The following is a 288,358-nucleotide window of genomic DNA, read 5'->3' on the forward strand; positions in this document are numbered from 1 at the left end:
AATACAAAAAATTTGTCCCTACCTCCTGAAAATCTGTCCGGGAGGACAACCTTGGGTTCAGGCTGGACAGGCTTAACTGCAGAGACTCCCACATTAGCGACCTGTAGCCGCTGATGCTGTTGCTGAATCTCACAGTGGAGGTCATTCACCTCCAGAGACAGGCTGCGCAGACGATCTGCGAGCTCTGCAACTGAAAGCATACTAAGGGAGAAAAGAAAAAAAGTCCACGCCCAAAAAACACACAAACCCCCCCACCACCCCAAAGTGTCAGGTTTTTTTTTTCTTTTCAAAATGTGCACGGCCGGCGGTAATGTGACGCAAGGTGTGGAAAATACTTAGTGCAACACAAAGGGAAGAGGGAAAGGGAGCCCAGACTCTAGGGAAATGGGGGAGTGGAGACATACTATGCTGATCTAATATCACCCTGTCTCCACTAATGTCCCTATATTGGTTCTTCACCAATTGTCGCACGCGAACCTCGCCCTGTCTTTCCCTGGCGTTTGGCCCTGGCAAGGGAAGGGAGGGGACGAGCGCTAGTCAGTCCCCACTGAACACTAAAGACAACAAGGGGGAACAAACAAGGGAAAAACGCTTAGCTTTAGTAGACTCAAAAAAAATGCGCACACGTCCTCTAGTACCAGGGAGGAAGAAGTACTACTCTTGCTCAAGCCTTCACAAGGGATAATGAATATCGTCGGCACTTCCCCCTAGCAAACATTAGGTATTTATACACCCAGGCCAGGGAATTAATTAGCCATAAGAAGATAGTCGCTGGGTCCTAGAGTGACAGCTTCTAAGAAGGTGTCTGTAATGCCAAACGAAGAGACCTGCAACCAGGGCGACTGTCTGTCACTTCTGACACACCCGTGACAGGTAACATCTGGGTCCTAAAAGCAGACGGATCAAGAAGGCTTCATCAATGGCAAGCGAAGTAACCTTCTGCAACCAGCTGCAGAGTGTCTGTTACATCTGACACACCAGTGTCACGTCTGTAACTGAAGTCCTTTATCTTCGCTTTTCATCTCTGAAATACATATTTATACATTATCACTGCCCTCCACTTACTGATTGATGGTGGAGAAAAGGTGATATAGCAGAGTTTATGCATGGTGCAGCAGTATAGTAGAACTCAGTAAGACATACAAATTGAATGGCATGTAGCCCATTGTATACTCTACTCATTCGGTGTCCAACTTCTCTGGGGTTAACGATTCCTCAAGCCTCGATGTTTTATCCAAGGTAAGAACTCTTCTGCATTCTGAAACGGGTGCACAGTATTTCAGTGAACTAAGTGAATCTTGGTGGTATATAAAATGGCATATTTCATATTCAGGTCTCGAAGCTTCCACTTAGCTGCTGGAAACTTGACTCTGTCTTTGTGAATTGCAGCTGAGAAACCTGGGTGTACTGAGATGTCTGATTTTCTAGTGAAAGGTGGCCCAGGTTTCCAGTCAACTTGACCACTGTATCTAGGTCTCTGTAATTGAGCACTTTAGCTATGAATGTGCAGGACGTGGCCCCCAGAGGATTTTGTTTCACCAAGATTCTACAGGTGCTCCCCACAAAATTAGAATATCATCAAAAAGTTAATTTATTTCAGTTCTTCAATCCAAAAAGTGAAACTCATATATTATATATAGAGTCATTAAAAACAGAGTGATCTATTTCAAGTGTTTAGTTCTGTTAATGTTGATGATTATGGCTTACAGCCAATGAAAACACATTAGTGCAGATCTGCGATTTTTTGTGTGTGCTGATTCGGCATGAGAATAAAAAAAATTGCTGCATGCTGTGAGTGCATCCAATATTCAGACCATGCTCACTCAGACAAGTCCATGGGTTAGTGTGAAACATCGGACTGCACTCGGATGTCATCAGATTGCAGTCCGATTTACATGTAAAGACAATGGAGAAATTAAATTCTCCGTCATCTCCACACTTTCACTCCGATTTTCTCATGCAAGAGAATCGGATAACACTAACATGACACTCGGCTCAAACTCTGACAGTTTGAGTTTGAGCCGAGTGTCATTAACATAATCGGCCCAATCCTCTCGCATGAGAGAACATACTGCTGTTTGACCACATCCTTAGAGCTTCATCGGTAGCCCCAGATACAGCCAAATCAGGCCTTTTGCTTTGCACTGATGGTGGACAAACACCCCAAAGCACGTGTCTGGAAATAGAGCTTCTGGTTTGACTTTTATTCTAAAGGCCCCGTCACACTAAGCGATATCGCTAGCGAGATCGCTGCTGTGTCACGGTTTTGGTGACTCACCAGCGACCTCACCAGCGATGTCGCTATGTGTGACACTTTGCAACGATCAGGCCCCTGCTGTGAGGTCGCTGATCGTTGCAAAGTGTCCTGGACCATTTTTTGGTCGTTGGCCTCCCGCTGGCCAGCACACATCGCTGTGTGTGATCAGCGGGACCAACGATCTGGCTGGTAACCATGATAAACATCGGGTTACTAGGGGCACGCGCGCACTTAGTAACCCGCTGTTTACCATAGATACCACTCTGCTACGGTGAGCGGAGGCTCCAGCGCACCGTAGCAGAGTGGTATCCATGGTAAACAGCGGGTTACTAGGGGCACACGCGCACTTAGTAACCCGATATTTACCATAGTTACCAGCCTGCTCCTGCTTAACCAGCAGGCTGGGAACGGGAGCAGGACATCGTGGAACGATTCTTTCCACGATATCGCTGCTCCCCTCATCGCTGGTGAGCCAGCCTGTTTGACAGCTCACCAGCGATGTATTAGCGATGCAGCAACGATCCCTGACAGGTCGTATCGTTGTCGGGATCGCTGCTGCATCGCTTAGTGTGACGGGGCCTTAAGTCAAGTGGCAAGCCTAGTTAAAGTCTATATTGACTTTAAGGATTGCTACTTCTCATAGGTAGCACTACAGTTTAAGTTTTCTTCCTCTCTGAAGATATCTCTTACATCATGAACTCTGTCATACTGAAGGCAAAGAGATTTGAATTGACCTGGAGCAGTATGCATGTGGCCTCCTGGCACTTCCACTGCTCTCACACACATATGAAGGCAGGTGTAGTGGATTTTCACCAAATTCTCCCAGCCAGAGATGTAGCTCTGTAAGGGGAGAGTCAAATGGCCATATGACGCGAACGAGACAATCACAGCGCAATGCTCGGACTGGCCGTTGGCTCGCCCAACATGAGCGTGAGAGCTGCATAGAAACACATGCTGTCACGCTTCGGTCGGGAGAGCCGCTGGCCAGTCCGAGCAGTGCTTTGTGATCTTCATCCAAGTTATACAGCTGTGTGATTCTCCTCTAAGAGTGAGGATGATGTTAGCATCTTCTTCAGTCTCACATTGGTCCCTTGACCAAGTTTCTTATCTTTACATGTACTTATGCCAAATGTCGCAATATTCTTCCGAGTTGCACAAAAAAACTGTGTCTTATTAAGGTGCTGCAACAGCACTGATTGTAGCGGTTTATTCCCTCAAATGCCGCTGTCAATAGTGATAGCGGTATCTAGAGTGTCATAGAAAATATTAAAAATCACTGTCCCTCCAAACCCCTCTCCTCTACTATTTGTCAAAGGAGAAAGAGCTCACGATTAGTGTTGAGCGATACCTTCCGATATTGGGAAATATCGGATCGGATTGGATCGGACCGATACCCAAAAAGTATCGGATATCGCCGATTCCGATACCGGAAACCAATGCAAGTCAATGGGACAGAAATATCGGAATAAAAATAAACCCTTTCTTTCCTTGTAGGTTAATTCTACATGAAGGAAAACAACTAAGAATAATGTAGAATGTATTGGGGGAGGTGGGGGAGACAATAAAGGCATAGAGATTTAGCCCAATCAAATGGAATAGCAGGAATTAATATTTTTTTTTAAGACGTTCTGAGTTACGGAAATATTGACTGTTACGTTTTTTTATATTTTGTAGGATATTTATGTTTCACTACTTCCATGCTCTTCACCTTCTTTTTTACTTCTCCCACACTTTCTCCTTCATCATCCTCAGCATCAGCATCTTTTTCATCAGCATCTTCTTCTTCTTTACCTTCTTCGTATTATTCTTTTTTTTTACATTCTTCATATTCTTCTTATTCAACTATTACTCTTCTTCATATTCTACTTCTTCACCTTCTTCTTCTTCATCATATTCTTATTTGTGACAGGCATTCCTGTAGTTGTTATCTATAAAAGTTTGAACATTACACCTTTCGTTCTGCCCGTCACAAAAGATTTACAACAGGATTTGTCCGCGTTCAGTTTGGCCTGCAGCAGCAGGTCTTTTCCAGGGGCACCACAAGGAGGAACGGACTCACCCCCATACACTGCTTAGTCATCTTCTGCTTATAATTTAGATAATATCTTTTGCTCTGATTTTTAGTCTTATGCTTAATGTTCTTCTGCTTTTTGTTCTGCAGCTTCTTGTACTTCTGCTTCTTGGTTTTCTGTCTCTTGTTCTTCTGCATCTTGGTGGTTGTCTTCTTGTTCTTTGTCCTCTTGGTCAACTTCTTCAGGGTCATCTTCTTGGTCTTCTTCGGGGTGGTCTTCGTCTTCGGGGTCCTTGTCTTCGGGGTCCTTGTCTTCGGGGTCCTCGTCTTCAGGGTCGTCTTCTTCGGGGTGGTCTTCAGGGTCGTCGTCTTCAGGGTCCTCGTCTTCAGGGTCCTCGTCTTCTTCGGGGTGGTCTTCAGGGTCCTCATCTTCAGGGTCGTCTTCGGGGTCCTCGTTTTCTTCGGGGTGGTCTTCAGGGTCGTCGTCTTCGGGGTCCTCGTCTTCTTCGGGTTGGTCTTCAGGGTCCTCGTCTTCAGGGTCCTCGTCTTCAGGGTCCTCGTCTTCTTCGGGGTGGTCTTCAGGGTCCTCGTCTTCAGGGTCCTCGTCAGGGAGATCCAGAGTGATTACCAAGAACCATTTCAAAAAGCTTGAACTTGGAAATGTAGCAGAAGGTACAAGAAGGCTGAGGAACTGCCGAGAACCAGCTGATGGTACTGGAACCCGAATGGGTAGCAGAAGGTACAAGAGCCAATGGAACTACCGAGGACCAGCTGACGGTACTGGAACTCGGTTACTAAGCAGGACGTACCTGTGCCAGAAAGCACTACCAAGGACCAGCAGACGTTGGTGGAACTTGGATACCGAGAAGGAGGCACCTAAGCCAAAGGCACTGCCGAGAACCAGCTGATGGTACTGGAACCCGGATGAGTAGCAGAAGGTACCCATGTAAAAAAAAGTTGCAAGGCCGCGAGCCGGCCGCAGTTACCGAAACCCACAGTCCTACAGGGGGTGCTTGTCTTATTGGCACTATGGAACCAGCCTTCATTGCCAGATCCCACAGCCCAAATAGGAGTCACCTAAACTGCAGGCACCATAGAGTCGGCTAACCCGACCGCAACACGACAGAACAACACATTAGAGGCAAAGTGACGTTGACACTACCCGGAAACAGCTGGCGTGCTGGAACCAGGCTGGGCAGGAGGGAGTACCCATGCCAAAGACACTGCTGGGAAACAGCTGGCGGTGCTGGAACCCAGGGTAAATACTAAAAACAGAGTGGAGCCAGAGGCCTAATTGGAGCAAGTTTAAAATCAGTAGTAGTGTGAATGTGGACAGAGCAGGAGAAATGGCCGTACGCACAGCAGGGGAACAGCTGACGTTACTGAACCCCAATAACACGGCAGCGAGTGTTGACTGTGCAGACAGCACTTCTGAGCGCCAACTGGCGGTGTTGGAGCTCAGGGATAATACTGAAAACAGAGGAGCCAGAGGTGTAATTGGAGCAAGTTTTAAATCTGTAGTAGTGTGAATGTGGACAGAGCAGGAGAATTTGCCGGACACACAGCAGGGGAAAAGCTGACATTACTGAACCACAATAACACGGCAGCAAGTGTTGACTGTGCAGACAGCACTTCTGAGCGCCAACTGGCGGCGTTGGAGCTCAGGGATAATACTGAAAACAGAGGAGCCAGAGGCGTAATTGGAGCAACTTTAAAATCTGTAGTAGTGTGAATGTGGACAGAGCAGGAGAAATTGCCGTACGCACAGCAGGGGAACAGCTGACGTTACTGAACCCCAATAACACGGCAGCAAGTGTTGACTGTGCAGACAGCACTTCTGAGCGCCAACTGGCGGTGTTGGAGCTCAGGGATAATACTGAAAACAGAGGAGCCAGAGGCGTAATTGGAGCAACTTTAAAATCTGTAGTAGTGTGAATGTGGACAGAGCAGGAGAAATTGCCGTACGCACAGCAGGGGAACAGCTGATGTTACTGAACCCCAATAACACTGGAGCAAGCGTTGACTGTGCAGACGGCACTTCTGAGCAGCAACTAGCGGTGTTGGAGCCCAGGGTAAATATTAAAAACAGAGGAGCCAGAGGTGTAATTGGAGCAAGTTTTAAATATGTAGTACAGTGGATGTGGACAGAGCAGGAGAATTTGCCGGACACACAGCTGGGGATCAGCTGACGTTACTGAACCCCAATAACACTGGAGCAAGTGTTGACTGTGCAGACGGCACTTCTGAGCAGCAACTAGCGGTGTTGGAGCCCAGGGTAAATACTAAAAACAGAGGAGCCAGAGGTGTAATTGGAGCAAGTTTTAAATATGTAGTACAGTGGATGTGGACAGAGCAGGAGAATTTGCCGGACACACAGCTGGGGATCAGCTGACGTTACTGAACCCCAATAACACTGGAGCAAGTGTTGACTGTGCAGACGGCACTTCTGAGCAGCAACTAGCGGTGTTGGAGCCCAGGGTAAATACTAAAAACAGAGGAGCCAGAGGTGTAATTGGAGCAAGTTTTAAATATGTAGTACAGTGGATGTGGACAGAGCAGGAGAATTTGCCAGACACACAGCTGGGGATCAGCTGACGTTACTGAACCCCAATAACACTGGAGCAAGCGTTGACTGTACAGATGGCACTTCTGAGCAGCAACTAGCGGTGTTGGAGCCCAGGGTAAATACTAAAAACAGAGGAGCCAGAGGTGTAATTGGAGCAAGTTTTAAATCTGTAGTACAGTGGATGTGGACAGAGCAGGAGAATTTGCCGGACACACAACTGGGGATCAGCTGACATTACTGAACCCCAATAATACGGCAGCAAGCATTGACTGTGCAGACGGCACTTCTGAGCAGCAACTGGCGGTGTTGGAGCTCAGGGATTACAGTTCAGGTGGTAGAAACATGAACACAACAGGAGACCTGGATACTGTTGCCAACCAATTATTTATTCTGGAAGAGGACTGGCAAATTCATGCGAGATCCAGGCCTTGTTCATTTTGAGAAAAGAAAGCCGGTCAACGTTATCGGAGGATAGTCGCATGCGACGGTCTGTTAGTACACCACCTGCGGCACTAAAGATGCATTCCGATAATACACTAGCAGCAGGGCAAGCTAGCACCTCCAATGCATACTGGTAAGCTCTGGCCATGTATCTAGCTTAGAGACCCAAAACTTAAAGGGGGAAGAGCCGTCTGGGAGTACACTGAGAGGGAAAGACATGTAGTCTGTCACCATCTGACGGAAACGTTGCCTCCTGCTGACTGGAGCCGTCTGTGATGGTGTAGACATTTGTGGCGGCGGGGACACAAAACTTTGCCACATTTGGGCCATACTGGTCTTGCCTTGTGCTGAGGCGCTGCTTCTGCTCCCTCTTTGTGCAGAGCTTCCTCCACTGCCTCGACGCACTGAGCTGCTTTGTAAAGCACTAGCAGCACTGCTCTCGGTAGGAATGGAGAACATGATGGAATGCACCAGTGCGTCTTGGTACTCCAGCATTTTATGCTCCCGGTTCAACGGTGTTATGAGGCTTTGTAAGTTGTCCCGGTAGCGAAGATCTAGGAGGGTGGACACCCAATAATCTGCCGTGTTGAGAATGTGGGCGATGCGGCGGTCGTTTCTCAGGCACTGCAGCATGAAATCAACCATGTGCTGCAGACTGCCAACAGGCCAAGAAACGCTGTCCCCTGCTTGAGGCGTGATCTCTGCCTGCTCTGCATCACCCCACCCTCGCTCTAGATACTGACTACTAGAGCATTGTGTACCTCCCTCCTCTGGACAAATGTCTTCCTCCTCCATTGACTCCTCCTCATCCTCCTCACAAAGTGTCCCCTGCCTAGGCCTTTGTGAGGAACCACGTTGCACAGACTGTAGAGAAGCAGATGGCATTTGTGACTCCTCATCCTCCACCTCTTCCAAAACCTCGTCCCTTAGTGCTTGCAGTGTTTTTTCAAGCAGGCAGATAAGGGGGATAGTCATACTGACTAGTGCATCATCTGCACTCGCCATCCGCGTGGAATAATCGAAGGCACGCAAAACGTGGCAAATGTCCTTCATAGAAGCCCACTCAGTGGTGGTGAAGTGTGAACGGCGCGCACTGCGACTTGTTTGCGCCTGCTGCAGCTGGTACTCCATTACTGCTGCCTGCTGCTCACACAACCTCTCCAACATATGTAACGTTGAATTCCACCTGGTGGGTAGGTCACATATGATGCGATGTTCCGGAAGATGTAATCGGCGCTGCCGAGCTGCAATGCGCGAACGCCGCAAGTCAGCGCACTCTATGCGGACCTTGTGAAGCAGTGCATCAAGATCCAGATAGTCCCTCAAAAAACTATGCACGACCAAGTTGAGCACATGTGCCAGACATGGGATGTGAGTGAGGTTGCCTAGGCCCAGAGCTGCCACCAGATTTCGGCCATTGTCACACACTACCATGCCTGGCTGGAGATTCGCTGGCAAAAACCACACGTCGCTCTGCTGCTTGATGGCATTCCAGAGCTCCTGCGCTGTGTGGCTTCGATTCCCCAAAGAAATTAATTTTAATACGGCCTGTTGACGTTTGGCCACGGCTGTGCTCATATTGGTCATCATAACAGGTAACCGTTCACGGGTCGATGTGGAGGCAGACAGTGACGGCTCCTGCAGCGCTGATTCAGAGGAACTGGAGTATGAGGAGGAGTCAATGTGTACAGACTGGATTCCTGCAATCCTTGGCGTTGGCAGAACACGTACAGCGCCACTCTCAAGATCTGTACCTGGCTCCACAACATTTACCCAATGGGCAGTGAGGGAAAGGTATCGTCCCTGTCCATGCTTACTGGTCCACGCATCGGTGGTCAGGTGGACCTTGCTACTGACGGCGTTTTGTAGCGCATGTTTAAGTTTTCCCTCCACATGCTGTTGCAAGGCAGGGACGGCTTGTCTGCTGAAATAAAAGCGGCTGGGCACGTTGTATTGTGGGACTGCCAATGCCATAAAGTTACGGAAGGTGTCAGTCTCCACCAGCCTGAATGATAGCATTTCAAGGGCCAGTAGTTTAGCAATGCCAGCATTCAGAGTCTGTGCTCGGGGTGGTTTGCCGAGTATGGGCGCCTTTTCTCCCAAGCCTGTGCTAACGATGTCTGTAGACTGGCCTGGGAGTGTGAGGATGACAGGGAAAGTGGTGCTGTGGGTGGAATTACACTGTGTCTCTGTACAACAGTGCCAGAGAATCTTCCATGGCGATCCTGTGAGGAAGCCGAACCAGCTGTGTGTGAGCTGGAGGAAGAGGCTACAACACGAGCTGAAGAGGTGGTAGGTGGTGCTGTAGGTTGGCCTAGGTCTTCAGTGTGTTTTTGTAACTCCACCACGTGCTTGGTCCACACATGTTTCCACATATTTGTGGTATTGAGGTTGCTGACACTTTTCCCTCTTTTCACCTTCTGATTACACAGCTTGCATTTGACAAAGCAAATGTCATCTGCAACTGTGTCAAAAAAGGACCAGGCACTGCAAGTCTTGGGAGCGCTCGCTTTCGATTTTGGAAGAGCCATGCTCCTAATGGGTGCCGAAGTGGAGGCTACAGGCAACCAAGTCTGCCCCCTCCCTCTCACTCCTTTTTGGGCCATTCGGGGAATCTCTTCCTCAGAGCTGCTCCCACCACCTTCCTGTCCCTCACGCCATGATGGGTCAAGGACCTCATCATCTACACCACCCTCTTCAAACAACTGCTTCTCCTGGGTAGTCTCGACAGCACAGTACGCACCAGAAAGTGGCACCTGAGTCTCATCATCAGATGCGTACTGAGGTGTGCTGCTGACCATAGGCACTGGCCCACCCGCCTCTTCAGATTCAGAGAGACAAAACGGTTGCGCGTCACTGCATACTACCTCTTCTTCAAATTCTCGAATTCTGCTTGGCTGGCCCCTTTCCAAGCCAAGAGATTCAGAGAACAGAAGCAGAGATGGCTCCTGTCCAGGGCTCTCTGAGTGCCTGGGCAATTTGGCAGGTGGTGAAGAGACAGATGGGTGCTCTTCAGTGCTCAGGACCTGAGAGGATCTGGAACTAATTGAAGTTGATGCGTTAGCTGCCATCCATCCGACAACGGCTTCAATTTGGTCCTCCCGCAGCAGTGGGGTACGGCTAGCTCCTACAAAGCTGCGCATAAAGGACTGTTCCCTGGTAAAACTGGGGGATGCTGAGTCACTGGTGCCCGCAGCAGGCACAGAATCCCCACGTCCTCTCCCTGCAGGCACAGAATCCTCACGTCCTCTCCCTGCAGAAACTCGACGCCCACGACCACGACCACATGCCTTACTCCCTGCCTTATTCCTCTTGGTAGACTGATAAAGATAGGCAGAAAAGTACGAAGGGCTTAGTGTGCTTATTCCTGAACAGCTGCTAGCAGGTATAAGAAACACTAATTTTATAAAGTGTGGACTAGACTTTAATATGAGCTAATGTGGCCTACACAACTGTAAAGTGGAGTGTTTGGTGTACTTTATTTAGGTTTTTTTGTCACAAAAAGACACTGGATGTGCCCAAAGATGTAATACCGATAGTATCACAAACTTTTTGTAGCTATTACAATGTAGGAAGGTAACCTACAATGCAATAGATGAGGCTACAAAAAATAGGTTAATACTAATCTGGCTGGGGCTGCAGGGCACAATGCTGCAGAAAGGCTCCTCTATCTACTCCTATATAGTGTGTTTGGAACCAATTTAGCTGAATACGGATGGAACCACCACACTAATAGGAGATATCAGGAAAAATTATCAATTAGCAAAAAAGGATAATGTATGAGGCAGTGACGCACGCTGAGCGCACTACAACCAGACGTGGCTGAAGCACACACTACAGCGTGAGCTGCAGTCACACACACAGACCTTGCAGACAGCAGTGAACAGTGCAGATGCAGAGCACTGTGCACTAGCGCTGCAAGACAAAAAAAAAATTCTCTATCTACTCCTATATAGTGGGTTTGGAACCAATTTAGCTAAATACGGATGGAACCACCACACTAATAGGAGAAATCAGGAAAAATTATCAATTAGCAAAAAAGGACAATGTATGAGGCAGTGACGCACACTGAGCGCACTACAACCAGACTTGGCTGAAGCACACACTACAGCGTGAGCAGCACTCACACACACAGACCTTGCAGACAGCGGTGAACAGCACAGAGAACTGTGCACTAGTGCTGCAAGGCACAGCGATTTATAAAGTAGCTTGGGTAAAGCAGAATAAAGCAAATAGGTAGCTAAAACTGTCCCTCAGAACAACAGCGTCCTATCCCTAACTGAATTCACAGCAGAGTGAGCTCAAAATGGCGGCGGCGGCTTTTATAGTGCATCATGACATCATTTCAGCAGCCAATCACAGCCATGCCATTAGTCAACATGCCTACATGCCTAACAGGATGTGCCCTCACTTCTTAGGATCCTCATTGGCTGAATAAAATGAAACTGGCTCATTGCATTATGGGAACTTCCGATTCCGGTATACGATATGCTAAAAGTATCGGAATTAAGTATTGGAATTCCGATACCGCGAATATCGGCCGATACCCGATATTTCAGTATCGGAATGCTCAACACTACTCACGATCTAAGAGGCTGCTTCTATGCAAATGGCAGGGCACCAAAGAAGTGGCAAACTCAATTACCCAGGCTAATTAACATACCAAATGGAGAGACATGGGTGATGAATAGACACCTGATTAACCCCTTAATAACATCTGACGTACTAATACGCGTCTGTGCCCTGGGACTTAAGAGCCAGACCCGTATTAGTACGTCATATCTTTAATGCGGCACCGCGACTTAAGTCGCGGTGCCAGCATTAAAGTTACGGTGCCATCCTACTTCCTGGTAGATGGCGTCATCATCCCGGGGGCTGTCGCCGCCCCCCCGCACCAGCGATCGCTGTGATTGGCTGTTCAAATCTGAATAGCCAATCACAGCATTTCTCACTGTTTCCGGCAATGTGATTGCCAGAAACAGTGATCTGCAGCCTAGGATCGGTGCTCCTATGAGCACCGATCCTAGACTGTTGCTAGGACACCCCAGCCCTGGCCCCGGACTGCTATGATCGGTGCGATCGCCGATCACATCGATCGCACCGATCGTAGCGCGACCGCGCGGTGACAGGGCGGTCATGGGGCGGTGACCGGCTTGTGACCTGCCTGTCACCGCCCCATGACCCCCTGTAATGTGACTCAAGCCCCCAGACTGCTCTGATTGGAGCGATCAATGATGACATCGATCGCTCCAATCAGAGTACCTGAATACAGGTGACCAGGCGGTCACAGGGAGGTGTCACCCCTCTGTGACCCCCTGTGGTGCGTGCTCTGCTCCAGCCATGTCTGATTGGTGCAATCAGTGTCACCAATCAGATGGCTGGGGCACAACACGCACCACAGGGGGTCACAGAGGGGTGACACCTCCCTGTGACCGCCTGGTCACCTGTATTCAGGTACTCTGATTGGAGCGATCGATGTCATCAATGATTGCTCCAATCAGATTACCTCCACCTGTCACCAGCCCATCATCACCCTGTGACCGCCCTGCAGACCCTCACATTTGGTGAGGATTTCTACAGAGCGATCACATCTGATGTGTCTGTTCTGGGCCTTGTAGTGCCACAGAATATTCTCACTGTTCCAGTCGCTGCTGCTGCTGCCGCTGCTCCTGGATCTTCTGTTCCTGCGTCCTGGATCTTCTGTTCCTGCGTCCTGGATCTTCTGCTCCTGACCTGCTGTAGTTCCTGCTCCAGAGCCTGCTGCTGATCCTGCAGAGAAGACTTTGGTAAGTCTGTTCTCCCCTCATCCACCCCAATCCCCCCTCCCCCCTCTTTTTACCCCCCCTTACCTTTTTTTTCTGCGTCCTGCAGCGGTCTCCAGCTCTGGTCCGAGTCTCCAGCTCCACTCCCGGTCACCAGCGCCGGGCTCCTGGTCACCAGCGCCGGGCTCCTGGTCACCAGCGCCGGGCTCCTGGTCTCCTGCACCGGGCTCCTGGTCTCCTGCTCCGGGCTCCTGGTCTCCTGCTCCGGGCTCCTGGTCTCCTGCACCGGGCTCCTGGTCTCCTGCACCGGGCTCCTGGTCTCCTGCACCGGGCTCCTGGTCTCCTGCTCCGGGCTCCTGGTCTCCTGCTCCGGGCTCCTGGTCTCCTGCTCCGGGCTCCTGGTCTCCTGCACCGGGCTCCTGGTCTCCTGCACCGGGCTCCTGGTCTCCTGCTCCGGGTTCCTGGTCTCCTGCTCCGGGCTCCTGGTCTCCTGCTCCGGGCTCCTGGTCTCCTGCTCCGGGCTCCTGGTCTCCTGCTCCGGGCTCCCGGGCTCCTGCTCTGGGTCTTCTGTTCCAGTCCTGCTGACCCTTTGGTAAGTCCATCTCTGATCTCCCCTCATCCACCCCAATCCCCCTCTTCCCACTCTCCTGTCTTTTTACCCCTCTTCCCACTCCCCTGTCTTTTTACCCCCCTTCCCATCCCAATCCGCCTCACCCCAGTGTCCCTGTTAATTCTTTTGCTTCTGATCTCCAGCTCCAGTACCAGTCTCCTGCTCCGTGCTCCTGGTCTCCTGCACCGGGCTCCTGGTCTCCTGCTCCGGGCTCCTGGTCTCCTGCTCCGGGCTCCTGGTCTCCTGCTCCGGGCTCCTGGTCTCCTGCTCCGGGCTCCTGGTCTCCTGCTCCGGGCTCCTGGTCTCCTGCTCCGGGTTCCTGGTCTCCTGCTCTGGGTCTTCTGTTCCAGTCCTGCTGACCCTTTGGTAAGTCCATCTCTGATCTCCCCTCATCCACCCCAATCCCCCTCTTCCCACTCTCCTGTCTTTTTACCCCTCTTCCCACTCCCCTGTCTTTTTACCCCCCTTCCCATCCCAATCCGCCTCACCCCAGTGTCCCTGTTAATTCTTTTGCTTCTGATCTCCAGCTCCAGTACCAGTCTCCTGCTCCGTGCTCCTGGTCTCCTGCACCGGGCTCCTGGTCTCCTGCTCCGGGCTCCTGGTCTCCTGCTCCGGGCTCCTGGTCTCCTGCTCCGGGCTCCTGGTCTCCTGCTCCGGGCTCCTGGTCTCCTGCTCCGGGCTCCTGGTCTCCTGCTCCGGGTTCCTGGTCTCCTGCTCTGGGTCTTCTGTTCCAGTCCTGCTGACCCTTTGGTAAGTCCATCTCTGATCTCCCCTCATCCACCCCAATCCCCCTCTTCCCACTCTCCTGTCTTTTTACCCCTCTTCCCACTCCCCTGTCTTTTTACCCCCCTTCCCATCCCAATCCGCCTCACCCCAGTGTCCCTGTTAATTCTTTTGCTTCTGATCTCCAGCTCCAGTACCAGTCTCCTGCTCCGTGCTCCTGGTCTCCTGCTCCGGGCTCCCGTCTTCCTGCTCCGGGCTCCCGTCTTCCTGCTCCGGGCCCCCGGTCTCCTGCTCCGGGCCCCCGGTCACCAGCGCCGGTCTCCTGCTCCGGGCTCCCGGTCTCCTGCTCCGGGCCCCCGGTCTCCTGCTCCGGGCCCCCGGTCTCCTGCTCCGGGCCCCCGGTCTCCTGCTCCGGGCTCCCGGTCTCCTGCTCCGGGCTCCCGGTCACCAGCGCCGGTCTCCTGCTCCGGGCTCCCGGTCTCCTGCTCCGGGCTCCCGGTCTCCTGCTCCGGGCCCCCGGTCTCCTGCTCCGGGCCCCCGGTCTCCTGCTCCGGGCCCCCGGTCTCCTGCTCCGGGCTCCCGGTCTCCTGCTCCGGGCTCCCGGTCACCAGCGCCGGTCTCCTGCTCCGGGCTCCCGGTCTCCTGCTCCGGGCTCCCGGTCTCCTGCTCCGGGCCCCCGGTCTCCTGCTCCGGGCCCCCGGTCTCCTGCTCCGGGCTCCCGGTCTCCTGCTCCGGGCTCCCGGTCACCAGCGCCGGTCTCCTGCTCCGGGCTCCCGGTCTCCTGCTCCGGGCCCCCGGTCTCCTGCTCCGGGCTCCCGGTCTCCTGCTCCGGGCTCCCGGTCTCCTGCTCCGGGCTCCCGGTCTCCTGCTCCGGGCTCCCGGTCTCCTGCTCCGGGCCCCCGGTCTCCTGCTCCGGGCCCCCGGTCTCCTGCTCCGGGCCCCCGGTCTCCTGCTCCGGGCTCCCGGTCTCCTGCTCCGGGCTCCCGGTCACCAGCGCCGGTCTCCTGCTCCGGGCTCCCGGTCTCCTGCTCCGGGCTCCCGGTCTCCTGCTCCGGGCCCCCGGTCTCCTGCTCCGGGCCCCCGGTCTCCTGCTCCGGGCCCCCGGTCTCCTGCTCCGGGCTCCCGGTCTCCTGCTCCGGGCTCCCGGTCACCAGCGCCGGTCTCCTGCTCCGGGCTCCCGGTCTCCTGCTCCGGGCTCCCGGTCTCCTGCTCCGGGCCCCCGGTCTCCTGCTCCGGGCCCCCGGTCTCCTGCTCCGGGCTCCCGGTCTCCTGCTCCGGGCTCCCGGTCACCAGCGCCGGTCTCCTGCTCCGGGCTCCCGGTCTCCTGCTCCGGGCCCCCGGTCTCCTGCTCCGGGCCCCCGGTCTCCTGCTCCGGGCTCCCGGTCTCCTGCTCCGGGCTCCCGGTCTCCTGCTCCGGGCTCCCGGTCTCCTGCTCCGGGCTCCCGGTCTCCTGCTCCGGGCTCCCGGTCACCAGCGCCGGGCTCCCGGTCACCAGCGCCGGGCTCCTGCTACGGGCTCCCGGTCCTGAAAGAACAGAGAGGACTTTGGTAAGTAATCTGATCTCCCCTCATCCAACCCAATTCCCCTCTTCCCACTCCCCACACATTTGTGCGCACATCCAGCAGCCGCCGAGTATTGATCGGTGGCATAGTTCACCAATCCACACTCGTGCTCGCTGTTTGCACCACATACAGTATTTCCTTTTTCCACACACTCTAAATAAAGTACTGACACACACACACTCTCAAAGAATTGACACACACGCAGCACATACATAACAAACAATGTCCAGCTCATCCCAAACTCATTATTCAGCGGAGGAGGCATACGCTATTCTTGCCTCCGACACTGACAGTGAGGGTGAGGATCCCACATTTCTTTGTTTTTCCGACTCCTCGTCGTCTTCCTCCTTCTCTTCTTCCTCCTCTTCCTCAGGTTCTGCTGGCCCGCCCCGCCGTCGTCGCAGGAGAGATGTTCCAGCGCCCCCCACTACTGAGCCTATATGGACTTCGCCCCCTGAAAATTATGAGCCGCTGATTCCTGATTTCGTAGCGGAATCAGGAATCAAGTTTGACACCACCGGCCTCACAGAAATAGACTTTTTCAAAGTCTTTTTCTCTGAGGATTTTATAAACCTCATGGTGGGCCAAACTAATTTATACGCTCATCAATTTTTAGAACAAAACCCCTCTTCATCATTTTCTAACTGGTCTCCTGTAGACGCAGTAGAAATGATGAAGTTTTGGGGCCTGGTCCTTCTTATGGGGATCTTGAAGAAGCCCGAGCTTCGGCAATACTGGAGTGTTGACGTTTTGTATAACACTCCAGTGTTCCGAATGGTCATGCCCCGGACACGTTTTCAGGCCATCTACAAGTTCTTGCATTACCAAGATAATGCAAGGTGTCCTGCACGCGATGACCCGAACTTTGATCGTCTTTTCAAAGTTCGGCCGGTCATCGAACACTTCAACAACAAGTTTGGTGAAGTGTACGTGCCCCAAAGGGACATTTGTGTGGATGAGTCCTTAATTTCTTTTAAGGGGCGGCTTGGATTCCGGCAGTACCTGCCCAGTAAGAGGGCAAGGTACGGGATCAAGCTGTATAAACTTTGTGAGAGTACCTCAGGATACACTCACAAGTTTAGAGTTTATGAAGGGAAGGACTCCCGGATTGAACCCCCTGAATGCCCCCCTGTTCTGGGAGTGAGTGGGAAAATTGTGTGGGACTTGGTGCACCCACTGCTTGATAAAGGTTATCACCTCTACGTGGATAACTTTTATACAAGTATCCCGCTCTTCCAGTCCCTCTCTGCGCGACGTACCGCAGCCTGCGGTACTGTCCGCAAAATTCAGAAAGGCCTCCCAAAGACGCTAATTGGGCAGCTGCTCAAGAGGGGTGAGAGCAGAGCCCAATGTAGCGACCACCTGTTGATGGTCAAGTACAAGGACAAAAGGGATGTCCTTTTCTTGACCACCATACATGGTGATGGCAGCACACTCAGCACTGTACGAGGTTCCACTACACAGGTCGTCAAACCAGACTGTGTAGTGGGGTACAACAAGTACATGGGGGGAGTTGATCTCTCTGATCAAGTCCTCCAGCCATACAGTGCTTTGAGAAAGTCCAGAGTGTGGTACAAGAAGCTGGCCGTGCACATTGTACAGATGGCAATGCACAATGCTTTCCTTCTGTCACAATGTGCAGGCCAGACTTCTGCGTCGTACCTTCAGTTTCAGGAAACAGTTATCAAGGCCCTGATATTTGGCAGCGGTGACAGAGAGGGCCCCAGTACTTCTGGAATTGAAGGACCAAGGATTGTACCAGGCCAGCATTTCCCAGGGCAGATCCCTCACAGCGGAAAAAAAGGAAAGTCACAAAAGAGGTGCCGAGTGTGTTATAAAAGTGGAATACGCAAGGACACCATTTATCAATGTGACACCTGCCCTGACAAACCTGGCCTGTGTATGAAAGACTGCTTCAAAAGGTACCATACTTCGATGGACTATTGAATTAATTTCTGAAGTATAACAACCTGACGAACACTGCACAGCTGACGTAGTGTTCGTCAGGTTGTCATACATCAGTTGTGTAGTGTTCGTCAGATTGTCCTACACAACTGATGTATAACACTACATTACAAAATTCAAAAATCAACTAACACTACCAAAAAGGGGGCACTTGTTAGGCATTTCACTGTTTAGGCACATCAAGGGCTCTGAGAACATGACATGACGCCCGCAGACCATTCCATCAAAGTCTGCGTTCAAAAGCGTCACTCCTTCCCTTCCGAGCCCTTACATGCGCCCAAACAGTAGTTTTTTTCCAACACATGGGGTATATGAGTACTCAGGAGAAATTGCACAACAACTTATGGGGTGCAATTTCTCCTAGTACCCTTGTGAAAATATTTTTTTTTGCATTTTTGTGGAAAAAATGTTTTTTTTTTATTTTCACAAGTCAACATTATGATTTTCTGAGAGGCACCTGGGGGTTCAATGGGCTCACCACACATCTATATAAGTTCCCTGGGGGGTCTAGTTTCCAAAATGGGGTCACTTGTGGGGGAGCTCCAATGTTTAGACACACAGGGGCTCTCGAAACGCAACATGGTGTCCGCTAACAAATTGGAACCATGTCGCGTTTGGAGAGATCCTGTGTGTCTAAACATTGGAGCTCCCCCACAAGTGACCCCATTTTGGAAACTAGACCCCCCAAGGCACCTTTCTAGATGCATAGTGAGCACTTGGAACCCCCAGGTGCTTCACAAATTGATCCATAACAATGAAAAAGTGTTTTTTTTTCACTTATTCAATTTTACGAATCAATTTGTGAAGCACCTGGGGGTTCCAAGTGCTCATTATGCATCTAGATAGGTGCCTTGGGGGGTCTAGTTTCCAAAATGGGGTCACTTGTGGGGGAGCTCCAATGTTTGGGCACACAGGGACTCTTCAAATGCAACATGGTATTCGCTAACAAATTGTCGGCTCAAATTGTTAGCGGATACCATGTTGCATTTGAAGAGTCCCTGTGTGCCCAAACATTGGAGCTCCCCCACAAGTGACCCCATTTTGGAAACTAGACCCCCCAAGGCACCTATCTAGATGCATAATGAGCACTTGGAACCCCCAGGTGCTTCACAATTTGATTCGTAAAATTGAATAAGTGAAAAAAAAACACTTTTTCATTGTTATGGATCAATTTGTGAAGCACCTGGGGGTTCCAAGTGCTCACTATGCATCTAGAAAGGTGCCTTGGGGGGTCTAGTTTCCAAAATGGGGTCACTTGTGGGGGAGCTCCAATGTTTGGGCACACAGGGACTCTCTAAATGCAACATGGTGTCCTCTAACAAATTTAACGGAAAATCGGCTCAAATTGTTAGCGACACCATGTTGCGTTTGGAGAGCCGCTGTGTGCCCAAACATTGGAGCTCCCCCACAAGTGACCCCATTTTGGAAACTAGACCCCCCAAGGCACCTATCTAGATGCATTGTGAGCACTTGGAACCCTCAGATGCTTCACAAATTGATTCATAAAAATGAAAAAGTGTTTTTTTTTTCACTTTTTCATTGTTACGAATCAATTTGTGAAGCACCTGGGGGTTCCAAGTGCTCACTATGCATCTAGATAGGTGCCTTGGGGGGTCTAGTTTCCAAAATGGGGTCACTTGTGGGGGAGCTCCAATGTTTGGGCACACAGGGACTCTCTAAATGCAACATGGTGTCCTCTAACAAATTTAACGGAAAATCGGCTCAAATTGTTAGCGACACCATGTTGCGTTTGGAGAGCTGCTGTGTGCCCAAACATTGGAGCTCCCCCACAAGTGACCCCATTTTGGAAACTAGACCCCCCAAGGCACCTATCTAGATGCATTGTGAGCACTTGGAACCCTCAGGTGCTTCACAAATTGATTTATAAAAATGAAAAAGTGTTTTTTTTTTCACTTTTTCATTGTTACGAATCAATTTGTGAAGCACCTGGGGGTTCCAAGTGCTCACTATGCATCTAGATAGGTGCCTTGGGGGGTCTAGTTTCCAAAATGGGGTCACTTGTGGGGGAGCTCCAATGTTTGGGCACACAGCGGCTCTCCAAACGCAACATGGTGTCGCTAACAATTTGAGCCAATTTTGCGTTAAATTTGTTAGCGGACACCATGTTGCATTTAGAGAGCCGCTGTGTGCCCAAATATTGGAGCTCCCCCACAAGTGACCCCATTTTGGAAACTAGACCACCCAAGGCACCTATCTAGATGCATAGTGAGCACTTGGAACCCCCAGGTGCTTCACAAATTGATTCGTAACAATGAAAAAGTGAAAAAAAAACACTTTTTCATTTTTATAAATCAATTTGTGAAGCACCTGAGGGTTCCAAGTGCTCACAATGCATCTAGATAGGTGCCTTGGGGGGTCTAGTTTCCAAAATGGGGTCACTTGTGGGGGAGTTCCAATGTTTGGGCACACAGGGACTCTCTAAATGCAACATGGTGTCCTCTAACAAATTTAACGGAAAATCGGCTCAAATTGTTAGCGACACCATGTTGCGTTTGGAGAGCCGCTGTGTGCCCAAACATTGGAGCTCCCCCACAAGTGACCCCATTTTGGAAACTAGACCCCCCAAGGCACCTATCTAGATGCATTGTGAGCACTTGGAACCCTCAGATGCTTCACAAATTGATTCATAAAAATGAAAAAGTGTTTTTTTTTTTCACTTTTTCATTGTTACGAATCAATTTGTGAAGCACCTGGGGGTTCAAAGTGCTCACTATGCATCTAGATAGGTGCCTTGGGGGGTCTAGTTTCCAAAATGGGGTCACTTGTGGGGGAGCTCCAATGTTTGGGCACACAGCGGCTCTCCAAACGCAACATGGTGTCGCTAACAATTTGAGCCGATTTTCCGTTAAATTTGTTAGAGGACACCATGTTGCATTTAGAGAGTCCCTGTGTGCCCAAACATTGGAACTCCCCCACAAGTGACCCCATTTTGGAAACTAGACCCCCCAAGGCACCTATCTAGATGCATTGTGAGCACTTGGAACCCTCAGGTGCTTCACAAATTGATTTATAAAAATGAAAAAGTGTTTTTTTTTTCACTTTTTCATTGTTACGAATCAATTTGTGAAGCACCTGAGGGTTCCAAGTGCTCACTATGCATCTAGATAGGTGCCTTGGGGGGTCTAGTTTCCAAAATGGGGTCACTTGTGGGGGAGCTCCAATGTTTGGGCACACAGCGGCTCTCCAAACGCAACATGGTGTCGCTAACAATTTGAGCCAATTTTGCGTTAAATTTGTTAGCGGACACCATGTTGCATTTAGAGAGCCGCTGTGTGCCCAAATATTGGAGCTCCCCCACAAGTGACCCCATTTTGGAAACTAGACCACCCAAGGCACCTATCTAGATGCATAGTGAGCACTTGGAACCCTCAGGTGCTTCACAAATTGATTCATAAAAATGAAAAAGTGTTTTTTTTTTCACTTTTTCATTGTTACGAATCAATTTGTGAAGCACCTGGGGGTTCCAAGTGCTCACTATGCATCTAGATAGGTGCCTTGGGGGGTCTAGTTTCCAAAATGGGGTCACTTGTGGGGGAGCTCCAATGTTTGGGCACACAGGGACTCTCTAAATGCAACATGGTGTCCTCTAACAAATTTAACGGAAAATCGGCTCAAATTGTTAGCGACACCATGTTGCGTTTGGAGAGCCGCTGTGTGCCCAAACATTGGAGCTCCCCCACAAGTGACCCCATTTTGGAAACTAGACCCCCCAAGGCACCTATCTAGATGCATTGTGAGCACTTGGAACCCTCAGGTGCTTCACAAATTGATTTATAAAAATGAAAAAGTGTTTTTTTTTTTCACTTTTTCATTGTTACGAATCAATTTGTGAAGCACCTGGGGGTTCCAAGTGCTCACTATGCATCTAGATAGGTGCCTTGGGGGGTCTAGTTTCCAAAATGGGGTCACTTGTGGGGGAGCTCCAATGTTTGGGCACACAGCGGCTCTCCAAACGCAACATGGTGTCGCTAACAATTTGAGCCAATTTTGCGTTAAATTTGTTAGCGGACACCATGTTGCATTTAGAGAGCCGCTGTGTGCCCAAATATTGGAGCTCCCCCACAAGTGACCCCATTTTGGAAACTAGACCACCCAAGGCACCTATCTAGATGCATAGTGAGCACTTGGAACCCTCAGGTGCTTCACAAATTGATTCATAAAAATGAAAAAGTGTTTTTTTTTTCACTTTTTCATTGTTACGAATCAATTTGTGAAGCACCTGGGGGTTCCAAGTGCTCACTATGCATCTAGATAGGTGCCTTGGGGGGTCTAGTTTCCAAAATGGGGTCACTTGTGGGGGAGCTCCAATGTTTGGGCACACAGGGACTCTCTAAATGCAACATGGTGTCCTCTAACAAATTTAACGGAAAATCGGCTCAAATTGTTAGCGACACCATGTTGCGTTTGGAGAGCCGCTGTGTGCCCAAACATTGGAGCTCCCCCACAAGTGACCCCATTTTGGAAACTAGACCCCCCAAGGCACCTATCTAGATGCATTGTGAGCACTTGGAACCCTCAGGTGCTTCACAAATTGATTCATAAAAATGAAAAAGTGTTTTTTTTTTTCACTTTTTCATTGTTACGAATCAATTTGTGAAGCACCTGGGGGTTCCAAGTGCTCACTATGCATCTAGAAAGGTGCCTTGGGGGGTCTAGTTTCCAAAATGGGGTCACTTGTGGGGGAGCTCCAAAGTTTGGGCACACATGGGCTCTCCAAACACAACATGGCGTCCGCTAATTATTCAAGCAAATTTTACAATCAAAAAGTCAAATGGCGCTCCTTCCCTTCCGAGCCCTGCCGTGCGCCCAAACAGTGTTTTTTCCCCAAATATTGGGTATCTGCGTGCCCAGGGGAAATTGCACAACAAATTTTGGGGTCCATTTTTTCTTGTTACCCCTGTGAAAATAAAAAAAATTGGGTCTAAAGTAACATTTTTGTGAAAAAAGTTAAATGTTCATTTTTTTCTTCCACATTCCAAAAATTCCTGTGAAGCACCTGAAGGGTTAATAAAGTTCTTGAATGTGGTTTTGAGCACCTTGAGGGGTGCAGTTTTTAGAATGGTGTCACTTTTGGGTATTTTCTGTCATAAAGACCTCTCAAAGTGACTTCAAATGTGATGTGGTCCCTAAAAAAATGTTTTTGTAAATTTTGTTGGAAAAATGAGAAATCGCTGGTCAACTTTTAACCCTTATAGCTCCCTAACAAAAGAAAATTTTGGTTCCAAAATTGTGCTGATGTAAAGTAGACATGTGGGAAATGTTATTTATTAACTCTTTTGTGTGACATATCGCTCTGATTTCAGGGCTTAAAAATTCAAATTTTGAAAATTGCAAAATTTTCAAAATTTTCGCCAAATTTCCGTTTTTTTCACAAATAAACGCAAGTGATATCGAAGAAATTTTTCCACAATCATGAAGTACAATATGTCACGAAAAAACAATCTCAGAATCAGGGGGATCCATTGAAGCGTTCCAGAGTAATTACCTCATAAAGTGACAGTGGTCAGAATTGTAAAAATTGGCCCGGTCATTAACGTGCAAACCACCCGCGGGGCTTAAGGGGTTAAAGAGGAAACAATTTGTTAAAACTTCAAAGGGGATCTATCTCACTCTCCACAATAGCCAGGACTTTCCAAGCTGCAATCACCAGACATCAAGCAGACTTTTAGGCACTGATATGAAATATGGAATATCGGAGTTTCTAGAATTCCGATTACGATGGGACACATATTTTTAGCAGCGGGGTTAATTAAGGAATAGATAAATATTTTTCATTATCTGTACGCCCCGCCGGTGAGCTGTAAAGCAACAGGGCAAACATAACGAACAGCAGTTATGTCATGTGTGGTCTCTAAAAAACGGTAAATTCGCAATAGAAGATATGGTATCACGTGCTAAGTTCTGCGATCAACCAGCAAGAAGTTATCGCAGAAATTAGAGATTTTAATAAAACCAGGAAGGGCGGAGACCTGCCCACGTGAGGTCATCACAGGGGAGTGTGTGGGCAGGGTCTCCCCTTCGGCATAAAAGATCCAGCGGAACCTGGATCTATACTCATGCCGAGAGATACATATTTTGTAAGCACGAGTCCTGTTCGATAATGGTCCATGGGAGTGCCTCCCCCTCCAGCTAAACTGTATCGTCACTGCAATCTGTTTAGTAGGTTTATTCCGTTAATCCCTTTTTATTTTGTGTAACTGTATATTCTGTATTGTATTGTCCCCCTTTGTAAAATCTTTTGTATATTTTTTTCATAAACACTGCCCCCCTTTTGGATTAAATATTAAATGTAATAGTTCTGTTTCTTCTGTCCTGCAATTGTCCCCCCCCCCTCCCCCCGAAGCCATATACGCTACCTATAAGGCTTCCAATCGGCCAGAACTAATTGGTGGTAGCAGCGAATAATCTTAATTGGGTTATCGTGAAGCTGGCAGTGATCATACGGGGGCGTATACACATATTCCATGCTTTGGAATTCAGAAGTGTGTAAGCCATACCCTCACTGCTCGCTTGCCGATAATTACGTAGTGAGTAATCGGGATCTTGCGTGTGTCAAATCCCTGACAAATTGGTGGCAGCAGTGGGATATTGTATGATCCTGCTGTTGTCTCCCTGACATAGAGGGTTATATTGAGGGATGGGGCTCTGTAAGGTGGCTAATGGTCGCTTAGTCGGTAGGAGGTATGTATCACAAAGATGGCTGGTCTCTGTGATGTAACCCAGAGTATTTTCTCTAGTGCATGCACGCACTAAGAAGAATAATTGGTGCACCTGGGACCGGGTTACGAGTAGCTGTGAAGAATTGGGCGGGTCTAGCTACCCACATACCTCACCTTTGGGTGTGGTTTACAGCCTATATAATGGAGGCTGTTGCTTGCCACATGGTCTGTGTTTGGAGGGAGAAGACCTGTGTGCTGTCTTCAGACTGAGCTGTGTGCTGGATGCTTACCAGTCTGTGTGACCACAGGAACGGCTTACCAGATGCTTTGCTAAAAGGACTATTTTCTTTTGCTTTTGCCTGAACTAAAGGCTGTTTGTTTGTATTTTTCTTTTGACGGTTTATGAAGCCAGTAAACTGCTATGGACATTTAAAGGAACATGCCTCCTTTTTGCCTCTCATTGCACCAAGTGAGTACAATCCCTACAATTGGTGTTAGACATGCAGGCAGCCTTCCCAGCAGATACCTGTGACTGCTACAATAAGGACAGCATGTCCTGGGTGAAGGCCGCCAGCCAGCAGGGGACGCCCGGCAGCATGGAGGAGCTAATAAAACAACTGGTGGAGGTTAATCTCCAGAAAAATCAACAGCAGCAGTGGCAACAGCAGCAGTGGCAACAACAGCAGCAGATGCAGCACAAACAGCAGATGGAGCTCCTAGCCGAGGTGATCCGTGGCAGGGCAACCGCCCCAACCCCAATTCCAGGTGATGATTCACACGTCAGCAAGACGGTAAGAAGAGCATTACAGAAAATGACCCCGGGGATGACATAGAGGCCTTCCTGACTGTGTTTAAAAGGGTCGCCGAGAGGGAGAAACTTCCGCTAAATCAGTGGGCCGAGGTGCTGGCACCATACTTGACAGGGGAACCCCAGAAAGCTTACTATGACTTGGCTCTGCAGGACACCAAGGAGTATGGTGAACTCAAGACATTCAGGCGCGCTTGGGGGTGACGATGACTGTCAGGGCACAGCGGGTCCACCGCTGGGCGTATTACCGGGACAAACCCCCTCGCTCCCAAATGTTTGACCTTTTGCAACTGATCCAAAACTGGCTGCAGCCGGAGTCCTCTACGCCTGGCAGATGGTAGAGCAAGTGGTAATGGACCGGTTTGTGCATTCCCTGCTGTGACGACACAGCTTTTCTTCTTAATTATGCCAGACAAATTCAGAAAGCCAGGAGCCATATGCTTTTATGTTATCCTATCTTATTGACTTTTGCGTTAGTGTTCTACTTTGGTTGATTAACACAGGCTATTGTTTGACTAATCCTGAATGTTGACACTTGAATGAGATGTACTGTAACCTATGGTCTGTAAATCTTGCAAGATAGAGACAGGAGCAATACTGTGATAATATGCTGATTTCGTATTATACCAAACCATGCAAGTTGATAAGATGCTTAAATAATGAGTCAGGGACCCCTTCCACCTTGATGTCTGACCCTTGACCTGTGAATGATGGCTGCAAGGACAACTGTGATCTATAAAAAAGGGGTCTCTGCTTTTATTCTGAGTCATTCTACAGCATGTCAGCTTAGGGGCTTTGGCCCCAGCTGAAGGACCACAGATCGGCTCCATTGACCATTGCTGAACCCTCAGAGACGTCTTGAAGAATCCAGGTTGGGACAATCAGGCCACCTGGCCCCAGACTTCACTGCTCTCGGCTAGTTTCCCTAGCTTGTTGTTACCTTCTCTCTTTGGGGGCCCGCCAAAAGAGGGGTGCTACTGGTGGGGGTAGTTGGCCCTGGAAGCCCCGAAATCGCAGCTACTCTATTCTCGGCGGGCCAGCGGAAGGGTAAGGACTGTGTAATGTTGCACCATCTTGGATACTTGCTGGGACTGTTCTATGTGTTTATTGTCCGCTTTGTGGTTCAATAAAGTATTGCCACACTGTTTTACCCGCACCCTGTGTTGTCTGAGTAGTGTTACACCCACGGAAGACCCCGTGTCTTCACACCTGTCAAGGCCAATACAGACCTGGATTGCCCAGGGTGATCCCCGGGATGCAGATGAACTGATTGGACTGGTTGAGAGATACCAGGGGTCGAGGGTTCTCCATACTGGGGGTCACAACTTGGCCAAAAAGGGGGCGGGGCGTCCAAGGTCCAAAGAGCGGGGAAGGTGGTGCCCAAGGTCCCTTTGGGTGATGTCATTCGCTGGAGGTGCCACGGCCCAGGCCACATAGCCGCTCGTTGTCCCCTGACCCCCGAGCAAATGGACTGCAGCATAAGATGCCGGTATTCATATTATGCATATGCGGCCTGCAGTGTAAACTGTCCACCCAGCGAGGGGCCACAAGCGTGTCCCGTGAAAGTGAATGGGTGTCCGGTAACAACGCTGCTAGACTCCGGGAGTCTGATGACCCTTGTGAGGGCCACTCTTCTCTTCCAACTGATCCCGGGGATAAAAAGTCGGCGTACAGTGTATTGATGACGATGCTAAGGACTATGCGATGGCCAGAGTGGATATTAAAACAGCCCACGAAGTCGGCATCGTTCAGGACTTGTTGCACCCTATCATTATTGGCTGGGACTTTTGTTTATTTTGGGATCCGTGGGGGAAGGGTTCAGGGTTCGCTGGCGTAGTTAAGAAGCCAGGTAACTCTAAAGGAGTATCACCACACCAAGAGTCAGGCGGGTTTCACTTTTGTGTTCTTGTGGGGGATGAGGAGGTAGTGTCCTCTGAGTCTGACATTCCTGACTTAGGGGTGACCAGTGAGAATTTTGGGTTTGCCCAACATAGGGACCTAACTCTGAAGGAAGTCTTTAATAATAGCAATGTCATAAATGGGGTTGCACAGGAGCCGGGGGCTGACACAAGGTTTCCCAATTTTATGATAAGTGGGGAGTTGTTGTACCGGGTCACGAAAGTGAGGGAGGAGCGTGTGGAGCAGTTAATAGTGCGAAGCCCCCTATAGACGGAAGGTGTTGGACATGGCCCATTCACATGTCTTGGGTGGACATCTGGGAGTGGAAAAAATGCAGGAACAGATCGTGCAAAGGTTCTATTGGCCCGGAAGTCACCGGGAAATATTGAAGTATTGCAGGTCTTGCCCTATGTGCCAGTTAACCGCCCCCACCTCTCACTTTCGAAGTCCGCTCGTGCCATTACCCATTATTGAAGTGCCGTTTGAAAGAATTGCTATGGACTTGGTCGGTCCCCTGGTTAAATCTGCTCGTGAGCATCAATGAATATTGGTTATCCTCTGGTCCATGTTTTTTCTCGAACAGGCTTACCAAAAGGAGATCCTGACTGACCAGGGAACTCCCTTTATGAGTAAGGTGATGAGAGAGTTATGCAAAGTCCTGCAAATCTCCGAACTGAGGACTTCAGTATACCATCCTCAGATAGACGGCCTTGTGGAAAGGTTTAACATGACTCTGAAGAGTATGCTCAGAAAGGCTGTCAGGGAAATATTAAGAAAATATGAACAATTTCTCCTAAACCCCTCTTGCCTCTCACCCCTCTCTTATCCACCATTTGTCACCAGAGAAGAGCTGACAATCAAAAGAGCGATCTCTCTGCAAATTATCACCCACAGCAGAAGTAGCTTAAAGAAATACTGGCACAAGAGAGGTGCTACAACCCAATTAAAATGTGAGGGTCTTTCCCCCTGGCAGAAGCAGGGGATAATTAGACACAGGCTTGCGATAAATCAACATCTAGCTGAGAAACTTCATTCCCAGGACATCAAAGGGAATTTAATAGAGATTCCCAGGACGTCCGGCAGCGATACGAAATATGGAATAGCTCAAGTTCCATAATTATGATAATAATGATACCCATATTTTTAGTGACAAGGTCAGCTAAGGAACAATATGGATATTTTCCAGTTGCTGTAAGCCCCTCTGGGGGACTGTAGCGCAAAAGAAACAAAATAGCAGACTACAGCTATACCGTGTGTGGTCTCTGGAGAAAGGTAAAATCATAACGGAAAAAATGCTATCACTTTCGGGCCTCTACGATCAACCCACGATAATCTATCACAAAAAACAGATATCTAATAAAAATATGAGGGCTGGAGACCAGCCCCCGTGATGTCACCCCAGGCGGTGTGTGGGCAGGGCTCTCCCTTCAGCATAAAAGAGTCTGCTGAGGTTGGAGTAGTACTAATTGCAGGGAGTATATGTATCATAAGCAAGCGGTCACGTTCCGCTGAACGGTCATAGGAGAGCTCCCCTCCGGCTATATTGTGTAACATCCCTGGCATGGCTTACCATCTCCCACCATGCAAGACTGCCAACTTACCTATCAGTCCAGGATGTGCACTATACTCCTTCACTTGCTGTGTGCATGTCTCTTGTCTGCTGGCTTAGGGCGGCGGCGCTGGCACTTCCTGATTCTTAAAGTTACAGCGTGCGCAGTCTTAATGCGTCCCCAGCCTATTGCTGTGAGTCACTGGATACTTAAACACCCTCCACCCAGTGGGAGGTGCCTGAGCAACACTCTCTTTCAGTGTGTTCTGTGCAACTGAGTTGTCAGGTCCTGTCCTGTATCTTGTCTGTTTCCGCCACCCTGGGGGCTGAGTGCCCAGGCCCGTTACCTGTATCTGTGACTTCTGGTCTATTCCTGCCTCCCTGGGGGCTGAGTACCCAGGCTCGTTCCTGTATCTCGTTCCAGTGTCAGTTCCTGTCTGAACTGAGTCCTAGTCCATTACCTGTTTGTCTCTATGTCCGATCCTTCCCTTTTCCTCCTGTGTCTGAACCAGTACCTAACTCCAACTCGTTATCTCTGTACTTCTGTTTGTGAGTTTTGTGTCCACTCGCTACTTCAATACAAGTACCTTGTGTGTATCTGGTTCTGGTTGTCCCGTTTCCCTGCCTCCATTTCTACCTCCTGTGTTCTAGCTATCTTCCTGTGTTTCCCAGTCTGTTCCATGTGAACAGAGCCCTCTCCTGTCTGCCTGCACCTGCGGCTCTGCTCCGCTTGCCCTCAGCACCTGCAGCTTTGCTCTGCTATGCTTATCCTCATAACCTGCAGTTCTGCTCTGCTCGTCCTCTGCACCTGCGGTTCTGCTCTGCTTGTCCTCCGCACCTGCGGTTCCACTCTGCTCCGGTTGCCGCTTGTCCTCCGCACCTGCGGTTCTGCTATGCTTTGCTTGTCCTCGACACCTGCGGTTCTGCTCTGCTTTGCTTGTCCTCCGCACCTGCAGCTCTGTTCCTGTATCCCAGTCTGTACTGGTCCCTATCCAGCCTGTTTTCCTACCTGCCAGTACCGGCCTGTCTGTATACCAGCCGAACCTGCCTGTACCAGCCTGTACCAGCCTGTCTGCATACCAGCCGTACCTGCCTGTACCCGTCTGTCTGCATACCAGCCGTACCTGCCTGTACCCGCCTTTCCGCATACCAGCCGTACCTGCCAGTACCCACCTGTCTGCATACCAGCCGTGCCTGCCAGTACCCACCTGTCCGTTCCTGCATTCCCCGGTGTGGGTCAACAGCTGTGACCGGAGTCTGACCTGGAGTAGCACCTGGGCCACCTACCACGTCCCTCCTCGGATCACGGAGTCGCTTAAGCTGCCGTGTGTTCGTGGTCGGATATGGCGAGGCGCCTAGTCACGCCCCTCAAGGTACTGCTCGGTTCGTGGCCCAGTGGGACCACTAACCATGCTCACGCCGGGCGCGAGCGTAACATATTGCGTTGTCTCTGCGAACTGTATAGTAAGTTTCTTCTTTAATCCTGTTTTATTTGTGTAACTGCATATGTATTGTATTGTCTCCTTTTGTAAAACCTTTTGTATATTTTTCCTAAACACTGCCTCCCTTTTGGATTAAATATAAAATTTAATAGTCCTGTTTCTTGTGCTCTGTAATCGTTCCCTTCCCCGAAGCCATATGCTACCAGAACACAGGTGTCCGGCCAGGCCTGTATTATATTTCACATCTGAACAGTGGTGGCAGTAAATAATAATACTTGGGCTATCCTCAAGCTGACAGTGACCGTACGGGGAGTGTACACATATTCCATGCGTTGGAATCCGGAGGTGTGATGCCATACGCTCATAGCCGATACCTACGTAGTGAGTAGTCGGGATGTGTGCTCGTGAATCCCTGCTGAAATCCTGACAGAGTAACGACACTGGTGATATATTGTGTGATCTCCCCGGTGTCGTCTCTGTGGAACCCAGACAAAGGCCATAGAAAAGGACAGTAGAGACATGGACTGTCTCCTACCGTATTTATTGTTCTCCACAGGCCTCTACGGGGTACTCGCCATTCAAACTCCTGTATGGCCGACATCCGCGGGGTGTCCTGGATGTTGCAAAGGAAACCTGGAAAGCCGAGGTCACGCCCCACAGGAGCGTCATCGAGCACATCGCTCTGATGCAGGAGAGGATTGCGAAGGTGATGCACATCATAAAGGAACAGGCACAAGAAGCTCAGGCCATGGTCTACAACCGGTCAGCCAGAGTGAGGCAATTCAATCAGGGAGACTGAGTCCTCGTGCTAATTCCTACGGTGGAGAGTAAGTTCTTGGTCAAATGGCAAGGGCCGTATGAGGTGGTGGAAAAAATTGGTGAAGTGAACTACAAGTTTCCTCCACCAGGACGACGTAAGCCGTACCAGATATACCACGTCAACCTCATCAAGCCCTGGAAGACAGAGAGGCTGTGGAAGCTCCATGCTTGCTGGGCAAGCCAGAAGGTGACTTTAGAGGAGTCGCAATAGCGGAAACGCTAACGAAGGCCCAGAAACAGCAGTGTCAGGAGTTGCTACAGAAGAACCAGGATCTGTTCTCTGAATTGCTGGGCTATACAGGGGTCATAGAACACGAGGTTCTGACGGCGCAAGATGTGCGGGTGAACTTGAAGCCCTTTCGGATACCTGAGGCCTGACGAGAGTTGATCTCCAAAGAGGTGGCTCGTATGCTGAAGCTCGGGGTCATTGAGGAATCCAAGAGCGGGTGGTCGAGCCCGATTGTCCTGGTCCAAAAGTCCGATGGGGAATGGAGGTTCTGCAACGACTATCGGAAGTCTAATGAAGTCTCCAAGTTCGATGCATATTCCATGCCACGCGTCGATGAGCTGATCAAGTGACTTGGGCCAGCAAGGTACATAACCACCTTGAATTTGACGAAGGGTTATTGGCAGATCCCCATGGCACAGGCAGCCAAAGAGAAGACTGCGTTTTCTACGCTGGACGAATGCTTCCCATATGTCCGGATGCTGTTTGGACTGTAGGGGGCCCCTACCACCGTCCAGAGAGCTATGGATTGAATGTTAGAACCCTCCTGTTTGTTTTTTCTATCTTGTGTTTTACGGTCACGTGACCATCTGCCTTTATATTCCAGCTCCGCCCTTCTGGCTGTGCTGGACTCCAGTGTTTGACTGTTTCTCTAGCCTGGTGCTTCGGTGCCTTTCTCTGTCAAGTTCACTTGGTCCTCTGGACCTTTAGTACATTTTTGTCAGTTTGTCTTTTTGTATTCCGCAACAACTTCTGTTTAGGAGGTGTCCCATTTTTGTCCCAGTCCTTAGTTCTTTTAGGGACCCCTCCCTTAATTCTATAGGTCTTCGTTCAGACTAGCCGAGGACTAAGGCGGGTCTGTTCACTAGGAACAGGCAGCCCGCTACATCGTAGGGATTCAGCTTAGTCTTACTGTAGGGACAGCTTTCCCCTATCTTTCCTTAGTACATGCTGCAGATTATAACAGTAAGTCCAGCCCAAAAAACTAAAAGGAAAGAAATTCGGGGATCAGTATGGTTTCCATCCAGGATTTGGCTCAACGCCTGCAGGGATTGTCTCTGGAGGTGGCTGAGCTTCAGCAACACATGAGTAGCTGTTCTGGAGCGCATTTTGTCGAACCCAAGGTAGGACTGCCTGATGTTTTTTATGGTAAGCAGCAAGATTTTTTTTCCTTTAAAAATGCTTGTTTGTTATATTTTCGATTGAGACCAAGGTCCTCTGGGAATGAACCACAGGGGTGGGCCTTTTCTCTCCAGCCTAATGATCCGTGTTTAAGGTCTGTAGAAGAATTTTTTTCTGCTATGGGGCTATTATATGACGATCCTGATCGAATCTCATCTGCTGAATCAGAACTTAGATGTTTGAATCAGGGGTCAGATGATGTTGAAAATTATTGCACACACTTCAGGAGATGGTCTTCAGAAGTTAAGGGGAATGATCCTGCGCTGAGATGTTTATTTCTTGCTGGTCAGAGTGAAAGCATTAAGGATTTGCTAATTGCATTCCCTGCACCTGATACTCTGCAGGATGCTATGCAGTTACCTGTTCGTATAGACAGGAGACTGAGGTGCCGGCTCAATGAGGTAAAGACTCCTGTAATGTTAGTTCCTAGTCCCCAGAAACTCTGCTTTGACGGCGGGGAACCGATAGAGGTTGGGGCGATGTCACTCCGCTCTCAGGAAAAAGACTGGAGATTCGCCGAGGGATTGTGTCTTTATTGTGGTAAAGCTGACCATTTGATTAAGTATTGTGAGCGTCGTTTAAGTAAAGAAAAAAAAAAGGTCAGTTATGCCCGTATAGCTTGTTTACGCTCTGCAGGAGTATTTCTTTCTGGCAGTACTACTCTGCAGGGAGATTTGATTGAATTTCAGGTATTTGTGGATTGTGGTTCAACACTTAATGTGATTGATGAATGGTTTTTGGAAAACCTTAAATTGTAATCCAAACCTTTGTCATCACCTATTTCTGTGGTTGCAATTGATAACACTCCTTTGAAATGTATTACTCACAAGACTGCTGCATTTCCCCTCACTATCAATGGAGTTCACCAAGAAATTTTGGACTTGGTTGTTTTGGATAATTTGTCCTCTCCAGTTGTTCTAGGATTGCCTTGGTTAAAACTGCACAATCCTTTATTGGACTGGTCTACTAATGTGATTAAGTCTTGGAGTCCGAAATGCTATGATAAATGTTGTAATGGTCGCATTGCGGCTGTGGAAAAATGGGAATTACCGGTACCTATTCAAGATTTTTGGAGGTTTTTTTCGGAGGAGGAGTCGCAAGTTTTACCTCCTCATAGGGATTATGATTGCGCCATTGAGTTTGTTCCGGGTGCTACTCTTCCCAAAAGTCGCTTGTTTAATCTGACTATCCATGAAAGAAAGGCCTTGGAGGAGTACATAGAGACTAGCCTGGCTGCTGGTCACATTAGACCTTCTAAGTCGCCTGTGGCAGTTGGATTCTTCTTTGTTAAAAAAAAAGACGGCGGTTTATGTCCATGTCTGGATTTTCGTGAAATTAATAAGATTACCGTACGCAATTCCTACCCATTGCCGTTAATTCCTGACTTGTTTAACCAGTTAGTGGGAGCCAAGTGGTTCTCCAAAATTGATCTCCGGGGGGGAAACAATTTGTTACGAGTGAAGGAGGGTGATGAATGGAAAACTGCTTTTAACACTCCGGTAGGTCATTTTGAGAATCTGGTGATGCCTTTTGGTCTTACCAATGCACCTGCATTTTTTCAGAACCTTATTAATGACATCCCGAGACCTTTGATTGGTTAGAATGTGGTTGTGTATTTGGATGACATTTTGATTTATTCACCAGATATAGAGTCCCATTGGCAGAGTGTACGTGAACTTTTGCAGTTATTGAGTGATAATTCACTCTTTGCTAAGCTGGAGAAATGTGAGTTCGCTGTGCAGAAAATTAGTTTTTTGGGCTACATTGTCTCCAGCGAGGGCTTTGAGATGGACCCTGTGAAGGTTCAGGCTGTGCAGGAATGGCCTAGGTCTATTGGTTTGAAATCTATACAGAGATTTTTGGGTTTTGCCAATTATTACCGGAAATTCATTAAGAATTTTTCTGTAATTGTTAAACCTCTAACCGATCTCACCAGGAAAGGTGCGAATACGGCCCAGTGGACTACTGAGGCCATTGAAGCGTTTGAGTATCTCAAAGAGAGGTTCAGTTCTGCCCCTATCCTTATGCAGTCTGATGAGACCAAGCCTTTTTTGGTCGAGGTCGATGCTTCATCGGTGGGGGTCGGAGCAGTTTTGTCTCAGGAGAACAAGGGTGGAGTACATCCTTGTGCCTTCTTTTCGAAAAAAATTTCGGAAACCGAACTGAATTATGATGTTGGAAATCGGGAGTTGCTGGCTATTAAACTTGTGTTTGAACATTGGCGTAATTTTTTGGAAGGTGCTAGATTTCCTATTCAGGTTTTCACAGATCATAAGAATTTGATCTATCTGGATGCTGCCAAGCGCTTGAATGCCCGTCAAGCTAGGTGGGCACTTTTTTTTTCTCGGTTTCATTTTTCTGTTACCTATATCCCTGGTACTAAGAATGTTAAAGCCGATGCTTTATCTGGCAACTTCTCTCCTACGGTCGGTGCCGAGGAGGAGGAGAGCATTTTACAGAAAGGAGTTGTGGTGGCGGCATTGGACTCCGTTTTGGAGAATGGGATTCTGAAAACTCAAGATGATGCTCCATCTAACACTCCCCATGGGAGGTTGTTCGTGCCTAGAGTCTTTAGGAGAGATTTGTTTGTGGAGTGTCATGAGTCTCGGTTGGCAGGTCATCCAGGAATTTCGGAGACTAAGAGACTTATCAGTCACAGTTTTTGGTGGCCTGGATGGCAGAAGGAAGTCATCAAGTGGGTGCGTCAGTGTACTGTGTGTGCTAGGTCAAAGGCTTCACATACTCCTGCTGCGGGGTTGCTTTGCCCTCTGGAGGTTCCTAGTGCGCCTTGGACGCATCTCACAATGGATTTTATTACTGATCTTCCTGTGTCCGAGGGTTTTTTGTCATCTGGGTGGTTGTGGACCATTTTAGTAAGGTGTGTCATTTGGATCCATTCATTAAGTTGCCCTGCGCCAATACACTCGCTAAGGCGTTTGTTAAGGAGATTGTCAAGCTCCATGGCGTTCCCACGGATATTGTTTCTGATAGAGGACCTCAGTTTGTGGCTCACTTTTGGCGTGCTTTTTGTGACCGGTTGGGAGTCCATTTGTCATTTTCGTCTGGTTATCATCCTGAGTCTAATGGACAGACTGAAAGAAAGAACCAGGATGTTGAACAGTTTTTGCGTTGCTTTGTGGCGGACAATCAAGAGGTGTGGTCTGAGTTTCTGCCTCTTGCAGAATTTGCTCTTAACAATCATACATCCACCTCTGCTGGGTGTTCTCCTTTTTTTTGTTGTACTGGGAGACATCCGTCTTTTGGTTCGTTCTCCAAATTGGGGTCGGCGGTGCCGGAGGAGGAGAATTTTTCCGGTGATTTGGAGAGAGTTTGGACTAATGTGCGTTGCAACCTTCAAGAGGCTAACAAGAAGTCCAAGAAGTATTTTGACAGGAAACGTAAAGAGGTTTTGTTTACTGTGGGTGACATGGTTTGGTTGTCCTCGAAGAACCTGCGGTTGAGGATTCCCTCTAAAAATCTGGGTCCTAAGTTTGTGGGTTCATTTAAAGTGCTTCAGGTTGTTAACCCGTCTGCTGTTAGGTTGGATGTCCCTACTTCCTGGAAGATTAATCCTGTGTTTCATGTTTCCTTGTTGAAAAAGGCTGACGTATCTGATAGGGACGCCACTGTCACAGTTCCTCCTGTGGTGGAAGACGGCGAATATGAAATTTCTCGTATCTTGAATTCTAGATGGAATAGAGGGAGATTGCAGTATCTTGTCTCCTGGAAGAGTTTTGGTCCCGAAGACAACTCCTGGGTAAGAAGGGATGATGTCTCTGCTCCTAGGCTTGTTAAAGCTTTCCACAGGAGGTTTCCGGATAGGCTTGGGCCTGGAGGATCCGGAGGATCCTCATAAAATAGGGGGTACTGTTAGAACCCTCCTGTTTGTTTTTTCTATCTTGTGTTTTGCGGTTACGTGACCATCTGCCTTTATATTCCAGCTCCGCCCTTCTTGCTGTGCTGCACTTCAGTGTTTGACTGTTTCTCTAGCCTGGTGCTTCGGTGCCTTTCTCTGTCAAGTTCACTTGGTCCTCTGGACCTATAGTACATTTTTGTCAGTTTGTCTTTTTGTGTTCTGCAACAACTTCTGTTTAGGAGGTGTCCCATTTTTGTCCCAGTCCTTAGTTCTTTTAGGGACCCCTCCCTTAATTCTATAGGTCTTCGTTCAGACTAGCCGAGGGCTAAGACAAGTCTGTTCACTAGGAACAGGCAGCCCGCTACATCGTAGGGATTCAGCTTAGTCTTACTGTAGGGACAGCTTTCCCCTATCTTTGCTTAGTACATGTTGCAGATCATAACATTGAAACCTTGCTCCCCATAAGCAATACACCGCAGGATACCTGTGCAATATTGTTATATTCAGCCCACACTGGGAGAGTCATCTGAAAAAGGTCCAGGCGGTGTTTGATGCTTTAAGGAGGGCGGGCTTTTCAATAAACCCAAAGAAGTGTGCCATGGGGAAAGAAGAAGCCAAATACCTGGGTCATGTAGTTGGTAGAGGCGAGATCAAACCCCAAATCAGTGAAGTGTAGGCAATCCAAACCTGGCCGAGACCGCTGTCAAAAAAGCAGGTTACAGCCTTCCTGGGGATTGTGGGATACTACAGGAGGTTCATCCCAAACTTCGCCATGATGGCGGCACCCCTGACTGACTTCTTTAAGGGGACAAAATCAGCCATGGCCAGTAGGACTGCAAAGGCGGAAATGGCCTTTCAAGAGATGAAAGTGGCTCTGTGTAGGCAACCGGTCCTAGTTGCCCCCCACTTCAAGAAAGAGTTCATACTCCAGACAGATGCCTCAGATGTCTGTTTAGGAACAGTCCTTTCCCAGGAGATACATGGGGAGGAGCACGCTGTCCTCTACCTGAGTAGAAAGCTGTCCTCCTGCGAGAAAAATTATTTGGTCATAGAGAAGGAGTGCTTGGCCATAAAGTGGGCAGTGGACACCTTACGGTACTATCTGTTAGGTAGAAAATTTAGATTAGTATCTGCCCATGCCCCACTCAGATGGATGAGAGAAACAAAGTGGGAAAATGCCTGGTTTTTAGCCCTACAGGACTTCAACTTCTATGTAGAACATAGAGAAAGGAAGCTACATCGTAATGCTGATAATGTGGCGTCCAGCTGCGCTTAGAGCCACAGATCCTAGAAGGGAGTATTGATGGAATCCTCCACAAGAGGCCCCCATAAACAATCACACATCTTCACCTTCCACCTCAGACCAGCAGAGGGAGCCCGTTAGGGATATAAATAGGGAAGGTGGAGCTAGGCAGCTCAGTGATTCAGCAGTTCCTCTGAAGAGTTCCTGCAGTAGAGAAGCCTGAAAGAGGTCTGTCCGCAGTGGAGCTCAGTCTAGTTTAGAGAACTCAGCTAGTAGTTCAGCAGTGGAGCACGAGGCTCCTGCTCGCTAGATTCAGGGAGCTCAGTTAGAGCTTAAGGTGTGCCGGCGCCATAAGATCGGTGAAGCGCGGCAAACTGCCATTAGTGTGAGTAGCCTAGTGAGGGCACGAGCGTGGCCGAAGGCGAGTGGAAAGTGATTAGCAGTGGGGGCAGAGGAGCTTATCCAGCTCACCCCGAAACATATACCGGACACCGGGTCCGAGCTTACCGGGATCTCTACGACCCAGTAAGGCATAACCGGAATCCCTGGAGAACTACAGGTCCCAGGTTCACCAGAGAGCTGATACGTAACAGAGCCAGGAGACACATAGGCCCCGTAAGCTGGGAGCGTGCACTCCAAGAGAAGGCCCTACCACAACGTCAGCCAGTGCAGGACAGAGATAAAGTTAGGCCTAGCTTTAGGCAGGTCAGAAACTTACTACGCAGAGGCAAGAAACAGGAGGCCCTACACCCGCTCATTGGGGAGGATCCTGATATGCACCCTTCACCCTACAGTGCTCCGGGACGTGCCTGAATTTCCATCAGTAAAAGGTACTGAAGTGACTATCGTGTCTGTCCCTGTTCTTGCTCTGACCCGGCTGGGTCTCGCCTGTCCTGCATCCCCCTCTCCGTACGCTGCCCTGAGGCCTAGCTCCACCTGTGGGGAGCTATACCATCGAGCTGCCTTATCACTGGCCTCAGTGGACTGCCGCAGCGCTGGTGATTCTCACCAGAAACCACAGGTGGCATCACAAACTTTCATAAAATTAACAAACAATCCCCTTTTAAAAGCTGACCCCAGAGTACGGGCCAGGGAGCCGACCACCGCGACATCCTCAAGGCCAGGCAAAGGCCCGGGTACCGAGTCGCCCTCATCCCCCTGGGCGAGTCATCTTTCCTGGCATCACGAACAGGATCGCGTGACCGCTGCAACGACAGAGTGTTATGCCCGTTGCCACCGGGTACTGTGCGCCTTTAATTAAAAACTGTGTATGTTAAACTGTGGTGAAGATTGCCGCCATTGTTAGGCCGCCGAGTGAGAAGAAGAACGTAACCGTGGGAAACTGAGGGGCGTACCTGCAAAAGCGCGCGAAGCCCCGGACACGCCCCACGCCTCGACGTCAAACCAGGAAGCGCCAGGTCCTGGAAGGAGCATCGCTGAACGCTCTGACGTAGGACGCAAGGTCCTGAAGACGACCGTCACCTGCGGAGCTGCGGCCTACCGGAAGAAAAGAAAAGAAGGTAGGCCACGGTTCGCTAGGGGGCGCCAGAATGTCCGAGGAACAGCACGACGCCGGAATACCGGTTAACGGCCCTGATGTTCAACCCGCGCCCCACGCCGAGCGGGCCGAGGCGGCCGCTTCACCAGCAGCGCCTGTGACTCCTGTCATCTCCATAACTCTACCATACATTCCTGGAGCAAAGTGGCTCCCCCAGTACAACGGCAAACCAGATACCCTGTCTGGATTCAAACAGAAGATATGTGGTATCTTGGACATGTACTTTATGACAGGCAAGCAGAGGGCCACTGTTGTATTAGGACAACTGACTGGCGCTGCGGAACGGGAAGTAGAAACATGGTCAGCCGCAGACCAGGAGTCAGTGTCCGCAATCTTTAAAAAGCTACAGAATGTTTTTGAGGATCATAATGAGGCGGACCTCCGGATGAGGTTCTACAACTGTTCCCAACAGCCGGAGGACAATGTTCAGGACTATGCCTGGCGTCTACAAGGGGCCCTGCGGGCTCTGAAACAGGTTAGTCCAACCAGCATCGAAAATGAGAACAAAATGCTGAAGGAACAGTTTGTCCGTGGACTGAAGTCTCCTGAGGAGAGCGGGACTGTGCGTTGGTGGTCCCTGGATCATCCAGATGCCACCTTTGACAATCTTAAGGACATGGCTATAAAAGGACTGCAGCCCCTGGGAACAAATGCCGTCCAATTTTACCAGGGTGGGGCTACCCCAGTGCCTGCTACACCCACCTTTTCCCCAGTGGCTGCTGAAGCCAAGGTTCCAGCAACGTCCCCTAGAGAGCTGGACAGTCTGCGCTCTGAAGTGCGCCAGTTGAGCAAAACCCTAACCACTGTGCTGAGTGCTCTGCAGCTGTGGACGGAGCCCGAGGAAGGAGGGAAAATCCTGTTAGCCGATAGCCCTGAGGATGTCCCCTGGATGTGAAGGAAGAGGAGTACAACACCACCCTCTACAAGGATCAGTGACCAGCGCCGTCCACAGAAGGACCCTACCTGCTACCGCTGCCACAAGACCGGACACACCGCCCAGAATTGTCCTTTAAACGAGAAAACCCTGGGGCCGAGGGCCGACACCCAGGAGTAAACGCCCCAGGCCCATCAGACTGGTACAACAGGTTCGTCGGAGGAAGACCTTTCCTGTCCATTGTGCTGGACGGCATCCCGACGCACGCTCTGCTGGACACAGGATCTCAGGTAACCATAATGCCTGACGTCCTCTCCAAGAGGTTCTGGTCCATGGACGACCTACGTCCGCCAGCTCCAAATCTTTCTGTTTATGCCTCGAATGGACTCCCCCTTAACCTAATCGGGTTAAGAATGTGACAGTAAAAGTGGGGAGAGTGGAGCTGAAGGACCAGGGACTAATTGTAGTAGAGACTAATCCTGATGATACCAATCCGTATATGGTACTAGGCACTAACATTGTTGGTAACTGTTTGGGAGAAGTTGTGTTCTTGCTCCAACAGATAGCTGACACTGCCAGACCTGGACAGAGGAGGGCGCTGCAGAAGGAGATCCGAGTCCTGATGTACCAACAGCAAGTAAGGTTAACAGATGGTGAAATCGGTAATGTGCGAGTGACAGACCCCATACCCATTGTGATCCCCCCGATGAGTGAAATGCTTATCTGGTGTAGAGCCGCCATAGGTCTTAGAGGACAGAGCTACCAGGCGGTAGTAGAACCCCTTTGCTCCGAGCACAGACCCACCCTCTTAACCGCCAGAGGAGTGGTAGATGTACGCAATGGGAGGGTGCCCATCCGTCTTCTCAACTGTGGGGAAGATGAGGTCAGATTGCCATGTTATGCCACTGTTGCCAAATTACATGCTGTAAATAACAACTGCATTCACAAGGCGGAGTCATAAGCCTCACCAGACGAAGTGGAGGATGATGACCCTGCAACCCAGGTGGAGGATTGGTGTCAACAGCTCCATGTTGGGACAGACACCACTCCTGCCCATCAGAAACAGGGTATACACCGGGTGGTTCAAGAATACGCGCAGGTGTTCAGTAAACATCCACTTGACTTTGGGAGGATTAAGGGGGTTCAACACCATATCCCCACAGGTGACCATCCACCCATCAAAGAACGTTACAGGCCTATACCACAAGCTCACTACCAGAAGGCTAAGGAAATGTTGCACGACATGAAAAAGGCGGGGGTAGTAAGGGATAGTTGTAGTCCCTGGGCAGCTCCCCTAGTGCTAGTTAGGAAAAAGGACGGGAGCATGAGAATGTGTGTAGATTACCGAGAAGTAAATCGCATTACACATAAAGATGCATACCCTTTACCACGCATAGAGGAGTCCCTAGCTGCTTTAAAGTCTGCAAATTACTTTTCCACCCTTGACCTCACTAGTGGGTACTGGCAAGTAGCTGTAGCTGAGGAGGATCGGGAGAAGACGGCCTTCACTACCCCGATGGGACTCTGCGAGTTCAACAGTATGCCGTTTGGACTCTGCAATGCCCCTGGAACGTTCCAGAGATTGATGGAGTGCTGCCTGGGACACCGCAACTTCAAGACTGTGTTACTATACCTGGATGACGTGATAGTGTACTCCAAAACGTATGAGGACCACTTGAAGCACCTGGCGGAGGTATTTGAGTCACTGTCCCGGTACGGGATGAAGCTGAAGCCCTCAAAGTTCCACCTGCTCAAGAGAAAGCTACAGTACCTGGGGCACATTGTCAGTCCAGAAGGGGTAGCACCAAACCCGGAGAAGGTCACTGCCATCCAGAAGTGGCCGGAGCCGAAGAACCTCAAGGAGGTGCGTCAGTTTCTGGGACTAGTAGGATACTACCGGAGGTTCGTAAAAGATTACACCAAGAAAGCAGCTCCTCTGCAAGACCTCCTGGTAAGGCAGTCCCCCAAAGGCAGAAATCCCCCATTCCACTGGGGTAAGGAGCAAGTTTCAGGAAATGAAGGAGATCCTGACAGGTGATGAGATCTTAGCCTACCCTGACAACAGCCAACCGTTCCTGCTGTATACTGATGCCAGCAACGAAGAACTGGGAGCTGTCTTAAGTTAGAAGCAGAATGGCCAAGAGAAAGTGATCGCATGTGCAAGCAGGAAGCTCCGCCCGACCGAGAGGAACCCATAGAACTATAGCAGCTTTAAGTTGGAGTTCCAGGCCTTGGTCTGGGCCATCACTGAAAGGTTCAAGCACTATCTAGCCTTCAGTAAGTTCACTGCCTTCACTGATAACAATCCCTTGACCCATCTTGAAACAGCTAAGCTAGGGGCACTGGAACAACGATGGATGGCTCGGCTGTCAAATTATCAATTCACAATTAAATACCGGGCGGGCCGCAAGAACGCCAACGCCGATGCCCTGTCCAGGATGCCTCACCAGTCAGACACGGAAGAAGAAGTGGGTGATCTGGAAGAGATTGAGCTACCTGCCTTTCACCGGAATGGGATGATCCACGAGCAACGAGCCTCCAGGAGGCAGCGTGGAAAGACGTTAAACCCCCTGCCTCACCACAGCGAGAAAGAGACCCAGGACAGTGACCCGGTTGTAAGCCGCATTAAGGAGCTGATAACCCAAGAAGGTTCCTCCCTGGAAAAAAAAAGCGTCTCTGGAAGCAAAGCAGCTGTGGAACGAGAGAAGCCGGCTGTTTATCTACAGTGAGAAGCTGTGCCGGAGGTACGTCAATCCAAAAACCCATGAGATGGTATGGCAGATAGTGGTCCCCAAGACAGACATCCAAATGGTGTTGGAGGCCTACCACGATCAGGCGGGGCACTTTGGCTGGAAAAAGCTAGAGACCCTGCTGAAGTGTCGATTCTAGTGGGTAGGAATGCGCAGCTCCATTGAGCGGTGGTGCCGGGACTGTGGACCCTGTGGCCTTAGAAGAAAAGACTACAGCAGCCAGAAGGCACCCCTGCAACCCATCAAGACGATTCGTCCCCTGGAGATCGTGGACCTGGACCATGTCAAGCTGCCCCCCAGCAGGTCAGGGTACTCTTATGCACTGACCATGGTGGATCACTACTCACGTTTCCTGGTGGTCGCCCCCGTCAAAGACCTGACGGCAGAGACAGCAGCAAAGACGTTCCAAGCGTATTTCTGTAGACCCCATGGTTATCCTGAGCAGGTGCTGACGAACCAAGGCCCGGCCTTTGAGGCTGAGTTGTTCAAGGAGTTCTGCCATCTATACGGGTGTAAGAAGATATGAACTACACTGTACCACCCACAAACCAATGGTCTCTGTGAGAAGATGAATAACATCATCATCGACCTGCTAAAGACCATACCACTTGAGGAGAGAAATCATTGGCCAGACCTACTACCTGACCTAGTAGATCTGTACAATCACATACCAGTAAGTTCCACCAACTGTACGCCGGCATATCTCATGCGGGCAAGGCCAGGAAAGCTGCCCATGGACCTGGAGCTTGGTGTTGTAGAACCAGAAGCGGATGTGACCACTGAGGACTGGGACACGGCCAGACAGGAGCAGTACACAAGAGTACAAGCCTGTGTTGAAGATAGTCTCACTCGGGTGAGGGACAAGCAGGAAGCTCAATACAACAGAGGTGCCCAAGCAGAACCCTTCACACTTGGTGAAGTAGTACTAAAAAGGAAAAGAAGAAACAATAAACTTGATGACCAGTGGGAGAGAGAACCCTACACTATGTTGAATTCAAGATTTGATAATAAGAAGACCTGCATAATTAGTAGAGACGGAGGAAGGACGACTGCAACAGTATCCAGGGATCACCTAAAGTTGTGTCCAGATCTGCTAAAACCCCAAGAGGAAGTGCCTCTCGTTATCCCGGAGGAGCCTAAAGAAGCAGTAATACACACTGACTTAGGAGATTTCCCGGCAGATTGGCCCCAACTAGGAGGAGCAGTAATCATCCCTGTAATCACCTTCTACCCACAGCAAGAAGAGCCTGTAAGTGCTGTGAAGGAGCCAGCTCAAGAAGAATCCCTGGACGAAGGATCCCCGGTAGGAGAAGAGCAAGAAGGCCCAGCCAATGGTGAACTTGTCGGTCCAGTAGAGAGGTCAATGCAGCCTTGTAGCCCCTCCACACCTAGTACTGACACATTGGGAGGTAGAGCACCTATTAGTGCCTCACGCATTCCAATACCACGCAGGTCCACGCGTAGTACTAAAGGTCAACCCCCTGTCAGATATAATCAGTAAGATAGCTAAACTCTGACAAATGTAGATAGTTACCCCTGGGGTATTATATAGCATTGAATTAAATTGAATAATTCTGTGTGTTTTCATGCATATGTATATTATTTTGTGCTTTGCTTTATTAATGAACAGTTTAAGTGATATGGACACTTTGCCTAATGACTTCCTTATTATCTAAGAACTCCGTGGCTGAGGACTGTGTGCAGCCCAAAAACTATTTATTGTATATAATTGCGCTCCCTGGAGTGTCCCTTTTAGGTGACCTCAGAAGAAAAACCTGTCTGGAGTGGCTCTACTGGAGGTCCACATCGGGATCTTCATGCCCTGCAGCCACCCCAGGGCCTACGTTGAGGGTTTGGGACAGGTCCCTCAAACAACCAAGTACTCTACCCTGTGAGATGGACATCCTGTCTGGGAACCTCACCATAAGAGACTTGAATTCTGAGGACGTTTTGTACCTGTTTATGTTATTATGCAACGTTTAAGAAATGTGCCTCCCATAAAGGGAAGAGTTATTGCATTGTTGATGTTTACCATTGTTGTTTTAAAATGTACTTCAGCCCAGGAGACCTGAGCTTTGCTAGGGTGGAATGTGGCGCCCAGCTGCGCTTGGAGCCACAGATCCTAGAAGGGTGTATTGATGGAATCCTTCACAAGAGGCCCCCATAAACATTCACACATCTTCACCTTCCACCTCAGACCAGCAGAGGGAGCCCGTTAGGGATATAAATAGGGAAGGTGGAGCTAGGCAGCTCAGTGATTCAGCAGTTCCTCTGAAGAGTTCCTGCAGTAGAGAAGCCTGAAAGAGGTCTGTCCGCAGTGGAGCTCAGTCTAGTATAGAGAACTCAGCTAGTAGTTCAGCAGTGGAGCACGAGGCTCCTGCTAGCTAGATTCAGGGAGCTCAAAGCTTAAGGTGTGCCGGCGCCATAAGATCGGTGAAGTGCGGCAAGCTGCCGTTAGTGTGAGTAGCCTAGTGAGGGCACGAGCATGGCCGAAGGCGAGTGGAAAGTGATTAGCAGTGGGGGCAGAGGAGCTTATCCAGCTCACCCCGAAACATATACCGGACACCGGGTCCGAGCTTACCGGGATCTCTACGACCCAGTAAGGCATAACCGGAATCCCTGGAGAACTACAGGTCCCAGGTTCACCAGAGAGCTGATACGTAACAGAGCCAGGAGACACATAGGCCCCGTAAGCTGGGAGCGTGCACTCCAAGAGAAGGCCCTACCACGACGTCAGCCAGTGCAGGACAGAGATAAAGTTAGGCCTAGCTTTAGGCAGGTCAGAAACTTACCACGCAGAGGCAAGAAACAGGAGGCCCTACACCCGCTCATTGGGGAGGATCCTGATATGCACCCTTCACCCTATAATGCTCCGGGACGTGCCTGAATTTCCATCAGTAAAAGGTACTAAAGTGACTATCGTGTCTGTCCCTGTTCTTGCTCTGACTCGGCTGGGTCTCGCCTTTCCTGCATCCCCCTCTCTGTACGCTGCCCTGAGGCCTAGCTCCACCTGTGGGGAGCTATACCATCGAGCTGCCTTATCACCGGCCTCAGTGGACTGCCGCAGCGCTGGTGATTCTCACCAGAAACCACAGGTGGCGTCACAAACTTTCATAAAATTAACAAACAATCCCCTTTTAAAAGCTGACCCCAGAGTACGGGCCCGGGAGCCGACGACCGCGACATCCTCAAGGCCAGGCAAAGGCCCGGGTACCGAGTCGTCCCCATCCCCTTGGGCGAGTCAATGCCCTCTCGAGAATCCCCTGTCTGGTAGTAGAATGTGCCAAGCCCCATGGCTTTAGGCAGAGGGGGGAGGTATGTAAGGTGGCTAATGGTCGCGGAGTCGATGGGAGGTATGTATCACAGTGATGGCTGGTCTCTGTGATGTAACCCGGAGTATTTTCTCTAGTGCACGCACGCACTAAGAGGACAATTTGGTGCAAGCTGTGAAGAGCTGGGCGGGTCTAGCTACCCACATACCTCACCTCTGGGTGTGGTTTACAGTCTAGATAATGGAGGCTGTTATTTGGCACATGGTCTGTGTTTGGAGGGAGAAGGCCTCCTATGTGTTGCCTCCAGACTGAGCTATGTGCTGGATGCTTACCAGCCTGTGTGACCACAGGACCGGTTTACCAGAGACTTTGCTAAAAGGACTATTTTCTTTTACTTTTGCCTGGACTAAAGACTGTTTGTATTTTTCTTTTGACAGTTTATGAAGCCAATAAACCGCTAAGGACATTTAAAGGAACATGCCTCCTTTTTGCCTCTCATCGCACCTGAGTGAGTACAATCCTTACAGGCTCCCTAATTAAACCCTTAACAACTTTAGGTTTTTCCGTTTTCATTTTTTGCTCCCCTTCTTCCCAGAGCCATAGCCTTTTTATTTTTCTGTCAATATGGCCATGTGAGGGCTTATTTTTTGCGGGACGAGTGGTACTTTTCAACGCCATCACTGGTTTTACCATATAGTGTACTGGAAAACGGGAAACAAATTTCAAGTGCGGTGAAATTGCAAAAAAAATGCAATTCCATGTTTTGTTTTGTTTTGACCACGTTCACTGAATGCTAAAACTGACCTGCAATTATGATTCTCCAGGTCATTACAAGTTCGTAGACACCAAACATGTATAGGTTCCTTTTCATTTAAGTGGTGGAAAAAAATTCCAAAGTTTGCTTAAAAAAAAAAAAATGGCGCCATTTTCCGAGACCTGTAGCGTCTCCACTTTTCGGGATCTGGGGCCGGGTGAGGGAGTATTTTTTGCGCGACAAGCTGACGTTTTTACTGATACCATTTTGGGGCAGATGTGATGTTTTGATTGCTCGTTATTGCATTTTATTGAAATGTTGCGACGAAAAAAAAACACGTAATTTTGGCGTTTAGAATTTTTTTCTCGTTACGACATTTACCGATTGCATTAATTCTTTTTTTATTTTGATACATCGGGCGATTCTGAATGCGGCGATACCAAATATGTGTATGTGGTTTTTTTTTTTAATTATTTTATTTTGAATGGGGCGAAAGGGGGGTGATTTAAACTTTTATATTTTTTTCATATTTTTAAAAACATTTTTTTTTTTACATTTTCTGCATGCTCCAATAGTCTCCATAGGAGACTAGAAGCAGCAGTTTTCTGATTGCTTCTACTGCATACAGGTGATGAGCAGATGGCCTGTATGCAGTAGAAATGCTCATGTGCTATGAGCGCCGACAACGGACTCAGCGCCGGAGCCCTCACTGAACCGGGGGTGATAGCCTAGGGTGTACTAATACGCCCAAGGCTTTAAAGGAGTTAAGCCTTATACGCAACCCAGGCAACCCTGGCGTCCCCAGGCAAAGTAATTATTTTGGGATCACCCAAGCTAGGCTTACAATAGTGTATAAATCGAAAGAGTGCTATCCGATATTTTATTAGATAGCACTCGGACCAATGTTATGCAATGGGGCTGTTGACCAATTTATTTCACTGCCAGACTGTTGCGGCATGCTGAAATTGGAAGACATTTACTCATTCAAGTTTATGCTTGTGAGGAAAACATCGGACTGTACATCTGTGTGCAGTCCGATTTCCGCAGGCTCACACAATTGAGAAGATGGAGAAATTTTATTCTCCATCCGCTCGTCACAATGTGCTACGGTTCTTTCATCCGAGAGAATCAGATCACACTATGCTGACACTCAGAGCAAACTCAGATCAAAGTGTCATAATCGACCTGATTCTCTCGGATCATAGAATTTACAGTTGTGTGATCCCGGCTTACGTGTAGGTTCACACGAGCATATTTTTAACGGGGCAGATCAAATGAGCAATTTTTTTTTAATGAACCATATCTGAGCGTGAAAAAAGCCCAGCATGCACTAGATTCTACAGTATCGGATGATCCTCGCCCATTCAAGTCTATGGGTGCGTAAAAAAAAAATCAGATGCCATAAGGAGCCTTATAGAATCCGATTTTTACATTGCTTTTTAGCATAGAAACTATATTTTGTCTGGTCCATTTGTAATCACTGCTGCTGTAGAAGAACGAATTGTTGAGATGACAAGTAAGAAAAAAATTGTTCGAAATTTCGGTCGTATGAACCCGGCGTAAGACTGACAGGTGTAACAAGGGCATTACACGTGTATTACAGGCTAGTAAACCTGCAATCAGACAAATGAAAGTGTAAGCCCTGTTCTGAGGCTATGTTAACAAAAAAAAAAAAAAAAGAAGCCAAATAAAGCTTGTAAAATAGATATAAACATCTACCCCCACAAAAAATAATGGAAAAATTTTGAGCCACCAAAAGTTATTTCCTATGTAAAAAAAAAAGAACACCTACTTGGTTTTGTATTTTTTTTTCTTACTTATACCAAGTGTAAAATGTCCCCATAAAATATTTAGTCACGAAAACACTGTTTTTATGTAACAATAAAAGGATACAAAAAAGTACATTTAATTGGTATCGCCGTGGTCTGAATGACCCGATCTGTAAAAGTCTCCCATTATTTATCCTGTATGATGAATATAAAACTCATAATAAATAAAACTTCTTCATCATAGTGACACAAAAAATATAAAAAAAGGTGATTAAAAAGTCAGCTATAAAAAAAATATATCACTGAAGTCATCATTTCATCCCGCAAAACACAAGTCCTCACAGAGTTCTGGTGACAAAACTATAAAAAGAGCTATAGCAGAAGATGATGTAACAAGAAATAATTTATTGTAAAAAATTGTTTTTAGTGAGCAAAAGTAACAAGACATAAAAAAACAATATAAATATCATTGTAATCGCACTGACCTGAAGAATAAAGTTTTCTTATCACTTTTATCACACAGTGAATGTCAAAAAAAGAAACATTTATGAATTCCTGATTTTTGTTCACGGCGCTCATGGAATGGACAGGGATTATGTGTAGATTACAGGGGAATGATCAGATATCTTCCACCATCATTCCCACCTAACAAGCACAGGGAATACAATATACACCTGTTTATATGGGATCATTCCTCTGTAATGAATCTGATAATACCTCTCTATGTTTTTGGACCAATAAATTACCGTATGATGTTCATTCTTTTTATTACGTCCCATCAAAGTGCCAAAAAATAAAATGTGTCTCTACCTTCTCGTATCTATAACTCCAAGAAAAACAAATGGTGTGCGAGTGTTGTCCGATCTTTTCATGGATCCATAGACTTTCATTACCGAGTGTGATCGGACACTTGTATCACCATCTGATGTGTGAACAGCTCCACAGACCATTGTAGGTGTGAGAAAGACGGATCGCAATCGTATGCCAATATCTGACGTATGAATCAGCCCCGGGGTTATCAAATGAGCTTTTGATGTTGAAGGTTTTCTGCACTCATTACGTAAAATAGGTTACTTGAATTTTTTTGAAAATACGCAGAGTTAAATACTCACCAAATTGTGGAAACGTAGACTAAGAGTGCGAGCTCCTGAGCTAAACCTTAGTGGGGGCCGTCTGGGGTGATTATTCGTGAGTGGGAGATGTACATTGGGGGCTGTAATCATTTTAGATAGACTAGGTGATTCCCCCCCAGTCATTTAGCTCCAGCGAGGGTGGACATGTCACACATCATACACATATGGCACCGCTGACCCCCTCTGCACTTATGGCACTGCTCTGTACACATTTTACATTCACGCCTCTGCTCTGTACACAAACAGCTCCACACACATTCTACATGCACGGCTACGCACGCATACTACGCACCTAACTCCACTTTGCATGCATCCTATACAAAGTTCCATTCTGCACATATCCTAGGTTCCATACATTATACACAAATGACTGCAGACACTCTACACACATGGTTATGATCCGAACACATCTTACACACACGACTCTGCTCTGTACACACACTGCTCTGCTCTATACATGTTTGTCAGGAACATATTAATATCAGGAAAATGTTCGTCCGTATCTGCCTGACATAAATGTTCACCCCCCTCCCTTATTCCCCTTCTGCTCAGCACAAAAGCCCCAATTAACACACGCCTGGTAAATAGTTTATGCAAACACGGCCAGCCAAGGAGTGTTATAACTTCATTAGGAAGCGAGCATTTTGTCTCTGAAAGATGCAGGAGGTAATTAAAACGCAGGCTTGCACTAATTTGCGTGTAACTGTTGAGGCTGCTTCCCGAGCCTCAAAGGTAAATTTCTAGACGCACTGACTCCGATATGAAATCTTGTGAATTCCATAGGTCCGACAGTAACGGGACCCATATATGTAGTGACCAAATCAGCCCAGGAATGTGAAGGTAGTTTTCCAGGGCTGTAACCAAAATCAGGGAGCTGTAGCGCAAAAACACCAGAATAGCAGACTGCAGCTATGTGAAGTGTGATATCAAAATAAAGATAAAATCATAAGGGAAAAAATGGCGTAGTTCGATCAACGAGGGATGAGTTATCGCAGAAGTTAGCGTTTCTAATAAAAATGTACAGGCTGGAGACCGGCCCACATGATGTCAACACAAGGGGCATGTGGCCAGATCTCCCCTTAGGTATAAGAGAACCCATGGAGAATACATGAGCACTCATTGCCAGGGGGGAATAAGAATTATAAGCAACGGGTCCTGTTCAATAACAGCATATTCCAACCGGAGAGCCCCTCCTCCATCTATATTGAGTCGTTGCAGTGAACTTTATAGTGTTTCACTTTTTTATCCTGTTTTATTTTATGTAACAGCCTATGTATTTTAATGTCTCCTTGTATATATTTTTCCTAAACACTGCCTCCCTTTTGGATTAAATATAAAATTTAATAGTTCTGTTTCTTTTGTTCTGTAATCGTTCCCTCCCCCGAAGCCATATACGCTACCAAAACGCAGGCGTCCGGCCAGGCCTGTATTATATTTTAAACTCGGCCAGTGGTGGCAGAGAGTATTAATAATTGGACTATCGTGAAGCTGACAGTGACCGTACGGAGGGCGTTAAACACGGTTTCCAGGCTGTGGAACCCAGGGTGTTGAGCCATACGCTCACTGGTCGCTTACCGATACCTACGTAGAGAGTAGTCTGGATCGCGTGCTCGCGACTCCGGACGAAATACGGACACCGTGACGGCACGGTGAGATATTGTGTGATCTCCCCGGTGTCGTGTGTGGGTGGAATCCCTGACAAATTGGTGGCAGCGGTGGGATATTGATCTTGCCGGTGTCGTTCCTGACAATGTTGTACATACGCGGCTCCGCTCCGTACACACACACGGCTCTGCTCCGTACATGCGCGGCTCCTCTCCGTACACGTGCCTTCGCTCTGTACGCCTCGAACACGCGCGGCTCCGCTCCGAACGCCCCGTGCACGCGCGGCTCCGCTCCGTACGCCCCGTGCACGCGCGGCTCCGCTCCATACGCCCCGTGCACGCGCGGCTCCGCTCCGTACGCCCCGTGCACGCGCGGCTCCGCTCCGTACGCCCCGTGCACGCGCGGCTCCGCTCCGTACGCCCCGTGCACGCGCGGCTCCGCTCCGTTCGACTCGTACACACACACGGCTCTGCTCCGTACATGCGCGGCTCCTCTTCGTACACGTGCCTCCGCTCCGTACGCCTCGTACACACGCCGCTCCACTCCGTACGCCTCGTACACACGCCGCTCCGCACGCCTTGTACACACTGATCAGCTCCGTACACCTCGTACACACGCGGCTCGGCTCCGTACTCCTCGTACACACGTGGCTCCGCACTGTACACCTCATACACACGCGGCTCCGCTCCGTACACCTCGTACACATGCGGCTCCTCTCCGTACACCTCGTACACATGCGGCTCCGCACCGTACACCTCGTACACACGCGGCTCCGCTCCGTACACCTCGTACATACGCGGCTCCGCTCCGTACACCTCGTACACACACACGGCTCTGCTCCGTACATGCGCGGCTCCTCTCCGTACACGTGCCTTCGCTCTGTACGCCTCGAACACGCGTGGCTCCGCTCCGTACATGCGCGGCTCCGCTCCGTGCGCCCCGTGCATGCGCGGCTCCGCTCCGTACGCCCCGTGCATGCGCGGCTCCGCTCCGTACGCCCCGTGCATGCGCGGCTCCGCTCCGTACGCCCCGTGCACGCGCGGCTCCGCTCCGTACGCCCCGTGCACGCGCGGCTCCGCTCCGTACGCCCCGTGCACGCGCGGCTCCGCTCCGTACGACTCGTACACACACACACACGGCTCTGCTCCGTACATGCGCGGCTCCTCTCTGTACACGTGCCTTCGCTCTGTACGCCTCGAACACGCGCGGCTCCGCTCCGTACGCCCCGTGCACGCGCGGCTCTGCTCCGTACATGCGCGGCTCCTCTTCGTACACGTGCCTCCGCTCCGTACGCCTCGTACACACGCCGCTCCACTCCGTACGCCTCGTACACACGCCGCTCCGCAATCCTTGTACACACTGATCGGCTCCGTACACCTCATACACACGCGGCTCCGCTCCGTACTCCTCGTACACACGTGGCTCCGCATCGTACACCTCGTACACACGCGGCTCCACTCCGTACGCCTCGTACACACGCGGCTCCTCTCCGTACGCCTCGTACACGCGCGGCTCCGCTCCGTACGCCCCGTGCACGCGCGGCTCCGCTCCGTACGCCCCGTGCACGCGCGGCTCCGCTCCGTACGCCCCGTGCACGCGCGGCTCCGCTCCGTACGCCCCGTGCATGCGCGGCTCCGCTCCGTACGCCCCGTGCACGCGCGGCTCCGCTCCGTACGCCCCGTGCACACACACGGCTCTGCTCCGTACATGCGCGGCTCCTCTTCGTACACGTGCCTCCGCTCCGTATGCCTCTCCGCACGCCTCGTAGACACGCCGCTCCACTCCGTACGCCTCGTACACACGCCGCTCCGCACGCCTTGTACACGCGCAGCTCCGCTCCGTACACACTGATTGGCTCCGTACACCTCGTACACACTGATCGGCTCCTTACACCTCGTACACACGCGGCTCCGCTCCGTACTCCTCGTACACACGCGGCTCCGCTCCGTACACCTCGTACACACGCGACTCCGCTCCGTACACCTCGTACACACGCGGCTCTGCTCCGTACAGCTCGTACACACGCGGCTCTGCTCCGTACACCTCGTACACACGCGGCTCCGCTCCGTACACCTCGTACACGCGGCTCTGCTCCGTACACCTCATGCACACGCGGCTCTGCTCCGTACACCTCGTACACACGCGGCTCTGCTCCGTACACCTCGTACACACGCGGCTCCGCTCCGTACACCTCGTACACACGCGGCTCCGCTCCGTACACCTCGTACACACGCGGCTCCGCTCCGTACACCTCGTACACACGCGGCTCCGCTCCGTACACCTCGTACACACGTGGCTCCGCTCCGTACACCTCGTACACACGCGGCTCTGCTCCGTACACCTCGTACACGCGCGGCTCCGCTCCGTACACCTCATACACACGCGGCTCTGCTCCATACACCTCGTACACGCGCGGCTCCGCTCCGAACGCCTCGTACACGCGCGGCTCCGCTCCATACACACGCGGCTCTGCTCCATACACCTCGTACACACGCGGCTCCGCTCCGTACACCTCGTACACACGCGGCTCTGCTCCGTACACCTCGTACACACGCGGCTCCGCTCCGTACACCTCGTACACGCGCGGCTCTGCTACATCCACACTGTAAACCCCTCCTGACCCCACACATAAACTTCCCCTCATCCAGCACCATGACAACCAGCACAGCACAGTCCTGCATCCACTGAGGCCCCTGATCATGTGACCCCTGACTCCTCCCCTCCTGTGACCTCATCACAGGTCCTGTGCGCACAGAACAGCCATATATGTGGTGGCGGCTCTGCAGGTGGAGGTATGTGGAGATCCCCCATTACAGGGCGCGGGGGCATTAACCCCCTCAGTGCTGAGTCTCTTCTGGTGTTTTATTTTTTGTTGCCATTTTCTAAGTGTCATAACATTTATTTCCTTTCCCTCTGATATATATATATATATATATATATATATATATATATATATACCACCCAACTATGGGAAACAGGAAGTGAGGAAACTTATTGCTCTCATTGTACATTGCCCCTTTCTTGCCCTCACACACAGTATAATGTTCCCACAGTACCGCCATCCCCACACACACTATGACACTAGAAGTTTTCCCCCACAATATGACACCCATCTCCTAATAAACCCTCCCTTCCCCCATTCCTGATACAGATACAGGTGACCCTGGGACACAGCACCGACCTCCTGGATCAGTTTCTCAGTCTGGAGATGTGGATCCGGGCCGGGGGGCCGGTGCTATAGATGTATGAGGGGCTGTTCTCTGCGGTAGGAGCGGTACATTGTAATGGAGACATTCTGGGGACAGATTATTCCACAAGTAGAACGTCTTATCTCTTTACACAATGTCAATGTATTCTACCTTATATTGTTTTAACTTTATATATTTAATGTCACGTTCTAGGACTCCATTGTTAGGCCCCGGCTGTCATGGGGATATATTGGGGATGTGTCTGTGGGAACAGAGGACTCCCCCATATCTCTATGTGCCCCAGATATAATAAAAAATAATCACAATTGAGTCCTTAGTAGTTGAAGCCTTTTACCCCTTTCTGACATTGTCAGTAATAGTATGTCCCTGTGCCCTGGACCTATTGGACCAGGTATGTACTATTATGTGCAATGCCATCGCACCCGCACACAAGCTGTGCGGGGCGATCGCCGCCGGGTGTTAGCTGATTCTCACAGCTGATACCCGGCACATTAACCCCCGAAAAGCTGCGATTGAAGTCGATTGCAGCATTCCAAGAGCACCTTGTCTCCGACATCCCTCGCTGTCTGCATGGGCACGGTAATTGCCATGGTGACCCGATGTCGACATCTGGGTCATCAGGCATCAGGGAGTTACTTTGGTCATGGGCAGTGCACAATCAAAGTAACTTGTGTGTGCAGGGCTGACAGCCTGCGTAGCATAGAGATTCTACTGCTTCTCTATTCTATGCAAGCGATCAGTCATCAAAAAATGAAAATGGGACAAAGTGTAAAAGTAAAAAAAAAGTGTCAGAAAGTGAAAAGAAAAATAAAAATATACTGTACCCATAAATAAATATTGTGAAAAAACAACAAACCAATAAAAGTACACATATTTGGAATCTCCGCATCTGGAACGACCTAACTTATAAAATTGTCCCACTAGTTAACCCCTTTAGTGAACACGGTAAAAAAAAAAATAAATTAAGCAAGAAACGATGCTTTATCATCATACCGCCAAACAAAAAATTTAATAAACTGCGATCAAAAAGACAAATGTAAATAAAAATGGTACCGCTGAAAACGTCATCTTCTCCCGCAAAAATCAAGCAGCCATACAGATCCATCTGCTCACCAAATATCTCGATAAGCTCCCTGAGGGGTCTAGTTTCCAAAATGGGGTCACTTGTGGGGGGTTTCCACTGTTTAGGCGCAACATGGCGTCCTCCAATTATTCAAGCAAATTTTACATTCAAAAAGTCAAATGGCGCTCCTTCCCTTCCGAGCCCTGCCATGTGCTCAAACGGTGGTTTGTCCCTACAAATGGATTATTAGCCTGCTCAGGAGTAATTGTACAACAAATTTTGAGGTCCATTTTTTCCTGTTACCCTTGCAAAACTAAAAAAAAATTTGGGTCTAAAGTAACATTTTTGTAAAAAAAAAGGTAAATGTTCATTGTTTACTTCCACATTCCAAAAATTCCTGTGACGCACCTGAAGGGTTAATAAACTTCTTGAATGTGGTTTTGAGCACCTTGAGGGGTGCAGTTTTTAGAATGGTGTTACTTTTGGGTATTTTCTGTCAGAAAGGCCCCTCAAAGTCACTTCAAATGCGATGTGGTCCCTAAAAAAAAAAAATGGTTTTGTAAATTTTGTTGGAAAAATGAGAAATCGCTGGTCAACCTTTAACCCTTATAACTTCCTAAAAAAACAAACAAACTTGGGTTCCAAAATTGTGCTGATGTAAAGTAGACATGTGGGAAATGTTATGTATTAACTATTTTGTGTAATTTCTCTGATTTAAGGGCATGAAAATTCAAAGTTTGAAAATTGCTAAATTTTCACCAAATTTCCGATTTTTTTCACAAATAAATGCAAGTCATATTGAATAAATTTTACCACTATCATGAAGTACAATATGTCACGAAAAAACAGTCTCATAATCAGTCGGATCCTTTGAAGCGTTCCAGAGTAATTGCCTCATAAAGTGACAGTGGTCAGAATTGTTAAAATTGTTCTGGTCGTTAACGTGCAAACCACCCTCGGCGTAAAGGGGTCAATGGCTGAAATGTTGGTAACAAATAGTCGCTTTCCAGACTCCTCCGGTCTCTTCATCAGTTTATATTATATTTGTTACCACCTTTTCACCTTTGGCCATTGAAGACATCAACTACTGAGGACTCTCAGCTTTGATGATTTTTCTATCTACTGGATAACACGGTGCAGATATAGATTTTTCCTGTGAGATAAGATGGAGGAGGCTCTATATTGATCTCTTTCTGCCTTGGATAAAATAATGGATGTTGTCTTTCAGTTACCTCAGATATAGAAGATGTCTTCATCAAGAATCGAGAATGTTCGCTTTCTGTTTTGCTAAAATTGTGATATCTTAACCCTTTACCCCCCAACCTGTTTTTACCTTCATTGATCAGGCCAAATTTTACAATTCTGACCACTGTCACTTTATGTGGTAATAACTCTCGAACGCTTCAACGGATCCTACTGATTCTGAGATTGTTTTTTAATTACATAGGGTATGTGCGCACTATGTGGATTTGAAGCAGAAGTTTTCTGCTGCGGAGACTAGCGTGTCCGCTACAGAAATTAACATGCTGCGAGGGATTTTGGGTACGTGGCCACGATCAGGAGCCGCTGCAGGTTTGACGCTGCGTGTTTATACAGCGTCAAACCTGCAGCGTCCAGATGTTACAGCATAGTGGATGGGATCTTTAGAAATCTCATGTCCACTATGCGTGCATCAGAGGCTGCGAATCACCCGTGGACACTGACATGCGGCGCGTCTTTCAGGACCGCAGCATGTCAAATTCTTTTGCGGAGTCGCTAGTCTCCGCAACAGAAATTTGACCACTAGAAAGTATTGAATGTGGTAAATCCGCATGGTTCAGTGAACACATGTGGATTTACCTGCATTCAATAGAATGCAACGCTTTGGACGCAGAAAAGATTTGCGTCCAAAGCGCTGCTACATCTGAATTATGGGCACAGAGCCTATAAAAAAAAATAAAAATGGCGTGGGCTCCCGTGTGATTTTTATAACCAGCAGAGGGAAAGCCAACCTCTGGGGGCTGATATTAGTAGCCGGGGAAGGGGCCATTAGCCAACAATGTTCCCTGGCTATTAATATCAGCCCACAGCTGTTTGTTTAGCCTTTACTGGCTGGACTACAGGGGGACCCCCCAAAAAAGTTGACGTGGGATCTCCCTTTACAATATAACCAGCAAAGGCTAAACTGGACAGCGGGCTGATATTAATAGCTAGAGAAGGGGCCATGAAGACTATCCCCCTTCCCGGCTATTAATATGACTCCTTAGCAGTCCCAGAAATGGCGCATCCATAAGATGCGCCAAATCTGGCGCTTAGCCTCTCTCTTCTCACTGCCCTGTAGCGGTGGCAGTGGGGTAATGGGGTTGCAGTTCACATCAGCCTTGTATTGGCGGCTGACGTGAAGCCCAGGTTACTAATGGAGGGCGTCTATAAGACACCCCCATTACTAACCACGTAGTAAAGTGGTCGGCACTTTTTCAATAAAAGACACGGTCAGAATAAAGTATTAATGAAATAAAACACACCGTTCTACAATTTTTTTTATTACCCTCTGTTCGCGAAGCCCTCGATCTCCTGAAAAAAACATAAAAATACAAACAACCATATTCCTCACCTGTCCGCCGCCAACGACGCGGTCCACGATTACCCCGATTGTCCCGCGGTGATCTGGGTCACTTCTACAGCCGTGACATCAGCCATCACTGATGTCAATGCTGTAGAAGACAGCAATGTACACTGACAGGGGTGTAAAATCACTGTAAAAGTGATTTTGAGGGGCCTATATGACAGAAAATACCCAAATGTGACACCAATCTAAAAACTGCACCCCTCAAAGTCCTCAAAACCAAATTCAAGAAGTTTATTAACCCTTCAGGTGCTTCAGAGGAACTAAAGCAATGTGGAAGGAAAAAATGAACATTTTACTTTTTTCACAAAATGTTACATCAGCTCCAAATTTTTTATTTTCACAAAGGTAACAGGAGGAAATGACCCCCCCAAATTTGTGGCAAAACTACTGTTTGGGTGCACGGCAGGGCTCAGAAATGAAGAAGTAACAATTTGGAATGGAGATTTTGATAGAATGGGGGTGGAAATGCCCCACAAGTGTCCCCATTTTGTAAACTAGACCCCTCAAGGAATTTTTCTAGACGTGGGGTGAGCACGTTCAACCCATAGGTGCTTCACAGAATTTTACAACGTTGAACTTTGAAAAGGAAAAAAAATATTTTTCCCACAAAAATATTTTAGCCCCAAATTTTAATTTTTTCATTTTCACAATGATGGCAGGTGAAAATGGACCCGAAAATTTATTGTGCAATTTCTCCTGAGTACACGGATACCCCATATGTGGTCAAAAACTACTTTTGAACCACAATGCAAAGCTCAGAAGAGAAGAAGCGCCATATTGGAATTGAGATTTTGCTGGAATGGTTTGAGGGTGTATTGTCACATTGGCCGAGCCCCTGATGTGCCATTTTACACCCCAGTCAATTCATCTAGTGAGCATGTTGACACACATCCCTCACAGAATTTTATTCCATTGGGCAGTGAAGAAAGAATAATGACATTTTTACTGCTAAAATGTTGTGCGCCAATTCTCTACGTGTAATCGAGAAATACTTTTCAGGCACGGTGTAAAGCTCAGACGGGAAGAAGCGCCATATTATAGTGCAGATTTTACTGTTCTGATTTGCAGGTGCCACGACCCACTGGAAGAGCCCCTGAGATGCCTTTCATAAGTGACCACAAGCTACACCTCTCAATGATTTGATCTAAGTTTGCAGTGCTCCTTTTGACACCACGGGTATTTTATACCTTTGGGCATTGAAGAAAAAATAATTACATTTTTACCACACAAAAATTTTGTTTTAGCCCCAGATTTTACATTTTCACACGGCAAATGGGTAAAAATGGCATCCAAATTTGGCCCTAATTTCTGCTGAACATGGACTGCTGGATCACAGGCCAGACGGCATTCATAGTGTCCCCATTTGCCTCATTATAAGGAAACTTCCCGCGGGGGTTCCGTCTGAATAATGCATTTCAGAAATTTACACGGAAATCCCAGTGTAAGCGCTCAGCATAAGCACAGGATAAATGTGAGCCGAGCCTTACTGCTATCTTTGGGAGGCAGTATGAACAAATCAACAGTAGGTGAGGAATTGGTTTTATATATATTTTTTACACCATTCCTCGTGCGTTATAAGTGATTGAACGACTTATTCTTCGGGTCGGTGCAATTACAGCGATATCAAATTTATATATTTTTTCATGTTTGCTGTCACACACTAAAAGACTTTTTTTGCAAAAAATGTTTTTGCATCGCAATATTTGAGAGCTATAATATTCTTATACTTTTGCTGACAGTCATGTGAGGGCTTATTTTTAGCATGACAAGTTTTTATTGTTCTTATTTCCGGTTACATAATGTTATGTTTTTCAATCACTTTCCATTCTGATTTTTGGGAGGCAGAAGAAAAACCAGCAATCCCAGGAATTTTTTTTTTTATATGCCATTTCACTTGTGGTAAAATTGATAAGGCAGCTTTATGCTTCGGGTCAGTTCATTTACAGCGATACTATAATTATATCTTTTTTTATGTTTTGGTGCTTTTACACAATAAAAACTATTTTATAGTAAAAATAATTATTTTTGCATCGCTTTATTCTGAGAGTTATATCTTTTTTATTTTTTTACTGATGGAGCTGTATGGCTGCTTGTTTTTTACGGGACAAGATGACGTTTTCAGAGATACCATGTTTATTTACATTCATCTTTTTGATCGCGTTTTGTTCCACTTTTTGTTTGGCGGCATGATGAAAAAGCATCTTTTTTTTCTTGCCTCTTTTTTTATTTATTTATTTTTGTGGTGTAAACTGAAGGGATTAACTAGTGTGAAAGTTTTATAGGTCAGGGCGTTCTGGACGTGGCAATACAAAACATGTAGTTATTTTTTTTACTTAAAAATATGTATTTATGGGTATAATATGTATATTTTTTATTTTGGAATTTTTCTAAAAAATATTTTTATAATTTTTTTCATTTACTTTTTTTTTTTTTTTTTTACTTTCTTACTCCTACTATGGGACTTTTTATCACGCTGATCGCTGGTATAATGCATTGCAATGCTTTATACCTGTCAGTGCTGCACTGACAGAAGCCTCTTAGACCATGCTCATAGCCTCAGGAAACCACAGAAATATAATATCAACGCTTTTCACCATCTTTCTGTGCATATAATTAGCCATCCTCCTCTCACCTGAGACCCTTTTATAATACCTCCTCCAGAAAGAAGAATTCATTGTCAGATCCAGGAGAGACTATGTGAATTGTAGATCTGTCCTAATTTCTGCAGTGATCTCCACCGCCAGAAGATTCAGTTCTTAAGATGTTTCTGTATTTAACTCATTTATTTTTGTACTTTTTTTTTTCCTTGTGTGTAAATCTTGTTACCGGTTAATTTTTTTTTGTCATTTATTAAGCTTTGTACTTTACTTTTTATATATTAAATCTAAAGTTTAATATGTTTGTTCTTTTCTGCTCTAAACTTACCCACAACCTCAAAGAGGAAAAGTATAGCTTGGTTGTTTTACTCTGTGTATGCCAAAGTGCAAGAAGAGTATCTATCAGGTGCTTCCATAAGTTAGCTGTGCTAGTGTATTAGTGTGTCACCCAGGGCAGGCATCTTCATGGCCTATCAAAATGGCGAGTGATGGCTGCTAGAAGTTTGGTGTGAATGTGTGAGCTGGCTGTGGGATGCGCTTAGCTCATTGTAAGCCTATTGTGTTAGTTGAATGGAAAAGTGATTGTGATTCATTTTACCTTTTCCTTTCCATTCGGCCCAGACCGCAATAACCTCTTCTTCTATTCAAAACCCCTTGTAATAATGACCCCGTACCTCCTTATAATAATAAAACCACCTTCCTGTGCTTTCTTATAATAATGCCTCCTTGCTTCCCCTATAATGATAACAATCCCCAAAATGCCTCCTTTATAAGGCTGTGTGCCCACGATGCGTTTTTTAAGCGTTTCCACAGCGGCAAAAATGCTGCAGAAACACTTAAAAAGACGCATGGTAGAAGGCCTGCCATGTTCCCCAATGATAATCCGCATGTGCTATGCACATGCTGTGGAAATTTCCGCTGCGAATTATCATTGCGGGAAAAAACGCAGCACTACCAATTATTTTGCGGAAGCGCTTCGTTTTCGCCACCATTGACTTGCATTGGAACGCATGGAATCCGTATCACTGCATATGTAGATGTGCATTCCACGCGTTTCAATGTGCGGATGGTACCCGGGTTTGGAGAAGAGGAGACTCTCATCCAGACGCAGGTACCATAGTACCTGTAAAAAAAAGAATAAAATAAAAAATCTATGTTATATTTACCTTCTGGCGACCCCTGCTGCGCTCGTCCTCCCATGCCGGCAGATCGCGGTGGACTGAAGGACCTGCGCTGATGTCATAGTCATGTGACGGGTCACGCGATGCTGATGTCGGCAGGTCCTTCAGTGTATCGCGATCTGCCGGCAGCCAGGACGGAGCGAAGCAAAACTGCAGGGGCCATCGGAAAGTAAGTATAGATTTATTTTTTTTATTTTTAACCATTCTTTGGGGTCACACTATATAAATTCATGCCGTTTGCATGGATTTATATAGTGTGACCAAGTTGACAAGCACTTTCCAAGTGATGCTAAAATCGCTTGGAATGCGCTTGTCAACCCGCATGCGGAAATGCAAGTGAAGAACGCTTCACATCCGTGTGTCCCTGGCAGGAAAACACATGTACAATCCGCATGCGTTATTTCTGCCAGGGGAGATGCAGAAACGCTCAGGAAAAATCCGGAGCATTTCTGCATCGTGGGCACATAGCCTAATAATGACTCGCTGTGCCTCTTTATTGTAGTAATGCTTCTGAGCAGGGGTGTACATAGAATTAACAGGCCCCATAGGAAAAGACCTATCACATCAGTCAAAGAAGGACCAATCTCCCAACTTTTTAAGACACGAAGAGAGGGATTTGTATTCCCGAACTTAGTTATTTTGCCCCTACTGAAGCCCCTAAGTGGTCTTACCCAAGAGAATATCCCTTTCATGACCCCAATAGCGTATGATGAACCTCATATGCATATGATGACCCCACATAGTTATGATTGCCTCACAAACCCCACACAAAGCATGATGACTCACAGCACCCCATATAGTAAGATGATCACTACAGTCCCCCAAGCAGGATGATGTTCACAACAGCCCCTAACATACAGTATGATAGTATGATGTCCGCCAAAGCCCCCCATACAGTATGATGTTCCTCGTAACCACCCGATACAGTAAGATGGGTCACCACAGCCTCCCACACAGTATAATGGCCACTATAGACCATCACATAGTATGATGAAGTCCACAGCCACCCAATACAGTATAATTTTCACAAGAGCCACCCCGTACAATATAATGTCCACCACAGCCTCCCCACACAGTATGATAGTTCAACCATAGTCCCCCATGCAGTTTAAAGGTCCACTACAGCTACCCCATACAGTATGATGGTCCTTCCACAGCCAGGCCGCACAGTATAATGACCCCCCATATCATGATTATCTCCCACAGCCCCAAAACAGAATGATGATCCCCTACAAACCAACATATAGTATGATGATTGCCCATACACCCACAGTTTCCATTACCGTATTATGGTCCCCCCACAACACCCGTTATAGTATGATGGTCCCACCCACAGCCCCTTGTATAGAATGATGGTCCACCTCACAGCCCTTTATATAGTATGATGGTCCACCTCACAGCCCTTTTATATAGTATGTTGGTCCTGCTCACAGTTCCTTATATAGTATGAGGCCCCCCAACAGTCCCCTCTATAGTATGATGGTCCGCCTCACAGCACCTTATATAGTATGATGGTCCACTTCACAGCCCCCTATATAATATGATGGTCCACCTCACAAACCCCTATATAGTATGATGGTCCCCCCAGCAGTTCCATATATAATATGTTGGTATCCCAACAGTCCTCTATATAGTATAATGATCCCCCACAGCCCCCCAAAATAAAAATAAAATACCTTATACTCATCTCATCCAGACTTCCAGCCTCCATCTCTTCTTCCATTCGGTCTCGCTGTGAACATGGGCAACGCAATGCAGTAACGTCATCGTGCCGCCGACGTCCCCTGCGTGGCGCCGACCTCTTGCAGGCTGCAGACATAAAGGAAGCTTTTGGCCTGTCGGGGTAAGTGATGGATCAGGGAGCCGGTGGCTCTGTGCTATGCCTCAACTGTTGACAGTATCCGCGTCCTGAGGACGCAGATACTGTTAACACTGTAGCAGACAATGCGGTCACAGGCCGGACTGGCCCATCTGAGCATTTCAGTTTATAGGATCTGAGAATACAGCATCTACATGTTCTATCTCCTCATATGTTCCCCTTATTATCTCCGTAATTGTTTTATTACACTGGAAACTTTATGTTGTTACATGAGTTCATCTTCTTCTCATTCAGGTCTCTACAATATCGGATCCTGTCAGTGGAGATCTTCTATATTAAGAGAATGGTTTACCCATTAAGGATAGATAGGGACAGGGACAAAATGGTGGAGAAGATATTACACCACACGCTAGAGATCCTCTTCCGGCTTACTGGAGAGGTGAGAGATGAGAGATTCTGATGACGTCATATTACATCATTCTTATCTATGGGAATAACAGATGGACAGAACTGGAGACGTGAGGACTCTGGAAATGTCTGTAGTGAGATTTATTAATGTCTCTCTCCATAACCAGGATTACACAGTGGTGAAGAAGACCTCTAGTGAGCGCTGTGAGGCATCGGTGTCTAAGGGATGGGGAAAACGCCGGAGTCCAATCACCGGGCCACCACCTCACCCCATGGTACACGAGGATATCAAAGACCAGAAGATCCTAGAACTCACCTACAAGATGATTGAGCTGCTGGCTGGAGAGGTGACACTGCTGGGAATGCTGGGACATTATACAGTAACAGGATCGGGGTGATGACGGTATCATTGTATGTGTCAGGTTCCTATCAGATGTCAGGATGTCACCGTCTATTTCTCCATGGAGGAGTGGGAGTATTTACAAGTACACAAAGATCTGTACAAGGATGTCATGATGGAGGTTCCCCAGCCCCTCACATCACCAGGTAATAGACAGGACTAAATACACACGGCCTATAATTATCTGTATGTAAAGAATGAATACAGTCCCTGTATGTGTTTCCTCCAGATCTATCCAGTAAGAGGACAACACCAGAGAGATGTCCCTGTCCTCTTCTTCCTCAGAAGTGTAAACAAGGAAATCCCAATGTTCCTCAGGATCATCAGGTAGATGGAGAGAAGGTGTCATGAGACCTCCTCTATGATGTGTAGATGGCTGTGAAGGTCTTGTGTTCAGTCTTGTTTTAGCCATCAGTATTATTATGTTTTATACTTGTGTAATGAAAATAGGGGTGTCGAATCATGAAGACTTCCATTTCGAACGCAAATGTTAATGAAAGGGATCGCAGTGTACCCAATTCATTAACAGAAGTACATTTCTGAAGCAAAGTCCGCCAGTAAAGTGACGTAACTTATCATAATATGTCAAGGGCTGTCACATTGTAGAAGGATCATCTTTATTCTCATTTGCACAAGGAAAGACTAGAAGCAATGGGATGAAACTAAATGGGAGGAGACACAGATTAGATATTAGAAAAAACTTTTTGACAGTTAGGGTGATTAATGAGTGGAACAGGCTGCCACGAGAGGTGGTGAGTTCCCCTTCAATGGACGTCTTCAAACAGAGGCTGGACAGACATCTGTCTGAGATGATCTAGTGAATCCTGCTTTGAGCAGGGGGTTGGACCAGATGACCCAGGAGGTCCCTTCCAACTCTACCATTCTATGATTCTATGATAAATTTGAAGAACGGGAGTAGTGATGCCCAAATGTTGCAATATTTTTTTGAGTTGTGCAAAAATATTGTGACTTATTGAGGTGCTGCAACAGCTGCGATTGGTGCCAGCTGTTTAACCTATGGCCAGCGTTCATAGGAGATCATGATTTTTCTCTATAAATAGGAGTGCTATGTATAGCACAGGTGATCGGATAATTGCAGCTTCAAGTGTCCTTTGTGGACTATTAAATAAAGTAAAAAGTTTTTAAAAATATGAAAAAGTGGAAAAAAAACACAAAATTCAAATCACCCCCTTTTGCCCCATTAAAAATAAAACAATAAAAAAATACACATACTTGGTATCGCTGTGTTTGTAAAAGTCTGATCTATCAAAATATAAAAAAGTTATCTCATTGGTAAACAGCATAACAAGAAACAAATCAAAACGTCAGAATTAAGTTTTTATAGCCGCCTCAACATTGCAATAAAATGCAAAAAGACGTGATGAAAATTATAGTATCTCCCCCCAAAATGGTATCAGTAAAAACGTCAGCTCAATGGCGCAAAAAATAAGCCATCATACAGCTCCATATCCCCCCAAAAAATGAAAATGTTACTGGCCTTGGAAAATGCCTACACAAGCAAATTTTTTTTTTCAAAGTTTCGAATTTTATTTCACCATTAAAAAAAACTTGGTATCTGCGTACCCTTACTGACCTGGAGAATCATATTGCCTACTCAGTTTTACCATATATTGAGCATGGTAAATAAAAAAAAAAAAAACCCACAAAAAATATTGTGGAATTGCACTTGTTTTTGCAATTTTAACGCGCTTTGAATTTTTCTCCCATACACTATGTGGTAGAGTAAATGGTGTTATTCAAAAATACAACTCATTCTGCAACAAACAAACCCTCATATGGCTATATTGACGGAAAAATTAAAAAAGTTATGGCTCCTTGAAGAAGGTTAGGAAAAAACGAAAATGGAAAATCGCCCCATTATGAAGGTGTTAAAGGGGATGTTCATGTTCAGTAAAGTGATCTCCAAACTGTGAAAAGTACATAATATAAAAAACTCTTCCGGTACTTGCCCCAACAGGGTCCAGAGCCCGCTTGCTCTGCTGTCCTGGTGTTATGACTAGAGCAGTATTGTCACATCAGCTTGTCACTTCTTTAGCCAGTAGATGAGCTCAGTGCTCATATAGAGGTTGATGGGGCACGACGCAGAGCTCAGTTACTGGCTAGAGCTGTGACCTGCACTGCTGACGTGACCTCACCATTCTACTCACAATACCACGACCACAGCAGCAGCGGAAACTGGCACTGGACCCTGGTAGGTCGAGTACCTCATGAGCTTGTTATGTACTTTACACGCTTTGAGAACCACTTTACTGAAAGTGGACAACTCCTTTAAGAATAGCAGAACTAAGAATTAGTGACCTGACGGGGGCTAATAATATCTATATGTCACTTCTTTGTGAGAAAATGTATAATTCTACATGTATCAGACACCGGGGTGTAATTGATGTAGGGCAGTATCAATGAGGCAGAATTCAGACGTCCATGTATCACAGTCCGAGAACAGACTGCGAAGCACAGACTGGCAACAGGTTTCCTAACTCAGATCTAACAGACTCCTATATGCTCCATACCTCCCAACCATCCCTGATTCAGCTGGACTATCCTGAATTTAGGGAGCTGTCTCGCTGGAAGTAGGGGCTATGTCCCGACTTCAGCTTTATCTGTCATCTCAAAACAGCTACTGCTGAATAAAACGGTGAAGCAGAGAACCATCAGATCCCTCCTCCACCATTCAGTCTATGCAGACACTGGAAATCCGGCCAGGACCCTTTGGTGCTTTGAGCCCCAATATGAGAAAAGCGCAATACTGATGTTTTGTTGTGTTTTGTTGTTGGCATTTATCATTCTCACATGACCTATAGGTCCTGGCAGGATATTCAGACTCTGCATAGACTGAATAGTGGAAGAGAGATCTAATAGCTAGGCAGTGGAAACGAGGAGCAGGGCTTTATGTATACAGTGGAGACATATACTGTGTTGTGTTTGGAGGGGTATCGTATTGTGTGGGAAGCATCAAAGTGAATGGGGGGCACTGTGGGGACCATGAAAAGGGTCCCACACTGTGTGGGAACACTAAAGGGCTTCACTATGAGTAATATTTCTGTGTGGGCTCATATAAAAGATGTTGAGGGTGAGGTTAGGTTACTGACTTGGCATAAAATAAATGTTGCCATACCGCAGAATGTGTGCCTCTTTGTTATTTATCACAAACGAGATTAGAGCAGAAAGACAGCACTCACCAACAGTCACTGAAACAGATTTCTTTAATCCAGACTAGACATTTCAGGAACAGCGGATGGCTAGAGGGTGCGGGGGTGAGAGGAGGACGACGGCCATTTCGTGCACCAAAATGCACTTCTACGGGTCCATTAAGTTGATGGACCTGTTGGTGAGTGCTGTCTTTCTGCTCTAATCTCTTTTGTGATAAATCGCTTTTGCTTCTGACGAGCATCTCCTGTATGCAGCGCGCCGGTCAGGTTCTGTACTCCGGTCCGAGGTTACAGATTGTAAGGCTGAAGAAGAGACCTGGTGCCTCTTCACTCCCTTGTGAGATTATGTCCCTCTTTGCTATCTTTCATAGTTGGGAGGGAAATATATCCCTATGAGACAGTCAAATTCAGGAGGCCCATGGTTACGCTGTGCATCATGGTCCGTGTTCGGACTGTGATACACGGCTGAATTCAAACTCATTCAGACATCCATATATCACAGTCTGAAACCGCCATTTAAGGACTATCTGTGGGTCTTCTGACCTGAACTTATGTATACCCATGATGAGGCTGCTGAATTTGCATCAGGAGTCCAGAGGTCAGTCCGAAAAATCACAGTGGGACTGTGACATAGAGATGTCTTAATTCAGCCTTAAGCTACATTCAAACTAATTTTCGACCCAAGTGCTATCAAATGTTATCCTTTGTGCTGTGCAAAAATCACAATCAATTTGCAGGCCAAACAAATGCAAGGAAATAGACGGTTCCTGCACCCGTCCACTATGTGGACAATCAGATGGAGTGGCACACAGAGCAAGTCAATTTCTACATTTGCAGACGTGACTGGCCCAAGTTTTACAACAGCCGTCTAAATGTAGCATGGGAAAGAGTAGTAGATAAACTCACCCACTGACCCACATTTAAGGAATCTGTCACCCCCTGGGAGTTATCAGACCACTACTATGGGCATACAGGGTATAGAAAAGTAAATCTATACATACCTGTATGGCCCATAGTAGAGAATTGCAGAGAAAAGTAGTTTTATCTTTTTGGTTTTCAACAGGTTTGGCGTCCCGGGTACGCCAAGCAGTGCCCGCCTATCTGATTATTAATCCCCTAAATCGCCGCCTATCAGCCTAGCAACCATTTTCCCTCCCTCTCCCTCTTATCTGTCATAATTTCTGCTGTGATCTCCTCTTCCAGAAGATTCAATCCATAAGATGTTTCTGTTTTTGCCTTGTGTGTAAATCTTGTTAGCCTTTCATGTTTGTTTTGTCATTTTTTTTTAAGCCTTGTACTTTACTTTTTACATATTAAATCCTAAGTTTAGTGAGGTTGTTTCTTCCTGCTCTATACATACCCACAACCTCAAAAAGGACCTTGTGTATGTCAGAGAGCAAGAAGAGTACCCATCAGATGCTTCTAAAAGTTTGTTGTGCATGTGTACTAGTGTGTCACCCAGAATAGGCGTTTCGGTGGCCCTGACAAGTATGGTATGGATGCAGGCCCGGCGCCAGCACCCGGGCAAGTGCCTGGGCCCTGAGCAGGCGGGGGGGGGGGCCCACTCGCCGTCGGGCACCCTGCCGCGCTATGGGACCCATAAGCGGAGGAAAGCGGTGACGGCGCCCGTTCCCCCCCCGCTTGCTCAGGGCCCCGGCAGCCGGCACAGTACTTACCCCTCCCCGTGCCTCCGCAGCAGCTCCGGTCTCTTCCGCATCCTCTAACTGTGACGTCTCAGGTCAGAGGGCGCGGTGACGTCTTTACACTGCGCTCTCTCCTGAGCCGTCACAGCGCAGAGCGGGAAGACACGGGCGACGCTGGAGTCTGGACCTGAGCAGCGGCAGCAGGTGAGGAGAAGTGAGGTGAGTATTTGATTCTTTTTTTAATGTATGGAGGCATGGGGCATTATAAGCGAGGGGGGGTGACATCCTGCATGGGGCATTATATAGGCGTGGGGAGAGACATCCTGCATGGGGCATTATATGGGGGGGGGGAGACATCCTGCATGGGGCATTATAGAGGGGGTGACATCCTGCATGGGGCATTATAAGGGGGGGGTGACATCTTGCATGGGGCATTATAAGGGGGGGGTGACATCCTGCATGGGGCATTATAAGGGGGTAGTGACATCCTGCATGGGGCATTATAAGGGGGAGGGTGACATCCTGCATGGGGCATTATAAGGGGGGGTTTACATCCTGCATGGGGCATTATAACATAGTAACATAGTTTTTAAGGTTGAAGGAAGACTAAGTCCATCTAGTTCAACCCATAGCCTAACATGTTGATCCAGAGGAAGGCAAAAAAAAACCCATGTGGCAAACACTAAGCTCTACATTGGGGAAAAAATTCCTTCCCGACGCCATACGACAATCAGACTAGTTCCCTGGATCAACACCCTATCAAGGAATCTAGTATATATAACCTGTAATATTATACTTTTCAAGAAAGGCATCCATGCCCTTCTTAAATTTTAATAGTGAATCACTCATTACAACATCATGCGGCAGAGCGTTCCATAGTCTCACTGCTCTTACAGTAAAGAATCCCCGTCTGTAATTATGATTAAACCTTCTTTCCTCCAGACGTAGAAGATGCCCCCTTGTCCCTGTCTCTGGCCTCAGAGTAAAAAGATCAGTAGACAGGTCTTTGTACTGTCCCCTCATATACTTGTACATAGTAATAAGATCACCCCTAAGCCTTCTTTTTTCCACAGTAAATAACCCCAAGTGTAATAACCTGTCTTGGTATTGCAGACCCCCCAGTCCTCTAAAACCTTGGTCACTCTTCTCTGCACCCTCTCTAGTTCAGCCATGTCTTTCTTATACACCGGAGACCAGAACTGTACACAGTATTCTAAGTGTGGTCGCACTAGTGACTTGTATAGAGGTAAAATTATGTTCTCCTCATGAGCATCTATGCCTCTTTTAATGCATCCCATTATTTTATTTACCTTTGCAGTAGCTGCCTGACACTGGCCACTAAACGTGAGCTTGTCGTCCACCAATACACCCAGGTCTTTTTCAGTTATAGTTTTGCCCAGTGTTTTACAATTAAGCATATAATTATACATTTTATTTCCTCTGCCTAAGTGCATTACCTTACATTTATCCCCATTAAAGCTCATTTGCCATTTATCAGCCCAATCTTCTAGATTACATAGATCCTCCTGTAATATAAAATTGTCCTCCTCTGTATTGATTACCCTGCGGAGTTTAGTGTCATCTGCAAATATTGAAATATTACTCTTTATGCCCCCTACAAGGTCATTAATAAATATGTTAAAAAGAAAGGGGCCCAATACTGACCCCTGTGGTACCCCACTGTTAACTGAGACCCAGTCTGAGTGTTTTCCATTAATAACCACCCTTTGTTTCCTATCACTGAGCCAATTCTTAACCCACATACTGTACATACATTTTCCCCTATCCCCATTGTTCTCATTTTATGTATCAACCTTTTGTGTGGAACCGTATCAAAAGCTTTTGAAAAGTCCATATACACAACATCCACTGCATTTCCTTGGTCCAGTCCAGAACTTGCCTCCTCATAAAAACTGATCAGATTAGTTTGACAGGAACGGTCCCTCGTAAACCCATGTTGATATTGGGTCATGAGGTTATTCTTCTTCAGATACTCTAGTATAGCATCTCTTAGGAAACCCTCCAGGATTTTACCCACAGTAGAGGTTAAGCTTACTGGCCTATAATTTCCAAGTTCAGTTTTTGTCCCCTTTTTGAATATTGGCACAACATTTGCTATACGCCAGTCCTGTGGTACAGATCCTGTTATTATGGAATCTTTAAAGATTAAAAATAGTGGTCTATCTATGAAGTTACATAATTCTTGCAGTACTCGCGGGTGTATCCCATCAACTTTAGTGATTTTTAGACGCCGCCGTACTTCCTGCTGGGTTAAGTAAGTGACATTTAATGGAGAATTTTTGTTATCACTGATCATGTTTTCTGTCATGCGATTTTCTTGTGTAAATACGGTTGAAAAAAAATAATTTAGCATATTGGCTTTTTCCTCATCCACCATTTCCCCCAGACTATTTTTAAGGGGGCCAACACTATCATTTTTTAGTTTTTTACTATTTATGTAGTTTAAGAATATGTTGGGGTTATTTTTACTTTCTCTGGCAATGATTCTCTGTGCCTCAACCTTTGCTGCATTGATTTGGTTTTTACAGAATTTATTTAATTTTCTATATTTATTTAATGCCTCATTACTATCTACTTGCTTTAGTTCTCTAAATGCTTTCTGGGGTTGACATCCTGCATGGGGCATTATAAGGGGGTAGTGACATCCTGCTTGGGGCATTATAAGGGGATGATATATATATTTCTCTGCGGTATCTGTGCATCATGAATCGTGGTATGTGTTAAAGGGGCCCACTGAGACTCTTTCGCCCAGGGCCCACAAAAACCTGAAGCCGGCCCTGTATGGATATGTGAGCTGGCTGTTGGGTCCACTTAACTCATTTTCAATCTATGTTTACCTTGTTATCTCCTGTAATTGTATTATTAATTGGGATTCTTTATGATGTTACATTGGTTCATCTTCCCAGGTCTCTACCATATCGCATCTTCTCAGTGGTGATCTTCTATATAAGAGAATTTTCCTGATTGAACCATCAAGGATGGATAGGGAGAGGGACAAGATGGCCGAGAAGATATTACACCTCGCCTTAGAGATCCTTTTCCGGCTTACTGGAGAGGTGAGCGATTCTGATGACATCATATTGCATCATTCTTATTTATGGGATGGACAGAACTGGAGAGGTGAGGACTCTGGAAATGTACTGTAGTGGGATTTTTTAATGTGTTTCTCCATAACCAGGATTACACAGTAGTGAAGAAGACCTCTAGTGAGCGCTGTCAGGCTTCTGTGTCTGATGAATGGGGAAGAACCCTGAGTCTAATCATGAGGCCTCCATCTCACCAAGTGATATATGAGGACATCAATGACCAGAAGATCCTAGAACTCCCCTACAAAATAATTGAGCTGCTTACTGGCGAGGTGACACTGCTGGGAATGCTGGGACATTAACACTATGAAAGGTTCAGGGAATGACGGTATCATTGTATGTGTCAGGTTCCTATAAGGTGTCAGGATGTCACCGTCTATTTCTCCATGGAGGAATGGGAGTATTTAGAAGAACACACAGATCTGTACAAGGACGTCATGATGGAGGTTCCACAGCCCCTCACAGCACCAGGTAATAGACAGGACTAAATATACACAACCTGTAATTATCTGTATGTAAAGAATGAATACAGTCCCTGTATGTGTTTCCTCCAGTTCTATCCAGTAAGAGGACAACACCAGAGAGATGTCCCCGTCCTCTTCTTCCACAGGACTGTAAACAAGAAAATCTCAGTGTTCCTCAGGATCATCAGGTAGATGGAGACAATGTCATGAGATCTCCTATGTGATGTGTAGACGGCTGTGAAGGTCTTGTATTCATCTTATATTATCCACCAGTGTTATATGGTTTATAGTTGTATAATGAGAACTGTGGAGATGGCAGGTTTAGATCTGATCTCCATGTGTCTGTGACTTTTACAATATTGTTTCAGGGTGAAGATCTGACCCATATTAATAATACAGAGACATATGTGAGGAGTGATGAGCAGTGTAAAGAGAAGATTTCTACGTATGACTACCCAGGTGAGTAATAACCACTAAATTCAGAGATTCTTTTCATTCACTGGCTGACACTGGTTTATTGGCGGGTGTTGTCTGGGCATATCACAATTTTTAAGGTCCCCATTCTGCCACTACACCACTGCATGGTCCTTCACCTAAAACTTGTACTAGAGTCATCCATTGTTGAATTGTTGGCTCATTGACAAGGCTTACCGTAGTGAAAAATTATGCATCTTCTCCTGTTAGCCCTGCCGCAAAAAATATATGTCTCATCACAATCGGATTTATACAAATTTCGATATTCAATATTTCCTTTCGGAGACATTAAGTCTGTTGCAGGTGCAACACTTCTCTTACAGGGACAAATGTGTCTAGTGTAACAATAAATTATTTCCCTTGAAAGATTAATGTATTTTCTGCGGACAAAAGGTTTCTTCTACTGCCCTGCTTATGTATAAACACATGAACCCTGTCTATTTTAAATATTTGTGTTTATTATAAAAGGCATATTTTTTCAGTCATTTAGGCTTCCAAAGAACTACATGCATCTTAACTAAGATGATTCACATCTTTTTGTCTGTTGTACAATCCTACATCTAAGAGTGTCGGCTCTTTTCTCCTACAGCAGCTGAAAGAGGGGAGGGGAGAGAATATTCCTCTCTGCTGGGGCTGCAGCTGCTAATATTTTCTATTACACATATTTTCTATGAGAATTTGAGTATTTCTATAAGAACTTGTACTAGAGTCATCCATTGTTGACTCTGAGAGTCCAGAAAATAAAAAATCCCCCCTCATTAGTAGATTAAATTAAATTTAATAATTTTTAATCTTGCCAAATATGAATTTCTGTACAATAACAGCAAAGTTTCCCTTTATCCTAACGTTTCAGTTTCTGTGAGAAAAGAACAGTCTAACTTCAAAGAGGTTCACGATAAACTACACGAAAAACATTACACCTGTGCCATGACATGTCATGAAATTCATGATGTTTTCGATCCTAAGGAATGAATATTATTGCACAATCGCTTTTGAAATGGGAAGAACTAATACATTTTCTACATTTCTAGTTGTGACTTATACGAGCTCCAATGGTCCATCATAAATGAGTGTAACTCAATAGTAATGCACTATGTTGAAAAGTTCCCTCTAAATGTCTAATATTTCTTAGTCATCTGACAAAATATATGTCCCTTACGATAGTTTGGATTTCCAATTACTAACATGTTACATACTCTAATTACTTCAATTCTGAGATTGTTGTTCGTTTTTTTCCGTGAAACATTGTACTTTTCGTTAGTGGTAATTTTAGGCTAAATTTGCTTTTAGTTTACTGTATTAATGACAAAATCAGAAGAATCAGAAATGTTCAAACATTGATTTTGTATGCCCATACCCCCTTTATGTCCAATGACTGACAAAGCATGTCATGAGCGAGTGTCAGTTCCACACTATGACGTACAAAGTCCGTCATGATTTTTAATTGTCACTGCGTGTAAACACGCAGTGACTGTTCAGTACTGACAGATGAGCGGCACAGGAGAAGGTCATGCCGTCGGTCCCCGCTCACAGATGAAATATCAGCACCTCCTGTCCGATCAAAGCAGGAGCTTGTGCTACTAGTGACCGAACTTCTGCACTAACAGCCAGGAATGGTGCCAGCACTGTCCCTGGCTGATTATTCCCTTAAATGCTGAGATCGATCTCAACATTTAGGAGGTAGGCAGCGGGAAGGGAGCTCTGCCTTCAGATTGACGCCCCCGACGTAATCACGGGAGCCCGATTTGTTACTGTCACGGGATTACCGCGATAGGTTGGAGCCGGGAGACCTCAGCGCCAGAGGGCTCCTGCTCCAGCTCTGAGAAGAAGCACTTCTCCATCATTTTAAGTGTGTTTATTTTCTTCCAGCAGAACAGGGGTTAATCGGCCATGTTAGATTTTGCTGTGCTCACAGCTGAGCTCGGTTAGCCACTAATTTTCCCTATATAATCTGGGCTCTGATATTAATTCTTGTCAGAGATAGCTTTTGTTGCATGACTAGGAGGGAGTGGAGTATCTAATGAGAAGGAGTTTGGGAGGAATAACTTGTGACTGGTGCCTGGTTTGTATGCATGGTTATTCATTATCCGTCTCCATTTTGGTTTATCCCTCTACCTTCACACCCCGGTGTTTCCCTCTGTTATATGTGAGTGAATATTTTGTGTGCCTGGAGTTTTCTGTTAACCCCTGTCCGTGTTGCCCTGTTTGTCGGGTTGGTGTATTGTGGTGCACAGTAGCCCCCCTCTTCCCCGGGTTGGGAAGGAGAACAGTCGGAGGGCTAACACAGGAGTTAGGGCGGGGGCGGAGGCCACAGCATCCTCACCTTCAGAGGTATCCCGTGGAATAGGGTGAGCTAGGGCGCCCCCTAGTGTTAGGGTCAGGGTAGGAGCCCTTGATCTCTGTTCACCTGACAGCTGTATCGTGACAATTACCATGGTGACCCGTTTCAACAAGCTATGGAAAGCTTCTGAGACATTGATGAAAGCATGGTCTCAGAAGCTTTCTGTACAGGTATAATGCATTGCAATGCTAGTGCATTGCAATGCATTAAACCTGCAATCAAAGTAAAAAAGTGAAAGTTCCATAGTGGGACTAAGTAAAAAAGTAAAAAAAAACGAAAAATAAATTGTCCCAATATTTAAAAAAAAATAGAAAATAATGAGAAAATAAATAAATAATATATATATATATATATATATATATATATATATATATATATATATATATATATTACATGGATTTGAGAGTCCTCAGTGGTTGATACCTTTATTATGGCTAACTGAAAAGATGGTAAAAAAATTGCCAGCTTTCGAGACTACTCAGATGTCTTCATCAGGCTAGTATAACACAAAATCTGAAGATTCATGTATTTATACACAATAAGACACAAAAATAATGCATAGATAAGACAGGTGATGGAAAGCAGAGTTATTATGGAAGAGATAAACAGTTCTGGCTATAAATATTTTAGCAGTTAATAGATAAGGACTGTGAAGGTTTTATTGTCCTGTGACTTGGTCCAGTGTTATGATGGCCTCACAAGTCTGAGGGGCACATTCCTTAGTTGATGTAGAACGACATAAATCCATGCGACACATTCATTCCTGCTCTCAAAGTGTTAAAGGTCATCATCGGTTTATATTCTGAGGTTTCTCTTTTCCTTTGAGATATGAAGTTACCTTTTAATGTCAGTAATTTCATCTCTTTTATGCTGTAATCAGGGTAACAAAAATGCTTGGCTACAGGTAGATATATTCTTTTTTTCTTTTATTGTGTGGAGATGATGATTCATCCTTGTCCTAAATTTTTGCCCTGTCTCCCCTACATAAAGACCCCCAGCTGGATATTTGGTACATATAATTAAGTACACTACGTTAGATGTGATACAGCTGAAAGTACCTGGGATCTTATAGTCCTGATGTGAATTGGGGATCTTTATCTTGTCTGTGGTCGTTATAAACGGACAGGTTTTACATTTTTTCTGGTTGCATGGAAAGGTTCCTGTAGCTGGTGGAGATGACAGGGAGCTTCTGACAATGATGCTTCATAGATTTGGGGGCTGCCTGAAACACAGAAGTGGGGGGTCTGGAAATAGATTGTAATCGGGCATCTTTTTGTAGTAAGGGTTGTATTTTCCGTGCAGCTCTACTTAGCGCCTCCAGATTTGGATTGCAGGTGACTACTAGAGGCACCCGGTTGTTTTCTTGTTTGGTTTTGTAATGTAGGAGATGATTCCTTGATATTCTGGTGGCTCTTGTAATCTGGTTCTCAATTGTTCTTGGATGGTAGCCCTGATTCAAAAAGGTCTTTCTGAGGCCATCAAGGTGTTTGTCTCTATCCATCTGGTTGGAACATATCCGATTGTATCTGATGGCTTGGCTGTAAACAATAGAGTTTTTTATGTGTTTTGGATGGAAACTGTCCCATTTAAGGTAAGTAGGACGGTCGATTGGTTTCCGGTACAAGGATGTCTCTATTTCATTGTTCTGTAGCTTGATGATGGTGTCCAAAAAGTTAATTTCAGTACAGGGGTAGTTGAGTGTTAGGTTGATGGTGGGATGAAATCGATTAAAGTGTTCATGGAACTTCTTCAGCTGTTGCTCAGACCCCGTCCAGATGATTAAAATATCATCAATGAAACGATAGTAGGCCAGAGGCCTGATGGGACATGAGGACAAAAAGTCACTTTCAAGCTTGGCCATGAAAAGATTTGAGTACTGCGGAGCCATTTTACTTCCCATCGATGTACCAGTTTCCTGTAGATATATGTTGTTATCAAATTCAAAGTAATTGTGGGTGAGGATGAATTCTATAAGTTTGACCACAGAATCAACATCAATTCCTGTATTTTCCATGAAGATTGTGCAGGCATTTAATCCATCCTGGTGTGAGATATTAGAATACAAAGATTCCACATCCATGGTGGCCAGGATGGTTCCTTCTGGTAGAGGACCTATTGCTGCTAGTTTATTCACTATGTCTGTCGTGTCCTGAATGTAGCTGCGTGTAATCTTTACCAGTGGTTTAAGAACACACTCTACCCATCCAGAAACTTGCTCAGTAAGGGTGCCCACACATGAAATAATTGGTTTTCCTGGATTACCAGATTTGTGTATTTTGGGGAGCATATAGAATATTCCTATTCTTGGACTCTCTGGTATCAGGTCATCGGCTCTTATGGATTCGTCAGGCAGACAAGATACCAACTTGTTTAGTTCCTTGTAATAGTCCTGTATAGGGTCAAACTCCAATTCTTTGTAGTAGCGCTTGTCCATCAGTTGTCTATTTGCTTCCTTCATGTAGTCTGATGTGTTCATCATCACTATTGCACCACCCTTGTCAGCAGGTTTAACCCCTTAAATACCGGGGACGTATTAGTACGCATATTTGCGTACTGCCCGTTCAGTGAGGGCTGCTGCGCTGAGCCCTCACTGAACGGAGCACATGTCAGCTAATTCTTACAGCTGACATGTGCCCGCAACAGCCGCGGGTGGAATCGCGATCCACCCGCGGCTGTTAACATGTTAAATGCCGCTGTCAATCTCCGACAGCAGCATTTAACGCGCGCTTCCGGGTAGAGCGTCATAAGCCCCGCCCACCGGCGACCCCATCACGTGATCGCGGGTCGCCGATGGGTGGGCATGACAACCCAGGGTCTGCAGCAGACGCCTGTGGTTGTCATGATCTTGTCGCTATGAGCGCCACCTAGTGGTCGGCGCTCATAGCACAGGACCATTTCTACTGCATGCAGGGGATCTGCTCGTCCCCTGTATGTAGCAGAGGCGATCGGATAGTTGCTGCTTCTTGTCTCCTATGGAGACTATAGAAGCATGCAAAAAGTAAAAAAAAAAAGTTTTTAAAAATATAAAAAAATCTAAAAGTTTAAATCACTCCCCTTTCGCCCCATTCAAAATAAAATAATAAAAAATAAACCCCACATACACATATTTGGTATTGCCGCGTTCAGAATCGCCCGATCTATCAATATAAAAAAAGAATTAATCCGGTCGGTAAACGGCGTAACGAGAAAAAAATTCTAAACGCCAGAATTACGTTTTTTGGTCGCCGCAAAATTGCAATAAAATGCAATAACGGGCGATCAAAACATCGGATCTACCCCAAATGTTATCAATAAAAACGTCAGCCCGGTGCGCAAAAAATAAGCCATCAACCAGCCCCAGATCACGAAAAATGGAGACGCTACGGGTCTTAGAAAATGGCGCTATTTTTTATTATTTTACCAAATTTTGGAATTTTTTTTCACCACTTAAATATAAAAGAACCTATACATGTTTGGTGTCTATGAACTCGTAATGACCTGTAGAATAAGAAGGGCAGGTCAGTTTTAGCATTCAGTGAACGTGGTAAAAAAAATAAATAAAAAACAACTGTGGTATTGCACTTTTTTTGCAATTTTACCGCACTTGGAATTTTTTTCCCGTTTTCCCGTACAGGATATGGTAAAACTAGTAATGGTGTTGAAAAGTACAACTCGTCCCACAAAAAATAAGCCCTCACATGGCCATATTGACCAAAAAATAAAAACGCTATGGTTCTGGGAACAAGGGGAGCAAAAACGAAAATGCAAAAACGGAAAATGCTCCGGGGCTTAAGGGGTTAATGTTGATTTCTTTGTTGGTTTTCAAAGATTGTATGGCCTTTCTCTCCTGGGCGCTGATGTTGGATGCTTGTCTCCTGTTTGTGTCTAGGATGGTGGATTTTATCACATGTCTGAAGGAGTCTGTATATGTATCCAAATGAAGGTTGCGTCCAGGTGGAGGTGTCCAATCTGACCTCTTCTTGGTTGTCAAGATCCCTTTTCCTTCAGTTCTGGTGGGTTCTGAATCTTCTGTAGTATTGAAGTATTCCCTCAGGCGCAGTCTCCTGAAATAATTTTCCATATCACTACAGAGTTCAGTTTTATCTAGGGTAAGACAAAATAAGAGTCCTCTAGAAAGCACAGCCAACTCCGCTTTGTTTGGTGTATAATCTGGGAGATTGATGACACAGTTAGATGCTTCTGTGTATGGAATGGAGTGGTTGTCCAAATTGTCAGGTTTTGGTTTTGTTTTGTAACTGTTTGTTTAGCGTCCTGAGTTTAGGCGCAATCTGTGCAGCTTCTTTTCCTTGTTATGAATCAGAAGGGTCCGTAGTTTGTTGTAGTATTGCTGTAATTTTTGCTCTGTGTTTTCTGTAAGTGTTTTCCTCCCGAGTTTCAAATTGCCCTTGGACTTTACTCTTGATGCTGTAGAAGACATGCAAAAGGTGGTTCCTTAGTCTCTCAGAAGTCCTGTGGCAAAGGTTTTGTGCATTATGAGTATTGTAGGTATGAAGAATTGGGTTTGAATTCCAGAGTCCTTTAGGAATTAGATTCTCCTTTTTGCGTTTATATAAGAAAAAAATGTCCAATTGTGCACGTTTCTTCAGAAGTGGCTTAAGTTCCATGAAGATGCTTTACATTCTGGTATACTCCATTTTGATATAGGGAAAATATATATTCTTGTACCGTGTTAGCCAGTAGATAGAAAAATATTTAGATTTGAGAGTCCTCAGTGGTTGATACCTTTTAACGGCTAACTGAAAAGATGGTAACAAATTGCAAGCTTTCAAGACTACTTAGGTCTCTTCATCAGGCTAGTATAACACAAAATCTGAAGAGTCACATATTTATACACAATAAGACACAAAAATAATGCAATAGATGAAACAGATTACGGAAAGCAGAGTTATTATGGAAGAGATAAACAGTTCTGGTATAAATATTTTAGCAGTTAATAGATAAGGACTGTAAAGGTTTTATTGTCCTGTGACTTGGTCCAGTGTTATGATGGCCTCACAAGTCTGAGGGGCACATTCCTTAGTTGATGTAGAATGCCATAAATCCATGCGACACATTCATTCCTGCTCTGAAAGTGTTAAAGGTCATCATCAGTTTATATTCTGAGATTCTTCTTTTCCTTTGAGATTTGAAGTTACCTTTTAATACCAGTAATTTCTGTCTTTGATGCTGTAATCAGGGTAACAAAAATGCTTGGCTACAGGTAGATATATTCTTTTTTTCTTTTATTGTGTGGCGGTGATGATTCATCCTTGTCCTAAGTTTTTGCCCTGTCTCCCCTACATAAAGACCCCTAGCTGGACATTTGGTACATATAATTAAGTACTCTACGTTAGATGTGATACAGCTGAAAGTACCTGGGATCTTATAGTCCTGATGTGAATTGGGGATCTTTATCTTGTCTGTGGTCGTTATAAACGGACAGGTTTTACATTTTTTCTGGTTGCACGGAAAGGTACCTGTAGCTGGAGGAGATGTACATATATATATGTACCAAATGTCCAGCTAGGGGTCTTTATGTTTTTGTTCCCCTGATCACAGCATAAAAGATATGAAATTACTGGTATTAAAAGGTAACTTCAAATCTCAAAGGAAAAGAAGAATCTCAGAATATAAACTGATGATAACCTTTAACACTTTGAGAGCAGGAATCAATGTGTCGCATGGATTTATGTCATTCTACATCAACTAAGGAATGTGCTTCTCAGACTTGTGAGGCCATCATAACACTGGACCAAGTCACAGGACAATAAAACCTTCACACTCCTTATCTATTAACTGCTAAAATATTTATAGCCAGAACTGTTTATCTCTTCCATAATAACTCTGCTTTCCATCACCTGTCTTATCTATGCATTATTTTTGTGTCTTATTGTGTATAAATATGTGACTCTTCAGATTTTGTGTTATACTAGCCTGATGAAGAGACCTGAGTAGTCTCGAAAGCTTGCAATTTGTTACCATCTTTTCAGTTAGCCATTAAAAGGTATCAACCACTGAGGACTCTCAAATCTTAATATTTTTCTATATACTGGCTAACACTGTACAAGAATATATATTTTCCTTATATATTACACTAATAAATACACATTTTTATGTAAAAAAATAAACAGAAAAAGTAAACATATTTGGTATCGCCGCATCAGGAACGACCCGATTGATAAAACTGTTAGGCTGTGTTCACACGATGCGTATTTCATGCGTTTCCGCGGCGTTTTTGCAGTTGCGTAAACGCCGCGGAAACGCATGTAAAACGCATGGTAGAAGGGCAGCAATGTTCCCCAATGGAAATCCGCATGTGCTGTGCCCATGATGCGGATTTTTCCGCAGCGTTAACGCTGCGGTCAAAAATCCGCAGCATGTCAATTAATTTTGCGGAAACGCGGCGATTTCGCCGCCATTGACTTGCATTAGAACGCGCCAATTCCGCAAGACAGCATTTGTACTTGCGTAATTGGTGCGTTCTAATGTGCGGATGGTACCCGGGTGTGGAGGAGAGGAGAGTCTCATCCACACCCAGGTACCATTAAAAAAGCTGTAAAAAGAAGAATAAAATAAAAAATAAATGTATTCTTACCTTCTGTCGGCCCGCGCAGCGCTCCCGCTTGGTTCCCGGCACTTGCAGTGAGTTGTAGGACCTGCGGTGATGTCAGAGTCATGTGACGGGTCACGTGACGCTGACGTCGGCAGGTCTTTCAATTCAAAGTTGCCGGCAGCCGGGAGAACGGAGTGAGCAGGACAGCGCGGGCCATCGGAGGTAAGTATATACACTCTCTCGGTTCACACTGTATAAATCCATGCTGTTTGCATGGATTTATACAGTGTGACCTAGTTATCAAGCACTTTCCAGGTGATGCTAACATCGCCTGGAAAGCGCTTGTCAATCTGCATGCGGAAACGCATGTGAATCTGCATGTGGATCCGCATGTATTCTGCAGGAAAAACGCATGCACAATCTGCATGCGTTTTTTCTGCCAGGGAGATGCAGAAATGATGCAGAAATTTTCTGCTTCATTTCTGCATCGTGTGCACATACCCTTACACTAGTTAACGTCTTCAGTGAACATTGTAAAAAAAATATAAAAAATGTGGCAAAGTATGCTTTTTCATCATGCTGCTGGAAATAAAGTGGAATAAAACGCGAACTAAAAGATGAATGTAAATAAAAATAGTATCAATGAAAACGCCATCCTGTCCCGCAAAAAACAAGCCGCCATTCAGCTCCATCAGCGGAAAAATTAAAAAGTGGTATCTCTCAGAATACAGCAATGCAAAAACAAATTATTTTTTCTATAAACGTTTTTATTGTGTAAAAGCGCCAAAACAGAAAAAGATGACTCTAAATGAGGTAATCGTACTGACCCAAAGAATGAAGCTGCCTTATCAATTTTACCACATGCGAAACGGCATAAATTTCCCTCTAACCCCCCCCCCCCCCAAAAAAAAAAGTTCCGGAATTGCAGGTTTTTGTTCATTCTGCCTCCCAAAAATCAGAATAGAAAGCGATCAAAAAATGTCATGTGCACGAAAATGGCACCAATGAAAATATCACCTCGTCCCGCAAAAAACAAGCCCTGACATGACTCTGTTGGCAGAAATATGGGAAAATTATAGCTCTCAAAATATGGCGATGCAAAAAAAGTGTCTTTTAGTGTGTGACAGCAGCCATACAAATCTGGTATCGCTGTAATCGCACGGACCCTAAGAAAAAAGTCGTGTAATCATTTACACTGCACGGGGAACGGATTAAAAAATAAATAAAACCAATTCTTCTTCACGTGCTGATGATTTATTCATTCTGCCTCCCGAAGATAGCAAAAAAACTCGGCTCACATTTACCCTGCATTCTGTGCTGAGTGCTTACACCGGGGTTTCCGAGTAAATCTCTGAAATATGTGATTCAGACGGAATCCCTGATGTAAGATTCCCTATAATGAGGCAGATAGAGGCACTGTGGACGCCATCTGGCCTATGATCCGGCAGGGTGTCCGTCTCTTTAGGCTTGCATAAAAACACCGTCGGCCATAGTTTTGTGCATTTCTGAAAAAGGCACCACTGAACAGAGGCCAGACAGAGTCCAGAGTAACTGTGCTGCCTCATTATAGTGAATGGACCCCTCTGGGATTTCATCTGTATCATGTCACTCTACAAAAAAAGTCCCCATTCAGGATCATCATCTGTTAATGGAAATATAGGAAGAGAAAGGGAGAAAAGCGCACTATGTGAAGGACCTGATAGGTAGATGTGATGGAAACAGACAAAAGGCCACTCACCTATTGGAGTTGTGCACCCCTGCACAACTCCGGTGTTAGTGTGAGGATGGAAGGAGCAGGCACGTCTCACCGCAAGGTACAGGTAGCTTGGCACACCACATGCCGTGTGCTGCAGACCGCTGCTCATGCTCACCCCTTCCAGGTTCCAAAATTGCAGGCCACGTGTCCGCCCACAGATCACGTGACTCAGGATCAGATGTGCATCACCACAGGTCCTGAAAGTTAGGAGAGTGCAGCCCCCAACCGCAGGTCCTGAGTTGAGCAGCCAAAGGGGATTTTTATAGTGGGGAGATTTAAGAATAATTAGAAGCAGCTCCTGCCACTAACCCCCAAAAGGGGGACTGAAAGTGGTCCAAATTAAATAAAATAAAAAAGTGGTCTATAGGGCTCTAAAAGAATGAACACTAGAGGTGAAAAAAATTTTTTAGGGCTAAAAAATAAACTTAATGAGCCCTTTCCTGGAAATATAGGAGGCTTCCATGTTACTGGTAGCACATAGGCTCTGGAAAAGCGCTATATCTCCTCGCTCCCCAAAAGAAATCCAACAAATTTTGCGCTCCTAAATCCAAATGCCCTCTCCCTTCTGAGCCCCACAGTGTGCCTAAACCACATTTAGTGCACATATGTTTGGCAGGAGTATAATTTCCAAAATGAGGTCACTTAAGGGGGATATTCTGCTCTTTTAGTACTTAGGGGCTCTGTATATGAAGTCTGCAAACTATTCTAGGAAAATCTGTGCTCCAGGAGGCAATAGTGCTCTGTCCCTCCCGAGTCTTGCCATGTGACTAAGCAGAACTATACAGCCAGCAGTAATTGTGTGACAAATTTTTGTGCCATTTTTTACCAATTTCCCGTGTGAAAATGTAAAATCTGGGGCTAAAACAAAATTTTGGTGGTAAAAATGTAATTATTTTTCTTCATTGCCCATTGGTATAAAATTTTGTGACACAACCTGTGGTGTCAATATGATCACTGCACCCTTAAATGAATTCATTGAGAGGTGTAGTTTGTAAAAAGGAGTCACTTATGGGGGGTTCTGCTGTTCTGGCACCTCAGGGGAATTCCCAGTGGGTCATGGCACACGCAAACCTTAACAGTAAATTATCCACTATAATATGGCGCTCCTTCCCTCCAGAGCTTTGCGCTGTGCATCAAAAGTAGTTCCTGATTACATGCAGGGTATTAGCGCAATGAGGAGAATTTGCACAACAAACTGTGAGGTTCATTTTTTTTTCTATTAGCCCTTATAAAAATTAAAAATTTGGGGCTAAAACAAAATTTTAGTGGTAAAAGTGTAATTATTCTTTCCTCATCGCCCAATGGTATAAATTTCTTTGAGGCACATATGGTATCAACATGCTCACTGCACCCTTAGATTAATTAATTGAGAGGTGTAGTTTGTAAAATGACTTTACTTATGGGGGTTTCTGCTGTTCTCGCACCTCAGGGCCTCTGCCAATATGACATGGCATCCTCAAACCATTCCAGCAAAATCTGAACTCCAATATGACGCTACTTCCCCTCTGAGCCCTGCCATGCACCCAAACAGTAGTTTTCACCCAAATATGGGGTATCTCAGGAGAAATTGCACAACAAATTTTGGGGTTCATTTTCTCTTGTTACCCTTGTGAAAATAAAAAAAATTGGGGCTAAAGTAAAATTTTTGTGAAGTTAAATGTTCATTGTTTTCTTCCACATTCCAGTAATTCCTTTGAAGTACCTTAAGGGTTAATAAACTTCTTGAATGTGATTTTGAGGGGTGTAATTTTTATAATGGTGTCACTTTTGGGTATTTTCTGTCATATAGGCTCCCTAAAGTGACTTCAAATGTAAATTTTGTTGTAAAAATGAGAAATTGCTGATCGACTTTTAACCCTTATAACTTCCTAAAAAAAATTGTGCTGATGTAAAGTAGACATGTGGTAAATGTTATTTATGAACTATTTTGTGTGACATATCTCTCTGGTTTAAGGGCAGGAAAATTAAAATGTTGAAAATTGTGAAATGTTCTAAATTTTTCGCCAAATTACTGATATTTTCAGAAATAAATGCAAGTCATGTCGAACAAATTTTACCACTTTCATGAAGTACAATATGTCGCGAAAAAACATTCTCAGAATCAGTGGGATCCGTTGAAACATTTCAGATTTATTAACTCATAAAGTGTCACTGGTCAGATTTAAAAAATGAGGCCCGGTCAATATCCTAAAAAGAGGCTCAGTCCTTTAGGGATTAAAACAGGGATGTCAAACTCAAATACACAGAGGGCCAAAATTAAAAGCTTGGACAAAGTCACGGGCCAACCTTGATATTTATTTAAAAAATATCTACAATTCAGGAAATTATTTAAGATTTCGCATTTACCTCATTTCTACTTTACATTGACAGTATTTTTCAATCATCCTTTTATTTTTTTATGGCTTTGAAAGGCATAAAGAACCAATTACCATATTTTGCAAGGAAATTGTACCAAAAAGCACATTGAGGAAATGTAACCCTTAAAGGGAATCTGTCACCTCCTGGGCGATATCAGACCTCTCCTTTGGGTATACAGGGTATAGAAAAGTAAATCTATACATACCTATAATTAAGAAAAAGTGAGGTGCGAAAAATATATAGATTTTTTTCATTAAAATGTTGATGTATTTTGATTTTTTTTTTCAGTTTTACAGGGGGAAATAGAAAAAATTGGATTACACAATATATTTTGCAACTTCTCCTGAATTGGACAATATCATACTGTTTGGGTACATGACAGGGCTGAGAAATAAAGGAGAGGCATTTGGTTATGGGAATGCAGATTTTGCAGGAATAGTTTTGCAGATCAAAAAGGCAGAAAACCAAAATAGTAGTAAACCTCTAAAAGTTCACTAAATTTCCCTCAGTGAATTCATCTTTAGTAGTGATGAGCGAGTATGTTTGGTTAACCCCTTCGCCGAGTATACTCGGCCGAGCACCGAGTATTTATAGCGTGCTCGGGCTTTAAGTTTTCGTTGCTCCGTGAACATGATTTGCGACTGTTTGACAGATTTAATACATGTGAGCAGGGCCGGCTCCAGGTTTTTCTGGGCCCCGGGCGAAAGAGTCTCAGAGGGCCCCTTTAACACATACCACGATTCATGATGCAGAGATACCGCAGAGAAATATATATATATATATATATATATATATATATATATATATATATATATATATATATATATATATATATATATATATATATATATATATATATAGTACAATGCAAAGATTTCACTTCTTACATTACATGAGTGATATCTATTGTAAATTCCACAATAGCTCAGAAACCGGTGAATCGCTCCACACAGAATACTGGCCCCCATATAACGCTCCACACAGAATACTGGCCCCCATATAAGGCCCCATGCGGAATACTGGCCCCCATATAAGGCTCCATGCGGAATACTGGCCCCCATATAAGGCCCCATGCGGAATACTGACCCCCATATAAGGCCCCATGCGGAATACTGGCCCCCATATAAGGCTCCATGCGGAATACTGACCCCCATATAAGGCTCCATGCGGAATACTGACCCCCATATAAGGCTCCATGCGGAATACTGGCCCCCATATAAGGCCCCATGCGGAATACTGACCCCCATATAAGGCTCCATGCGGAATACTGACCCCCATATAAGGCTCCATGCGGAATACTGACCCCCATATAAGGCTCCATGCGGAATACTGGCCCCCATATAAGGCCCCATGCGGAATACTGGCCCCCATATAAGGCCCCATGCGGAATACTGGCCCCCATATAAGGCTCCATGCGGAATACTGGCCCCCATATAAGGCCCCATGCGGAATACTGGCCCCCATATAAGGCCCCATGCGGAATACTGACCCCCATATAAGGCTCCATGCGGAATACTGACCCCCATATAAGGCTCCATGGGGAATACTGACCCCCATATAAGGCTCCATGCGGAATACTGGCCCCCATATAAGGCTCCATGCGGAATACTGACCCCCACATAAGGCCCCATACGGAATACTGGCCCCCATATAAGGCTCCATGCGGAATACTGACCCCCATATAAGGCTCCATGCGGAATACTGGCTTCCATATAAGGCTCCATACGGAATACTGGCCCCCATATAAGGCTCCATACAGAATACTGGCCTCCATATAACGTTCCATACAGGATACTGCTCCCCTTATAAAGCTCCATACAGGATACTGGCCCCCATATAACGCTCCATACAGGATACTGGTCCCCTTATAAAACTCCATACAGGATACTGGCCCCCATATAACGCTCCATACAGGATACCGGTCCCCATATAATGCTGCATGCAGGCTGTTACCCCCCACATAATGCCCCATACAGGCTGCCCCCCCCCCCTTATAATGCTCCATGCAGGCTGTTCGACCCCACATAATGCCCCATACAGCCCCGACCCCTTTTAATGCTCCATGCAGGCTGTTACCCCCCCACATAATGCCCCATACAGGCTGCCCCCCCCCTTTATAATGCCCCATGCAGGCTGTTCCCCACCTTATAATGCCCCATGCAGGCTGTCACCCCTCCTCTTTATAATGCCCCATGCAGGCTGTCACCCCTCCTCTTTATAATGCCCCATGCAGGATGTCCCCCCCTCTTTATAATGCCCCATGCAGGCTGTTCCCCACCTTATAATGCCCCATGCAGGCTGTTCCCCACCTTATAATGCCCCATGCAGGCTGTCACCCCTCCTCTTTATAATGCCCCATGCAGGAATCTCCCCCCCCTTTATAATGCCCCATGCAGGCTGTCACCCCTCCTCTTTATAATGCCCCATGCAGGAATCTCCCCCCCTTTATAATGCCCCATGCAGGCTGTCACCCCTCCTCTTTATAATGCCCCATGCAGGAATCCCCCCCCCTCTTTATAATGCCCCATGCAGGCTGTCACCCCTCCTCTTTATAATGCCCCATGCAGGAATCCCCCCCCCTCTTTATAATGCCCCATGCAGGCTGTCACCCCTCCTCTTTATAATGCCCCATGCAGGAATCTCCCCCCCTTTATAATGCCCCATGCAGGCTGTCACCCCTCCTCTTTATAATGCCCCATGCAGGAATCCCCCCCCCCTCTTTATAATGCCCCATGCCTCCATACATTAAAAAAAAAAATCAAATACTCACCTCCCTTCTCACCTGCTGCCGCTGCTCTGGTCCGGACTCCAGCGTTGTCGGCGTCTTCCCGCTCAGCACTCCCTGTGACGGCTCAGGGGAGGGCGCGGTGTAAAGACGTCACCGCGCCCTCTGACCTGAGACGTCACAGGAAGCGCAGAGCAAGAAGACAGCGGATCTGCGGAGGCACGGGGAGAGGTAAGTATCCAGCTGCCAGGGCCCTGAGCAAGCGGGGGGAAGGGCGGGCGCTGACACCGCTCTCCTCTGCCCACAGCCCGGCGGGGTGCGCGACCGCCAGTGGGCCCCTCTGCCTGCTCAGGGCCCCGGCATTTGCCCGGGTGCGCCGGGTGCTGACGCCGGCCCTGCATGTGAGGAACGCCTGTTTTTCCAGCATTCCTCACGTGTATTAAATCTGTCAAACAGTTGCAAATCATGTTAACGGAGTGACGAAAACTTAAAGCCCGAGAACGCTATAAATACTCGGTGCTTGGCCGAGTATACTCGGCGAAAGGGTTAACCGAACATACTCGCTCATCACTAATCTTTGAGTAGTGACTATTTTGACTTCACAGGTATTCTCAGGAAACTAGCACACAGTGGATGTTGGAGAGTGAAAATTGCAAATATACCATTTTAGTACCCAGTAAGTGGTGCCCAGCTTGTGCTTCTGGAGACATGCATACCATAAATTTTAAGTGTCTTAATATATGAACATCTATGGTGTGATTTCTTTGCTTGTGTAGATTGAATGGGTTGTTTACGATTTCTGGTGAGAATTTCATGTCAATGGCACCTTTAGAAATTTATTTACTTAGAAAATTGATGATGTGTTTAATACTTATTTCACTCGCTGTAACTTGCAATTTCTTTAGCTATTTTTGCAATGTTAAAAAAATATAATTCAGAATATATTATTCAAAAATAATCTTTATTTTTTTTAGATGACTGTACCAGATCAGAGGGACATCTGAGACCTTCAGTTTTTAATTCTGAGGACCTTGATGTCTCACAGGATATAATTGACGCCTGTTCCACTATTCCAGAAATACCATCATCCCTTTACAGTAAAGATCTATCATTTGAACCTTTTAAACAGGTCCTATCTTCTGATTCATCTCAGACTAGTAAGAAAAATAAAAGTCACAAAAGAGACGTTACAAATAGAACTGCTCTTACAGCAAACAAACAATTTTCAAGTGTAGAATATGAAGAAAGTTTTTCCCTCAAAACATCTTTTCTTACACATCCGAGAACTCACACAGTTGATAAGCCATTTTCATGTTCAGAATGTGAGAAATGTTTTAAACGGAAATCACATCTTGTTAGTCACCAGAGCAATCACACAGGGAAGAAGCCATTTTCATGCTCAGAATGTGAGAAATGTTTTTCAGTTAAATCAAAACTTGTTACACATCAAAGAACTCACACAGGGGTGAAGCCATTTTCATGTTCAGAATGTGAGAAATGTTTTTCACATAAATCACATTTTCTAACACATCAGAGAAGTCACACAGGGGAGAAGCCATTTTCATGCTCAGAATGTGGTAATTGTTTTACAAATAAAATAAATCTTGCTAAACATCTGAGAACTCACACAGGGGAGAAGCCATTTTCATGTTCAGAATGTGGGAAATATTTTGCATATAAAGCAAATCTTGTTACACATCAGAGAACTCACACAGAGGAGAAGCCATATTCATGTTCAGAATGTGGGAAATGTTTTGGAAAGAAAAATCATCTTGTTGCGCATCAGAGAACTCACACAGGGGAAAAGCCATTTTCATGTTCAGAATGTGGGAAATGTTTTGTAAGGAAACCACATCTTGACAGACATTGCAGAACTCACACAGGGGAGAAGCCATTTTCATGTTCAGAATGTGGGAAATGTTTTATAGATAAATCACATCTTTTTACTCATCAGAGAACGCACACAGGGGAGAAGCCGTATTCATGTTCAGAATGTGGGCAACATTTTAAGCAGAAAACACATCTTGTTAGTCACCAGAGAAATCACACCGGGGAGAAACCATTTTCATGTTCAGAATGTGGGAAACATTTTGCCAATAAAAGGAACCTTACTAAACATCAAATATCTAAAAAAGGGAGAAACCATTCTCATACCTAGGATAAGGAAAATGCTTTACTTGAAAATCATATTTTGTTGACCACAAAGGAAAACTCACACAGGGAGAAACCATATATTTTTGACAAACTGTACAAGAAAAAAATATGAAACAGAGACTCAAAGTAATGACAAATAAGTAAACGAGAAAGCAAGTTAGAACTTTGAATTTGAATTGAAACATATGCAGTTACTAATATACATCTGTCATCTAAAACAGCAAATAAATGCAATATTCCATATGCACTGAATATTTCACAGATATACATTATATATATATATTCACTATATGGACAAGAGTATTGCTACCCTACCCCCTAAACCTCCCCAAAAATACCCAACATTTCCTCCTCCCTCTTCTTCCTTACTCCCAATCTCAGTGATCTGCCATTCATCAATCTCTTTCAATCCACAATCTCCGTGTGTGAACAAACGTCTTTAACTTTTCTATATTACAATAATAAACATGTTCATATTGCAAATTACTATTTACATATATGATCCATTCCTTCTTTGTAGGAATGTCTAGTGTGATCCATTCCAGTTATAATAAAATGTCTCCCTCTCTCCATCTCCATTATCTCAATTTGTAATGCTGGAGCAAAATTATCTATACAAAGACCCCTGCGCAGAATTATTAGGGCTACAGAAACTTCATATATTTTATACCGAAGAATAGAGCCATCTCCATAGTTGTCTGTACAAGGACATATAGATCAGACAAGGTCCTCATATTCAGGCAGTTTCTATTTTACTCCAAACTCTTTTTATTTCAACAAGATCAGTGAGTCTCATTATAAGGAGTAGAGAAGCTCCAGGGACAAAGACTCCGTCTCGTACTAACACGATTGGGGGCCCGGTCAGGAGCATCCAGCCATGGTGCCCAGATTCCCTAATTTTTGGCTTTGCTTTCTTGTATAATAAATCACTTTCTCATAGAGTCCTGTAGTAATAACTTTGTTAAACATCTGTCTCACAGTGTAATTTCTTCTACATTCCCTAATTTAAAAAAAACATGATGTCTCCAGCCAAACCAGCTGATTTATGATTATACAATTTTAACCCCTTAAGGACCCTGGTATTTTACGTTTTTGCATTTTCTTTTTTTTGTTCCCAGAGCCATAGTGTTTTTATTTTTTGGTCAATATGGCCGTGTGAGGGCTTATTTTTTGCGGGACGAGTTGTACTTTTAAACACCATCACTGGTTTTACCATATCATGTACGGGAAAACGGGAAAAAAATTCCAAGTGCGGTGAAATTGCAAAAAAAGTGTTTTAATTTTTTTTTACCACGTTCACTGAATGCTAAAACTGACCTGCCATTATTATTCTCCAGGTCATTACGAGTTCGTAGACACCAAACATGTACAGGTTCTTTTTTATTTAAGTGGTGAAAAAAAATCCAAAGATTACTAAAAAAAAAAAAAAATTGTGCGATTTTCCAAGACCCGTAGCGTCTCCATTTTTCGGAGTCTGGGGCCGGGCGAGGGCTTATTTTTTGCGCGCCGAGTTGACGTTTTTATTGATACCATTTTGGGGTACATCCGATGTATTGATCGCCCGTTATTGCATTTTATTGCAATGTTGCGGCAACCAAAAAGCGTAATTCTGGCATTTAGAATTTTTTTCTCGTTACGCCGTTTACCGATCTGATTAATTATTTTTTTATATTGATAGATCGGGCGATTCTGAACGCGGCAATACCAAATATGTGTATGTGGTTTTTTTTTTATTTTATTTTGAATGGGGCGAAAGGGGGGTGATTTAAACTTTCATATTTTTTAAATATTTTTTAAAACATTTTTTTTTACACTTTTTGCTTGCTTCTCCATAGGAGACTAGAAGCAGCAAATGTCCAATCACCTCTGCTACATAGAGGTGATTAGCAGATCACCTCTATATAGCAGAAATGCTCCTGTGGTATGAGCGCCGACCACTAGGTGGCGCTCATAGCGATCAGTACATGACAACCACTGGGGTCTGCTGCAGTCCCAGGGTTGTCATGCCCACGTATCGGTAACCCGTGATCACATGACGGGGTCACCGAAGGGCGGGGTAAGTGACGCGCTTCCGGCTTGGCGCTGTTAAATGCCGCTGTCAGAGATTGACAGCGACATTTAACAGGTTAACAGCCGCGGGTGGATCGCAGTTCTACCCGCAGCTGTAGCGTGCACATGTCAGCTGTATAAATCAGCTGACATGTGCCCGGTTCAGTGTGGGCTCAGCGCCGGAGCCCTCGCTGAACAGGGGGTGACAACCTGGTGCTTACTATTACGCCCCAGGCTGTAAAGGGGTTAATAACTTTACTCCATAAAATCCTGTTTTGTACATCAAAGGTGTGTCTGACCTAAATAAATTGACAGAATTATCTGTGAGGGAGGTTAAATTCTTCCTGAAGGGAAAATGAAGGGCTGGCAGAGCACAGGTGAATGACTGTAGTATGTCAGAGGCTGTCCACACACACTGATCTCAGACTGAATGGAATGAGATATTATTCAAGGGGCTGGCTGTTACTAGAAGCCAGGAGCTGGCTATGCCCCTTGATCTGTGATGTAACGTCCCAGAATGGAGGAGGATCACAAAGGAGCAGCTTCACCATCACAGTTAATAGCAGATACTGTCAGGATTAGAAACTGTGCTAAAACATCTAATAAGCCGACATAATACGAGGGTCAGTCAATAAGTAATGCCTCCTATTTTTTTTTTTCCTTTTAATTGGCAAGAAATTCAAATGCAATTACATAGGTTGAAAACCACAACATTAACGATTAATTTGTCACTTTTCAATACAATCTCCATCCATTTCCACAGTCTTGGTCCACCGTTTAACAAGGGCATGTATCCCAGCATGGTAAAAAGCATTCTTGGTACCCACCATGCACAAACTTTTCTGTATCCCAGTTGTCCAATAATTTTCATCACACTGACTTTACTGAGGCAGATAATGCTTCACAATTCATCTGCAGTCACCCGGCGGTCACCACGAATGATGTCATCGACTCGCTGAATGTTGCCTGGAGTCACTGCGGTTACTGGCCTGCCACTCTGCATTTTGTCAGCCAACGATGATGGCCCTTCAGCTGTGTTACAGCGACGAACCCATCGTCTAACAGTACTGACATCCACTGTTGCATCACCGTACACATTTTTCAGTCTCTCATGAATTCGAATGGGCGTTTCTCCTTCTGCATGCAAGAATTCAATCACAGAATGTTGTCTAATGCGAACATCGATGTCAGCCATTTTGCAAACGGATACAGTCCTGCCACCTGTTGGTGCAGGAAGTTGCAATTGCTGTGGATTGGAGAAGAAGGTTTGAGGAATTGTGCCAAATTCGAATATTTAACATAACTACCTTATTTAAGGAGAAAAAAAATAGGAGGCATTACTTATTGACTGACCCTCGTAATACTAATAGTTTTCTCATAGCTGTAATTTACAGTGCCTTAAAAAAATGTTCATACCTCGTGAACTTTCCACATTTTTTCACATTTCATCTATAAACTTAAAAATGTAGCAAATATTTGTGGAGTGCAAAGGAAATGATACTTGTTTTTTTAAATGATTAAAAAATAAAAATCTGAAAATTGTGAGGTACATTTGCATTCAGACCCTTGAGTCAATACTTTGTAGGACCAACTTTCGCTGCAATTCTCAATGGGATTTAGGTCTGGACTTTGAATGCGCCATTCAAACACATGACTATGCTTTGACCTAAACCATCCATTGTACCTCTGGCAGTATGTTTAAGGGCTCTTTCACACATCAGTATTTCCGTTTTTTTGTGATGACAGTTTCCACACGTACCAGAGACACTGATACACGCAGACCCATTAAAATCAACGGGTCTGTGCACATGTCAGTGTGTTTTCATGGACTGTGTGCTCCACACGCTGACATGTCCGTTTTTTTTACAGATGCACAGTCCGCAAAACGTGCGACGCGGATGACATCCGTGTGACACGTACCGGCGCCTGGGAATCAGCGCTACAGTTCGTGCTGTTTCCAAACGCCAGTGCTGAATGCTGCCCTTCTCATAGTTCCCTGCCGGCGCTGTGATCAGCACCAGCAGGGACAATGATGAGGGTAGTAGTGTCTGCTCCCGCAGTGTCCCTGTATAAAAATAAAATAATAAAATCCATATACTCACCTGTCCTAAGTGTCCCCTGCTATAATCCTCTGACCGTTGACAAAGAGGAGCCGGGGAGAATGAGCCACTCCAGAGCTGCACTCAGTGGGTGACAGGACACCGCTCCTGAGCACAGCTCCGGCTCATTCTCCCTTTCTCCTCTGTGTCAGCGGTTGGCCCATTCCTCGCTTTGCCAAAAAGCTCTATCTTGGTTTCATCTGTCCACAAGATGTGTTCCCAGGATTTTGGCAAACTACAGTTTAGCTTTGTTATGTTTCTGTGTCAGCAGTGGGGTCCTCCTGGGTCTCCTGCCATAGCGTTTAATTTCATTCAAATGTCAACAGATAGTTCGCTCTGACACTGATGCACCCTGAGCCTGCAGGACAGCTTGAATTTCTTTGTAACTTGATTGGCGCTTCTTATCCACCATCCGGACTATCCTGCGTTCCAACGTTTCATAAATTTTTCTATGACGCCCACATCCAGGGAGATTTGCTACAATGCCATGGGTTGTAAACTTCTTGATTATGTCGTGTGCTGTGGACAAAGGAACGTCAAGATCTCTGAAGATGGACTGCCTTTATATGATTGAGGGAATACCATATACCCCATCCCTGATGAAGGAAAGTGTGCATCTCAGAAACACATTGGATTGTATGAGGATCTTGATATGTACCAATCGGTATTATGATCTCACAACTAGATTCTTGTAACTTCATTTTGAAAGCTGAGAAACATTTGGACACATTGTGCAGATAGATTTATACGTTTATAATTGTTTTTAATATCTAGTGGACTGGAATTTTATCTGGTGCAGGTTGACTATAAATATGATATTGATAGTGGCACCATTTGTGGAATTAAGCTGATTGTTACATATATCTCCACATATATCTATCTATACCTTTGTGGCAGATGTCTCTGAGAGGTTACAGGGACTTTGTCAGTACAGGATGACTGTTCAAACCAAGTACAGATGCTCGGTGCTCCATGGTGTGGCCAATCATTTAAAATCCCCTTTCCACCTGCTTGCTTTCCATCTATCTTTGCCATTCCCTGGCTCTATGAATCCAGTCAATCAAAGAAGAGAGGGTGTGGAGATAGCAGGAAACCAAGCAGTTGGAAAGGTTTACTTAAATGGTTGGCCACTCCGTGAAGCACTGAGCGGCACGACTTAGTTTGAACAGTCATTCTGTGGTGACATGAGTCCCTTTAATACATTTTTTGGGCGTCTGTTTTGAGCATTTGTTTGGTTGCTCTTTTTTGCTATAGGCTGTTGGCCTGAACATGGGGGTGGGCACAATATTTAACCAGATGTGCCATCTGCGGAAGAAAGGAAAGAAAAAGTTCTGATATAAGAACAACTTACTAAGTGGAACCACTTGGTTGCTAGGGATAGAATAAAGAGCTACAGTGCAGTGTCTATGAGTGACAATTGCTGAGTCAGTCAGAAAACACCAATTCATGGTAAAAAATCAAGAGACAAAAACATGGTCAAACAGGCAGAAGAATGAAGAACGTGGTCAGCAACAAGCCATGTTGTTACCAGTGATCATAATAGAGAAGCAATTCTGCATACAATGGAAATAACAAATACCTATTGATTGAGGACCTGGATAGAGGGGAATGAGAACCTTAAATATCAGGCCTCGATAACATCATAAATAGTAAAGAGAAGTGGAGAGAAACCCAATTGAAAATTATCCATAAGGCAATTTATGCTTTTGATCTCTCAATGACTCCTCTTAAACCCGATTGGATCACACAATGCCCAAAATGTAGAACCCCCTCTACAGACTTATTACATTGTATTCGGACATGTCCAAGACTGCATAATTTCTTGAGGCCAATTCTGAATGGCATTGAAAATATGTATATATATGGAAATTGAAAATATCTCAAGGGCTGTCACACTGTAGAGGGATCAGCTTTATTCTCATTTGCACATGGAAACACAAGAAGCAATGGGATGAAACTGAATGGGAGATGATACAGATTAGATATTAGAAAAAACTTTTTGACAGTGAGGGTGATCAATGAGTGGAACAGGCGGCCACAAGAGGTGGTGAGTAGTGATGAGCGAGTATGTTCTGTTAACCCTTTCGCCGAGTATGCTCGGGCGAGCACCGAGTAGTTACAGCTGCTCGGTGATATGTTTGAATCTATCCCGTGTACATGATTTGCGACTGTTTGACAGCTTTAATACATGGGAGGAATGCCTATTTCTTACACATTCCTCACATGTATTAAAACTGTCAAACAGTCGCAAATCATGCACACGGGAGTGATTCAAACATAACACCGAGCAGCTGTAACTACTCGGTGCTCGCCCGCGCATACTCGGCAAAAGGGTTAACAGAACATACTCGCTCATCACTAGTGGTGAGCTCTCCTTCAATGGAAGTCTTCAAACAGAGTCTGGACAGACATCGGTCTGAGATGATTTAGTGAATCCTGCATTGAGCAGGGGGTTCGACCAGATGACCCTAGAGGTCCCTTCCAGCTCTATCTTTCTATGTTTCTATGTCCCACTATCCCCCCCCCCCCCCACACACACACACACACACACCTCCTCAGTATATTATTCCACTACTGGCCAAGGGAGAAGGCTAAAGAAAAGAAACATTTTTCCTCAATTCCCCACTAGTACAGTACATGTGATAATCCTGTTAGCCAAAAGACTGGTGCTGGGATGTTGGCTGAGAACTTCGATCCCAACATTCCAGGAATCCATTTCGCAATTGAAAAACCTACTATAGTACAGTACTACTGTAGATGAAAAAGAGAAATTAATAAATACAGTACTTTGTCAAGTGGAAACCATTTGTTGAGAAATATTGTAACACAGAAGAAATATCATAAATTGTTACACCATTTATTGCATCTACATGGTACCATATCGAAAGATTGAAAGGTTCTCTGGGAAAACTTTTACAGGATACTTAAAGAAAGATGATTGCAAGAGCCAGGGATAAAAGAGATAATATGTAGAATGTACTGATACAAGAACATTGTTGAAGTGGACGTTATCGTATTAATGTATATATGATCCTAACCTTTGATTGTGACATTCTATTACACCGAGTTATATTGTTCACCTGTTTGTAAATAGCACGAATCATACTGAAGACCTTGTTGTGCCTATAAAAATGTTTTTTTCTGTTAAAAAATGTATTAAAAAAATCTTTAAAAATTTGTTTGAAAAAAACCCAAAACATCATAAGGCTATGTGCCCACCAAGCAGAAATGTTCTGGATTTTTCCTGAGCGTTTCTGCATCTCCCTGGCAGAAAAAAAGCATGCGGATTGTACATGCGATTTTCCTGCCAGGGACAAGCGGAAGTGAAGCGTTCTTCACATGCATTTTCGCATGCGGGTTGACAAGCGCTTTCCAAGCGATTTTAGCATCACTTGGAAAGTGCTTGACAACTTGGTCACACTATATAAATCCATGCAAACACATAGTGGGCACACAGCCGAAGTGTTTCAGCAACAGAGCACAGAACAGTAGATGTGACTGGAGCAGCCGTGGTGGTCAACAAACACTGAGAGCCGGACAGAACATGGCAGAGGCAAGGTGTGCACGGTACAGCTGAGCGGAATTTGCACAGACTGTCTGCGGGTATCCCGACCTGTCTCATACGCATATATGAGGAGGTCAAGTTTGAGGTGGGAGATCTGTGGACAGTCCATACATTGTGATCCAAATACTCCACGTGGCCTGATAGTCATCGTGAGCACACAGCTTAATGGTCCGGTTTCAAAACACAGTGAGCTGACATGTATGTGCCCCAGCCTCACCAAGCTTACTGTTCACAATCTCTCCCACGCACCACCTGTGCAGTCCTAATAGTAAATTTTGCTATTTGAAAGTTATTCACTTTGTGTTTATTTACAGGTACAACAGTCATAAAGCCCCCATCTCACATAGCGAGATCGCTACTGAGTCACGGTTTTGGTGACGCAACAGCGACCTCACCAGCTATGTTGCTATGTGTGACACTTTGCAGCGATCAGCCCCTGCTGTGAGGTCGCTGATCGCTGCAAAGAGTCCTGGACCATTTTTTGGTCCTTGCCCTCCCGCTGGTCAGCACACATCGCTGTGTGTGACCAGCGGGACCAGCGATCAGGCTGGTAACTATGATAAACAGCGGCACACGCGCACTCAGTAACCCGCTGTTTATCATAGCTACCACTCTGCTACGGTTAGCGGTAACCTCCCGCTCACCGTAGCAGAGTGGTAACCATGATAAACAATGGGTTACTAGGTTCGCGTGTTCCCCTAGTAACCCGCTGTTTATCATGGTTACCAGTCTGCTCCTGCTTCAGCAGGCTGGTAACCAGGAGCAGGACATCGTGGAAAGATTCTTTCCACGATGTCGCTGCTCCCCTGATCGCTGGTGAGCCTGCCTGTTTGACAGCTCACCAGCGATCACTTAGCAACGCAGCAACGATATCGGCCAGGTTAAATCGTTGTCGGGATCGCTGGTGCGTCGTTATGTGAGACAGTACCTTGTCATAGTTTCTGTGTGTATTTAACCCTGTATTTTATATTGTTTGGTAACAGCACCATCTGCTGGCCATTTAATGTGTACATTTTAGTTTCAGTTTGCAATGTATTATTATTGGAAGTTCCTAAGACATTGTTCCTGTTGCATCATGGTTGTTAAGACACTGAAAGGAGCAGCAGCCATTGTTCCTGTATGCTCATAAAGAGAACCCACATCACTTGTTTTCTATCTTGTTCTCCTTGTTAACAGCCTGCTTCATGCATAGTTGGTAAGCCACTATCTGTTTTTAATGCTGTGTTGTTACAACTATGTTTGATGTATTAGATAGATAATCATCAGCTTGTATATTACAGACTTTCTGTATCTCATGCATTGTACAGTTATATATTCTGAAATACCCGTTATTACATCCTATAGTTTCACCCTTTCCTGTCAATCTCCAATCAATAAAATAAGGTTACACCGTCAGCCTCTTTTCTTAATAAGACGGGGATTACCTACATGTCTCACTACACACCGTTGTAACGTGTATGAGGACAGCATATCAGCCACTTTTGTCCCTGGCCATGACATGGCAAGCGCGAAAATTGAAAGACGTCTGACATCCCCAGACTGTGGAGCAATCAATCAAAAGGAAATGGACGTGTTTCCAATGATGAGACAGTGATTGAGCCAAGATGCTGTATGGTCCTGATGACTCAGTGTAACGTACACATGGAAGCAAAACAACAAACCATACAGCTCAGCTCCATCGTCATCATTCAGTGTCTGTAGGAGTCTGAGGTCAGAATAATCACAGATTCACTGATGTCAGGTTCCTTTAAACTCGATTAGATTTCTGCTATAATTGACAGCACATTCTGGTGTAAATGTTAGTAAATGTGATCATCTTGGTATGGACACACCCTCATACTACGCCCCACCCACAAAACAAGAATATCTACCTTAAGTTTAAAAAGTAAAAAAAATCTTTTACACAGAATATATACATGCTGTTCCGCTCCACAAAAGTCACTCTGCTCCATACACGTACACACGCATACAGTTCCACTCCGGATATCGTGCACACACGCGGCTCCGCTCCGTACGCCTCGCACACGCGCGGCTCCGCTCCGGACGCCTCGCACACGCGCGGCTCCGCTCCGGACACCTCGCACACGCACAGCTCCGCACGCCTCGTAAAGTTAGCCAGTTAGAATGTACGGCCTGCATTCAGGACCTGGAAGGAGCCCATACATTCTGGAAGATAGCAGAATGTATGGCCTCCTGTCAGGTATATATTATTGGAGCCAGCAGAATGTATGGGCTCCTGTCAGGTATATATTATTGGAGGCAGCGGAATGTATGGGCTCCTGTCAGGTATATATTATTGGAGGCAGGAGAATGTATAGGCTCCTGTCAGGTATATATTATTGGAGGCAGCAGAATGTATGGGCTCCTGTCAGGTATATATTATTGGAGCCAGCAGAATGTATGGGCTCCTGTCAGGTATATATTATTGGAGGCAGCGGAATGTATGGGCTCCTGTCAGGTATAGATTATTGGAGGCAGGAGAATGTATGGGCTCCTGTCAGGTATATATTATTGGAGGCAGCAGAATGTATGGGCTCCTGCCAGGTATATATTATTGGAGGCAGGAGAATGTATGGGCTCCTGTCAGGTATATATTATTGGAGGCAGCAGAATCTATGGGCTCATGTCAGGTATATATTATTGGAGGCAGGAGAATCTATGGGCTCCTGTCAGGTATATATTATTGGAGGCAGGAGAATGTATGGGCTCCTGTCAGGTATATATTATTGAGGCAGCAGAATCTATGGGCTCCTGTCAGGTATATATTATTGGAGGTAGGAGAATCTATGGGCTCCTGTCAGGTATATATTATTGGAGGCAGGAGAATGTATGGGCTCCTGTCAGGTATATATTATTGGGGGCAGCAGAATGTATGGGCTCCTGTCAGGTATATATTATTGGAGGCAGCAGAATCTATGGGCTCCTGTCAGGTATATATTATTGGAGGCAGCAGACTGTATGGGCTCCTGTCAGGTATATATTATTGGAGGCAGCGGACTGTATGGGCTCCTGTCAGGTATATATTATTGGAGGCAGCAGAATGTATGGGCTCCTGTCAGGTATATATTATTGGAGCCAGCAGAATGTATGGGCTCCTGTCAGGTATATATTATTGGAGGCAGCGGAATGTATGGGCTCCTGTCAGGTATAGATTATTGGAGGCAGGAGAATGTATGGGCTCCTGTCAGGTATATATTATTGGAGGCAGCAGAATGTATGGGCTCCTGCCAGGTATATATTATTGGAGGCAGGAGAATGTATGGGCTCCTGTCAGGTATATATTATTGGAGGCAGCAGAATCTATGGGCTCATGTCAGGTATATATTATTGGAGGCAGGAGAATCTATGGGCTCCTGTCAGGTATATATTATTGGAGGCAGGAGAATGTATGGGCTCCTGTCAGGTATATATTATTGAGGCAGCAGAATCTATGGGCTCCTGTCAGGTATATATTATTGGAGGTAGGAGAATCTATGGGCTCCTGTCAGGTATATATTATTGGAGGCAGGAGAATGTATGGGCTCCTGTCAGGTATATATTATTGGGGGCAGCAGAATGTATGGGCTCCTGTCAGGTATATATTATTGGAGGCAGCAGAATCTATGGGCTCCTGTCAGGTATATATTATTGGAGGCAGCAGACTGTATGGGCTCCTGTCAGGTATATATTATTGGAGGCAGCGGAATGTATGGGCTCCTGTCAGGTATATATTATTGGAGGCAGCAGAATCTATGGGCTCCTGTCAGGTATATATTATTGGAGGCAGGAGAATGTATAGGCTCCTGTCAGGTATATATTATTGGAGGCAGCAGAATCTATGGGCTCCTGTCAGGTATATATTATTGGAGGCAGGAGAATCTATGGGCTCCTGTCAGATATATTATTGGAGGCAGCAGAATGTATGGGCTCCTGTCAGGTATATATTATTGGAGGCAGCAGAATGTATGGGCTCCTGTCAGGTATATATTATTGGAGTCAGCAGAATGTATGGGCTCCTGTCAGGTATATATTATTGGAGGCAGCAGAATGTATGGGCTCCTGTCAGGTATATATTATTGGAGGCAGCAGAATCTATGGGCTCCTGTCAGGTATATATTATTGGAGGCAGGAGAATGTATGGGCTCCTGTGAGGTATATATTATTGGAGGCAGCAGAATGTATGGTCTCCTGTCGTATATATTATTGGAGGCTGCAGAATCTATGGGCTCCTGTCAGGTATATATTATTGGAGGCAGGAGAATGTATGGGCTCCTGTCAGGTATATATTATTGGAGGCAGCAGAATCTATGGGCTCCTGTCAGGTATATATTATTGGAGTCAGCAGAATGTATGGGCTCCTGTCAGGTATATATTATTGGAGTCAGCAGAATCTATGGGCTCCTGTCAGGCATATATTATTGGAGGCAGCAGAATCTATGGGCTCCTGTCAGGTATATATTATTGGAGGCAGGAGAATGTATGGGCTCCTGTCAGATTCTCCTGCCTCCAATAATATATACCTGACAGGAGCCCATACATTCTGCTGGCTCCAATAATATATACCTGACAGGAGCCCATAGATTCTCCTGCCTCCAATAATATATACCTATGGGCTCCTGTCAGGTATATATTATTGGAGTCAGCAGAATGTATGGGCTCCTGTCAGCTATATATTAGTGGAGGCAGGAGAATCTATGGGCTCCTGTCAAATATATATTATTGGAGGCAGCGGAATCTATGGGCTCCTTTCAGGTATATATTATTGGAGGCAGCAGAATCTATGGGCTCCTGTCAGGTATATATTATTGGAGGCAGCTGAATCTATGGGCTCCTGTCGGGGATATATGTTATTGGAGGCAGCAGAATGTATGGGCTCCTGTCAGGTATATATTATTGGAGGCAGCAGAATGTATGGGCTCCTGTCAGGTATATATTATTGGAGGCAGCAGAATGTATGGGCTCCTGTCAGGTATATATTATTGGAGGCAGGAGAATGTATGGGCTCCTGTCAGGTATATATTAGTGGAGGCAGCAGAATGTATGAGCTCTAGTGTTGAATGAGCACTAAAATGCTTGGATGCTCGAAGATCGGGCTGAGCTCACCGTGATACTCGGGTGCTCGACCCGAGCAACGAGCCCAATGTTAGTCTATGGGAGACCCGAGCATTTTTGCGGCAGTCTGTAGAAAGCCTAAAAAGTGCCCAAAACAATAGTGACAGTGCTCAAATGACATGGGGATCGTCCCAGGAAGCATTTCTGACCCCCAGGTCACTGCTGTCAACAACGTGGTCAGAGGTGTTAAGCCACTTTTACAGGCTCACAATAAAACATACAAAAACAAAACTGAAACTGTTTTCCTGTGAAATATGTTAAGGAACATCCTTTCCAGGGTAACGACTTGTGTATAAGGTAAAATAAATAACCAAAAACAAAAATACTCCTCCACACCTTGGGCTATGTTCACAAGTTGCATTTTTTATGCGTTTTTGCACTTTTGTATTGCTTTCAACCGTGACAAATGCATTCACCGGGAAATGTCATTTTAACATTTTACAACCTTATCTGGCCATGTGCTGTGTGACACATGCATACAGTGCTGAAAAGACATGGGAACAACATGGGGAAGACCCCTGGAAGCATCTCTGACACCCAGGTCACTGTCTAAAAGTGTGCCCATCAGAAGTGATCCTTGCCGCATCAGAAGATGCAGATTTGCAATTATCCCCGTGCAAGTCCTTGTCCCAGGGCAGTGTTCAATTGTACCTCCCCCATTTCTTGCAATGCAAGCGCAAGTATGTGACGCACCCCCTGGGCCATATTCTTTAGGGGAATACCCGGAGCCGGATCAGATGGGGGTTGTAGTCTTCCGAGTGGCTGTGACCCGGTCCGTGCCCAGGGTGTCAAGCTCAGTTGTATGTGGCAGTCCTACAGATGTTATTAAGTTCTTTATGTCGACTACGCCACCCGTTGTATTGCGGTCACTATGGCCGCCGCTGCAGCAGGGTCCGCTGAGGCTGATGGTGTTGGTGCAGCTTTTGGTAGTATAACCCCCAACGGGTGGGGTATAGCCTCAGGGGGTCAGGTGCAGAGGATGGGGGTTGTGGTGGTGCAGCGTAGATGTTAAGTGAAGACAGAGTCGGGTTGTGCAGTTTAGGGTATTTACTCACTGCTGATGTTCCGGTCACTCCAGCTTCAAGTGACCACCCGAGCCGTGCTGCGTCCACCAGGTCCTGGATTCAGCCAACCCCCAAGCAAGTCCGGAGCGTGACCCTGAGCTCTCCTTCTGTCCTTTCCTCTGGCCGTCCCCACTAGTGATCCACCTAGGTCCAGCTCCCTCGGGCCTTCTGTTGGGAGACCCTTGGCCTTGGGTTCCCTGACCCTCCACGTGGTTTGCCTTCGGGGTGGATGTGGTGGGTGGCCGTGGCAGACGCTGCCCACGGCCTCCGGTCTCTGGCTAGGGTGTGCTTTTGCCCCCACCAGTTTGGGATCCGGTACCCTATTGCCGACTCTTCACCCGTGGACTGAATTTGGGTTCTCAGAGTCCTTTCTTTGTCCCCTCTGGGTCTTTCCTTCTCTGCTCCACTCTCTCTCTGCAGGCTCATCTGGAACTCTGCTTCTTACTGGCTCTGACAGACTGACCCTGATCTTTGATGGTGCCCACCTTATATACTCCCTATGGGGTTGGGATTTTTTTCAAAAGTAAGAAAAAAAGATGACGATATGGCGACTAGTGTTGAGCGCAAGTGCTCGCTACTTGAGTTTGCATCGGGTGCTCTGGTGCGCATTGAGTATCGTGGGTATTTGCGTGACATGCTCGAGTCTCCGCCCCATATGCTTTGCGCCCCAAAAAACTTTGCGGGGATTGCCTGCCATGCACGAGCGATCCCTGCATGTTTTTTTTTGGGTGTCTAATAACCGTGAAACATGCGGGGCAGCGACTCGAGCATGTCACTCGAGCACACGCAGTACATGGTGCATACCTGAGTACCCGATGCAAACTCAAGTAGCGAGCACTTGCGCTCAAGACTAATGACAACTTATTCAATATGATGACCTAATGTTATCAAATTCTCTGTCGTACCTCTGGGTTCAAAATGTTCACTATACCCCTTGATAAAATCCTTGAGGGGTCTAGTTTCCAAAATGGGGTCACTTGTGGGGGGTTTCCACTGTTTAGACACACAGGGGCTCTCCAAACGTGACATGGTGTCCGCTAACAGATTGAATGGAAATCGGCTCAAATTGTTAGCGGACACCATGTTGCGTTTGGAGAGCCCCTGTGTGCCTAAACATTTGAGCTCCCCAACAAGTGACCCCATTTTGGAAACTAGACCCCCAAGGCACCTATCTAGATGCATAATGAGCACTTGGAACCCCCAGGTGCTTCACAAATTAATCTGTAAAAATAAAAAAGTGTTTTTTCTTCCCCACTTTTTCATTTTTACGAATCAATTTGTGAAGCACTTGGGGGTTCCAAGTGCTCACTATGCATCCAGATAGGTGCCTTGGGGGGTCTAGTTTCCAAAATGGGGTCACTTGTGGGGGAGCTCCAATGTTTAGGCACACAAGGGCTCTCCAAACGCAACATGGTGTCCGCCAACAATTTGAGCCGATTTTCCATTCAATTTGTTAGCGGACACCATGTCGCGTTTGGAGAGCCCCTGTGTGCCTAAACAGTGGAAACCCCCCACAAGCGACCCCATTTTGGAAACTAGACCCCTCAAGGCACCTATCTAGATGCATAGTGAGCACTTGGAACCCCCAGGTGCTTCACAAATTGATTCGTAAAAATGAAAAACTGGAAAAAAAAATACTTTTTCATTTTTACGGATTAATTTGTGAAGCACCTGGGGGTTCAAAATGCTCACCACCCATCTAGATAAGTTCCCAGGGGGGTCTAGTTTCCAAAATGGGGTCACTTGTGGGGGGTTTCCACTGTTTAGGCACATCAGGGGCTCTCCAAACGCAACATGGCGTCCGCTAATTATTCAAGCAAATTTTACAATCGAAAATGCAAATGGCGCTCCTTCCCTTTCGAGCCCTGCCGTGCGCCCAAACAGTGTTTTTTCCCCACATATGGGGTATCTGCATGCCCAGGGGAAATTGCACAACAAATTTTGGGGTCCATTTTTTCCTGTTACCCCTGCAAAAATAAAAAAAAATTGGGTCTAAAGTAACATTTTTGTGAAAAAAGTTAAATGTTCATTTTTTTCTTCCACATTCCAAAAATTCCTGTGAAGCACCTGAAGGGTTAATAAAGTTCTTGAATGTGGTTTTGAGCACCTTGAGGGGTGCAGTTTTTAGAATGGTGTCACTTTTGGGTATTTTCTGTCATAAAGACCTCTCAAAGTGACTTCAAATGTGATGTGGTCCCTAGAAAAATGGTTTTGTAAATGTTGTTGGAAAAATGAGAAATCGCTGGTCAACTTTTAACCTTTATAGCTCCATAACAAAAAAAAATTTTGGTTCCAAAATTGTGCTGATGTAAAGTAAACATGTGGGAAATGTTATTTATTAACTATTTTGTGTGACATATATCACTGATTTAAGGACATAAAAATTCAAATTTTGAAAATTGCAAAATTTTAAAATTTTTTGCCAAATTTCCATTTTTTTCACAAATAAATGCAAGTGATATCAAAGAAATTTTACCACAATCATGAAGTACAATATGTCATGAAAAAACAATCTCAGAATCAGGGGGATCCGTTGAAGCGTTCCAGAGTAATTACCTCATAAAGTGACCAGAATTGAAAAAGTGGTCAGAATTGAAAAAATTGGCCTGGTCATTAACGTGCAAACCGCCTTGGGTTGTAAAGGGGTTAAAAACATTATTCCCAATATTGGGGAGTGGGTCTCCCATAGTCTTTGCCTATGCCTTCCAAGCAAAAGCTGCCAAAAATTAGGACGGAGGAACTTGCAATGCCCCTTACAAGAGCCATGCAGTACAGCATATTAAAACCATTATTCCCATTATTGGGGAGTGGGTCTCCCATAGTCTTTGCCTATGCTTTCCAAGCAAAAGCTGCCAAAAATTAGGATGGAGGAACTTGCAATGCCCCTTACAAGAGCCATGCAGTACAGCATATTAAAAACATTATTCCCATTATTGGGGAGTGGGTCTCCCATAGTCTTTGCCTATGCCTTCCAAGCAAAAGCTGCCAAAAATTAGGACGGAGGAACTTGCAATGCTGGCAACACGGTCCACGGTCACCCTGGTGGTATAGTGGTGGTGGAGGCTGAGGATAAGGAGAAGAGCAAAAAACGGCCGAAATGAGGAAGCGTATACCCATGTGTGGGTGTGAAGCGGTGCATGGGAATACACCTCCCGAAATAACACAGTGGATTTGACTTTATGTTACTCTGCTGTCATTTGGTGGTGATGAGAAGTCTGGCCCAATCCAGCCCTTGTTCATTTTGATAAGGGTCAGCTAGTCAGCGTTGTCAGTTGACAGGCGAGTGCGCTTATCAGTTATAATTCCACCAGCGGCACTAAAAACACCCTCCGATAACACGCTAGCGGCAGGGCAGGCCAGGACCTCCAAGGCGTACAGAGCGAGTTCATTCCAAATGTCCAGCTTGGATACCCAATAATTAAAAGGCACAGAGGAATCACGGAGGACGCTGGTACGGTCGGCAAGGTACTCCCTCACCATCCTTTGAAACTTTCCTCTCCTTGTGAGAGTACCCTGCGCCTCAGGGCCTGTAAGCTGGGCGGGTCTCAGAAAACTGTCCCAGAACGTTGACAGTGTTTCCCTACCTCTGCTGGATTGGAGTTGCGTCTCTCTCGCCTGTACGCCTTGGTTGGGCAATGAACTGTGACCTCTGCCGCTAGTGTGTTCAGATGGGAATTTTTTTAACAGTTCTGCAGCAAGGGCCTTCTGGTTCTGCCCCATTTTTGTAGACCTCTCCACCTCAGGAATAAGAGAGTGAAAGTTGTCCTTGTAGCGGGGGTCTAAAAGTGTCACCAACCAGTAATGACTGTCACCCAACATTTTGACAACGCGAGGGTCACGGTTAAGGCAGCGTAACATAAAGTCAGCCATGGTTGCCAGACTGGTAACGGGCAAGACTTCCTTGTCCTCACCAAGACATGGACATGCAGTATGGACAGGGGATTGCCTTGCACGCACAACAGGGGGTTCTCTTACACGCACAACAGCGGAAGAAGCAGTGGTGACACCTGCTGACACTGGTCGTGGACACTGGGATTCGCCCCACAAAGTCGGGTGCTTTGCTGACATGTGTCTGATCATGCTGGTGGTGGTCAGGCTGGTAGTTTTGTCACCCCTGCTGATGCTGGCCTGGCAGGTGGTACAAATGGCCTTTTTGGGGTTATCAGCAGAGTCTTTAAAAAATTCCAGACTCTGGAAGACCTACCGGTTGTACTGGCAACGTCCTTCGTGTTGGTGTTATGGGGAACGGTTGCCCGCTGTAATGCAGCGACTTGCTGGCATTACCGTAATGGTCCAGGATGTGTTTTACCTGACCATGTGCCTTCCCCCTCAGGTGACTGGTCACATGACTGTGACATAGCACAGGTCCTGCGCGCACAGAATGTCTGTCTGATCACATGACTGTGACATCAGCAAGGTCCTGTCAGTATGTGTGTGTGTGCACGGGATGCATATATAAACCCTGCTTGATGGGAGACAGGTGTGTTCTGTGAGAGAGGCGTAAGGCCTGTTCTCGTGTGTGTGAGACACCGACCTTGTGAGGCCGAGTGAATCCTGGTGCCTGAAAGGCAAAGTCTGGATCCTGTGTGGATGCTAGTGGCCTTGGAAGGCAGAGGCTTGAGGAAGAGTCCTGAAAGGCAAAGCCTGGATCCTGTGTGGATGTCAGTGGCCTTTGAGGGAACGACGGCTAGAGACCCCTACCTGGGAAGCCACAGTGGTGGCGGATTAAATGGACTGCAGCAACTAAACCCGGCAAAGGTAATACACTTTGTTACCTGGACGTTGATATGGACATTGATAATTTATTACCTTGCCGTAGGCTGTAACCTGGAGTAAGTGGGCCTGTGTGCCACTTGGCTCATGAATATTGTAGATATGTGTGTCGGCATGCCATGGAGTTGGACCCGGTGAACTGTGGCTTATGAAGTAATAAACTGCAGCGTTGTGAGAAAAACATAAAGACATTGCACATGTGCATTGATTGACGCAGCGAAGCGAGTAACCCCCAGTATGATGACTAGCGCTGCCTTACATATGGCTCGAGAATGCGGGCAACTGCAGCCCGGTTGCTAGCGGCAACGACAACCCGGTTGCTAGGGGCAACTGCAGCCCGGTTGCTAGGGGCGACGGCACAGGACGAGTGTGGATTAAAGCATCTGGCTGCAACACGGTGGGGTTGTGAAGATTGTCGCCGCACTCAAATCTGTTTTTTGCTGCAACTCGGCGGGGTTGCGAAGATTGTCGCCGCACTCAAATCCGGTTTTTGCTGCAACTCGGCGGGGTTGCGAAGATTGTCGCCGCGCTCAAATCCGGTTTGTGCTGCAACTCGGCGCGGTTGCGAAAATTCTCATCGCTCTCAAATCCGGTTTTGCGGTGGCTCGGCGGGGCCACGAAAATTTTTCAAGGGAGAGCGGTGAAGTTCTGGTGTGAACAGTGCACCGCGATGGCTGTGAACGGAGCAGCAAATGGGTCTAACGAGTCAGACCGCATATATGAGAAACGTCTACTGAACATGAAACTGGACATGGTGCGGGAGCTATGGGCACCATGTGGAATGGCGGCAGTGGACCATTCTATGAACTCTCCAGGGGCGCCATCGTTGTCCCAGAGTGCCCGGGGAGGTGGTAAGAGCTGTTGTGAACTGAGTCCTAAGACTATTGTTGATTTTTCTTGTAAAAATTCCCCTGCCGGTGTGGTTGTTAAAAAGGGGGCGGAGTCTAAAAAAGAGGCGGTTGTTCAAAACAGCGTGGAGGATAGAAAATCAAAAAAAATTACTGGTGGTGGGTTGGTACCTCCTAAAAATGACAATGTGACCGTTGATAACGGGGTAGCTCCAGTAGAAAGGGGTGACGTCAAAGTGGGAGGTGACCTGTTAGTCCACAACACAATGGGGAGTGACACAGACCCTGTAGCTGACGGTGACACTACGAAAGTAGAATGAGAAGTCAGTCAAGAGGGGCTAGGCGAGGTGAGACAGTCCCCATCTCGTAGACGGCGCAAGGGCCACAAAAAGGTTGCTCCTGTAGTCTTTGCTGCAAGTTAAAATAAAGAAAATGTAGTACTGTGTGCCTTTGTTTCAAGGGTGGATCCTCCTTCAGAGGCAGAAGAGGAGGTGACGCTGCCAGTAGCAACCTCGGATACAGTCCTGAGTCAGAGGGATCCGACAGCCCTGAAAGGGGAGGTGGCCAGTCATGACCAAGAGCTGGAGCCCATCAGGCTGCCGTGTCAGAGTGAAGTGCAGCAATTATATGAAAACCTGGGGAACGTGTTCTCAGACCAGTTGAACCTGGAGTATGAACAGCAGAAAATACACCAGCTTATGAGGAACTGGCAGCGAGACGTGGAGCAAAGCCACGCGGAAATTAACCAGTGGAAGGAAATGTTCTACGGAATTAAGGAGGACCGCCGCAAAATCAAGGAGGAGGTTTTTCAATTAGAGATTGACAAAGCGGTGTGTGAAGATGAGTTATGCGAGGTGAAAGATCGCTTCTCCCTGGTACAGTTAGAGCTGTATGCCCTCAAAGAGGCGCTGCAGCATGAAGTTGCTGGTGTGAACAAATCCTAGAACGACTGCGCAAACAGCTCAACCAGGAGCTGTGTGACTCCAAGAAGGAGTGTGGTGAACGCAGTAGGGAACTGCAACAGAGTAAGAGAGATTATGAGGATCTCCTCAAGGTGAAGGAAAAACTAGAGGAGGATAAGGCGGGTGCAGAGCAAGTGCTCCAAGTGGTTGAGACCACTCTGCAAGACACCCGTGAGGAGAATGATGATCTCCGGGGAAAGACCCTAGATCTGGAGGCTCAGGTGAAGGAGCTACAGATGTACTGTGATTCTCTCCAAAAGGCAGAGACGTACCTTAAGGAAACAGTCAGCAAGATGGAAGCTGAGAGAGAGAGGATGGAGGAGTCCATCGGAAAAACCACAGACCAGGGCCAGGAGTTGACCGCTGGTGATGGGAGGTATGAAGCCGATACCTCCTCGAGTGATGTGGGCTCTGAGGGTTCGGTGGATGTCGGAGCCGAGATCAAGCAGCTCAAGGAGTTGCTACAAACCCAGGGGACGTAAGAGAAGCGTGAGAGACTGGCTATTGAGAGCCGAGTGGGCGCATTGGAGACGGAGAGGTCTGAGAGAGCTCTGCTGCTGGAAGAGCAGTTGAAGCAGGAAGAGCTTCAGAGACGGGCTGCTGAGAGGCGAGTGGCGGAGCTAGAGGAAGAAGTTTCCGGGCTCAAAAGTCGCCTGACAAAGTATCACTCAGTGAACGAGGCCTTCTTGGAGAAGGAAAAGGGCGAACACGTTGCACTCACTCCATTATACCGTGAGAAGGTGGACCTGAGGAGAGCTAAGAGAGTGTTAACCACAGATAAATATGAGATGGAAGTGGTCAAGACGAAAATTCGTGAAGTTGTAGCTGTGAGTCAACTCAGGGAAAGCATACAGGGTGAAGAAGCTGGAGGTCAGTTGTCCCTGAAACCTGAGCTGGTTGATCATCTGGAAACCACTGGTGAGACCGAAACGTCTCGGTACAAGTGCCTCGTAGATATACCCGAGGATTTGAGGGAAGAATGCACCAGTGAGTCCGTGCATGAGGAGTTTAAGAAGACCGTGGGGAGCCTGTAAGGTGTACTTGACCTCAGAAGCTAAACAGCTGGTGGTCCTGTCCACGACCAAAGTCACAGTGAAGAGGGTGGCTATCCTAAGTGACATGCACTGGCGATGTATTCGCACAAAGCGGTTTCTCCGGTTGAAGACGGAACAAGCCGTTAGACAACTGGAGTTGATGAGGAAAGCTCACAGTATGAATGAAGAGGTCATCCGGGTGCTTCAGGTTCTGGTGAGGAAGCTCGTTGGGAGAAATGGTCGAGCCATGCAGATGATGGTCAAGAAGTCTGGTGTGGTGAAAGTAAGCAGTCCACGTGATTGTCAGGATTGGATACTAGACGAAGACGGCATGGTATCATTCTCCGCTGTAGGAACAGAAGAAAGCCTGGGATATATGCGCATGCTGTTGGAGTACCGAGTGACCTACCTGCAAGAGGTAGAACAGTTGAATCTCGCTAGACTGCGAGTGGATAGACAGCATCATCTGAGTAGCAGAAGATGGCAGCCGTCTAGAAATTATGAGACCAGACAGAGAAAGGGCCCCCTAGATAACAGAACAGCTATAGCTGGAGTTAGGGACCTTTCAAGATGTCCTGAGAGTAGTGGGCATGGGTTTAGAGGTAGTGAGACCTCCAGTAACTCAGGTTTGAGCAGCCCATACAAACGAACCAATAGAGGACGGGACAGTACGGAGTCGAACCGGACCTTAGATACCAGGGCATGTGAGTCACATCGCTGTACGACTGACCGCTGAAAGTGGGGGAGGTCTGACAAGATTATGACTGACCGCTGGGAGCGGGGGAGACCTGATAAGGTTACGACTGACCGCTGGGAGCGGGGGAGACCTGACAAGGTTACAACTGATCGTTGGGAGCGGGGGGGCTCTGACAAGGTTACGACCCGGAAAGGTGACCTGACGAAGTCAGTGACAGTGACAAATGGTAGGTCCCTAAGGAATGGGCTAATGTCGTTGACTAATGTTCCAGGGGCTGAGTAGCACAATTGTAAAGTACATGGTCTCTATGTGAGCTGGGGGTTATAGTGATTGTGTATATTATGTGATCAACCCCACAAGTTTGAACAGAGGGGGTGGATATGTAATGCAGCGACTTGCTGGCATTACGGTAATGGTCCAGGATGTGTTTTACCTGACCATGTACCTTCCCCCTCAGGTGACTGGTCACATGACTGTGACATTGCACAGGTCCTGCGCGCACAGAATGTCTGTCTGATCACATGACTGTGACATCAGCAAGGTTCTGTCAGTATGTGTGTGTGTGTGTGTGCACGGGATGCATATATAAACCCTGCTTGATGGGAGACAGGTGTGTTCTGTGAGAGAGGCGTAAGGCCTGTTCCCGTGTGTGTGGGACACCGACCGTGAGGCCGAGTGAAGCCTGGTGCCTGAAAGGCAAAGTCTGGATCCTGTGTGGATGCTAGTGGCCTTGGAAGGCAGAGGCTTGAGGAAGAGTCCTGAAAGGCAAAGCCTGGATCCTGTGTGGATGTCAGTGGCCTTTGAGGGAACGACGGCTAGAGACCCCTACCTGGGAAGCCACAAAGCCACAGTGGTGGCGGATTAAATGGACTGCAGCAACTAAACCCGGCAAAGGTAATACACTTTGTTACCTGGACGTTGATATGGACATTGATAATTTATTACCTTGCCGTAGGCTGTAACCTGGAGCAAGTGGGCCTGTGTGCCACTTGGCTCATGAATATTGTAGATATGTGTATCGGCGTGCCACGGAGTTGGACCCGGTGAACTGTGGCTTATGAAGTAATAAACTGCAGTGTTGTGAGAAAAACATAAAGACATTGCACGTGTGCATAGATTGACGCAGCGAAGCGAGTAACCCCCAGTATGATGACTAGCGCTGCCTTACACCGCCTTCTGTCTGTGGCCACCACACTGCTTCTTCCTGGCTGTTGGGGTACTCTGCCTCCCTCCCCCTGTGTGCTGCTGGCCTTGCTCTGCGTGTCCTCCTGCCACGTTGGGTCAGTTACTAGATCATCCACCACCTCCTCCTCTTCCACTTCCTCACCACGGTCCTCCTCCTCACTTCGTGGCAATTGTGTCTCGTCATCATCCACCTCTTGTGACAAATTGCCAGCGTTGCCTTCCTGTGGCCGTGGCTGTTCAAATATTTGGTCATCGCTACATGGGATATCCTCTTCCACCACTTCAAGCGGAGCAGGCGAGGGGCCCAAATATGGAAATGGACCAGTGAACAGCTCTTCAGAGTGTCCAACTGTGGGATCAGTTGCTATCTGATGACACTCGGCATGGTGGGAGGAAGGAGCATCAGGGTGAGGAGGAGTATGCGGTCGAGACTCACGGCTACTAACACTTGACCGTGTGGAAGACAGACCAGAGGTGGTGGTGCCCTGGTGACTGGAAGTATTATCTGCTATCCAATTAATAACCTGTTCACACTGATCAGTTCGCAATAGTGGTGCTGTTGTGTGCTTCCCTAGTAATTAGGTCAAGAACTGGGAGCGAGAAGATGTGGCTGTTGGTTGTGGCACATTTTCACCTTGGCCACGGCCCAGTCCTCTGCATGTACCATCACCAGAAGTCCAGTTCCACATCCCTTGCCACGCGCCTTGCCCATTGTAAATGAAGTAAAATAGCTTACACTCGCACTATCAATGGCAAAAGGGTAATTAAAAGGAGATTTGAACCGTGGAAGAGGAAAACCACACTTCTAGTTCTGTGGCCTACACCAGAATCTTTTAAACAGATATATTTGTGTCTGAACAGTCAGCGAGACACTGAAACTGTTTTTTTTAATGCAAAAAGGTGGATTACACCCAGATTTGAACCGTGGAAGAGGAAAACCACAGTTCTAGTTCTCTGGCCTACACCAGAATCTTTTAAACAGATATATTTGTGTCTGAACAGTCAGCGAGACACTCAAACTGTTTTTTTTTATCCAAAAAGGTGGATTACACCCAGATTTGAACCGTGGAAGAGGAAAACCACAATTCTAGTTCTCTGGCCTACACCAGAATCTTTTAAACAGATATATTTGTGTCTGAACAGTCAGCGAGACACTGAAACTGTTTTTTTTATGGAAAAAGGTGGATTACACCCAGATTTGAATGGTGGAAGAGGAAAACCACAGTTCTAGTTCTCTGGCCTACACCAGAATCTTTTAAACAGATATATTTGTGTCTGAACAGTCAGTGAGACACTGAAACTGTTTTTTTTATGCAAAAAGGTGGATTACACCCAGATTTGAACCATGGAAGAGGAAAACCACAGTTATATTTTTCTGGCCTACAGCAGAATCTTTTAAACAGATATATTTGTGTCTGAACAGTCAGCGAGACACTCAAACTGTTTTTTTTAATGCAAAAAGGTGGATTACACCCAGATTTGAACCGTGGAAGAGGAAAACCACAGTTCTAGTTCTCTGGCCTACACTAGAATCTTTTAAACTGATATATTTGTGTCTGAACAGTCAGCGAGACACTGAAACTGTTTTTTTTAATGCAAAAAGGTGGATTACACCCAGATTTGAACCGTGGAAGAGGAAAACCACAGTTCTAGTTCTCTGGCCTACACCAGAATCTTTTAAACAGATATATTTGTGTCTGAACAGTCAGCGAGACACTGAAACTGTTTTTTTTTATCCAAAAAGGTGGATTACACCCAGATTTGAACCGTGGAAGAGGAAATCCACAGTTCTAGTTCTCTGGCCTACACCAGAATCTTTTAAACAGATATATTTGTGTCTGAACAGTCAGCGAGACACTGAAACTGTTTTTTTTATGCAAAAAGGTGGATTTCACCCAGATTTGAACGGTGGAAGAGGAAAACCACAGTTCTAGTTCTCTGGCCTACACCAGAATCTTTTAAACAGATATATTTGTGTCTGAACAGTCAGTGAGACACTGAAACTGTTTTTTTTATGAAAAAAGGTGGATTACACCCAGATTTGAACCATGGAAGAGGAAAACCACAGTTATATTTTTCTGGCCTACACCAGAATCTTTTAAACAGATATATTTGTGTCTGAACAGTCAGCGAGACACTCAAACTGTTTTTTTTATGCAAAAAGGTGGATTACACCCAGATTTGAACTGTGGAAGAGGAAAACCACAGTTATAGTTCTCTGGCCTACACCAGAATCTTTTAAACAGATATATTTGTGTCTGAACAGTCAGCGAGACACTGAAACTGTTTTTTTATGCAAAAAGGTGATTACACCCAGATTTGAACCGTGGAAGAGGAAAACCACAGTTCTAGTTCTCTGGCCTACACCAGAATCTTTTAAACAGATATATTTGTGTCTGAACTGTCAACGAGACACTCAAACTGTTTTTTTTTATGGAAAAAAGGCAAAAAAGTGGACAATACAGAGATTTGAACCGTGGAACTGCAAAACCACAGTTCTAGTCATCTGGCCTACACCATACTCTTTTAAACAGATATACAGTTATATGAAAAAGTTTGAGCACTCCTATTAATCTTAAGCTTAATGTTTTATAAAAATTGGTGTTTTTGCAACAGCTATTTTAGTTTGATATATGTAATAACTGTTGGACACAGTAATGTTTCTGCCTTGAAATGAGGTTTATTGTACTAACAGAAAATGTGCACTCTGCATTCAAACAAAATTTGACAGGTGCATAAGTATGGGCACCCTTATCATTTTCTTGTTTTAAATACTCCTACCTACTTTTTACTGACTTACTAAAGCACTTTTTTTGGTTTTGTAACCTCATTGAGCTTTGAACTTCATAGCCAGATGTATGCAATCATGAGAAAAGCTACTTAAAGTGGCCACTTGCAAGTTGTTCTCCTGTTTGAATCTCCTCTGAAGAGTGGCATCATGGGCTCCTCAAAACAACTGTCAAATCATCTGAAAACAAAGATTATTCAACATAGTTGTTCAGGGGAAGGATACAAAAAGCTGTCTTAGAGATTTAACCTGTCAGTTTCCACTGTGAGGAACATAGTAAGGAAATGCAAGAACACAGGGACAGATCTTGTTAAGGCCAGAAGAGGCAGGCCAAGAAAAACATCAGAAAGGCAGAGAAGAAGAATGGTGAGATCAGTCAAGGACAATCCTCAGACCACCTCCAGAGAGCTGCAGCATCAACTTGCTGCAGATGGTGTCACTGTGCATCGGTCAACTATACAACGCACTTTGCACAAGGAGAAGCTGTATGGGAGAGTGATGCGAAAGAAGCCGTTTCTGCAAGCACGCCACAAACAGAGTCGGCTGAGGTATGCAAAAGCACATTTGGAGAAGCCAATTTCTTTTTGGAAGAAGGTCCTGTGGACTGATGAAACCAAGATTGAGTTGTTTGGTCATACAAAAAGGCTTTATGCATGGCGGCAAAAAAACACATCATTCCAAGAAAAACACTTGCTACCCACAGTAAAATTTGGTGGAGGTTCCATCATGCTTTGGGGCTGTGTGGCCAATGCCGGCACCGGGAATCTTGTTAAAGTTGAGGGACGCATGAATTCCACTCAGTATTAGCAGATTCTTGACAATAATGTTCAAGAGTCAGTGATAAAGTTGAAGTTACGCAGGGGATGGATCTTTCAGCAAGACAATGATCCAAAACACCGCTCCAAATCTACTCAGGCATTCATGCAGAGGAACAATTACAATGTTCTGGAATGGCCATCCCAGTCCCCAGAACTGAATATCATTGAACATCTGTGGGATCATTTGAAGAGGGCTGTCCATGCTCGGCGACCATCAAACTTAACTGAACTGGAATTGTTTTGTAAAGAGGAATGGTCAAAAATACCTTCATCCAGGATCCAGGAACTCATTAAAAGCTACAGGAAGCGACTAGAGGCTGTTATTTTTGCAAAAGGAGTATCTACTAAATATTAATGTCACTTTTCTGGTGAGGTGCCCATACTTATGCACCTGTCAAATTTTGTTTGAATGCAGATTGCACATTTTCTGTTAGTACAATAAACCTCATTTCAAGGCAGAAACATTACTGTGCCCAAAAGTTATTACATATATCAAACTGAAATAGCTGTTTCAAAAACACCAATTTTTATAAAACAATAAGCTTAAGATTAATAGGGGTGCCCAAACTTTTTCATATAACTGTATTTGTGTCTGAACACTCACAGACACACTCAATTTTTTTTTTTTTCTTTTGGGGGGGGGGGGGGGGGATACCAAAAGGTTAATGAGACGGGTATTTGTACAGTCTGACTGAGGGAAAAAAAAGAGGATTTAAATGGAAAAAAAAGGATTTTTCCTGGCCCCTGAGACCTGGGGCTAAGTCTAGCAATTTAAAAAGCAGCACACAGGACTGTAATGCAGTGTTTGCTGGTATAACCACTGCGTCTCCTATACAGCCTGCCTGCCTGATATCTGGGATGGATATTAGTCCTGAGAAGGACTCTCCCTAGCTCAGCAGCACTCTCCCTACACCGTCTGATCTGGAGCGACTGTGTCCAAGATGGTGGCGCCCGGTTTTAAATACTCGAGGTGATGCTGTGCGGCCAGCCAATCACTGTAATGCCCACAACCAACATGGCTGTGGAATTACAGTGACTGGCTGGCAATCCCTGCATTTTCATTGGCTCTGTAAAGAGCGCCAAACATGCAGGGCGGAGACCCAAGCTCCCGCCCAAGTAACTCGAAAATGCTCGTTGCTCGCCGAACATCCCGAGTAGTGAGATGCTCGGGCATGCTCGCTCAACACTAATGAGCTCCTGTCAGGTATATATTATTGGAGGCAGGAGAATGTATGGGCTCCTACTAGGTATATATTATTGGAGGCAGCAGTATCTATTGGCTCCTACCAGGTATATATCATTGGAGGCAGCAGAATCTATGGGCTCCTGTCAGGTATATATTAGTGAAGGCAGCAGAATCTATGGGCTCCTGTCAGGTATATATTAGTGGAGGCAGGAGAATGTATGGGCTCCTGTCAGGTATATATTATTGGAGGCAGCAGAATGTATGGGCTCCTGTCAGGTATATATTATTGGAGGCAGGAGAGTGTATGGGCTCTTGTCGGGTATATATTATTGGAGGCAGCAGAATCTATGGGCTCCTGTCAGGTATATATTATTGGAGGCAGGAGAATGTATGGGCTCCTGTCAGATATATATTATTGGAGGCAGGAGAATGTATGGGCTCCTGTCAGGTATATATTATTGGAGGCAGGAGAATGTATGGGCTCCTGTCAGGTATATATTATTGGAGGCAGGAAAATGTATGGGCTCCTGTCAGGTATATATTATTGGAGGCAGGAGAATGTATGGGCTCCTGTCAGGTATATATTAGTGGAGGCTGCAGAATCTATGGGCTCCTACCAGGTATATATTATTGGAGGCAGCAGAATCTATGGGCTCCTACCAGGTATATATTATTGGAGGCAGGAGAATGTATGGGCTCCTGTCAGGTATATATTAGTGGAGGCAGCAGAATCTATGGGCTCCTACCAGGTATATATTATTGGAGGCAGGAGAATGTATGGGCTCCTATCAGGTATATATTAGTGGAGGCAGCAGAATCTATGGGCTCCTGTCAGGTATATATTATTGGAGGCAGCAGAATGTATGGGCGCCTGTCAGGTATATATTAGTGGAGGCAGGAGAATCTATGGGCTCCTGTCAGGTATATATTATTGGAGGCAGGAGAATGTATGGGCTCCTGTCAGGTATATATTATTGGAGGCAGCAGAATGTATGAGCTCCTGTCAGGTATATATTATTGGAGGCAGCAGAATCTATGGGCTCCTGTCAGGTATTTATTATTGGAGGCAGGAGAATCTATGGGCTCCTGTCAGATATATATTATTGGAGGCAGGAGAATGTATGGGCTCCTGTCAGGTATATATTATTGGAGGCAGGAGAATGTATGGGCTCCTGTCAGGTATATATTATTGGAGGCAGGAGAATGTATGGGCTCCTGTCAGGTATATATTATTGGAGGCAGCAGAATCTATGTGCTCCTACCAGGTCCTGACTACAGCGCATACATTCTAGCTGGCTCACTAGTGAAGACACTATAATGTATGGGCTCCATCCAGGTCCTGACTGCAGCCCATACATTCTAGCCTTTTCACTGTTAAAAACACTATAATGTAAGGGCTCCTGGTGGTATATAATAGTGAAGGCATCACAATATATTGGCTCCTGCCAGATATATAATAGAACATCATAATCAGGGCCGTAACGTACCTGAGGCCAGCCCCTATTTCAGCTGAATGTGCATCCTCGAACACACATTCAGCTGAAGTGTATTGCAGCGCAAAAACTTGCCGGATCCGTGCTCCGCAATACATGCTGCTGGCCAATCAGAGGAGACTGGGGGCGCATGGCAGTGACATTATGTGCTCCTGTCAAAATCAACCAAAATCAGCTGCCAGCTTCAGATGTGGACGCCGCACAGCATGGTGAGTGCTAGGAAGGTGAGTAGGAGCGTTTATTGTTTTTTTTGTATTGATCAACAGCGAGGCCATATATCAGCATGGGGCCATATACCAGGATGGGGCCATATACCAGGATGAGGGCCATACACCAGGATGGGGAATATATACCAGGATGAGGGCCATATTCCAGGATGGGGTCCTGGATGAGGGCCGCATACCAGGATGGGGAACATATTTTAGAATGAGCTGTGCATTATACTATACAGAGGACTATAGGCTGTGCATTATACTACATGCATGACTATAAGGTTTGCATTATACTGTATGGTGGATTATTGAAAATGCATTATACTATATGGAGGAGTATGGGGAGTGCATTATACAATAGGGAGGGCTATGGGCTGTGCATTATGCTGTATGGAGTACTATGGGGAGTGCATTATACTATAAGTAGGAGCATAATACTGTAGGGGGGACTATGGGGAACTATGACTTCTGTGTTCACCCCTGGGGAGTGTAATGCTTTACTTTTTTTCTATACAGTAAAGAACAACACCAGAATGGGGGATATATACTGTATATACCAGTATGGGGCTCTAAGATAAGGGACCATGATGAGGAACATATGTACCTGATGGAAGTCATATATATATATATATATTTTTTTTTTCCTGGGGGGGGGGGGGGGTGGTGGTCCAAATCTTGCACCAGGCCCATCAGACTTTACTTACGCCTCTGATCAGAATGTATGGGTTCCTGTTCGGGATATGTTAGTGAGCAGATATGAGCGAATGTTTCAATGTTCTGTTAAGATTACGAGTGTCAAATTTGCAAAATTCGCCGAACATTCACGAACGCCATAGGATTCAATGGGGGGCAACAACAAACGCATACACAACACCTTCAAACTGGTCCAAAAGCTGCCAAACGCATCAAATTAGGGGCAGACACAAGGGAAGTGCCATCAATTGACCCAGAGTACAAGTAATATAATTATTATTATAGTGACATTTATTCCGTGACACTTTACATGTGAAAAGCAGTCACTGACTGGTACAAGAGGAGAGAGGACCCTGCCTGCGAGGGCACACAAACAATCTACAAGGGATGGGTGAGGATATAGTAGGTCAGGGTATAGCTAGTCGTGCAGCGGTATGCTGGAGCGAGGGTTACTGCAGGTTGTAGGCTTGTCAGAAGAAGTGGGTCTTCAGCTTCCTTTTCAAGGTTTCCAGGGTAGGCGAGAGTCTGATGTGTTGGGGCACAGAGTTACACAGTAGGGGAGAAGTAAGGGACAAGTCTTGTATGCGATTGTGGCAAGAAGAGATAAGAGGGAAGTAGAGAAGATCTTGGAAGGATGGGAGGTTGCGTGCAGGGAGACTAGGTCACACATGTATGGAGGAGACAGGTTTTCAATGGCTTGGTATGCCAAACATAGGCTTTTCAACTGGAGTCTCTGGACAATGGGGAGCCAGCGCAGGGATTGACAGAGAGGAGAGAAGTCGGGGAATAGCGGGATGACATGTGGATTAGCCCGCCAGCACAGTTTAGGATAGATTGGAGGGGTGCGAGAGTGGTAGAAGAGAGGCCACAGAGTAGGAGCTTGCAGTAATCGAGGCGGGAGAGGATGAGGTCATGCACTGGTGTTTTTGTAGATTCATGGTTGAGGAATGTGTGCATACCGGAGACATTTTAGAGTTGTAGTCGGCAGCAAGTGGAAAGGGCTTGGATCTGACGTTTGAAGGACAGATCAGAGTGGGCAGCCATTGACTTTGATGGATAGGTCAGTTGGGGGGGTGAATGAGATGGTGGAAAGATGATGAATTTGGTTTTATCCATGTAAAGTTTTATAAATCTAGCAGAGAAGAAAGCTGAAATAGTGGACAGACATTGTGGGATTCTGGTTAGTATGGAGGAGATATCAGGTCCAGAGAGGTAGAGCTGTGTGTTATCAACATAGAGGTGATACTAAAAGCCTTGAGACTGTAAGAGCTGTCCCAGGCCGAAGGCGTAGATGGAGAAGAGCAGGGGTCCTAGAACTGAATCTTGGGGGACACCGACAAAAGGAAGAGGTGGTGTGTGAGTGGGAGACAATGAATGTCCGGTCGGTTAGGTATGAAGAGATCCAAGCTAGGGCCAAGTCGGTGATGCAGAGACAACGGTATGCTTTGTAGGTGAGGGCCAGAAAGAATACGTGCTCCAGTGGATGACAAGCGTGGCATCAAGTGGCCTCTGCTCCTCTTCCTCCACCATAACATCACACACAGTACTGTCCTCAGAGGTGGCACCCCAATTACCCTTGTTTTCCTCCGCGTCACAACTCTCCAACTCCAACTGCTCAACTGACTGTGGGGAACCACAAATGGGCGAGTCTGCAGAGCTGTTCACACATTCTATTCCGGGGAATCAGAGGTGTGATACCAAGCTTCACAGACTCAAGAGAGGGGGAAAGCATGTGTAGTAATGCCCAAATTTTTTTTCAGTTGATCCGGGCCCGGACGAAGTAGGATCCTAACAGAATCCAAACCCTCGTCATCAGACGTTAACCCCTGGGGGTGTGCATGGATGGGTTGGAGAACGAAACAAATACACACCAGAACATGGAGAACTAAACTAATATACAGCAGGGGTTGGAAAACTAAACTACTAAACAGCTAGGTTTGGAGAACTAAACTACTACACACCAGGGGATGGAGAACTAAACCACTAGACACCAGAAGATGGAGAACCAAACTAATAGACAACAGGGATTGGAGAACTAAACTACTAAACAGCTAGGGTTGGAGAACTAAAGTACTACACACCAGGGGATGGAGAACTAAACCACTAGACACCAGAAGATGGAGAACCAAACTAATAGACAACAGGGATTGGAGAACTAAACTACTAAACAGCTAAAGTTGGAGAATGAAACAAATGCACACCAGAACATGAAGAACTAAACTAATAGACAACAGGTGTTGGAAAACTAAACTACTAAACAGCTAGGTTTGGAGAACTAAACTAATACACACCAGGGGATGGAGAACTGGACCACTAGACATCAAGGTGTCACTAGACAGCAAGTGTTGGAATCCTCAAGGCTTGTGGGAAAAACTTCTATATCTAACACTTCATCCGATGCCTGTGCCTCCTCTAGGGCCTCCACCTGCGCCCTCAACCTCTGCCTTAATGAGACACATATTCCAACAGTGCAGAAAGAATTCCCCCACCTCCGTACTGTGCAGCCATGGCTCACCGCAATCAGGCAGTGTTAAAATGAATATGCCTTGGAGATCACAGTCATACAGCTGAAGAGTTGTGGACAGCTCTTCAGGCTGAGTTTGAGCAATGGCTATCTCCACTGAACCTGGAGCAAGGGAAGGATGTGTGCAACAACGGTGCAAACCTGGTGGCGACTAGTGTTGAGCGAGCACTAAAATGCTCGGGTGCTCAAAGCTCGACCCGAGCAACGAGCCCAATGTTAGTCTATGGGAGACCCGAGCATTTTTGCGGCGGCACCCCCGGCAGTCTTTTACAAGCCTAACAAGTGCCCAAAACGATAGTGACAGTGCTCAAATGACATGGGGACAGCATGGGGATCGCCCCAGGAAGCATTTCTGACCCCCAGGTCACTGCTGTCAACAACGTGGTCAGAGGTATTAAGCCACTTTTAAGGGCTCACAATAAAAAGTTCAAAAACGAAACTGAAACTGCTTTCCTGTGAAATATGTTAAGGAAGTTCCTTTCCAGGGTAAAGACTTGTGTATAAGGTAAAATAAATAACCCCCCCAAAAAATACTCCTCCACACCTTGGGCTATGTTCACAAGTAGCATTTTTTATGCGTTTTTGCACTTTTGTATTGCTTTCAACCGTGACAAATGCATTCACCGGGAAATGTCATTTTAACATTTTACAACCTTATCTGGCCATGTGCTGTGTGACACATGCATACAGTGCTGAAAAGACATGGGAACAACATGGGAAAGACCCCTGGAAGCATCTCTGACACTCAGGTCACTGCCTAAAAGTGTGCCCATCAGAAACGATCCTTGCCGCATCAGAAGATGCAGACTTGCAACTATCCCCGTGCAAGTCCTTGTCCCAGGGCAGTGTTCAATTGTACCTCCCCCATTCCTTGCAATGCAAGCGCAAATATGCAGCCAGCCACCCACCCACCCACCAGCAGGCTGCAATACTATACTGCTAGCTTGCACTTGAAATGGGGCCTTTTAGTTTGGAGGAGGCCGAAGCTGGCCACTACCTCATGGCTGCTTCGGCAGCGAGGTATCCATACTCAGTCCCCAGCCGTCCGGCGGCCGGGTGTCCATGCTCGGTCCCCAGCCGCCCCGCGGCCGGGTGTCCACACACGGTCCCCAGCTGCCTGGGGGCGGCCAGGTGTCCATAAACGGTCCCCAGCCGCCCCTATTTCTCCTGTCACCTTCCCACACACTTTTCTTAGCCTGGCCTGCTTTAGGGCAGCATTGGACGAGCCCACCAGAGAACCAGACTCCTCCGGTGGGCCCTGGCTTCTCCATCAGGGGAGTTAAGAGTGCCAAGGTGAGGAGCATGATGATGATGATAGAAGTTAGCATCTGCTTTGTTTTATTGGAATGCAAGCGTAAGTGTGCAGCCTGCCACCCACCCACCCCCAGGTTGCAATACCATACTGTTTGCTTGCACTTGAAATTGGACCTTTTATGCATGTGGAGGCGGAATCTGGCCACCACGTCATGGCTGCGTTGGCGGCCTGGTATCCATACTCAGTCCCCAGAGTTGAGAGTGCCAAGGTGAGGAGCATGATGATGATGATAGAAGTTAGCATCTGCTTTGTTTTCTTGGAATGCAAGCACATGTATGTAGTAGCGGCTAGGCCTGAGGTGGTCAGCGTTTTGGCGCATATCCTACCTCCTCCGAGGATTGCTGGATGTTTTCCTACTACTATCCCAGTTCTATGACTCCCGTTAAAACAAAGCTTCAGGTGATAAATGATGGATGAGGTGGTGGCAAAGGAGAAAGAGCAGGAGGAACAGGGACCATTCACATCAATATCAGGCCAGTCAACCACATATGTCTTGTACGATATGTTTCTGTAACAAAAGGAGCGGTTCAGCTACACAGTTATAGGGCATACAGTGACTGCAATGCCTACCAAAAATTTCGAGGCACTCCAATGCCCCTTGGAAATGACATGGAGGATAGAGGGCCTTAACTAAACCGTTTTTTCCATTTATAGCAACTGGGTCTCCTGTACACTGTTGGCCTAAGCAATGAATGGAAGGCTTTCCAAAAATTACGAGGAACTGCAATGCCCCTTGAAACAGACGTGGATTACAGCGTACTAAAAACCTTCTACCCATTATTGGGGAGTGGGTCTCCCTTAGTTTTTGCCTTTGCATTGAAAAGCAAAAGCTGACTAAAATTAGGAGGAAATGCAATGCCCGTTGGAAGAGTCGTGGAGGTTAGAGGTAATTAAAAACTACATTTCAATGCCCCTTGGAAGAGCTGTGGAGTTCAGAGTGGCTTAAGAAGACGCTTTTAATGCCCCTTTGAAGAGACGTGGAGGTCACAGTAGCTTAACAAGATGGTTTTAATGCCCCTCGAAAGAGAAGTGGAGGTCACAGTAGCTTAACAAGACGGTTTTAATGCCCCTCAGAAAAGTGGTGGAGGTCACAGTAGCTTAACAAGACAGTTTTAATGCCCCTTACAAGAGCCATACAGTACAGCATCTTAAAAACATTATTCCCATTATTGGGGAGTGGGTCTCCCATAGTCTTTGCTTATGCCTTCCAAGCAAAAGCTGCCAAAAATTAGGACGGAGGAACTTGCAATGCCCCTTACAAGAGCCATGCAGTACAGCATATTACAAACATTATTCCCATTATTGGGGAGTGGGTGTCCCATAGTCTTTGCTTATGCCTTCCAAGCAAAAGCTGCCAAAAATTAGGATGGAGGAACTTGCAATGCCCCTTACAAGAGCCATGCAGTACAGCATATTACAAACATTATTCCCATTATTGGGGAATGGGTCTCCCATAGTCTTTGCTTATGCCTTCCAAGCAAAAGCTGCCAAAAATTAGGAGGAAATGCAATGCCCGTTTGAAGGGTTGTGGAGGTTAGAGTTAATTAAAAACATTTCAATGCCCCATTGGAAGAGCTGTGGAGTTCAGAGTGGTTTAACAACACGCTTTTAATGCCCCTCAGAAGAGACGTAGAAGTCCCAGTGTAACATACCTGGCGGCGTCCTTGCATGGTGGTCCATCTCCCACTGTGCAAGAGGGCGCACTTGATCTCCTGTCCAGAATGTCTCTCTGGCTTCCCTCCATGCTGTCTGTTTGTGTCTGTTTCTGCTGCTTAAGGGCGGCGCCCGATCACTTCCTGCCTTTTGTACCTGCTGTGGGTCACACCCCTTGTGCGTCCTCAGCCTATTGCTGTCTGTCACTTGGTATATAGCTCAGCAGCTCCCTTCTATCCCTGCCTGAGCATAGTGTTTCCTTCAGTGTGTGCTTGCACTCTGAAGGTGCCAGGTCCCGTTCTTTGTTTCCATGTCTGCCTTTCCTGGAGGCTGTATTTCCAGGCCTGTCTGAACTTAGTCCTGTATGTCTCCTGCTTTTCGTTATCAGTTCCCGTGTCTGAACTGAGTCCTGTATGTCTCCTGCCTTACGGTATCAGCTCCCGTGTCTGAACTGAGTCCTTTCTGTGTTCTCTTGTCTGTCCTGTCTGAACACGCTCCTAGCCTGTTCCTCCTGCCTTCTAGGGGCCGATTACCTAGACCCGTTCCTGTATCTTGTCTGACCTGTCTGAACTCGCTCCTAGCCTGTTCCTCTCGCCCTCTAGTGGCCGATTTCCTAGACCCGCTCCTGTGTCTGGTCTGTCCTGTCTGAACACGCTCCTTGCCTGTTCGTTCCGCCTTCTAGTGGCCGATTTCCTAGACCCGCTCCTGCGTCTGGTCTGTCCTGTCTGAACACGCTCCTTGCCTGTTCGTTCCGCCTCTCTGGGGGCCGTATTCCCAGACCCGCTCCTGTATCCCTCTGCAGTGTCGGTCTCCTCCGTACACTCAGTTCCAGTCTGAACTCTCTCCTGTCCTTTACCTGTTTTGCCTCTATGTCCGTTCCCTTCCTTTTTCTGCAGAGTCTGAACTCGTACCTAACTCCTGCTTGTTGTCTCTGCAAGTACTGTGTGAGTATCTGGCTCTGTCTTTCCCTTCCTGTCTGTTCCGTGTGAACAGAGCCCTGTCCTCCCTGCTCAGCCTTGTCTGCACTCTAGCTGTGCTTGCCTGTAACCCTCTGCCTGTATTGTTCCTGAATCCCGGTGTGTACTGGGTTCTATCCCGCCTGTGTTCCTACCTGCTAGTGCCTCCCTGTCTGCACTCTAGCTGTGCTTGCCTTTACCCCCCTGCCTGCATACCCGCCTGCCTGCATACCAGTCGTGCCTGCCTATACCCTCCAGTCTGTGTGCCAGCCTACCAGCCTGTTCCTGTATTCCCCTGTGTGGGTCAACAGCCGTGTCCGGGGTCTGTCCTGGAGTAGCACCTGGTCCCTCTGCTCGGTTCCTCCTTGGTGCACTGGCGTCGTATGCCGTCGTGCGACCCTGGTCGGATCGGGTGAATACTTAGTCACGCCCCTCCAGGCATTCACTCTCCGGCACGGTCCAGTGGAATCACTACCAATCCCACGCACACGCCGCTTAGCCCGGGCGTGTGCATAACAGCATGCTCAGGCCATGGTTCCCGTTGAGCCCCACGGCCTTCGCTCTTTGAGAAGTTTTTCCAGCGAATACATGCATTAAAATAAATAAATTTTTTTTCCCCCCTTTAGCTGAGTTCCAGGCGAGTTACGCACCCGTCCAGATGGATCTATCAGCCCTCGTTCCTGCGGATCCGCCACGTTACTATGGGGATCCAAGACAGTGTCGTGCATTTGTGGAGCAATGCATGCTACACTTTAAGGCCTACCCTCTCTATTTTTCTTCCGATTGGGCTAAAGTGGCCTTTATGATTGACTACCTAGCGGGTGATGCCTTGAAATGGGTCACCCCCCTATGGGAAGCATGGGATCCTGTCATCCTTGACCTGCAGGCCTTCCTGGTGGCCTTTCGTATGGTCTTCGAGGACCCTAACTCTGAAGCCCCTGCTGAAGCTTCACTTCCCAATATCCCGGAGCAGCCCCGACGGGTAATGTGTGTGGGTAGCGCAATAGTCCTCCAGCCCAATGAGACTACTGCCCACCCAGAATCCTCACAGGGTGACTACGCTTTCCGGAATACTTCTCTCAACCTCAAGAGGCAGTCCAGACGTGCTAGACTTAGAGGCAAGCCGTCACGCCAGGGTCTGTCCTCCCTGAGACCTCCTGACCCCAACCTTGAAGTCCCTACTGAAGCTTCATCTCCCTGTATCCCGGAGAAACCCCAATGGGTAATGTGCGTGGGTAGTGCACCAGTTCTCCTGGCCGAAGAGACTTCTGCCCATCCAGACTCCACACAGGAGAACTTCCTGCACCCGGCATCAGATGCTTCTTTCTCTTTAACCGGTGTGCATGTCCAAGGATGCTCCAAAGCTGTGGTTACCTCAGAGTCTGTGCACCTCTACTACCTGGCGGAGGATCCCCTGTTGCCTCCTGAACCCTCCGGGATACCACTCAATGACAAATGGAGTGAGACTTCTCTACACCCGGTACTCAATACTATGTCCGCTTCGTCCTGTGAGCCTGACAATGGGTACCCCAAAGTGGTAGTTACCTCCGAGTCTCTACACCCCTCCGACCAGGCGGAGGATCTCCAGTTGTCTCCTGAACCCTTCGGGGTGCTACCTGGTAGCGAAAGGACAGAGACTCTCCTATACTCTGTACCTGATACCTCGCTCGCTTCGTCCAGTGAGTCCAACTTAGTGTACTCCGAAGCAGAGGTTACTCCTGAGTCTCTACACCCCTCCGACCAGGCGGAGGACCTCCAGTTGTGTTCAGAACCCTTCGGGGTGCCACCTGGTGGTGAATGGACAGAGACTTCCCTATACTCGGTACCCGATACCTCGCCTGCTTCCTCCAGTGAGTCCGACCTAGTGTACTCTGAAGCAGAGGTTACCCGTGAGTCTCTACACCCCTCTGACCAGGCGGAGGACCGCCAGCTGTCTCCAGAACCCTTCGGGGTGCCACCTGGTGGTGAATGGACAGAGACTTTCCTATACTCGGTACCCGATACCTCGCCTGCTTCCTCCAGTGAGTCCGACCTAGTGTACTCTGAAGCAGTTGTTTTCTCTGAGCCTCTGCACTCTTCTGACCCGGCGGAGGACCTCCAGTTGTGTTCAGAATCCTTCGGGGTGCCACCTGGTGGTGAATGGACAGAGACTTTCCTATATCCTGTACCTGATACCTTGCTCGCTTCGTCCAGTGAGTCCGACCTAGTGTACTCCGAAGCAGAGGTTACTCCCGAGTCTCTACACCCCTCCGACCAGGCGGAGGACCTCCAGTTGTGTTCAGAACCCTTCGGGGTGCCACCTGGTGGTGAATGGACAGAGACTTTCCTATACTCGGTACCCGATACCTCGCCTGCTTCCTCCAGTGAGTCCGACCTAGTGTACTCTGAAGCAGTTGTTTTCTCTGAGCCTCTGCACTCTTCTGACCCGGCGGAGGACCTCCAGTTGTTTCCTGAATCCTCCGGGATACCACCAGATAACAAAGAGACAGTGACTTTTCCTCATTATGTACCTGATAACCCGTCTATTTTTTCCTGTGAGCTTGACAAGATGTACCTCGAAGCAGAGATTACCCTCAAGTCTCTGTCCCCCTCCAACCCAGTGAACGACTGGTCCTCGAATTCCCTGCGGAAGATTCTGGCAGGCCTGAAGAAGAGGGGGCGTAAGGGGGGAGGTACTGTAACATACCTGGCGGCGTCCTTGCATGGTGGTCCATCTCCCACTGTGCAAGAGGGCGCACTTGATCTCCTGTCCAGAATGTCTCTCTGGCTTCCCTCCATGCTGTCTGTTTGTGTCTGTTTCTGCTGCTTAAGGGCGGCGCCCGATCACTTCCTGCCTTTTGTACCTGCTGTGGGTCACACCCCTTGTGCGTCCTCAGCCTATTGCTGTCTGTCACTTGGTATATAGCTCAGCAGCTCCCTTCTATCCCTGCCTGAGCATAGTGTTTCCTTCAGTGTGTGCTTGCACTCTGAAGGTGCCAGGTCCCGTTCTTTGTTTCCTTGTCTGCCTTTCCTGGAGGCTGTATTTCCAGGCCTGTCTGAACTTAGTCCTGTATGTCTCCTGCTTTTCGTTATCAGTTCCCGTGTCTGAACTGAGTCCTGTATGTCTCCTGCCTTACGGTATCAGCTCCCGTGTCTGAACTGAGTCCTTTCTGTGTTCTCTTGTCTGTCCTGTCTGAACACGCTCCTAGCCTGTTCCTCCTGCCTTCTAGGGGCCGATTACCTAGACCCGTTCCTGTATCTTGTCTGACCTGTCTGAACTCGCTCCTAGCCTGTTCCTCTCGCCCTCTAGTGGCCGATTTCCTAGACCCGCTCCTGTGTCTGGTCTGTCCTGTCTGAACACGCTCCTTGCCTGTTCGTTCCGCCTTCTAGTGGCCGATTTCCTAGACCCGCTCCTGCGTCTGGTCTGTCCTGTCTGAACACGCTCCTTGCCTGTTCGTTCCGCCTCTCTGGGGGCCGTATTCCCAGACCCGCTCCTGTATCCCTCTGCAGTGTCGGTCTCCTCCGTACACTCAGTTCCAGTCTGAACTCTCTCCTGTCCTTTACCTGTTTTGCCTCTATGTCCGTTCCCTTCCTTTTTCTGCAGAGTCTGAACTCGTACCTAACTCCTGCTTGTTGTCTCTGCAAGTACTGTGTGAGTATCTGGCTCTGTCTTTCCTTTCCTGTCTGTTCCGTGTGAACAGAGCCCTGTCCTCCCTGCTCAGCCTTGTCTGCACTCTAGCTGTGCTTGCCTGTAACCCTCTGCCTGTATTGTTCCTGAATCCCGGTGTGTACTGGGTTCTATCCCGCCTGTGTTCCTACCTGCTAGTGCCTCCCTGTCTGCACTCTAGCTGTGCTTGCCTTTACCCCCCTGCCTGCATACCCGCCTGCCTGCATACCAGTCGTGCCTGCCTATACCCTCCAGTCTGTGTGCCAGCCTACCAGCCTGTTCCTGTATTCCCCTGTGTGGGTCAACAGCCGTGTCCGGGGTCTGTCCTGGAGTAGCACCTGGTCCCTCTGCTCGGTTCCTCCTTGGTGCACTGGCGTCGTATGCCGTCGTGCGACCCTGGTCGGATCGGGTGAATACTTAGTCACGCCCCTCCAGGCATTCACTCTCCGGCACGGTCCAGTGGAATCACTACCAATCCCACGCACACGCCGCTTAGCCCGGGCGTGTGCATAACACCCAGTAGCTTAACAAGACGGTTTTAATGCCCCTTGGAAAAGTGGTGGAGGTCACAGTAGCTTAACAAGACGGTTTTAATGCCCCTTGGAAAAGTGGTGGAGGTCACAGTAGCTAAACAAGACGGTTTTAATGCCCCTTGGAAAAGTGGTGGAGGTCACAGTAGCTTAACAAGACGGTTTTAGTGCCCCTTGGAAAAGTGGTGGAGGTCACAGTAGCTTAACAAGACGGTTTTAATGCCCCTTACAAGAGCCATACAGTACAGCATCTTAAAACTATTATTCCCATTATTGGGGAGTGGGTGTTCCACAGTCTTTGCTTATGCCTTCCAAGCAAAAGCTGCCAAAAATTAGGATGGAGGAACTTGCAATGCCCCTTACAAGAGCCATGCAGTACAGCATATTACAAACATTATTCCCATTATTGGGGAATGGGTCTCCCATAGTCTTTGCTTATGCCTTCCAAGCAAAAGCTGACAAAAATAAGGACGGAGGAACTTTCAATAATGGCAACACGGACCACGGTCATCCTGGTGGTATAGTGGTGGTGGAGGCTGAGGATAAGGAGAAGAGCAAAAAAAAGCCGAATTGAGGAAGCGTATACCCATGTGTGGGTGTGAAACGGTGCATGTGAATACACCTCCCGAAATAACACAGTGGATTTGACTTTATGTTACTCTGCTGTCATTTGGTGGTGATGAGATGTCTGGCCCAATCCAGCCCTTGTTCATTTTGATAAGGGTCAGCTTGTCAGCATTGTCAGTTGACAGGCGAGTGCGCTTATCAGTTATAATTCCCCCAGCGGCACTAAAAACACGCTCCCATAACACGCTAGCGGCAGGGCAGGCCAGGACCTCCAAGGCGTACAGAGCGAGTTCATTCTAAGTGTCCAGCTTGGATACCCAATAATTAAAAGGCACAGAGGAATCACGGAAGACGCTGGTACGGTCTGCAAGGTACTCCCTCACCATCTTTTGAAACTTTCCACTCCTTGTGAGAGTACCCCGCGCCTCAGGGTCTGTCGGAAAGGAGGGTCTGAGAAAACTGTCCCAGAACGTTGACAGTGTTCCCCTGCCTCTGCTGGATTGGAGTTGCGTCTCTCTCACATGTATGCCTTGGTTGGGCAACGAACTGTGAACTCTGCCGCTAGCGTGTTCAGATGGGAATTTTTTTAACAGTTCTGCAGCAAAGGCCTTCTGGTACTGCCCCATTTTTGTAGACCTCTCCAGCTCAGGAATAAGAGAGTGAAAGTTTTCCTTGTAGCGGGGGTCTAAAAGTGTCACCAACCAGTAATGACTGTCACTCAACATTTTCACAACGTGAGGGTCACGGTTAAGGCAGCGTAACATAAAGTCAGCCATGCGTGCCAGACTGGTAATGGGCAAGACTTCCGTGTCCTCACCAAGATGACGACTGACCATACTCTCCTCCTCCTCGCCCTTGTCCTCAGGCCACCCACGCTGAACCGACGGTATGACAGTTGTACAGGTACTACCGTCTACAGCGCATGATACAAGCTCCTGTTCTTCCTCCTCCTCTCCTTCATTGTCCCCCAATTCACGTTGGGATGAGATGAGGCTGGGCTGTGTGTAATCGACCACTACGGCTTCTTGATCCATCTCATCATACTCTGGCTGCAATGCCTCCTCTTTAATTCTCTGCAGAGAGCGTTGCAAAAGACAGACAAGTGGAATGCTGACGCTAATGATGGCGTCATCGTCACTCACCATCTTGGTGGACTCCTCAAAGTTTGTCAAGATGGTGCATATGTCAGACATCCAGGTCCACTCCTGAGGTCTTATGTGTGGAGTCTGACCTGAATATCGACGGCCTTGTTGCAGTTGGTACTCCACAACTGCTCTCTTCTGCTCACAAATCCTTTGCAACATGTGGAGGGTAGAGTTCCAACGTGTGGGGACATCACACTCCAGTCGGTCTGACGGAAGCTGCAAACGCTGCTGCAACACAGCAAGGGCGGCGGAAGCTGTAGCCGACTTGCGAAAATGAGCTGACAGGCGGCTTACTTTGACGAGCAGATCTGGCAACTCGGGGTACGATTTAAGAAACCGCTGAACCACGAGGTTAAGCATATGAGCCAGGCATGGTACGTGTGTGATCTTGTATCGCCTCAGAGTCACCACCAGGTTATGGCCATTGTCACACACGACCATGCCTGGATGTAGGTTCAGCGGTGTCAGCCACAGATCTGCCTGCTCTTTCACTGCTGTCCACAACTCACAAGCAGTGTGAGGTTTCTCACCTAAGGTTATGAGTTTCAGCACAGCCTGTTGCCGCTTGGCGGAGGCAGTACTGCAGTGCTTCCAGCTTGTAACTTAGGTGGTGATATCTGAGATGGAGGCTGAACATGAGGAGGAGGATGCGCAGGAGCTGTACACTGTGGGGGCAACTCTGACTGACATAGGGCCCGCAATCCTCGGTGTGGGGAGGATGTGTTCCGTCCCAAGGTCAGACTGGGTCCCTACTTCCACTATGTTTACCCAGTATGCCGTCAGGGAGATGTACCGTCCCTGGCCACAAGCACTTGTCCACGTGTCCGTTGTCAGGTGGACTCTCCCAGTAACTGCGTTGCTGAGGGCACGGCAGATGTTTTGGGACACGTGCTTGTGTAGTGCGGGGATGGCACACCGGGCAAAATAGTGTTGGCTGGGGACCGAGTACCGAGGGACGGCCACCGCCATAAGGTTGCGGAAGGATTCCGTCTCCACCAGCCTAAAAGGCAGCATTTCCAATGCAAGCAGTCGTGAAATGTGCGAATTTAGGACTGTGGCCTGTGGGGCGTTAGCTGCGAATTTCCGCTTTCGTTCAAAGGTCTGGGATATGGACAATTGAACGCTGCGGTGGGACGTGGACGTTGATGCTGTTTCTTCAGAAACTGCCATAACAAGTGAAGACTGAGAGGAGGGCGCATCTTTGCATGCAGTATGGACAGGGGATTGCCTTGCACACACAACAGGGGGTTCTATTGCACGCACAACAGTAGAAGAAGCAGTGGTGACACCCGCTGACACTGGTTGTGGACCCTGGGATTCGCCCCACAAAGTCGGGTGCTTTGCTGCCATGTGCCTGATCATGCTGGCGGTGGTCAGGCTGGTAGTTTTGTCACCCCTGCTGATGCTGGCCTGGCAGGTGGTACAAATGGCCTTTTTCGGGTTATCAGCAGAGTCTTTAAAAAAATTCCAGACTCTGGAAGACCTACAGGTTGTACTGGCAACATCCCTCGTGTTGGTGTTACGGGGAACTGTTGCCTGCCTTCTGTGTGCGGCCACCACACTGCTTCTTCCTGCCTGTTGGGGTACTCTGCCTCCCTCACTCTGCATGTCCTCCTGCCACGTTGGGTCAGTTACTAGATCATCCACCACCTCCTCCTCTTCCACTTGCACACCACGATCCTCCTCCTCACTTCCTGGCAATTGTGTCTCGTCATCGTCCACCTCTTGTGACAAATTGCCAGCGTCGACTTCCTGTGGCCGTGGCTGTTCAAATATTTGGTCATCGCTACATGGGATCTCCTCTTCCACCACTTCAAGCGGAGCAGGCGAGGGGCACAAATCTGGAAATGGACCAGTGAACAGCTCTTCAGAGTGTCCAAGTGTGGGATCAGTTGCTGTCTGACGACACTCGGCATGGCAGGAGGAAGGAGCATCAGGGTGAGGAGGAGTATGCGGTCGAGACTCACGGCTACTAAGAGTTGTCTGTGTGGAAGACAGACCGGAGGTGGTGGTGCCCAGGTAACTGGAAGTATTATCTGCTATCCAATTAATAACGTGTTCACACTGATCAGTTCGCAATACTGGTGTTGTTCTGTGCTTCCCTAGTAATTCGGTCAAGAACTGGGAGCGAGAAGATGTGGCTGTTGGTTGTGGCACATTTTCACTTTGGCCACAGCCCCGTCCTCTGCACGCACCATCACCAGAATGTCCAGTTCCACGTCCCTTGCCACGCGCCTTGCCCATTGTAAAGGAAGTAAAATAGCTTACACTCGCACTATCAATGGAAAAAGGGTAATAAAAAGTAGATTAGAACCGTGGAAGAGGAAAACCACAGTTCTATTTCTCTGGCCTACACCCGACTCTTTTAAACAATCTGAAAAATCAGGGAGACACTATTAGTTTTTTTTTACAGCAAAAAATGCCAAAAGCTGAATAATAGAGATTTTTTACCGTGGAACAGCAAAACCACAGTTATAATTTACTGGTGTATACCAGACTTTTTTAAATATATATATTTGCGGCTGAACAGTGAGCGACACATTCAAACTGTTTTTTTTTTTAGATACAAATGGCCCAAAAGTGGATAATACAGAGGTTTGAACCGTGGAACTGCAAAACCACACTTCTGTTTCTCTGGCCTACACCAGACTATTTTCAACAGATATATTTGTGTCTGAAAAATCAGGGAGACACTATTAGTTTTTTTTTTACGGAAAAAAATGCCAAAAGCAGGATAACAGAGATTTTTTACCGTGGAACAGCAAAACCACAGTTATAATTTACTGGTGTATACCAGACTTTTTTAAATATATATATTTGTGTCTGAAAAATCAGAGACACACTTTTTGTTTTGGGGGGGGGGACGGACACCAAAAGGTTAATAAGATGGGTATTTGTACAGTGTGAAGGAGGGAAAAAAAAAGAGGATTTAGATGAAAAAAAAAGGATTTTTCCTGGCCCCCGAGACCTGGAGCTAAGTCCATCAATTTCAGCAACAGGAGCACACAGGACTGTAATGCAGCGTTTGCTGGTATAACCACTGCGTCTCTTATACAGCCTGCCTGCCTGATATCTGGGATGGATATTAGTCCTGAGAAGGACTGTTTGTTTGATCTGGCAGCCTTTACAGACCCTACACTAACTATTTCGCAGTATATATCTCTCCCTAAATCAGCAGCGCTGTCTGTACACAGTCTGATCCCAGCTGTCTGTGTCCAAGATGGCGGCGCCCGGTTTTAAATACTCGAGGTGACGCTGTGCGGCCAGCCAATTAATGTAATGCCCACAACCAACATGGCTGCGGCATTACAGTGACTGGCTGGCAATCCCTGCATGTTCATTGGCTCTGTAAAGACCGCCAAACATGCAGGGTGGAGACCAGAGCTCCCGCCCGAATAACCCGGAAATGTTCGGTGCTCGCCGAACATCCCGAGTAGCGTGATGCTCGGGCGAGTACCGAGCAGTGTCGAGCATGTTCGCTCAACACTAGTGGCGACCCTACGCTGGAGCAACCTCACACACTTGCCTTGCATCCTTTACCTGATGGTACAGAAATTTCTCCGCCACTATCCCGGCCTGGATGCGCTGCTGCAGAAACCACGGTCTGTGTGTGCTCATTTAAAACTATAAAAACAGTAGGATCTTTAGTATAAAAACCAGACTCGCCAATGAAACCTCTTAATCCTCGCAAGCTTCAACACAATGTTCACAAGGTAGACAGCAGCAGTGATCGGTCCCCTAGACAATGAGCAAACTCCTTCATGATGACAGAGGCCACTATCTCCTTAGCTTGCTGCTGGTACTTTTCTGTGGGAATGAACTTGTCTCCAACCAGTCAGGAATATCCAGTGAATGGCACTCCACGGTTTGGTATTAGCACCCAGTACCAGAAACGAAGCCATCCACAATTTCCATATCTCAGGAATTTTATTTGGTAGAATGGCTGCCCAAACATTAGTTTCTCACAAAGTAGCTGAAGACACTGAGTGGCAGTAGGTGCAAGTTTCTCCAGCATGTTAGACCGAAGATTACGAAAGGGAATATAGCGGGAAAATAATTCAGAGATATACGGAGGAGAAAGGTTATGGATGGCTTTGTAGGTCAGTGTTAGTAGTTTGAACTGGATACGCTGGGCAATTGGGAGCCAGTGAATGGATCTTATAGATTGCAATGTTATAGATTGTTGGAGCCAGTTCACAGTAAAAAAAAAATAGCCAAAGAGTGTCCGGGGACCTTGGCCAGGGATGCTTCTCGGCAGGGTTGCACACGCCCACCAGAGAACTGGAGACTCCCCCGGTGGGCCCTACTTCAGGAGAGTTCATAATGCAAGCCTTGCAGCTGCTATGGGGCTCTTGAGCAGGGGAGAAAGGTGGGCCCTCAGAATCAAATCCTCTGGTGGGCCCACTGTTCTTCAGTCTGACATTGCTTCTTAGTGACAGTTGTATTTCACCACAGCCATATTATTTAGCTTGGTGAAATGACTGGCATAGAGGGAAACCGTATCTACGCCGGCTGTCATTTCTCCCAGGAAAGTCCTTTAATGCAGCTTCTTCCATAAGCAATGACAGCCCGTCCAACATCAGCTCACACTTCTTGGTGGTGCTTCAACACACAAAGATGTTTCTTTGCGCCTTGAATTTCATGACTACAGAGTTGGGCAATGGCCTGATCTACAATACGTTTTCAGAAATAACATGCATATGCAAAGCCACTGAAGGTCATCGTTAAGCGAAACTCATACAGCTTTCCCACAGACTAAAAGAGGGGTATTAAGACTTCCAAGAAAGCCAAGACTTCCCTGTCCTCACTAAGAGTACGACTGTCCATGTTCTCCTCCTCCTCATTATCACCCAATCTGTCTTGAGATAAGATGAAGCTGGGCTGTGTAGCATCACCCTGTATAGTTCCTTGCTCTGCCTGCAAGGCCTTGTTTTTGTGAGCTGCAAGCGTTTCAGTAGACAGAGAAGCGGGATGGTGATGCTAATTATGGCGTCATCGCCACTCACCATCTTGGTGGAATCCTTAATGTTTTGTAGACAACACAGATGTCAAACATCCATCCCCACTCATCAGCTGTTATGTGCGGAGGCTGACCTGAATTCCAACGAACATGTTGAAGCTGGTACTGCCCTCTGCTGCTCACAAATACTTCCCAACATCTGCAACATTGATTTCCAACGTATGGTCAAATCGCACACCAGTCGGTGAGTTGGAAGCTGCAAACGCTGCTGAAGCACTGCCAGGGTGGCGAAAGCTGTAGCTGACTTTCTAAAATGGGCACACACGCGGCGTTTTTATGAGCAGCTCTGGCAGATCTGAGTAATTTTTGAGAAACCGCTGAATCACTAAGTTGAGCACATTTAGTGCTCGCTCAACACTAATGGGTACCCCTGTCTGGAGAACAATATCATCACCAAAGAATTAAAAGATGAAATGTAGCCTGCTTTATATACCACAGTACTAAGAAAACCAATTTCGATTATATCGTGTACTCCGGTGACATTATCTGTACCAAATAATTAATTTCACTAGATATAGAACTAGTATAATGGGGACCGACACCCACTAGAGCGAATCCAGCAGATGAAGTCCCAACCAGGAGTGTTCACATTATCCTCTTCATGTTCTGACTGTTGCTCGCCCCCATCACCTCTTCCTCTTCCATTTGTTCCTCGCCTCTTGCACCTTCACTAACAATTTGTCTGGTATCACCAATGCTCCCTTCAATCGCAGTGAACCACCCTCCCTTGTCACCCTGAGATGTCCCCCAGTGTATGACGTTAGTAACAGAAGAAAGTATTTTAGTGTGGATGAGGCCTCTATAACATAGCAGATATGCTCTAAACTACACTGCTCAAAAAAATAAAGGGAACACTTAAACAACAGAATAGAACTCCAAGTAAATCAAACTTCTGTGAAATCAAACTGTCCACCTAGGAAGCAACACTGATTGACAAACAATTTCACATGCTGTTGCGCAAATGGAATAGACAATAGATGGAAATTATTGGCAATTATCAAGACACACTCAATAAAGGAGTGGTTCTGCAGGTGGGGACCACAGACCACATCTCAGTACCAATACTTTCTGGCTGATATTTTGGTCACTTTTGAATGTTGGTTGTGCTTTCACACTCGTGGTAGCATGAGACGGACTCTACAACCCACAGAAGTTGCTCAAGTAGTGCAGCTCATCCAGGATGGCACATCAATGCGAGCTGTGGCAAGAAGGTTTGCTGTGTCTGTCAACATAGTGTCCAGAGGCTGGAGGCGCTACCAGGAGACAGACCAGTACACCAGGAGACGTGGAGGGGGCCGTAGGAAGGCGACAACCCAGCAGCAGGACGGCTACCTCCGCCTTTGTGCAAGGAGGAACAGGAGGCGCACTGCCAGAGCCCTGCAAAATGACCTCCAGCAGGCCACAAATATGCATGTGTCTGCACAAATGGTTAGAAACCGACTCCATGAGCGTGGTATGAGGGCCCGATGTCCACAGATGGGGGTTGTGCTCACAGCCCAACACCGTGCAGGACGCTTGGCATTTGCCACAGAACACCAGGATTGGCAAAGTCGCCAATGGCGCCCTGTGCTCTTCACAGATGAAAGCAGGTTCACACTGAGCACATGTGACAGGCGTGACAGAGTCTGGAGATGCCGTGGAGAGCGATCTACTGCCTGCAAAATCTATCAGCATGACCGGTTTGGCAGTGGATCAGTAATGGTGTGGGGTGGCATTTCTTTGGAGGGCCGCACAGCCCTGCATGTGCTCGCCAGAGGTAACTTGACTGCCATTAGGTACCGAGATGAGATCCTCAGACCCCTTGTGAGACCATATGCTGGTGCGGTTGGCCCTGGGTTCCTCCTAATGCAGGACAATGCCAGACCTCATGTGGCTGGAGTGTGTCAGCAGTTCCTGCAAGATGAAAGCATTTAAGCTATGGACTGGCCTGCCCATTCCCCAGATCTGAATCCGATTGAGTACATCTGGGACATCATGTCCCGCTCCATCCACCAACGTCACGTTGCACCACAGACTGTCCAGGAGCTGGCGGATGCTTTAGTCCAGGTCTGGGAGATCCCACAGACCATCCGCAACCTCATCAGGAACATGCCTAGGCGTTGTAGGGAGGTCATACAGGCACGTGGAGACCACACACAATACTGAGCCTCATTTTGACTTGTTTTAGGGACATTACATCAAAGTTGGATCAGCCTGTAGTGTGTTTTTTCCACTTTAATTTTGGGGGTGACTCCAAATCCAGGCTTCCATTGGTTAATAAATTTGATTTCCATTGATGATTTTTGTGTGATTGTGTTCTCAGCACATTCAACTTTGTACAGAACACCGTATCAGTGAGAATATTTCATTCATTCAGATCTAGGATGTGTTATTTGAGTGTTCCCTTTATTTTTTTGAGTAGTGTTGTTCAAACTGAGACACGCATCTCCGGTTATATTATAGATAACTGCCTTTCTGCTCTGCTATCTGCAGCATGTGGTCGGCGGCACAGCACGCACTCTCTAGTACCATCCTCACGTGTGGTCAAGGGCACAGCAGGCACTCTCTAGTACCATCCTCACGTGTGGTCAAGGGCACAGCAGGCACTCTCTAGTACCGTCCTCACGGTGGTCTGAGGCACGGCCGGCACTATCTAGTACCATCCTCATGTGTGGTCTATAGCACGGCCGGAACAATCTAGTAACGTACAGTCTTATAGATGTCGCTGGTCTTCATCCGCCACTGTCCTCCTTCTCTGCTTCTTGTGGATTACACATCCAATGTCAGCCACACAGCCTCTGCCATCACGCTCCTACACAGGCACACTTCTCTGCTCTGTACGGCGAAATGGCAGAGAAGTGCGCCTGTGCAGGAGCACAATGAAAGACACTGTCTGGATAATGTAGGACACTGTCTGGATAATGTAGGACACGTCCTCCACTTGAAGAAAGAAGGACGGCAATCTCAGGAAGAGGAGGCGCCGGATTAACACTAGAGAAACCCATTGGACAGGACCACCCTGTAGGCGAGTCTAACATAAGGGTTTTTTGTTGTTGTTGTGCAGATCGGTTGGGGACTTATATACAGCATTCTAGGGCATACAGGTGGTGGTCATACTTTTAATGGGGAAAACCAGGTGACAGGTTCCCTTTAAGCAGGTTTTTATCTATGCAGCTTGTACAAGTGAACTTCATTGTTTAGAAAGTGGGTTACCTGTCTAAGCCATGTTATTATAGTACCTTTTACATTGTTTACACAGATGCATCATGGGCTTTTCCTGGCCTATGAGTAAAATGAAAGGCTAAAATGTGGAAGCTTAATCAGAGAAATGTTTAATTTACATTCAGAACAAGTTTAAAAGAAACAAATAACCATTACCACAGAAATCTCAAACTTTTAATTGTAGAAATATTGTATAAATAACATTATGTATAGAAATAATTCAAATTTTATAAAAGTGCATTTATGGGAGGATTGTGGGTAAGGTTTTTGGCTTTGCCCCAACCCCTCAGCCTGCCTCCGGTGTTTGATGTTTCAGCGTCCTGGAACTGAGATCATGATGCCTGCTTCGGATAGAAAATCAATAGCCTTGAAAAACCCGGGAATAAGGGAAGGGGGTCTTTGGGGAAATTACTCTCGAAAACAAGGCAGCGTGGAAAATTCCAAAATTCCATTTTGTGGCTGTAGTCGACAACATCTCAGACCCAAGCGCTGTTGACTACTGAGAGCCACTCATCCAGGAACCAAAGGAGACGGCCATCCACCCTCAGAAACATCCCAGGTGGGAACACCGCGTCATACTAAAGAGAATCTGCTAGATCCGGACTGGCGCTGGTGAGTTCGTTGATGCCAGGAGGGGGCTAGCCTAAAGAAAGGTCTCTTTTCCTGGTGGGCCGGAGAGTTGTCCTTTTGGCTGCTGTTCTACACTGAGAATTTCTGAAAGGACCAAAACTAGACTGTGCGTCTCTTGGGAGGAGGGCATTAGGCCCTCTGTTGCGGAAGCAAAATACTCTTACCCCCCCCCCCCATGGCATTAGAGATCATCTTATCTAGCTCTTCAAAAAGCGGGAGCCCTGGAAGGTGAGGCTAGTGGATTTTTTGGAAGCTGAATAGGCAGCTGCGGGGGGGGGGGGGGGGGGGGGAGTGGACGACGACACAACCTCGTTATAGGCAGTGAGGAGCTCCTGGGGAGGTGACATTGTGGGTGGACTGCAGTCCTGGCAAAGGGACCAGGTCTGACCACAGGGAAACCTTTTGTTACAGGAGAAACATGCAAAATGCAGGACAATGGGAGTGAGACTCCCTGGGGTTAGGTATAGAGAGAAGAGAAAGAAACAGGTGCTAGACGGGAGCTAGGCTGTGGATAAAGAGCTGCCCCCTGTGGCAGAGCTTACTCAGACCCTGCATCCCGAGGACCTGGAGAGGCTGAAGGTGGCGGTGATCCGGCAGAACCAGGCGATGAGGCAGCAGAGTTCAGGTGAGCTGTGGCAGTGTTATAAACTGGCGACAGAAAGATGGCGCCGAGTAGAAGAAGGGGGAGAAAGAGGCAGCGTTAGGAAAAATACGTGCAGTCATCTTGCGCACCAGAATGCAAAGTGTGCCCTGATAGGTGGAGGGTGGAAAGAGCTGGAGAGCCGGCGTGCTTGATTGTTTAGGCTGCCAGGGGTGTGGCCCGACCACCAGAGAAAGTCTAGACTGAAGTCTGGATTTTTTTTTTTTTTTTTTTTTTTTTTTAAGAGAGGGGCCGCAGGAGGCTCTGGAAAATGTGCAGGTGGCTAATCGAGCACCTTCACTGCCTGGTAGGATATATCTATACTGAAGAACCTGAATCCTTCTTCACAGACTGATGATGAAGCTGGGCATGAGATAACCTGAACAAAGACCTTTGGGCAGCTAGCAGGTAACTGATCAGTCTTCCCTCCCTGCACCTACTGGATCTGGGGGGCGAGCGGGCAGGGGATTAGTAACAAGGACAGTCTGCCAGGGAATCCCAAACACTCACACTCTTGTTGTGTTAGGGTCCTGCCTCAGACCACAGAGGATACAGTAGTGAAACAATTCCACTGTCGCCCTCACAAACCGTATCTGAAAGAAAAAGGGGAATCAGCAATAAAAACAAACAAAAACCCCCCCTAAGGCTATGTGCCCACGATGCAGAAAATTTCTGCAGTATTTCTGCATCTCCCTGGCAGAAAAAAAAGCATTCAGATTGTACATGCGTTTTTCCTGCAGAATATATGCGGATTCACATGCGTTTCCGCATGTGGACTGACAAGCACTTTCCAGGCGATAGCATCACTTGGAAAGTGCTTGACAACTAGGTCATACTGTATAAATCCATGCAAACAGCATGGATTTATACAGTGTGACCGTAAAAATAAAAAATAAAGCTATACTTACCTCCGATGCCCCGCCGCGTGTGCTGTCGCGCTCCTTCCTGGCTTGCAGGCATCTCGCAAGACAGCCTGCGGTCACATGACCGCAACGTCATCTCGGGTCCTGGAAGGAGAAGCACTGCAGGGGCCGCCGGACAGGTGAATATAAACTTTATTTTATTCTTTTTTTAACAGGAGTCTTCTCTCCTCCAGAACTGGGTACCATCCGCACATTGAAACGCATATAATCCGCGTGTACAAATGTACAGACACGGATTCTATGCGTCTCAATGCAAGTCAATGGCGGTGCTTCCGCAAAATTAATGAACATGTTGCTGATTTATGAGCGCTGCAGAAACGCTGAGGAAAAATCCGCAGCATGTGCATTGACATTGCGGAATGCCATTGGGGACCATGGGGTGCGGATTACCATGCGTTTCCGCAGCGAAAACGCATGAAAAACGCATCGTGTGCACGCAGCCTAAGGCTACATACACATTGTGTTCTGTGTCCCAGTCGGGGTATACGTCCGAAATCCCCAGCAAAACGGGGTCTGATGTATGCGCTGATGGGAGCCATAGACTGCAATTGTGATGGCAGAGGGAACATGCACTTTTTTTTGGGAGTGTACGCCTACAGAAGGCGGACTCTCAGACACAGTAGCCTATGTCTGAGTGTCCACCTACTGTGGGTGTATACTCCAGAAAGCACACGTTCGCTTTGCCATCACCATTGCAGTCTATGGTCACCGTCAGCGCATAAGTCCAAACCCCGTTTTGCCGGGGATTTGAGACGTATGCCCCGACGGGGACACAGAACACAATGTGAAAACACCCTAAGGTAGAGATGGGCCTGGGTCCAGACTCGTGTCTGCCTCCTACTGACACCAAGTTAAAACGGATTAGCTTCATGCCAGTTGATGATGCACCCTTCTGGGGAAGAGCTAACTTTTTTTTTGCATAGTGTCAGCAGCATACACCCATGGTTTTTTGTGTCCCCCAATGAAACATTAACCCCCCCCCCTTTAAGCATAAACCCACATCAGTCACCTCCCCAAGCATAAACCCCCACCCCAAATCCCAGCAGACTGCCCTCTATAAACATTATCACCCCCCAGCGGCCCCAAAAGCACGCAGGATCCCCCACAGGCGTGCACCATCACCCCCCCCCTTCCCCAGAGCCACCCCACAAACCCGCAGCATCCCCCCACAAACCCACAGCGTCCCCCCCCCAAAGCCACCCCACAAACCCGCAGCATCCCCCCCCCAGAGCCACCCCACAAACCTGCAGCGTCCCCCCCCAGAGCCACCCCACAAACCCACAGCGTCCCCCCCCAGAGCCACCCCACAAACCCACAGCGTCCCCCCCCCCCCCAAGAGCCACCCCACAAACCCGCAGCGTCCCCCCCAGAGCCACCCCACAAACCTGCAGCGTCCTCCCCAGAGCCACCCCACAAACCCGCAGCATCCCCCCCCAGAGCCACCCCACAAACCCGCAGCGTCCCCCCCCCAGAGCCACCCCACAAACCCGCAGCGTCCCCCCCCCAGAGCCACCCCACAAACCCACAGCCACCCCACAAACCTGCAGCGTCCTCCCCAGAGCCTCCCCACAAACCTGCAGCGTCCTCCCCAGAGCCACCCCACAAACCCGCAGCATGTCCCCACAGAGCCACTACAAACCCGCAGCATCCCCCCCAACATGTCCCTACAGAGCCACCACAAACCCGCAGCATCCCCACCAACATGTCCCTACCCACAGAGCCATCACCAGCCAGCAGCACTGACCTCCTCCCGCTGCTTCTTCGGCAGCCGTGTCTGTATGAGACTATGGCGTCTGGTGGTAAACTAGAACACGCCCGTAATGCACCGTCAGGACACGCCCCCCGGAAATGACGTCATACCTGGAAGGAGCCCATACATTCTAGCGTTTACGATGCGGTTGCAGCTCTGCCGCTGGAGGTATGTGGAGATCCCCCATTACTGGGTGGGCATTAACCCCCTCAGTGCTGAGACTGGTTTGGTGTTTTCTTGTTGCCACTTTCTGAGAATCATAATATCTTGCTCCTCTTCCTCTGATAGATACATACCACCCAACTGTGGAAACAGGAAGTAAGGGCATACGTATTCCTCACACAGTGCAGGGCCCTTTCTAACCTCCACAGGTATAATGTGTGTGTGTTCCCATCTTTTCTCCTTTGGCCATTAAGGTATTGACTACTGAGGACTCTCAGCTTTGATGATTTTTCTATCTACTGGATAACACGGTGCAGATATAGATTTTTCCTGTCAGATAACATGGAGGAGGCTCTATATCAGGGGTCCTCAAACTTTTTAAATGGGGGCCAGTTCACGGTCCCTCAGACCATTGGAGGGCCGGAATATAGTTTTTTAAAAAAACTATGAACAAATTCCTATGCACACTGCATATATCTTATTTTGTAGTAAAAAAAAACAATACAGGAACAAATACAATATTTAAACTGATGAACAAGTAAAGTTAAATCAACCAGTATTTCAATAGGAAGCATAGGTCCCCAATAGGCAGCATAGGTCCCCAATAGGCAGGTAAATGTACCCAATAGGCAGCATAGGTCCCCAATAGGCAGCATAGGTCCCAAATAGTCAGGTAAATATCCCCAATAGGCAGCATAGGTCCCCAATAGGCAGGTAAATGTCCCCAATAGGCAGCATAGGTCCCCAATAGGCAGGTAAATGTCCCCAATAGGCAGCATAGGTCCCCAATAGGCAGGTAAATGTCCCCAATAGGCAGCATAGGTCCTCAATAGGCAGGCTGTTTCCCCCTTATAATGCCCTATGCAGGCTGTTCCCCCCTTATTATGCCCCATGCAGGATTTCCCTTTCTCCCACCATATAATGCCCTGTGCAAGATATCACTCCCCTGTCTTTATAATGCCCCATTCAGGATGTCAGCCCCCCATATAATGCCCCATTCAGGATGTCACCCCCTCCCCCCATATAATGACACATGCAGGATATCACTCCCCTGTCTTTATAATGCCCCATTCAGGATGTCACCCCCCATATAATGCCCCATTCAGGATGTCACCCCCCCCCCCATATAATGACACATGCAGGATATCACTCCCCTGTCTTTATAATGCCCCATTCAGGATGTCAGCCCCCCATATAATGCCCCATTCAGGATGTCACCCCCTCCCCCCATATAATGACACATGCAGGATATCACTCCCCTGTCTTTATAATGCCCCATTCAGGATGTCACCCCCCATATAATGCCCCATGCAGGATGTCACCCCTAATATTATGTCCCATGCCTCCATACATTAAAAAAAAAAAAAATCCAATACTCACCTCCCTCCTTGCCTGCTGCCGCTGCTCAGGTCCGGACTCCAGCTTCTCCGGCGTTGGCCCTCTCTGCGCTGCCTGTGACGGCTCAGGGGAGGGCGCGGTGGAAAGAAGTCACCGCACCCTCTGACCTGAGACTTCACAGGGAGCGCAGACAAGGAAGACAGCGGATCTGCGGAGGCACGGGGAGAGGTAAGTATTGGGCTGCCAGGGCTCTGAGAAAGCGGTGGGAAGGGCGGGCGCTGACACCGCTCTCCTCTGCCCACAGCCCGGCGGGCCGGATAAAAGTCCTCGGCCCGCGGGCCGCAGTTTGAGGACCCCTGCTCTATATTGATCTCTTTCTGCCTCAGATACAATATTGGATGTTGTCTTTCAGTTACCTCAGATATATAGAAGATGTCTTCTCTCTGTCTTCATCAAGAATGGAGAATGTTCTCTTTCTGTTTTGCTAAATCTGTGATATTTTTCCGCTTTAAAACCTTTTTTTTAACCCCTTCACGACATATGACTTACATGTACATCATATGTCGCGTCCCTGCCTTTCATGCGGGTTCACATGACGAGCCCACACTTTTCCCAGCAGATGATGGGTGATTTTTTTTTTTTTGTCGACTATTAACCTGTTAAATACTGCTGACAATCTCTGACTGCAGCATTTCACATGCGTCAGCAGGGGGGGCGCATCATCCCACATGCCCATTGGCACACCCGTGACAAGATCGTGGTGCGCCGATGGATTGCCATGACAGCCGGGAATCTGCTGAAGAGCTCCATGCCTGTCATGACAATTCTGATGTGAAAGCCAGCGTTTAGCTGACATACGTAGATTGTGATTTTTGCTATATGTAACAATGCTGATGACGTGCTAATGTACTGCTCTGTATGGACTAAAAAAACAGTAAAAAGTAAAGAAAAATATTTTTAAAAATATGAAAAAAACAAAAGTGCAAATCACCCTCTTTTTGCCCCATTGAAAATAAAAACAAAATACACATATTTGGTATTGCTGCTTAATAAATGTCCAAGCTGTCAAATATATAAAATAAATCCGATCTGTAAATGGCGTAACGAGAAAAAAATCGAAACGCCAGAATTTTTTTTTTTTTTTTGACTGATGCTGTATTGCAATAAAATACAATAACAAATGTATAACCCAAAATGATATAGGTAAAAATGACAGCACAGGGCGCAAAAAATAAGCCCTCACACAGCCCCAGATCCCAAAAATTGAAAGTGTAACAGATCTCAGAAAATAGAGACACAACAAAATTATAGTTGTTTTTTTTACCACTTTAAAAAAAAAACTATACGTGTTTGGTGTCTGCGTAATTGTACTGACCTGGGGAATCATACTGCCAGGTCAAATTTACCGTATAGTGAACTTGGTAAATAAAAATAAAAAAATAATTGTGAAATTGCACTTTTTTTTTTTTTTTAAATTTTAACACATTTGGAATTGTGTCCCTTCTTTCCAGTGCATAAATTGAATGGTGTCATTCAAAAGTACATCTTGGAAAAATAAAAAAGTTATGGCTCTTGGAAGAAGGGGAGGAAAATAGTACTGTAGTGCGGTGTATTATGCCTGCCTGTCAGTAAATGAGACGAGAATTAGTGTTCTGGAAGATGAGTCTATGAGAGATGTGTTCAGCTGCAGACTCCGAGGAAGAAACTGCTTGTTGTGTGTGGTCTAAAATACGAGTATATAGGTTTTATTAGTAGATGTAAAGAAAAAAACTAACTACTATAAAATAATAGTAAGGCTATGTGCCCACGATGCAGAAATGCTCAGGATTTTTTCCTGAGCGTTTCTGCATCTCCCTGGCAGAAAAAAACACATGCGGATTGTACATGCTGATTGTACATGCGTTTTCCTGCCAGGGACAAGCGGATGTGAAGCGTTCTTCACTTGCATTTCCGCATGCGGGTTGACAAGCGATTTTAGCATCACTTGGAAAGTGCTTGTCAACTTGGTCACACTATATAAATTCATGCAAACGGCATGGATTTATATAGTGTGACCCGAGAGAATGTAAAAAATAAAAAAAATAAAAATATACTTACCCTCCGATGGCCCGCGCTGTCTTGCTTCACTCGGTCCCGGCTGCCGGCAGCGGTACACTGAAGGACCTGCCGACGTCAGCGTCACGTGACCCGTCACATGACTCTGACGTCGGCGCAGGTCCTTCATTCCATCGCGAAGTGCCGGGAAGCAAGGAGGAGTGCAGCACGGGCCGCCGGAAGGTAAATATACATTTATTTTTTATTTTATTATTTTTTTACAGCTTTTTTAATGGTACCTGGGTGTGGATGAGACTCTCCTCTCCTCCACACCCGGGTACCATCCGCACATTAGAACGCGCCAATTACTCAAGTACAGATGCAGTCTTGCGGAATTGGCGGGTTCTAATGCAAGTCAATGGCGGCGAAAACGCAGCACTTCCGCAAAATAATTGTTAGTGCTGCGTTTTTTTTCTGCAATGATAATCCGCAGCGGAAATTTCTGCAGCATGTGCACAGCACATGCGGATTATCATTGGGGAACATGGCAGGCCTTCTACCCTGCGTTTTTTTAAGCGTTTCTGCAGCTTTTTTGCCGCTGCGGAAACGCTTAAAAAAATGCATCGTGGGCACACAGCCTATTAGTCATATTAATGATTCCCCCCCCCACAACTCCTGTGCCACCACTGCTTGGGCCTGTGATGTCTACAACCAATCAGTGACTGAATCAGTGACCAGTGATGTCTACAACCAATCAGTGACTGAAGCAGTGACCAACATAGCCAGTGATTGGGACACTAAGCTTGGGCCTGTGATGTCTACAAACAATCAGTGACTGAATCAGTGACCAGTGATGTCTACAACCAATCAGTGACTGAAGCAGTGACCAACATAGCCAGTGATTGGGAGCATGGATGAGATGTATTAGTCAGCAGTTTAACTTATGTTCCATGTTATGGATTATGTTCAGAATCAGATAAATCACAATCACTAAAGTCTTCTCCTCTGATAGTTTCTGGAATAGCAAACAATTACTCTGTACTTCCTCAGTAGCAAATAGGTTCTACATCAAAGGTGAAAATAATTGTTCCTGAGGCGGAAGGATGTCTCTAGCATCACATGGCACAATGGAATATTAATGCAATATTACTGTCACGGATAACCGCAGGGGGATTCGCGCAGATCCCAATGCTGCCACCACTTTTCAGGGGATGCAACTCCGCTGCCTCCAATCGTCGGGACAATTATGCATTTGACTGATGAGTGATAGACGAGGCCGCAGCTGTTTCCACTACCAGGCCAGTTATTGGGGAACTCACAGTGAATGTATGGTATATACACCTCCGATTCTAATGCATGGAATATATGTATTCCCCAATATCAAAATCACGGAGGACAAAATAGCCTTGGAGGAATGTATATACAATTATTAACCAGATGGGAAAATCCCATATAAATATGTCAGGATCCCATCCCCTGATGACGCTGCTTGCACGGTGAAACATGTTGGGGTGTCATGTGCTATAACTAATTGTCCTATTCAGCCTTGATGGTGGCGCCCCTCGATACCATCAGAAAGTCACAGAGTGTACATCCTATTGATGATTTAGACAGACTAGGGACAATATTTTAATACCCTCTACACATTTTAATTTAAATATTAAAGCTAAGTTTTATAGTCTTATAGAGATGGATATTTATATGGAATTCTCCCATCTGGTTAATATATATATATATATACCCCGATACGATCCCTGCTAAATCCCCAGTAACAAGAGGAACTATTAGCTGCCACCACCAGTCATTTATACAGGTCAATTAGGCACCCATTACAGGTTACTTTCCCTCTCCTGCATACATTGGGAATGCGCGCGGTGGATGCTGGACTGTGATGCGCGGGGAACCCCACCCACATCCCATCAAACAGCGGGGAGCGCGTCAAGTTTATACAGTATGAGAATACAATATCTGCATGTTCTATCTCCTCATATGTTCCCTATTATCTCCTGTAATTGTGTTGTTATATGCGATTCTATATGATGTTACATTAGCTCATCTTCTTCCCATTCAGATCTCTACAATCTCTGATCCTTTTAGTTCAGATCTTCTATATAAGAGAATTTTCCTGATTGACCCATCAGGGATGGAAAGGCACAGGAAGAAAATGGTAGAGTGGATATTACACCTCACCCTAGAGATTCTCTTCCGACTTACTAGAGAGGTGAGAAATTATCATGACGTCGCATTACATCAATGTTATCTATGGGAATAACAGATGGACAGAACTGGAGAGGTGAGGACTCTGGAAATGTCTGTAGTGAGATTATTAATGTGTCTCTCTATAACCAGGATTACACTGCAGGGAAGAAGACCTCTAGTAAGCGCTGTCAGGCCCCTGTGTCTGAGAGATGGGGAAGACCCCTGAGCCAAATTACGGGGCCTCCACTTCACCCCCTGATGCATGATGACATCAATGACCAGAAAATCCTAGAACTGGCCAACAAGATGATTGAGCTGCTGACTGGAGAGGTGACACTGCTGGGAATGCTGGGACATTATACAGTAACGCTATGAAGGGATCGGGGGATGACGGTATCATTGTATATGTCAGGTTCCTATAAGGTGTCAGGATGTCACCGTCTATTTCTCCATGGAGGAGTGGGAGTATTTAGAAGGACACAAAGATCAGTATGAAGACATCATGATGGAGGTTCCCCAGCCCCTCACATCACCAGGTAATAGACCGGACTAAATACACACGGTAATTATCTTTATGTAAAGAATGAATTCAGTCCCTGTATGTGTTTCCTCCAGTTCCATCCAATAAGAGGACAACACCAGAGAGATGCCCCATCCTCTTCTTCCTCAAGACTGTCAACAAGAAATCCCAGTGTTCCTCAGGATCATCAGGTAGATGGAGAGGAGATGTCATGAGATCTCCCCTATCATGTGTAGATGGCTGTGAAGGTCTTGTGTCCAGTCTGTTTTATCCACCAGTATTATTTGTGTTATACTTGTGTAATGAAATGAGGGAGCCAATTCATTAAGACTTCCATTGTGTTTTGCTGGTCTTAATGAAGGGTCTCGGGAGTATAATGCTCCTAATTCATTAAGTGGCGCACACCACCCTCACAAGTGCAGTTTAGTCAGGGATCGAAGTACATTTCTGAAGTAAATTTAGCCACTAAAGTTCATAACTTGTCATAAATTTGATGAATGGGTGTAGTGACGCCCTGCCCCTCCCATGCTATGTCTATATTGGCGTGGCTAGTGAGGACTGGCGTGTAAATGGCAAATGTCGCAATATTCTTCCGAGTTGCGCAAAAAATATTGTGACTTATTGAGGTGCTGCAACAGCTGCGATCAGTGTCAGTACTGGTTGTAGGCGTTTAATCCCTTAAATGCTACTGTCAATAGTGACAGTGGTATGTAGAGAGTTGTTTGAGGGACTGGGATCCCATATTTAACCTTATAGTCAACCCATACTTGTGTTTAGCCGATGGTTGCCATGGCGACCCCAGGACAAGTAATGTACTTGGGATCACCCAGTTGTGGTAGGTTGTTCAGCGTGTCGTTACCCGGATCTACCACGCCTCCTGTTAGTGTAAGGGTAGGTTCACACAAGCATATTTTCAATGAAATAGTGCAGCGAGCGATTTACTTATTCATTTTTTTTAATAACTGGATCTGAGCATGAAAAAAATTGTGGCATGCACTAGTTTCTTCAGTGTCGGATGAGACTCTCCCATTCACGTGTGGGTGTGCAAAAAAAATAAAAAATTGAGTGTCCTAATGACCCACTGTATAGTATCCGATTGTATGGATTCATTACCATCCTTTAACATAAGAATTAGTATTTTGTCTGGTACATTTTTATTCACTGCTGCTGTATAAAAACGAGTTGCACACAGATAAGTGAGAAAAAAATCATTAGAAATTGCAGGATAATTTTTTAATACGCTCGTGTGAACCCGGCCTAAGACTGACGTGCACATTTATTACAGGCTATTTAAACCTACAATTAGAAAAGTGAAGTTGAATTCCCAGATTGGGACTAAGTAAAAAAAAAAAAAATCAAATACATTTTGTAGAAATACATATAGAAAAAAAATTAGAAAATGTTTAAGCCACTAAAATGGTTGTTTTCTATGTAAAAGAAGACAAAAGAAGTACATGTACTTGGTATGTATAAAAATGAAAAAAATAGAAAACAGACCCCAAATGTCTCGAACAGTTGTTTAGGCACTAAAAACACTGTTTTTATGTGAAAATAAATAAATGAAACCACAAAATAGTACACATACATGATATCGCCACGTCCAGAACGACCCAATCTATAAAAGTCTTCCATTATTTATCCTGTGTGATAAACACTGTAAAAAATAAATATAAAATATGCAAAAATAAAGCTTTTTCATAATCCAGGCAAGCACAAAATATAATAAAAAGTGATCAAAAAGTCACATATGAAAAATCACTGCAGTCATCATGTCATCCCCCAAAAAATTAGTCCCCGCACAGCTCTGGTGAAGAGAATATAAAAAAGTTATAGCAGAAGATGATGCAAAAAGAAAGTATTTATTGTAAAAAATAGTGTATAGTAAGCAAAAGTAACAAAACCTAAAAAATTACCGTATATACTCGAGCATAAGCCGAGTTTTTCAGCCCATTTTTTGTGCTGAAAAAGCACCCCTCGGCTCATAGTCCCGGCATGGAGAGGAGTGAATATGCCAGCAGCTCACATCAGCATCTGAGAGTGCATGGCAGTGACACCATGCGCTGCTCAGATGCTGACTTGAACTGCTGCAGCAGACAGGATGCAGCGCTAGAGCAGAGGTGAGGAAGAAAGGTGAGTATAAGTGTTTATTTTTTATATGTGCAGTGATGGATCCATGCATACCAGGATTGGGGGATGAGGAGGCCATGCATACCAGGATTGGGGGATGAGGAGGCCATGCATACCAGGATTGGGGATGAGGAGGCCATACATACTAGGATTGGGGATGAGGAGGCCATGCATATCAGGATGGGGATGAGGGGGGCCATGCATATCAGAATTGGGAATGAGGTGGCCATGCATATAAGGATTGGGAATGAGAGGGGCCATGCATACCAGGATTGGGAATGAGAGGGGCTATGCATACCAGGATTTGGAATGAGAGGGTCCATGCATACCAGGATTGGAATGAGAGGGTCCATGCATACCAGATTGGGAATGAGAGGGTCCATGCATACCAGGATTGGGAATGAGAGGGTCCATGCATGCCAGGGATTGGGAATGAGAGGGGCCATGCATGCCAGGATTGGGAATGAGAGGGGCCATGCATGCAGGATTGGGAATGAGAGGGGCCATGCATGCCAGGATTGGGAATGAGAGGGGCCATGCATACCAGGATTGGGAATGAGAGGGGTCCATGCAACCAGGATTGGAATGAGAGGGTCCATGCATACCAGGATTGGGAATGAGAGGGTCCAGGCATGCCAGGATTGGGAATGAGAGGGGCCATGCATGCCAGGATTGGGAAGAGAGGGGCCATGCATGCCAGGATTGGGAATGAGAGGGGCCATGCATGCCAGGATTGGGAATGAGAGGGGCCATGCATGCCAGGATTGGGAATGAGAGGGGCCATGCATGCCAGGATTGGGAATGAGAGGGGCATGCATGCCAGGATTGGGAATGAGAGGGCCATGCATGCCAGGATTGGGAATGAGAGGGGCCATGCATGCCAGGATTGGGAATGAGAGGGGCCATGCATGCCAGGATTGGGAATGAGAGGGGCCATGCATGCCAGGATTGGGAATGAGAGGGGCCATGCATGCCAGGATTGGGAATGAGAGGGGCCATGCATGCCAGGATTGGGAATGAGAGGGGCCATGCATGCCAGGATTGGGAATGAGAGGGGCCATGCATGCCAGGATTGGGAATGAGAGGGCCATGCATGCCAGGATTGGGAATGAGAGGGGCCATGCATGCCAGGATTGGGAATGAGAGGGGCCATGCATGCCAGGATTGGGAATGAGAGGGGCCATGCATGCCAGGATTGGAATGAGAGGGGCCATGCATGCCAGGATTGGGAATGAGAGGGGCCATGCATGCCAGGATTGGGAATGAGAGGGGCCATGCATGCCAGGATTGGGAATGAGAGGGGCCATGCATGCCAGGATTGGGAATGAGAGGGCCATGCATGCCAGGATTGGGAATGAGAGGGGCCATGCATGCCAGGATTGGGAATGAGAGGGGCCATGCATGCCAGGATTGGGAATGAGAGGGGCCATGCATGCCAGGATTGGGAATGAGAGGGGCCATGCATGCCAGGATTGGGAATGAGAGGGGCATGCATGCCAGGATTGGGAATGAGAGGGCCATGCATGCCAGGATTGGGAATGAGAGGGGCCATGCATGCCAGGATTGGGAATGAGAGGGGCCATGCATGCCAGGATTGGGAATGAGAGGGGCCATGCATGCCAGGATTGGGAATGAGAGGGGCCATGCATGCCAGGATTGGGAATGAGAGGGGCCATGCATGCCAGGATTGGGAATGAGAGGGGCCATGCATGCCAGGATTGGGAATGAGAGGGGCCATGCATGCCAGGATTGGGAATGAGAGGGGCCATGCATGCCAGGATTGGGAATGAGAGGGGCCATGCATGCCAGGATTGGGAATGAGAGGGCCATGCATGCCAGGATTGGGAATGAGAGGGGCCATGCATGCCAGGATTGGAAGAGAGGGGCCATGCATGCCAGGATTGGGAATGAGAGGGGCCATGCATGCCAGGATTGGGAATGAGAGGGGCCATGCATGCCAGGATTGGGAATGAGAGGGGCCATGCATGCCAGGATTGGGAATGAGAGGGCCATGCATGCCAGGATTGGGAATGAGAGGGGCCATGCATGCCAGGATTGGGAATGAGAGGGGCCATGCATGCCAGGATTGGGAATGAGAGGGGCCATGCATGCCAGGATTGGGAATGAGAGGGGCCATGCATGCCAGGATTGGGAATGAGAGGGGCCATGCATGCCAGGATTGGGAATGAGAGGGGCCATGCATGCCAGGATTGGGGAATGAGAGGGGCATGCATGCCAGGATTGGGGATGAGAGGGGCCATGCATGCCAGGATTGGGAATGAGAGGGGCCATGCATGCCAGGATTGGGAATGAGAGGGCCATGCATGCCAGGATTGGGAATGAGAGGGGCCATGCATGCCAGGATTGGGAATGAGAGGGGCCATGCATGCCAGGATTGGGAATGAGAGGGGCCATGCATGCCAGGATTGGGAATGAGAGGGGCCATGCATGCCAGGATTGGGAATGAGAGGGGCCATGCATGCCAGGATTGGATGAGAGGGGCCATGCATGCCAGGATTGGGAATGAGAGGGGCCATGCATGCCAGGATTGGGAATGAGAGGGGCCATGCATGCCAGGATTGGGAATGAGAGGGGCCATGCATGCCAGGATTGGGAATGAGAGGGGCCAGGCATGCCCAGGATTGGGAATGAGAGGGGCCATGCATGCCAGGATTGGGAATGAGAGGGGCCATGCATGCCAGGATTGGGAATGAGAGGGGCCATGCATGCCAGGATTGGGAATGAGAGGGGCCATGCATGCCAGGATTGGGAAATGAGAGGGGCCATGCATGCCAGGATTGGAATGAGAGGGGCCAGGCATGCCAGGATTGGGAATGAGAGGGGCCATGCATGCCAGGATTGGGAATGAGAGGGGCATGCATGCCAGGATTGGGAATGAGAGGGGCCATGCATGCCAGGATTGGGGATGAGGGCTGCCATGCATACCAGGATTGGAATGAGGGCTGCCATGCATACCAGGATTGGGGATGAGGGCTGCCATGCATACCAGGATTGGGGGAGAGGGATGCATGCATACCAGGATTGGGGATGAGGGCTGCCATGCATACCAGGATTGGGGATGAGGGCTGCCATGCATACCAGGATTGGGAATGAGGGTGCCATGCATACCAGGATTGGGAATGAGGGGTGCCATGCATACCAGGATTGGGGATGAGGGCTGCCATGCATACCAGGATTGGGGTTGAGGGCTGCCATGCATACCAGGATTGGGGATTAGGGTGCCATGCATACAGAATTGGGGATTAGGGGTGCCATGCATACCAGGATTGGGGATGAGGGCTGCCATGCATACCAGGATTGGGGATGAGGGCTGCCATGCATACCAGGATTGGGGGTGAGGGCTGCCATGCATACCAGGATTGGGGGTGAGGGGTGCCATGCATACCAGGATTGGGGATTAGGGGTGCCATGCATGCCAGGATTGAGGATTAGGGGTGCCATGCATACCAGGATTGGATGAGGGGTGCCATGCATACCAGGATTGGGGATGAGGGCTGCCATGCATACCAGGATTGGGGATGAGGGCTGCCATGCATATGCAGGATTGGGGATGAGGGGTGCCATGCATATGCCAGGATTGGGGATGAGGGGTGCCATGCATATGCCAGGATTTGCATGAGGGGGCCATGCATACCAGGATGGAGAAATTTACCAGTAGCTGCTGAATTTCCATCCTAGGCTTATACATGAGTCAATAAGTTTTCCCAGTTTATGTGGTAAAATTAGGTACCTCGGGCTTATACTCGAGTATATACGGTATAGAAATGTGATATTGTGTAATTGCACCGACCTAAAGAGTAAAGTTTTCTTATCGCTTTTACCAGACAGTGCATTGTTAAAAAAAATATATATAATTTTATGAGTTTCTGGATTTTGTTCCCTCTGCCATATGAAAATTGAAGAAAAAGTTATTGAAAAATACATTCACCTCCTCCACACACAGACAGACTAGGACTTTACACCTCCATCACACACACAGCCATGCTATATACCTAACATACACAGACGGTTTTGCTTACGTCATACACACACGCGGCTCTGCTCCGTACACCTCGTACACACACGGCTCCGCTCCGTACGCCTCGTACACACACGGCTCCGCTCCGTACGCCTCGTACACACACGGTCCCGCTCCGTACGCCTCGTACACACACGGCTCCGCTCCGTATGCCTCGTACACGCGCGGCTCCGCTCCGTACGCCTCGTACACGCGCGGCTCCGCTCCGTACGCCTCGTACACGCGCGGCTCCGCTCGTACGCCTCGTACACGCGCGGCTCCGCTCCGTACGCCTCGTACACGCGCGGCTCCGCTCCGTACGCCTCGTACACGCGCGGCTCCGCTCCGTACGCCTCGTACACGCGCGGCTCCGCTCCGTACGCCTCGTACACGCGCGGCTCCGCTCCGTACGCCTCGTACACGCGCGGCTCCGCTCCGTACGCCTCGTACACGCGCGGCTCCGCTCCGTACGCCTCGTACACGCGCGGCTCCGCTCCGTACGCCTCGTACACGCGCGGCTCCGCTCCGTACGCCTCGTACACGCGCGGCTCCGCTCCGTACGCCTCGTACACGCGCGGCTCCGCTCCGTACGCCTCGTACACGCGCGGCTCTGCTCCGTACGCCTCGTACACGCGCGGCTCTGCTCCGTACGCCTCGTACACACACGCTCCGCTCCGTACGCCTCGTACACACACGGCTCCGCTCCGTACGCCTCGTACACACGCGACTCCGCTCCGTACGCCTCGTACACACGCGGCTCCGCTCCGTACGCCTCGTACACACGCGGCTCCGCTCCGTACGCCTCGTACACACGCGGCTCCGCTCCGTACGCCTCGTACACACACGGCTCCGCTCCGTACACCTCGTACACTCGCGGCTCCGCTCCGTACACCTCGTACACTCGCGGCTCCGCTCCGTACACCTCGTACACTCGCGGCTCCGCTCCGTACACCTCGTACACACGCGGCTCTGCTACATCCACACTGTAAACCCCTCCTGACCCCACACATAACCTTCACCTCATCCAGCACCATGACAACCGGCACAGCAGAGTCCTGCATCCACTGAGGCCCCTGATCATGTGACCCCTGACTCCTCCCCTCCTGTGACATCAGCACCCCTGATCAAAATTGCTGTTATTGCAAACAGTTAAGCACGTGGAAGATTAAATGATCTGTAAAAAAGCTAACGTTAAAGATGACCCATTTTCTTTTTTTTAGGCAAGCAAATATATTGAAGTACTTGCAAGAGAAAAAGATTAGCGCTCACTGGTAAATGTAAAAAACAATCTTTTATTCTTGATCCATAGTAAAAACAGACGGGCAGGGGAGCATGTGATACACTGTCCTAACAGTGTTTTTTACATTTACCGGTGAGTGCTACTCTTTTTTTTTTTTTTTTCTCTTGCAAGGACTTTATCATAGACTTTCTTCACTGTAGCACCTGGTTAAAAACGGGAGGAGGTGTGTAATAGAATCCCACAGATATACTGGTATGCTGCTAGGGCTATGAATGTTGCAGAGGTGCTGGTATTTTTCTGCTCTTAGACTGGACAAATATATTTGCTGTAATTTGTTACATTTTAAAATTTGCAAAAAGTAAAATGGGCCGATGCAAAAGTTTGGGCACCCTTGGAGATTTGTGTACGCAGATAATTAGCCTGTTAGTGTTATGGCTTGTTCACGATCATCATTAGGAAAGGCCAGGTGATGGAAATTTCCCAGCTTTATAAAAACCCAACGTTTAACCTTGTGCCAAAACACAGCTGCCATGGGTTCTTCTGTGCAGCTGCCTAGCAATCTGAAAATGGTGGAGTCCCACAAAGCAGGAGAAGGCTATAAGAACATATCAAAGCATTTTCAAGTTGCCTTTCTTCAGTTCAAAATGTTATTAAGAAATGGCAGTTAACAGTAACAGTGGAGGTTAAGATAAGGTCTGGAAGACCAAGCAAAATTTCAGTGAGAACTGCTAGCAGGATTGCTAGAGGGGCAAATTAGAACCCCTGTTTGACTGCAAAAGACCTTCAGAAAGATTTAGCAGACTCTGGAGTTGTGGTACGTTGTTCTACTGTTCGGAGACACCTGCACAAATATGGCCTTCATGGAAGAGTCATCACAAGAAAACCTCTGCTGCGTCCTCACCATAAAATTCAGCGTCAGTAGTATGCAAAAGAACATCTAAACAAGCCTGGTGCATTTTGGAAACAAGTCCTGTGGACCAATGAGCTTAAAATACAACTCTTAGGCCACAATGATCAAAGGTATGTGAGGAGAAAAAAGGGCACAGAGTTTCAGGAAAAGAACATCTCGCCAACTCTTAAGCATGGGGGTGAATCAATCATGCTTTGGGGTTGTGTTGCAGTCAATGGCACTGTGAACATTTCACGGGTAGAGGGAAGAATGGATTCAATGAATTTCAACAAATTCTTGATGCAAACATAACACCAAAAATACTGAAGTTGAAAAGAGCATGGCTTCTACAAATGGATAGTGATCCTAAACACACGGCAAAATCCACAATAGACTACCTCAAAAGGCACAAGCTGAACCTGTTACAAGGGCCCTCACAGTCCCATTTTCTGAACATCATTTAAAATCTGTGGCTAGACCTCAAAATAGCAGTCCGTGCAAGACCACCCAGGAATCTCACAGAACTGGAAGAATTTCCCCAGGAAGAATGGATGAAAATTCCTTAAACAAGAATGTGCCTGATCTTCCAGAATTCCGTGAGATCCCGGGCTGGAGGTTCCAGGCTAATAATCAGGAACAAGTGTTTTATAGAAATGCTTGTTTGTCATTTATCAGTGCCTCTAATTGGGCCTTTAGGGCATTCACCGGAGTCTATGAATAATAATTCTGGAGCATCTACTCTGTGTCGACAGATTCCAGTGTTATTTCTCTTGGAAACGACTGGCCTACGTGAAGACTTTGTGATTCAACTAACTGATTTCACCTATGGAGCTACAGCTGCCATGCAAAACCATTTATTGAATGGCATGAAATCTTAAAAACTTCAGCTGCTGCTCAATGGTTTAAATCAGTTTGTGGCACTTCAAAAAGTGTAGCTGAGATCTAAATGACGACTGGATGTTACTTTTCCCCTTCTCAATGGGATGTGTTCTTGTACAGTATGATATTGTGAGGCAGGGCTGCCACCAGGAATTTCAGGGCCCCATACCGGCAAAATTTTCTGGCCCCCTTGAGACTCTGCCCAGGCTCCACCTCCACCTGTGAACTTTCCACAGTCCCACCACCTACTTTTGGAAAAATTCCACTTCTGCACCACATCCTCATCAATCACACATAAACAATTCCCATCAAACACCACATCACATACATAGCCATCAGCTTTTTTTTTGTCCAAAAGATTTTTTTTAAGCCCGCCACCACAACAAGATAGAGTATAGTAGGGCGCTGCCAAAAGAGTCTAACTATGAAGAATATTGGAGATATAATCCCATGTCAATCATTGTATCCTATTTGGCAGGGAATTATAAAGATCTACAGCATACAGTTGTAACTGGACACTTCTGCAGCCAAAAAGGAGGGAGAGGGCTGAGAGACAGTGAGTGACAAATATCTCACTTAGCAACTCCAAGCCAAGGAGTTACACCCCCACCAGCTAGCTGGTGGGCTGCAACTGGAAGACCCCTGGAGATCCAAGCAATGCGACTCCTTTTGTGTCAGACAACTATTCAATACCGAGTTATGGAAATGCTATATGTCATAGTTATTCATAAAATAGATTTCCAAGATCCCAAGAGAATGGGGAATGTTAGCCTGGCTCCCAGCCCAGTCTAGCGTGTAGGGATGAGGAGATACCCGGCACAGCCTTTCAGAAACCCCTAGAGCCACTGTGTTTGGTCTCCACGCGTAGCAGGGGCCCGGCTGGATCCGATGACACCAGAACCGGCTCCCTAGGTCCGTCAATTAAGGAAGTATAACCCATTTAAGTTTTTGGAGTTTATTGCTAAGGGAGGCAAGGGGTGGAGATTTAGGTCCAGCCCAGGGGGCAGAAGGGGGAGTGACCCAGAGAGGTTAAAAGCTCCTGAAGCTCTAGCCCAGTGCTTTTTCTCTGGGTGGTTGCGACAACACATCTTGTGAGGGAAGTCACTCCCACAGAGAGACCCACAAGCCTCCCATGTGGCAGCCTTCCCCCGCAAGCTATGCCTTCCATCTGACTGGTAACTGACTCTTAATATTTGCTTATATCTTTTTGTACCACTACTATTGTGTTTGCATCCCGGACCATTATGTATATATAACCTTTATGTATATAGTGTCTTGTCTAGTGTGCCCTTAAGGCGATTAAATATATAATTTAACCTTGGGCTGCTCATTTATCTCGATCCACGAATCCTCACGTCCGTTGTTCGGTCCAACTAACACGCTACTGGGGCTGGTTTCTGGCACTATATAATTCCCGTTATATCTAATAGAAACTGGTGGCAGCTCTACCAGGTTGACAAGGTTCTGTTTCACTGGGGTCAGTGAGAGGGGCCTCTCAGCCTGTCAGGGATGTGAGCGAGTGTGGTGTCATGTCAGTGACTGAGTGAACCACCTCTTCTCACTCCCTTTACCTTCCTATACCCGTGTGGACAGGGGGTGTCTGTGTAGAAATGTACCAATCTGACCTTACGCGTCCCCAAGGGGGTTGTGGAACGTCACGTTGGTGCAAAGGGCAGATCCGTATCACATGTACCGTCTGATGTAATTGTGACGTCAGGTGGGTGGCGAAGTGCGGACCCTGCACATGTGGTGGCAGCGGTAGGATTCTACGGGATCTCTCTGTTGCCATTCTTCACATGTGGTGGCAGCGCGGTGGGATCGAGATAATAGTGTGTGTGAGTGTAGAACGCATATTCACAAACACTAAAGACTGCCAGTAGTAGCTTTTGCTGCTGGGGTCTTAAGATCAGCTCAGCACTAGACAGTCCAAGTTCAAATACTGTAAGATGTGTGGGTGCATCAGTTTGCAGTTCGGTGTCAGTGACCATAGAGTGCAAGGATGGCCAGAACCAAGGAGCTGGCCAATGCTCCGGATAGTAGGGCGGAGGTGGAAGACTATGTCGCTATGGAAGAAGGGGAGACCAGCCCAAGCTCCCCAAGAAGAGAGTTGCCGGCGATGGGTCCCGTAGTGGGCCACCCACCACCTGACCATCCCCCCAGCCAGGCAGGCTTGGATGACCTTGTGTAAGCTGCCCTGGCCAGGCTCAAGGCTGAAGACTAGGCCACCTATGAGACTCACAGCTGCAGTGGAACGTCGCAACAGACTCAGCAGAGCGGGAGCATTAGCACCAGAAAAATATGCTTCGGCTCCAGCTGCAGGCCCCAGCCAGTCGCGAGTCCCCTGACATCCGAGTCCCGAAGCTATGGGCGGAGGACTCCCCCGCCCCCCCCCCCTTTCTGGACCAGTGGGTCCGGTTCTTAACCCCTCACCTCAGGGGTAAGGCCCTGCAAATCTTTGTGTACCTGCCTAGTGAGACCACCCTGAGCTATGAGGACATCAAGCAGGCTCTGGTCCGGCAGTAAAACTTGACCCCTGATATGTACGGGAAGAAGCTCCGGAGTATACAGCGAGGTCCTGCCGACAGCTGGGTCGATCACATACGGGCCCTAGTGAGAGCAGTTGACTAATGGACCACGGGACTGGAGCTCACCATCGTCCAGCAGCTGAAGGAGCTCATCGCGACTGAGCAGTTTCTGTGGAACTGCCCTGAGGACCTCCAACAATACCTCTGTGACTGGAAGTCAATGGGGGCTTCTGCAGCAGCGACACTTGCTGACGAGTACTCAACAACAGGACTCCAGCGGCCAAGAAACTTGCCAGCTGGAGAGGGAGTAAGACGAACGCAGTGCCTGCTGTCCCTGCCCCCAGGCCCAAGGGAGCACCTACCCATGCTTTCCTCTCCAAGTCGGTAGGGTAACCTCGACTGTGTCACCTCTGCAAACAGCCGGGCCACTTGAAAGTCATGTGTCCCCAGCATCAGAAGGGCCCATCCCCGTCCCAGAAACCATCCACTGTTTTGTGTGAGTGTGGGGGTGGTGGGGGGTCCCTTGACAACCTTCACACCGTCACCATAGGCCACGCCAGGGCATGGGACTGCGAGACACCGGCGCTGAGATGTGCGGCTTGAACTGGTGTTGCCCCAGGATTTGATACCTGGGGAAACTCTCAACGTCTCTTGAATTGGTGTCGAGCCGGCGATGCCCGTCGCCAAGGTGTATTTGGACTGGGGCGCCGGGAGGGGGAGTGCGGGAGGTGGGGGTAACTCTGAATATTCCTGACAGTGTTTTGCTTGGAAGAGACTTGGGGCAGCTAGTCTCCCACTATGTGGCCACTGAACCCCAAGGCCTAACTCTCCAGACAATGTCATGTCCATCCCTGTTGATGCCAATGTTAGTAGCATGCCTACTGATGGAGATGTGGGAGTGGGTGGTGTACTGTGTCCCTCTCCCCTCAGGGGGGAGGAGATTAATCTAGTCAGTTGTGATAAGGCCTTTGAGTGGGGCCAGCCGGCATGCTGGAACAATTTGTCCTCTGAGGTTGCCACAGAGGGGACCGGAAGAGGGCAGATTGGTTTCGGAGGGGGAGCATGCCATGGAGGGCAGGGCAGTCTCAGGAGAGGTAGGGCTTCCAGGTAAGGCCGAATGGCAGGGTTCCTCTACAACCGGGGTGTCAGAGGGCCAGCGTATTCTGTTTAGACCGGTGACTTGGTCAGAAGCCGAGGAGAAGCGGGCGCTACCCGTGGTCACAGCGGCTGTGGCCGCTGTCACTTGCGGTGGTGGCACCTGGGACCCAGAGGCCCCTTGGGAGTCCGACAGCTTCTCCCCTTCCGACTAAGTGGCTGCCGGGTCAGACGAAGGCCAGGAGACAGATCCCGGGGAACTGACGGAAGACGTGGCAGTCTCGTCTATTGTGGCCATGTCCAGTCAGGGGTTTCAGGCGGCGTTCGAGACTTATGACAGCCTGAAAGCTCTTAAGGAACAGGCGGCACAGCCTCCCTCGGACTCGGACCTCAAGCGGTCTGGGACCAAGGACGGTTGTATCGGGTAACGGTCCAGCGAGGTTCACCGGAGTTGTGGCCCAAGGACCGACAGAGTGGTACCCTATCCGTTCAGGGTGGAGTTGTTGCGGATGGCGAATGAGATTCCGATGGCTGGACATCTAGGGATCACTAAGACCAAGGCCAGGCTAACCCAGCATTTCTACTGGCCTAGCATGGGGGCCGAAGTGACTGCCTACTGCCTGTCGTGTGACACCTGTCAGAGGGTGGGGAAGGTGGCGCCCCAAAGCCCCACTGGTAACTGCCCATCATTGAAGATCCTTTCAGGAATATGGCTGTGGATTTGGTTGGCCCGACAGCCACTTTCATCAGCTCCAGGAAACACTTCATACTGACAGTCGTAGACTATGCCACCCGGTATCCGGAAGCGGTAGCCTTGTCGTCCATTCAGGCCGACAAGGTGGCCACCGCCTTACTGGAGATTTTCTTTTGAGTGGGTTTTCCCCAGGAAATGCTCACCAACTGGGGGACCAAGTTCATGTTGCAGCTGATGGAGTCCCTCTGTAAGCTAATACAGGGGCAACATCTGGTGACTAGCCCGTACCACCCACAGACCAACGGCCTGTGCGAACGGTTCAATGGCACCATGAAGCAGATGCTTAAGATTTTGGTTGGCTCCCACGGGCACGACTGGGAGCTGTACCTCAGACACCTGATATTTGCCTACCAGGAGATTCCACAGGCCTCAATGGGGTTCTCCCCCCTTAAAGTTCCTGTACGGCCGGCTCTGGTGAAGGAGGTCTGGAAAGGGGAATTGGCCACCCCTGGAGTGTCGGTCATCGAATATGTTGCGCAATTCCGTGACAAAATGCAGGCCTTCCTCAGGTGGTGCACGATAATATGACGCGAGCCCAGGCTGACCTGAACCGATGGTTCGACCAGAATGCTTGTGAGAGGACCTACCAGGTGGGTCAAAAGGTATGGGTACTGGTCCTCGTACCCCGGGGCAAGCTTCAGCTGGCCTGGGAAGGCCCATACCTTGTGCACCAGCAGCTCAATACCGTAACGTACCTGGTCACCCTGGACCATGCCCGAGGAAGGCGGAAGGCCTTCCACATAAACATGATGAAGGCCTACCATGAGTGGGAGGCCAGCGCCCTCCCCGTATGCAACCTTCCAGAGGAGGGAGAGGCGGAGACACTCCCGGGCATGCTCGCCCAGGCTAGGGCGGGTGGGGCCATCAAAGACGTGGAGGTTTGCCACCAGCTGTTGTTGGACCAACGGTCCCAGCTGTGGGCAACCCTACACCCCTTCCGGGATTTGGTCAGCCACAAGCCCGGAAGGACAAAGTCAGCCATCCATCACGTGGACACCGAAGATCACCCCCCAATCCGGCGTTCAGCATATCGCGTCTCCCTGGAGGTACAGCAGCATATGCGCCAGGAGATTGACGAGATGCTGAAGCTGGGGGTCATCCAACCATTCAACAACGCTTGGGCCTCTCCTGTTGTCCTCGTCCCAAAGAAGGACTGGACAACCTGGTTCTGCGTACCCAATGCCGTGCATTGATGACCTGCTCAATCAGTTGGCCGGGACCAAGTACCTGACCATAATTAATCTGAGCCGGGAATATTGGCAGATTCCCCTGACCACCGAGTGTCAGGATTGAGTAGGGATTCGCGCTCACACGATCCCGATTACTCACTACGTAGCTATTGACAAGTCAGCAGAAAGCGTATGGCGTACACACCTCCGGATTACAACGCATGGAATATGTGTATACGCCCCCGTACGATTACTGCCAGCTTCACGATAACCCAATTATTATTATTCGCTGCAACCACCGACCCAATTTGAAATATAATACAGGCCGGGTCGGACGACTTGGGGTAAGGGAACGATTACAGAGCAAAAGAAACGGCACTCTTAAATTTTATATTTAATCCAAAAGGGAGGCAGAGTTTATGAAAAATATATACAAAAATGTTACAAATGGACATTTACAGTACAGAATATACAGTTACACAAAATAAACAGGATTAAAGAAGACTTGCGTACTAGACAGATCGCAGAGATGATTCCGTTTAGCTGGAGGGGGGGGCGCTCCAGTGATTTGACCGTTATCGAACGTGATCTGTTGCTTATAGACTCTACACCCCCGGCATTGAATACTAACCCCCCCCCCCTCTTTGGCTGTGTCTTTTATGCCGCGGGGGAGACCTACCCACACACCCCCTGTGATGACCTCATGTGGGCTGGGCTCCAGCCTTCATATTTTCATTAGAGTCTCTAACTTCTGTTTGAATTCTTTTGAAGCCCGGGATTAAATCTTCTTCATCTACATGTAAATTTATCACGAGCCTGTGTAACTGGAAAACACACTCGTATGCTAATTGGGTTTGTCACATCTTTGTACTGGCATATGCCTACAAGCTACTCGTCCTGTGTGTGATAATTTGCATACTAGCCTCTTCTCAGAGTGTAAGCTCTTGATCCCTTGACAAATACTATAGGAGAGGAGGGAAAAGTGGCTTGGAGGAAAAGAGAGATTTTCAATATTTCTATGACACCGAGGCACAGGAATGCTCTGCTACTATCACCCCATTCGGACTGTACGAGTCCACGGTGAGGCCATTCAACGTGAAGAATGCCCCTGCCACTTTTCAGCGGATGTTTAACCTACTGCTCAAGGAACTTGAGGGGAACGCGTCTGCGTACCTGGATCACATTACCATCTTCAGTCCCACCTGGGAGGATCACCTGGAGCATCTGGCGCAGGTACTTGGGTGGATCCAACAGATAGGTGGGACCATTAAGCCAGAAAAGTGCCAGCTGGGTATGAATGAGGTCCACTACCTGGGACACCAGGTAGGTGGGGGCGCTCTAAAGCAAGAGCCCGGGAGGTGGATGCCATCGCATCCTGGCCCACCCCAGGACCAAGAAACAGGTGATGTCCTTCGTGGGCACTGCGGGGTACTAATGGAGGTTCGTCCCTGACTGACCTCATCAAGAAGCTGCTTTCTGCCGTCGGTTAGACTACAGTAATGACTGTGAGACGGCCTTCTAGGCGCTGAAGACCACCCTTTCTAACTCCCCGGTACTACAGGCCTTTTGTAGTGCAGACCGATACCAGTGACTTTGACGTCAGTGCTTTGCTAAGCCAGGTCGACACCACATGCGATGAACACACTGTTTTGTACCTGAGCCGGAAGCTCCTGCCAAGGGAGGTGGCCTACTCCACGATAGAGAAGGAATGTCTGGCAATTTTGTGGGCCCTGCAGCGTCTGCAGTTATACTTGTACAGGCGCCAATTCACCGTGAAAACAGACCACAACCCCCTCAGCTGGTTACATACCGTATCCAGAATGAATGGGAGGTTGGTATGCTGGAGCCTCGCGCTCCAGCAGTATCACTGCGCTATTCGCCACAAAAAGGGCTGCGACCAAGGCAATACCGATGGTTTATTCTGACAAGGGGAGGTTGCGGACGGGTGCACGCGTAAACACCTGGGAGGTGCTGCCCCCTAGCGCCCTCTAAAGGGAGGAGGTGTGAAGAATATTGGAGATATAATCCCATGTCAATAATTGTATCCTAATTGACAAGGAATTATAAAGATTTACAGCATACAGTTGTAATTGGACACTTCTGCAGCCAAAAAGGAAGGAGGAGGCCGAATGTCGGTGAGTGACAAATATCTCACTTAGCAACTCCAAGCCAGGAAGTTACACCCCCACCAGCTAGCTGTCGGGCTTCAACAGGAAGACCCATAGGAGAGCCAAGCCATGCGGCTCCTTTTGTGTCAGAAAACTATAATTCATTACCGAGTTATGGAAATACTATATGTCCTAGTTATTTATAAAATAGATTTTCAAGATCCCAAGAGAATGGAGAATGTCAGCCTGGCTCCCAGCCCAGTCTAGCGCGTAGGGATGGGGAGATACCTGGCACAGCCTTTCAGAAACCCCTAGCACCACTGAGTTTGGTCTTAACCTTGGGCTGCACTTTTATCTCTATCCACGAATCCTCACGTCCGTTGTTCGGTCCAACTAACACGCTACCGGGGCTGGTTTCTGGCCCAATATAATTCTCGTTATATCTAATAGAAACTGGTGGCTGCTCTACCAGGCTGACAAGGTACTGTTTCACTGGGGTCAGTGAGAGGGGCCTCTCAGCCTGTCAGGGGTGTGAGCGAGTGTGGTGCCACGTCAGTGACCGAGTGGGCCACCTCTTCTCACTCCCGATACCTTCCTGTACCCATGTGGACAGGGGGTGTCTGTGTAGAACTGTACCAATCTGACCTTACGCGTCCCCGAGGGGGTGCGGAACGTCACATTGGTGCAAAGGGCAGATCCGTATCACATGTACCGTCAGATGTAATTGTGACGTCAGGCAGGTGGCGAGGTGCGGATCCTTCACATGTGGTGACAGCGGTGGGATTCTGTGGGATCTCTCTGTTGCCATTCTTCACATGTGGTGGCAGGGGTGGGAGTCTGCACAATCTCTCTGGAGCCATTCTTCACACTAACCATTAAACATTTCTAAAAATATCCAATACTCTTCTTAGATTTTTTTTTTCTTTCTTTAAAGGAATGTGTCACATACATTTTTTTAAATGACCAATAATACCACATATAAGAGACAAATGCCATGACACCATGGCCAGACCGCATATTACCACCACATGCAAGAAACAAATGCCACCACACCATGACCAGATTACATATTACTGCCACATAGTGACCGAATACTACAAAACTAATCATTAATAAAAAAGCACAATACTAATATTACCATAAGTGCCATTATACACAAGAGCTCTGTATATAATGTTAGTGTACAGGTAGTGTAAAGGGATCAACAGTGACATTATACACAGTATATATTGTCAGTGTACAAATAATACAGTGATCACTGGTGATATTACACACAGAAGCTCTGTATATAGTGTCAGTGTACAGGTAATACAGGGAACACCAGTGACATTATACACACTGTATATAGTGTAAGTGTACAGGTATTCTGCCGTGTGTACATACCATCACCTACGTGGTGACATCATCGCGTAGGCACCGTCACCAGCTTTTCACTGAAGGTGCAGGGGCATGTCCCCTGGAGCTGCGCTGCTGTTCTGTTTTGACGGTCATGGAGCTCCAGGAAAGCTCCCAGCACAGAGATGTACGCCGCTGATGCACAATGCATTATTACACCCTGGGGCCCAGTAAAAAGAAGCAAGAAAGGTGGGGTGGGACTGGGTCCGGGCCTTCCCTTTTTGCTTCTGCTCACTGGACCCCATACACTAGTAAGGGCAGTAATGCCCTGATGGTGGCCCTGTAGTAAGGGATAATTGAACACTGCCAGACTGTTAGTACACATGAAGAATAGTGACAATTTATTCAATTAAGGCGGCATTCACATATCTGTGTGTTGCAGTCCGAGTACAGACCGTCATTCAGGGACTGGCTGCAGGTCGATTGACCAGTAATTGACTATCTTTACAGCCTGTCATATACTTATGAGTTCAGGTCAAGAGACCCATGGCCAGTCCGTGAATAACTGTCTGCACTCAGACCGTGACACACAGATGTGTGAATTCAGCCTAAGGCTGCTTGCCCACTGTGCGTTTTTCCACAGCAAAAAACGCTTAAAAAGACCCTTGGTAATACGTGCCCCATGGCCCCCAATGATAATCCGCATGTGCTGTGCACATGCTGCGGAAATTTCCGCTGTGGATTATCATTGCGTAAAAATCCGCAGCATGTCCATTAATTTTGCGGACACACAGCGTAATTGCCGCCATTGACTTGCATTGAATCGCTTAATATCCGCATGACTACATGTGCACATGCGGATATTAAGCGATTCAATGTGTGGATGGTACCCGGAGACTCTCCCCCAGACCCGGGTACCATAGTACCTGTTAAAAAAAAATTTTAAAGTAAAAAATATACATTATACTCACCTTCCAGTGTAAAAGGACCTTCCATGACGTCATTTAGTCATGTGACAGGTCACGCGATCACTGACGTCATGGAAGGTCCTTTTACACCACCGTGAGCCGTACGAGAGACCGGTCGCACTGGAGAGAAGACCGCGGGCCATCAGAAGGTGAGTATAATGTTTTTTTTTGTTTGTTTTTTTTTAACATTTTTATTCTTTTTTTAACTATTAACTTGGTCACACTATATAAATCCATGCCAGTTGCACGGATTTATATAGTGTGACCAAGTTGTCAAGCACTTGTCCAAGTGATGCCAAAATCGCTTGGAACAGCGCTTGATAACCCGCATGCAGGAATGCATGCAAAAACACTTGACAAACGCTTCTACCTGGCAGGATAAACACATGTAACATCTGCATGGGTTTTTCCTGCCAGGGAGATGCAGAAAAAAATATACAGCATTTCTGCATCGTGGGCACTTAGCCTAATTCATACATTTCCAGGATGGGATCACAGAGGAACTCCACAATTGGTTAATAGGGAACACCCGTATTAGTAAAACAGACTTGTCAGGAGAGCGCTACTATGTACTTTATTCTGCCTGTGAATTTGTCTGATTACATACAGTACAGACCAAAAGTTTGGACACACCTTCTCATTTAAAGATTTTTCTGTATTTTCATGACTTTAAAAATTGTACATTCACACTGAAGGCATCAAAACTATGAATTAACACATGTGGAATTATATACTTATCAAAAAAGTGTGAAACAACTGAAAATATTTCTTATATTCTAGGTTCTTCAAAGTAGCCACCTTTTGCTTTGATGACTGCTTTGCACACTCTTGGCATTCTCTTGATGAGCTTCAAGAGGTAGTCACCGGAAATGGTTTTCACTTCACAGGTGTGCCCTGTTAGGTTTAATAAGTGGGATTTCTTGCCTTATAAATGGGGTTGGGACCATCAGTTGTGTTGTGCAGAAGTCTGGTGGATACACAGCTAATAGTCCTACTAAATAGACTGTTAGAATTTGTATTATGGCAAGAAAAAAGCAGCTAAGTAAAGAAAAACGAGTGGCCATCATTACTTTAAGAAATGAAGGTCAGTCAGTCCGAAAAATTGGGCAAACTTTGAATGTGTCCCCAAGTGCAGTTGAAAAAACCATCAAGCGCTGCAAAGAAACAGGCTCACATGAGGACCGCCCCAGGAAAGGAAGACCAAGAGTACCTCTGCTTCTGAGGATAAGTTTATCCGAGTCACCAGCCTCAGAAATAGCAGGTTAACAGCAGCTCAGATTAGAGACCAGGTCAATGCCACACAGAGTTCTAGCAGCAGACACATCTCTACAACAACTGTTAAGAGGAGACTTTGTGCAGCAGGCCTTCATGGTAAAATAGCTGATAGGAAACCACTGCTAAGGACAGGCAACAAGCAGAAGAAACTTGTTTGGGCTAAAGAACACAAGGAATGGACATTAGACCAGTGGAAATCTGTGCCTTGGTCTGATGAGTCCAAATTTGAGATCTTTGGTTCCAACCACCGTGCCTTTGTGCGACGCAGAAAAGGTGAAAGGATGGACTCTACATGCCTGGTTCCCACCGTGAAGCATGGAGGAGGAGGTGTGATGGTGTGGGGGTGCTTTGCTGGTGACACTGTTGGGGATTTATTCAAAATTGAAGGCATACTGAACCAGCATGGCTACCACAACATCTTGCAGCGGCATGCTATTCCATCCGGTTTGCGTTTAGTTGGACCATCATTTATTTTTCAACAGGACAATGACCCCAAACACACCTCCAGGCTGTGTAAGGACTATTTGACCAAGAAGGAGAGTGATGGGGTGCTACGCCAGATGACCTGGCCTCCACAGTCACCAGACCTGAACCCAATCGAGATGGTTTGGGGTGAGCTGGACCGCAGAGTGAAGGCAAAAGGGCCAACAAGTGCTAAGCATCTCTGGGAACTCCTTCAAAATTGTTGGAAGACCATTTTCGGTGACTACCTCTTGAAGCTCATCAAGAGAATGCCAAGAGTGTGCAAAGCAGTCATCAAAGCAAAAGGTGGCTACTTTGAAGAACCTAGAATATAAGAAATATTTTCAGTTGTTTCACACTTTTTTGCTAAGTATATAATTCCACGTGTGTTAATTCATAGTTTTGATGCCTTCAGTGTGAATGTACAATTTTCATAGTCATGAAAATACAGAAAAATCTTTAAATGAGAAGGTGTGTCCAAACTTTTGGTCTGTACTGTAGTTACATAGTTACATAGTTTATAAGGCCGAAAAAAGACAAGCGTCCATCCAGTTCAGCCTATTTCTTGTGCACTGCAGCTATTCCGCAGCGTTGATCCAGGGGAAGGCAACAAAAAACCATGAGGTATAGGCCAATTTACATCACTGAGGAAAAATTCACTTCCCGACACCAATCTGGCAGTAAGATTAAATCCCTGGATTAATTAACTAAGCATAAGATGTAATTTTATTGTTCTCAAGAAAGGCGTCCAGGCCTCTCTTGAACTCTTTAAGTGAGTTGGACATCACCACTTCCTCTCCCAGAGAGTTCCAGAGTCTCACGGCTCTGACCGTAAAGAATCCCCTTCTATGCTGGTGCAGGAACCTCCTTTCCTCCAGACGCATAGTGTGCCCCCTCGTCTTTGTCACCATCCTTGGTATAAACAGGTCATGGGAGAGATCTCTGTACTGCCCCCTGATGTATTTATACATGTTTATGAGGTCTCCCCTAAGCCTTCTCTTTTCCAATGTAAATAGGCCTAATTTTGACAACCTCTCTGGGTATTCTAGTCCCTCCATTCCCTTTATTACCTTAGTCGCCCTCCTTTGTACCCTCTCTAGCTCCAATATGTCTTTCCTGAGCACCGGAGCCCAGAACTGTGCACAATATTCTAAGTGCGGCCTTACCAGCGCTTTATACAGAGGAAGAACAATGTTCTCATCATATGCCCCTATTCCTCTTCTGATGCATGCCATGACTCTATTTGCCTTCGCAGCTGCTGCCTGACACTGGGCACTCCAATTTAATTTGCTGTTAACCAAGACGCCCAGGTCCTTCTCCATGTCAGATTTCCCCAACGGTTTCCCATTTAATATGTATGGGTGACTGCTGTTTTTCTTTCCCATGTGCATGACCTTACATTTATCGGCATTGAACCCCATTTGCCATTTTTTGGCCCAACTCCCCAATTTATCTAAATCCTCCTGTAGCTGTGCCCTGTCCTCATCTGTATTAACTACTTTACAAAGTTTAGTATCATCTGCAAATATTGCTATTTTACTATGCAACCCTTCCACTAGATCATTAATAAATATATTAAATAATATAGGGCCCAAGACAGACCCTTGAGGCACCCCGCTAGTAACCCTGACACACCCTGAGCTTACTCCATTGATAACCACCCTCTGCTTTCTATCACTCAGCCAGCTATTTACCCACTTGCACACATTATCCCCCAGACCAAGCATTCTCATTTTATATACCAACCTTTTGTGTGGCATGGTATCAAACGCTTTGGAGAAGTCAAGGTATACAACATCCACTGACTCTCCCCGGTCCAGCTGTGAGCTCACCTCCTCGTAGAAGGCGATCAGGTTTGTTTGGCAGGAGCGATCCCTCATGAATCCATGTTGATATGGAGTTAGACAGTTATTATCATTAAGATATTCTACAATAGCATCTCTAAGAAATCCTTCAAACAATTTACCCACAACAGACGTTAAGCTGACTGGTCTATAGTTCCCAGGGTCACTTTTAGACCCCTTTTTGAATATTGGTACCACATTTGCTTGGCGCCAGTCTAGTGGGACAGTCCCTGTCCATAAAGAGTGCTTGAATATAAGATACAGCGGCCTGTCTATCACATTACTTAATTCTTTTAGTACCCGGGGGTGTATGTCATCTGGGCCTGGTGACTTGTCTATTTTGATATTATTTAGGCGTTTCTGAACTTCCCTCTGGGTTAGGTGGGTGATATTTAGCAGAGGATTTACTTTATCACTCTGCATTTCCTCCGATAAATTGTTTTCTTTTGTGAAAACAGTGGAGAAGAAGCTATTGAGTAGGTTTGCTTTACCCTCATCGCCCTCTATGACTTTACCCAGGTTATTTTTCAATGGGCCAACGCCATCAGTTTTAATCCTTTTACTGTTTATATAGTTAAAGAACAGTTTGGGATTTGTTTTACTTTCCTTGGCAATTAGTCTCTCTGTCTCCTCTTTTGCTATTCTTATTTGTTTCTTACAGATTTTGTTTTTTTCCCTATAAGATATTAGCGCTTCCTCGCTGCCTTCTTGTTTAAGTTTACCGAAAGCCTTTTTTTTGTTTTTCATTGCCCTCTTGACTTCCTTATTTAGCCACATTGGCTTCCTCCTATTCCTAGCCCTTTTATTCCCATAAGGTATGTACCTTCTACAGTGACTATGTAGGACTGTTTTGAAAATGTCCCATTTTCTATCCGTGCTCCTATTACTAAAGATACTATCCCAGTCTATAAGGTGAAGGGCATCTCTTAGCTGATCAAACTTTGCCCTCCTAAAGTTCAGTGTTTTTGTGACTCCCTTGCTGGGCACCCTACTGAAGCACTTGTGGAATTGTATAATGTTGTGGTCACTATTTCCCAGGTGCCCCCCGACCTGCACCTCAGTTATTCTGTCTGGCCTGTTAGTTAATATTAAGTCTAAAAGGGCCGTCCCTCTAGTTGGTTCCTGCACAAGTTGTGACAAATAATTGTCTTTGATAATTGGCAGAAACCGGTTTCCTTTCTGAGATCTACAGCTTTCGGTTTCCCAGTCTATATCGGGGTAGTTGAAGTCCCCCATAATAAGCACCTCATTATTTTTTGCTACTTCGTCTATTTGTCTCATTAATAGACTTTCCGTGGCTTCTGCTATATTTGGTGGTTTATAACAGACTCCTATGATAATTTTATTATTGTTTTTTGCCCCATGTATCTCCACCCATAAGGACTCGACCTCCTCATTTCCCTCCCATACATCCTCCCGTATTGTAGGCTTTAGACACGTCTTTACATATAGACAGACTCCACCCCCTTTCCGACTTCTTCGATCCCTTCTAAACAGACTTTAACCCTGTAAGTTAACTGCCCAGTCATAGCTTTCATCTAGCCATGTCTCGGTTATTCCCACTATGTCATAGTTACCTGTAGATATTTCTGCTTCCAGTTCATCCATCTTGTTTGTCAGGCTCCTGGCATTTGCTAGCACGCAGTTTACACGATTTTGTTTTGTTCCAATCTTCTCCCTGTGGATTTGTGATGAAAGCCGGCCGGTGGGTGCAGCTCTCTGGCGCCCCCTTACCTCTCAGGTCAGTCAAGGTACTGCACCTAGAGAAAGTAGTGCCAGGAAGCTGCAACCAGCGCAGGGAACACGGTAGTGTGTTATCCCTTCAACGTCACTAAACCGTAACGTCACTACACAGCACAACTCGCTAGCGCCCTCTTAGCCTCAGGTCAGTCAAGGAACTGCACCTAGGATAAGCGGTCGCCAGGGAGACTGTCCTGTAACCTACTGGGTATCGGGGCCCTCTGTAGTGAGGGCGGTATATATATCTTCCTTGGCCGCGCCAGGAATATATATATCTGAACCTCCGACCGTCACTACCAGCCTTCCCCAATCCCCAGTTGGTATGCTGCCACCAGTCCCTATTTTAGATATACGCCCAGTCCGTGAATGGGCCTATATCGGGTCAGGAACCAACCCTGGGTAGCGTTTTTGGCTTGAGCCGAGCTCACACGGACGTGCGTTCGTTATGCAGAATAAAAGGCAGGCCCACAATTACTTGAGGTAATTGATTATAATAATACACTAGATACACGATATACAACTAAATATACACAGGTATAAGGTCAGGCTAAACTATACAACAATGGAATACAACACACAGAATCACCACAGCATATCAGTTACCGGTTTCTTGATTCTCTTGTGACGCAGGGAGAGGATTCTGCGGTCGCAGGCACGGTTCTTTGTTACAGGCTGAGGCCTACCACTGCATGGTCAAACTGCTCCTCCCCTTGGTGGCCTCAGCTGGTGCTCAGATGTTCAGCACCCCACTCTTGGGTCAAGACTGACTTGTCTCTTGTCTGTCCTGCTATCTTACCTGCCCCGTCCCGCCCACTGCTGGTGAGGTCAGCTGGCTCAGTCTCCACCCTCAGGTCTAACTTCGATCAGAAGCCCAAATTCTATGGAACCCAATAACTTCTTCTGGGATGGTCTCATGATACCCCCAGGGGTTCCCATGGATTCGGGCCGCCGTAACCGACCTTTTGATATCAATTATGATACCATACGGTCCTCAGGAATGGCTCCGCGCTATATCTTGGCTTCCAGAGCACGTACAAACGTCTACCGCGGAGGCTTGTGTGCGCAATGGCTCCGGGACGCCGTGATATTTTTTTATTGGCCCATCCCACGCAACATGCGTGTACTATTCATGTTTCTATATCTTATGCCTCCATGCTTGTGACAGACAAAGAAACTAGTCCTATGGGACAAATGGTCAGGTACAGATAGACGAAGCACCCCCCCCTGCTGGCTGTGTTTCCTCTCGAAGTCTTTGAAGCTCCTAGCATTCAAGTGTTAAGTAGGCTTCTTATCTTACAGGAGCCTGGATGGGGGGAAACTATCTAGTTGACGTTTTAACAGAAGGTCCCAAGGGTGGGGGCTGCTGAAGTGTGGCCATCCCTGGATATGATTTATCATTACCAAGATGGCGGCTACAGGTTCATCACACCTCCCCCTATACGAGGGCGCGAGGGGGTAGCACATTCCTGTGTTCCCCCGTGCGTCCTTCTGCACCCTCCCCTTGCCGGGATAACCCGTCAGCGTTACCGTGGTCACGGCCTCTTCTGTGGCGAATGGAGAAGTGGTACTGCTGGAGAGCGAGGCTCCAGCGTAGCAACCTGCCATTCGACCCAGAGACCGTGTGTAACCAGCTGAGGGGGTTGTGGTCCGCCTCCACGGTGAAATGGCTCCCGTACAAGTAGGGCTGCAGACGCTGCAGGGCCCATACAATTGCCAGGCATTCTTTTTCCACCGTGGAGTAAGCCACCTCCCGGGGCAGTAGCTTCCTGCTCAGGTACAAGACAGGATGTTCCTGGCCTGTCGTGTTGACCTGACTTAGCACAGCACCGAGGCCAAAGTCACTGGCGTCGGTCTGTACCACAAACGGCCGGTCGAAGTCGGCAGCTTGCAGTACAGGGGAGCTACTTAGGGCGGCCTTGAGTGCCCCGAAAGCTGTCTCGCAGGCGACTGTCCAGTCGACTGCGACGGGCAGCTTCTTCTTGGTGAGGTCCGTCAGGGGCTTGGCCAGGGTGCTATAGTGTGGGACGAACCTCCTATAGTACCCGGCGGTCCCCAAGAAGGACATCACCTGCTTTTTGGTCCTAGGAGTGGGCCAGGATGCGATGGCATCCACTTTCCCCGGTTCTGGCTTCAGAACCCCCCCGCCTACCCGGTGACCCAGGTAGAGGACCTCACTCATGCCCAGCTGGCACTTTTCCGGCTTGATGGTCAAGCCTGCCCGGTGGATCCGACCGAGCACCTGCCGCAGGTGCTCTAGGTGATCCTCCCAAGTGGGACTGAAGACTGCAATATCGTCCAAGTACGCAGCCGCGTACCCTTCAAGTCCCTCAAGCAGCGTATTGACCATCCGCTGAAAAGTGGCAGGGGCATTCTTCATGCCGAATGGCATCACTGTGGACTCGTACAGTCCAAAAGGGGTGATAAAGGCAGAGCGTTCCCTTGCCGCGGGGGTCAGAGGAATCTGCCAGTACCCCCGGCTCAGATCCATGATGGTCAGGTACTTAGCCCCGGCCATCCGATCGAGCAGGTCATCGATGCGTGGTATGGGGAACGCATCGGTGGCCGTTACAGCGTTGAGCCCCCGGTAGTCCACGCAGAACCGTGTAGTTCGGTCCTTCTTTGGTACGAGGACTACAGGCGAGGCCCACGCGCTGCTGGATGCCTGGATCACCCCCAGCTTCAGCATCTCGTCTATCTCTTGGCGCATGTTTCCCTGCACCTCGAAAGAGACCCGATATGCTGAACGCCGGATCGGCGGGTGATCGCCAGTGTCCACGTCGTGGACAGCCATCTCAGTCCTTCCGGGCAGGCTGCTGAACAGCCCCCGGAAGGGGTGCAGGGTGGTCCCCAGCTGGGACCGTTGGTCCTCCGTGAGCTGGTGGCCAACCCCCACATCCTCGATGGACCCACCCGCCTTGGCTTGGGTGAGCAGATCCAGGAGGGTTTCTACCTCTCCTTCCTCGGGAAGGTTGCACACTGGGTGGGCAGTCGCTTCCCGCTCATGATGAGCCTTCATCATGTTCACGTGGAAGGCCTTCCTCCTTCCACGGGCGTGATCCAGGGTGACCAGATAGGTGACGGCATTGAGTTTCTGGTGCACGAAGTAGGGACCTTCCCAGGCTGCCTGAAGCTTGTTCTGTGGTACGGGGACCAGTACCCACACCTTTTGACCCACCTGGTAGGTCCTCTCACAAGCATTCTGGTCGTACCACCGCTTCTGGTCGGCCTGGGCCTGGGCCATATTGTCCTGCACCAGCTTTGCCAAGGCCATCATCCTGTCCCGGTGGCGCACGACATACTCGATGACCGACACCTCGGGGGTGGCCAAATCCCCTTCCCATGCTTCCTTCACCAGAGCCAGGGGGCCCCGTACCCGTCGCCCGTACAGGAGCTCAAAGGGGGAGAACCCCGTTGAGGCCTGCGGAACCTCCCGGTAAGCAAATAGGAGGTGTGGGAGGTAACGCTCCCAGTCTCTCCCGTGGGAGTCGACCAACATCTTAAGCATCTGCTTTAAGGTGCCATTGAACCGCTCACACAGGCCATTAGTCTGTGGGTGATACGGGCTGGCCACCAGATGTTGCACCTGCATTTGCTTACAGAGGGACTCCATCAGCCGCGACATGAACTGGGTCCCTCGGTCGGTGAGCATTTCTTGGGGGAAACCCACTCTGGAGAAGATCTCCAGTAAGGCGGTAGCCACCTTGTCGGCCCGAATGGACGACAAAGCTACCGCTTCCGGGTACCGGGTGGCATAGTCCACTACCGTGAGTATGAAGCATTTCCCGGAGTGGCTGGGAGTGGACAGAGGTCCAATAAGATCCACAGCAACCCTCGAGAAAGGCTCTTCGATGATTGGCAGAGTTACCAGTGGGGCTTTGGGGCGCGGCCCCGCCTTCCCCACCCTCTGACAGGTGTCACACGAACGGCAGTAGGCACCCACCGCGGCTCCCATCCCAGGCCAGTAGAAATGCTGAGCTATCCTGGCCTTGGTTTTAGCGATCCCTAGGTGTCCGGCCATCGGAATCTCGTGTGCGATCCGCAACAATTCCGCCCTGAACGGATAGGGTACCACTAACTGTCGGTCCCTGGGCCACGCCTCCGGTGAACCCTGCTGGACCGTTACCCGGTACAGCCGTCCCTGGTCCCAGACCACCCGCTCGCAGTCTGACTCCATGGGAGGCTGTGCCGCCTGTTCCTTGAGAGCTTTCAGGCTGTCGTCTGCTTCCAACGCAGCCTGAAATTCCTGACTTGATGTGGCCAGAATCGACGAAACTGCCACATCCTCTGTCAGCCCCTCCGGGCATGTCACCTGGCCGCTGTCTGACCCGGCAGACACTTGGTCAGAAGTGGGGAAGCCGTCGGACCTCTGCAAGGCTCCTTGGGCTCCGGCGCTCCCACTCCTGGTGACAGCGGCTATGACCGCTGTGACCGTGGGTAGTGCCTGCTTCCCCTCTGTTTCTGACCAAGCCGCCCGATCAGGCAGGCTTCCTAGGCCTTTGGACATCTCGGATGTGGGGAACTCCTGCCCTGGGGTCTTACCTGGCGGCTCCTCTCTTGGGACACCCCCACCTCCCATGGCCTGTTCCTCCCCCTGCAGTGGGCCTATACTCAGCAGCCTGGATACCCCTGGGAGCCCTACACTGCCGGTAGCTGCCCCCCTCTCCATCCCTGAGCTTCCCTCTACAGAATCCTGCCCGCCCCCTCCCTCACCGGAGGACAAGAGGTCACGGCACGCCGGCTGAGCACCTCTGCGGGCATCCCCACACTCCCCACCTGCTTTCACTAACCCTGTTTGTGTTGTGTCTGTGCAGGTGTTACCCTCAGGTTTCACTCCCTCCTCCTCAGCAGGACACACACTACATACAACATGGTTGGCATTAGCAGCAGACAAATCAATACACTCTTGGGGGGCCGAACTTGGGGGTTCAGAGGGTACATACTGCGATACTAGACGCCCCAAGTCGGTCCCTAATAAAACATTTGCGGGAATATTTGGCGTTACTCCCACCTCCCGCATCCCCCTTCCGGCACCCCAGTCCAAATACACCATGGCAACGGGAAGTGCCGGCTCCACGCCTCCAACCCCGGAGACGGAAAGAGTCTTTCCTGGTACCAAGTCCTGGGGGGACACCACCTCAGGCCGTACCAGTGTTCGTTCAGCGCCCGTGTCCCGCAGTCCCATGACCGCAGAACGGCCTATGGTGACGGGTTGGATGTTGTCCAGGGACCTACCACCACCCCCTCCCACACACAAAACATTGGGCGCTCTCTGGGACTGGGATGGGGTCTTTTGGCGCTGGGGACACTCAGCCCTAAAGTGTCCTGGTTTGTTGCATAGATGACAACGTCTTACGTCTGGTCCTTGCCTGGAGAGGGCAACAGGGGGATACACCCCTTGTGTTCTAGGGGCCGGGGAAACAGGGGCATGACTGGGCTTACCCCCTCTCCAGGTGCTGCTGGCAGACTTCTTCAGCTCAGGCGCCCTGTTATTGGCATACTCGTCTGCCAGGGCGGCTGTAGCAGAAGCCCCTGTTGGTTTTCGGTCACGGAGGAACTGTCGGAGGTCCTCTGGGCAGTTCCACAAAAACTGCTCCGTGACGAACAGTTCCTGGACCTCCTGGCGGGTAGTAAGCGCTAGACCCGAGGTCCAGTGCTCTGCGGCTCTCAACAGCGCCCGCATATGATCGGTCCAGGTGTCCTTGGGGCCACGCAGCAGGCTCCGGAACTTCTGGCGGTACGACTCGGGAGTGAGGTTGTACTGCCGGATCAGGGCCCGCTTGATGCAGTCGTAGTTCTGTACCTCCCCGGCAGGTAAGTCCCCCAAGGCATCCAGGGACTTACCCCTCAAACGGGGGGTCAGGTATCTGGCCCACTGATCCCGGGCCAGATGGTGCTGAAGACAGGTCCGTTCAAATGCCACCAGAAAGGAGTCCAGGTCCCCATCCTTCTCCAGTAGAGGGAAGTCCTCAGCTCGGACTTTGGACGACTTGGTCTCCTGATGGGTTGGTTGCTCTAGCGGAAGCCCCCGCTGGGCCAGGTCCAGTTGGTGCTGGCGCTCCGCAGCTCGCTCTGCACGCTCCGCAGCCTCCCGGCGCTCTGCAGCCCGCTCTGCACGCTCCGCAGCCTCCCGGCGCTCCGCAGCTTCGCGCTCCTCCTCCGCTGCCTTCTCTGATGCTGCCAGGAGGGTTTTGTAGACGGCATCGCCATGAGACTGGAGACTTGCCATAGCCGCTTGTAAAAGGGCTTGTGATCTGGACAGGCTGGGCTGGGTAGGTGGTGGGCAGCCCACTGCGGGACCGTATACTGGGGACTGGCTCCCTGAGGTGCCCGGGCTGGACTCCTCCTCGCCATGAGTAACAATGTCCTCCCCTCCTGCCACACGGACCGTAGCATTAGCCTCCTGCAGGGTCTTGCTCCTGGTGCCGTCTGCCATCTTGGTAACCGACACCGCTGCAACCCTGAGTTTGCACACACCTTGTTATACTTTTAGCCTGACCGTCTAACGTTGGGCTGACCTTAAGACTCCAGCAGTGGAAGTTACCACTGGCAGTCTTTAGTGCCTGGGAGTAGGGGTCCCACAACACTATTATTCTGCAATCCCACCGCTCTGCCACCAATGTGATGAAAGCCGGCCGGTGGGTGCAGCTCTCTGGCGCCCCCTTACCTCTCAGGTCAGTCAAGGTACTGCACCTAGAGAAAGTAGTGCCAGGAAGCTGCAACCAGCGCAGGGAACACGGTAGTGTGTTATCCCTTCAACGTCACTAAACCGTAACGTCACTACACAGCACAACTCGCTAGCGCCCTCTTAGCCTCAGGTCAGTCAAGGAACTGCACCTAGGATAAGCGGTCGCCAGGGAGACTGTCCTGTAACCTACTGGGTATCGGGGCCCTCTGTAGTGAGGGCGGTATATATATCTTCCTTGGCCGCGCCAGGAATATATATATCTGAACCTCCGACCGTCACTACCAGCCTTCCCCAATCCCCAGTTGGTATGCTGCCACCAGTCCCTATTTTAGATATACGCCCAGTCCGTGAATGGGCCTATATCGGGTCAGGAACCAACCCTGGGTAGCGTTTTTGGCTTGAGCCGAGCTCACACGGACGTGCGTTCGTTATGCAGAATAAAAGGCAGGCCCACAATTACTTGAGGTAATTGATTATAATAATACACTAGATACACGATATACAACTAAATATACACAGGTATAAGGTCAGGCTAAACTATACAACAATGGAATACAACACACAGAATCACCACAGCATATCAGTTACCGGTTTCTTGATTCTCTTGTGACGCAGGGAGAGGATTCTGCGGTCGCAGGCACGGTTCTTTGTTACAGGCTGAGGCCTACCACCGCATGGTCAAACTGCTCCTCCCCTTGGTGGCCTCAGCTGGTGCTCAGATGTTCAGCACCCCACTCTTGGGTCAAGACTGACTTGTCTCTTGTCTGTCCTGCTATCTTACCTGCCCCGTCCCGCCCACTGCTGGTGAGGTCAGCTGGCTCAGTCTCCACCCTCAGGTCTAACTTCGATCAGAAGCCCAAATTCTATGGAACCCAATAACTTCTTCTGGGATGGTCTCATGATACCCCCAGGGGTTCCCATGGATTCGGGCCGCCGTAACCGACCTTTTGATATCAATTATGATACCATACGGTCCTCAGGAATGGCTCCGCGCTATATCTTGGCTTCCAGAGCACGTACAAACGTCTACCGCGGAGGCTTGTGTGCGCAATGGCTCCGGGACGCCGTGATATTTTTTTATTGGCCCATCCCACGCAACATGCGTGTACTATTCATGTTTCTATATCTTATGCCTCCATGCTTGTGACAGACAAAGAAACTAGTCCTATGGGACAAATGGTCAGGTACAGATAGACGAAGCACCCCCCCCTGCTGGCTGTGTTTCCTCTCGAAGTCTTTGAAGCTCCTAGCATTCAAGTGTTAAGTAGGCTTCTTATCTTACAGGAGCCTGGATGGGGGGAAACTATCTAGTTGACGTTTTAACAGAAGGTCCCAAGGGTGGGGGCTGCTGAAGTGTGGCCATCCCTGGATATGATTTATCATTACCAAGATGGCGGCTACAGGTTCATCACAGGATTGTATTAGAAATTTTCTTACCTCCCTTCCAAGTATCTTGTCTTGGACCTTCTTTGTCGCACTTCATATCTTTCATTAGTATGTTCTCTGGTTGCATGATCGTGTCCGGCGTTTTTCTTCCCATCCCCTCTTCTTCTAGTTTAACGCCCTCCTGATGAGTGTTGCGAGTCTCCTGGCGAATGTGTGTTTCCCGGGTTTGTTGAGGTGTAGTCCGTCTCTGGCAAGGAGTCCGTCATAGAGGTAATTCACACCGTGGTCCAGGAATCCAAATCCTTGTTGTCTGCACCATCGTCTCAGCCAGTTGTTCACCTCAAGGATCCTGTTCCATCTCCTGACGCCATGCCCGTCTACTGGAAGGATAGAAGAAAAAACTACCTGCGCATCCAGTTCTTTTACTTTCTTCCCCAATGCTTCAAAGTCCTTGCAGATTGTCGGTAGGTCCTTCTTTGCCGTGTCATTGGTGCCAACATGTATCAGAAGAAATGGGTGGACATCCTTGGAACTGATGAGCTTCGGTATCCTATCGGTAACATCCTTGATCTTCGACCCTGGGAGGCAGCATACTTCTCTTGCGGTTATGTCCGGTCTGCAGATAGCTGCTTCTGTTCCTCTCAGTAGTGAGTCTCCCACCACCACCACTCTTCTTCCCTTCTTGGCTGTCCTTTTTCTTGTCGCTTCTGGGTGTTTCTGGGTGCTCTTTCCTTTTTTGCTTGCTGGTAGTTCCTCATCCTTAGGTGTGCCATCTTCGTCCTCCACTAGTCCTTGGAATCTGTTTCTCAGTTGTGTGGTTGGTGGTGTCTCCATGGTCTTCTTGCTTCTTTTGGTCACTTGCCTCCACTTGTCTGCCTCTGGAGGTTCTCTGATGCTTCCTTGACTTTCCGTGACCAGTAGTGACGCTTCTGTTCTGTCCAGGAAGTCTTCATTTTCCTTGATGAGTTTTAATGTCGCAATTCTTTCTTCCAGTCCCCGCACCTTTTCTTCTAAAAGAGCCAGTAGTCTACACTTCTGGCAGGTGAAGTTGGTTTCAGCTTCTGGTCGATCTGTGAACATGTAGCACATGTTGCAGTTCACCATGTAGGTTGTCACATCTGCCATGCTGCTCCTTGTCCCTGCTGACTTGATGTCTGTCTTCTTTCTTGTGATACCCTAGGACAAACAAATTAAACAAATTCGCGCGCCGTCAGGCGTGCGGTTTGGCGATGCTTTCCAAGCAGCTGGTCCCGGCTGTACCCAACGATCTTCTAGCTGAAGGAGACTCTTCGCTTTTCCCAGAAGGCACCTGGAATATGCAAATTGTCCTCTTCAAGCTTCAATCCCTGGTTTGGCGATGCTTTCCAAGCAGCTGGTCCCGGCTGTACCCAACGATCTTCTAGCTGAAGGAGACTCTTCGCTTTTCCCAGAAGGCACCTGGAATATGCAAATTGTCTTCTTCAAGCTTCAATCCCTGGTTTGATCAGTGCCATATGTTTTATCATAGTCTGCAGTGTGATAGTCCGCAGACTGTATGTGATGAATGGGTGTCTAGTCACTATATGGTCACTGCAGCTTACATTTTTAAAGTGGTTGTCTAACACATTTAAGCGAGTAGTGTAACAATTAAAGCTAAAGTCGGCACAACCTGTCGGTGATGTACTATTTGGGTGAGGACACTTATTGTATGTGGGCTGGTAAATTTTATGTGCCAGAGCTGCTTTTTAGTCCCTGTCGGGCCCTGGTCTTCAGTGATTGATCATTTTTAATGGCTTACTGAAAAAATGGTAACTAATGTAATATAAACTGGTGAAAAGACATTCTCTGTCTCATCAAGATTGGGGAATGTTCTCTTTCTGTTTTGTAAAATTGTGATTTTTTTTAAATTTAAGCAGAAGAATACCTCTCAGGTGCTTCTAAAAGTTAGCTGTGCATGTTTACTAGTGTCTCACTTAGGGCAGGTTTTCTCAGTGGCCTATCAAAATGGCGAGCTGTGACTGCAAGAAGTGTGGTGTGGATGTGTGAGCGGGCTGGGGGGTGCGCTTAGCCAATTGTCTGCCTGTTGTGGTAGATGAATGGATGGGTAAATGTGAGAAGTGGAGTCCTCTTTTAGGCTATGTGCACAGATTGAGTATTTGATGTCAGAAATTTCTGCAACGTTTCTGCATCTCTTGGCTGGAAAACGCAGCCTCAAAAACGTTGCGTTTTTGCCTGCGTTTTTTCAGTGCATTCAATGGATGAAAAAACGCAGGCAAAAACACACAGATAATTGACATGCTGCAGATTATTTTCTGCACCAAATCTGCAAGTTAAAAATACTCAATGTGTGCATGACACTTCAGGTTTCTCATTCACTTTGCTGACATCAGGTTTTGTGACAAATCCGCGCAGGAAAAAACCCGACAAAAACCAAACCAAATCTGCAACATGTGCCCACAGCCTACAGTCGCATCCGAGCTACAAGTGCAGCAAGTGGGTGATGTTTATAACATTCCAGTTTACACGATCTGAGAATACAATATCTACACATTCTATCTCCTGATATGTTTCCCCTTATTATTTCCAGTAATTATATTATCGCATGGATTTTTTATGAGGTTACATCGGCTCATCTTCTTCATGTTCAGGTCCCTACAATATCGGATCCTTTCAGTGGAGATCTATATAAGAGAATATTCCTGATTGACCCGTCAAGGATGGATAGGGACGGGGTCAAGATGGAGGAGAGGATATTACACCTCACCCTAGAGATCCTTTACTGGCTTACTGGAGAGGTAAGCGATTCTGATGACATCACATTACATCATTCTTATCTATGGAAATAACAGAACCGGAGAGGTGAGGACTCTGGAAATGTCTGAGTGTGAGATTTATTAATGTGTTTCTCTATAACAGGATTATGCAGTAGTGGAGAAGACCTCTAGTGAGCGCTGTCAGGCCTCTGAGTCTGAGGGATGGGGAAGAACCCTGATCCCAATCACTGAGCCTCCATCTCACCCCCTGATACATGAGGACATCAATGACCAGAAGATCCTAGAACTCCCCTACAAGATGATTGAGTTGCTGACTGGAGAGGTGACACTTCTGGGAATGCTGGGACATTATACAGTAATGCTATGAAGGGATCGGGGGGATGACGGTATCATTGTATGTGTCAGGTTCCTATAAGGTGTCACGATGTCGCTGTCTATTTCACCATGGAGGAGTGGGAGTATTTAGAAGAACACAAGGATCAGTACAAGGACGTCATGATGGAGGATCCCCAGCCCCTCACATCACCAGGTAATAGACAGGACTAAATACACACAGTCTATAATTATCTGTATGTAAAGAATGAATTCAGTGCCTGTATCTGTTTCCTCCAGTTATATCCAGTAACAGGACAACACCAGAGAGATGTCCCCGTCCTCTTCTTCCACAGGACTGTAAACAAGAAGATCCCAGTGTTCCTCAGGATCATCAGGTAGATGGAGAGAAGGTGTCATGAGTAGTGTTGAGCATTCCGATACTGAAATATCGGGTATCGGCCGATATTCACTGTATCGGAATTCCGATACTTAATTCCGATACTTTTATAATATCGAATACCGGAATCGGAAGTTCCCATAATGCCTGCGCTCTGCAGTGTCTCTGAAGGATGACAAGCTGGATGGCAGCGCTCAGCTGCGATCCAGCTTGTCATCAGAATGCCATCCCAGCGTGGGAGAATTCTCCTGATTGTTTAAAAGCCGGCGCGCGGTAAAAAGCCGCCGGCTTTTAAACAATCACGCAGCCCCATACTGCTTCCCCGCAGCCTCCCACCCCGATCCTCCGCTCCCCTCGCCACCTCCCATCCCGATCGTAAGTTAGGACCGGGCGGGGAGCGCAGCACCAAGGAGCGAAGGACCCGGGCGGGGAAGCCGGCAGTGAAAAGACTTCACCGCCGGCTTTCCCGTTCTGTGCTGCGCTTTCCCGCCGGTTATTTCAAATGAACAGCTGAGGTATCAGGTGATGCCGATCAGCTGTTCATTTGAAGTAGCCGCGGTGCCCTCAGAGGGTTCATGTGAGTTCATGCTTGACTGCATGAACTCACATCAACTTTCCCACGGCCGCACAGGTCAGCCTCACCTCCCGGACCCGTCATGATTAGTGTGTGTGCGGGGTGTGTGTGTGCGGGGTGTGTGTGTGCGGGTGTGTGTGTGTGCGGGGTGTGTGTGCGGGGTGTCTGTGCGATGTGTGCGGGGTGTCTGTGCGATGTGTGCGGGTGTGTGTGCGGGTGTGTGTGTGTGCGGGTGTGTGTGTGTGCGGGTGTGTGTGCGGGGTGTGTGTGCGGGGTGTCTGTGCGATGTGTGCGGGGTGTGTGTGCGGGGTGTCTGTGCGATGTGTGCGGGTGTGTGTGCGGGCAGACATAGGCCGATGTGACACTACTACTCCCATCGGCCTATGTCTGTCCCCCGTCCACTCCTGCCAGCAGGATCAGCTCGATGGGAGCAGTAGTTCCCATCAGCCTGATCCTGCTATTTAAATTGCCCTACTGTGTCCCCAATAAATGTTAGATACATGTCATTGGTGGCCAGTGGTTACCTAAAAGAAATTAGTTCATACATTACCTGTCCCCGCCGATCGCCACCTAAAATAAAGTAAAAAATAAAAAACTACACCTATACTCACCAAGACACCTAATTCCCCGAAGCCATCGATCTCCTGTAATAAAATATAAAATAATAAACCACAACCTTATCCTTACCCCTCCGTAGCAGTCCACGAGTGTCCCACGAAGATCTCCAGTTCAGAGCAGCCACATAGAATGTGACCGCTCTGAACCGCTGCCGCCGCTAGAATGACGGGGCCGTAAGGGTTCACCGGAGTTCAGGCAGCGCTGCTCCGGTTAGCTCCTTTACGGCACTGCTGTATCGTGAGAAATTCCCACGGTACAGCACTGCCGTAAAGGAGGTCTCCGGAGCTGCGCTGCCTGAATGCACTCCGGTGACCTCAGTCAGTGGCTCCCGCTGCCGGGAGCGGACGTGTTCCCGGCAGCGTGAGCTTACAGCAGCCATGCACAGCTGTCACCATCTCCAGATGTGACAGCTGTGCATGGGAGATCAGCGCAGGAACGTGGACAGGTAACTATTTTTTTTTTAGTAAACTAAGAATTAAATAAAATGGTGTTTTATTTCAAATAAATTATTTTTTTCTGGGTGTAGTGTGTTTTTTCTTTTTAACACTTTGTAGGTTAGTAATGGGGGTGTCATATAGACGGCCATCATTACTAACCTGGGCTTCATGGCAGCTGGCGCTGACATGAACCCCACCACTATTACCCCCTGCCACCGCACCAGGGCAGCGTGGAAGAGCGAGGCTAAGTGCCAGAATTGGCGCATCCTATGGATGCGCCATTTCTGGGGCGGCTGACGGCTGGTGTTTCTAGCCTGGGAGGGGGCCAATATTCATGGCACCCTTCCTGAGCTATTAATATCAGCCCCCAGCTGTCTGCCTAGCCTTTGCTAGCTATTAAAATAGAGGGGACCCCACGTCATTTTTTTTTGGGGGGTCCCCCATTTTAATAGCTAGTAAAGGCTAGGTATTCAGCTGGGGGCTGATATTAGTAGCCTGGGAAGCTCCGTGGGTTTTACCCCCTTCCCAGGCTTCAAACATCTGCCCCAGCCGTCTGCTTAACCTCCGCTAGAGACTAAAATTATGGGGGATCCCACGCCATTTTTTTTTTAAATAAATCCTTTATTTTAACACTAAATGACATTTGAGGACTTAATAAAGATGCAGTCCCTAAATTATTATTTATTTTTTAATAAATTTTTCCCAAAACTTTTGACGTGGGCTTCGCCATATTTTTGTATGCCAGCCAGGTACAGCATCCAGCTTCTATGAACGCGCCATTTTCCGGGGCGGCCGCGGACTGCAATTTTCAGCGGGGGGGGGAGGGCAAAAAGCTTGGGCCTCCCTGCGCTGCAGATTCCATCCCCCAGCTGCCTAGTTGTACCTGGCTGGACACAAAAATAAGGAGAAGCTCCACGTTTTTTTTTTTTTAATTATTTCATGAAATTCATGGAATAATTAAGAAAAAAAGGGCTTCCCTATATTGTTGTGTCCGGCTAGGTACAAATAGGCAGCTGGTGGTTGGGGGCAGCCCATTCCTGCCTGCTGTACCTGGCTGGACACAAATATAGTGTGAAGCCCCACGTCAATTTTTTTTTAATTATTTCAGGAAATTCATGAAATAATTAAAAAAAAATTATGTGGGGCTTCGCCCTATAATTGTGTCCAGCCAGGTACAGCAGGCAGGAACGGGCTGCCCCCAACCACCAGCTGCCTATTTGTACCTAGCCGGACACAACAATATAGGGAAGCCCTTTTTTTCTTAATTATTCCATGAATTTCATGAAATAATTAAAAAAAAAAATGTGTGGCGCTTCGCCCTATTTTTGTGTCCAGCCAGGTACAACTAGGCAGCTGGGGGCTGGAATCTGCAGCGCAGGGAGACCCAAGCTTTCTGGGTCCCACCCGCTGCAAATTGCAGTCCGCAGCCGCCCCGGAAAATGGCGCGTTCATAGAAGCGCCATCTTCTGGCGCTGTACCCAACTCATCCAGGGCCCTGGTGCGGTGGCTCACTGGGTAATAAAGGGGTTAAGGCCAGCTTGGCATTATCAGCTGGCCCTAAGCCCGAAATTCATGGGGTCACGCCAATATTAGACATGACCGCCATGAATTTCTAGTAAAGTATTTAAAAAAAACACAAACACCCAGAAAAAAGTCCTTTAATTGAAATAAAGACACAATTCTTTATTGTTCTAAATTAAACCATACTTACCGCCACACCCATTCCAGCTGAAGCCAACGATCTCCTGCAATAAAAGTAAAATAATAAAGCAACCTCATCCTTACCTTTCCATGGTTCCCAGGACAGCTTCAGCTCTGCTACATCGAGATGACAGGCTGGACCGCAGCAGAACGCTGCCATCCAGCCTGTCATCCCGCGGACACTGAGAAGCGCAGGCATGCTTGCGCTCCTCAGTGTCTTTCTGTGACGTCATCCAGATGAGCCGAGGTCATGTCCAATGAACTCAGCTCACCTCATGCACGTCACTGACAGCGTGGGAAAATTCTCCTGCACTCAGCGCTTCAGCGTGAGAATTCTCCCACGCTGTCAGTGACGTGCATGAGGTGCGCCGAGTTCATGGGACATGACCTCACCTCATGCACGTCACTGACAGCGTGGGAAAATTCTCACGCTGAAGCGCTGAGTGCAGGAGAATTCTCCCACGCTGTCAGTGACGTACATGAGGTGAGCCGAGTTCATTGTCGGCTCATCTGGATGCCGTCACAGCCAGACACTGAGGAGTGGAAGTATGCCTGCGCTTCTCAGTGTCTGCGGGATGACAGGCTGGATGGCAGCGTTCTGCTGCGGTCCAGCCTGTCATCTCGATGTAGCAGAGCTGGAGCCGTCGTGGGAGCCATGGAAAGGTAAGGATGAGGTTGCTTTATTATTTTTCTTTTATTGCAGGAGATCGTTGGCTTCAGCTGGAATGGGCGTGATGGTAAGTATGGTTTAATTTAGAACAATAAAGAATTGTGTGTTTATTTCAATTAAAGGACTTTTTTCTGGGTGTTTGTGTTTTTTTTAAATACTTTACTAGAAATTCATGGTGGTCATGTCTAATATTGGCGTGACCCCATGAATTTCGGGCTTAGGGCCAGCTGATAATGCCAAGCTGGCCTTAACCCCTTTATTACCCAGTGAGCCACCGCATCAGGGCCCTGGATGAGTTGGGTACAGCGCCAGAAGATGGCGCTTCTATGAACGCGCCATTTTCCGGGGCGGCTGCGGACTGCAATTTGCAGCGGGTGGGGCCCAGAAAGCTTGGGCCTCCCTGCGCTGCAGATTCCAGCCCCCAGCTGCCTAGTTGTACCTGGCTGGACACAAAAATAGGGCGAAGCTCCACGTTTTTTTTTTTTTAAATTCATGAAATTCATGGAATAATTCAGAAAAAAAGGGCTTCCCTATATTGTTGTGTCCGGCTAGGTACAAATAGGCTGCTGGTGGTTGGGGGCAGCCCGTTCCTGCCTGCTGTACCTGACTGGACACAAATATAGGGCGAAGCCCCACATCAATTTTTTTAAATTATTTCATGAATTTCCTGAAATGATTTAAAAAAAATTGACGTGGGGCTTCGCACTATATTTGTGTCCAGCCAGGTACAGCAGGCAGGAACGGGCTGCCCCCAACCACCAGCTGCCTATTTGTACCTGGTTGGACACAACAATATAGGGAAGCCCTTTTTTTCTTAATTATTTCATGAATTTCATGAAATAATTAAAAAAAAAAAATACGTGAAGCTTCTCCCTATTTTTGTGTCCAGCCAGGTACAACTAGGCAGCTGGGGGATGGAATCTGCAGCGCAGGGAGGCCCAAGCTTTCTGCCCCCCCCCTCCCCCCGCTGAAAATTGCAGTGCGCAGCCACCCCGGAAAATGGCGCGTTCATAGAAGCTGGATGCTGTACCTGGCTGGCATACAAAAATATGGCGAAGCCCACGTCAAAAGTTTTGGGAAAAATTAATTAAAAAATAAATAATAATTTAGGGACTGCATCTTTATTAACTCCTCAAATGTCATTTAGTGTTAAAATAAAGGACTTATTTTAAAAAAAATTGACGTGGGGCTTCGCCCTATATTTGTGTCCAGCCAGGTACAGCAGGCAGGAACAGGCTGCCCCCAACCACCAGCTGCCTATTTGTACCTGGCCGGACACAACAATATAGGGAAGCCCTTTTTTAAAAAAATTATTTCATGAAATAATTAAAAAAAAATTGACGTGGGGCTTCGCACTATATTTGTGTCCAGCCAGGTACAGCAGGCAGGAATGGGCTGCCCCCAACCACCAGCTGCCTATTTGTACCTGGTTGGACACAACAATATAGGGAAGCCCTTTTTTTCTTAATTATTCCATGAATTTCATGAAATAATTTTAAAAAAAAATGCGTGGGGCTTCGCCCTATTTTTGTGCCCAGCCAGATACAACTAGGCAGCTGGGGGCTGGAATCCGCAGCGCAGGGAGACCCAAGCTTTCTGGGCCACCCCCGCTGCAAATTGCAGTCCGCAGCCGCCCCAGAAAATGGCGCGTTCATAGAAGCGCCATCTTCTGGCGCTGTACCCAACTCATCCAGGGCCCTGGTGCGGTGGCTCACTGGGTAATAAAGGGGTTAAGGCCAGCTTGGCATTATCAGCTGGCCCTAAGCCCAAAATTCATGGGGTCACGCCAATATTAGACATGACCACCATGAATTTCTAGTAAAGTATTTAAAAAAACACAACACCCAGAAAAAAGTCCTTTAATTGAAATAAACACACAATCCTTTATTGTTCTAAATTAAACCATACTTACCATCACGCCCATTCCAGCTGAAGCCAACGATCTCCTGCAATAAAAGTAAAATAATAAAGCAACCTCATCCTTACCTTTCCATGGCTCCCACGACAGCTTCAGCTCTGCTACATCGAGATGACAGGCTGGACCGCAGCAGAACGCTGCCATCCATCCTGTCATCCCGCAGACACTGAGAAGCGCAGGCATACTTCCACTCCTCAGTGTCTGGCTGTGACGGCATCCAGATGAGCCGAGGTCATGTCCAATGAACTCCGCTCACTTCATGTACGTCACTGACAGCGTGGGAAAATTCTCCTGCACTCAGCACTTCAGCGTGAGAATTTTCCCACGCTGTCAGTGACGTGCATGAGGTGAGCTGAGTTCATTGGACATGACCTCACCTCATGTATGTCACTGACAGCGTGGGAGAATTCTCACGCTGAAGCGCTGAGTGCAGGAGAATTTTCCCACGCTGTCAGTGACGTGCATGAGGTGAGCTGAGTTCATTGGACATGAACTCGGCTCATCTGGATGACGTCACAGAGAGACACTGAGGAGCGCAAGCATGCCTGCGCTTCTCAGTGTCTGCGGGATGACAGGCTGGATGGCAGCTTTCTGCTGCGGTCCAGCCTGTCATCTCGATGTAGCAGAGCTGGAGCTGTCCTGGGAACCATCGAAAGGTAAGGATGAGGTTGCTTTATTATTTTTCTTTTATTGCAGGAGATCGTTGGCTTCAGCTGGAATGGGCGTGATGGTAAGTATGGTTTAATTTAGAACAATAAAGAATTGTGTCTTTATTTCAATTAAAGGACTTTACTCTGGGTGTTTGTGTTTTCTTTTAACTTTGACTATGGGGTTAGTAATGGGGGTGTCTTATAGACGCCTCTCCATTACTAACCTGGGCTTGATGTCAGCTGGCATTATAAGCTGACATCAACCCCAACCCTATTACCCCCTGCCACCGCACCAGGGCAGCGTGGAAGAGCGAGGCTAAGTGCCAGAATTGGCGCATCCTATGGATGCGCCATTTCTGGGGCGGCTGACGGCTGGTGTTTCTAGCCTGGGAGGGGGCCAATATTCATGGCACCCTTCCTGGGCTATTAATATCAGCCCCCAGCTGTCTGCCTAGCCTGTGCTAGCTATTAAATTAGGGGGGACCCCACGTCATTTTTTTGGGGGGGTCCCCCATTTTAATAGCTAGTAAAGGCTAGGTATTCAGCTGGGGGCTGATATTAGTAGCCTGGGAAGCTCCGTGGGTATTACCCCCTTCCCAGGCTTCAAACATTTGCCCCAGCTGTCTGCTTAACCTCCGCTAGAGCCTAAAATTAAGGGGAACCCCACGCCAATTTTTTTTTAAATAAATCCTTTATTTTAACACTAAATGACAAGTACAGTAATCAACACTGTCACTGTACTTCATATATATGTGACTGACATGTTTCTATCTATCTAATCTATGTGTGATTCTCTATTCCTTCTATTCTAAATTGTCGGGTACAGATGCTGAATTGCCGGCCGGCTTTCTTAAAGAGACGGTGCATGAAAACACTATTATTTTTTTAAATAAATCCTTTACACTAAATGACAAGTTCTGTAAGCAACACTGTCACTGTACTTCATATATATGTGACTGACATGTTTCTATCTATCTAATCTATGTGTGAAGCTCTATTCTGTCTGTTATAAATTGTCGGGTACAGATGCTGAATTGCCGGCCGGCTTTTTTAAAGAGACGGTGCACGAAAACACTAATATTTTTTTTAATAAATCCTTTACACTAAATGACAAGTACAGTAAGCAACACTGTCACTGTACTTCATATATATGTGACTGACATGTTTCTATCTATCTAATCTATGTGTGAAGCTCTATTCTTTCTGTTGTAAATTGTCGGGTACCGGTGAATGCCGCTGATGAATTGCCGGCTTTTCATGTCATTCTACATTATTCTTAGTTGTTTTACTTCATGTAGAATTAACCTACAAGGAAAGAAAGGGTTTATTTTCATTCCGATATTTGTGTCCCATTGACTTGCATTGGTTTCCGGTATCGGAATCGGCGATATCCGATACTTTTTGGGTATCGGCCCGATCCAATCCGATACGATATTTCCTGATATCGGAAGGTATCGCTCAACACTAGTCATGAGATCTCCCCTATGATGTGTAAACGGCTGTGAAGGTCTTGTTTTATCCACCAGTTTTATACTTGTGTAATGAGAACAGTGGAGATGTCAGGATTAGAGCTGATCATAGATGTGACTTTTCCAATATTTGTTTCAGGATAAAGATCTGACCCATATTAATACTACAGAGACATATGTGAGGGGTGATGAGCGGTGTAAAGAGGAGATTCCTACATATGACTACCCAGGTGAGTAGTAACCACTAAATGTAGAAAAGTTACAGATTATTCTCAGTCACTGTCTGTCACTGATTTGTCGGCGGTGTTGTCCGGTCATATCATAATTAAAGGTCACGATTTTGCCACTATACCACTGCATGCTCCTCCACCCAAATCTATCCCCATTAGTTTGAGTATTTCTATAAGGACTTGTACTGGGATCATCCATTGTTTAATCTGAGAGGCCAGAAAATAAAAATCCCCTTTATTAAATGTAATGTATTGTACTAATAATGTTTAATCTTGGCCAAATGTGAATTTCTGTACAATAACAGCAGAGTTTCCCTATATTCTGACTCTTCATTTTCTATAAGAAAAGAACAGTCTAACTTCAAAGAAGTTCACGATAAACGACACAAAAAAAAGGTTAAACCTATGCCATGATATGTCTCTAAGCTGTGCGTGATTGGTGGCTCCATATCATGCATTTCATGTTTTTGATCCTAAGAATGAAGATTATTGCAAAATCTCTCCTGAAATGGGAAGCACTAATACTTTTTCTACTTTTCTAGTCAGGACTTATAGAACCTCCAATGGTCCATCATAAATGAGTGCAACTCCAGTTTAGTGCACTATGTTGAAAAGTTCGCTCTGAATGTCTAATATTTCTTAAAGAAACTCATCTGACAGAAAATATTATCCCCTACAATAGTTTGGATTGCCGAGAGCTACCAGGTCACATACTATAATTACCCAGAGATGTCACAGTTTTTCTCTACAGTAGAGATTGCACAAGATCCTCTCATTTAATCGCTTTCTGCTGCAGCCAGTTTTGTTCCTAATCAGACCCCATATTTCACATCTGACATGTGTCATTTTATGTAATAACTATAAAATGCTAACCTGATTCAAGTGATTCTGAGATTGTTGTTTTTTTTCGTGAAACATTGTACTTTTCGTTAATGTTAATTTGCTTTAAGTTTATGAAAAAAAATCTAAAACTTGCCCAAAATTTTGAAGAATTAGAAAGTTTAAACATTGAATGCCTTTAACCCCTTAACACTCAATGACGGGGATAACCCGTCATGGCTGGATGCTCGTTCGTGCACCATGGCGGGTTATCCCCGTCATGACTTTGAATTGTCACTGCGTGTAAACTCGCAATGACAGTTCAGTGCCGACAGCTGTCACAAACAGCTGAGCGGCAGGGAAAGAGGTGCAGGGACCCATGCCGGTGGTCCCTGCATCCAGATTGCTGCGATTGGTCAGTCAATCTGATTGACCGATCACTGCAGTATCGGGCAGGAGAAGCTGAAATTTCAGCTTCTCCTGCCTGATCAGTGCCGGAGCTCAGCGCGGCTGGTGGCTGAGCTCCTGCACTAACAGCCAGGAGCAGTGTCATCTCCGCAACTGGCGGTTAGCCCCCTGAATGCTGCGATCGCAGCGTTCAAGAGACAGGCAGAGGAACCGGAGCTCTTTCTGCCTTCTGATCGGCGCCCCGACCGTTGCCATGGTGACCCAGGGTCATCATGACGACCCCCGGGTCACCAAGCTACGGAAAGCTCCTGAGATCAATTCACAGCATGGTCTCAGGGGCTTTCACTACAGGTATAATGTACTGCAATGCTAGTGCATTGCAGTACATAATACCTGTAGAAAAACTGAAAGTCCCATAGTGGGACTAAGTAAAAAAGTTTAAAAAAAAGTTGTAAAAATCTAAAAAAAAAAAGTTAAATAATTAAATATATTACACTAATAAATACACATTTTTATGTAAAAAAATAAAAATAAACCTGCTCTATAAACATGTCACACTAGCTCACCCCTTCATTGAACAGCGTAAAAAAAAAACACATTGGAAACTATGCCTTTTCATCATACCGCTGGAAAAAAGTGGAATAAAACGTGATCACAAAGACGGATGTAAATAATAATGGTATCGCTGAAATAGTCATCTTGTCCCGCAAAAATCAAGCCGCCATACAGCTACATCAGCTGAAAAATTAAAAAGTTATAGCTGTCAGCATACAGTGATGGAAAGATAATTATTTTCTCTTAACATTTTTATGTAAAAACATAAAAAAATTGCATAAATGTGGTACCGCTGTAAACGTACTGACCCGAAGAATATAGCTGCCTTATCAATTTTATCACACAAGTAGCGACAAAAAAAAAATTCCTGAATTGTTGGTTTTTGTACATTCTGCCTCTCAAAAATCAGAATAGATAGCGATCAAAAAATGTAATTTGCCCCAAAATGGTACCAATAAAAACGTCAACTTGTCCTGCAAAAAGCAAGCCTTTAGATGACTCTGTCGGTCGAAATATGGAAAAATTATAGCTCTCTAAATATGGTGATTCAAACATTAGTTTTTGCAAAAAAAGCGTCTTTTAGTGTGAGACAGCTGTCAGTCATAAAAACCCAATATCAATCTGGCACCGCTGTAATCGCGCCGACCCGAATAATAAAGTCGCCTAATCACTTTTATGCTGCACGAGAAACGGTGTCAAAAATAAATAAAACCAGTTCTTCACCTGCTGCTGATTTTGTTTATTCTGCCTCCCAAAGTTCGCAGTAAGGCTCGGTGCACATTTATCTTGCGCTCTAAGCTGAGCGCTTACACCTGGGTTTCCGTGTAAATCTCTGAAATAAGTGATTTAGACGGAACCCCTGACGGAAGATTCCCTGTAATGAGGCAGATGGAGGCACCGTGGACGCCGTCTGACCTATGATCTGGTGGTGTCCATCTTTTTAGGTGTAGATAAAAGCGCGGTCGGCCACAGTTTTGTGCACCTCTGAAAAGAAGGACAACGCTGAACAGAGGCCAGACGGAGTCCAGAGTAACTCTGCTGCCTCATCCCATTATAGTGAATGAATCCCACAGGGGTTTCATCTGAATTGCGTCATTCGGAGATGGAAACCCCAAAGTAAGTGCTCAGCGTAGAGCGCCGGATAAATGTGATCTAAAATGTTATGTAAAATATTCCCAATAAAAGCTTCACATAAAAGCCCCAACTCAGGTATGTCATGTGTTAATGGAAATATAGGGGGCTTCCACGTTACTGGTAGTACAAAGGCTCTGGAAAAGCAAAATAGCTCCTTGCCTCCCAAAAGAAACACCAAGGTTACTTACCGGTAGCCGTTTTTTTCTGAACCCATGACAGCACACCTTGACAGAGGGATCCGCCCCACCAAGGACAGGAAACCGTCTGAAATAAAAGGGCGGTACCTCTCCCTCGCTTCAGTTGGATTACAGAGCATTGAGAGGACCTCCAGAAAAGGTTAGACACATAGCCAACACCTACAATATATATATATATATATAATCACCCAAAATGTAAAGTGGTTCACCAGGGCTTGAGAAAGACAGGGGGGGGGGGGGAACTACGGGTGCTGTCATGGGTTCAGGAAAAACAGGCTACCGGTAAGTAACCTTGGTGTTTTCCCCTCACCCATGACAGCACACCTTGAGAGAATTTTGGAGAATATGAGCATCCTAAGGAGGGACCACCTCCTGAAGTACCCTTCTCCCAAAGGTAAAGGTCAGAGGAGGATAGATCCAACTGATAGTGCTTGTAGAAGGTGGATGGTGCAGACCAAGTAGCAGCTTTACATATCCGGTCAGTCGAGACATCTGCTCTGTCTGCCCAGGAGGTTGCGACAGCTCAGGTGGAATGAGCTTTAATACCGTCCGGTGCCGGAACACCTGTAGATGTATAAGCTAGACAAATGGCCTCCCTAAGCCACCTAGCAATATTTCATTTTGATACCCCGTGACCTTTCCTACTCCCCTGAAAGGCCAGAAACAAGGACTTGTCCTTCCTCCACTGCCTAGTCATGTCTATGTACTGTAGTAATGCCTTTCTAACATCTAGATTGTGGAACCTAACCTCCTCAGGGTTTTTAGGGTTACTGCAGAAAGAGGGAAGTACAATCTCCTGATTACAGTGGAATCTGGATACAACTTTTGGAAGGTACGCTGGATCTGTATGCAGGATGACCCGGTCCTCCTGAATTTGGGTGTATGGGGGATCAACAGAAAGGGCCTGCAGGTCACTCATCCTACGGGCAGACGTTAGGGCCACTAAGAGGATGGTTTTGAGGGTGAGAATCTTTGGAGAGATAACCTGCAGGGGTTCAAATGGGTCCCCAGAGAGTGCATTTAAAACCAAATTTAGGTCCCAGGGAGGAACTCTGAGAGCCCGAACTGGCTTAGCTCTGGAACAGGATTTAATGAATCTAGAGACCCATCTGTTCCCTGCCAGGTTACATATAGAGCACCCCAAGGGCGGACACCTGAACTTTAAGTGTTCCCGTAGCCAACCCTAGGTCACGTCCCTTTTGTAAAAACTCTAAGACTTCTCTAACTGGAGGTTTATCCGACAATGGGGAGTCTATAAAATCCAGGAATTTTCCCCAGATTCTGGAATAAATTTTAGTTGTTATGGGCTTTCTACTACCCAACAGGGTAGAAACTAGGCCTGGTGAAAACCCCCTATTGCTCAGTAACAACCTCTCAAATTCCAAGCCGCCAGATGGAAACCTTTGGCTTGTGCATGGAATATTGGTCCCTGGATGAGAAGGTCCGGCCTGTCCGGCAGGACCCAGGGATCTGAGACCGACATTAGGCGAAGCAGGGAGAACCAGGGTCTTTTGGGCCAAAAGGGGGCTATTAGAATTATCCTCACCCCCTCCTCCCGAATTTTCCTCACAACTGCCGGGATAATCACTATCGGTGGAAACGCGTAGGCCTTCCTGAAATTCCAGGGAATGTGGAGAGCGTCTACAGAATAGGGATTCTCTGTTGGATTTAGTGAACAGAATCTCTCCACCTTCCTGTTCGCCCTGGTGGCGAACAAATCTATGTCCGGTGACCCCCATAGCTGGATAATCTGTTGGAAGACTATCTGGTTTAGAGCCCACTCTCCTTGTCTTAAAGTGTGGCGACTGAGGAAATCTGCTCTTGAATTTTCTACCCCCCGGATGAAAAGAGCACTGAGGGATGGGAGATGTTGTTCTGCTAGATGCAGGATCCTGTTTGCCACTACCATAAGGGAGCGAGATCTTGTTCCTCCCTGGTGATTTATATACGCCACTGTCGTCCGATTGTCGGACCTGATCTGGACATGGCGACTCTGTATGTGGGGAAGGAAGCCTATCAGGGATTTCTCCACTGCCAAAAGCTCTTTTAGGTTTGATGATGCTTCTTTTTCGTGACGTAGCCAGAGCCCCTGAACTGAGAGCTCTGCTAGATGACCCCCCCCCAGCTGGAGCCACTTGCATCTGTTGTAATTGTGTGGTCGACTGGTTTGGACCATTGTAAGCCTGCGGTCAGATTCTCCCTGTTTGTCCACCAGGAGAGGGAGTTTACTGTCACCAAAGAAAGAGAGAGTTTTCTTCCTAAATGTCCGTTGAAGGATTTCTGAGCTGACATGACCTCCCACTGAAGAAGCCTCATATGACTCTGGGCCCATTTGACTGCCAGGAGACAGGAAGTCATGGAGCCTAGTAGGGACATTGCTTCTCTCAAGGACATCACTTGAGACCTTATGGCCCTTGAGACCAGGCTGATTATTTTGCAAACCTTGTCTTCCGGGAGGAAACAGGATTGGCGTTGGGAATCTAGGGTCAAGCCCAGAAAGATCTGAGTCCTTGAGGGGGATAGCTTTGATTTTTGAATATTTATTAACCACCCCAGGTGATGTAAAGCTGTCCTGACCTCTAAAAGTTGAGAGGAACAGTGGTCCTCCAATTTCCCTATTATCAGAAAGTCGTCCAGATAGGGAACAATCACCACGTTCTTGATTCGGAGAAAAGCTGTCACCTCCGCTATAACCTTTGTAAATACTCTCGGTGCTATCGAGAGTCTAAAGGTAGGGCAGTGATTTGGAAATGTCTCAATTGCCCTTGGATGAACAGGGCTACCCTTAGGTTCTTCCGGTAGTCTGGATGGATTGGGACGTGATAGTAGGCATCTTTTAGGTCGATGACCGCCATGAAACAATTGTGGTGTAAGAGTTTCACTGCAGAGTTCACTGATTCCATCTTGAAAGTCTGGTTGATTATCAGCTGATGTAGACTTTTGAGGTTGATAATGGTCCTTAAGGACCCATTTGTTTTGTTTTTTTATCACAAACGGGGGAATAAAATCCCCGTCCCCATTGTGAAACTGGAACTTCGTGAAGGACCTGCTTGTTGACTAAGTCTAATACCTCTGATTCTAGAGCCATCTGCTCCTCCCTGGACTTCCTCCTGGAGGTGATCATGAAGGTTCGGTGAGGGACCTGACAAAAGCGTATCTTTAGGCCATTCTTTATGATATCCAACACCCAGGGATTTGAAGTGATGGCTTCCCAAGCTGGGATAAAATGGGAAAGCCTTCCCCCGACCTCTAGCCTCGCGTCATTGGGGAGATTTTTTGGAACTGGAGGATGGTCCTCCAAACATGTAACCAGAGTCCTTTTTAGATCTGGGCTCCCATCTTTTCCTTTCTCCCGGAGGGCGACCCGGTAAATCTCTTCCTCCGAAAATAGGACCTTTTTGTTTCCCCTGTGAACCCTGGGAAACCTCTCTTTCTATCGCCAGCCTTCTCCAAAAGCTCGTCTAGTTTTTGGCCAAACAAAAGTTTACCATCACAAGGAAGAGAACAAAGCTTATGCTTAGATTGTAGGTCTCCTGGGCAACCCTTGAGCCACAGGGCTCGTCTGGCAGCATTAGACAAATTTGCCGACCTGGCAGCGAGTTTAACTGAATCCGTTGAGGAGTCGGCCAAAAAAGCAGATGCTGCTTGTAGCAAAGGCAGATTGGAGAGGATTTTATCTCTGGACATCTTTTTATCCTTGAGCTGGTCTCCTAATTGCTGAAGCCACACCATAAGTGACCTAGCGACACAAGTGCCTGCTACTGCTGGCTTCAGGCCCCCTGCCGCTGCTTCCCAGGTGTGACGCAGGAAGGAATCTGCCTTCTTATCCAGAGCATCCTTTAGTCTGCCCGAATCCTCCAGGGGTAGGGACGATCTTTTGGATGATCGGGCGACAGACCCGTCAACTTTAGGAATTTTGTCCCAGGACTCAGAGACACTATCCTCGAAGGGGTACCTCCTTTTAGAGGATGAGGGTAATACTCCCGATTTCTCCGGCTTCCTCCATTCACGGTCTATAAGGGTCTGAATTTGGGGATTGACTGGAAAGGAGCGTCTTTTTTTCCTCCAGGCCTGCGAACATAATATCTTCCAGGGACCTGGCTGCCTTCTCCTCCCTCAACCCCATGGTAGATCTGACTGCTCTGACCAACTTGTCAGTATCCTCAATAGGGAAACAGGGCCTACCACTGTCTGATGAAGAGGAGGATGCCGAATCACTGAGGCAAAGATCCTCTGACTGGGAGGATAAATCATAGTCGGAGGAGATATCTTTATGGGATCTCTTTTTCCCCTTTAGTAAGCCTTTCAGGGAATCCTGCACCTCTGAACGGATTACGGACCTCAAATTAGAGGCGAAATCCTGGGTGCTCTCCGCTATCGTTTGGCAGAAACAGCTTTGTGCAAGCTGTATTAACCAATCTATGGAAAGGGGGGCCTGGCATAAGGTTCAAACCCTGTGCTTCTTTTTGGCGCTACTCTTCTTAGGTTCCTAAGGAATGAAGCACATAATAACTTTCCATTACTATTAAGTGACATTCACGAAGATCACTCACCCCTGAAGTCACAAAAGAGTACCGGATTTGGAGGCTGTGGCGGGACATAAGACGAATCCCTTCTGGATGGCCCTGAAGCGTCCGACACCTTACTCCTCCTGCTGCCGCTGCGGTTGCTGGAACGGCCGTCCGTGTGCGAGGTGTCTGACTGCTTCTTCCGCTGGCGTTGATGCGGTGGAGGTGTCAGCTGCTGCTGCTCCTGGCTGTCCTGGTCTGCCATAGCTGCTACACCCGAGCATGAGTATAAGCAGCGCTTGTCAGGAGCCCCCCCACCTTAAATAGGGCACATCCGGACCTCCTCCGGTCCATGTGTCCTCCCCCCTCCTGACACCCACCGGCCGATCTTTTAAAAAACCGGCCGGCAAGCGTTTACAGGGCGCCGCCATCTTGGTTCCGGGTGCCGCCCCCGACATCATCAGGCACGCCTCTCCCAGCGTGCACCGCGCCGTGACATCAGGCGTTTCACACCCGGAAGACGCTGCTCCCGGCGTGCGACCAGCCACGAGCCTGCAGCAGGGAGAGGACAGCGCAGCAGTCTGCGGGGAGCCGGAGCCCTCCTCACCACCTGCGCCCGCTCGGACACTGCTCCAGGGAACCGCAGACGGCGCTTCTGGGACCCGGAGCCCGGTGCACAGGCAGGTGCCCGCTCTTCCACACCGTAACGGGCCCATCTTCAGACAGGTTCCCATCAAGGACAGGAAACCAACTGAAGCGAGGGAGAGGTACCGCCCTTTTATTTCAGACGGTTTCCTGTCCTTGGTGGCGTGGATCCCTCTCTCAAGGTGTGCTGTCATGGGTGAGGGGAAAATTCAGCAAATTCTGCGCTCCCAAATCCAAATCCTCCCTCCCTTCTGAGCACCGCAGTGTGTCTAAACCACATTTAGTGTCCACATGTTTGGTAGGGTTATACAGTGCTGACCAAAAGTATTGGCACCCCTGCAATTCTGTCAGATAATACTCAGTTTCTTCCTGAAAATGATTGCAATTACAAATTCTTTGGTATTATTCTCTTCATTTAATTTGCTTGCAAGGAAAAAACACAAAAGAGAATGAAGCAAAAATCAAATCATTGATCATTTCACACAAAACTCCAAAAAAGGGCCGGACAAAAGTTTTGGCACCCTCAGCCTAATACTTGGTTGCACAACCTTTAGCCAAAATAACTGCGAACAACCGCTTCCGGTAACCATCAATGAGTTTCTTACAATGCTCTGCTGGAATTGTAGACCATTCTTCTTTGTCAAACTGCTCCAGGTCCCTGATATTTGAAGAGTGCCTTCTCCAAACTGCCATTTTGAGATCTCTCCACAGGTGTTCTATGGGATTCAGGTCTGGACTCATTGCTGGCCACCTTAGAAGTCTCCAGTGCTTTCTCTCAAACCATTTTATAGTGCTTTTGGAAGTGTGTTTTGGGTCATTGTCCTGCTGGAAGACCCATGACCTCTGAGGGAGACCCAGCTTTCTCACACTGGGCCCTACATTATTCTGCAAAATTTGTTGGTAGTCTTCAGACTTCATAATGCCATGCACACGGTCAAGCAATCCAGTGCCAGAGGCAGCAAAGCAATCCCAAAACATCAGGGAACCTCCACCATGTTTGACTGTAAGGACCGTGTTCTTTTCTTTGAATGCCTATTTTTTTTTTCCTGTACACTCTATGTTGATGCTTTTTCCCAAAAAGCTCTACTTTTGTCTCATCTGACCAGAGAAGAAGAAGTGGGGTTGTCCTGGGTATCCTACCATACAGTCCCTTTTCATTCAGACGCCGACGGATAGTACGGGTTGACACTGTTGTACCCTCGGACTGCAGGGCAGCTTGAACTTGTTTGGATGTTAGTCGAGGTTCTTTATCCACCATCCGCACAATCTTGCGTTGAAATCTCTCGTCAATTTTTCTTTTCCGTCCACATCTAGGGAGGTTAGCCGCAGTGCCATGGGCTTTAAACTTCTTGATGACACTGCGCACGGAAGACACAGGAACATTCAGGTCTTTGGAGATGGACTTGTAGCCTTGAGATTGCTCATGCTTCCTCACAATTTGGTTTCTCAAGTCCTCAGACAGTTCTTTGGTCTTCTTTCTTTTCTCCATGCTCAATGTGGTACACACAAGGACACAGGACAGAGGTTGAGTCAACTTTAATCCATGTTAACTGGCTGCAAGTGTGATTTAGTTATTGCCAACACCCGTTAGGTGCCACAGGTAAGTTACAGGTGCTGTTAATTACACGAATTAGAGAAGCATCACATGATTTTTCAAACAGTGCCAATACTTTTGTCCACCCCCTTTTTTAGGTTTGGTGTGGAATTATATCCAATTTGGCTTTAGGACAATTCTTTTTGTGTTTTTTCATTGAAGACAAATTAAATGAAGATAATAATACCAAAGAATTTGAGATTGCAATCATTTTCAGGAAGAAACTGAGTATTATCTGACAGAATTGCAGGGGTGCCAATACTTTTGGCCAGCACTGTAATTTCCAAAATGGGGGTCACTTGAGGGGGGATTCTGCTCTTCTAGCACTTAGGGGCTTTGTATATGGAGTCCGCAAACTATTCTAGGAAAATCTGCGTTCCGTCCCTCCAGAGTGTCGCCGTGTGGCTAAGCAGTACTGTACAGCCATATACGAGGTATTGCCACATTCAACAGAAATTGCGAAACCAATTTTAGTGCCATTTTAGCAATTATCCCAGTATGAAAATGTAAAATCTGGGGCTAAAACAACATTTTTGCTGTAAAAATTTAATTATTTTTTCCTTACTGCCCAATGGTATAAAATTCGGTGACACACCCTTGGTGTCAGTATGATCACTGCACCCCTAGATGAATTCATTGAGAGGTGTAGTTTGTAAAATGGGGTCATTTATGGGGGAACCTGCTATTCTGGCACCTCAGGGACTCTTCCAGTGGATCATGTCACCTGCAAACCACAACAGTAAAATCTGCACTACAATATGGTGCTCCTTCCTTTCTGACCTTTGCACTGTGCCTCAAAAGTAGTTCCCAATTACATGTAGGGTATAGGCGTACTTGGGAGAAATTGCATAAAAAATGAGAGGTCCATTTTCTCCTGTTACCCTTGTGAAAATAAAAAAATTGGGGCTAAAATAAAATTTTTGTGATTTTTTTAAATTTATTTTTTATTTTCATGGCTCATTGTTATAAACTTCTGTGAAGCACCTGGGGGTTCAAAGTGCTCACCATACCTCTAGATAAGTTCATTGAGGGGTCTAGTTTCCAAAATTGGGCCACTTGTGGGGAGTTTCCGCTGTTTAGGCACATCAGGGACTTTCCAAACGTGACATGGCGTCCGCTAATTATTCCAGCAAATTTTGAATTCAAAAAGTCAAATGGCGCTCCTTCCCTTCCAAGCCCTGTCATGTGCCCAAACTGTTTTTCCGCCACATATTGGGTATCAGCACGCTCAGGAGAAATTGCACAATACATTTTGGGGTCCATTTTTATCTGTTACCCTTGTAATAATAAAAAAATTGGGTCTAAATGTAATATTTTGTGAAAAAAAAAGTTAAATGTAAATTTTTTTCTTCCTCATTGCGTCAGTTCCTGTGAAGCACCTGAAGGGTTAATAAACTTCTGGAATGTGGTTTTGAGCACCTTGGAGGGTGCAGTTTTTGAAATGGTGTCTCTTTTGGGTATTTTCTGTCATATAGATACATCAAAGTCACTTCAAATGTGATGTGGTCCCTAAAAAAAAGTTTTTAGAAATTTTGTTTGAAAAATGAGAAATCGCTGGTCAACTTTTAACCCTTTTAACTTCTTAAAATTTTTTTTTTTCCAAAATTGTGCTGATGTAAAGTAGACATGTGGGAATTGTCGTTATTTATTAACTATTTTGTGTGACATATCTCTCTTATTCCAGGGCATAACAATTCAAAGTTTGAAAATTGCAAAATTTTCACCAAATTTCTGTTTTTTTTTTTTTTTTTACAAATAAACGCAAGTTATATCGAAGAAATGTTACCACTATTATGAAGTACAATATGTCACGAAAAAAAACACTCTCAGAATCAGGGGGATCAGTTGAAGTGTTCCAGAGTTATTACCTCATAAAGTGACTGGTTTGAATTGAAAAAATTGGCCCGGTCATTAACCTACAAAGTGGCTCGGTCCTTAATGGGTTAAAACAATTAGTGATACTACACAAAATAGTCAATAATTAGCATTTTCCGTATTTCTACTTTACATCGCCAGCATTTTTCAAACATCCTTTCATTTTTAGGACTTTAAAAGGCTTAAACAACTAACTATCATATGTTCAAAGAAATTTACCTATTTTTTGAGTTACTTGAAGGGACAATATTTTAGAAAATTGCGCTCCTCATAGTATCAAACACCACATTTGGGAAATGGTGTATCACAGCAATTAACAAAAAATTGAAATGCAAGAATGAAAAAAGGGGAAATAGTAAGATGGACCTCCACGATATATTTTACAACTCTTCCTGAATTGGACGATATCCTAGTGTTTGGGCACATGGCAGGACTGAGAAGTAAAGGAAGTGGCATTTTTTTATGAGAATGCAGATTTTGCTGGAATAGTTTGTGATCTCCATTTGCAGATCACTTAAGGTTCCAAAAAGGCAGAAGACCAGAACAGCAGAAAACTGCTAAAAGTTGACTCAGTTTCCCACCGTGAACTCATCTATAGGAGTAGTGACTATTTTTAATATACATGTATTCGCTGGAAACTAGCATGCAGTCACTGTTGTATAGTGAAAATTAAAAATATGCCATCTTATCGCCAAAATAATGGTGCCCAGCTTGTGCTTCTGAAGACACACCGTAAATTTTTAAGTGGGTTCTTCCTGATATTGCAATGTGGACACTAACACTGTTCGTGTAACTGCAGAACTCAAAAGTGAGGCGGACATTTGGCTTTTGGGAGATCAGATTTTGCTGGATTGGTTTTTGGAAGCCATGTTGTTTTTCAAGAGTCCTCCATCTACTAAGAATGTGGAAACCCTCTATTTTTCCATTGACAGATAATGGACCTAATTGGGATCTTTTATGGGGAGTGGATTAGAAGTCCTTATTGATATCATTTTGGCCTACATAGCGTTTTTGTGGCTTATTATTCCAATATTTGGAATGCCGAACGAAAAAAGTGTTCTACTGGTTTGTGCCCTGAGGTCTTCTGTTGGATTATCTGTTTTTGCCTTACAATTATTTACTATGTTGCTACATTCAACGGGTGAAATGAGTATTGAACACATCAATAATTTTCTAAGTAAATATATTTCTAAAGGTGCCATTGACATGAAATTCTCACTTGATGTCGGTAATAACCCATCCAATCCACACAGGCAAAGAAAAAACCATAGATGTCCATAAATTAAGTTCTGTGTAATAATGAGAAATGACGCAGGGAAAATGTATTGAACACACTTACTGAAATTTAATTAATACTTCATACAAAAGCCTTCCTTGGTGATGATGGCTTCAGGACACCTCCTGTATGGAGAAACTAGTCGCATGCATTGCTCATGTGTGATTTTGACACTCTTCAAATCCTGAAGGTTCTGCAGGCTCCTTCTATGAACCCTGAACTTTAGTTCCGTCCATACATTTTCTACTGGATTCACTGGTTTTCTCATCTTGGAATGTTGGAAGCAGGATTGCTCTAATTATTGATAGATTTCAGCTGATGTCATAACTTTCCATGACTTCTTGCAACTCTCCATGTGTTCAATACTTTTTCCCTGTGTAATTTCTCATTATTACACATGACTTAATTTATGGACATCTATGGTTTGATTTCTTTGCCTGTGTGGATTGGGTGGGTTGTTGTTGACATTTGGTGAGAATTTCATGTCAATAGCACCTTTAGAAATATATTTACTTAGAAAATTGTTGATGTGTCCAGTACGTATTTCACCCTCTGTACCTTGCAATTTCTTTGGGTATTTTAGAAATGTTAAAAAAATATAGTTCAAGATATGTTATTCAAAAATAATCTTTATTTTTGACAGGTGACTGTACCAGGAGATCAGAAGGCCATCCAACATCTTCAATTTTTAAATCTGGTGACCTTGATGTCACAAAAGATATAAGTGCTGTCTATGCCACTATTCCAGAAATACCATCATCCCTTAAAGATCTATCATCTGATCCTTTTAAACAGGTCCTATCTTCTGATTCATCTCAGACGATTAAGAAAAATAAAAGTCACAAAAGAGGCGTTAAAAATAGAACTGCTCTTTCAGCAAACAAACCATTTTCAAGTACAGAATATGAAGAATGTTTTTCTCTCAAAACATCTTTTCTTACACATCAAAAAATTCACATAGAGGAGAATAGATTTTCTTCTTCAGAGCGTGGGAAGGATTTTAACCAGAAATTGGATCTTGTTGGACGAAAAAAAGTTCATGCAGGGAAGAAGTCACATTTATGTTCAGAATGTGGTAAATGTTTTCCAAAGAAATCAAGACTTGTTATACATCAAAGAACTCACACAGGGGAGAAGCCATATTCATGTTCAGAATGTGGCAAATGTTTTGCAGTTAAAGCAAAACTTGTTAAACATCAAATAATTCACGCAGGGGAGAACCTATATTCATGTTCAGTATGTGGGAAATATTTTTCATATAATTCACAGCTTGTTACACATCTGAGAAGTCACACAGGGGAGAAACTATTTTCATGTTCAGAATGTGGGAAATGTTTTACAAGGAAATCAAGACTTCTTTCACATCAAAGAACTCACACAGGGGAGAGGCCATTTTCATGTTCAGAATGTGGTAAATGTTTTGCAGTTAAAGCAAAACTTGTTAAACATCAAAGAACTCACACAGGGGAGAAGCCATTTTCATGCTCAGAATGTGGGAAATGTTTTTCACAGAAATCACATTTTGTTACACATCAGAGAAGTCACACAGGGGAGAAGCCATTTTTATGTTCAGAATGTGGTAATTGTTATGCAAATAAAATAAATCTTGCTAAACATCAGAGAACTCACACAGGGGTGAAGCCATTTTCATGTTCAGAATGTGGGAAATATTTTGCATATAAAGCAAATCTTGTCACGCATCAGAGAACTCACACTGGGGAGAAGCCATATTCATGTTCAGAATGTGAGAAATGGTTTGCAAAGAAAAATCATCTTGTTATGCATCAGAGAACTCACACAGGGGAAAAGCCATTTTCATGTTTAGAATGTGGGAAATGTTTTGCAAAGAAAAATTATCTTGATAAACATCAGAGAACTCACACAGGAGAGAAGCCATTTTCATGCCCAGAATGTGGGAAATGTTTTATAGATAAATCAGTTCTTGTTACTCATCAGAGAACTCACACGGGAGAGAAGCCATATTCATGTTCAGAATGTGGGCAACATTTTAAGCAGAAATCACATCTTGTTGTACACCAGAGAAATCACACAGGGGAGATGCCTTATTCATGTTCAGAGTGTGGGAAATGTTTTACCTACAAAATGAGTCTTACTAAGCATCAGATATCTCACAAAGAGAGAAGTCCTTCTCCTACCTAGAAGGTGGGAAATGCTTTACTCGAAAATCATATTTTGTTGACCATAAAAAGAAAACTCACATAGGGAGAAACCATATATTTTTGACAAACTGTACAAGAAAGCACATAACAGAGTCAAAGTAATGACAAATAAATAAACGAGAAAGCAAGTAAGAACTTTGAATTTGAATTAAAACATATGCAGTTACTAATATACTGTACATACTTTATCTAAAACAGCAAATAAATGCAATATTCCATCGGCATTGAATATTTTTCAGTTATATATTTATATATTCACTATGTGGACAAGAGTATTGCTTCACCTTCCCTTAAACCTCCCCAAAAATACCCAACATTTCTCCCTCCTCCCTCTTCTACCTTACTTCCAATCTCAGTAATCTACCATTCATCAATCTCTTTCAATCCACAATCTCCGTGTATGAACAAACGTCTTTTGTAGATCACAATATTAAACCTGTTCATTTTGAAAATATCTATTTACACGTATGATACATTCCTTCTTTGTTGGAACATCTGGTGTGATCCATTTCAATTAAAATAAAATGTCTCCATCTTCCTTATTTCAAACTGTAATGCTGGGGTAAGATTATCTATACACTGACCCCTGTACAGAAATATTAGGGCTGCAGCAGCATCACATATAATATACATAAGAATAACACTATATCCATAGTTCTTTATACAAGGACATAGAGATCAGACAAGGTCCTCATGTAGGCAGTTTCTGTTATTCTGAAACGCTCTTTATATGGTCAAGATCAGTGAGTCTCATTATACCGAGTAGAGAAGCTCCAGGGAAAAAGAACCCTTCTCGTTCTTACACAATGTATGCCAGGTCTGATGTATCCAGCCACTGTGCCCAGATTCTCTCATTTTTGTCTCTAGCGTTTCTTTTAGAATAAATCACTTTCTCATACAGTTCTGTAGTAATGACTTTGTTAATCACTGTTTATAGGAGGTTTCGTCCGAATCCATCTAAATATTATCAATTTTTGTGCAAGAAACAATAAACGTCCTACCACAGTTTTACCATGTGTGTCCAATGTCAGTTCTTCTACATACCCTAAGAAAAAAACATGGAATTTCCGACCAAACCTGCAAAAACATCTGAGGGAAGTTAAAGGGAAGGTGCTGTGATTTTTATTTTTGGATCAAAAGAATATATAATCAATAATTTTTAATACAAAATTAAATGTACCACTTTAATAGTTTATTTATTAATTTTTACTTCAGCCACTGGGGGCTGCCACTTGCATTTGGTGATGTATAAGTGTCTGAGCACAACACTTACACACCTCAAATAAGGCAGCCTCTGGCCATAAGAGACTGCAGTTGCCGTTTGACCGCATCTCTTGTATTGAAGCCTCTCCTGCCTCTAGGTGTGACCTGGGAATACCCTCTGGTCTGTCCAGGTTACAGATGTGGGAGGAGATAGGCGTCATCTTTGTGTAGCCCCCAGTGTATGCTGTGGCTACACTTTCCCCCTGTCATCGCAGGGGGAAAGTGCCTGCAATGACGGGAGGTGTCGGGGAGCAGAGGTGTGGAGTGCATATCTGTGGAGGCTGGGAGAGGTGATCGCAGCCTGTCATCAGTATTTGGCTATGTGCACACGATGCGGATTTGGTGCATTTTTTGTGCGTTTTTTTCTGTGCGGAAATGCAGCAGAATTGCATTGGACAACGTATCCCATGACTTCCTATGATTTTGCAAGTTCTGTGCACATGGTCTGGATTTATTCTGCGCGGATTTTAGATGCGGGAAAAAAACACAGCATGACCATTTCTTGTGCGTTTCCACATGCGGATTTGCCTATGCAATGCATTGGAAAAACGCATCGGCAAATCCCCAAGTAAAAACGATTCAAAAACGCATGTAAAATCCACATGCTTTTTTTCTGCCAAGGACATGCAGAAATGCTCCGGAAAATTTCTGCTTCATTTCTGCATCGTGGGCACATAGTCTTACAGTACAGGCTGCGATCACTGATTACCTCTGACATGTTCAGAGCACAGCAGGGAAATAATCACGCTACTGTGCTCTGAACACACAGAAGTGGACGCCGCACTGCATGGAAGCGGAGGGAAGGTGAGTACAAGCGTTTTTTTTCTTTTTCTTAAATCAAATGTTTTTTTATTGATTTTTATAAAGATTTACACAAAGGAAAAAAAAGTGAAAAACAACAACCAGACAAACATTGGAGAAACACAGTTCTCCACCCCCCCAACCGTAAGACGCATTAAACATGAGTTATTTATACATCTTGGCTCTGCAAAACCAGCATAATTAGATGAACAAATATTTGAACATAGTAACAATAGTCAATCCAATTACATATAACTTGTGGAAGTACTAATAACATTTTAATTAATTTTCAAAGAAGTTTAATTTGAGGCATCATATAAACGTACCTCAAAGCAAGCCGAGGCGCAATCTCCTCAGTTCCCTAGATGTCAGACCAGAGCTATCAATCCATAGACCCCATATCTTGTCAAATTTAGAGATAGCATCTCTTTTTAGGTATATGCCTTTTTCCAAATTTACTAGCCAGCTAACTTCATCAATAAATTCTAATATAGGCTCCTGATCTGCTATCCATTTTTGGGCTATCAATTTTCTTGCCATATATAACATACGTGCCGTTGCAATTTTGCCATACTCAACAATAGTCAGATGTTCATCATGTCCCAATATACATACAAATGGTGAGAGCTCTACGTCAATTGAATAAACCCTGTTAATCATTGCTACAACACTCTTCCAAAAGGACACCAAGTTAGGACAGTTCCACATCATATGAAGCATATCTGCTATGTTAGTTTTGCATCTAGGACAGTGGGGACTTGGAACGAAATCCTATGTTAAATAAGAATTGAGGTGTTCTGTATACCTGGTGTATCACATATATATGGGACAGTCTATGGGTTTCACTTAAAGACAGCTGTGGAACTCTTTCCAGTATATCTGACCAGTGATTTTCCTCTATGGGTCCCATTACACTCTCCCATTTCTCTTTTGATCGCATCGGCTGGTTTGTGAATATAATGTCTAAGAGAATGTTATACACAGTTCTCGTGGACTGATCTCATTACTTTATATTAGCTATTCTCTGTATTATTGAGTTTCGGGGTACCCCTCCTTCCAAAACAAAGCCTTCCACCCAATATGCGTGCCTAAATTGTAAGTATTTATAGAATTCAGAGTGATGTAACCCATATTCGTTTTCCAGCTGTGAGAATTCCTTAAGCCCCCGTCACACATAGCGAGATCGCTAGCGAGATCGCTGCTGTGTCACGGTTTTGGTGACACAACAGCGACCTCACCAGCGATGTCGCTATGTGTGACACTTTGCAGCGATCAGGCCCCTGCTGTGAGGTCGCTGATCGCTGCAAAGTGTCCTGGACCATTTTTTGGTCGTTGCTCTCCCGCTGGTCAGCACACATCGCTGTGTGTGACCAGTGGGAGCAGCGATCAGGCTGGTAACCATGATAAACATCGGGTTACTAGGGGCACACGCGTTCCTAGTAACCCGTTGTTTATCATGGTTACGAGCCTGCTAAAGTGAGCGGTAACCTCCCGCTCACCGTAGCAGAGTGGTAACCATGATAAACAACATACGCTGAGCTCCCCCTCCCCCAGGGTCGTCCCATCCCCGGATATGTTGAAGCTGAAATGTCACATAATATACCCACGGGTTAGGAACCGCAAGCCCTCCCATTGTTTTGTTTCTTTGCAATGTTTCCAGTTTAATTATCGGAGTCTGTTTGCCCCATATTAATTTTCTAAACTCCTGACTGACTTTAAAGAAAAACCTCTGATTTATCCATATTGGGGAGTTGTGTAGAACATACGGCAATTGTGGCATCCAGATAATTTTGACCAGGTTAGCACGGCCCACAACCGACAACGGTAACTTAGACAAGACGCCTAGTTTACCTCTAAATTTAATTAAGACTGGATCAAGATTCAACTTCTCATAATCATTTATTTTTGCCGATATATTGATGCCTAAATATTTAAACTCAGATACCATTTGTAAACCCGAGTTAATGTAGTGGGAAGCATTCTCATCTGTATTATCCAATGGAAGTATAACTGATTTGCTCCATTTTATCTTCAGACCAGAGTATTTTCCAAATGTTTCTTTAATTTCCATTGCTATAGGAAGGGACTCAGAAGTTTTAGCCAGAAATAATGCGTTGTTTTTTCTCTATGCATTGAATGGATGGGGGACATGTACCAGGATGGAAAACATGTACTAGGATTGGGAACATGTACCAGGAAAGGGCCATATACCAGGATGCACTATATGAGGCACATTACACTATGGGGCCACTATATGGGGCCATTAAACTGTAAGGCACTATATGGGGTACACTATTGTGCGGGGATCTATATGGGGCCATTATACTGTGGAGCACTATATTAGGTCATTATAATATGGGGTACTATATGGAGCCATTATACTGTGGAGCACTATATGGGGCCATTACAATATGGGGCACTGTATGGGGACATTGTAATATGGGGGACTATATTAGGCCATTATACTGTGGAGCACTGTGGGGCCACTATACAGAGGGCAGCGTGACTCAGCGACTCTGATGAGCTTTGTAGCTACTGACGTCACCTCTGTTCAGAGCCGCCGGGTCTCACAGAGCGCAGCAGGACCCAGAGTGGCTGCTGCTATAGCCTCCTAACAAGGCTCCGTAGCCTTTGGATGTCGTATTCGGGGATCGTCGTGGGAACGCCATGGACCTGCATGGGAACTTTTTGTTTTCTAATAAATTGGTGAACGAGGGACAGTGTCTTGTCTTAATTTCTCTCTTTTTCAGGTTTCCATGTGTGGACTATGGCGGACCTGCATGTTTTGTTTTTTTAAATAAATTGGTGACCCCGGGAAAGTTTTGGGGAATGTTTTTGAATTAGTAAAGGGGGTGTCTGATAGACCCGTCTCCATTACTAACACCAGGGCTTGATGCCAGCTGTAATTTTTGACAATTCACAACTGTAATCAACTTCAACTACCATTACCCCCAATTGCCACCGCAACAGGGCAATTGGGAAGAGTGAAGGTGACGCTCCAGATTTGGAGCATCTAATGTGGTGTGCCATTTCTGGGGCGGATACCTGCTTGTAAGTTTAGGCTGGGAAGGGCCCGATAACTAGAGACCTTCCCAGCATGATATTATAAGCCTTCAGCTGTCTGATTTACCTTGGCTGGTTATGAAAAATAGGGAGACCCCACGTCATTTTATTATTTATTTGGCTAAACACCCTTCAGTGCCGCATGAAAGGCACTAAAGGGTGCAAGTTTATTATACAGTATGTAGGGGGCTTGTGAAATTATATATCTACAGGATATCTATCCTATCTTTGTGAGGCCATTATCACTAGAACTACCGCATGTTTCATAATACCTATAATTACCATTAGGGGTCATTTTGACCCCCATTCAAAAGTACTAACTTTTTTTTGCCAACAAATTAAAGAACATTTATTTTAACTTAGTAGGAACAGTGTTAAGATCAAGTACAGCAGTTTAAATGCATTTTCCTTTTACATGGTCATAGCATGCGGTGTCCAACAGTTAACACAAACAGTACTTTCTTCCACTTTCCCAGTGCATTTTCCACAAACTGGTTTGTTACAGCTTGCGCAAGTTTTAATTGTTTTGTTTTCGTTGCATCTTCCAACTCCACATTTTCGACGCTTGCGGATTTCTTGTCCTTTTGTTTGTGGTTCAGACATTGCGGATGATGGGCCACTTCTTGATTCCAAATAATTCTTGCGAAGGTCTAATGCCAGCTGAAGAATGAACTCCTGTCTGCTAATTTGACTCCCAGTTGCTGTTTTATAGAGTATTGTTGCGTTTATAGCTGCTAAATCAAGTACATTACAAAACACCTGAAAAGGCCATCGGCGGCTTCCAGATTTTGTGGTGTACTTTCGAGCCATCTGGTCTACTGTGTCCACTCCAACCTTTGTTTTATTGTAAAATGTTACCGTTTCAGTTTTTTTTTTCTTGTCGTTTCCAACTTCTACATCTGGGTGAAGACTACTGAGCAAAGTGACATTCTTATTTGGTTTACCTTGGTAAACTGTAAGAGTGATGTCACCATTCTTCATCAGAGTAGTCTCATATGTATTTGTTCATAGTTTTTTTGCCAAAGATGGAATCTCGTTTCTTGCATTGTTCATCGTTCCCACAATGCTTGTTCTCTTGGCTTTCAGTGTATTGGCAAGTTTCAATGAAGTGAAAAAATTATCTGTAGTAACATTTCTTCCCTTGTTCAAAAATGGATCCATTAGTTTGAGAACAATGTGTTGTGCAAGAGACTGATCAGCCGGTCGTTGTTCATCTTTTCCCAAATATGGAAACCCGTTGCAGAGGTATTTGGATTCTACGTCAGCTACCAGCCAGAATTTTATTCCAAATTTGTCCAGCTTATTGGCTATATATTGGGTGAAAGGACATCTTGATTTAGTTGGAAAAAGCTGTTCATCAACTGTCAGGTTTTGTCCAGGTTTGTAACACAGTATACAATTTCCAATGAAGCGATTCCACACTTCAGAAAATAAAGCAAACTTGTCATTCTTCAATGTATCAGATCGGGTGGATTTGATGTCAAATCGTACAAATCGCATCAATTCTTTGAACCTACTTCTCGGCATAGTGACTTGAAAGAAGCGAGGACCCCAAGTACTTGACCACAAGGTTTTTACAGAAAGACCATTTGCATTATATGCGCCCCTCGCATATAATATTGCAGTAAATGCATTAAGCTCGATTAGAGAAACTGTCCATTTATCATCTTCAAGTTTCTGACGAGCCTCCATTTCTGTACACTTTTTTTATGTGGCGAAGTATAGGTTCATCAATTAGCAATCTCCATGCACTTGATACATTCCCATTGATGATCTCCCGTTTGGCATAAGGGGTGGGTCCAGCTGTTTCTCTTAGAATGTTTTGTTGGGACAGTCGGCCAGTAGATGCAGGAGCAATTGGGACAACTTCCCACACAGTTCCATCGCGACAAGTCTCTTTATGACCACCAGCAGGTGGAATGTCCACTGTACCTTTCTTTCTCCCTCCGTATCCAAAATATTGTGGTTGGGTCCCTCTTCCTCTCCGCAATTGTGGTGTGGCCGTACATCTTGTTGACGTAGTAGGACGTCCATCATCCTCTCCAGAATCTTCGGTATCGTCAATTATATCACTGTTACTGCTTGAATCTGATTCTTGGGAAATATCATGAGGAAAATATTCTTCATCAGACTCTGAGTCTATTTGTTCCTGATTTTCTTCTTCTGACTCCTTTTTCTGATAAATTCTGAAGACATTTCAAAATGTCATCACTTGTCCGACCCCTCAGCTTACTCATGCTTCAAATATACGTCGCAAAAAGGGACTTGTAAGTTCGCAGAAGTAATAAAACGACACTGTACAAACATGCAGAGTTGTAGCTTCAACTGTAATGTTTGCTACTGAAGTGCAGACCGAAATTGCTAGAAGAGACATGGATCAAACATGTTCAGACAAGTTTAGACAAAACAAAATGCTGAATCATCCCTGATATGCAAAGACACAATTACACTCTACAACTAGGGAGAAGCACTGTGATTTTCTGTACTCTGTAATATTAGGTGACTTGCCTACTACTACTTTTATGTATGGGGTCAAATTGACCCCATCAGTACTTATAGGTATGAATTGTAAAATCCGGGCCCCTGAAAAAATTACAATTCATTTTTGTGTCCTAAAATATACACTACCATGAATAAATAAAAGTCACAAAAACTCAGAACTCATTTGTTACAATTTTAGAAATTATAGGAAAAATAAATAGCAAAAGGGTCAAAATGACCCCTCCGGTAGTTCTAGTGACTGTGGAGCACCATGTGGGGCCCATTGGACTGTATGGAGAACTATATGGGGAATCTATTGGTGGTTCAGTAGGAAGAACAATACTTTGTAAGGGCTGCAAAGTTATGAGATATGCTCTGCCGTGGCCTCACTGAATTTTTTTTTTTTTTTGAGAGGGAGCTGGGGGGCAATTAATGTGTGATTCTGCTCTGTCCACTTCTATTGAAGTAGTAATGTAGTGGACGGAGCAGGGTCACGCATTACACCACTTCTTCCATAGAAGTGGATAGAGGGGTGTTACACATTACATCACTGCTCCCCCTAGTGTTTAAAAGTGGAAATACCAAACATTTTTTAAATTATTTTTCATATTTTATTTAATAAAAAAACAAATTATTTTAAAAATTAATACTTAGATTTTTCCAACTGTTGAAAAGCTTTTTTTTAATTTCACCTTCCCTTTAAATTCCTCCTAAAGGGGAAGGGCAGGCAGAGAACAGACAAATGACTGTAGCTGGTCAGAGGCTGTCCACACCCCCTGATCTCAGAATGAATGGAATAAGATATTATCAAGAGACTGGTTGTTACTAGAAGCCAGGAGCAGGCCACATCCCTAATCTGTGATGTAACGTCCCAGAAGGGAGGGGGAACACAAAGGAGCAGCTTCACCATCACAGTGAATAGCAGATACTGTCAGGATTAGAAACTGTGCTAAAACATCTAATAAGCCGACATAATAATACTACCATAATACTTTTATTAAGCTGTCATTTACAGTGCATTGAAAAAGTACTCATACCTTGTGAACGTTTCCAATTTTTTTCACATTACATCCACAAACTTAAATGTTTTTATTTGGATTTTATGTGATATATAAATACTAAGTAGCAAGTATTTGTGAAGTGTAAAGGAAATTATACTTGTTTTTTTTTTTTTTTTAAATTTTTTAAAAAAATATAAAGCTGAAAATTGTGATGTGCATTTGTATTCAGACCCCTGAATCAATACTTTGTAGGACTACTTTTCTCTGCAATTACTGCCGCAAGTCTTTTGGGTTCTGTCTCTACCAGCTTTGCACATCTAGAGACTGGATTTTTTTTCCCCTCATTCTTTTTTTGCACACTCCCTCTACCTCAGTGAGATTCGATGGAGACGTTTGTGATTGGGATTTAGGTCTGGACTTTGAATTGGACATTCACACACATGAATGCTTTGATATAAACCATCCATTATAGCTTTGGCAGTATGTTTAGGGTCATTGTCTTGCTGGAAGGTGACCCTGTGCCCCAATATCAAGTCTTTGCAGGCTCTAACAGGTGTTCTCCCAAGATTGCTCTGCTTTTAGCTCCATGCATCTTCCCATCAACTCTGACCAGATTATCTGTCCCTGCTGAAGAAAACGAAACACAACAAAGAGTTGTCATTTTATGTCCTATATTCCAAATTCTGACTTGACAATGCCCCTTATTAGCTTCAGGACACAAAAAGACTCTTTACACTTAACGGTCTCTTAGTAGACATCCAGTCCTGACAGCTAAATAACATGAAACATAACTTAAAGTGCTATTGTGCAACATAGAAAGAAAAGGTGTGGATCTCACCCATTTGTTTGCATGTAGACACCGTCCAGGTTTTCCTGTCCTTCTCAGTTGGTCTGTTTCTCTAAGGGCTGATGCTACCCTGTCGTTCCCTTGGTGTTAGTTCCCACCATCTCAAGGGCAGTACCCAAGTGTACCTTATAACAAATCCCAAAAAATCCCTCCTGACGTGTTTCTTGCGACATTTGCAACATATCAATTTCCCTTGTGAGAAAGAGTTTTATTTGCAGATTTTCCCCATAGACTTGCATTCCATGTGGAAAATCTGCAGGGAAAAAAACTATGTAAACTGATGGTGCTCAGGCTTATGGCCTCCTTATTGGTCAGAACAAGGACTGACAAAAAAAAAACAAAACACTCCTGGAACTCTTCCCGATAGTGGCAGCAATAGAGCTATGGACACGCGGCTGGCAAACAAAAATATACGCTTGATAACAAAAAATACCAGCCTAGCGCACTGCATAAACAAGATGGCATCTTGGTCTCTCCCAGTGCTAGGCCTACTACGCCGGCTAGCACTTCTGTGCCTAAACCACAATATGTGGGTTCGCGCTAGCCACGGCGCTGAGGGGTCTAGCTATCACAGAGCTCATGCCCAACTCCATCCCTTTGCCCTCCATCCCTATGGGATCTAGTGGCGAACAGCTGATGCCATTAATCCGAACGTCAGTCGCCCCGTCGACGTGGCAAGCATACGGTAAGGCGTGGGAAGAGTGGACACGACTAGTGGCAGGCAGACGGGTTGACCAATGTGACCAAGCCAGGATAATAATCACCATAGAATTTCTCCACCAGCTAATGATGAGAGGCATATCAGGGGCGTCGGCGCAGCGGTGGCTGGCCAGAGTAGCATTTCTTTTCCAACTACTGAATTGGGGAAATGTTACAAAAAGATTCATCATCAGACAAGCCTTGACAGGGTGGAAAAGGGCTCAGCCAAGCAAGGAGTGTAGACGTCCCATGTTATTAAAACGCCTCTCCCACATTATATCCCTAACATTAATTACATGCCATTCACAATTTGAAACGACACTACTGTCTACCGCATTTGCCATTGCCGTCTTGGGGGCGATGCGTATAGGCGAATTAGGCCCTCGATCCAAAAATAGAACCAGCGGTGGCTTATTATACCAGGACGTAGTCATAGCCAATAACGCAATACGCCTATGAAAATCCAAAACGGACCGAGCTGGCAAGGGCACTTGGGTGCTTTTACAACCCACAAACGGTACACTTTGTCCGGTTAAAATACTTAAAACATATAGCCATCAGACCACAAAGGAATTTCTTCCTATCACACATTGACGGATCCCCATTAACGACATACCAGTTCCAATCAGTATTTAATAAATGCCTAACATCAGCAGGGAATCACCTCAAAGATTACGGGACACACTCATTCCTCATAGGCGCAGCCACGGAAGCAGCAAGAGCAGAACTGTCAGAAACGGAAGTACAGAGGATAGGGAGATGGCAATCCATGAGTTTCACGAGATACATAAGACCAGACTTGTTCTCCTAACGTTTGTTTTCTTCCAGGTGACACAAAGTCAACAGTTTGGGTTATAGGCCACTCGTACATATGCTAGGCAGAAAAAAGGGCGAAAGTCCGCCCAGGTGGGAGGAATTTGGGATTTCACGAGACATATTTAAACTGGAAAGGCATTAGAGGCCTGCGATGGCCACAGGTACTACTAGAGGTGATTGATATAGGAAGAGAAGCAAGAGGGCCAGACATTTTAGTCATACACGCCGGGGGAAACTACCTCGGCCATCACGAGCGTGGAATTAATTACAATGATGAAGCTAGACACAGGGCACTTCAGAGCATTTTTCCCAAATCTAATAGTGTGGTCGGAGATTGTGCCGCGAGTGGTATGGCGAGGTGCTCAAAACATCACGGCCATCGAACGAACAAGGCGAATAATCAACGCATGGATGGCAAAATTTGTAAAGGACAGAGGCGGAGTAGTGATACCACACTGACAACTGGAAGGGGATACAGCAGGCCTTATACGGCCCAACTGAGTTCAATTAACTGATATTGGTCTGGATATATTCTTCTCAGGGCTCCAAGACGGAGTTGAGCAAGCGTTAAGAGTGATGGGTGGGGGTCGGAGTCCTGCATACGAGTACGCAGGATCCTCCGTGGCCTGGAAATAAAGAAAGGACATGTTGGAGAGTTCCGCTTGTTGGCCAACTTGCCTGTGTGGAGACACAGGGCATGGGGCAACGAGCTGATTTTGGAAAAAGTAATGAAATGCCTTTCTAATGAAATGAATAAAAGAGTTAATAAAGCTGTGACCGATCCTCACTCATCCAGTTTTACGTAGTACATTATTGTATTGGAAAGGAAAGGGGGGCGGTAGGGGGTCCCCGTAACATCATGCCCACTGTGCGCTTTTTTATTTTTTTAAAACAATTGTGTAAAATGACTTGTGGGGTGGAGGGGTTGAAATCTGCAACATGTCAATTTCCCTTGTGAGAAAGAGTTTTATGTGCAGATTTTCTCCATAGACTTGCATTACATGTGGAAAATCTGCAGGGAAAAAAACGTATGTAAACTGCAGAAAATCTGTAGAATCAAAATCTCACCAAATACTCATCAAGAGTGCAGTGAGCCGACATGTATGCGCCCCAGCCTCACCAAGGTTATTGCCAACAATCTCTCCTCCACACCAGTCCAGAGCGCCACTTCTGCCCCCGGCCATGACATGGCAGGCACAGGTTCTTAAAGACGTCTGCACCAACATCCCCAGACAGTGGAGCAATCAATCAAAATGGAACCGACGTGTTTCCAATGATGAGTCAGTGATTGGGCCGGGATGCTGTATGGCCCTAATGACTCAGGGTAACACACACATATGGTTACCTTCCCATACACAGATCCGCCCCCATGGGTGTTGTACACACAGGACTCTGCCCCTGTATATCCTTCTCGTACACACATGGCTCCGCTCCGTATATGTTGTACACACACACATGGAGGCAAAACAATAAACCATACAGCTCAGCTACAAGCTCCATCGTCATCATTCAGTGTCTGTCGGAGTCTGAGATCAGAATAATCACAGATTCACTGATGTCAGGTTCCTTTAAACCCGATTAGATTTCTGCTACAATTGACAGCACATTCTGGTGTAAATGTTAGTAAATGTGATCATCTTGGTATGGACACACCCTCATACTACGCCCCACCCACAAAACAAGAATATCTACCTTAAGTTAGTTTTTAATAAACCCTTGTACGCGTGACTCCGCCTCTGTTCATACACGGCTCCGCCCCATACACCTCGTAGATGCGCGGCTCCGCTCCGTACACCTCATACACACACGCGGCTCCGCTCCGTACACCTCGTACACGCGCGGCTCCGCTCCGTACCCCTCGTACACGCGCGGCTCCGCTCCGTACACCTCATACACACACGCGGCTCCGCTCCGTACACCTCGTACACACGCGGCTCCGCTCCGTACAGCTCGTACACACGCAGCTCCGCTCCGTACACCTCGTACACGCGCGGCTCCGCTCTGTACACCTCGTACACGCGCGGCTCCGCTCCGTACACCTCGTACACGCGCGGCTCCGCTCCGTACACCTCGTACACGCGCGGCTCCGCTCCGTACACCTCGTACACGCGCGGCTCCGCTCCGTACACCTCGTACACACCCGGCTCCGCTCCGTACACCTCGTACACGCGGCTCTGCTACATCCACACTGTAAACCCCTCCTGACCCCACACATAACCTTCACCTCATCCAGCACCATGACAACCAGCACAGCAGAGTCCTGCATCCACTGAGGCCCCTGATCATGTGACCCCTGACTCCTCCCCCCCTGTGACCTCATCACAGGTCCTGTGCGCACAGAACAGCCATATATGTGGTGGCGGCTCTGCAGGTGGAGATTCCCCATTACTGGGCGCAGGGGGCAGTAACCCCTTCAGTACTGAGACTACACTGTGTTCCAAATTATTATGCAAATAATATTTTCTCAGATTTTCCCAAATTACCTATATGAATTGCAGTCATTGTAATTTTCCAGTCAAATAACTATTAGAGTACAATTGAAAGGTTTTTGTACAAACTGCCTATGATAACAGTATATTTTTAAAAAAAATAAAACACTCAAGCTGCACTCAAAATGCATGTTCCAAATTATTATGCACAGCAGAGTTTTCAACCTTTTCATTTTAATAAAGAACAAAAAAATGGTCATTTTTGAAATTATAAGCATTAGCACAAACTGAAATCAAACAGTTTTCAACTCAAAACTTTATTCTAGGTGATGTTACATTTGCACATAGGACCCCTTGCTCGAAAAGAGCTTCTGAACTCTCTCGTCCATTGAATTTGTCAGGTTTTGGATGGTTTGTGCTTCAATTGTTTTGCATGAGGACAGAATACCCTCCCAGAGCTGTTGCTTAGATGTGAACTGCCTCCCGCCATCATAGACACTCCTTTTGATGATGCTCCAGAGGTTCTCAATGGGGTTGAGGTCAGGGGAGCATGGGTGCCACACCATAAGTTTGTCCCCTTTTATGCCCATAGCAGCCAGAGATGCAGATGTGTTATGTGCAGCATGAGATGGGGCATTATCATGCATGAAAATGATCTTGCTGCGGAATACACGGTTCTTCTTCTTGAACCATGGAAGGAAGTGCTGTTTGAGAAACTCAGCATACATTATGGAGTTTATCTTTACCCCTTCAGGGATCCTAAAAGGGCCGACAATCTCTCTCCCCATGATTCCAGCCAAAAACATTACTCCACCTCCTCCTTGTTAGCGCCGTAGCCATGTTTGCATGGGGTGTCCATCAACCAGCCATCCTCCACTCCATCCATCTGGACCATCGAGATCATTTCATGCATGATAATGCCCCGTCTCATGCTGCACATAACACATCTGCATCTCTGGCTGCTATGGACATAAAAGGGGACAAACTTATGGTGTGGCACCCATGCTCCCCTGACCTCAACCCCATTGAGAACCTCTGGAGCATTATCAAAAGGAGTGTCTATTATGGCGGGAGGCAGTTCACATCTAAGCAACAGCTCTGGGAGGGTATTCTGTCCTCATGCAAAACAATTGAAGCAGAAACCATCCAAAACCTGACAAATTCAATGAATGAGAGAGTTCAGAAGCTCTTTTCGAACAAGGGGTCCTATGTGCAAATGTAACATCACCTAGAATAAAGTTTTGAGTTGAAAACTGTTTGATTTCAGTTTGTAATAACCTGCTAATGCTTATAATTTCAAAAATGACCATTTTTTTGTTCTGTATTAAAATGAAAAGGTTGAAAACTCTGCTGTGCATAATAATTTGGAACATGCATTTTAAGTGCAGCTTGAGTTTTTTATTTTTTTAAAAATATACTGTTATCATAGGCAGTTTGTACAAAAACCTTTCAATTGTACTCTAATAGTTATTTGACTGGAAAATTACAATGACTGCAATTCATATAGGTAATTTGGGAAAATCTGAGAAAATATTATTTGCATAATAATTTGGAACACAGTGTATTTTGGGGCTTTTGATACCAATTTTTAATAATCCTGATGTTTTCATCCTTTTCCTCTGATAGATACATAAGACCCAACTATGGAAGAAGAAGAAAAGCACTTATAGTAGCTCTTTCTTTGCAGCCACAAACAGTGATGCCCCAATGCAGTGTGTATTATCCCCCCATACAGTATAATGTTCCCCCATTACATTCACCCCTTCACACAGTATAATGTTCTCACAGTACCGCCATCCCCCCACACAGTATAATGTTCTCACAGTACCGCTATACCCCACAAAGTATAATGTTCCCACAGTACCACCATCACCCCACACACAGTATAATGTTCCCACAGTACCACCATCTCCCACACACAGTATAATGTCCCCACAGTACCGCCATCCCCTCACACACAGTATAATGTTCCCACAGTACCGCTATACCCCACAAAGTATAATGTTCCCACAGTACCACCATCACCCCACACACAGTATAATGTTCCCACAGTACCGCCACCCCCCACACAGTATAATGTTCCAACAGTACCGCCATCCCACCACACACAGTATAATGTTCCCACAGTACCACCATCACCCCACACACAGTATAATGTTCCAACAGTACTGCCATCTCCCCACAAACAGTATAATGTTCTCACAGTTCCACCATCCCCCCACACACAGTATAATGTTCTCACAGTTCCACCATCCCCCCACACAGTATAATGTTCCCCCAGTACCGCCATCCCCCCACACACAGTATAATGTTCTCACAGTACCGCCATCCCCCCAAACAGTATAATGTTCTCACAGTACCGCCACCCCCCCACAGTATAATGTTCCCACAGTACCGCCATACCCCACACAGTATAATGTTCCCACAGTACCGCCATCCCCCCACAGTATAATGTTCCCACAGTACCGCCATCCCCCCCCACACAGTATAATGTTCCCACAGTACCGCCATCCCCCCCACACAGTATAATGTTCTCACAGTACCGCCATACTCCACACAGTATAATGTTCCCACAGTACCGCCATCCCCCCACACACAGTATAATGTTCCCACAGTACCGCCATCCCCCCACACAGTATAATGTTCCCACAGTACCGCCACCCCCCCACACAGTATAATGTTCCCACAGTACCGCCATCCCCCCACACAGTATAATGTTCCCACAGTATCGCCACCCCCCCCACACACAGCATAATGTTCTCAGAGTACCGCCATACCCCACACAGTATAATGTTCCCACAGTTCGCTATCACCCCACACACAGTATAATGTTCTCAGAGCACCACCATACCCCACACAGTATAATGTTCTCACAGTACTGCCATCCCCCCGCACACCGTATGACACTACATGGTGCCCCTCACACTCACAGTCTGGTACCACCCACCCCACTGACTAATAAATACTCACTTAGCCCCATTCTTAATGTCTGTACAGTTGAATCCAGGACATATGAGATAATCACCCCACGATAATAGAGTATAATAAAGTCGTTGTGGACGTGATTTCACCAACATTGTGCAGGGAGATTGTTTTCCCCATAGTGATGTATATTTCTTATTGATAAAACTGTGATTTATTTTCTTACTTAAAACTTATTTTTAAACTTTTTTCCACAACTCTCATTAGTGCGATCATACAATGTACAAGCCTCTGATTGCTCCGGTGATGCACTGTACTACTGTAAAGCGGTGTATTGCAGGGGCAGTCTTACCCTTAGTCAGATGCCTCTGACTGAGGTGCCCTGCTATAAGGGGTTAAAATCCCCTGTATTCCCATGTCCCCTTCTCTGGTTTTGGCCTGCCCAATGGTTCCCTGTTTCCTGTCCTCGTCCCATTCCCTTTCAAATAAATGTCCCTGTGTGTCATCTTCCGGTCTCTCCCTACAGCGTGAAACCCGGAGACTGGTTGTCTGCTGGTGAGAGACCGGTAAGATGACAGACAGTGACAGCCTTGCTCAGGCTATATGAGATAAGATCAGGAAGGAGGGGAGCGTCTGGCTTACCTGCATACTTGGTGAGTCGGTCGCTCCTCTTCCCCAGCAGAATAAAGACCCATGCGACCCGCTCGGCGTATCCACCCGACAGTGAGACTCAGCCCTAGTGGAGACTCATCCCGGCACGTGCGCAAGAAGGCTGTGCGCGCGCCGGTGGTGAGATCATCCTCACAGCGGGGTGTAATGGCGGCGGCTGTAAGCCTTACACGCTTAGAAGGCAACACAGCGCCGCCACTGTTAGGCGCGGCGCTTCCTGCGCCGGGTCTGTTTGTGGCCCCGCCCACCCACCATCTTGATTTCTCCTCGGCTGCAGCACGCGGCGTGTGCAGCTGCTCAGGACCGGCCCCTCCATCCTCACTCTCGACGCCAATTTTAAATAAAGCGTCGCTCACCATCCCTCACACGGTACCCGCGGCTACTGCACGCTGTATTTCAGGTATTGCACAGCCGGCGGTTCCAACTCCCACCTCACAGCCCAGTAAAACAGTACCCCCCTCACAAAGGTTTCTTCAAGGGGCCAATAATCACTACATGCTGCAGAGCATTGCAGAGCCCCCTCGTTACTCCTCTGTTTGCCCCACTTTACAATGGCAGCCTGCTTTTGTAGCTATGGGTGGCCATGCTAGTAGCAGCTCTTCCTCTGTTGAGGAGGCTGCCAGTAATTCACAACCGCCGGCACCCTCAGACGTATTCATCACCCCCCCCCCCGCCTCCACCACTACCAATCAGCTATCCATCACAGTCAGTGATTTTAGCCACGTCATCACCTCCGCCCTCCCCACAGCCCCCACCCATCCCACAGGTTCTAACCCCCATTCCTAACCTCCCTGACCCAATCATCTCTTCCACAGCACCTTTGATGCCCTCTGGCTCTGATATGGCATCTATTCCCATTGCTGATCCATACGCGGGTGCAGGATCTCTGGCTCGTCATCGCCGCCATCGCGGGCGCGGTACCTGTACCACGGATTCTTCATCCCCTTCAACTTCCTGCAGCCCAGTTCCACGCAGACATTCTAAAAAGTCACAAACGGCGTACCAGCCATTCTTCACATAGCTCAAGATCAGCCAGAAGGAGCTACCGCTCTAGGTCCTCACTCTTATGTTCACCGTCATCTATGGACGAGCCGTTTAACTCTTCAGCTGATTCGCAGAGGGGTTCGCATCGTCATTCACGGCGCCGTGACAGGTTACCCGGACTTCCTCAACGTCAGGAGGGTATGATCGCTCCGTCTTCAGTTCCCGTTACAACGATTCAGCAAGGCTGCGGTGAGTACCAATACTCTGGGGCTTGGGGGAATGGTTCATCACCGGTAATAGCTTCCACCTCAGGTAGAAAAATTTTAGTCAACCCACTTATGTTAATGCAGAACCCCCCAGTTCAGCGGGATCTCACCCCGGTCCAGGCTAGCATACATAAAGACTTTTTCTTCTGCGGTATTTCCCCGTTAGGATCTCACTTAGATGAGGAAACTCAAAATAAAATTTGGTCAAATGAATACATTGATATTTGGTCACTGGTTTCCACTGACCAACACACCATTGACATGGAACGCCGTGTTGCCGATAGACCTTTTGACCGCAAACCGAAGGTCGCAAGGACTATGAATAATTGGCTTCATGCCTTCTTTGTTATGGGATGTATCATGGGTCAGAGGCACCCTGAGCGATGCTCGGAGATGTTTGTTTACATAGACTCTACTGTATATATAATTCTTACAAGTCCCATGGAGGCAGTGCCTGGTGGCATTATGATGAGGATTTTAGAAGGCGCTTGTCCCTTCAGCTTCATCTGGGATGGGGGGTAAAAGCCACAGATACATGGCTCAGACTAATGATGGCCCAAAAGGCATCATCTTCCTTTCAGTCAACAGCCCCTGGCCCCCTCACTGGTCCCGGGTCAGCGGCCGTTCGCAGACCGGGCACATGCTGGCTTTTCAATGAGGGGCACTGCCGTTTTTACGGACTCTGTAAATATAAGCATGAGTGTTCTGCCTGTGGAGCCCCCCATGCAGCCATTAAATGTTCCTGACCCTCCACAAAGTTTCCAACAGTGCCCTCTGGTTAATCTGAAAAAAAGGACTCCAGTGAGCGTGTCCGAGATGGGGCCTTGGCTCGACCTGTACCCCAATAAGGAGGCAGGGGCCCAACTCTACTTTGGTTTCACATTTGGTTTCTTTATTCCTTTCACTTTCAGCAGGTTTCCCTGTCTTTCTTCAAATCTAAAATCTGCCAGAGATTTTCCTCAGATACTGAGTGAGAAGCTTCAAAAAGAATTATTTTTGGGAAGAATCAAGGGTCTTTTTTCAACCTCTCCTTTTTACAATCTACGGGTATCTCCGCTAGATATTGTACCGAAGAAGGAGAGCGGAAAGTTTTGTTTCATTCACCACCTTTCACATCCTAAGGGTTCCTCTATTAATGACGGTATTTCTGATAGTGACACGTCTGTCACATATGTTTCCTTTGATAGAGCAGTCGCCCTGGTCAGGGATGCGGGTCAAGGAGCTTTAATGGCAAAATCTGACATCGAGTTGGCTTTTCGCCTCTTGCCGGTTCATCCTGACTGTCATCACCTCTTAGGTTGCTTGGTGGACGGGCAATACCACTATGACACTTGCCTTCCAATGGGTTGCGCCATTTCTTGCCATTATTTCAAACTGTTTAGCTCCTTCCTTGAATGGGTCATTAAGTATGAAACAAATTCCTTTTCAATCATTCATTATCTTGATGATTTTTTGTTCGTTGGCCCTCGGGATTCCAGTTCTTGTCATTATTTGTTGAACACTTTTTGTTCTTTTATGTCTTGTTTTGGAGTTCCCCTTTCCATTGAAAAAACTGTCGGACCAATGTCTTCTTTATCTTTCCTGGGTATTGAAATTGACTCAGTAGAAATAGTTTTTAGTCTGCCCGAGGACAAGATTTCAAAATTATTATCTATCACTAAGGGTTTTTTTTCGCTGTCAAAAGCGTCACTCTGCGTCAAATGCAGTCCCTGTTGGGCCTCCTTGTTTTTGCATGTCGGGTTCATGCCCATGGGAAGAATTTTTTCTCGCCATCTGTCCCTTTCTACTAAAGGCATAAAGCTTCCCCATCACCGGATCCGTAAAACCCCCTCTTTGCGGGCTGACCTGGTAGTTTGGAGACAGTTTCTCTCCTCTTACAATGGTCGTACTTGTTTCCAGTCAGCAGAGTCTTCTAATGAGGATCTGTCTCTTTTCTGATGCCTCAGGATCCTTAGGTTTTGGTGTGATTTTCGGAGAACAGTGGTGTGTTGAAAAGTGGCCCGAGTCCTGGCACTCCAGGGACTGGGTTAAAAATCTTACATTGCTGGAACTTTTCCCCATTGCAGTTGCAATTTGCATCTGGGGCCCCCATTTGCGCAATAAGCGCATCTGCTTTTGGTCTGATAACATGAGTGTAGTCCATGCAATAAATCATCTCGCATCTTCGTCCATTCCTGTGATAAAGCTAATTAGGTTTTCAGTATTACAATATCTATCAACCTATGGTTTCGGGCACGCCATATTCCTGGTTCTATGAATGTTGTCACTGACTCACTTTTGCGTTTTGATTTTCAGAGATTTCGACACCCGTGTCCCAGTGCCCAGTCGGAGGGTCTTCCAAGCCCATCCAGTGTATGGGAGGTTGCGGAGAACAGCTAATGCCGCTGGTCAGATCATCTGTTGCCCCAGCGACTTGGCGGGCCTACGGTAAGGCATGGAATGAGTGGCTTGTATTCGTAGGTAACAAACTGGTTTCCTTGCCCGTTTAGAAGTTACTATACAGTATCTTCTTCATCTTCACAGTACTGGTGCATCAGGTGCAGTTGCCCAAAGCCGTTTGTCAGGTTTGTCTTTTCACTTTCAGCTTTGTGAATGGGTGGATGTGACAAATTTTTTTATTATACGGCGGGCTGTAAGGGGCAGGAGCAGGAGTCACCCCCGGGAGGAGAGCAGATGGCCCATTTCCTTTAACCTCCTTAAGCGCCTCATTGAGTTCACCTCCCTCTGCTCCTCTCCTTACGAGGTGTCTTTATTTTCAGCCGCTTTTGGTCTTGCATTCTTTGGTGCATTTCGCATTAGTGAGTTGGTATCAGCTTCTAAGTGCAGCCCAGGAGGCCTTCGCAACGATGATGTATCCTTCTGTCAGGGTGGCTTACGTATTCGTATACGTAAATCTAAAACAGACCGTTCAGGCGCAGGGACATGGGTCCCTTTGTTTTCCATTCCGGGTCCGATATACCCACTAACTTTAGTAACGAATTTCCTTCAACACAGACGCTGCGGTCATTCATTTTTGTTCCATGAAGACGGTTCCCCTCTGACAAAGTTTCAATTTCATTTTTTTTTCATAAAGGCCTGGGTTTACTAGGTCTTCCCCCAAAAGATTTTGGCACCCACTCATCTAGAATTGGGGCGGCTACCGAAGTTGCTCAAGCAGGTTTATCCAATGTCGAGATTCAACGGATTGGCAGGTGGCGTTCTGCTTGCTTTGCGAAGTATATCAGACCGGATTTGCTAATTTAATAACATAATTTTTTCCCTTAGGTGCTACCAGACCTACTGTGTGGATCCTAGGTCACTCCTACATTTTCTGGGCCGCCCAAAGAGCAGACAGTTGTCCAGGAGGAAGAGGCTTTGGTTTCCGGGGTTTGGAGGTGTTTTGGAAAGGCATTCGTGGCCTAACCTGGTCTCAAGTTCTACCGGAGATTGTGAGGATTTCCCAGCCTGCCTCCTCCCCCGTCATTCTTGTTCTTCATGCTGGCGGGAATGACCTCTGCTCCTTCCGCCTTGCCGAGCTGCTGACGATTATGCGGTCTGATGTGGACATGTTCCACTGCTTCTTCTCAGAGCTGGTTTTGGTTTGGTCTGAGGTCATTCCTCGTGTTGTGTGGCAAGGTGCTAGGGAGTTGGCGGCTGTTGAACGCTCTCGCAGAACCCTCAATGCTCGCATGTCCCGCTTTGTGCGTTTCAAAAGGGGTGTTGTTGTAACATACCTGGCGGCGTCATTGCATAGTGGTCCATCTCCCACTGTGCAAGAGCGCGCACTTGATCTCCAGTCCAGAATGTCTCTCTGGCTTCCCTCCATGCTGTCTGTTTGTGTCTGTTTCTGCTGCTTAAGGGCGGTGCCAGATCACTTCCTGCTTTTTGTACCTGCTGCAGGCACACCCCTTGTGCATCCTCAGCCTATTGCTGTCTGTCACCTGGTATTTAAACTAGCTGCTCCAATTAGCCCATGCCTGAGCATTGTGTTTCATTCAGTGTGTTCTTTCACGCTGAATGTGCCAGGTCCCTTTCTGTGTTTGCTTGCCTTTCTTGTAGGCTGTATTTCCAGTCCTTTTATTCCACAACTCACACAAGACGTTTCAGCCTGTCCAAGGCTTTTTTCAATTGAAAAAAGCCTTGGACAGGCTGAAACGTCTTGTGTGAGTTGTGGAATAAATCAACTGATTATCAACACGTGAGTGCCGGGATTTTCTTTTCCTACAGACATTGTTTTCCACGTGCACCACTCTAGCTATACGGAGTGCCGACTATTCCTTTTTGATACTGTATTTCCAGTCCTGTCTGAACACGCTCCTTGCCTGCTCGTTCCGCCTTCTAGGGGCCGCATACCTAGACCCACTCCCGTATCTTGTCTGTCCTGTCTGAACACGCTCCTAGCCTGTTCCTCCCGCCTTCTAGGGGCTGCATACCTAGACCCGCTCCTGTATCTTGCTACTGTGTCTGTTCTTGTCTGTATACTCTTCTAGCCTGTTTCTCATGTTTCTCTATGTCCGTACCTTTCCTTTTTCTGCAGAATCTGAACTCGTACCTAACTCCTGCTCGTTGTCACTGTACTCCCGTTTGTGAGTTTGTGGTCCACTCGCTACTTCACTGCAAGTACCCTGTGGGTATCTGGTTCTGCCTTTCCCTTCCTGTCTGTTCCGTGTGAACAGAGCCCTGTCCCCCCTGCTCTGCCTTGCTTACCGCTCCGGCGGTTCTAGCCTGCTCTGCCTTGCTCACTGCTCCGGCTGTTCTAGCCTGCTCTGCCTTGCTCACCGCTCCGGCGGTTCTAGCCTGCTCTGCCTTGCTCACCGCTCCGGCGGTTCTAGCCTGCTCTGCCTTGCTCACCGCTCCGGCGGTTCTAGCCTGCTCTGCCTTTGCTCACCGCTCCGGCGGTTCTAACCTGCTCTGCCTTTGCTCACCGCTCCGGCGGTTCTAGCCTGATCTGCCTTTGTTCACCGCTACGGCGGTTCTAGCCTGCTCTGCCTTTGCTCACCGCTCCGGCGGTTCTAGCCTGCTCTGCCTTGCTTACCGCTCCGGCGGTTCTAGCCTGCTCTGCCTTGCTCACCACTCCGGCGGTTCTAGCCTGCTCTGCCTTGCTCACCGCTCCGGCGGTTCTAGCCTGCTCTGCCTTGCTCACCGCTCCGGCGGTTCTAGCCTGCTCTGCCTTTGCTCACCGCTCCGGCGGTTCTCTAGCCTGCTCTGCCTTTGCTCACCGCTCCGGCTGTTCTAGCCTGCTCTGCCTTTGCTCACTGCTCCGGGGGTTCTAGCCTGCTCTGCCTTTGCTCACCGCTCCGGCGGTTCTAGCCTGCTCTGCCTTGCTCACCGCTCCGGCTGTTCTAGCCTGCTCTGCCTTTGCTCACCGCTCCGGCGGTTCTAGCCTGCTCTGCCTTTGCTCACCGCTCCGGGGGTTCTAGCCTGCTCTGCCGTTGCTCACCGCTCCGGCGGTTCTAGCCTGCTCTGCCTTTGCTCACCGCTCCGGCTGTTCTAGCCTGCTCTGCCTTTGCTCACCGCTCTGGCGGTTCTAGCCTGCTCTGCCTTGCTCACCGCTCCGGCGGTTCTAGCCTGCTCTGACTTTGCTCACCGCTCCGGCGGTTCTAGCCTGCTCTGCCTTTGCTCACTGCTCCAGGCGGCCTCGTCCTGCTCTACTCTTGCTCACCGCTCCAGGCGGCCTCGTCCTGCTCTACTCTTGCTCACCGCTCCAGGCGGCCTCGTCCTGCTCTACTCTTGCTCACCGTTATAGGCGGTCTCGTCTTGCCCTGCTCTCGCTCACCAATCTGGGCGGCCTTACTCTGCTATGTTTGTCCGCCACATCTGTGGTTCTGTTCCTGAGTCCCAGTGTGTACTGGGTCCTATCCCGCCTGTGTTCCTACCTGCTAGTGCCTCCCTGTCTGCACTCTAGCTGTGCTTGCCTGTACCCCCCTGCCTGCATACCCGCCTGCCTGCATACCAGTCGTGCCTGCCTATACCCACCAGTCTGTGTGCCAGCCTAACCTGTCTGTTCCTGTATTCCCCTGTGTGGGTCAACAGCCGTGTCCGCGGTCTGTCCTGGAGTAGCACCTGGTCCCTCTGCTCGGTTCCTCCTTGGTGCACTGGCGTCGTATGCCGTCGTGCGACCCTGGTCGGATCGGGTGAATACCTAGTTACGCCCCTCCAGGCATTCACTCTCCGGCACGGTCCAGTGGAATCACACGCACACGCCGCTCAGCCCGGGCGTGTGCATTACAGTTGTTATACGACACCGCCAGCTTGAAGGGGACAATTCTAGGCTCATGGTTAATGATGGTGTCCATCTCATCGATATCTGCCTGGATATTTTCCTGTCTGGCATCGAGGATGGTATTGAGCAGGCATTTTTTGCTAATGGGTGGGGGTCGAAGCGCAGTTTAGCCCTGCGCCCCTCCTTGACGGTCAGTTATGGTATTTTATGTTTTAATGGTTATCCTCTGCGCAGGGCTGATGACCTTAAGTCACTCCCCTTATTGTTTAAATGGACTCCGTCGCTTCTCCAAAAATCACCCAAGCCATTTTCCAAATTAAAATGCCTGACCGATACTCGATTTTCTGATACAAATTTTGAAATGGCCCTGTTCACTTTTCTCCGCGCATTGTTTAACCCTGCTATCAACCTGCCATTTCGTCAACTTCTGCGGAGAACAATCTCCGACCAGATTGTTACCATCCCTGGAAAGGATGCCCAAAGCCACGAAAAATCCTGCTTGAACACCCTACTTAATTCCCTGCACGGCCAAACTCCCAAGTCGTTACCCCCTACATGCCGCAGTAATATATCTGGTGGGCGATCTAAGCATGCAGTTTTGTTTACCTCCCGTAGCACCCTACTCCATGCCATTACTCTAAACCCCAGCCACTGTATAATGGCTGTGTCCCTTGGAATGCCGAGTTGCCTTCCCTCCTGTTTCCCATCTGCTCTCAGCGTGCCCCAATGTACGTAGGAGTGGCCCATTATCCAGACAAGTAAAGGGTGACCTAAGCAAAAGACAATGTATGGTTAGTAAAGGCAATAGTTTTTTTTTTAATATGTTCACCACTGTGTCTGGTCTAACGTATGACAAATAACGTTTTGATTCCCACCTCCCAATACTTTTAACGGTCTCGGCGATTAGACCGCAAGCCACTGCCTCTGTTGCGGCCCCTATCCGGAAAGAGTGGGGGGTGAAGCTGCATGGATCCAATCCCACCTTACCCAGGCATGCTCTGAAAATGCTGGTGAACTGGTATCTCGACAGACATGTTCCATCTTTGTGACATAACAGAGGGCCATTGGAACTGCTCCCCAGTCTCTTGAAACGCTCAAATGTTTTCAATGGGCACATCTTGGAATTCTGTTCACCTGGTATATGTGAGGTCATTATATAGGCATTTGTCAATAGACATTCCAATACTAGCTGCCTTCATACCTTGATTACTGGTGGGGAAGATGCTGACACATTGTTAATTGCCATTACCACCCCCATGTTATCGCAGCGTAAACTAATCCTTTTGTTGCATAGCTGTGGGCCCCACAGTGTTACCGCTACTAAGATTGGGAAGATTTCAAGCAGGGTTATGTTTTTTTAATAGCCCCGTCTGATTCCAATTGCCGGGCCACTCCCCGGCACACCATTGTCCCTTGAAATAGGCGCCGAACCCTGTGCTACCTGCCGCGTCCGTGAACAGTTCCAAGTTAACATTATCTGTTACCTTCCATTATAAGTGAACAACAGTTGTACTCTTATAGGAATGTCACCCACACCGTCAAGTCCTCCCTGTTTTCTTTCGACAACCTGATGTAATGATGTGGGGCCCTCACTCCAGCTGTTGCTTTTGCTAGCCCCGGGAGAAGATCCGGCCCATGGGTATAACCCTGCAAGTGAAGTTCAACTTGCCTAATAATGACTGGATCTCCTTTAGTGTCATTTTTTTAACCGGTTCCCGACCGTCCACTGTAGATAAACGTCGGCGCTTGCTGGGCTCTGTGCAGTGCCGACATTTAAAAACGGTGGGTGGTCTCGCAGCGCTCAGGACACCCAGGGTCCTGCAAGCGCTGCGATTCCGTTGCAAAGTGTTAGCTCTGACAGGGAACATCATCGGGACCTGATTGGATCAGGTCCCAGTGATGTTAACCCTTTGCTATGTTCTATATGCCGCGATCTATAGTGATCGCGGCATATAGAAGATAGAAGGAGGAGAGGGGGTCGTCTTACTTACCTCTCCGACGACCCCTGATACCTTCCAGGACCTGGGGTTTCTATGGCAGCTGGAGGTCACATGACCGCCTCCAGATCTGCCATATATGGTGTCCTGCCTGGCTCAGCCTGCAGCTGAAGCCAGGCAGGAGACTGACTGTGAAACAGTCAGTGAAGATCTCATGTAATGTAATACATGTCTATTACATTACATGAGATCAGTGATCAGAAAAATAAAAATTAATGTCCCATACAGGGACTAAGTAAAAATGTAAAAAAAAGTTAAAAAAAAGTTTTTAAACTGTTAAAAAAAAATCACAAAATAAATAAAAATAAATAAATAAAATATTAAACTAATAAATCCGTATATTTTTACAAAACCAAAAAAAGTACACTTATTTGGTATCACCGCATCCGAAACAACCCGAGCTATAAAACTGTCACACTAATTAACTCCTTCTGTGCACACCGTAATAAAAATGAATAAAAAACGGAGCAAAAAAATATGCTTTTTCATCATATTGCCAAACAAAAAGTGGAAAAAAATGCGATCAAAAAACAAAATAGAAATAAAAATGGTACCGCTGAAAACGTCATCTTGTTCCACAAAAAAAAAGCTGCCATACAGCTCCATCAGCCAAAAAATAAAAAAGTTATAGCTCTCAGAATAAAGCGATGCAAAAAAAATATTTTTTTCTAGAAAATTGTTTTATTGTGTAAAAGCGCCAAAACATAAAAAGATATACAGTAAGTGTAGTATCGCTGTAAACGTACTGACCCGAAAAATAACGCTGCCTGATCACTTTTACCACATGCAGAACGGCATAAAAAAAACCCTCAAAAAACAATTCTTGAATTGTTTGTTTTTGTTAATTTTACCTCCCAAAAAACGGAATAGAAAGCGATCAAAAAATGTCACGTACCCAAAAATGGTACCAATAAAAATGTCAACTCGTCCCGCAAAAAACAAGCCATGACATGACTCTGTCGGCCGAAATATGGAAAAATTATAGCTCTCAAAATATGGTGATGCAAAAACTAGATTTTGCAAAAAAAAGCGTCTCTTAGTGTGTGACAGCTGTCAGTCATAAAAACCCGATATAAATCTGGTATCTCTGTAATTGCACCGACCCGAAGAATAAAGTAATCTAATCAGTTATATCACACTAGGAATGGCGTAAAAAATAAATAAAACCAATTCTTCACCTGCTACTGATTTGTTTATTATGTCTCCCAAAGATCGCAGTAAGGCTCTGCCCACATTTATCCTGCGCTCTGCGCTGAGCGCTTACACCAGAGTTTCCGTGTAAATCTCTGAAATACGTGATTCAGCCGGAACCCATGATGGAAGATTCCCTGTAATGAGGCAGATATAGGCCACTGTGGACGCCGTCTAGCCTGGGATCCCACGGTGTCATTTGTTTTAGCCGTGCATAAAAATGCGGTTGGCCACAGTTTTGTGCACTTCTGAAAAAAAGGACACCGCTAAACAGAGGCCAGACGGAGTCCAGAGTAACTATGCTGCCTCATTACAGTGAATGGATCCGGCAGGGGTTTCATCTGAATTACATCACTTGGAAATTTAGATGGAAACCTCGATGTAAGTGCTCAGCCTAGAGGGCCGGATAAATGTTACGTAAAATGTTCCCAATAAAAGCTTCAACTCAGTCCTCAAAAAAAGCTAATCCCCACTCAGGTCCGTCATCTGTTAAAAATATAAGGGACTTCCAAGTTACTGGTAGCAGAAAGGCTCTGGAAAAGCGAAATGGCCCTTGCCCCCCAAAAGAAATTCAGAAAATTTTGTGCTCCCAAATCCAAATGCCTATTCTACAATAATTTGTTCTCCAATTGTCAAATAGCACTCCGTCCCCCCCAGATCTCGCCGTATGGCTGAGCGGTACGATACAGCCACATATGGGGTATTGCCACTTTTAGAAGAAATTGTGTGACACATTTCGGCACCATTTTTACCCATTGCCCTGTGTGAAAATGTAAAATCTGAGGATAAAACATTTTTTTGTGGTAAAAAATATAATTATGCTTTTTTCACTGCCCAGTGGTATAAATTAAAAAATTAAAAAATACTCACTACTTCCCTAGATGAATTCCTTGAGAGGTGTAGTTTACAAAATGGGGTCACTTGTGGGGGTTTCTGCTGTTTTGGCATGACAGCGACTCTTCAAATGTGACATGGTGTCTGCTGCCTATCCCAGCCAACATAGCGCTCCTTTCTCTTCCGAACCCTGCCGTACACCAAAGCAGTGGTTTTCCCCCACATATGGGGTATCGGCGTACTCAGGAGAAATTGTACAACAAATTTCATGGTGAAATTTATCCTGTTACCCTTATGATAATACAAAATTAGGGAATGAAAAACATTTTTTGTGGGAAAAATGTGAACATTTTATTTTTACGGCTCAATATTATAAACTTCTGTGAAGCAGCTGGGGGTGCAAGGTGCTCACCACACATCTACATAAGTTCCCTAAGGGGTCTAGTTTCCAAAATGGTGGCACTTGCGGGGGGTTTCCACTGTTTAGGCACATTAGGGGCTCCCCAAATGCGACATGGCGTCTGCTAATTATTCAAACAAATTTTACATTCAAAAAGTCAAATGGCGCTCCTTCCCTTTCAAACCCTGCCATGCTCCCAAACAGTAATTTGCCTCCACATATGGGGTATCAGCGTGTTCAGGAGAAATTGAACAACAAATTTCATGGTGCAATTTATCCTATTACCCTTATGATAATGCAAAATTAAGGGATGAAAAACGGTTTTGTGGGAAAAATGTGAAAATTTTATTTTTACAGCTCAAAATTATAATCTTCTGTGAAGCACCTTGGGGTTCAAGGTGCTCACCACACATCTAGATAAGTTCCCTAAGGGGTCTAGTTTCCAAAATGGTGTCACTTGTGGGGGGTTTCCACTGTTTAGGCACATCAGGGGCTCCCCAAATGCAACATGGCGTCCGCTAATTATTCAAACAAATTTTACATTCAAAAAGTCAAATGGCGCTCCTTCCCTTTCAAACGCTGCCGTGCGCCCAAACAGTGGTTTGCCTCCATATATGGGGTATCAGCGTGTTCAGGAGACATTGCACAACAAACTTTATGGTGCAATTTTTCCTATTACCCTTATGATAATGCAAAATTAAGGGATGAAAAACGTTTTTGTGGGAAAAATGTGAAAATTTTATTTTTACAGCTCAATATTATAAACTTCTGTGAAGCACCTTGGGGTTCAAGGTGCTCACCACACATCTAGATAAGTTCCCTAAGGGGTCTAGTTTCCAAAATGGTGTCACTTGTGGGGGGTTTCCACTGTTTAGGCACATCAGGGGCTCCCCAAATGCAACATGGTGTCCGCTAATTATTCAAACAAATTTTACATTCAAAAAGTCTAATGGCGCTCCTTCCCTTCCGAACCCTGCAGTGCGCCCAAACAGTGGTTTTCCCTCACATATGGGGTATCAGCACGCTCAAGAGAAATTGCACAAAAAAATTTGGGGTCCATTTTTTCCTGTTACCCCTGTGAAAATAAAAAAAATTGGATCTAAAGTAACATTTTTGTGAAAAAAGTTAAATGTTAATTTTTTTCTTCCACATTCCAAAAATTCCTGTGAAGCACCTGAAGGGTTAATAAAGTTCTTGAATGTGGTTTTGAACACTTTGAGGGGTGCAGTTTTTAGAATGGTGTCACTTTTGGGTATTTTCTGTCATAAAGACCCCTCAAAGTGACTTCAAATATGATGTGGTCCCTAAAAAAATGTTTTTGCAAATTTTGTTGGAAAAATGAGAAATCGCTGGTCAACTTTTAACCCTTATAGCTTCCTAACAAAAAAAATTTTGGTTCCAAAATTGTGCTGATGTAAAGTAGACATGTGGGAAATGTTATTTATTAACTATTTTGTGTGACATATCTCTCTGATTTAAGGGCATGAAAATTCTAAGTTTGAAAATTGCAAAATTTTCAAAATTTTCACCAAATTTCCGATTTTTTCACAAATAAACGCAAGTTATATCGAAGAAATTTTACCACAATCATGAAGTACAATATGTCACGAAAAAACAGTCTCAGAATCAGGGGAATACGTTGAAGCGTTCCAGAGTAATTACTTCATAAAGTGACAGTAGTCAGAATTGAAAAAATTGGCCCGGTCACGAAGGCAAAAACAGGCTCTGGTGCGAAGTGGTTAAGTCGCCTGGCCGTAGCCACCTCGGCCTTCAGTGCCACCACCTTTCCTCTGGCAACCTTGATTCCCATTTCTCTGAGTCAACAACTGTCCCAAGGAAACTAATCTGTGCAGCCGGGCCTTCAGTCTTTTCAGGTGCTCGGGGGACCCCGAATAACTCTGCTACCCACTGCATGGTGCTTAATGTGGATCCGCATTGCGGTGAGTCCTTAAGGCCAAAACATAAAAAAATCGTTGAGATAGTGGATAACTGGTGCCCCCCAGATACATCTCTAATGAACAATTCCAGGAAGAAGGCAAATGCCTCGAATAAGGAGCATGAAATTGAACACCCCATTGGCAGACAGCGATCTATGTAATATGCTCCTTCCCGGAAACAACCAAGCAGTCGGACACTATCTGGATGTACTGGTAGTAACCTGAATGCCCCTTCAATATCTGTTTTTGCCATCAGGGTACCCTTTCCTAATTTTTTTAGCCACCTGATTGCTTCATCGAAGGAGGTGTAGACTACCGAGCTTAGTTCTGCGGCAATGCCGTGGTTCACCGAACTACCCTTTGGATAGGATAAGTGATGTATTAATATAAATTTATTGGATTCTTTTTTAGGGACAACTGAGTGGGGACACTACCATGTCTTTTAGTGGTGGCTCCCTTGCGGGCCCTGAGGGGTCGTGCGGGACCGGGGGTCGTTCAGCCTCTGTTCCTCACCGAATTCCCGATGCTTTAGTCTCCGTTCCTCCACCCAAGATCTGGGCCATCTGAACCTCCAGCCATCCGGAGGGGTGTTCGGCTGCCACAGCCTGCAAGGCCCCCACAAGCTGTTCGGCCAACATGATTCAGGTACTTGTGTTGTGTCCGAGAGCTGGGAAGGAAAGACCGAGCCACTCCCCCGGTGGTCCTATAAGTTCACCTTTAGACCCGACCTTCTCTATCCCTTCCCCACCTGTGCTGCACCCTTGTCATGCCGGCTTCTGCCCACATGTCCTTAGGCCGTTGCTCCAGCCTTTTCTTGACCGTAGTTTTGATGCAAGTGTTGTTCATGAAAAAAAACAGACACCATTCAGACCAATATTATTCTATGGGGCAGTGCAGATGAGCAATTTTTTTCCACTAATCCAATCTGCGTGTTTAAAAAACTGCAGCATGCACTAGTCTCTTCTGTAAATTAGAAGATGGATGCATTGCTATTCTGTAACAGGAAACTGTAAATGGTCTTGTAAATTATTAATAGCTGCTGATGTAAACACACAGATTACTTACGGATGACAAGTGAGAAAAAAATCGTCCCACTTTTCTAGATGAAACTATGAACAATTTTTTAATATGTTCATGTGAAGCTACCATTTCAAAGAGTTCTTGTGAGATTTACTGCACCCTGTGAGATTTGAAAGGGCTGAAGACATTAACCTCCTCCTTAGGGCTCATTCACTCGTCTGATTTTTCCACCACATACGAGAAAAACAGACCGATTATTTTGATCACAGTGTGGTCCGAGTGTCAGCCCTTTTTCTCATACGTAGAGAAATAAAAAAATAAAAAATATTATAGCCTCTTTCAACAACATTTCTTGATTGTGACCTCTCACCTTGCAGGTTCCAAGAGGGACAGGAGGACATGCTGTTAAGTGATGCACAAAACTTGGAGCAGGCATGGTCACTAGAACATGACGGTGAGAAACAGCAAATTTTGTCTAATGAGGTAGATGAGGATGAGATACAGTTGCCGATAAGTCAGGTTGTTATTAAGTCACCAAGTCATGAGGTGTGGCATCCCTGCCTTGTACCAGCATGTGTCCAGGAACATCACCTGTGCCCTTACCAACGCAGTTACTGGGATTGTCCAGTTAACGCCCGATACCTGGACAAACACTTGTGGCCAGTGACGCTTCATTTTCATGACAGCACACTGGGTGAACATTGTGGAGGCTAGGGCCAAGTCCCACCCTTGCACATCACATGTACTACCAACACCGAGGATTGCTGGCTCTACTTCTATCAGGATTTCTTCCACCTCCTACACCAGTTCCTGCACTCCCTCCTGCTCCTCCTTATCCTCCATCTCCAATTGGGTATCTCAGAGCACATCATCCACATAAGCCAGATGCTCTGCAGCACTGCCTCAGCGAAGCGGCCACAGGTTGTGCTGAAGACAGACCTGTGGCTCTCGCTGCTGAACCTCAAACCAGGCATGACCATGTGTGATTATGGCCGTAACCTGATGGCGGCTGTGAAGCTTGGCAAGCTCACACCTGTCCCATGCTTGGCCCACGTGCTAAACTTGGTGGTTCAGCAGTTTCTGAAAACCTACTCAGATTTGCCAGAGCTTCTGGTCAAGGTGCGCCACGTCAGCACCTATTTTCGCAAGTCAGCTACAGCTGCCACCAGTCCGGCGTTACTGCAGCAGCCCATGCAAGTGCCAGCTCACAGACTGGTGTGCGACGTGAACACATGCTGGAACTCCACACTGCACATGCTGGCAAGGTTTTGTAAGCAGCAGAGGCCAGTTGCCGAACACCAACTCCAACACGCCCGTGTATATTCTGGGCAGCCTCCGCACAAAACAACTGAAGAATGGGCATGGATGTCTGACATTTGTGCGGTTCTCCAAGACTTTAAGGACTCCATAAAGATTGTGAGCGGCAATGATGCCATAATCAGCACAACGGTCCCGCTTCTATGCCTACTTAAACAGTTGCTGCTCACAATTAAAGGTGAAGCTTTGCATGCATACCTAGTGGAGATGAAGGAAGACATAAGAAAGTGAGATTCTACCCAGCCAAGCCTCATCTCATCTATTCAGCATGGATTTCGTAACAATGAGAAGATGGAGTCTGAGGATGAGAATAATGAACAAGAGCTGGTTTCTAGCGCAACAGAGGTTAGTACCTACACAATCTTTGTCCCATCTCTCCTACGTGTATAGGCAAATGAGGATGAAGAGATGGAGGAGTAGTAAAGTAGGCATCATGGTGGAGACAGAGACAATTGTTGGCTGTAGATAGCTTGGCACATATGGCAGACTTTATGTAACGCTGCCTTTCCCATGACCCTCACGTTACATTTATCTTGGCCAAAAAAGAGTACTGATTGTTTACCCTGCTAAATCCACGCTACAAGGATAACCTTCCATCTCTCCTTTCTGAGGTGGAGAGGTCTACTAAAATGGTACTATACCAGGCCATTGTGGAAAATATGTTGAAAAAATTCCTATCAGACAATACTAGTGGAAGGGGGCAAGCTTCCTTTCCCAAACAAGGAGGAGAGGCGAAGGAGACACACACCAGGTATAGAAGAGGCAGGGGTACACTGTCCAAGATCTGGTGTCACACAAGGTGTGGGAAACACTTAGTGCAACACAGAGGGAAAGGCAGCCCAGACTCTAGGGAAAGGGGAGAAGTGGAGACCTCCTAGGTTGATCTAGCATAACCCTGTCTCCCTTAACGTCCCTGTATTGGCTTTTCACCAATCGCCACACGCGTGCCTTGCCCTGTCTTTCCCTGGCGTATGACTAAGGCTAGGGAAGGGAGGATATGAGCACTAGTCGATCTCCACTAAACACTATAGACAACAGGGGTGGACAAACAGGGGGAAATTGTTTAGCTTTAGACGAACTCCAGACAAATACGCACACTTTCTCAAGCTCCAGAGAGGACGAAGTACTGCTCTTGCTAAAGCTTTCACAGGTAGTAATGAATATTGCTGGCACTTCCCTCTGAAACACAGCAGGTATTTATACACCCATGCAGGGTGTTAAGTAGCCAGAGGGAGGTAGCCGCTGGGTCCTAGAGACAGCCTCTAAGGAGATGTCTGTAATGTCAAACGTAGAGATCTCCTGCAACCAACTGCAGGGCGACTGTCGGTCACCTCTGACACACCCCCTCCTCTACGGATAAGAGGAGTGGAATGAGCGAACCAACCTGAGAGCATTCACCCCAGGTCACCCCAGGTAAACCCACATTCTCTCCTCTGGACCATAGCCTTTCCAGTGCACCAAGTATTGTAGAGAACGACGCTGGAGATGAGAATCTACAATACTCGAAATCTGGAACTCCAGATTACCATCAACCATTACTGGGGGCGATGGTAGAGGTGAGGGCTCAAGAGGTTCCACATACTTTTTAATTATTTCCCCAGTCCATAATTATTGATCCCCAGTCCATAGTTAATTGACACACCGTCCATACTTAATTAATCCACCTGACCAACTCAGCTGATTCCCCCGTCCATACTTAATTGATACTTAATTGATCCCCCGTCCATACTTAACTGATCCCGCGCCGATATCTAATCGATACACTTGCACATCCCTAATTGATCCCTGTCCATATACCTATATATAAATAATTGTGTTTTGTACTTGTATATATATACTGACTGTATCCCCATATTTAGAATGGCGTCCATGTTGGCCGGAGCCGTGCAGTGTACATCTTGTGCAATGTATGCATTCCGTGAGCTACCGCTCGAGGGTCCATACTGCTGCGAGAGATGTGAGCATATCGTGCACTAGGAAGCCCAAATCCTGGATCTAAGTGCTCAGATAGCGATACTGAGGAGCATCGACAACATGGAACGGAGTTTGCTGCTCACCGAGCAGACACTTAATGGGTCAACACTGGGGGTGGAGCATAGTGGGGAAGTGCAGGCTGAACAGGCAGGGAGCTGGATAACAGTTAGGAGGGATAGAGGAAGAAGTATAGGAAGGCTGGTTCAGAACCGGCATTATTGGAGCACGACAGGTCCTCTGACCGCCGGGGGAGTGTATGCTCCAGTAATGAGGGGGAGGGGGGAAGTGTAGGGCAGGCTAGACAGGTCCTGGTAGTGGGTGACTCTATTATTAGGGGGACAGACAGGGCAATCTGTCACAAAGACCGGGATCGCCGAACGGTGTGCTGCCTCCCTGGCGCTAGAGTCCGGCACATCGCGGATCGGGTTGACAGGTTACTGGGAGGGGCTGGCGAAGACCCAGCGGTCATGGTCCACATTGGCACCAATGACAAAGTGAGTGGTAGATGGAGGGTCCTTAAAAATGATTTCAGGGATCTAGGTAGGAAGCTTAGGGCAAGGACCTCCAAGGTAGTTTTCTCAGAAATACTACCAATCCCGCGAGCCACACAGGAGCGCCAACGGGAAGTTAGGGAGGTGAATAAGTGGCTAAAGAGTTGGTGTAAGGCAGAAGGGTTTGGGTTCATGGAGAACTGGGCCGACTTCGCGGTCGGCTACAGGCTCTACCGTAGGGACGGGCTGCACCTCAATGGGGAGGGTGCAGCGGTGCTGGGGAAGAAGATGGCTAATTGGTTGGAGGAGTATTTAAACTAGAGATGGGGGGGAACCAAGGAAATAGGTGGGATGTGAGGCAAGCAAGGGGGAAGGGGAGAAGTGAATATAATGAGGGTGGAGAGGGGGGTGGGGATAGTACAGTTAGAACGTTAGAGAAGAATAGGATGCTAAATAACCCCAAAATTTTATCTTGCATGCTGACCAAAGCAAGAAGCCTGACCAATAAGGCGGATGAGCTGCGGGCGCTTATATCAGAGGAGAGGTATGACATCATAGGTATAACAGAAACTTGGCTAGACGATAGCTACGACTGGGCGGTAAATTTATTGGATTATAGTTTATTTAGAAGGGACCGGAAACAGGGGAAAGGCGGAGGAGTCTGCTTATATGTAAAGTCATGTCTAAAGCCCAGACTAAGGGAAGATATAGGAGAGGGAGAAGAGGGGGTCGAGTCCATGTGGGTAGAGGTAGAGGGGGCAAAAAATAATAATAAAATATTACTGGGGGTCTGCTATAAGCCACCCAATATAACAGAGGAGAATGAGAATTTGCTATTAGGACAAATAGACAAAGTAGCAAAACATAATGAAGTGATTGTAATGGGGGATTTCAACTACCCGGATATTGACTGGGAAACAGAAACCTGTAGATCTCAGAAAGGAAAAAGGTTCTTGACAAATATTAAGGATAATTATCTCTCCCAACTAGTGCAGGAACCAACGAGAGGGAAGGCCGTGTTGGACTTAATATTGACTAATAGGCCTGATAGAATAACTGAGGTACAGATAGGGGGGCACCTAGGTAATAGCGACCATAATATTATCGACTTCAAAATGCCCTTCAGTAGGGTTATCAATAAGGGAACAACAAAAACATTAAACTTTAGGAGGGCGAAGTTTGATCAGCTGAAAGAAAACCTTCAACTTATAGACTGGGACAAAGTTCTTAATCAAAGGAATACGAATAGTAAATGGGAAACCTTCAAAAGAATTCTGAATACTCAGTGCGAGAGGTATATACCGTATGGGAATAAAAGGGCCAGAAATAAGAGGAAACCAATATGGTTGAACAAGAACGTAAAAGGGGCGTTAAATAGCAAAAAAGAGGCATTCAAGAGATTAAAACAGGAAAACAGTAAGGAGGCACTAATGTGTTACAAGGAAAAAACAAGAACCTGCAAAAAACAAATAAAAATAGCGAAGGAGGAAACAGAGAGACGTATTGCTAGGGAAAGTAGATCAAATCCCAAACTGTTCTTTACGTATATAAATAGTAAAAGGATTAAATCGGATAATATTGGACCGATAAAAAGTGATGAAGGCAAAATCATAGAGAAAGATGAGGATAAAGCTAATTTATTAAATAATTTTTTTTCGACAACTTTCACAAAGGAAATAGAACTAACAGGCGAAATGAGAAGTGACAAGTTTAATCCTCCACTAAGTATGACAAATCTAACCCAAGTTGGGGTACAGAAATGCCTCAGTAACATTAAAATAAACAAATCACCAGGACCTGATGGCATACACCCACGGGTACTAAGGGAACTAAGTAATGTGATAGACAGACCATTATATCTTATATTTAAGGACTCTGTTGAGACTGGGTCTGTACCACTTGATTGGCGACAGGCGAATGTAGTGCCAATATTCAAAAAGGGAGCGAAAAGTGACGCCGGAAACTATCGGCTGGTGAGTCTGACATCCGTTGTGGGCAAAATTTTTGAAAGCTTCATTAAAGAGGCAATTACGGAGCATCTTGATGCTAATAATCTATTAACCCCGAACCAACATGGATTCATGAGGAATCGCTCCTGCCAAACAAACCTGATTGACTTCTACGAGGAGGTTAGCTCTCGAGTAGATCAGGGGGAACCAGTGGATGTCGTGTATCTCGACTTCTCAAAAGCGTTCGATAGCGTGCCACATAATAGGTTGGTATACAAAATGAGAATGATGGGGCTGGGCGAAAATGTCTGCAAGTGGGTAGCTAACTGGCTAAAGGATAGAAGGCAGAGGGTGGTTATAAATGGAATATACTCAGATTGGGTAAGCGTCACTAGTGGGGTACCACAGGGGTCTGTGCTAGGCCCAATGTTATTTAATATCTTTATTAACGACATAGTCAACGGGATAAATAGTAAAATATCAATATTTGCAGATGACACAAAGTTATGTAAAACAATTAATACAAAAGAGGATAGTGCAGACCTACAGAGGGATTTGGATAAGCTGGGTAGGTGGAGCATTAAATGGCAAATGAGGTTTAATGAGGAGAAATGTAAGGTCATACATATGGGAAGGAAAAATGGAAGTCACCAGTACTCACTGAATGGGAAATCATTGGGGAATTCAGAGATGGAGAAGGACTTGGGCATCTTGATTGATAGCAAACTAAATTGGAGTGCCCAAAGTCAGGCCGCTGCTGTAAGGGCAAACAGGGTAATGGGATGTATCAGAAGAGATATAGCTGCAAAGGATGAGAACATTGTTCTTCCACTGTACAAAGCACTGGTCAGACCACACTTGGAATACTGTGCTCAGTTATGGGCCCCAATATATAGAAAGGATATAAATGAGCTTGAAAAGGTACAAAGGAGGGCAACAAAATTAATAAAGGGAATGGAGGGACTGCAATACCCAGAGAGGTTGGCAAAACTAGGACTATTCAGCCTGGAAAAGAGAAGGTTGAGGGGGGACATAATAAATGTGTACAAATATGTTAGGGAACAGTATAGAGACCTTGCCAGGGATTTGTTCAAAAGGAGGGATATTACGGTAACAAGAGGGCATTCACTAAGACTGGAAGAGAAAAGGTTTCAGCACCAGCATAGGAAGGGGTTCTTTACGGTAAGAGCAGTGAGAATATGGAATTCACTGAGTGAGGAGACGGTAATGTCGGATTCACTAAACCAGTTCAAGCGGGGACTGGATGCATTTCTAGATACCAGGCAGATTTCAGCATATTCTTAAAAATAGGATAAAATAGTAAGTTGATACAGGGATTTATTCTGACTGCTGGTTTCAGAGTCGGGAGGGAATTTTTCCTCAGGAGAAGATTGGCTAAATCATTTGGGGTTTTTGCCCTCCTCTGGATCAACTTTAGCAATTACAGAACTAACAGGTCGAACTTGATGGACGCAAGTCTTTATTCGGCTTTACAAACTATGTTACTATGTTACTATGTGGAACACGTTGTGAACCTTAAGGGCCTGAGGAAGTTCAAGACGAAATGCTGCTGGGTTAATGACGGAGGTTATTTTATAGGGACCAATAAACCTAGGTCCCAGCTTCCAAGAAGGAACTTTCAATCTTATATTCCAGGTAGACAACCACACAAAGTCATTCACATTCAGGTCCGGACCTGGCAAGCGTTTTCTGTCATCCATACGTTTATGCCTGTCTTCCATGATTTTTTAATTACTCAGAACACCCTGCCATACCGAGGAGAGCGACGAAGCAAACCATTCCTCCTCAATAACTCCTGAAGCTCCTCCCCCACTAAAGGTACCAAACTGTGCGCGATAACCGTACGCACCGAAGAACGGTGACCTGTCAGTGGATTCTTGATGATTATTAATGCCAAATTCTGCCAGCGGTAAGTAGGATGCCCAATCCTGATTTTTGGAGACGAAACACCTAAGGTAAGTCTCCAAATTCTGATTGACACGCTCGGTCTGACCATTTGACTGAGGGTGGAAGGCAGAGGAAAAGGACAGCTGCACCCACAGTTGAGAGCAGAATTCCTTCTAGAACTTGGAAACAAATTGTGTCCCCCGATCTGACACCACATCGGAGGGAACCCCGTGAAGCTTCACAATCTCATTTATGGACACCTGAGCAAATGTCTTGGCATTTGGAAGTGCAGACAATGTGATGAAGTGAACCATTTTACTGAACCTACCCACTACCACAAAAACCACAGTTTTTCCTGCAGAAATGGGTAGGTTAGTAATAAAATCCATGGACAAGTGTGTCCATGGCCAACTAGGGATAGGTAGCGGAAGAAGAGTACCAGACGAACGGGTATGCGGAACCTTAAAACACGCGCAAATACACAAGCAGCTACGTGTTCAATCACATCCTGATGCACCCCCGGCCACCAGAAATGACAAGAGAGGAGGTCCGCGGTTGCCTTACCACTTGGATGCCCAGCAAGTACAGAGTTATGATGTTCCTTAATTACTTTTCAGGGCAGATTAGATGGTACAAATAACCTTCCTGAAGGGCAGGAGGCAGGGGCTTCCCTCTGAGCCTCCAACACCTCACCCTCCAGTTCAAGATACAGTGCCAAAATGACTACCCCTTTCTGTAATATCGAGGAAGGGTTCTCATGGTCACGACCACCAGGGAAGCTCCGGGACAAAGCATCAGCCTTGACATTTTTGACTCCTGGATGAAAAGTAACAACAAAATTAAACCTAGTAAAAAACAGGGACCATCTGGCTTGCCTGGGGTCGAGACATTTAGCTGATTGGAGATATCGCAGGTTCTTATGGTCAGTAATAACAGTAATAGGATGGACAGCCCCCTCCAACCAATGTCGCCATTCCTTGAACGCCAATTTGATCGCCAAAAGTTCTCTATTGCCCACGTCATAATTTCTCTCAGCCAAAGACAATTTTTTTAGAAAAGAAGGCGCGTGGACGCCATTTACCAGGGGATGTAACCTGAGACAACACAGCCCCAACCCCGACATCTGACGCATCAACCTCCACAATAAAGGGTTGGGAAACATTTGGTTGACTGAGTATAGGTGCAGTGGCAAAATGATTCTTTAAGGAAGAAAAAGCCTGGAGGTAAGCATCCGACCATTTGGAAAAATCAGACCCCTTCTTAGTCATGTCAGTAAGGGGTTTTACAATAACAGAGTAATTTTGGATGAATTTTTGGTAAAAAATTAGTAATGCCAAACCCACAATGTTATGTGTATCTAGGAAATCATCCAGCCCTTTCTTGAAAGCTGTTATAATGTCTGCCATCACTACCTCTTGTGGTAGGTGTAACATGCAGAAGTAGTGCTGTTGCTTCAGAAGCATCCAGCAGCTAGCGGGGTTAACACAGTCACAGGAAACATGAAGTATTTTAGCAGAGCCCCAGGGGGATTGTGGGGAACTTGTTATTGTAGTCTGGCTGAAGCCGAAGAGAAAGGTGGTGTGTTATCTGGATCTGATAGAAGGCATCTGAACAGGATTCAGATCAGGAAACTAAACACAGGTCAGATAAACTCCCTGAACTAACAGTGCAGAGTATTAAGGGCTGGAAGGAATTGTGTCACAGGGATCATCTCCCTCATCAAACCCTCCTCCCCTCCATCTCCATGCAGGATAAAGAATGCTGTGTACTATTGTGTCCTTGTGAAGGAAAAGCTTGTGGTTGTGTATGCATAGAAGTGTGCTGCTAAGGGATCTAATCTATGCTGAATTATGCTACTGAAGAGTCTGTAATACTGTGCCTTGTGAAGAAACTGCTGCATTGTTACTGGAGTCGGTTGCTCAAGAAACTCAGACTGTACTGCAATGAAGATTGTTGCTGTAATATCCCTGAATTGTACTGGCCATGCTTCAGATTAAATTCCACTGTTAAACTGTTGAAAAAGACTCTTGTCAGATGTGTCTTGTCAGCAATTGAATCTATTGTGTGCCTGAGAGAAGCTGCAGCCTATGGTCTCCCTGAGTAATGGTTCCCCCAGGATTCCAAAGAATTAATGAACCCCGTCTCGTCCTATCTGAACCTAGCGGCGTGCATGTAACATTGGTGGCCTGTACGGGGAATCCTGAGCGGGTATTAGTGTGTAGAGGGAGAAGAGTAAAAGTGTCTGGAAAAACACAGCAGCACAGCACCTCAATTAAACTCTGCTACACCAGTTAAAGGGGACCAGCCAAAAAGAAAACTCACTAGCAGCAATGGATGTGGAAATACAAATGGACAGAATTAGTGAGCTGCTTCTTCAGTTAACCTGTGAAGAATTGAGAACAGTAGCAGAACATATAAAGATGTCAGAAGAACAGATTTCTAAAGCACACAATCGCAGTCAACTGTGGAGGGACCAAAAGGGCATGACTAGGGACGAACCCGGACCAACCCTGGCTACACGGTGGCTCAGTCGACTCCGTGAACCAAGGAGGAACCGAGATGGTGGACCAGGTGCTACTCTTGGATCGACCTCGTGTGAGAGCAGGCGACTCCCACTGGACTGGCGACAGGTGTAGACTGGCACGGCAGATAGGCTCGGTAGTAGGCAGACAGACGAGCACGGCAAGTAGACAGGCTGGTGGCAACGGCTAATAGTCAGGTGGGCACGGCTGGTAGACAGGTTGGCGGGCACGGCTGGTAGACAGGCTGGTGGGCACGGCTGGTAGACAGGCTGGCGGGCACGGCTGGTTAACAGGCTGGTGAGCAGCACGGGGACCTGAGAACTGACAGAAAGGTTAGGAGACCAAACTAACACGTTGCCTAATATATTACCTGTCCTCCGGCCATTGGCCGGGGACATCTTAGGATGGTGCACGCAGCCCCTTTTAAGAGACAGGGAGCACGCGTGTGCCCTAAACACAGTGCCCAGAGATCTGCGCGCAGTGTGCGCACCCCGCACACAGCCAGCATGGGAGACGAGCGGTGGCCGGGGCCCCGGCGGTAAGGGGGTCGGCATCTCTGCCGGGCAGGAGGCAGCGATGCCGGCGCTACAGCTGCCATTAATGCAAAAATGAATGAGCTGGGGGAGAAAGAAGCTGATGACGTCATGGGGACATTCCTCCAGGAGCTAACATAATTTCTAACCAGGTTGAAGTTGAAGGATGGGGGGGCGGCACCAATTACCAAAAGCGAGAATCTCCGTCCGCAGATAGAACTACAGGAATTGAAAGAACAATTCAAAGCCCTAACAACAGCCCTTCAGGAATCGTCCAAACCTCTGAACGGGTGACAGACTCAGACAGAACCTTTACCCTGCTTGGGTTAGATAAATCAGGAAGACAGTCCTCTCTAACACCACAATTCACCATAAGGAAAGAATTCAAGATCCTGGGACAAATTGGAGAGTGTGAACAGAAAGAGAAACTGTCTTATATGAACTTTTTGCACCAGATCGATGCAAGCATACAGAAAGGGGGGTGGTGAAAGCGATCAGCCCAGGACTGAACCTCCATAAGCTAGAAATGACGAGTCAATTGACCTTGCAACAGTTGAAGATGATTTTAAAAGGGCACTATAAAGAAGAGAGTACTTCAGAATTGTTCCACCGACTCATTAACTTCTCACAGAAAAATAATGAATCACCCCAAAGTTTATTTTTCAGAGCAATTGAACTGAAGGAAAGACTGTTGTTTTCATCCAGAGATGTAGAAGCGAAGAAGAAGTTTGATGCTGGACTAGTCCAGAAGAAGTTCTTCGGATCATTGGGAACGGGGTTAATCAGCAAAGACATCAAGTTGCAGCTGAAACAGTACCTAGAGGATCCTGGCATTCTGGACGAAATCCTAATTGAAAAAATGAATGAGGCTGCTAGTTTGGAGTCAGAGAGCGAACAGAAGTTAAAGAAAGGCTCTGCTCCTAAAATCACCAAAATGAGTCAGCTGAAGTTGGAGACCCCCGGTGGCCAGTCTGAAGACCTAAGACCTAAGCTAAACAAGCTCAACTTTTTTCAACCTCTCATCATATGAGAGGCCTCAATCCCTTGAAATAATCTAGTTGTCCGCCTTTGAACTAACTTCTGAATATCCTTTTTAAAATGTGGAGCCCCAAACTGGATCCCATATTCCAGATGTGGCCTCACCAGTGATTTATAAAGGGGTAACAATACATTGGGGTCATGGGATTTTAGTTCTCTTTTTATACATCTTAAAATCTTGTTTGCTTTTGCTGCTGCTGCTGACATTGAGTTCTCTTGCTCATCTTAATTGCAACCAGAATACCCAAGTCCTTCTCCTGTTCTGTAGTCCCAAGTATACTCCCATTTAATGTGTATACAGCAATACGATTACTCCGTCCTAGGTGCATTACTCTACATTTAACTACATTAAACCTCATCTGCCAAGTGTTTGCCCATTCAGTCATCTGATCCAGATCGTTCTGCAATATTGTAATGTCAAGGTCAGATTTTTAGTAAAACAACAGTTTCTACCTCAAGGCTGTGGGGTCTAAAAGATAGGGGGAGGTCGAAGAACAAGCGCAGATCTAAGTGTAGATTTTCTATGTAGGTTAGAAAAAGAAAAAAGGTTTTAAGCTCACCTTTAAATTATCTTGTAATATTGCATGTTGACCTCACGGTCTTGTTTCAGTATCCAGCTTCTCAGGTATGCAGCTTCATCACAGGTGTGACAGGATCTGTCAGCCAGGGATCCATAGGATAGGATTCAAAATGAAATACCCGATAAGACTAGGGCTCCCAGACTTGCAAGGATTGAAAAATTAACTCTTTATCTTCAAAAGATTTATTTCACTCTGTTTTCTCAATATAGTATATATTAAAACAATAAAAGCATTGTCCAATGCTTTCTATCTGATGTTTTGGTCACTTTTGAATGTTGGTTGTGCTTTCACACTCGTGGTAGCATGAGACGGACTCTACAACCCACAGAAGTTGCTCAGGTAGTGCAGCTCATCCAGGATGGCACATCAATGCGAGCTGTGGCAAGAAGGTTTTCTGTCTGTCAGCGTAGTGTCCAGAGGCTGGAGGCGCTACCAGGAGACAGACCAGTACACCAGGAGACGTGGAGGGGGCCGTAGGAGGGCAACAATCCAGCAGCAGGACCGCTACCTCCGCCTTTGTGCAAGGAGAAACAGGAGGAGCACTGTCAGAGCCCTGCAAAATGACCTCTAGCAGGCCACAAATGTGCATGTGTCTGTGTTGAAACCCAACATGGACAATATCTATCGTACGTGTAATGTGAATGACTGAACTCAAAATTTGATCCACAAACTCTGTAGAGCACTAAAGTTCATCAAAGGACTACATCAAAGAGATTGACATTGTGCTGTGGAGTCATAAAACCTGTGAGGCGGGAAGACATTGTGTGTCCTGTGGTGTGGTGCCTTTTGTTCTAGTGATAGAGTAAAGAGAGCACCTACATGGGAGATGGACATCTTATCTGGCCTCTTGAAAGGTACATAACCCCTGTGGTGTTTGGATTACAAACCATTGTTCTTCAAGTTGACCTCTTATCTCCAAGCAAAATGCAGTTGAACCTGTCCTCGGGCCACTTGATACAAAGACCTTTTGGCTATATACCAGATGCCATCAGCAGGAAGATGAAGACCACTGCCATTATGTATGACCTCTGATACTCTTACCCATTCTAAACCTAAGAGCGCCACCTTCAGAAGAGTGTCTGCATCAGCAGCCATGTGCATGTTTCTGGAGAACTTCAAAGACTGTGACCTGATTGGATGGTACCATTATTTGGAGGTGTTACAGGGATGGTCAATGTGTGGGCCATGTCTGACTGTGTATCTGATATAAAGTTAGCAGATGAAACTAGTTTATTATTCTTCTTCTGCTTCTTCCCACTTCCCATCTTCTACCATCCTCTCCTTTTACCCTTTCCCTTACATTGTTCCCTTGTCCTTTAGTTAGGTTTCCCTTATGTATGTTATTGTAAATATCCTATGTGTAATAAATCCCCTTTTAAAGATCTAGTAGCTCTTGTTAATTAATATTAACTGGCACCCCAAAACTCAGCAGATTCTACAGTCTGCACAAACTGTTAGAAACCAACTCCATGAGGGTGGTATGAGGGCCCGACGTCCACAGATGGGGGTTGTGCTCACAACCCAACATCGTGCAGGACGCTTGGCATTTGCCACAGAACACCAGGATTGGCAAAGTCGCCACTGGCGCCCTGTGCTCTTCGGAGATGAAAGCAGGTTAACACTGAGCACATGTGACAGACGTGACAGAGTCTGGAGACGCCGTGGAGAGCGATCTGCTGCGTGCAACATCCTTCAGCATGATCGGTTTGGCAGTCGGTCAGTAATGGTGTGGCATTTCTTTGGAGGGCCGCACAGCCCTCCATGTGCTCGCCAGAGGTAGCCTGACTGCCATTAGGTACCGAGATGAGATCCTCAGACCCCTTGTGAGACCATATGCTGGTGCGGTTGGCCCTGGGTTCCTCCTAATGCAGGACAATGCCAGACCTCATGTGGCTGGTGTGTGTCAGCAGTTCCTGCAAGATGAAGGCATTGAAGCTATGGACTGGCCCGCCTATTCCCCAGACCTGAAACTGATTGAACACATCTGGGACATCATGTCTCGCTCCATCTACCAACGTCACGTTGCACCACAAACTGTCCAGGAGTTGGCGGATGCTTTAGTCCAGGTCTGGGAGGAGATCCCACAGGAGACCATCCGCAACCTCATCAGGAGCATGCCCAGGCGTTGTAGGGAGGTCATACAGGCACATGGAGGCCACACACAATACTGAGCCTCATTTTGACTTGTTTTAAAGACATTACATCAAAGTTGGATCAGCTTATAGTGTGTTTTTCCACTTTAATTTGGGGGGTAACTCCAAATCCAGGCCTCCATTGGTTAATAAATTTGATTTCCATTAACGATTTTTGTGTGATTTTGTTGTCAGCACATTCAACTTTGTACAGAACAAAGTATTCAATGAGAATATTTCACTCATTCAGATCTAGGATGTGTTATTTGAGTGTTCCCTTTATTTTTTTGAGCAGTGTAGTTCCCCCAAGTCCTTGCTTCTGTAGCTTCAGTATAAGGCTGTTATGTGGTACAGTATCAAATGCCTTTGCAAAGTCCAAATAAATCTCATCAGTCGCATTACCAACATTCAGATTTGCACTTACACTACACATTTCTCATGAATCCATGCTAATTATCATTTATTATATTATTCTCTGCGATATAACTCTGCAGGTCATCTCTTATGATGCCCTCAAAAACTTTCCAGACTACTGATGTCAGACTTACTGGACGGTAGTTACCTGGATCCACCTTCTTACATTTCTTAAATTTTGGTACCACATTGGCCATCCTCCAATCCTGTGGCACTAGCCCTGTTACAAGAGAATCTAAGAATTTGAGATACAACGGTCTGTCAATTACTGAGCTCAATTCCCTCAGTATCCGTGGATGAATGCCATCTGGGCCGGGGGATTCTTCAATGTTTAATTTGTTTAATAGAGTTTAAGCCCCCACATAGCTCTCTATATACAATATGAGCCCCCACATATCCCTCTATATACAATGAACCCCCACATAGCCCCTACATAAAGTATGAGCCTCCATATTGTTAGCACCACGCCAGATCCCTGCTCTGACAGGCAGGGTCTCCGGCGTGTCACTTCACTCACCCGCACTGAGGTCGGTGCTTCTCTTCCCCATGCTCTGCCTGCTTCCAGCAGGGCCTCCAGCCATGTCCTTAGGGCACACGTGCGCTCCCGTCCTCTTAAAGGGTCAGCGTGTGCACTTGCTATTATCTCCCCAGCCAATGGCTGTGGGACATTACGTATATATTGCTTCCTCCCCACTGGGAAGGGGCCTAAGCAACCTTCCTGTTCTGCAGTCTAAGTTGTGTAAGGTTGCGTGCCAGTCTTTGCTGCACTCTGGTGCAGAGCCTGCCTGCCTGCTGCACTCTGGTGCAGATCCTGCTTGTTGTACTCTGATACAAACTCTGCCTGCTGCACCATCCAGTCTGTCCTACTGGGCCCAGCTGTTGCGCATCCGTTGGTCTGTCCTGGAGTGGCACCTGGCGTTCATCAGGAGCCAAGTCTAACCTCACCATCAGAGGCTTTAGTGAACAGTTCGGTGCCCGCTTAGTCACGCCCCTCCACGCTCTCCGCGGTCCGTGGCACAGTGGTTCCACAAACCACGTCCGTGACCGTTTGCTTAGGCCATGGACCCCGCTGGATCCCGGATCCCACTTGATCAGACCATGTACCAAGAGCTCTGCCGACAGAAAAGCATGCAGGAGAAGTTGTCGACGCAGTTGCAGTCCCTGACTACCAAGTTGAAGGCCTTAAACATCTCTCCAGAGTCTCCTCACGTTCAAGCAGCCGTGTCTTCTCCGGAAACTTCTCAGTCTGTTTGCTTAGTTCGAGCTTCAGGTTCCCGACTCGCAGCTCCACCACACTTTGAGGGCAATCCGAAGCTCTGCCGCGGGTTCATTAATCAGTGCCGGCTACATTTTGAACTTCTTCCTCATCACTTCCCGTCGGACCGAACAAAGGTAGCATTCCTTATGTCGCACCCTGGAGGTGAGGCCCTAGTGTGGTTGAACCCATTATGGGAGAGAGAGGGCCCGATCATCTCCAATTTGCCGGTATTCTTGGAGGCTTTTCGCAAAGTATTTGATGAACCCGGGTGAACCACCTCAGCTTCCACTCTTTTCCGTTTACGTCAGTCCAACTCATCTGTAGGACAATATGCGGTACGCTTCCGTACTCTGGCGTCCAAACTCGGATGGAATAATGAAGCTTTGGTGTCAACATTCTGGGAGGGGCTTTCCGAAACATTAAGGATGAGCTAGCTGGTCGAGACCTACCAACTACCTTCGACGACTTGATCTCCCTCGCTATCCGTATAGACCTTCGTTTCCAAGAGCGTGCCATGAGGTGGCACGTGAAAGAGGATCGCAGTGCCAAGCTCCGTCCTTTGAAAGACCGCTTGTTCTTCCGCCCTCCCCTGTTGAGGCCTCTCCGGAACCCATGCAGGTTGACCGCTTTGCCCTCCCCAGTCAGCGACAGAGGGATCGCCACGCTAAAGGCCAGTGCCCGTATTGTGGAGACATGGGCTACTTCATTTGCGCCTGTTTGGTGAAGCTGGAAAACTCCAGCATCTAGGGTCGGTAGGAGAGGCCTCGCTAGATGGAAAAGACACCTCTCTATCCCTGACTCTTACTGTGGCTGTGACAACCGATGAATCCCAGTTTATTGAGACAGCGTATTTGGATTCCAGGGCAGCAGGAAATTTTATCCTCTAGGCTGTAGTTGATCGCTTCCAAATCCCAGTTTGTCCTCTCCAAAACCCTCTGGATATAACATCTGTTGATGGGAGAACTCTTCGGAAGAGTTCGTCTTGCTACTGAGTCGCTTGAGGTCTGTATTGGGATGCTTCATACTGAGAAGATAGTCTTCTATGTTCTTTCCCACATATCTCACGCCTTTCTCTTAAGCCTACCATGGCTACTACAGCACAAACCTGTGTTGGACTGGAGGACTGGAGAAGTGCTCTGCTGGGGACATTCCTGTCATGAGAATTGTCTGGCTCCAGTACGTCCGGCTAAGGCCCCGTCTTCTCCAGCATCGCTGCCTGGTTTGCCGCCTGTCTATTGGTCCTTTGCCAATGTATTTGACAAAAAGTAAGCAGAGACTTTGCTGCATCACAGACCGTATGACTGCCCTATCGACTTGATTCCCAGATCTACACCCCCTAGAGACCGAATTTACCCTCTGTCCCCAGCTGAGACTCAAGCTATGTTGGACTACATTTAGGAGAATTTGGCCAGTGGGTTCATTCAGAAGTCCTCCTCTTCTGCTGAAGCCGGCCATCCTGAGCCCCTTCATCAAGGATCCCAGTACCACGCCCGTGCCAACCGCCTCAGATGATGTTTTTGAGGTGGAGAACATCTTGGCCAAGAAGAAGGTGAGAGGCAAGAACTTCCTGTTTGTCGACTGGAAGGGATTTGGTCCCGAAGAGAGATCCTGGGAGCCTAAGGAGTACATTCACGCTCCGATTATCCTCCGAAACTTCCTCAATGGCCTGAAGAGGAGGGGGCGTAAAGGGAGGGGGTACTGTTAGCACCACGCCGGATCCCTGCTCTGACAGGCAGGGTCTCCAGCATGTCACTTCACTCAGCCACGCTGAGGTCGGTGCTCCCCTTCCCCATGCTCTGCCTGCTTCCAGCAGGGCCTCCAGCCAAGTCCTTAGGGCAGTGCGTGGTGCACTCTGGTGCAGATGCTGCACCATCCAGTCTTTCCTACTGGATCCAGCTGCTGTGCGTCCGTTGGTCTGTCCTGGAGTGGCACCTGGCATTCATTGAATGCCAAATCTAACTTCATCATCAGAGGCTCTAGTGAACAGTTTGGTGCTCGCTTAGTCACGCCCCTACAGGCTCTCCACGGTCCGTGACACAGTGGCTCCACAAACCATGTCCGTGACACATATAGCCCCCTATATACAGTGTGATCTCCCACATAGCCCCCTAAATACAGTGTGAGCCCCCACAAAGCCCCCTATATATGAGCCTCCAGATAACCCCCTATAAATAGTTTGAACCCCAACATAGCCTTTCTAAATACACTGTGTGCAGAATTATTAGGCAAGTTTAATTTTAGAGGATTTTTATTATTGGTGAACAACTATGTTCTCAATCAACCCAAAAGACTCATAACTATCCAAGCTTAATATTTTTGGAAGTTGGAGTGTTTTTTTTTTAGATTTGGCTATCTTAGGAGGATATCTGTTTGTGCGGGTAACTATTACTGTGCCAAATTATTAGGCAACTTAATAAAAACCAAATATAATCCCATATCACTTGTTTATTTTCACCAGGTAAACCAATATCAGTGCACAAAATTTAGAAATAAACATTTATGACATGCAAAAACCAAAACCAAAAAAATTACTGATCAATATAGCCACCTTTCTTTATGATGACACTCAACAGCCTTCCATCCATAGATTCTGTCAGTTGCTTGATCTGTTTTCAATCAACATTTTGTGCAACAGCCACCACAGACTCCCAGACACTGTTCCGAGATGTGTACTATTCCCCTCCCTGTAGATCTCACATTTTATGATGGACCACAGGTTATCTATGGGGTTCAGATCAGGTGAACAAGGGAGTCATGTCATTATTTTTTCTTCTTTTAGACCTTTACTGGCCAGCCATGCTGTGGAGTAGTTGGATGCATGTGATGGAGCATTGTCCTGCATGAAAATCATGTTTTTCTTGAACGATACCGACTTTTTCCTGTACCACTGCTTGAAGAAGTTGTCTTCTATAAACTGGCAGTAGGTCTGGGAATTGAGCTTCACTCCATCCTCAACCCGAAAAGGTCCCACAAGTTCATCTTTGATGATACCAGCCCATACCAGTACCCCACCTCCACCTTGCTGGCATCTGTGTCGGAGTGGAGCTCTCTGCCCTTTACTGATCCAGCCTCTGGCCCATCCATCTGGCCCATCAAGAGTCACTCTCATTTCATCAGTCCATAAAAACTTTGAAAAATCAGTCTTAAGATATTTCTTGGCCCATTCTACATTTTAGCTTATGTTTCTTGTTCAAAGGTGGTCGTTTTTCAGCCTTCCTTACCTTGGCCATGTCCCTGAGTAGCGCACACCTTGTGCTTTTTGATACTCCAGTAACGTTGCAGCTATGAAATATGGTAAAACTGGTGGTGAATGGCATCTTGGCAGCTTCACGCTTGATTTTCCTCAATTCATGGGCAGTTATTTTGGGCCTTTTTTGGCCAACACGCTTCTTGCGACACTGTTGGCTATTTGCCATGAAACGCTTGATTGTTCGGTGATAACGCTTCAAAAGTTTGGAAATTTCAAGACTGCTGCATCCCTCTGCAAGACATCTCAGAATTTTGAACTTTTCAGAGCCCGTCAAATCTCTCTTCTGACCCATTTTGCCAAAGGAAAGGAAGTTGCCTAATAATTAAGCACTCCTTATATAGGGTTTTGATGTCATTAGTCAACACCCCTCCTCATTACAGATATGCACATCACCAGATTTACTTAATTGGTAGTTGGCTCTCAAGCCTATGCAGCTTGGAGTAGGACAACATGTATAAAAAGTATCATGTGATCAAAATACTCATTTGCCTTATAATTCTGCACACAGTGTATAGTGTAAGCCCCCACATAGCCCCTTATATAGTGTGAGCCCTCAAATAGCCCCTTTATATACAATGAGCCCTCACATAGCCCCTGTGGCAAGACGACTCGCTTGGCTCTCCCGGAGGCGGACTCAGGACACACGTTCTCAGGTTACCTTTCTGCTGGTTTATTATGGCATAAACTCATGCAGGGTTCCACAGGAAAAATAAAACAAGACCCCTTTGGGTTAAATGGGAAAACAAAACAGAATATAGCTCAGTCCATAGGTAAGCGGTTTCTGCCCGCTCTCGGTAGCACAAACTACACAACAAAGTCCTTGTAAAAAGCTCTGCCACTTCCACAACACTGTCTAGAGACTTCTCTCTCCAGACCACACTCCAGAGAAAAAAAAAAAGGGACTGAGCTTTTACACATTGCTAAGCCCCACCCTGAGGGGTGGTAGGGGGAATGGCATCCCGCCCTCTTTGCCATTCCCATAAAACCGCACACCCTTTAGCAGAGTAAACCCACCAGCATTTAACATGCTGGCAGAAATAAAGTAGGTCTTAGTTCACAAAGTAGAGCATCCTGAGTGACACATACCTCCCTCTCATATAAAACCAGTGACACTGTCACATATTCCCCCCGTCTGCCCAAAGCCGGGGGTTTGGGCACCTTCTGACACCAGGCAGGGAATCCTAGAGAGGGCATCTGCATTCCCATGTAACTTCCCAGGCCTATGCTCCACATGAAAGTTAAAATCTTGGAGCTCTAGGAACCATCTAGTTACCCTGGCATTTTTACCCCTCTTCTCCCTCAACCATCTCAATGGGGCATGGTCTAATACTAATCTAAACTTCCAGCCTAGTAGGTAATATTTCAGTATATCTATTTTATGGCTAAACACTCTTTCTCTACTATGGCGTAGTTCTTCTCACAGGAGGACAGCTTTCGGCTCAGATAGAGAATGGGATGTTCTTCCCCATTTATCTCTTGAGAGAGTACAGCACCTAGACCAACCTCTGAACTGTCCGTCTGGACCACAAATTCTTCCTTAAAGTCTGGCGCAACCAGGACTGGCTGCTTACACAGTGCTAGCTTCAACTGTTGAAAGGCGGTCTCTGTTTCTTCCATCCATTTCACCATAGTTGATTTGGTGCCTTTTATAAGATCCGTTAGTGGCGCGGCCATCATGGCGAAATTCAGGATAAACCGCCGGTAATATCCCACCATTCCCAGGAAAGCTCTCACCTGCTTCTTCGAGAGCGGTTGCAGCCTGGTTTGAATTGCCTCCACTTTCTTGATTTGAGGCTTTATTTTGCCTCTCCCAATGACATAGCCCAGGTACTTCGCCTCCTCTTTTCCAATGGCACACTTTCTCGGATTTAAATCCCGCCTTCCTTAGCGCCTCCAGAACATCCTGTAATTTAGGCAGGTGACTAGCCCAGTCTGGGCTAAAGACCACAATGTCATCAAGGTAGGCTGCGGCATACTTCTTATGTGGGGCTAGGATCCGATCCATAGCCCTCTGGAAAGTGGCAGGGGCCCCCTGTAGTCTGAAAAGCATCCGCGTGTATTGAAAACACCCATCAAGTGTCGAGAAAGCCATCTTCTCCTTAGCCGTCTGGGACATGGGGATCTGCCAGTAGCCCTTCGTCAGGTCAAGAATGGTGATGTACCTCACCGGTCCAAGCCTCTCGATGAGTTCATTAACGCGGGGCATTGGGTACGCGTCACACTTGGATACCTCATTCAGCCGGTGGTAGTCATTACAAAACCTCCATTATCCATTGGGTTTCGGCACGAGGACAATTGGGTTCGACCACCCACTCTGTGATGCCTCTATTACCCCGAGGTCTAACATCCTCTTCAATTCAGCCGAGATCACCTCCCGGCGTGCTTCCGGAATCCGATACAGCTTCAGATTCACTCGCACGTGCGGCTCTGTTAGCACGTCATGCTCTACCACTTGAGTATGCCCCGGCAACTCTGAGAACAGCTCCCGATTCCGCTGTAGTGATTCTCGACACTGTTGCTTCTGGGCCGGTGATAGAGTCTCTGCAATTGTGACCTCCTCCACCTTGCCTTCTGGTGCGGCTCCCAGGCAAGGAGTTTCCACATTTTCCCGGTCCCGCCATGGCTTGAGCAAATTCACATGATATATTTGATGCGGCTTTCTTCTGCCAGGCTGGTGGACTTTATAGTTAACCTCGCTGACTTTCTCCACCACCTCATATGGACCTTGCCATTTGGCGAGGAACTTGCTCTCGACGGTAGGGATTAGCACCAAAACACGGTCCCCGGGCTGGAACTGTCTTAGTCTTGCCGACCGGTTATATAGCCTCGCCCGGGCTTCCTGCGCCTGGAGGAGATGTTCCTTCACGATGGGCAACACCTTGGACATTCTCTCCTGTAACTGGGCGACATGTTCGATGATACTCCGGTGTGGCGTGACTTTGGCCTCCCAAGTTTCCTTGGCGATGTCTAGGAGACCTCTTGGATGCCGCCCATATAGGAGCTCAAATGGAAAGAAGCCAGTGGAAGCTTGAGGAACTTCTCTGATCTAGAAAAGCAGAAATGGGAGCAGGTAGTCCCAGTCTCGCCCATCCTTTTTAATGACCTTCTTGAGCATCACCTTTAAGGTCTTGTTGAAGCGATCCACTAGGCCATCCGTCTGTGGATGATAAACCGAAGTCCGAATCTGAATTATCTGAAGGACTCTGCAAAGCTCCTTCATCACCTTGCCCATGAAGGGGTTTCCTTGGTCTGTCAGAATCTCTTTTGGCAGACCTGTCCGAGCAAAAATATGGACCAGCTCTCGGGCTATACTTTTACTGGACGAGTTCCTTAGGGGAACCGCTTCAGGGTACCAGGTCGCTTAGTCCATGACGACCAGGATATATTGGTGGCCCCGAGCTGATTTAACTAAGGGGCCCACGAGGTCCATGGCAATCCTCTCAAAGGGAACCTCTATCACAGGTAGTGGGACTAAGGGGCAACGGAAGTGGGAGGAGGGAGCGGTTATTTGGCAGGTGGGGCAGGACCTACAATAGTTTTGAACTTCTCGGTAACACCCTGGCCAATAAAACCTTCTCGGTATCCTCTCCTGAGTTTTCTCGACCCCTAGGTGTCCCCCCAAAACATGTGAATGGGCCATATCTAGTACCCTCCATATGTATGGCCCCAGCACTAACAGCTGTTCCACTATCTCACCGCCCCTTAGTTTGGCCACCCGATATAGCAACTCCCCCTGCACTGCAAAGTGGGGGAATCTGGTGTCTGCCCCTGGTCGAACGCCCCCTTTAAGGTCAGGTCTCGAACTTGAGCAGTCCCAAAGTTCTCTCCCGACATATCTAACTCAGGGAGGTCGGTCTCCGTCTCACCCTCGTCACCGACAAGGACGCACAGTGGGAACTCCTCCACCTGAGACTTCATCGGGGATTCTTCTCCAAGGACCTGGCTTTTCCCCACGCTGCTTAGTCCAGTTCCCTTCCCCAACAAGTCCCAAAATAAGGAAAAATCACGGCCCAATCAGACGGGGTGTATCAGGTCCTTCACTACCCCGATTTCATGGGACTGGGCACCACATTCTGTCCCCACTGTCACTGTGGCCACGGGATAGTCCTTGGCGTCACCATGGATGCACCAAACGCCCACAGTTTTGGAAGGGATCAACTGGTGGGGAAGGGTAGCTCTGATCAAGGTCACCAGACTCCCGGAGTCCAACAGCCCAAGCACTTTTACTCCATTAATGGACACTGCACACGCCTGAGGCCCCTCGCCGGGTCGACAGTCCACGCTACAGGCTGGATAGGTATAATAGGAGACCCGTCAGCCTAGGCTGCAGTCCATGGGCTCAGGGGATATTTGACACCTGGTGGCTACGTGTCTCGGGTTGTGACACTGCCAACAGACTATATCTTTACAAACAGTACTTGTGACACCTTCAGTGGGAGTGGGACACCCCCCAGTGGTGGCTCTAGACCCCTTCTGTGCTGAACTCGCCCCCTTTTGGGTATCCCAGTATGGAGAAATGACTGCATCCGGTTTCCCAAGGGATCTCTCAACTACCTGGTACCTCTCTACCAGGCCGATGAAGTCATCTGCGTTCTGGGGATCACCCTGGGCAACCCAGGTGTGTACTGGCTTGGGAAGGGAATGCATGAATCTGTCAATCACCACCCGCTCAACCATCTGGGCCTGAATGGAGGACTCCAGTTGTAGCCACTTCTGAACAAGATGCAGTAGGTCAAACATCTGCGAGCGGGGGGGGGTTTGTCGCTTGCATACGCCCAGTGATGAACTCTTTGGGCTCTCACCGCCATATTTACTCCCAGGCGTGCAAAGATCTCTGTCTTTAGCTTAGGATACTCCTTAGCATCTTGCAGCGCCAAGTCGAAATATGCCTTTTGGAGTTCACCCGATAAGTATGGCACCAGAATCTCTGCCCACTGTCCTGGTGGAAGTTTCTCCTGATCAGCCACCCTCTCAAAAACAGTCAGAAATGCTTCTGCATCATCCCCAGGGGTCATCTTCTGCATGGCCCGCTTTACCGCCTTCCTGACGTGAGAATCATCAGTCGGCCCTGGGGGGTGGGGCGGCCACCCTGCTCTGGATGGCGTCCGCCAGAAGCTGTATCTGCTGTTGCGCCTCCTGCTGGTGCTGCTGCTGTGACTTTTGCTGCAACTGGTTTTGCTGAAGAAACAGTTTGGTCGTCTCCTGGTGCTGCTGCTGCATGCTCTGCTGGCTCTGCAGGTGTTGCTGCTGCATGGTCTGCTGGCTGTGGACCAGATGCTTAAAGAGCTCCTCCATGCTGCCGGACTTCTCTGGCTGGCTGCCGGCCTTCACCCATGACATCCACCAGTCTTTGTGGCAGGTACACGTGTTCCTGGAATCCTGCCCGCATTTTCCACCAACTGTGGTAAGACGACTCGCTCGGCTCTCCCGGAGGCGGACTCAGCACACACGTTCTCTGGTTACCTTTCTGCTGGTTTATTATGGCATAAACTCATGCAGGGTTCCACAGGAAAAATAAAACAAGACCACTTTGGGTTAAACGGGAAAACAAAACAGAATATAGCTCAGTCCATAGGTTAGCGGGTTCCGCCCGCTCTCGGTAGCACAAACTGCACAACAAAGTCCTTGTAAAAAGCTCTGCAGCTTCCACAACACTGTCTGGAGACTTCACTCTCCAGACCACACTCCAGAGAAAAAAAAAGGGACTCAGCTTTTACACATTGCTCAGCTACACCCTGAGGGGAGGTAGGGGGAATGGCATCCCGTCCTCTTTGCCATTCCCATAAAACCGCACACCCTTTAGCAGAGTAAACCCACCAGCATATAACATGCTGGCAGAAAGAAAGTAGGTCTTAGTTCACACAGGAGAGCATCCTGAGTGACACATACTGTACCTCCCCTCACATATAAAACCAGTGACACTGGCACACCCACAATATACAGAGTGAGCCCCTACATAGCCTCTCTATATACAATATGAGCCCTCACATAGCCCCCTATACAGAGGCAAACATACCATAAATATATTTGAAAAAAACAACACAACCTCACCTCGCTCCTGTTCCGCCTGCACTCTTTTATGTTTACTGATGCATGGACGCTCTGCACAGTGTACACTATATAATGAGGTCATCGTGTCTGCTCTCTCAGTCACACACACTGATTAGTGGAAGAAGGAGCCGGCAGCTCAGCCCTCCACCAATATATTGGTGAGGATGCAGTTAGTGGTGATATTGGGATGCGAGCGGCGGACATAAAAGGGCTTGGTGCAGGCCCGTTGTACACGGTTTTCAGCACTTCAACTGTTTCGATCCATGGGCCTGAGTGGAGCAGCCAGAGGGCCAGATGTGGCCCGCAGACCCCACTTTAAACTGGTCTGGTCTATAGTCACAGTTTTTTTCTACACCACTTAGTGCCCAATATACTCTGATTTAATTGCTTTCTACTGCAGACAGTTTGGTAATGCTTAAAGGGATCCCACAGATTCTGAGATTGTTTTTCCTGTGACACATTGTACTTTATGATAGTGGTGAATTTAGGATATGTTTTAAGTTTATCTTTTAAAAAAAATCTAAAATTTGCCAAAAATTTGGAAGATTTACAAATGCTCAAACATTGAATTTGTATGCTCTTAAATATTATTTTGTGTGGTATCACCCTCTATTTTATCCTTTTCCACTTTTCAAAAACCAAATTCAGGAAGTTTATCACTTGATGACATCACAGGAATTGACAAAAAGTATTATGCAATCATTGAAAATACTTTTTTTTATTTACTAAAATGTTGATGTAGCCCCAATATTTTTCATTTTCACAAGGGATAATAGAATAATGGATCCCCACAATTGATTTATGGTAGTTATTTCTCCTGAATCCAACAATATCCTACCAGAACAGTAAAAAATCCCATGAAGTGACCCTGTTTCCCCCAGGGAATTCATCTATAGGGGAAATGACTATTTTAACTCCACATGAACTTTCTGGAAATTGGCACACAATGGATTTTGGAGATTGAAAATTCTAAATACGCCATTTTAGTGGTCAATACATAGTGTCACCTTGTTCTTCTGGAGAAATGCACATAGTAATTTTTTTTAGTGTATCCATTAACATGTCCTTCCCGCTACAGCAATGCCAAACATGTGGATGCTAACAATGTTTGGACACACTACAAGGCTCAGAAACGAGGGGAACATTTGACTTTGGGAGGCTGGATTTTTTTCAATTGGTTTATGGAAACAATGTTGCTTTGCAAGAGTCATTGAGCTCATAGTGATGTGGAAACTCTCTATTTTTCCATTAACTGACAAAGGAACTGATTGGGTGCTTATTTTTGCAGGATATATAGAAGTTTTTATTGATATTATTTTGTGCTACATAACATTTTTTGCTGGCGAATTATTCCAGTATTTTGGAGGAAGAACCAAGAGGGTCAAACAACGTGCTCTATTGGTTCGTGCTCTGAGATCTACAGATAGATTGTGAACGGTTTTTGTCTTTGTAGATGAATTTTGCTATATAACTTGCAATTCCTATAGATATTTTATATATATATACGTATATATACTGTAAATGAGTAGTAAGAGCACCCACCTCTCGTCAACACGCCCACTTCCGGTTTCTGACAGGTGCCCCGCCCCTTTTGACACCTGCCCAGCCTCCACTTCCGGTCTAAACCCCTCCCCTCTCCTCCCCATTCTCCGCCCACTCTCCGCCCCTATGTGTGTCAATACCTGTTACGTCAGTTCAGTCCCCGCCCGGAAGCCAACCCTTACCGCCCCTATGTGTGTCAATATCTGTTACGTCAGTTCCATCCCCGCCCCGGAAGCAGCCCATGTTCAGCCTCTGTTACGTCCCCCATGACCGCCCACATGCCCTTCACCCAAGGTTGTAGGTGTTATGAACTGCTACAAGCACTAAGGAAAGATAGGAAAACTGTCCCTACAATAGGACTAAGCTGATTCTCTACGATGCAGCAGGGGACCTGTTCCTTGTAAACAGACCCGCCTAAGTCCTTGGCTAGTCTGAACGCAGACCTATAGATATAAGGGAGGGGTCCCTACAAGAACTAAGGACTGGGATATAGTTGGACACCTCCTAGCAGAAATTGCAGCAGAGCAAAGACAAACAAACAAAAAGTACTAGTGGTCCAAACAGCAAGCAAACCACAGAGTTAGGTACAAGGCACCTGGCTAGCTTAAGAGTAAATGTAACACTGAAGTCCAGCAAGGCCAGAAGGGCAGAGCCGGATTATATAGGCAGAAAGTCATGTGACCAACAAAATAGAAAAAGAACTAACAGGAGGGTTCTAACAGTATCCCCCTCTTCTATGAGGATCCTCCGGATCCTCCAGGCCCAGGTCTATCAGGAAACCTCCTGTGAAACGCTCCGACAAGTCTAGGAGCAGAGACATCATCCGCCTTTACCCAGGAGTTATCCTCGGGACCGAAACCTTTCCAAGTGACGAGATACTGCAATCTCCCTCTATGCCATCTAGAATTAAGAATGCGAGAAATTTCATATTCACCGTCTTCCACCACCGGAGGAACAGAGACAGTGGCGTCCCTATCCGAAACCTCAGCTTTTTTCAATAAGGAAACATGAAACACCGGATTAATCTTCCAGGAGGTGGGAACCTCCAACCTAACAGCAGATTGGTTAACTACCTGAAGTACCTTAAACGGCCGTACAAATTTCGGGTCCAATTTCTTAGAAGGAATCCTCAACCACAGATTCTTAGAGGACAACCAAACCATGTCACCAACCGTAAACAAAACCTCCAGACGATTTCTGTCAAAGTACCTCTTAGATTTTTCGTTAGCCTCTTGAAGGTTACAACGTACATCAGTCCAAACTCTCTCCAAATCACCGGAAAAATTCTCCTCCTCCGGCACAGCCGATACCAATTTGGAGAATGACCCAAACGACGGATGTCTCCCAGTACAACAAAAAAAAGGAGAACACCCAGCAGAAGAGGATGTATGGTTGTTATTATTATTATTATTTATTATTATAGCGCCATTTATTCCATGGCGCTTTACATGTGAAAAAGGGGTATAATACAAGAACAATTACAATAATCTTGAACACAATGTGACAGCGACTGGTACAGGAGGAGCGAGGACCCTGCCCGCGAGGGCTCACAATCTACGAGGGATGGGTGAGGATACAGTAGGTGAGGGTACAGCTGGTCGTGCAGCGGTATGGTGGAGCAGTGGTTACTGCAGGTTGTAGGCTTGTCAGAAGAGGTGGGTCTTCAGGTTCCTTTTGAAGGTTTCCACGGAAGGCGAGAGTCTGATACGTTGGGGTAGAGAGTTCCAGAGTAGGGTGGAAGCACGGGAGAAATCTTGTATACGGTTGTGGGAGGAGGAGAAAAGAGGGGAGTAGAGCAGGAGATCTTGTGAGGATCGGAGGTTGCGTGCAGGTATGTAACGGGAGACTAGGTCGGAGATATATGGAGGAGACAGGTTGTGAATGGCTTTGTATGTCATGGTTAGGGTTTTGAACTGGAGTCTCTGAGCAATGGGGAGCCAGTGAAGAGATTGACAGAGAGGAGAGGCCGGGGAATAGCGGGGGGACAGGTTGATTAGTCGAGCAGCAGAGTTTAGGATAGATTGGAGGGGTGCGAGAGTGTTAGAGGGGAGGCCACAGAGAAGGAGGTTGCAGTAGTCAAGGCGGGAGATGATGAGGGCGTGCACTAGTGTTTTTGCAGATTCATGGTTTAGGAATGTGCAGATCCGGGAGATATTTTTGAGTTGGAGTCGGCAGGAAGTGGACAGGCCTTGGATATGTGGTTTGAAGGAGAGTTCCGAGTCCAGGGTTACCCCAAGGCAGCGAGCTTGAGGGACTGGGGAGAGTGGGCAGCCATTGACGTTGATAGATAGGTCAGTTGGGAGGGATGAATGAGATGGCGGAAAGATGATGAATTCTGTTTTGTCCATGTTAAGTTTTAGAAATCTGGCAGAGAAGAAGGATGAAATAGCAGACAGACATTGTGGGATTTTGGTTAATAAGGAGGTGATATCGGGTCCAGAGAGGTAGATCTGTGTGTCATCAGCATAGAGGTGATAATGAAACCATGAGACTCTATGAGCTGTCCCAGGCCTAAGGTGTAGATGGAGAAGAGCAGGGGTCCTAGAACTGAACCTTGGGGGAAACCGATAGATAGGGGGCGAGATGAAGAGGTGGTGTGTGAGTGGGAGACACTGAATGTCCGGTTTGCTAGGTATGAGGAGATCCAGGATAGGGCCAAGTCTGTGATGCCAAGAGATGAGAGAGTCTGGAGTAAGAGGGAATGGTCCACTGTGTCAAAGGCAGATGACAGGTCTAGGAGGAGGAGGACAGAGTAGTGTCGCTTAGATTTGGCGGTTAGTAGGTCATTTGTGACTTTAGTCAGTGCAGTTTCAGTAGAATGGTGCGGTCGGAAACCAGATTGTAGGCGGTCAAAGAGGGAGCAGGAGGAGAGGTGGGAGGACAGTTCAGAATGGACATGTTGTTCCAGTAGTTTTGAGGCATAGGGGAGAAGTGATATGGGGCGATAGCTAGACACGGAGGATGGGTCAAGGGAGGGCTTTTTGAGGATGGGTGTGATTGAGGCATGTTTGAAGCATGAGGGGAAGACACCAGTTGTTAGTGACAGGTTGAAGAGGTGGGCTAGGGCTGGGATGAAGATAGTGGTAAGGTTTGGGATGAGGTGCGACGGGATTGGGTCGAGTTTACAGGTGGTGAGGTGTGATTTGGAGAGTAAGGAGGAAAGTTGATCTTCAGAAATGGTGGAGAATGTAGTTTTGAAGGAGGAGGGTTGAGTAGGTGTGGGGAGGGGCGGTGGGGGCTTTAGGCAAAAACTGTCTGATGGTGTCAATCTTCTGCTTGAAGAATGAGGCAAAGTCTTTGGCTGAAATAAGAGGAGAGGGAGGAGGCACTGGGGGACGGAGAAGAGAATTGAAGGTGTTGAATAGTTGTTTAGGGTTGTGAGACAGGGAGGATATGAGAGATGCGAAGTATGTTTGTTTTGCTGCAGTGAGTGTGGACTTGAAGGTAGTGAGGGACTGTTTGAATGCGATGAAGTGCTCATGGGAGTGGGACCTTTTCCATCTAAGTTCAGCAACCTTGGAGGCCCGTCGCAGTTCTTTAGTTAGGCTGGTGTGCCAGGGTTGTCTGTTGATTGTGCGAGCCTTGGTATGCGTGAGGGGGGCGACCGAATCGAGAGCTGCAGCTGTTGTGGTCTTGTATAAAGTGGCAGCAGCATCTGCATCATGTAAGGAACTAATGTCTGTAAGAGGGAGGAGGGATTCAGAGAGAGAGTGTAGGCCAAGGTGTTTGAGATTTCTACGAGGGTATGCAAGTTTGTAGAGTGGGGATTGTTGCCCCGGGGAGGAGAGAGAAGAGAATGTGAGTAGGTTGTGGTCAGAAAGAGGGAGAGGTGAGTTAGAGAGGTTAGATAGGGAACAGAGGCGGGTGAACATGAGGTCCAGCGTGTGGCCGTCTTTGTGGGTGGGTGTGGAAGACCACTGAGTAAGACCAAAGGAGAAAGTGAGGGATAGAAGCTTAGAGGCAGCTGAGAGGGAAGTGTCAATGGGGATGTTAAAGTCGCCCATGATGATAGTGGGGATGTCAACAGAGAGGAAATGAAGGAGCCAGGTGGTGAAGTGGTCGAAGAAAGTGGTGGTTGATCATGGGGGGCGGTAGATGATAGCCAGTTGGAGGTTGGATGGGGAGTAGATGCGCACGCAGTGCACTTCAAAAGAGGGGAGAGTAATTGCGGGCGGCAGTGGGATATGGGTGAAGGAGCAGTTATCTGAGAGGAGGAAACCTATTCCTCCACCGTGCTTGCCGGTGGGCCGGGGGGTATGGGAGAGGTGGAATCCACCATACGAAAGTGCAGCAGGAGAGGCTGTATCGGAGGGGGTGAGCCAGGTTTCAGTGATGCCGAGGAAGGAAAGCTTGTTAGTGATGAAGAGATAGTGAATGTAGGAAAGTTTATTGCATACATAGCGAGCGTTCCATAGAGCTCCTGTTAGTGGAACTGGGGAAGCGGGGGCTGGGCGGATGGGTATAAGGTTAGAAGGGTTACAAGAGTTTGGAATAGATCGTGGGTAGGAGGTGGAAGTGAATGTAGGGATGTGGTGAGGAGGGCCAGGATTTGGAGAGATGTCGCCGGCAGTAAGGAGGAGCAGAGAAAGCGTTATTAGGTGGGAGCAGGAGAGGGCATGAGGTGGCTGTCTGTGTTTGGAGACAAAGGATTGTATGTTGTGGAATAGCTCTGAGGAGGAGGTGAGATGGGTGGGGAGAATGGAGGGAGAGATGAAGAGTTCCTTACTAGGTGTAGGGATTAGGGGTGGTTGAAAGAAGTGAAGGATTAAGTGGGTGAGAGTGAAAACAAAGACAAACATTGTTTACTGTGACTTAGTATCCAGTTACCTTCAGTTCACTTCAGATTCAACTCAGAATTAATTCAAATTTCAGACACTTCAGCTAATGGACACTTAAGCTGAGGGACACAGACTGAAGTCTGACACAGACTCCTAGTTCTCAATATATGGGCTACAGAATGCATTCAGCTGTGAAGCAGATGGGAGTGGTCTGTGCTCATCTTGATCAGCTGATTAGATTGAACCAGATGCTGGATGCTCAAGACAGAGTAAACAAGGCCATAAATGAAACTGGGGGGGATGGCTGGGTCACATACCAGTAGGACATAGGGGTAGAGAAATATAGAGAAATCTGCATGGGAGTTAAGACGGAAAAGTTGGGTGACGTACCATTAGAGAATTGGAACAGAACGGTATAGGGAAGACAGCATGGAATTCAGCATGGGAAAAGCTGGGAGACGTACCATTAGAGAATTGGAACAGAACGGTATAGGGAAGACAGCATGGAATTCAGCATGGGAAAAGCTGGGAGACGTACCATTAGAGAATTGGAACAGAACGGTATAGGGAAGACAGCATCGAATTCAGCATGGGAAAAGCTGGGAGACGTACCTGTAAGAGGAATGGATAAACAGATGCTGATTAGAGTGCTGTGATGGCATGTAAGGTGCAGTCTGCATGCATCATATTATTCAGAATTAATTCAAATTTCAGACACTTCAGCTAATGGACACTTAAGCTGAGGGACACAGACTGAAGTCAAGAGCAAATTCAGCAAGTGGCAGAAACTCAGACCACCCCTCTTGATTGTCAGCCACAAAACAACGCAAAAACTGTTCAACATCCTGGTTCTTTCTTTCTGTCTGTCCATTAGACTCAGGATGATATCCAGATGAAAATAACAAATGAACTCCCAACCTGTCACAAAAGGCACGCCAAAAACGAGCCACGAACTGAGGTCCCCTATCGGAAACAATGTCGGTAGGAACGCCGTGGAGTCTGACAATTTCCTTAACAAAAGCCTTAGCGAGTGTCTTAGCGCAGGGCAGTTTGATGAAAGGAACCAAGTGACACATCTTGCTAAAACGGTCCACGACCACCCAGATGACAGTGAAACCCTCAGAGGCTGGAAGGTCAGTAATAAAATCCATAGCAAGATACGTCCAAGGTGCACTAGGAACCTCCAGAGGGCAAAGCAACCCCGCAGCAGGAGCATGTGAAGACTTAGATCTAGCACACACAGTACATTGATGCACCCACTTAATGACTTCCTTCTGCCACCCAGGCCACCAAAAACTGCGACTTACAAGTCTCTTAGTCTCAGAAATTCCTGGATGACCTGCCAACCGAGACTCATGACACTCCACAAACAAATCTCTCCTAAAGTTCCTAGGCACAAACAACCTCCCATGGGGAGTGTTAGATGGGGCATCCTCCTGGGCTTTCAGAACCCCATCTTCCAAAACGGAGTCCAATGCTGCTATCACAACTCCTTCCTGTAAAATGCTCTCCTCCTCCTCGGTACCAACCATGGGAGAAAAGCTGCGAGATAAAGCATCAGCTTTTACATTCTTGGTACCCGGGATGTAAGTAACAGAAAAATTAAACCGCGAAAAAAAAAGTGCCCACCTAGCCTGACGGGCATTCAAGCGCTTGGCAGCATCAAGATAGATCAGATTCTTATGATCAGTGAAAACCTGTATGGGAAATTTAGCACTTTCCAAGAGATGACGCCAATGTTCAAATGCAAGTTTAATAGCCAGCAATTCCCGATTACCAACATCGTAATTAAGTTCGGTCTCAGAAAATTTTTTTGAAAAAAAGGCACAGGGATGTTCTCCATCCTTGTTTTCCTGAGACAAAACAGCCCCGACCCCCATCGAAGAAGCATCAACCTCGACCAAAAAAGGCTTGGTCTCATCAGGCTGCATAAGGATGGGGGCAGAACTGAACCTCTCCTTGAGATACACAAAAGCTTCAATGGCCTCCGTAGTCCACTGAACCGTATTCGCACCTTTCCTGGTGAGATCGGTCAGCGGCTTAACAATTATAGAATAATTCTTAATGAATTTTCTGTAATAATTGGCGAAACCCAAAAATCTCTGTATCGATTTCAAACCAATAGGCCTAGGCCATTCCTGCACCGCCTGAACCTTCACCGGGTCCATCTCAAAGCCCTCGCTGGAGATAACGTATCCCAAAAAACTAATTCTCTGCACAGCGAACTCACATTTCTCCAGCTTAGCAAAAAGCGAATTGTCACTTAACAACTGCAATACCTCACGTACACTCTGCCAATGAGACTCCAGATCCGGCGAATAAATCAAAATGTCATCCAAATACACCACCACATTCTTACCAATCAACGGTCATAGGATGTCATTAATAAGGTTCTGAAAAACCGCTGGTGCATTGGTAAGACCAAAAGGCATAACCAAATTCTCAAAATGACCCACCGGAGTGTTAAAAGCAGTTTTCCATTCATCACTTTCCTTCATAGGTAACAAATTGTATGCCCCCCGGAGATCAATTTTAGAGAACCACTTGGCCCCCACTAACTGGTTGAACAAGTCAGGAATTAATGGCAGTGAGTAGGAATTGCGTACGGTAATTTTATTAATTTTGCGAAAGTCCAGACATGGACGTAAGCCGCCTTCCTTTTTTTTTACAAAAAAAAAACCAACAGCCACAGGAGACTTAGAAGGTCTAATGTGACCGGCGGCCAAGCTTGTCTGTATGTATTCCTCCAAGGCAAAACTTGCGACTCCTCCTTCCAAAAATCCTGAATAGGTACAGGTAATTCCCCTCTTTCCACAGCAGCAATGCAACCGTTACAACATTTATCATGACACTTAGGACTCCAAGACTTAATTTCATGGGTAGACCAGTCCAGTACAGGATTGTGCAATTTTAACCAAGGTAACCCCAAAACCACTGGAGAAGGCAAATTATTTAATACCGCCAAATCCAAATTCTCTTGGTGAATACCATTAATGGTGAGGGGAAATTCAAAAACCTTGTGAGTAATACATTTCAAGGGAGAGCCATCAACAGCAACCACAGAAATAGGAGATGACAAAAGTTTGGGTTCTAATTTAAATTTTTCCAAAAATCCCTTATCAATCACATTGAGTGTAGAACCATAATCCACAAATACCCGAAATTCAATCAACTCCTGGAATGAGGTGCTTCCAGAAAGAAATACTTCTTTTGAGTTTAAACAAGCTATACGGGCGTAACTGACCTCTTTTTTTTTTTCTTTGTTCAAATGAAGCACACAGTTCTTAATAAAGTGGTCAGATTTACTGCAATAAAAACATAATCCCTTAGCAAACCTGCGGTCTTTTTCCTGAGAGTGGGGTGACATCGCCCCAATCTCCATCGGTTCTCCACCTTCCGAGCAGACCCTCTGAAAACTAGGAGCTGCCATAGCAGTAGATTTCTCTTCATTAATCCTAGCACGCTGTCTCCTGTCCACACGTATAGCTAATTGCATTGCCTCCTGCAAGGTTCCAGGTTTTGGGAAGGCAATCAGCAGATCCTTAACCCTTTCACCTAGACCAGCAAGAAACAGACATTTTAATGCTGAGTCATTCCATTCCACTTCGGCCGACCATCTTCTAAAGTATGTACAATAATTTTCCACATCACCTGATCCCTGCTTCAAACGTCTTAATTCCGTTTCAGCAGATGAGACTCGATCAGGATCATCATACAACAACCCCATAGCAGAAAAAAAATCTTCCACAGATCTAAAACATGGATCATTAGGTTGTAGAGAAAAGACCCATCCCTGTGGTTCTTTGCGCAAAAGTGACATTATAAACCCAATGAGCTGTGATTCATTCCCCAAGGATCTGGGTCTTAAACGAAAATATAATAAACAAGCGTTTTTAAAGGAAAAAAAATCTTGCTGTTTACCACAAAAAAAATCTGGCAGTCCTACCTTCAATCGACAAAATGCGCTCCAGGACAGCTACTCACATGCTGCTGGAGCTCGACCACCTCCAAAGACAGTCCTTGCAGGCGTTGAGCCAACTCCTGAACCTACACCATGCTGATATCTGGATTAGTTTCCTTAGAGTGTTTTATTTTGGGCTGTACTTACTGTTATGAACTGCTACAAGCACTAAGGAAAGATAGGAAAACTGTCCCTACAATAGGACTAAGCTGATTCCCTACGATGCAGCGGGGGACCTGTTCCTTGTGAACAGACCCGCCTAAGTCCCCAGCTAGTCTGAACGCAGACCTATAGATATAAGGGAGGGGTCCCTACAAGAACTAAGGACTGGGATATAGTTGGACACCTCCTAGCAGAAATTGTAGCAGAGCAAAGACAAACAAACAAAAAGTACTAGTGGTCCAAAGACCAAGCAAACTACAGAGTTAGGTACGAGGCACCGGGCTAGCTTAAGAGTAAATGTAACACTGAAGTCCAGCAAGACCGGAAGGGCGGAGCTGGATTATATAGGCAGAAAGTCATGTGACCAACAAAATAGAAAAAGAACTAACAGGAGGGTTCTAACAGTAGGTTAATGTGTAAGAGCCATATGTAAGAAAAACATGTCAAGACATGTTTTTGTGAGAAAAGGCAGCCCCAGGATCCCTAGGGTTAGCATTCTGTAGTGTTCATAATAATGACGTAATAAAAGTGTTTAAAAAAATATACATTTATTATAGATTCACTTAGAGGTATACACAAATCAAGAAATGGAAAAAGGTGTAAATAGATTTCAAAATACAACATTATACAAGCAAATCTATAGGTTACAATACATTTCAATGCTAATATTTAAAAAGTTAACCATGCGCTCGTCGACAGCGTCTCTGTAAGGTTGTAGGATAATGTGTAAACTTGGCACATTACCCATTAACAGCGGCTCGATTCTCTGTAAGGTAATAGGTTAATGTGTAAGCGCCTTATGTAAGAAAAAACATGTCAATACATGTTTTTTTTGTGAGAAAAGGCAGTCCCAGGGTTAATGTTAACAGGCACAGCAAAATAGATTGAATGATTTATTGAACAAGAAATACTAAGATATAAACATTTGTAGTACACATTACAAAAAGGAAATATCGTTATAAAAGCACATTAGTTCTATAGCAGAAATAGAGCTGTAGCATCGGCGTCTCTGCCTTCTTCCAGGCAGAGACGCCGTCCCTCTCACCTCCTCGCTCCCCGCTCTCCTTCCCAGCAAGCTGTCGGCGCGCGCAGCCCTGTAGCCTCGGCGTCTCTGCCGGGCAGAGACGCCGTCCCTCTCACCACGCTCCCCGCTCTCCTTCTCAGCCTGCTGTCTGCGCGCGCAGTCCCCCGGGCACTGTGCTTAGGGCGCGCGCACGCTCCCCCCCTCTTAAAGGGGCCACGCGCGCCGTCCTAAGGAGTCCCCGGCCAATTGCCGAGGGTCCTCCCATATATAAGGCACCTCCTCCAAAATGGAGGTGCCCGAGCAAAGTTGTTGCACAATTTCTGATCTCTGCTTCAGCCCTCAGGTTCCGCTGCTAGCCTGACTCCTCGTCCTGCCTGCCAGCCTGTTATCTGCCCGTTACCTGCCGAGCCTGCCAGCCTGCTCACCTGGAGCGCTCACCTGTTAACTGCATGTTACCTGCCCTGTCTGCCAGTCCGCTCACCTGGGAGCATCCGCCTGTTACCTGCCCTGTCTGCCAGTCCGCTCACCTGGGAGCATCTGCCTGTTACCTGCCCTGTCTGTCTGTCCGCTCACCTGGGAGAATCCGTCTGTTACCTGCAGAGTCTGTCTGCCCGCTCACCTGGGAGCGCTCACCTGTTACCTGCTGTGTCTGTCATACCGCTCACTTGGGAGCACCCGCCTGTTACCTGCTGTGTCCGTCAGCCCGCTCACCTGGGAGTGCCCACCTGTTACCTGCCTGTTACCTGCCTTGTCGGTCTGCCTGCTCACCTGGGAGCGCCCGCCTGTTTCCTGCCAGCCTGCCTGGAGGCTCTGCCGTCACTTGCTGTGACCACCTGCCTGGTAAACCTAGAGACTACTACCTGCTCTGCTGTCACGTACCGTGACCACCTGTCAGATACCAGAGACTTCTGCCTGCTTGAAGTGTCCATCCGTCATACCGGTCAGTTCCAGCCATCTGACCCGTGGGAGCCACCTGCTCTCTTACAAGGTCGTCCCCAGAGTAGCACCTGGTCCCTCAGCCCGGATCCTCCCTGGTCACGGTGTCGTTTGCTGCCATCCGACCAGGGTCGGTTCGGGTTGATACTTAGTCACGCCCCTCTGGGTCCCTCCTTGCACCTCGGCACAGAGGTTCCACCACCCGGACCCGTAACAGTTTGCTCGGGCCATGGAACCCGGTGGCACCCAAGCTCCCTCGCTCTCTGACCTATACCACGAAGTCTCCCGTCAGAGATCCCAACAGGAATCCATCCTGAACCACCTGCGGAGTGTCAACTCCTGCCTGGACACACTGACTGCTCCACCAGTAACCACCGCTAGTCGCACGACTCGCACTCCGGCAGAGCCGCTGCCCACCAATACCATGGCACCCTGCCCCGGACCCCGACTTTCTGCACATCCTCGTTTCGGAGGCGATCCCGCTTTAGCTCGGGGCTTCATAAACCAGTGCACCCTGCAGTTTGAACTCTTGCCTCATCAGTTTATCTGCGACCGGGCCAAAGTGGCATTCATCATGTCCCATCTCACTGGGGAGGCACTGGCATGGCTTAACCCCCTGTGGGAGAAAGGGGACCCCCTGGTGTCCGACCTGTCATCTTTCCTCACTGCTTTCTGGAGAGTCTTCGATGAACCGGGACGTAAGACCTCATCAGCCTCCTCTCTGCTACGTCTCCGCCAAGAAAGTCTCACCGTGGGCCAATATGCCATACGGTTCCGCACCCTCACTTCTGAGCTTACCTGGGATAACGAGGCCCTGGTGTCCGTCTTCTGGGAGGGCCTTTCCGGTCGGTTTAAAGACGAGCTCGCCGGTCGGGACATTCCTACCACCCTGGATGACCTGGTGTCACTGGCTACCCGGATTGACATCCGGTTTCAAGAGCGCACCAAAGAGGCCACCCGTGAGAGAAGGTTTCCCCGCCTTGCTCCTATTTTCCAGAGACCTGTCTCCTCTTCTGTCACTCCCCGGGCGCACTCATGCGAGCCCATGCAGATCGACCAGACCAAGATGGTCAAATCTCGCCAAGAGTCACGCCAAGCCGAGGGGAGCTGCTTCTATTGTGGCAGTAAGGAGCACCTGATCCGTTCCTGCCCAGAGAGGACGGGAAACTCCAGTGTCTAGGACTGCTCGGAGAGGTCGCCCTAAACAAAAGTAAGCCCTCTCCATCCCTGACTTTGTCTGTCTCTATCTCCTGGGGAGAGAACCGTCACTTTGAACTCGCCCACCTGGATTCTGGAGCCGCTGGACACCTCATTTCCCAGTCCCTGGTTGAGAAATACCAGATTCCCACCAAGTCTTTGGCTGAACCATTGTCAGTCGCCTCCGTGGTTGGAAGACTCCTTCCGGTGACCATCCTGCTCGTCACGGAACCCATAACCCTGCAGGTGGGAATGCTGCACTTTGAGGTAATCTCCTTCCATGTGCTACCCGGACTCTCCCACTCCCTATTGCTAGGCCTACCTTGGCTCCAGACACATGAACCCGTGTTGAACTGGCAATCCGGTGAAGTACTCCGGTGGGGTCCGGCCTGCCATAAGACCTGCCTGGTTCCGGTTCATCAGGTTTGCCCACCACCTACCCCAACTAATTTACCTGGTGTTCCGGCTCCTTACTGGCCCTATGCTAACGTCTTCAGTAAAAAGGAAGCAGAGACATTGCCACCTCATAGGCCATATGATTGCCCTATCGACCTGGTACCTGGCGCCACTCCACCCCTGGGGCGTATTTATCCATTGTCTGCGGCTGAAACCCGAGCCATGTCTGAGTACATAGAGGAGAATCTGGCTAGGGGATTCATCCGGAAGTCTACTTCCCCGGCTGGAGCCGGATTCTTCTTTGTAAAAAAAAAAGGATGGCTCGCTACGCCCCTGTATTGACTATAGAGGACTCAATCAGATCACGGTTAAAAATAAATACCCCCTGCCGCTCATCTCCGAGTTATTTGATCGCCTTAAAAGCACCAGGATCTTTTCCAAGCTGGATCTACGTGGAGCATATAACCTGGTCCGTATCCGTCAAGGAGACGAGTGGAAAACGGCATTTAATACCCGGGACGGACACTGAGTACCGTGTGATGCCCTTCGGCCTCTGCAATGCTCCCGCCGTCTTCAAAGAACTGGTCAACGACATCTTCCGTGACCTTCTTTACTCCTGGGTGGTGGTATACCTGGATGACATCTTGGTCTTCTCTCCGGATCTTCCCACACACCGGAGGGATGTTCGTCAGGTCCTGCTTAGGCTCAGGCAGAACCACCTCTATGCTAAATACGAGAAGTGCCTTTTTGAGCAGACCTCTCTTCCATTCCTGGGCTATGTTATCTCCCAGACAGGCTTGCGTATGGATCCCGAGAAGCTCTCTGCTGTCCTAAAGTGGCCCCGTCCGGAGGGGTTGAAGGCGATACAGCGATTCCTGGGCTTCGCTAATTACTATCGTCTCTTCATTCCACACTTCTCGTCTCGGACTGCTCCCATATCTACACTCACCCGTAAGGGAGCAAATCCCAAGGTATGGCCACCCGAAGCTGAGGAGGCCTTCCTTTCCCTGAAGCAAGCCTTCTCCTCTGCCCCTGTGCTGCACCGTCCGGACTGCAACAAACAGTTCTACCTGGAGGTTGATGCTTCCTCCTCTGGAGCCGGAGCGGTGCTCACCCAAAAGTCTTCATCCGGGAGAATGGTAACCTGTGGCTTTTTCTCCCAAATCTTCTCCTCCTCTAAGCGCAATTACTCCAAAGGAGACCGAGAATTGCTAGCCGTCAGATTGGCGCTGGAGGAGTGGCGCTATCTGCTTGAAGGGGCTCTATACCCGGTGATTATCTACACAGATCACAAAAATCTGGCATATCTCCAAAATGCCCAGAGACTTAATCCACGTCAGGCCCGGTGGTCTTTGTTTTTTGCCCTCTTCAATTTCATCCTTCATGTCCGCCCGGCGGACAAGAATGTCAAAGCTGATGCCTTGTCCCGATCCTTCCTGTCCTCCGATCAAGAGGAGGAGCCTATGCACATTATCGACCCCTCCAAGGTGATGAATGTGGCCCCCTTGGATTTGACTTGTCTTCCACCCGGCAAGACGTTCGTAGCGGTTCCTGACCGTGAGAAGGTTCTTCACTGGGGTCATTCTTCTAAACTAGGTGGCCATGCCGGCCAAAAGAAGACCTTCCTGCTAATTTCCCGGCATTACTGGTGGTCTACCCTGCGTAAGGATGTGGTAGACTTTGTCTCTGCCTGTTCATCTTGTGGCCGCAACAAAGTTCCCAGACACTTACCAGCCGGTCATCTCCTGCCGCTTCCCATACCTGTTGCCCCGTGGCAAAACATCGCTATGGACTTCATTACCGATCTCCCTGTTTCTGCCGGGTGTACTGTCATTTGGGTGGTCGCGGACCGCTTTTCTAAAATGGCCCACTTCATTCCCCTGCCTGGTCTCCCATCTGCACCTGAGCTGGCTAAGGACTTTATCCGCCATATCTTCCGTCTCCATGGCCTACCCCTCCACATCGTGTCGGATCGAGGGGTTCAGTTCACCTCACGCTTCTGGAGAGCCACATGTAAACTGCTGGATGTCACCCTGGATTTCTCCTCCGCTTACCACCCTCAGTCCAATGGTCAAGTGGAGCGGATCAATCAGATCCTTACCAGCTACCTCCGGCACTTTGTTAACGCCCACCATTCTGATTAGGTGGACCTCCTTCCTTGGGCCGAATTCTCTTATAATAACCACGAGAGCGAATCCTCTTCCGAGTCCCCGTTCTTTATTGTCTATGGCCAACACCCCCGGATTCCATTTCCCGTCTCTGCTTCTGTGGACAACCCTGCCGCGGAGTCTCTTGTCAGCGAGTTTTCTACCATTTGGGAGAGTACTAGGTCCGCACTTCTTCAGTCCTCCGAGCGGATGAAGAGATATGCTGATAAGAGACGTCTGGATCCGCCTCAATTCTGTCCGGGAGACAAGGTTTGGCTCTCCTCCAAACATGTGCGGCTCAAGATACCCTCCTACAAGTTAGGTCCTCGCTTCATCGGCCCTTTCGAAATCCTCAAGCAAATTAATCCAGTGGCCTACAAGTTAAAACTCCCGGCCACCTTACGGATTCCCAACTCCTTCCACATATCTCTCCTCAAACCCGTTGTCTTTAACTCTTTTTCCAACAATCCAGGTACTTCCCCTGCTCCGGTTTCCGCTGAGCACGTCTTTGAGGTAGAGAGTATTCTGGCCACTAAGAGGGTAAGAGGGAGAACTTTTTTTCTGGTGGATTGGAAGGGGTTTGGCCCTGAGGAGAGAACTTGGGAACCCAGGGAGAACATCCACGCCCCGCTTCTCCTTGAAAAATTCCTTTCTGGCCTAAAAAAGGAGGGGCGTAAAGGGGGGGGGGTACTGTAGCATCGGCGTCTCTGCCTTCTTCCAGGCAGAGACGCCGTCCCTCTCACCTCCTCGCTCTCCTTCCCAGATAGCTGTCGGCGCGCGCAGCCCTGTAGCTTCGGCGTCTCTGCCTCCTGCCGGGCAGAGACGCCGTCCCTCTCACCACGCTCCCCGCTCTCCTTTTCAGCCTGCTGTCTGCGCGCGCAGTTCCCCGGGCACTGTGCTTAGGGCGCGTGCTCCCCCCCTCTTAAAGGGGGGTCCTCCCATATATAGGGCACCTCCTCCAAAATGGAGGTGCCCGAGCAAAGTTGTTGCACAGTTTCTGATCTCTGCTTCAGCCCTCAGGTCCCGCTGCTAGCCTGACTCCTCATCCTGCCTGCCAGCCTGTTATCTGCCCGTTACCTGCCGAGCCTGCCAGCCTGCTCACCTGGAGCGCTCACCTGTTACCTGCCTGTTACCTGCCCTGTCTGCCAGTCCGCTCACCTAGGAGCATCTGCCTGTTACCTGCCCTGTCTGTCTGTCTGCTCACCTGGGAGCATCCGTCTGTTACCTGCAGAGTCTTCCCGCTCACCTGGGAGCGCTCACCTGTTACCTGCTGTGTCTGTCATACCGCTCACCTGGGAGCACCCGCCTGTTACCTGCTGTGTCCGTCAGCCCGCTCACCTGGGAGCGCCCACCTGTTACCTGCCTGATACCTGCCTTGTCGGTCTGCCTGCTCACCTGGGAGCGCCCGCCTGTTTCCTGCCAGCCTGCCTGGAGGCTCTGCCGTCACTTGCTGTGACCACCTGTCTGGTAAACCTAGAGACTACTACCTGCTCTGCTGTCACGTACCTTGACCACCTGTCAGCTACCAGAGGCTTCTGCCTGCTTGCCGTGTCCATCCGTCATACCGGTCAGTCCCAGCCATCTGACCCGTGGGAGCCACCTGCTCTCTTACAAGGTCGTCCCCAGAGTAGCACCTGGTCCCTCAGCCCGGATCCTCCCTGGTCACGGTGTTGTTTGCTGCCGTCCGACCAGGTTCGGTTCGGGTTGATACTTAGTCACCCCCCTCTGGGTCCCTCCTTGCACCTCGGCACAGAGGTTCCACCACCCGGACCGTAACAAGAGCAAGATCATGTTTCGCAGGGCGGTTTGCAAACCTGATTATAATCGCATAATGGCGTACGTAAAATCGTGATAGAGTTAGAAAGATTTTGTACAAATGCATCTACTAGACGATCATTATGTTTTAAATCATTTGTAAAGTTTTTCAGTAATCGCTTCAATGTAATTCTCGCAGCGACATGATACAACACGTAAATACAAAACTGTCCACAAAAACTCGACATAGAGTCTTGCAGCTGGCGGTTCTGATAGCAATACGTCGTGGTGTTTCTTCTTAAAAATTGTATAATCGTATTCGGAAATACGGCGGCGTCAGGTTGTAACCTGTAACTGTCAAAAAATAAGGATTTGTTCCTGCATAGAATAATGAGTAGCCAATGCGTACCGGGCTCTTCCGAAGAATCTGTGTTGAAGATATAGGCTCTAGGTCTATACCTGATAACGTGGCGTGGTAAGAGGTCGCAGGGAAATACCCCGCCAAACATACTCCGAGTAACGGGATTTCGGCTCAAAGTGCATGACAGTTGCATAGTATTCATTATAGACGAAGTCCACTGTGGAGTCACAAAAGTTTAATTAAAGTCGTATAGGACTTCTCGACGTTGGTTAATCTCCAGTACAGCCATGTTGACAGCATAAACGATCATATTCACCGTGTGTGGTGTGGCATCCACAAAATGAATTTCGGCCTGTAGATTACCCCTTTTAATGAGCGAAAAGTGAGCGCTCGGTTCCTGATCCGGCGATAAATCGAACGCGAAGAAAGTGTAGCCGCTCATAAAATCATCACGGTCTAAGCTTAATCCTGCGTCGGCTTTTTGTTTTCCGGAGATGTGAACAAGAGCCATATATTCCCTCACAGCATGTTCAGCGTCAAAATTAGGGTGAAATGGCTTGGCGGGGATCTGCTGTCCGTCCAAATACAGAGCAGTGTGGTTGATCCTATAATGGTGAAAGCAAAGTGGGTTTTTCTGGTAACTGCCGCTGAAGGCCTCGTTGTCCACAAAGCAAAGAATCACCGTTTTTGGTATCTGGCCCAGAAAAAGATTTTCATGATTACTATTTCTCGTTCCTCCAGGGATGCTATAGACTTTCAAACAGGCTCTGTCTAGAGCGTATTTAGTGGGGCTTGATAGAAG

General features: G+C 47.0%; 1 protein-coding gene across 1 annotated transcript; it reads left to right on the forward strand.

Annotated features, from left to right (window-relative positions):
- The first annotated feature begins 54,047 nt into the window (after nt 1–54,047).
- LOC141271858 (uncharacterized) lies at nt 54,048–212,599 on the forward strand. The gene is made up of 18 exons (XM_073682053.1): nt 54,048–54,108; nt 63,671–63,817; nt 64,088–64,232; nt 64,369–64,548; nt 64,624–64,747; nt 64,831–64,928; nt 72,342–72,491; nt 72,614–72,793; nt 72,869–72,992; nt 73,076–73,173; nt 73,354–73,444; nt 90,146–90,300; nt 151,988–152,137; nt 188,030–188,209; nt 188,293–188,416; nt 188,500–188,597; nt 196,776–196,866; nt 210,521–212,599. The coding sequence occupies exons 1-18, from the start codon at nt 54,083–54,085 to the stop codon at nt 212,035–212,037; spliced, it is 3,678 nt and encodes a 1,225-aa protein (XP_073538154.1). The 5' UTR covers nt 54,048–54,082; the 3' UTR covers nt 212,038–212,599.
- The last annotated feature ends 75,759 nt before the right edge of the window (nt 212,600–288,358 follow it).

The sequence above is a fragment of the Phyllobates terribilis genome, unplaced genomic scaffold (assembly GCF_046119375.1).
Source record: "Phyllobates terribilis strain yellow unplaced genomic scaffold, ASM4611937v1 Scaffold_5__5_contigs__length_657084704, whole genome shotgun sequence".
Taxonomy (NCBI): domain Eukaryota; kingdom Metazoa; phylum Chordata; class Amphibia; order Anura; family Dendrobatidae; genus Phyllobates; species Phyllobates terribilis.

Coding starts and splice junctions, on each gene's coding strand:
- LOC141271858 (XM_073682053.1), top strand. CDS start 54,083: ATGTGGTGGCGGCTCTGCAGGTGGAG. Junction 73,174..73,353: donor GTGTTCCTCAGGATCATCAG/GTAGATGGAGAC, acceptor ATATTGTTTCAG/GGTGAAGATCTGACCCATAT. Junction 196,867..210,520: donor TCCTACATATGACTACCCAG/GTGAGTAGTAAC, acceptor TATTTTTGACAG/GTGACTGTACCAGGAGATCA.